Source organism: Lipophrys pholis (assembly GCF_963383615.2).
Source record: "Lipophrys pholis genome assembly, chromosome: 6".
Classification (NCBI taxonomy): domain Eukaryota; kingdom Metazoa; phylum Chordata; class Actinopteri; order Blenniiformes; family Blenniidae; genus Lipophrys; species Lipophrys pholis.
Window position 1 is genome coordinate 7,225,237 of NC_137629.1, and position 254,348 is coordinate 7,479,584.

General features: G+C 40.2%; 1 protein-coding gene across 1 annotated transcript; it reads left to right on the forward strand.

Annotated features, from left to right (window-relative positions):
• Positions 1-26,801: 26,801 nt before the first annotated feature.
• On the forward strand, positions 26,802-220,611 carry htr4 (5-hydroxytryptamine receptor 4). The gene is made up of 7 exons (XM_080465165.1): positions 26,802-27,283; positions 86,669-86,747; positions 121,706-121,819; positions 133,190-133,390; positions 150,616-150,769; positions 154,083-154,678; positions 218,788-220,611. The coding sequence occupies exons 2-7, from the start codon at positions 86,692-86,694 to the stop codon at positions 218,864-218,866; spliced, it is 1,200 nt and encodes a 399-aa protein (XP_080321291.1). The 5' UTR covers positions 26,802-27,283; positions 86,669-86,691; the 3' UTR covers positions 218,867-220,611.
• Positions 220,612-254,348: the final 33,737 nt, after the last annotated feature.

The window sequence follows — 254,348 nt, forward strand, 5'->3', positions numbered from 1 at the left end:
TTGTTTCTTGACTTTAATCCATTCCACCAAACAGGAGTCAACAGTGCCACCAATGTGGGAAATATGCAAGCGTTTAAATGATTCCAGTTATATTGAAATATAACAGCGAGACTCAAGCAGTGTTCATAATGGTTCGTTTGACTGGCATATTTAAAGGTACAACTAGACCATTCTGGATGAGAAGTCTCATGTTGCATTGGTATGAGATTTTAAATGTAATAGTTTCTCTGTATGAGAGGTGTTAAACATAAGGCCAGTGGGTCAAAACCGGTCTGCAAGAGGCTCCAATCTGGCTCAGCCATTATAACTGCCAATACAAATGTCATAGGGGAAGCTGTTTGGACATTTCACTGCATTTTGCACCAAAAAGTATAATTAAATTTGTGTTTATGTTGAAATTGTAGCAATTTTCAGGACTAATTGTTAAACTTGTACTCGGGACCACAACAAAGAAAAACTTTTAAGTTTAACTTCCAGGGTTATTATGGCACTTTTTTACTGGTCCGGCTCACTCAAGATGAAATAGTGCTGTATGTGGCCCCTGAAAAAAAATGACTTTGACACCCCTGATCTATATATAAGTGACAATAATCTATATTATAATGAAAAAGTGGTACTCTCCCCTTCGTCCCCTGCTGGTTTTAGACAATGAATTCTGCCTGAAAATCATCAGCTTGTGATTTTCTACACGGTCACATTCTTGCTCGGCTGAAAGTGAAAACTTTTACATGACTCATGACTCGAATTTAATCGGCTCATTACTGACCGAGCCACTGGAAAAGAGGCATGCAGCCACACGGCTCTACACTGTCAGATAACGAGCCAACAATCCTGAAAGGGCAGAAACAAGGCTGAAGCCCGTTGTGCAGAGACAGTGCGTGTCCGCATTTCTCTCTTTAGGCGAAATAATTGTGTGATAAATGTTTTCCAACTGCTTTATCATAGAAGAGATGATACTGGGATTAATATAGATTACTGCTAAAAAAAAAAAACAACCTCTCTCTTTCTCTCTTGCTCTCTCTCTCTCTCTCTCTCTCTCTCTCTCTCTCTCTCTCTCTCTCTCTCTCTCTCTCTCTCTCTCTCTCTCTCTCTCTCTCTCTCTCTATATATATATAAATTTTAATTGCTTTCCATTAAATTTTAACTTCTCTTTGTGAACTATTAACTATCAATTGCTTCCAAAATTCATCCTGTGAGATGACCTTGCAAAGCTTGATTTTAACAAAGCAGACATTAAATAACAGACATTCCTAACTTGTCTACAGAGCTTCACACGGCTTCATGAAGAGAAGATTTAATGCAACACGAGAAACCCAAAACTAAGTAGTTAAAAATGCTTCCAGCCAAGAGATTAGTTATATCGAGCTGATAAATAGCTCTAAAGTTGTGAAGGAAGGTTTATAAAACCATGCATGCTAACTTGCTGAAAAACACTTTCATATATGGATAGTTGTGGGATTGAACCGGTAACCTTGAAACTTGAAAAAACAAATGACCTGCTCGATTAATTGAGCCAAAGCAACCAAAAACAACAGGCCTCCTCCCTTATTACTATATTAAAAAACATAAATCTAAAAGAAAAATGCATTAAATGTGAACATTTTCCAAATGCACTTGTACTTTTTTACACAGAAACGAGAGGAATGTGTCTGTTTGTGAGTCACTATGCTCGAATTTTTCTGGTCAGACCCAAATGAGATTTAATAGGGTTGTTTGTGACCTTTGCTTTAAACTATATATATCTTTAAGCATTTTGACAAAGTGTCCTAAATCAGTGGTAATGTCAAATAAAAGTTATTATGAATTCGCTCAATTTTTGTCCTGGTTTTCAGCATTTTATACTCCAATCTACAAGCTAAACTGTGAAACTATGGCAACTATATCACAAAGGTGACATTGCTTTGCTATAAAAAGATGAATCGTCACAAAACAATGCCTGCGTGCACTTTTACAGCATAACCAGTTCCATTAGTAAATTACAGAAATTTTGAGATCAATAGAAAAGGGAGACTTAAAAAAGCAGTAAAAACCAAAATTGAAAACATGGTGCAATAAGACTATTTGGAGTATTTGGCTGATCCATAATACCAATTGAATTAGAAAATAGTTTGGCTCTGAAATGAAGATACAAAGAAGCCGAGCCTCGCGAGGGGTTTCTGTATATTGTGAGATACCGAGCAGGGATGGATGCTGACCATCAACAGGCTCACGGCCCACAGTCCAGCCTCCAACACTAAAAACCATGGTAACTGCCAGTCAAAGGAAGAAAAGCAGCTTACCGCAGAAAACGTGTGATATTTCTGTCGCCTTATTAAAAGCCTTTATAGCATCATTGGTACTATATTTATCTCCAAGAACAAGGAGCGACAAAGAAAACTGAGCAACCTCCATTCAGGCTGGAGTACCCGCTCCATTCATAAAGTGACATTTTAAAAAGTAGATTCACGTTTGAATCGTGTTGTTTTCTCATGTGAAGTCAGTTGCTTCTCCAAAGGTCTAAATGTTTTGCTCTTCTCAAAATTAAAGCATTTTCTTTCACCATCGCGCAGGGATTTCTGTTTAATGGTGTTGCAAGATAACTATTCATAGTGGAATTGCGGCATTAATAAGCCTCCTGCTGAATGTGAGACAGTTATGTACATGTTGAATCTGTGTCGGGTCATAATGTGTTTATTCATCCAGTCATCTGGATCTGCTTTGTCAGATTTGTAGTTGTTGTGGCCAGAGCCAATCCCAGTAGATAAAGAAAGCCACCCACACATATGTACGGTGTATACAAAGACATCTTTCGTCACAAGATTCCCACACAAACGCTGCAGGGACAGGAACAACATGCAAACCTTACAAATAGAGCCCTCACACTTTCTGTCAGGAGAAACTGCTATCCATTACTCCACCGTACCAGCCACGTTCACAATATTTGGTTTCAATCATTCAACGAAGGGCTGCAACGAACGTTTGGTGAAAGCAGGTGTGTAACAACCAATAACATAACTTTGTCCATTCAGAATGTATACAATAATGTAATAACTTTAACTGTAAGACTTTCTTACAGCATGATTAAGAAGTGCATCCTATGTATCCTCAATAAATTAATACGATGACTATCCCCACTACTGCACTTATTTTTGATGAGCAATCTGCCCAAAACCTGCAAAAACAAAAGTTTTTATTTCCAAGAAAAGTAGCCTGATTTATGGAGTTATATTTTGCAAAAAGTTTTTTTATTTTTGTGCTGCTTCAATCAAACAGTAAAATGTTACTACGATAATGGATAAAATGTCACATTACACTATTGCAGGTTATTATATTGTGGGCTTCATAACATTGAAAAAGACCAAATTTATTATTGGCAGGTATTGTGTTATTGGTCATCATTACTTTATTGGCTGTTGCAAATCACCTGAAACATCTCCTCCTTGTAAGTATTCTTACAAGCTCCTCACAGAACGATTCACAGGAAAATCAAAAAATAAAGAACCACATAGGAGTACTTCTACTATCAAACAAAATAATAAAAGACATTAGACGGAACAACCATACAGAATACATCAATGTTAAACTAAACAGAACAGAAATTTTTTTATTATTTCATAGTAGAACTAAGGAACTTTTTTTTAATAATGATGAGGGGCCGAAGTGGCCTAGACCAGGGGTGACAAACATCAGGCCTGTGGGCCAAAACCAGCCTGCAAGAGGCTCCAAACCACCAAGCAAACTGTGAAAATCTCAAGAAAAAATTGTTTTAACACATTTCCTAAGTGTAGTCGACAAATAGGTTCTTTTTGTCCCCACAACATGTTATAATAATTAGAAACATTTATAGTATTAGAGATATTAGAGATAATTATCAATGAAAGAATACAAATCATAAGTAAATTTTATGAGTTGTGCGAAAATATATTCTTTAAGATACCTTAGTGCCAGAGCTCAAAAAATGAAAATACAAATGTTTTCTCTTTTTATAAGACAAATATTCATATTAATGCCTCTTCCTGAAAATCCAGCATGATAAATGAAAGTATTTAATGGAAACAGGATGAGTTTTTGTTATTCTATCATAAAGACAAAAGAAGAAAAAACATATAAACAACCATCTTTTATCAACATTTCGATAAGGCAGTGAGAAATATACCATAATTTCAGCTTCTGGGAGCCAACGAAACAATTGCAAAGTTAGCCGTGGGATGAAAAACATGAGGGAAAAAAAAAAAAGAAAAAAGAACACAGATGCAAAGCAAAGTTGGAATCAAGTGAGAAATGAGGAGAATGGAAGAAAGCGAGGCAGACATGATGAAAAGACAAATGGGAATTACAGAAGAAAAAAAACCTCGACAGAAGGCCTGATTTCAGCTCCTGCCAGTACAATCAAAGCGAGCCAGTCCTGTCTGACTGTCCTTTTCTGTGCCGCCTCCACAGAAACTACTGCCGGCCTCAATCAGACTCCCGAATTGGCACAGATGATTAAAAATGGTGTTTTCACATTGGGAAACACAGAGCAACTGTATGACATTTCAGTGGAAGGACGGACACAAGCCCACGTGCTGCAGAGCGTCTTTGTCAGGGTCACAGGGTTCAATGAGGAAATAAACAAAACATCAGCACAAAGTGAAATAAGCTCACAGGTTTTTAACAGTGAATTTAAATCACTGCCAATATGTGAAAAAATGTGTCCTCTCAAAATAGAAGAGCTACAGTGGGCTGGTAAATATTAGGGTTTTTTGTCATTTGATACAACAGAAACCAACTATGAGGAAACAAATCTATATTCAAAATATTTGAAAACTAAAAAGTAAATCCTATCATGTCTGTGTTTACATGAGCGATTGGTACAAAACTGAATCAAATATGTTGATGTCAACCCTCCACACTCAGTGTTATCGTATTTTAAATGTGAATCTATTATAAGAAAATACAAATTATATCTTTTTCTACAACAAATTTTATATTTCTGTATATTCATACAAATACATTGATTCATAAATAAGTATTGTTTTTAGGTTAGCCACTGATAATTCTTAAAGAACTTTGTTAAATGTTGCTATGAGCACTTTGATAATGTCCTCTTACCAATGTGCTCCAAATACATTATACAAAAGATCTTCATAGAAAGTGTAACCAAAAATCATTTTGTAGGTTTAGAGAACAATCCCTGATACTATTTTCTATGTTTTCATCTTTTTTTCCCCCTTTATAAATTTTAACTTTCAGGATCTTTACAGAAGTAAATGAATGAATCTGGAAAGAAAATTACTTTTTGTTGAAATATTCATTTTGCCTCCAGCTCACATTTATTCAAGAGTCATAACAAAAAAGAAAACATTCTTTCTGAGTGCTCAAAAACCTATAAACATGTTTCAAAAGCTCTTTTTTGAAGTGATGCACGTGTGATTCAACTGGTGGAAATTGACTGTGAAGCACTTTCCAGGCTTTGGTGTTTGACGTGGTTTCTCTGATACGGACCACGAGGAGCCGAGGGTTTGCTCGCAGGCAGCATCGGTTGAAGGTGCTTCTAGAAGGACTCACAAATATGAATTTCTTCCCCAGCAGTAGAGCGCTGACATTATTTTTAGTTTGTTTAGTTTTTGAGCCTTCTTATAGAAAAATAATCAGAAGACAATGGTCCCACTGCATTTGACCTTTACAAGAAAGTGTAATAGTCTTATGGTGTATATGTCTAATCCAGTTTATTCATTTATTTATTTTTATCACATTTTGTATCATACCATCAACTTCCATGCATCCCAATTCCACAATCATGCACAAAAGACTGCATTTGAATTCAGCCCAAAGGTCAGATATTGATGTCAACTTCAATCAATAGTTTCATGTCAAAGCTATAGCTGATAAGAGAGAACAGCTCTCTCTATTACTCAGACATTTTCCTGTGTGCCCTCTGTGCTTGCCCTAACAAGCGTTCGTCCATCTGCTCATATTTTACACATGCTTGATGCTAGGCCCTGTTCACATGATAAAAGTTTTTTTTTTGGATGATTGGATGCTAAGAAATATTGACAAAGCTGTGCCTTCCATATAAGAAAAAAATTAAAAGATTTGAAATTTAAAAAATAAAGATAAAAAATTAATTAAACAAAGCTGTGCTTTCCATGAGTCACTGTCAGGACCTCCACCTCTGGCTTGGCCTAGTCCCAGCGTTTTCCCTTCCCCTCCCTCCTTTCCTTTTTCTCAGGTGGGCGTTCTGCTGCATGCTGGTGAGGTGTGGAGTGCAGTCTGATTACCTGAGTGTACTCACCTGAGGCAGGGTGTGGCTACAACAATCAATTCACCTCGCTCCCCATAAAACTGGCTTCAGATCAAGACTTGGCGCCGGACTGTAAACTAATGGCAGTTAGTTGCTGCCTTGCTCTGCCTTGCTCTGCCTTGCTCTGCCTTGCTCTGCCTTGCTCTGCCTTGCTCTGCCTTGCTCTGCCTTGCTCTGCCTTGCTCTGCCTTGCTCTGCCTTGCTCTGCCTTGCTCTGCCTTGCTCTAAATCCTGTCTTCCCCCCGTTGCAGTTTTGGACCAACCCTGCTGCACCAGGCCCCGGCTTGTGACTCCATTCACTGACACAGCTCAACGGAAGGCTCCTTGTTCCCCCTCCATCGGACTGCAGCACATGCTGCTTCCTCACCGCCGACCACGCCCTCCTACAACTCCCCGCTTCGTACCAGGCAGTGTGCTCCCCGCAGTCCCTAGCTGGGCCTGAATACATACTTTTGAGCTTTACCTTTAGTAGTAGTATAATTCCTGTGTTTATTTGGGTTGATTCCCTTGCATGTTTATTAAATAGTCTTGAGAGAATTCCTGGTTCCGTGTCTCTGTCCGCGCCTGAGTCTCTGAGTGTGAATCGTGACAGTCAGCTGTGTGTTTTTTGTAGAACATCCACAAACCTGTAAACATGGTGCTGGTAAATGTGGACCTTGTTGAAGAAGTGTTAAATTCAAACGCTGCAGTGTAAAAAGCTGTTTGGACTCTGCCACTGTTGTCAATCTGCTCACACATGAAGACAAAAACTATCGACACCATTCGTGCACATGTGCGAGTGCCACACGTTTCACAAAGATTTTGATTTCTGTTGCAGTATTTTAACTTGATAATTCTTCCATGTAGTCTTCCAGTTTAGCCTCACTGTAATAGGATTGTAGGACAACTCGTCCAGTTTTGTCCATGGACAGCACCCTCAGAGGACAACTTGTCCACCGATGAGATTTCAAAATTGTTTTGAGAAAATAAATCCTGTACAATGTACTTTTACATATTTCTAATTGCTATTTTATATATGTTTCATAAGTCATATTTTAATCATGTTTAGCATGTAACGTCACTACTGTATGAGCCCCGCAGCTTGTTAACATGTCGGAAGGCGGAATTACGTGATGCACCTGAACGCATCACTCAAAGCTATCAGCTCTGAAGTGGCGTTTTAACTTTTCAACTGCACAGCCTATTTGTTTTCAGAAATACATTTCTAAAAACCGTATTTCTGTGAGTATTGTGTATTTAGTGAGCACTTCTCCTTTGCCCAGAAAATCCATCCCACCTCACAGGTGTGGCATATCAAGATGCTGATTAGACAGCATGATTGTTGCACAGGTGTGCCTTAGGGTGGCCACAGTAAAAGGCCACTCTGAAATGTGCAGTTTCTATTTTTGTTCAGTGTACTTAATATCTTAATATCTGAGCCGGTGTGCGGTGCGCCCCTGATGAGTTTTCACTCTGGGCAGCTGTCAATGTTTATATTTTTGTGTCAATTATACATAATATCTTATGTGTTTATGTCAAATATACTTAATAATCCTTCCAAATGTGTCAAATATGCTTTGAAATCCAATCCTTCGAATCAATATTGCTGAAAAAGATTGTCTTGGACGAGTGGTCCAGAATCACGTGGACGAGTTGTCCGTTCACCGTGGTGTCACTGTTACAGACAATAGCCTGTTGACATGTAAAAAAAGAGTGAAACTGGAGCCCGCCTTTGGAGAGAGGAGGGACTATTTGGAAGTACCCAAGCATTCCACCACTCTGATTGGGCTGGAGAGGACAGGAAGTGAGCAAATGGTCACAGGAGGCGGTTCCCAGGAAGAATGGAAGCACCCAGAGTTGATAAATTTGGTTGTTTGTGTTGAATCTCTCTCTTTCTCTGACCTTAAGTTGGAGGAGAGCACGGCCGTGACCTGTGCAAGCAGACATGTGGTGAGAATGTTCTGTGTTAAATAAACAATTGTGTTAACTCTTAACAATCTCAGGTCTGTAATTCTCAAGCCAGCCACAGTTTAGGAACATGCAGAATAGAAATAAAATATCTAACATTTCCCTGTTCAGACAGAGATGAAGGCGTTTCAATAAATCCAGAAGCCATTTTGACAGAGTGCAATGTTCTGCGACTCAAAATGTGTTAGTCACATAAACGATAAGCAAAAAAAACAACATAAAGTTTACAGCTTTCCCTTGAAAACATTTTGGAAGTGTGACCTGAGAGTCACGGGAGCTGGAGCCTTTTTCAGTTATGAACACACACCAATGAACAAGGCTGTATTTTCCAGTGTAAGTCAGCTGCAGGAATAAAAATGTTTTCTGTTTTCTTTAACAATGCAGTAAGATTGAAAGAGATGTTCTTCCTACTTCGGAGACTTTGGGAAAGTAGTTGCCGAATCAGTGCTGAGCTTCAACTCCACATGTTTAAACACCCAAACTGAGTTTGTGCTGACCTCCTGCTCCGTTGTACCGCACCACAGATTACTATGTACAGCAGTTTGTTTCACACTTGCATTTTTAGTCAAGAGGTTACACTGTGCCAAGTTAATAAATGTGCCATGCATACTTACGCATTACTTCCACCCCAGAAAATGCTAATCCATACAAACAATTTAACTCTTGACCTCACTGTTTCTGCCTTGTCGTTTTAACGGTTTGCAGGTCCTTAAAATGTGAGACGAGTCCAGAAATGTGGCAAGAATTGCAACTACGATCCCATAATAAAATAAAAATACAACAAAAAAACAATAAAAGAAATCATCTGCATTAACATTTTAATTGTGATCTTGTATGAAACTCTTCAGCATTTATTTTGTTTTGTGAACCAAATAGAGAATCTGCTTTGTATTTTTATTACCACAAAAAGCATTTCTGATTTTCATTCTTAAGAAAAACAATAACAAAACAAACAAACAAACAAACAAACAAACCATATATCTCTTTAGAGGTTTGCTGCTAATAAGTACAATGGCATATTGCAAGCTTGTTGGTCTTGCAATATTACACAAGACCAACAAGCAGGATGGTTTCTAGACCAGAGGTCTACAATGTTCCACCAAATAAAATTCATCAAGAGCGACAAAACATTCTAATCATCTGAAATAAAGAAACATCTAAAATAATTGCCATACATGCAAATGGTAAATGGATTTCTGCTATCTAGCACTTTGCTACCACATAAGCAGTCCCCAAAGCCACGCAGGGCACTCAGTCCATCCATTGAGGTTCAGTGTCTTGCTCAAGGACTCTTCGACATGTGGACAGATAGGGAATCGTAGCTACAACCTTCCAATTGAGAGATGACCCGCTCTAGCAACTGAGCCACAGCAGCCCCAAATGGTATAATTGATATATATTCTAAGACATTTTTAGCTGTTGTGGCCATTTTTAAATGTTTGTTTCCCCCATGGATTTTCCCATTTTAGCCATTTTACACATCTCTCTCTCTCTCTCTCTCTCTCTCTCTCTCTCTCTCTCTCTCTCTCTCTCTCTCTCTCTCTATATATATATATATATGTTACAACGAAGACCATCGCGACAAACAAAGCCATTTATACTATATTAAATATATATGGATATATACTAGATATATGAAAAATAAATACAATATCAATTAGAAATAACATGTAAAAGTACATTGTACAGGATTTATTTTCTCAAAAGAACTCTCATCCGTGGACGAGTTGTCCTCTGAGGATGCTGTCCGTGGACGAGTTGTCCGGGGTTGCAGTTTTGTGGACGAGTTGTTCGCAACTGGTTTTGTACAGAGTTACAGCTGAAAGGTCAGAATACAAGGTGTGACGTTCAGATTTTAAAATAAAGCAGATATCAATGCACAAAACCAGCTTCTGCTCAAATGAGAGAAGTAGAAATTCATACTGTGCTTCAATATTTGCTCTATAAGAGCATCATAAAAACAAAACAAAAAAAGATAAACAATCAGAGCAGTGCAACAGGGCCTATCATGTGAACGATGACACCCATCAAAGTGATAGTCTCCTGCTGATTTCTTCATTTTACAACAAGTAGGAATCAAATTGGGTTGCAGAGGAGGGTTTTCTATTATTTTGCAAAGGAACAGATAGTCCCAGAACTACTTCACTTCATTAGGAGAGATGAACGTTTTCTCTGCACAACCCTCCCAACTTCTCACAGTGATTAGACAACAACTTGATGTTATTTATTTGCTGTCAGAGAGCTCCGTTTACTGACCTGCAAGTTCAATAAAGCAGCATACAAGAGTAGTATATGCATGAACGGAGCAAAACCTTTACTATTCATAATGAATATATTTACGATATGAGCACTTAACATTTTCAAGAGAATTAAAGAGGTATGAACTTACCATATATTTTCACAAAAGCTACAAGTTTTAGTACTAATGATTCATTATCATCAGTTAATCTGCAATACAAACACCAAAACATGAATAAAAAATAAATCTGTAGCTTTTTCTCTTTGCATAACTACGTAACATTTCATAGACTAATCGTCAGGATTATGTTTTTGCCTTTGTTATATAGAGGTTATATATGAAAACAATGAACCAAATTATATTTAACAGCTTACCTTGATTCTGTAATCTTAATCATAAAGTATTAAAGAAGGTCAGTCTGAACTGGATCTGTTACTCTGTGCTTTGCCAAGCAAGTATGAGCTTCTGGTAGAATTTTGAAGTATCTCCTCAACTCGAAAAATCTCTACTTTCTTTTTCATTTGAATGCTGTCCTCATCCATTGTTAACTCAACTGTACCCGAAGGTGAAAAAAGTATTCATGTTGTTAACTGAAGCAGAAGAACATTTAATTTAATTTTAAGAGCTCTGAATCATTCTCACCAGTCATAGGCTAGTTTGAGAAGATAACAAGTAGAAATTGGAGACATTTGAACGCAAATAGGGAGATGAAGTAAAAGAAGTCATCAGAAAAATAGATAAAGAAAAAGGAGATTGAAAAATTGGCCGAGGTATTAAATTTGATATGATTTGAATGTGTGAAAAAAAAATCTACTGAACTAAAAGTGAACAGCAGTCCATAATTGTGAACTGAGTCAATCTAGAAAAAGAAAGAAAACAAGAACATTTCAGATGACATTTTGTGTGAGCCTGCTGCTCGCTGCTGACTAGTTTCTCCTCCATTTTGTGTTTTCCACTAAAATCCCATCAGCTTCATATGGCCAAGTTTATGCAATTTTATTCCCTCCAATTTTTGCAGTTTCTGGTATTGTTGACAAAAGTCAAAGTACACTATTCCCAAGTTTCCCCCATGTTTTGATTGGCTTTCAGTGTACATGCTCCCAACAGTGTGGGACTAGTTACGCACTAAAATTCTGGCAGAAGAAAAAGCTGACAAAGAAAAATAAACTGGCGCCATGGTAATCTTTGGGCTTTGCGTCTTAAAGGGCACACAGAATACGATGTAAGAAACAGTCTTCAAATTGATACAAGTGATGTTGACAGTTGTCTGGTGTTCGTAAGCTCACATTGAGTTCATGTTATTAATTTGTGATTTAAAGAGTCGATGCACCTTTATTGGATGAAAGGGGGTCATGTGACAACATTCAGATCAATGTATGTGGCTCTTCACATGCAACCTACAGATGAAACACAAAGACTAGTTTAAACTGTGATTGTGTGCCGCCCAACACAATATGAAGCTCTCTTTTCCAACACCTCAATCAAATAATTGGCTTCTGTAGAGTCAAATAGTTTTGTATCCCGGTGATCAGTTTTTACAATATTTAATGTTTAGAAAATGATTAAATGTATTTTTTTATTCTGTTCCTTTCAGGTTCAATGTACTCATGGTTTTTAATGTAGAACTTTATTTTTAAAATGCCAGAGATGTGCCACAAATCTCCACCAAATAGTTGACACTTTTATGAGTATCCAAACCATTAGTATTCACGAAACAACCCAAAAAGAAAGGTAACCGATGAGATCAGTCGAAAACAGCAATAAATACTCGTAAATCAAATCAAACCTATTTTTAGACATACTCATAAAAGCAATACTCTTTACATGGAGTTAAAATCTACTTATGGTGGAGCCGGTCTGCCTTTTTGAAGTCTCCTCTTTAGTTGAACATTAAATTAACTCAGTCAAAAAGAATCACAGATTGTTTTTTTGATGCTTCCTGGAAATCTTGTAAATAGTTGATTAGGTTGAGATCTACAGACGCCTGACAGGAGACATGAGAAAGGTGGATAGATATACAGAGTCAGAATACCATATTTTCCTCCTGCAATCAACAAAAAATAATGACTTTTACCAAAGCTAAACAAGGAATGTATAGATTATGCATTGAATGTGACAATGGGGTGAAACATACTTTCAGCTTGTGTAGAAAGAAGAAATTCAATTCCAATCAATTCCTATTTTCTGCTCCTTGGACTCCATGAAGTAGTTAGACTGAGCATGTCAGAACTCACACATGTTAAAATGATTAAATTATGTGGAAATGATAAAATACAATAAAACTTATGGAAAATTGCAATAACAATACAATTAACAAAATTTTTATTGATAAATGAATTATTAGAACAAAGAAAACAATGACAACAGGCTCTTCAGAAGGAGTGAAAACTGCAAATAAACAACTAACGGAGACAGTAACCCAAATTTTCATTAATATATATTAGGGATGTCCCGAGCCGATCGGTAGATATCGGATCGGGACATCCCTAATACATATGGTACACAACTGATACAGCATAAAACTCCTTCAGCCTGATTGACATGTTCAATAACACATATCAAGACAGAAAGCACATCCATAACAGAGCTCGAGGAAAAATATCAAGTTATATGGAGAGTGAATGTTGTTTTCTTTCAGTCGGCTGGATGTTTGTAACTGGATTTTTAAAGGCCTCAGTAAACAAAGCTGTTTGACAGCTGCAGCTCATCAGAGTCCTCACCAACATGAAGAACACATTATACTTGAGCTTTAATCTGTCGGTGTGTCAAAGGATCCACTTCAAAATCTCACTCCTTGCCTATAAAACTTTGAATGGTCTCTGGCCTGAATACATCTCAGATTACCTCATAGAATATGAATCATCCAGACGTCTGAGGACCTCAGGAAGAGGTTTACTTAGTGTTCCCAGGGTCAGAAGAAACAAGGGGACGCAGCTTTTAGTTCCGACACTCCTCACCTGTGGAACAAACATCTGACAAACTGATGTCTTTTAAATTAGGACTTAAAACATTATTATTTGCTCAGGATTTCCAATAAACAATAGATTTTACTTACTTTATCTTAGTCTTGATCTTAATAAAGTTTTTTTTTTTTTTTTTTACATTTTTTATTCTCCTTTTAATGCCTTTCTTTATTGAGTGGTTTTAATGTACTTGCTTTATTTCCTTGTAAAGCACTGGGAATAGCTTTGTGTCTGAATGGTGCTGTAGAAATAAATTAGCCTTGCTTTGCCTTTTAGTAGCATTGAATGTTTTCCGGTGTTACGAGACTTTTTGTGCTCCAGCGTTTGAAACCAGTTACCATCAGCTCTCTTCTCGGCCGGAGTGACACTGAACCTTCATCAAGTTACCATAACAAGCTTTTATCCTTTCATAGATGTGACTTCAAATTTCAAGAATCAGATATTTTTTAATGTGGCTGTACTTATTAAAATTGAAAGAAGCACTGATCAAGGTCTCTTTTGAGTCCTACCTTCAGTCTATTCCACACCATCATAGATGATCTCGTGAGCACAGTGGCTCCAGCTTCTCACTTGTTTTAGTAATCATTAAATAGTGGCCCTGCTGTTCACAGTCTGTGTCCATAACTCACACAAACTGTTTGATATACTGCAAGCTCTGGCTTCAATTGTGACATATGAGCATGAGCAAAACTTTGAAGCCACATACATATATAGATATATATATATATAGATATATAGATATATATCTATATATGTATGTGGTTTCAAAGTTTTGCTCCACGCAATTGCTCGCTTTTAACCATAGTTTAAATCATAATGCTCCACAAATAATGGTTCAGAATACATACCTGCTCATATTTGTGTGAGTGCACATGCAAAATACAGACTTAGTGTTTGAAAAATGTGATTAAAAGATGTTGTTACTTGTTAAAGATGATGTTTCTTCTGTACTTTCTCATCATTATCCAAGGCTACTCAGATGAGGAACCAGAGACGGAATTACGGGAGGATTCAACTTTTTTATGTTTGTCTTAGCTTTGCCAAAGCAGAGGTTCAAATTACAACTGTCATGTGTCTGCACCCGGATTGATTGTGTATTTTTAATCTTTTCAATTGCTCTCAGTCTGATTTCTCTGAACTTTGTCTCCTCCTGAGGTTTCACTAGGAATTTTTAGACATTGATATACTGGATATTTTCAAACAGGTATCCCAATACAAGCCAGAACAATCAGATTAAACAAGTCAGTAAAAGACTAAATATTTTGAGACATACATGTATGTTAATTTAATAACAAATCGTAAAAGAGCAAAACCCTAAAGCAGAGCAATATACGAAATAATGGTGATCAAAATGTTTGATTCAAATTAACTTAAAGCTATGGGAATAAAATATAATATAGAATAAATGATAATTAAAATAACAGTGAATGTTTATAATGTCAAGAGAAAAACCTTCAGGCAGAAAGGCACATTATTTTTAGGAATGTTCTATGAAGTAAAACTTTCTGGCTGTTTATATTTATCTCTTTCTGCAATGCTGTTATTTATTTTTGGGGGGTTTATTTATAACATTAGCTCAAAGTTTCTATTCTCTTTCAGGGGGACTCTATTAAAGAGACAGGTGATAGAATGAGATGTTGTTACAGGGTTTAAAAAGCTTCTGACTTCCTGGTAGGAAAGGAAGAGGCGGGGAAATGCGGTAAAAGAGGAACATGAATCACACCTGTGAAGAAAACAGAGATCTCACCAGTAACAGAGACAAACAAGTAGTGAGAGTAAACAAACATTGGCATTTATTCAGGTTCCTCACACTCCAAAATGTCTTTAAAGGGACAAACAGAAGAAAGAAAAATAAGAATCTGTGTACCCAAGAGCCAGCTGGATAAAGTTTGAAGTGATTGCTAAATCTATGAGCTGATCTCTGGAGCTGAGGTGGAAGAAAAGTAACCCGATGCACCTGAAACAAAAACTCAGAGGCTCTTCACAAATTGAACATTTCTTCACAAAGAAAGAAAAGTCTTCCTGCCTGAACTCACCTTACTTCCTTTTCTCTGGCCTCTCCACATTCCACTTACACTCATCCACAGTCCATGAATCTCATCCACTTTGTTTCATTGTCTGACCTTCTGATATTGAAAGAAATGTAGAGTGAAAGTAAAGTGACATCCTTGACACTAAAACACATTTATGTTTTATCAAAAAAACACATAAAAAAAGAATTCACTACACAATGATGTCATTGTGAACAAACAGGCCTGATAGTGAGAATTTTCGACTCTGGATCGCATCTGCCCCCCGGTGCAAGTTCTCTCTGGGTACTGCAGCTTCCTGCGACAGTCCAGAACAATGTGTTTGAGATTATGATGATGAATGTGCAACACAATGCTGTGACAGCCACAGGAAGACAGGAGAAACTGTAGAACTGCATCTAGCAACACGTTGCGTGCCAGCTGCTATGTGTGGATTTAAAGTTAAAAGTCAAATAAAGTCCAGTTAATATTGTTTGGCCGTTTGGGGAAAATTGTAAAGAACCTCAGGTGTAGAATCCAATATGTATACATCTGTTATGTTGTCATACTGCAGACAGAATGTTTGGAATCTGTGTTCACTGTACAGCAGGGTCCCTCTTGTTATCTCTTTGTTCATGCAAAGAAGGAACTTCAAGCTCAGCTTCTTTTATTCTAACACGTCTGGTGATATCCGACTGTCACTCACAATAGAATGAGTTGGGTTTTTTGTGTCCCTTCAGTCTTTGATAGAGAATTTCTATCAGTGTTCGCTGTCAATACTTTAATCACAGGTGGGACTTTATATGAGCTGTGGGTCATCTTTCCAGCCATCGTGAAGCAGACACACACAAACTGACAAAAGTTGATGATATGATATTTGTCACCGGGCCAAGACGCTGCTTTTAAACTGTTTAGCTTACAGACAGAAACGAAATGAAATTTTTCAACATGCCATGACATCACAGAGGACTTTGACAATGAGCCAACTTGCACAGATGGATTATTTTTTTTCTAATTTTGAAGAAATTTAGGTATTTGTGCATCACATTCCCACCATTGCACTGCATGTTGTATTTAATCCTGCCTTGAGATGCATGGGACTTTTTAGACATTGCTAACAAATTGAAAACAACTTGGAGTGATAATCACCCCATTGAGTGACACAAGACAGAATTAATTCAATTCAATTCAATTCAATTTTATTTGTAAAGCGCTAAATCACATCAACAAACATCTCAAAACGCTCTTACAATGATAGAGTACAACAGAACCCAACTAAACCTTTCCAAAGCAAGCAGATGTAACAAGCAACAGTGGCCAGGAAAAACTCCCTCGCATGGAGAGAAGTTCATAAGAACTCCCTCTTCAGGAAGAAACCGTGGGGTGGACCCTAGACTCTGGAAGGGCGGCCATCCGCCTTGACCGGTTGGGGGGAGAAGTACATGGGATAGGACAGGGAGAGAGAGGAATAGAAGAGGGAGAGAGAGAGTGGCAGTCAGGCCAGATAAGTACAAATACTAAGAAAAGTCTATGATGAGCGTTGGTCTGATGATGAACCAATCTCAGTCTGGAGTTTAAGGGCCATGCCGTTGCGGTGGGGTCCCGGTGCTGTGGTGGGGTCGGGTAGTAGGACAGTCGTAACTCCACTCTGTGAGTCTTGGGTCTGATCCCCTGGATCCTGCTCCCCTCCTGTCAGGGAGAAAAAAGACGGCGGCAGTATCTGGTGGCTACAGTAATGTTGTTACACAGAGAGAAAGAAAGAAAGACAAGAAACAGAAGCTCCAAATGTAGAGTTTCTGTCATGCCCTCCACTTCTCAAACCTAATTTGGTCCATTGGCACCATCTGGTGGCCTCCCTGCCTCATGGGCATGACCTCACCTCCAATAAACTCAATTGCTTCCAGCTGCGGCGGGGAGTGGCCTCCCCACCTGCACCTCTATATAAACACCAGTTGAACATGAACCGACGCCAAACCGTAAAATACTTCAGCCTGGTCCTATGTGTAACTGGATTCCTGCCTGCCTCCTGCCTGCCTCCTGCCTGCCTCCTGCCTGCCTCCTGCCTGCCTCCTGCCTGCCTCCTGCCTGCCTCCTGCCTGCCTCCTGCCTGCCTCCTGCCTGCCTCCTGCCTGCCTCCTGCCTGCCTCCTGCCTGCCTCCTGCCTGCCTGCCTCCTGCCTGCCTCCTGCCTGCCTCCTGCCTGCCTCCTGCCTGCCTCCTGCCTGCCTCCTGCCTGCCTCCTGCCTGCCTGGAACTACGATCCCCTCTAACCTTCCCACTCTGCAGCTGAGTCTCCCCACTCCTGTGCCAGACTCCTCCGCCCGTCCTCTTTGGCTGCGATCGTTTGTACTTTGTTTTCTAATAGTTTTTCCGTCAGGAGTTTCCCGATCGTTTTCTGTTTTCTTCTTAGTTTTAGTTTTTGCCTTAGTAGGGTTTTTGTTCCCGCCCTTTTAGTTAAAATAAATCTGTAATTCAAATTCTGTGTCTCCTGTTTTGCTGTCTGCACTTGAGCCTCAGTTCCGTCCCGTGACAGTACGGTTTGGCCATCATGAGCTCAGCAGACCGCAAAACGGAGGCAGGCGCTGCCTCTGCCATTCATCAGGCTGTAGATAGCCACGAGGCAATCATAGGACAGCATGATGAGCTCCTTAGGGGTCTTGTATCTAGTGTGAATGCACTAATTAGTCAAGTGTCACACTTAACTGGTCAGCTGTCCACGTTAGTACCTCCCCTAGCCGCTTCAGGGCTTCAATCGACCGACGCTAACATCCCAGAGACAGCGAGTAGTAGCTCTCCCTCGGTGCACGTTACAGTTGTCCGTGAACCCACGGTTCCGGTGCCAGAGAGCTATGCTGGGGATTTTGGCTCTTGCGAGGCCTTCCTGACGCAGGTTTCACTCGCCTTCGAGTTACAGCCGACGTCCTACGTGTCTGATAGGGCTAAAATCGCGTACTTGATCAGCCTCCTACGGGGGTCTGCACGGGACTGGGGAGTCGCTGTGTGGAAAAAACAGGGAAGTGTCTGCACCTCCTACTCCCGCTTCACCACAGACATGAGGCGTGTCTTTGATCACCCAGTTCGAGGACGAGATGCTGGGGATCGCCTCACGACCCTGAGCCAGGGGTCCCGCAGTGTCGCCGAATACTCCGTGGAGTTCCAGGCCCTTGCGACTACCAGTGGGTTCAACGATCCGGCCCTCCGGAGGTTATTCTATAGGGGACTGTCCGAGGCTCTGAAGAATGAGCTTGCCACCAAGGAGGAGGGGGGCAGCCTGGAGGCCTTTATCTCTCTCGCCATCCAGATTGACAATCAGTTGAGAGAGAGGCGCAGAGAGCGCGCACACCAGATGGACCAGGTACGCCTCCACCATCTCGTGCCCACTCCCCAGCCTGCTATGGTCACATCGTCCCCAGAGACCGGCAAAAGAGAGGGCTCCCTCGTGACGGGGAGTCTATGAGTGAGCCGAACTGCGGCAACCTCCCCTCATCTGCTGCAGCTACCAGCGACACTGATCCACCTAACTCACTCACTCTCCGTGCCTGTGCTGGTGGATTCCGGGGCCGAGGAGAACTTTCTGGATGTGGACCTTGCCAGACAGCTCCACATTCCATCTGTTCCACTGGATTCTCCCATGGAGGCCCGCTCGCTTAACGGTCTTCCCCTGGCCACGGTCCGGCGGAGAACAATTCCGGTCACCCTCCTGTTCGCAGGTAACCACCATGAAACATTAACCTTTCACCTAATTGAAAATTCTCGCCCACAGCTGGTGCTGGGGCACCCCTGGTTGTCAAAACACAATCCTTCCATTGATTGGCGCAGCAGCCAGATTCTGTCCTGGAGTACAGCATGCCATGCCAACTGTCTCCGCTCTGCCTCACCCTCTGCTCCGGTAATTCCCAAGCCAGTTCCCCGGCCTCCGGACCCGCTCTGTATCCCTGATGTTTACCGGGACCTAGCTCCGGCCTTCAGCAAGGAGGAAAGCCTTATCCTTGCCCCCCCCCACCGACCCTACGACTGTGCCATCGAGCTCCTGCCCGGAGCCACCTTGCCCTCTGGTCGTCTGTACAACCTCACTAAACCCGAGCAGGTCGCTATGGAGGTGTACATTAGGGATGCCCTGGCAGCAGGTATCATTCGGCCCTCCACTGCTCCGGTAGGTGCGGGCTTCTTTTTTGTGAGCAAGAAGGACGGGTCCCTGCGACCCTGTATTGACTTTAGGGGCCTAAATGATATAACTGTGAAGAACAAGTACTCACTTCCTCTTATAGATTCAGCCTTCACCCTCCTCCATGGGGCCAAGGTATTCTCCAAACTAGACCTGAGGAATGCCTACCACTTAGTGAGAATGAGAGAGGGGGATGAGTGGAAAACAGCCTTTAACACCCACCTAGGACACTTCGAATATTTGGTGATGCCCTTCGGCCTCACAAATGCTCCCGCCGTCTTCCAGAATCTGATTAATGATGTGCTCAGAGACATGATCAACCGCTTTGTGTTTGCGTACATGGACGACATCCTAATCTATTCCAGGAACCAGGAGGAACACGTCCGCCATGTCCGTCTGTTTCTAGAGCGCCTCTTGAAGAACCGCCTGTTTGTTAAAGCGGAGAAGTGTGAGTTTCACGTCACCACTGTGCCATTCTTGGGCTTCGTTATCTCCCCAGGACGAATCAGGATGGATCCGGCCAAGCTCTCGGCTGTCGCGGAGTGGCCCCAGCCAGAGACCCGGAAACAGTTGCAGCGGTTTTTGGGCTTCGCCAACTTTTACTGCCGCTTCATCCGTGATTATAGTAAGGTGGCAGCCCCACTCTCAGCCCTGACCTCCACCTCGATCCCATTCCAGTGGACCCCCAAGGCCGAGCAAGCATTCCAGTCCCTCAAGGTACGATTCACCTCTGCTCCAATCCTTGTTCAGCCAGATCCCCACCTTCAGTTCGTGGTCGAGGTGGATGCGTCTGATTCCGGAGCCGGGGCCGTGCTCTCCCAGAGGACCCCAACAGACCAAAAGCTGCACCCATGTGCCTTCTTCTCTCGCCGCCTGACCCCAGCAGAGCAGAATTACGACGTGGGGAACCGTGAGCTGCTGGCGGTCAAGCTTGCCCTAGAGGAGTGGCGTCACTGGTTGGAGGGGGCGGAGCACCCATTCATAGTCTGGACCGATCACAAAAACCTGGAGTACATCCGCTCAGCCAAAAGACTGAACTCTCGGCAGGCCCGCTGGACACTGTTTTTTGGTCGCTTCCAGTTCTACCCTCACATATTGCCCGGGGTCCCGTAACATCAAGCCGGACGCCCTATCTCGCCAGTTCTCAAGCGATGAGCCCTCCGGTGACCCCGAACCTATCCTCCCCCCCGCTCACCTCGTCGCCTCTCTAACCTGGCAAGTGGAGGATCAGGTCCGCCAGGCGCAAATCCAACAGCCAACCCCAGGTAACTGCCCACCTAATGCTCTCTATGTTCCCGAGTCTGTGCGTACCCAGGTGCTCCAGTGGGCCCATGCCTCCCGCTTTGCCTGCCACCCAGGAGGCTTCCGGACCGTGTCCATCCTTCGGCAGAGGTTTTGGTGGCCCTCTCTCGAACGGGACACTCGAGACTTTGTCGCTGCTTGCCCCACCTGTGTCCAGGGCAAGACGCCTTCCCAGCCCAGCACGGGCCTCCTCCAGCCACTCCCTGTGCCCTCTCGGCCGTGGTCCCACATCGCAGTGGATTTCGTCACGGGACTACCCCGCTCTGGAGGTAACACAGCCATCCTCACCATTGTTGATCGTTTCTCCAAGGCAGCACACTTCGTCGCCCTTCCCAAACTCCCCTCAGCCAAGGAGACGGCATCCCTCCTGATAAACCACGTTTTCCGGCTGCATGGGATACCGACAGACATTGTCTCAGACAGGGGGCCACAGTTTACCTCCGGAGTTTGGAAGGCCTTCTGCACGGCACTAGGGGCCACCCTCAGTCTCACCTCTGGCTTTCACCCCCAGTCTAACGGACAAGCGGAGAGGGCCAATCAGTCCCTGGAGACGTTCCTCCGGTGCCTGGTCACCTCCAACCCGACGGCCTGGTCTGAGCATCTGTCCTGGGTGGAGTATGCACACAACTCACAAATAAACTCTTCGATGGGAATGTCTCCTTTTCAGTGCTCCCTCGGGTACCAGCCACCGTTGTTCCCCTCCCAGGAACAAGAAATCGCCATTCCCTCCATGCAAACATCCGTCAGCCGGATCAAGAGGATCTGGGAGAGGGCCAGGTCCACACTCCTACAATCGACCAGGAGGATGGAGCGTCATGCCAACCGCCATCGTCGCCCGGCCCCAACCTACACTGTGGGTCAACAAGTCTGGCTGAGGGCCAAGGACCTCCCTCTAAAGGTGGAATCCAGGAAGTTGGCGCCACGGTTCATCGGTCCCTTTCCAGTGGAGCGGATCATCAGTCCTACGGCGGTACGTCTCACCCTTCCTCGACCTTTGAAAATCCACCCTACATTCCATGTCTCACAGGTCAAGCCCGTCAGAGACTCCCCCCTGGCTCCCCCAGTTCGCCCCCCCCCCCCTCCCAGGATGGTGGATGACTCACCCGCCTACTCGGTTCGGCGCCTACTGGATGTCCGCCGCAGGGGTCGCGGCCTTCAGTTTCTCGTGGACTGGGAGGGATACGGGCCCGAAGAGAGGAGCTGGGTCCCCCGCAGGCAGATCCTCTGCCCTGACCTGATCAGGGACCTCAAACGGCGGCGTGCTGAACGTTTCAGTCGTGCACCTGGAGGCGCACGTAGGAGGGGGGGTACTGTCATGCCCTCCACTTCTCAAACCTAATTTGGTCCATTGGCACCATCTGGTGGCCTCCCTGCCTCATGGGCATGACCTCACCTCCAATAAACTCAACTGCTTCCAGCTGCGGCGGGGAGTGGCCTCCCCACCTGCACCTCTATATAAACACCAGTTGAACATGAACCGACGCCAAACCGTAAAATACTTCAGCCTGGTCCTATGCGTAACTGGATTCCTGCCTGCCTCCTCCCTGCCTGGAACTACGATCCCCTCTAACCTTCCCACTCTGCAGCTGAGTCTCCCCACTCCTGTGCCAGACTCCTCCGCCCGTCCTCTTTGGCTGCGATCGTTTGTACTTTGTTTTCTAATAGTTTTTCCGTCAGGAGTTTCCCGATCGTTTTCTTCTTAGTTTTAGTTTTTGCCTTTAGTAGGGTTTTTGTTCCCGCCCTTTTAGTTAAAATAAATCCGTAATTCAAATTCTGTGTCTCCTGTTTTGCTGTCTGCACTTGAGCCTCAGTTCCGTCCCGTGACAGTTTCTCCCTTTTAACGGGAGAGAGAAAATCCCCTCAGCAGTCTAGGCCGATAGCAGCTCAACTTAGTGGTCCTATTTTATTCCTATTGATAAGCTTTATCAAAGAGGAAGGTTTTTAGTCTACTCTTAAATAAACTAATGGTGTCGGCCCTTCGGACCGAGGCTGGTAGTTGATTCCAGAGTAGAGGAGCCATATGGCTGAAACTCCTGCCTCCTGTTTTACTTTTATGGACTTTAGGGATTACCAACAGTCCTGCATCCTCAGAGCGAAGGGCTCGTGGAGGGTGATAAACTTCTAGAAGTTTCTCGATATAGGACGGAGCCTTCTGATGAAGAGTTTTATATGTGATCAGAAGGATCTTGAATTCTATTAATTAAAGTTATGGGCCATTATAAGGAGACATTTTTGTGACTGGTTGGCTCCAGTGAGGGAAGGTCTGATGGAATAAGGAGGATGACTAAGACGGGCAGGGGGAGAGTAATAATCAGATATCAAACAATTTCAGTTCAAATGAGATGTTTGCAGTAATGCTCACTAAAAGACAGAACGAAAGGAGGCCAGGGGACGAACAGTCGGATGAGTCAGAGACGAGTTGTAAAAGAGATGTGGAGATTAAAACCTCTTCCTTTTCTAATGATGACACCTGCCGTTTCTGTGCTGAAGCAGTCGATCTTTTTATATCCTTGAGGAACTACAGAAAATAAAATATGTGAAAGTGTCTGTATCTTAAATCAACACCTTTACAAATCTGACATTTACAGGGGATTCAAAACACAAAGCCAGATCTACCTAAAATACTCAAATACCCTGGATATGTCTAATAGTTAGCAAACATAGATTTGAAAGTGTTTCCTATTATTTTGGGTAGACCCGTATTAAGCTCAGTGAGACTTCATGTTTGTTCTCTGGGGGTCAAACCTGAAACGTCAACATCAAATGGAATTTGTACGATTTACAACCAGATCGGCTTGAAAAATGAGATATGACTGCACAAAATAGTTGCTATTAGTACAATTAAAATATCAGACTGGCCTGATTGGAAACTTCACTACACCAATTAATCTGTATGTTTTTGGACTGTATGAGGAAACAATACCTGGGAAAAGCACACATGGACAAAGATAACACGCAAACCCAACCCAAGAAGGCCTGGATTCAAACCAACAACTTTAACCAGAGTTGAGAGCATGTTGTTTGAAATAATGTTACACTATTCCCTACATTGATAATGTGTTGTGCAGTGACATGTTGCTGAAACACCGGTACACCTGACGGTAGTACCTGTACGATCACTGCCGTTTCAGTATAAGCTGGAGCGTTTTGTCAAAACATTTCATACCTCTGTCCTGGGAAAGACAAACAGCTGGAAATGCTTGGTTCAGCAGAACAACATGCAGTGCTACAGCACCATCTAGAGGTGTCTTTCAGTTACTCCCTAAAGCCCGGGTCACAACCCACCTTGTGTGTTTTTAGTTCGTAAGTTTTTTTGGGGACGCCACGGCCGCCACGTTTTTCTGAAAACGTGGGGAGGGAGTGGCAAGAGCAGGGAAGAAGTATGTCAGCGCACGTCACTTGCATGGTTGCGCAAGGTGTAAGTACGAGGCCCGCACGCCACGCCTGGCCGTGAGTGGTTGTGTGCATCGTACATTGCACACGTGGTAAGTGAGTGTTACGTGCTTACAACGTGCTTACAACGTGCTTACAACGTGCTTACAACGTGCTTACAACGTGCTTACAACGTGCTTACAACGTGCTTACAACGTGCTTACAACGTGCTTACAACATACGATCTCCGTGCGATTGCCATGTATCCTATGGAGGCCATACTTACACGTGCTGCTCACGTACGGTGTCCTTACTCACTTGCATGCTGTGAGTGCGTGCAAGTGCAATGAACGCGAGTTTTTCTGTCCGATGTCTCAGCTGCTGCTGCCTCCAGATGCTGCCCATTCTACCGCAGAGACTCCGGGTTCTGATGCGGCAAGAACAGCTTCAAGTGGCATTGACGTGGTATTACTTGCCTTGGTACAGAAGATGGGAAAAAAATAAGATACGGGAGTGGTGGTTTCGTCCATGCAGAAATCAGTGCGCGCAACGTGCGTTGTAACTTCGGAGCAAGTGCTTACTCGGTACGGTCCACGTAAGTTCTGCATGCTCATTGGATAGTAGAACTGGAGAAGTGCCGAGTAAGCAGAGACCACGCACTCATCACCTGCGCAGCACACAGGTGATGAGTGCGCTGTCCATAGAGCAAGTGACCGTGGGAAAAATTTAAAAGACTCACGGAGTCAGTGCATCGTGCGCGCATTGGCTGTAGATCCGTAGTCCGAACGCAGCCTGAACGCAGCGAAAGTTCCTCATGCACGAAAAGTGCTCCCGCGTGTTTGCGTGCTCCCAAATCTGTACGGAGGCGGTACCCAGCATGTATGGATCCCCAAATTTTGCCCACGTGTTTGCAAGTAGACAGCACGCACTTGCAAATACGGCGGGTTGTGACCGGGGCTTAACACATCCATCCAACCATAATGCCAACTTAGTCACTAATTAACCTCAAGCACATTTTATACTGCAGGAGGAAAGTTACACACACAGGGAGAACATGCAAACTCTAGAGCAGGGCTCCTCAATAGGCGGCCCGCGGGGAGCCAACTGTCTGGCCCACGCACATTGTTGATCAGGGAAGAGGATTCTGCAGGGAGCGAATGCTGTCACGCTGTATAACGCATCAAAACTAATCCACACGCTCAGTTGCAAACTTCACGAATACAGATGATTCTTGATATGGGAATATTTATTGTCAGCCAAAAAGATGTGCCATGAATATCAGGAATGTCAGGCCCATTTAAGAACTATAATCAGATGCATTATGTCACATTAAGAATGTCAGGAATGTGTCAGGAATGACAATAATATTGGTAACTCATCGTGCTGATGTATAAACGCACCTTGGAGCAAGTTTCACTGTTGACATACTGTTTCAATACTCACAAATACTGTGACAAGAAGAGTGGAGGATTTAGTGGAGGAGCGTTCTTCACCTCTGATCAGTGACTTAAACTAACAGAATCCAGAAACAGACTGACTGATGCAACATACTTCAGAGGGATTTCCTCATCCCATCGCTGTCACTTTTCTCACTGATTGGTGAGTGAATTCATTCATTTTTGTTTATTTGGCATCTAACTGGTGTATTATAACAAAAATTACAACAACAATAGTACTAATAAGTTCATTTATATACAGTTTTATACTTCAAATGCAACAGACCACAATTAAAAACAATAAATGGATGAAATGAGAACAGAAACAAATGCAGCACTGAAACAACAATTATGGTATTTAAAAAATAAAACAATGTAAATCTCTCCCTGTATTTCTGTCTCTCTGTGTGTAAATAATTAGATAGTTGGTTTTGCACCTTTTAAGGTTTTTTCAAGAGCGCCTTTTTAATGTGACCCTCAACACAAGTTTTGAAAACCCCAGGCTCAAATTATTACTACAACCACCTTGACTACTACTACTCATAATAATAATGATGATAGCAACAATAATAATAATAGTTATAATGGTAACATCAGCTAAAACATCTGCAATAAAAACAACTTTTACTGAAATAGAGCAAAACACCTGCGGCTGTTCCGGCCCTTGGTTTGGCACACTGGTCATATTTTGGCCCTTGGGGGAAACTAATTGAGGACCCTGATCTCGGGGCAAAACTGCTAACCACTACACCACTGTGCAGAACTTCCAAGTAACAACTTATTGAATTGAATAACTGGTTAGTGCTCAGATTAGTTTAAAAATTTGGGTTTTAGAATCAAGAAATTAAAAAATATAAAATTACCATAAAATGAAAAGACTTCAGTTATATAACGCAGGTCCGTATTCAAGGTTACAGCTGAGCCTTTCCAATCAGTAAAGGTCAAAGTGTTACATGTGCTTTCTTCCACTCCAGCGCGCACTTAAACGGGAACAACGTCGACCAAATGAATCATGTCAGTCAAATGTGGTGTGTTAGTGACGGAGAGAGAACGCGTGGGTTAGAGACCGAGTGGGGGAGAGGGAGATGCTTCCCCTCACTTCACTTCAGGGCTGAAGAGGAGGGACTAGAGCAGAGCGGGTTAATGTCCGCTGCGAGTTCAGTCGGAGAGACAGAGCGCAACATCTCCTCCGCTGTGGCGACTCCGCGCAGTCCTCGCCGGGCAGACAAAATACCTACTGGCTCGGCTCTCCTGCACACGATTTTTCTCTACATTTCCTCCAGGGTTTTTACTCCCTTTCACCATTCACAGTTTGTCTCGTCCTGGTGTCACCGGACGCGCACCGGTCGCTCGCCGTCGCCTGTTTTTGCGCACATCCCGCAGTGATCCCACCGGTCCCCGCTGCGTTGCGCTCCGTTCCGTTCATCACTTCATTCCTAAAAGATCCCCAAAACCCCCGGCTGTTCTACTTTCACTAATCTAGCTCCTGTCATTAGTTTGCGCTCCGACTGGAGAACAATGTGACTCTTGGCCGTGGGGATTTAGTGTCGTGACATGCTTCCAACACCCGGCGCCGCAACAGAGAAATGGTGAGTTAAAGCCACTTTATTCTTTAACAGTCTGACTGCGCGATTTATGCTTGTTTATTTGTGATTTTTTTTTTTATTCTTTATTTTGTTCGACCTTTAAGAAAAAGGTGACCTACAAGAAATACTCTGCAGTGATATTTGGAGTTTGTGGTGCGCCCACGTGAGTTTTCAGCCACCTTGATGGTATTCAGTTTGTCCAAATCTAACATGTAATTCACTTTGAATTTTATTTGCATGACTTAATGTGAAGGATATACAGACGGTTGGTGATTCCACAAATAACTTTAAACATTTGCCAGAAGTTTGATTTATTTCCAGTTTTAACGCGTGCGTTATCGCTCATGCTTTTAAGAGTGTAAGTGTTTTGACCTCCACATGTAATGGAGTCGTCACATCGGTCTGATTCTGTCTGGATGTGGATTACATACTTTTCCATACATCTGATTTCCGTGGGTGTCCGGGGGGATTTGCGGTGCAGGCGCGCCTCATGTATGTCGATCAGTAATCGGTTGCTAATGAGGACTGTGGATCCCCAGAATGGATTTACAACCAGCTCTCCTGGAGTGTGTGTTGTGTGTGTGTGTGTGTGTGTGTGTGTGTGTGTGTGTGTGTGTGTGTGTGTGTGTGTGTGTGTGTGTGTGTGTGTGTGGCAGCCCACAGCATCCTGTGAATGAACAGTGGAAAATACATTCGATGCGCTGATTAATGGGAGTTGTGGTGCGTTTGTGGTTTTCTGATAAGAGAAAATGCAACTGATTGAGTGGCTTTTATAAGAAACTCCCTTATTTGTTTCTCTGTCCTCTAATGTGGGGATTGCTCAGTCTTGATTTCTTGGTGCAGAACCGAATCAAACGGTTTCAGGAAAATGAAGAGAAATAAATATATATAAATTAATAAATATATTTTGTTCTGGGAGGGTCTTTGACTGATCAATATGAAGGCTGGAAATTGATCCTTGTGGTGTTACAGCTTGGTTTTGAGAAGAGAACTGTTATATTTAGAAAAAAGTTTGAAGTCACAGTATATTGTTTCCTCACATTCTAGATTGCTTTGGGGTCCATGAAGGGTGGTCAAGAACCGTTCATCCCAGTCACAATAATGTAATTTCCTGCGCCTGAATAATTGCAAAATGGCTCTAATTGTGTGAATGATTTGATTTTGTGATGGTATTGTAGACATTAACCATGTGAAGACCTTAAAGACGAAGATCTCTGAGTTGCAGTGAACCCCAAGCTGTTATATTTTAGTTAGCTTTTCCTAATGTGTCGTTTTGTGTTTTAAGCCCAATACATTTTCTGCAGTAACTTTTGCAACTGTTATTGTTGTTGTTATGCAGTATTTATAGATCAGAATGGAAATCTGGTGTGCCTTGATCGAAGGTGCAGGTACAAGGTGTCGGCCTGTACTGTGAGACTTGTCCTGCTGTATCATTTACAGTTCAAACTCTCTCCAGCTGTGGTAGATGCACTGTAGGGCAGCCGGAGTGCAGCAATTTCACAGGCCATTTGCATCAGGGGTAAGCGTTACATCAGCGTGGGTGTCGGGATTCATCAGCTCGACTCCTCCTGTGTTGATTTTCAGCTCTTTGTCTTTAATGACAGAATTCTGGTGTGTTTGGCCCACACCCTGTACCTGCGCTGCACTAGAGTGCACACACGGAAATCAGAGGAGCAAGAGTTCATATTTTCGAAGTGAAAACTAGCAGCTGCTGTTCAGTAGCATCAACACTGGCTCTCCAGTTTTTGTCAGATTGAGTTGTTGATTGAATTTCTCATCCCACACTTCAGCAAGGAGAAGTTCTTCTCCAGACATGCCTGTGATTGTATTGAATTTTATTGTTTTGCTTTCTTTCGTTGTGCTTTTGCATTTCTTGTCCTGTTGCTCTGTGCGAACGTACTCTACTCCTGTATCTCAACGTTGTGTTTGCTCTGGTTACCCCGGATGTGAAACTGGATTTTGTGTGAAAAAATTGCCCGGGTTTAGGCTCACCTTTAATGACAGCAGTGCATGTTTGACATCTCTCTTCTTTCGAAGCACGAAGGAAACCATTGTGATAGATTATTTTGTGAGAGCCTTATGACAGTTTGTGAAGCCTGTTCAGCTCCGGAGAGATCCAGAGTGACACTCTCTGGAGAGAAGGTATATTTCGTCAGACATAGGAATGCCTCAAGATCCCCCGCAGTGGTTGAGGGAAGTGGAAGCGTACAATATTTTTAGCGATATAACCAGACCTGGATAAATGGCGGAAACTCAGCGACTAAAGATGAACGTTAATCAATAAAGAGAGTCAAGTTCATCAGTGGTGATAACAGCTGTAATAGTCCTACTTGAGTGTAAATCTTCACAAGTTATAAAATGGGATTTAGATTAATTAATTATGGCAAAAAAATGGAGAATTTATTCTTTTTATTGGGTCATCTCCTTCCTCTTACTTCTGGCCTCAAAACAAAAACTTTTAGCAGTTTTAAATGATTAAACAGGATCAATATTTAGGGGAAAAACACATTTTGAGAACTAAATGTGCTCCACTGAGAGGATACTGCCAGCAGTGGCACTCAGCTACATTAAGTTAGAGACTCCTGATTTAATCTGTTTACATGCTTTACATGATTAAGAAGTATAATGGTCAAGATAAGTTCAAGTAAAATCTAAAGATTTTGTCTGTGCCAGGTTGGGGTGGCAGTGTGCAGTGGGTATGCAGATTGACCTCCAATCCTGACGATGCTGGTTCAATTCCCCATCTCACCAAACATTCTTAGGCAAGACACTGAATTTGTCTTGCCTAAGTTTGTCCAAACCAGGCAGCATTGGAAGAATGTATGAATGTAACTGAGACATGTACCATTAAAATAATAGACCTTTACTTAATTCCGTTCAATATTATTCATTTTTGGTTTTACCAATAATCAACGATTTCAGAGAAAAACTATGATTGATAAGTAACTTTATATTATTGACGGTACAAATCGAAAGTTTAAACTTTTTTATTTGAGTCGAACACTGACCTGAAGCTGAAGTTCTATACACACTGCTCTTTTCTGGCCTCCTGTTCCTGTGATCAACGTGCAGCTGTAACTCGAGTGCGATCATGTGTTAACGCTGTATAGGACAGTCAATAGAGACGTCAAAGAAAAGGATTCCCATATTGAGTGGTTCGGTACACACTGAACAACAGGAGACCTTCAGTGTGGGACATGTGGTGCTTTATATCACTCGATGCATTGACGCTCAGTCCATTTGCATTATGTACATTAGAAAAGGACACAGCTGGGATGTAAAAGGTCAGGTAAAAGTTTTAAACTAGAAGTAAAAGAATAATCATGTTTTTTTTGGAAAGTGTAGTTTATTTGATCCTATTTTAAAGTACAATACATTCATCACTATAACACACAGGTTAAGGTCTTGTGCTGATTTAGCAAAAAAATGCAAATTTTGTCCCAGTCTTCTAGGAATTATGTACCTTTATGCAAATCATCTGCAATGATGATTTTGTTTTGTGGCATACATAATGCTGAAACACACTATTCATCGCCCACAGAGCAGCTAGTTTATATCCCATAGAGAAAAGTAAGGACTTGACCAGCTGGTCTATCTGGTTTGTGGGCCCATCTCACAGCTATGCAACCGTTTTATTTGCCTAATTTACCCAGAGAATTTACGTTTTGGCATGCATGCGTGAAGACGAATGGCTGGGGTGAGGAGTATCTGAAAAATAGTTACGTTTTTTGTGGGTTCATTATTCAACCTATTCTAAAACATGTTTGGTCAGGAGTCGATGTTGATAGTTCATTTTTCCATGCTTTTACAGTTTTGTGGCATTTTCTCTGTTGCAGTTTCTGACACATTTATACATGGCCTTCATTTTCAATCCCACCACAGAAGCTTTGATATATATTGATTGCTTTCTCAAACCGGGGAAACTCAAGTGCTGATGTGAGAAACTACAAATGTGCAGCAATTTCTAAAAACTGCGTTTGAGCAACTAGCTTTCAATGTCAACAAGAAACAACTGCAAGATAACATGAATATTACTGACATAATACTTGTGAATATTCGGTCTTTGAATTAATATGGACTTTTATCCTGTTAAGTTACATAGCAGCTCAGGCAGGGAGTCATAAAGGAGTAAAAAGACTTGTTTTGGGCCTGCTGAAAGGTCTGACGAGGACCAGAGCAAGTACCTGGCAGGGTGACAGCGACATGCTCAGGATCTGGAACTGAACAATTAATTATGCTGAAATCGGAGTTTTCATCAATTACGCAATTAACATTTTGATGAAAAGTGTCTTGAACCACCTGAAACCTTTAACAGGCTAATGCAAATGCAGATTAGTTGAAAAACAACCAAATGTAAAATACAGGGAATCTTAGGGTGCTTTTTAGCATCAATGTGATTTAACTAGTGCTGTCAAAACTAACGCGTTAATTGAATTGATTTGACACGTTTAACTCGTTAAAAAATTTTTTTTACGGAATTAACATAGTTTTGTTTTAATCCGTTTTTTTTGGTTGTTTGTTTTTACTCCCTTACCGGAGCAGCTGCATGTGCAGCACCGTAACAACAGAGCAGCATAATATGAGTGGAATAATATTAAGGCAGAAAGTTTCACTTTAAAAAGTTACCTGATAGCTGATTGAGGCCATGTTTACACGTACCTGGGTTTTTACAAAAACAGACATTTCCCCCTCTACCTTTAAAATAAAAAGAAATCTTCATTTACACGTACCATATATACCTGGCTCAGAGGTGCTATGAGCAGCCAAACCTGTAGGGGGCAGTGTAGCAAGAAGCATGAAACCATGACAGCCACGAATTGTGACGTAAATATCCGCCTACCCCCCTTTAAATGCAAACGGAGACACGGATTTTATCCAGATTTCCACTGTGGCCGGAGGTTTCAGAAATCATCATCGTTTTTTGTGAGTCTTAGCTGCATTTATGTGTAAATACACGGCCCAAACGCAGAGAAATACCACAGTTTTTTCAAATGCCCAGGTACGTGTAAACGTGGCCTGAGAAAGTGAGAGTCATTAGCACACCTTGTCAAGCCGAATTTAAGGACCACAGAAGTAATTCTGCAGCAAAGCAGCAGGTTGCCATGCTGGCTGACCAGTAGCCACCAAATTCGAAAACTGGAGTAAACACTTGCAGGTAAAATATTAATTTCTCCGTGCGGTCTCTCATTTTGCTTATCTTGGAGAGAAACAGTTTCACCAAACGCTAAAAGGGCGTCATGAAAACAGTCTTTGATTTTAAATATAGTCTGTGTGTGTTGAGTTGATATTAATTCTGTGGGTTTCTCTAAATAAATATCCATTACAAACTTCAGTCTTCAGTAGAAAAACAATGCGATTAATCGCAATTAATTACAGAAAATTGTGCAATTAGTAAAAAAAAATTTTGATTGACTGCACTAGATTTAACCCATTTATTGGTTGAAATTTTATTAAATTTTTTTCAAAGAAGCATTTCAATAACTTAAACAGGAACTTTGGTACAAATTGATGGAAAACCTGTGCTGGAGCATTGAAGGGTGCTCATCAGCGATTGTATTGTTACTCTGTGATTTGTTGATTTAGCTATGAGGGAAATTGGTGTCATGACCATCTGATGGCCTCAGCTGCAGAGGCATTAAAAGCTAAATGGATGCTATTCAGTGGACTTAATGTTAGCTGAATGTCAACTTGGTGCAGTGCCATAGGTCACAGAAACACCAATTATGTGACCAATTATATTAGATTTGCGAAGTAAAAATCACATTTTTATTTATTGCTTGCTAGTCTTTATGGAAATATTGTATTTTTGCAGTTGTTACATTGGTTAAGTTCCACCAGGTATACATCATGTATGGCTAGAACAACCATCTAGAACATTATTAAACAGAAGAAAATGCTACTTTGAGGATTAACTTGTTTCTGAAATTTATAAATATGGGCATTTAATGAACATGCAACCACAAACAAACTTTCTGTCTGAAGCTCCTCTACATTACATTTCACCCTACCCTTCGTTTGACCTGTGGATATTGAAACGCTGTCTGGACCTAATGTCTTGTTTTTCCAGTATGTCATTCATGTCTTATTGAACAATTTGTATTTATTAAGTCTTGAAAAGTGTTTCAGTGGACGATTTTGAAGGCTTCACACTATTCGCTTCATAGGCTGAATGTACTGAAATAACAAGATGAACATAAACCTGTATTTTCCAAGAGGCTCCCTCAATATTTTTTTAAAGATGACCATACTCCTCTCGCTGTACTTATTCAATCTACTTAGTTATACGTAAACCTTTCTTTATTGTGAAGCAATTCTTTGTTTATTTCTTGTACGCGAGACACATTACGGCTTGAAAGATGCTACAATACATAACTACATTGAGGCATTTTCATTCAACCCAGTTTCTTCCCCCTTGGCTTATTTCTTAATGTACTTTCAGAGCTATAAAAATGTCTTTTTTCTTTTGCTTATCATTCATTTGTTTTATTTCATGCATGATTATATGAATATCTTCTCCGACTATAAACTTGAAGAATATATCTTCTGCTGGTGCATTCATTAAATAAACCACACATTTAGGCACAGAGTAACTAGAGTAATTCTTCATAGGATGAAAAAGCATTATTTAGTCGCGTCTACATATTGCAGAAATTTGTCTGTTCTCGTATCACCAACCAGGATCTAGAGGGAGAAAATTAGTTTGAAATGTTTTTTCGTAGTTGAATTTCTTTTCTTCGTGGACTGAAGCTGCATCGAAGTGGGATGCTCAAGTATGTAGGAGGTTCATGCAGAGTGTCATGCTATACATTAGTATGAGATGACTCACAGCTATATATTTAATTGCTATGAAATACACATACATGAATTAAAAAGGATCTGAAGCTGTAAAATGAAATGAGTGGTGGTGGGAGTACATATGCTGCTGCTGATGCTCAGACTGATACAAATAACTGAAATAGAAGAACGTCACTCAAAAATTGTACCAATAACGACAGACATGGTTACCAATTATAAACTAAGTTTTCATATTTGTATTTACAACATTAGGGAGGGGCACAGTGTGTGTTTTCACAAGGTCTTTTTGTGGAGTGCGCATGCTTTTCAAGACCCACTACAATCGCTTCGTCTTGAGTGTTTTTTTGTGGACCTATTTATTTTTCGGACCAAGGCTGAGCACTGTTCTCTCACAGAAAGTGGCCTCGATTCCATTGATGATTGAGATTAAAACTGCTGCCTTGCACAAGTACAATGGTCGAGAGAAGATAATCAGTAACAAATGCTGAAATCTACAGTTTCAGATTAGCCTGAAGAATCTTTTTTTTTTTTTTTTTTTTTTTTTTTTTTTTTTTATACCAACACAGGCTGAACATGTAAATGCCAATGGAGCCCCCCCCCCCCCCCCCCCCCCCCCCCCCCCTTCCACTTTGGTTTAGCTGACTGTGCTAATCACCAAATTCATCTGTCCATCGTCTGGATGTTTTGGACTGCAGATGCTCTGAGCTCACTGGAAGGTAGAATCACACACTGAACAGTCTGTAAGTCCCATCACAGCACAAACAGAGAGAACCAGACACATTCACACCGACAGGCAGTTCACCTCAAAACACGTTTTTGGACTGTGGGAGGACACCCGATGACTCGCAGAAAAGTCACAAATGGACGAAAACAACACGCAAACTTCACACAGGACCACAAGTGGGGTTTGATCTGGAGATATTCTCACTTTGAGCAACTGCAGTGTCACAAACACATACAAATTGGTTGTCCAAGCAGATATACGAGCTTGTAAGCATAAAAACCTGCTCTTGCTTCCACACATGGATTATTGACGTGGTTTTGTGTCAGAAGATGCACACCAACTGCTGGTAAAAGAAAAGTCGACCAGGAGTCATAGAGCAGCCGTGGTTCCAGACGTACAGAAAGTGATGAGAGTTGTGGTTGCGAGATGAGCGAAGTGTAGAGAGAGTTCACGAAGAGCGCTGAAAGAGAAAGGATGTGAAAGCAAAAGGAACAGAGGGCAGAAAGAGAGGGGGGGTAGTGTTGTGGGGGAGTGTGTATTTTTAGGGTTTTCCCTCTGGCACGGAGCAGAGAGACGGAGAGAGAAAGAGTTTGTGTTTGAGTTGGAACAACTCCACACACACAAAGTAAAAGAAACATCATGACTGGCTGTTAGACGTTACAATTCTGTGCCTGATTCATTTAGTTGCACTTGTATTACGTCTGTCCGTGTGACTGTATGTTGTATTTGTCAGGGCTGGTTTGTCGTCTGTTCCACACTGAACATCCATTAAGAACATGAAGTGGGAGTGAAGTTCAAGCTCCTCTGTGGCCGATGTAGGCACGGAGCTTTATTTAGTCCCGTCAGACATAAACACGGGTGCAGTAAAAGCAGTTTCTTCACCCCTGGTGCTTCGGAGGGTTCGGGTGTCTTGTTTACACGACAACGGTGCTTGGAGCCACTCTTCAAATGATGTGTTTTCACTTGAAACGTTGTTGTGTAAACTTTACACTGAATTGAATCAGTTAAAATAAATATTGGATGATATGTTCTGCTCAGAATTTAATAAAGAAATCATTACTTTAAGAATGTCTTTCTTGTTTGATTAAAACTCTTCTTTTGATAAAAATTACAAAATTATGCAAAATTTCTCATTTTAAGTTCCAAAGTTACCATAGTCAAACGACACCACATCATTGGACGGACCATGTGACGTCAGGCGTGTGATCACGTTTAGTTTTTGATTGCTGTACAGATATAGTGCGTCTCCATAAACACACACTTCCATGCTGGAGGTGTAGCTGCATAAGAGATAATAAACTCTAAACTGGTGCCCGTGGCTGAATTGTGTTGCCTCTACTGCCACCTTTTCTTTTTTTTTTGTTTTATCCCTGAAACATTAAACACATCAATTAATGGCACAGCGTCTGCTCATCATTAGTTGCTCACTGACTTGGATAATATAAACATCATTACTTCAGCTGTCTGGGAGTACCCACAACATTCCCATTAAATGTTAAAGATTCACTTTTCTACCTTAGCCCATACATATATCATAAAGCAATAAAAGAGTGTAAACACAATTATAGCAGGATAAATATTCCAAGTGTGTCTGTTTGAATAGTCGACGTCTGGTACGACTACTGTTTTCAAGGCGCTATTAACATGTCAAGTCTGATTCTGAATCATAATCATTTTCTTTGCCAGAAGCAAATTCAGCTCCTGGGAATTCTGTCACTGATGAGCCTCAAATATATTTGTGCATCAGTGATTGTGTGTCTCTGTGTTTTGATGATCAACAATGCATCAGTTAAACTCTCAAGGTTGCGCCTGATGCTTGTATGTGTCCCGTAATTGTATTTGTTTGTGTGACAACCCCCCCCCCCCCCCCCCCTCCCCCCCAACAGGCTTCAGTAATTAATCCAACTGAACTTCTAAAATGACTTCTGGATTAATTGGACCCCGCAGCCTAATTGTTTTCTCTCTCTCTCTCTCTCTCTCTCTCTCTCTCTCTCTCTCTCTCTCTCTCTCTCTCTCTCTCTCTCTCTCTCTCTCTCTCTCTCTCCTCTGGTAGTAACCTAAGCTGTGATCAGATCTTGTCTTGAAGCTTTTTACCTAAAATGTGATGCATTTACACGCGTGTTCTCTGGCAGCCAGAAATAAATCTAATTTGTTTGTGAAGAGACAAGGCAGTTATTCTTTCCAGAAGAGAAGAGAAATTCATCTTACAGAGAGGAAAAATAAAGGGACTTTTAATCAGCGACACACTACGTTCAGCCGGACTGATTGTAATGACATGGTGGCTGCTCTAGTATTCATCAGAATTGAACCAGAAGGAAAGTTATGCTGTGTGGTTAAAACAGAGGCCAGTACAGTACAACTGCAACTACAACTATTACTGTAACTACAGAAAAACACGTATGAAGCGAAATCCTTTCTGAAATGTGCAGTGGTGTTGCTTGGAAGAGAAAATACTGAAAATATGGAGATATTGGTTATGAAATCAAATGAACTTCTATGTCTCACTAATATAAACTATGTGGAACATTTAGCCTCCAAGTATCAGTCACTTTGGCTTTAATTCTGACTTTTCAATGATAATTCATACACTTCCATTTTTTTTCTATATTTCCACTACTTAATTCCTTACTACTCTTCTTATCACACCTTCACCTCTAGTTTTTTTCAGATTTTTTTTCCTGCTATGTAGAATTGTAAACAAGATGTTTAAAGGCTCCAGACAACGTTATTTTTAATGCGTTCACATTAAACTAAATTAAACTAATGAGAAATCTTCTCTCGCTGCCCTGTTTTTTTTGCAAGTGATGCGTACGGTACAAAATGGCGTCTCATTAACATAGATTATATTTACAGTTGGTGACGTGAAAGACTTTAAAATAGCTTTTGATAATTTAGCTATTAACATGAACAAGATGCCGTCTCCCATCACAAGTTTACCTTCTTTTTGTCGTCTGACGCGGACCTGCACTCTCACTGCTTTGGTTTTTTCTTGTGAAGTTTCCATTAAATGGAGTTGAAATCATTGAACTTGTACACGCCTTCTAAGTCACTCCAGATAAGAGCGTCAGCTAAATTCCCAAAATGTGAGAAAGCAAATGTAGTCCCTCATTATTTATGTATGCAGGCTGCAGGCTGGTGGAGTCTGCCTTCACCTTTAATAACACTCAGACGCTTTCTTCAAGCTGAAACGCGCTGAACAATAGTGCCCAGGTCTTTGTGTTTGCTCGTCCTCAACTATTGTTAAAAGCTGTTTTTTTTCCTCCTTGTGACGCTGGCTCTGCATTGTCACTGCAGGGTCTTTCAGTTGAGGGTCTGGGTTATTTTTTTCTTCTGAAAAGCATTCATGGTTACTTCACTAAGAGGTGCTTTATTTTGGAGCGAAGGAAATGTTGAGACGACTCTGGTCTAATTTGAATGCAGATAGCAGGAGGTGTCGCTGCTGTTTTCCAGGGTTTGGCAGAGTTCAGTTCTTGCTTTCTATCCTTAATGATTAAAATCAAAGAGCCAAAGACTGACTCGTCCTTTTGTCTGCTTTTGTTTTCCTTGTTTATTTCTTAAATATGTCATTGTTAGATGATATACGTCACATTGTATGTGGCTGGAAACATTGAAATGAAATGATAGAGAGAAAATTAATTGACAACCAATCTAAAGTTAAGTTTGTCAGCAAAATTAAGGAGCCTTTTGACTTTTTTTTTTTTAATCATCACAGTTGTAAATTCTGCCGGTCCAGCCTGAGTCTTTCTTTGCTGTGCTGTGAGATGAAGTGCAGTGTCAGCAGTATTAATCAGCATCTGACAGTGCATTCATTATAATGCATGAGGGCAGAAAAGGTGTTAAGTTGCTTCTGCTTGTACAGCTTGTAAAGCTGAATGCAAATTTTGGAGGTGGCATGTTCTGATAGTGATTTGTCTGGTTGCCGTCATATCAAAACAACAAAAACATTTGTTGTGTAAACTGTTAATGTAATTCTAACTAGATGAATTTTGAAAGATGAGTTCAAGAAGAATGAAGTGTTTTGATGAAGATTGGTGAATTTATATATATATATATATATATATAAACTCCCCCATTGTCAATAGTGCTGTCAATTGATCAAATAATTTACCAATTAATTGCACAATATTCTGTCATTAATTTGAATTTAAATTCAAAGACTATCTTTATAACGTCCTTTTAGCTTTGCATGAAACTGTTTCTCTCCAAGATGAGCTAAATGATAAAAACATAAATAAATTAATTAATAAACATCTAACATAAGTCTGGGTTTTGTTAGAGTGCAGGTCCACCACTTTGAGAATTTGAATATATCTAGAAACAAAGTTGTGAAGTTATTATATGAACAAAGTGGCAATACTATACTGTAATACACACACACACACACACACACACACACACACACACACACACACACACACACACACACACACACACACACACACACACACACACACACACGCACACAATGGGGGGGGGGGGGGGGGGGGGTAAATCTAAGCCCTTGCCAACAATAAACAGTCACTCAGGTGGTACTTGCGCCCCAGTTACAACTAAGAATCTACTATCCCTTTATAATTTTGTTATCAACAAAAGTTAAAGTGAAATTAATGGCATCAAACCTGCAAATATCCAATTTTCCATACATCTTCTCCCACTTATCCACTTCTGGGTCGTGGGGGTGGCAGTCTGAGCACCGTCACCCAGATCACATTGCACCCATTAAGAACCTTTCCTGCAGGTGGTGAGCCCACGGGAAGGTGGCGAGCCCACGGGAAGGTGGCGCCCGATGTGGGACATAAACCCTCTACCTTGAGTTTGTAAGTCTCATGCTCTACCAACTGAACTAGCCGGGAGTCTAGAAAAAAAAACTTTCCATACACTTTAGTTGCGTGTTGTTGTACGCACTCAAGCTGCACTCTTTGCGTTTTGAGCTTGTACAGTTTCCATTTATGGAGCTGGATTAAACAAACTGCAGTAAATGAGGTACACATTGACCTCCGAGCAAATAGGATGATGTTCAAAGTCCTGCATCTGAATGCTTGAGTAATAAAGTGAAAAGTCTTTTGACCACCTTTCGGGCTTGAACCTTCTGACAATCTGAGCTTTTAACACCCAAACCGACCAAGAATATTCATTCTAGTTGTTTCAGTATCAGAATGTGTTGTATAGTCCTCATCATCAGAGGTCTCATCCATCTGCTCTGTTGAAGCAACGTGGATACAAACTGATAAATCCCTTCATGTTCAGGATATTGTGTCGACTGCTCCCGTGTCTCAGCCATTCTGTCTTTGAAAACTTGCCTCATCGTTCAAGTTGTGCAGATGAGGGCAGTCAAAGTGCTGAAGGGTTGGACCTGGGATTGATGGTGATTTCTGGCTTTGCTTCTGGCACAATTACATTGATGAATGAACCCCGACCTGCTGCTGATGTCGACCTTCTCGCTTTCTCTGATTCACAAAAGCACATGTATTTCCATTTTGGTTGGTCTCATTAAGATTAGCAGTAATCCTTTTAGTGACTGCATTCATCCTTAGTTTTGTTTACTCTAATGGATTTAGTTCATGATTTACATACTTACAATGGCTGCATCAACAAGTAGTCAATATGAGGAGCGTATCGTCTTTGGAAAGGTTAAGTGTGGACTAAACTCAAGATGATGACATGTTTCATTAAAATCAACGTTGAGAGCAGTTTGCCTCAGTCACGTAGCCTGTTACTTAGTGAAGTGACCCGAGCAACCATCCATAATCCCCCCCCAACTCATCTCTAAAAGAAATGTCAACCCTGGGGAGCAGAGTCGAGGCTCGCTTTGACTTTAACAAGCTTCTAACATCAGAAACCAAGAAGCCTTGTGAAGCAGAATAGAGCCACAAAAGCTGAAGAAAGGCTTGAAGAGAGCACAAAAAAGCTTTTGAAGGATTATGGACTGAACCTTTAAAGCCGTGAAAATGTCTTTCTCTATTTAGATTGTGACATATTTTGGGGTCCTGAACCTGATGGAATTATATTTTCTCACAATTTTGATCAAACATTTGTGCTTCGGTACTTGAATGCAATGTTCTTCTTGTTGTTCCAAAGAGACATAGAAACGTTTATCTTCAAGTCTTCTGCCAAATTCAGAGCATTCCTGTATTTCCTGTGTTGTTTCTTTGTTTTTGTTTTATTATTTTAAATGTTAAATTTTTTTCTATTTATTTGTATGTTTGAAATAAAGATTAATTCATTAAATTGAATTCATCATACGCTCCTTGAAATTGGTCAAAACCTTTGAACTTGACCCTTTTGAATTTTGTAGGAAGTGACACAGATCCTATTTGAGATGTTTTTCATGGTAAGTTTGAGTTTTAACGTTAGAACTGTTATGATGTAAGATGTTGCAAGGAAATCAATATGCAGGATTGAAAATGACATATGTAAGGATAGAGACTGCATTAAAGTGAAAACAAATTGCCTTATGTGGTATTAAATAGGAGAAACTGCAGAGTTGTGTGTAACATGTTGACCCTTGTGTGTTTGTGTGTCCTTGTTTTAAAAGCGTGTGTGTGTGTGTGTGTGTGTGTGTGTGTGCGTGCGTGCGTGCGTGCGTGTTGACTGCAGGTGGACAGACGTCAGAACAATGTTCACACACCGTTTGGTTGCTCTGAAGTGAGCTTTGATGTAGAGCGCCTGAGAAATACACTTTAGAATTACAGTGATATTTTAGGTATATTTCAGCCCGACGGCCTGGGTTCTCAATTTTACACACACACACACACACACACACACACACACACACACACACACACACACACACACACACACACACACACACACACACACACACACACACACACACACACACACACACAGGGTGATGTATGAAACATTCGGTGTACATTTTGAAATGTTTCATTAGTTGCTGAAAATCGTGACAGGAAAAAGGGAAAATTGTGTGTGAGATGCTATTTTTGGAAATATTGTACAAGAAAAAAAAACCTTGTGAATTTATGTGTTTGACCCAATGACCTTTGACGCTGTCTCAGTCATGACATGGTGGGGTGTCATTACACACCAGAATCATTGCATAACCTTTATTACACTCCAGCAAACTAAATTGTTAGATGGAAGCAAACTTGAATCGGCACTATGTTTTGGAGCGCAGGCTTGAAGTTCAGCACCAGTATCGATTGAGTAGTACATTGAAGTAGTACTTTTCATACTCAATTTGTCAAACTCCTACCAAACTATAAAAACTAGGCCTATTACTGTTACTCTTTTAATCATTTTTTAGGTCAAAACCTTTGCAAATAAAGACCAGCATGAACCCTCCTATCCTCAACACACAACCAAGCAGATTGACTTGCAACTGTCATAAGTCCTGTGTAGCAACCCTTGAAAAAAAAGTTTCAATACAGAGAAAACACTTTTCACACATTATTTTGTTGTAGATGGCAGATAGGGTCGTCGCTCAGTCCACATATTGTAGGTTTGATCCCACATTTGTCCATATATGAAGTGTCCTTGATGCCTAAACTGCTCCCAATGGAGAGATCGCAGCTGCCTCGGCGTGTGTGAATGAGTAAACATGACGAACATTGTAAAGCATTTCTTGGGCAATTATTGACATCTGTTAAAAAGTATACAATTAAAATTTGTATTTCAGCTAATGTCCAATGCATGTTCGCGCCACATCATATCAGGGGTGATTACTTGTACATGACGGGGAAAAGCTCCGATGACTCCGCCCACACCGTGGTTGTTCTATGTTGTAATGGAAAATGATCGAAGCTGAGTCTAGTGGAGGCGAGGTGAGTAAGGCTGAGTAGGAGAGTGGAAAAGCACCATTATTGTACATCATTGGTCTCAAACTCAAAATAATAATGCAAAAATATTTGCATTTTATTTATTAAAATTATTATGTTGAAAACAAAAGACTGCAAACTGAAGTAACATCTTCTTTTCACATTCACTTTTTATAAAATAGTTTTTTCATTATGTGAATTGGGAAATTGATGGTTATTTTAATTGTGTATGGAAATAAACCAGAGTATTTTTTTCCCATTAAGTCACGGGACAGAAGAGGCCCATGGGCCGGTGTTTGAGCTCCGTTTTAGGTTAATTCTTTGCTTTAATCAATTCCAAACCTACATAGTTTGGAATTACTGTTGTTTCTGTGTATCAGGCAAAATATGAAGACTATAATGACATTAGTGCTTCTTCTTATATATATATTTTTTTTAGCTTCAACTGTGATTATCTTATTTCATATTGACGTACATGTTTACTGACCAGAGCTCACTGAAATTTCCGACTGTCCATGTGGTGAAGTCTAACATTTGTCCACGTTCAAGTGTATTTTCAACACCCGGTTGTCAGGTCTCTGTGTCTGCCCCTGTGTGTCTCACCTCATGTTTCCACTCAACCAATGATCTTCTCCCTCTGTGTTCACCCCTTCCTTGTGTATTTAAACCTCTCTCCCTCTGTTGTCCTTGTTGGATCGCCTTGTCTACGTGTCTTCATGTTGCTCCTTCATGTCGCCCTTGTGTTGCCTGCGTCTCCTCGTGTTCCCTGGACTTCAATAAAAGCTGTTTTTTATGGAACTCTGTGAGTCTGCGCTTGGGTCCATCCGCACACCACCTGCAATCCCTGACACCGGTAGCCAACGCTTTTCATGTTACTCCTGATTGCATCATCACATAGTTTGCATTTCAAAGTGATGTTTGCCAAAAAAGCAGCTTCACGCTCAATTATAGCAATTTTTAAAAAAGGACATGGCACATAATTTCTCATCTCTCATGTAACATTGTTTAAGCACACATGGGAAACAGAAAACACTATGAACCTACTTTTATGACATTTATATGGATTAAAGAGACACAATGCATCCTATGACTGCTGTAGTTTTAGTAGTGATATAGTTGTGATATTGGTTGAAAAATGTGAAACTGATTAATCTGTGCAGTGTTTGTACATTGAGAGAGAACTTCTGGAGGAATATGTGAATGGCTACATTGCCCAAAACTTTAAAACGTTCTTGAATCGTGCTTGGTGCATGTGCACCACTATGGGAAATCTTTTATTTTTTTAAATAAAGTAAAAATAGTGGCACTTGAAAGTACTGCTAAAGTAACCTTTATTTGTACTTGTTTTGTACAGCTTGAACCACGTTCTATATGTGTAATCTAAATCTTAAAGGAAAATCTGAATCATCTGTAGCTTGGAAAGGCTACAGTGCTCCTTTCTGAAATGCTTTTGGACATATTAGGTCTATACTGGGTCGATTGTTTACTCAGACGCTTTAAAGGGGCCAGGAGTCAAGCGCTTAGCGCTACGCTGTTTATTTTTCATAAATGTCTGACCAGCAGAGATAGATGGAGGTGAACATGTGGCGTGGGCATCATGGTTAATGTTGTCTGCGTTTTTATTACTATTTTTATCCATTAAAAAAAACAACTAAAGATTGATTCTGGAGTGGTCTGAGTTCTGAGATGTAGCCGATGGAGGTTGTAGCCTGAGCAATGCGTTGTAGATTTAATGTGTCGTGAGCAGTGCAGACAAGGGTTTTAGTGTGAAACCCAAGATGGTGTTAAAGCAGCTCTCTGAGAGCTGTTTATACCAGCCTGGTTTAACCGGGGACTTGAGTTGGAAAGAAAGTACTCCAGGGCAAATGTAGCTCCACATACTTTAAACTCACCATCCATGTTAAATGCAGCTTTACCAGCAGACCTTCCTAGTATTGATAATTCATTTGCCCCTTTTTCTATAATTATTAACATTTCTCAACAAATTGCCAAAAACTAGAAATATATATTTCAGTTTTGTATGATTTAACATTTTTTAAGCTTAACATGTCATTTTCAGCTTAGTAATGATAATCCTTCGACGCAAACAGATCCTCCTTTGACAGAGTTCCATAACCTTTATGACCAAAAGAGCCATTTTCGCGGCTTTCCACCAAATCAAAATCAACTGGAGCCACAAAACACGTTCAACCATTAAAATGGGCCTGACACAGCTTAAGTTTCATTAGTTGCATTCATGACGTTTCAATTCAGGAAGCTGAATATTCCATTACATTTTCAGCTGTTTTTGTACCTGATTTTTGAAATTTTGTTGGGTTTTGTTGTCAATTTTTTCTAGTAATTTTTTTACAATTTTGCCATTTTAACCATTTTTTTTTTTACAAATTCTACTCTTTTTGTGTTGTTTTTTAAACAGTTTTTACACCCGGCCTGTAGGTTTTAGAAAATTTTCTCATTTGACTTATACATTTCCTTAAAGGCCGTTTGCATCCATAGATTTGCACTACTGTCATCGGCTGGTTCCAGCTAGTCCATACCATTCATCCCCCCCCCCAATAAAAATAAACCTAAAACAAAAGAGAAAGAAAGAAAGAAAGAAAGAAAGCTATTGTGCTTTTTATTAAACCCTATTTACCCAAAAGATAAGAATTTCTTTAAAATTGACGCTGGTGTGAAAATAAGATAACTTTATTTTCGTATGATTTTATGAACGTTTCAGAGAGCCACTATACTGGAGAAAAAAGAAGAAAAAGAAACCTTGTGTTCCCAGAGTCGCAGGTTGCAGACCCCCGTCCTATAAGAAGATCGTATGATGATTTAGTGTCACGTCAACAGAAACGACAAGGCTTTATCAATTAAACCTTATGTCTTTTGAAATTAATTGACATTATTATCAGAAATTGTTCTTAAACGCTAAATTAAAATAGTTGTATATCATAAATTCTGATTCTTGAGGACACAACTACTAAAGTTTTAATATTTATAGAGTCAAATGACATCGCAGTTGTTGGGTGATACATCTATAGTTCATCAACAATTATATAGTGGCTCTGACTAATCAAACACCAACATCTTTTTTCCACCTCTTGTACATATTTAGTAATACTTCTTCATTGTTTTGAGTGTGGTGAGTCTGGTTTGACTACTTAAGTTTTGTTTTGCATTTCTTTTGAGTCAAAATGTCACCGTCTTTTTTTTTTTGTAAGATTAGAATCTTGCAAAGATCCTTTAAATTTCAATTGTTTTTAATGTAAATGTATTATTTTGTTCCTCAAATAGAATAATTAATTGAAAAAAACCAAGCTGAACCTGATTATAAAGAGGTTTTCTTCATCTGAATAACAATAGTTTGATTTATCTTATCAGACCCAACCCGGGTGCAAAGAAACATAACAAATATTTTCAGTTTTCAAAAGAAGAAATTAGTTTTTTTCAACAACAAGTTATTGTAAAAGTGCATTTTAAAAAGGCAGCGAACAAATTGCAGCTCAGGTATGATGTTTTTGTTTTGTACAGTTAATTTTAGAAATACCTACAATAGAAACTGCAGGAAGAAAGTATAAGGTTGTGTACGTGTGCATTGTTCTGAATGAAGGTTGTGTTTTACATCGTGGTCGGGTCTGTTTGTGACTGACTGTTCACATCTCCTCTGTTTACACCTGTTATAGAGCCTGTTGGTTAAACACTTTGTAATTGGATCTCAATCAATAAAAATGCAGATGCAAACACCCACAAGACCCACTAAGGATCATAATCCAATCACTCTACCCGGCTCAGAAGTGACGACTCATTTGGTTTTGTTAACACCGAGCTGCATCTTGAGGGACACTTCACAGCAGCAGCTTTGGAAATGGATATTACTGCATGTGCATTCCGTATTTACAGAGTGTAACAGCTGCCAAGAAGCAAACACTGTAATGTAATACTAAAAATAGATGGTCATCTTACAGCAGATGCAGGTCAATTGAGATGAGGTTCTGTCACATTTAAAGCACGGTAATGTGAAAAGGAAAAATGCTGTTAGAGGCTATTCAGCTCCAATCCATATTCATGTATAAGACATGAAATATCAATCCAGTCAAAGCTTTTGCTTCACTGATAGTTTGAATCAGTGTATTCAAAAGAAAAGTTATTTGGTATTTTCACACAACAATGACAATAAAAACAAATGACTTTAAAAATGTTCTTGTTTCCTATTGTGAATTAACCATTTGAAATGTTTCTTGATTTTTAGGATCCTCCTTTAAAACTTATCCCCTCAAATAATCTAGTTCAGTTCATAGAATGGTTTGTGTGGCATAATGTGGCAGAGCACTTCCATCAACATCCTTCCATCTTCTGCACTGCGAAATCCGCACTAACATCCAAACTGAAAAGTACTCACTTTCCATAGTCGGCTTGGTTTCCTCAACCCCTGACGAGTTGTTTAAAATGGTGTAAAACACGCATGGATGGAATTTGGTATTTCATTCGGTTGTCTTTGGAGGTGTGATCTGATCTTGGCTCATATATTCCGGCAGGCTCCTGTTCACTTGGCATGAACAGTGATCTGTTTCATGCCGATAGCTTTCCTTCTTGTCTTGTTAATTTCTAGGTCTTTGTGAGGTGCTATTCTGGAGGGTTCTATTCTATTCTGCATCTATATGCATTATAGATTGCATTATTTGTAAGTATGAAGAGAACATTGGTCCCACTACAACTGCTGCTCCCATTATTACCACCACAACTGCTACAACTCTTAGTCGTTAGTACTATGACTAAAACAACAGAATTGCTATTACACCTACTTATTGTCCTAAGAAATTCTATAATTTGCGATATGCCATTTCTTCTCCCCATTCTAATTGTAGATGCCTCTTTATATGCTATTTTAGTGAATCACAAATTAAAATGCTTTTGTCATTACTTGCAAAAGGGGTGTGATGAGTAACTCAGTTTTAATCCTCTGTATGTTGCACACATATACATGGATTGACTTGACTTTGAATAGTACAACTAGTACACAGATTAATAAGATTAGTCAGTAGTAAAAGCTTTGATAGTAAAATTTGTTTTCAAGGTTATTTATAGTATCAAGAGTGCTGCTTTTATGAGATGTTCTGAAAGCCTGAAAGAACAAATCATAAAGCTGCTGAATTGAGAGTTATTTGCTTTTCTGTATTGTACAGTATGTTTTTGATTTCTTTTCTGTGAAAAAAAGTCTTATTTGGGGAATTTTTTCTGATGTGAATGGGAGGATGACATTGGTTTTTCACACTTATTAGTATGTGTAAGATTCAAAGCAGCACTTTTTTTTTGTTTTTCTTAACTAAAACATACCGAGACAATTCCCAATTATACATGTTTGGTTTTTAAAGGAAGCATGAAATTGAAGTGAAGCCCTCCCAGCGCAGGATTATCTGTCGGTCAGCGACTATGCAGAGAAGAGATAAACATGTGAATGGTAAGAGGGAATGAGATGTGGCTCCGCGACGCTCAGCATGTGGGCTGTACATGTAAAGTCTTAACCTTTTTAATATGATAGTATTTGGGGAAAGCAAACCTGTTCATGACAAATTGTTCAATCTTAATGGCAAGTTCATGAGTAATTTGGGGATAGGATTGTTCCGATGTGAGAAACTTCATTGCTTGAAAAACAAATTTGATATCACTCAGAACAACAATGAGAATTTATCTTAAAAAATGTCCAACAGTATCACTTTTATGTAATGTTGCACAATGTTAGGTAATGACAACCACAATGTAAACCACGTCCAGGAAAACCTCCTTCATGCCTTTCAAAACAACATTAAGTTACACTTTGTCTTACATTGTTGATGACAATTGCAATAACAATATGAATTGCAATTAATACACTTACTCATTGATTTACACTGATGTACATAATTTATTCCTGCAAATAACAGTGGTCTTTCTCTTGCCCCTTATTTAGCAAAGCTTTGACTGGTTGGGAACAGTTTCTTTTGGGTGAGTTTTTCCTGAATTTGGACTTCTGCGTTGTGGCAACCATGTCTGTTTAAACAATATTAAATAATCAGCAATATCTTTAAATTCAAATAATTAAGGCTTCGTCCTTATATGCGAGTGAGGCCGAGGAAAGGGGTTGACCACTCTTGCCTCCAGAATTGGTCGGGGTAGCGGGTGGGACTCGGTCGGCCTGGTCGTCCAAGAGGATTGCCAGGTCGGGCGCTCCCATAAGGGGACGTAAGGCACCCCTTCCAACCGTTAACCTGGGCTCAGCCGGGAGGGCACCGGTGAAATCTTTTTAAAAAATGAAACATTTTTAATTTTTTTTTATTTGCCACAAAATCCAGGGGAAGTTGTTTAAGTTAACATAAATAAGAGATGCAAGACTGCAGAGTGTAATTGTTTTTTTTGTTTTTTTTTGTTATGACTGAATAAAGTTTAGATAAGTTCTTACGTCATTCTGAGAAGAAGTTTAATTCAATAAGTGAGTTTTACAATAATTTCTAGCTGAACAAAGCTTCTGCCAATAGTGCTTTTAGCTTCAGACCTCTTAGTTGCTCCAAAAATAGACTATTGAGTATATTTACAATAGCAATGTGAGTATCGAATCGGGAAAGTATCGGTATCGGCCGATACTCAATTCTGAAAAATCGGATCGTATTGGGGGCCAAAAAGTGTGATCGGGACATCCGTACGGTCATGTCATGAACACTACTTGTGTCTGACTATATCAACAAAAAATGGAAAAATTGAGTGAATAGTAAGTCATTAGAACTTTTTGAAAGTTCTCTGACCCGGTCTCCATGGAAATAGGGTGAAACGTAACTTTTTGAAAGCACTGCTACTGTGCATGCTCTCACCGTTAATAGTTCTTCTGCACACGCATGAGTAAAAGCGACGCGTTTTCACCTGAAACGTTAGCATGTAAAAGCGACCTTAGTGTGCTGGTGAGCGATTGATCACCATGAGTGGGTATTTGGGGTTGCATGACGTGAGATTTGTTCAAGTTGACACTCGTGTCATAGAACGTGACGTTGACTAGTCATGATGGCTTCATCGTTACTTCACCACTAACATGCAAGAAAAAACACTTTAAGCAAGCCAAAAATGCAGCTTGGCAACAATAAACAGGAGTTTTTCATTAGTTTAATCTTCTCCAGCTCTTTCATGTCCATCACTAAAAGGACATGTTTGCTTTATGGTCTTCAGTATCCATTATAGACAGTTGCTTGTAACAAGATATCATAAGTGCTTAGTAAGAAACTGTTACAGCAGTGCGTCGATAGATAATGTGGACTTGCAGACATTCCTTGCTGTTCGGGATTATGATCAATTGGAGTTTTACAAGGGTTTTAATTTGCTTCTGGCGTTCCCGATGTAATAAATAACTTGGTTATCTCAATGCTGTCTCTGTTTGGCATCAGACACAGACTGGTTTCCGCCCATGGAGAGGTAGGTGTGGGCTGAAAAAAAGACATGGCAGGTTTCTGTCCCTCAGCACTGAAATGTGAAACAAAAATATTAAAACCTCAAATCTCCTGGAGGCTCAGCACTTCTGGCATCGCTGTACTTAAGAAGTAGGGCACATGTGACTTTGTGAAGCACTTTGTCCAGACTAGTGTTGTCACAATACCAACATTTTGGTATCGATACCGATACCACCATGTAGTTCGATACTTTCGATAGTTTTCCAAATATAAAGAGAACACAAAAAATGTCATTAGATACAGCCTGTGTTTAGTAGGACCAATGTCTTTAAATGGTATGTTACTATGCAGTAATCTTTATAACATTAAATGGCTAAAATAAAAGATTTTCATATTATATTCTTTTATATTATTTATTTATTTATTATATTATATTTATAATACTAATATTTATAATAGCTTAATTTTTTTTCCAGAGCTATTTTTTCATGGGTATATAAGTTATTACCTGTCATTCTTCTTATGCAGGTCTGGGTGGTTGTCCTTCAGGTGTTTAACCAGGTTAGTATTGTTTCCACCCTTTGGACAGACATGTTCTCCAACACCGTTTACACAGTGGTGCTTCGGTGTTGATGGAGACACCGTGCTCTTTGGTTTTGAAGCCAAAGTACTTTCATATAGCACTTCTAACACCTGTTTTTTCTACAAGTTGCGGCCTTGTGGATGTAGCAGCAGCCATTGTTTCCCTTCTGTCTCTCTCGCTCTCTCTCTCTTATTCCTGTCTTTCAACAGACTCTTGCTCTTTGCTGCTCCGTTAGTGATGCACTCTATTTCTTTTCACAGAGTTTCCACGGGTGGTTTGAGTTAGTTACGCATGCGCACCCTCACATGGACGCAAACGCCATGTCATGTACGCATGCGCATCCGGTATTCTTTTCAAAGTACAAGCTTGGTTGGGAGAAGATTGTTTTGAAAATACGTTGCTTTGACTTTTATTTTGATGTTGTGTCCAGGAATGTTGTTGGTAAATAAGGTCGAGTATGAAGCGCTATTCAGTTGCAGATCTTGGGTCGGAGCGCGGGAGAGCTTGCGCACCCTGTCTCGGAGAAACCGGAGTGCAAAAAAAAAAAAAAAACCCGGGAGAAACCGGAGCGCTGTTTTCCACACTTTCGATTATCCAAAACATCCTGTAACGCCCCCCTTTGATAGTCGCTCCAACTAGTCTCGGCCTCCTAGTCCCAGTTATTCAATCTATTTAGCAGGCGAAAGAAGCCTGAAGGACTCATACAAAGTCTTCCTTATTACCGCAGCAGGTCATTAAAACATGCAACATCTTGAAAAAAAGACTACACGAAGTATACTACAGAGAGGATTAATGAAAATATGCTTGTTGCGCATGTTTATTTATATCAAGGATAGTTTTCTGGAGAAGTATTTTAAGCTTTCCTTAAAAAAATGTCAAACATCCAAACATAAAACCTGGTCTTGGCTTTACAGCAATTAAAATATAGTTATTGAGCATTGGTAGATTGTTTTGGTATGTACATAAGAACTCCTTGAAGTTGAGCACTTGTTTACCACATTCTTGGTCCTGCTTGTGGTTTTCGGCCAAGCAGGCAAAGATAGACTGCAATTTCCTAACAGAGATGTGTCTGTTTTAACACTGTGGTCGGTAGATGAACTTTCCTGTTTGTTTGTTTTTTCTTCCTTTTCACCCCTTGTTAGCAGAGATCCACCCAATACAATTCATTAAAACTAGTGTAAAATTTACAAAAACAAAAATGAACGGGCATGCTCTTGCAACTTTAAGAGCTTGTGACATTTCTTGTTTGTATTACTTGCAAACAAGTAAATGAATATGAATGCTGAACCTGTAATATTGATATACTGTGTGTGTTTACACCAGCTGGATTTGTGCTCCACGTGAGTGTGGGGCGGATTGTTATTGCTCACAGAAAACTCTGTTCTTACATGGGAAAGAGAAAAAAGCTTTGAGAGGACAAACTTTGCCGTAGGAGAGCTTCGACTCTGGAAGACGAAGAGAGGGGGAGAGGGAGAGGGAGAGAACTCGGCATTCTTTGAGCTGACATTTGAACATCAGTCCAAGAAAGGTCGTCTGCAAACTGCCCGGGTATTTACCTAAGTTTGTGAGTTTGGTGAGAACTCATCAGTTTATCCTGGCAGCACTGTCTGGGCAGTCGATAATGTGGGGCTGTGGTGGCACCAGTGAGACTTCAGGACCCGACCCCCCAGGAAAAACACCCACAGACCTCAATTGCAGCAAGTTGTTAGTTTTATGTACTTAACTTGAACTCTGGCACACTGAACACTGCAGCAGGCTGAAGAACTCAAATACCCGGCTTGGAAGACCTGGAAACATGCTGGAAATTGTTTCTTTTTCATTGTGAGCAGGTTGATGTGCCATGCTCAAGGATTTATCTCACAGCAGAGCTGAACTCTCACATCTTTGCATTGTGCAGTTAATGCTAATGATATCACATGTTGCATTGTGTCGGCCTTACCCTGACGTTAGGTAGAGGAAGACTACAGCTGAAGACTACATGTTACTGTTCCTGTAAGCCTACACCGGTGTTTGTGGTTCTGAAATTCAGCTTTTGATTAGTTAATATTTGCTTCTTGAAAGAAAGTCATTTATGAATGACAACAAAGGGAGCTACCAACATGCAGACAGCTCTTGTATAGGTCTTTCTTTAATGCCGAGTCACAGTGACTGTGGATGCAAGCTGTTAGGACTGAGTTAGGAGGATAAATAGGAGTTTATTATGAGCTGGAGCAGTCTTCTAATTCTTTACTGCTTTACTAAAATATTCATCCAGCAGGGCAGAAAGAAGTGAAGCGTCACAATTCTTGACAGTAAGATGACATTTCTGAGTGGTATTACAGTAATGCTAAATGTTGTGACTTATCCCCAACTATATCCAGCACTGGCTGACACATCTTTCATTGTCTCCAGCAGATTTTGTTCTTTTGATTCCCATTGAGAAGCAGACCAAGTTCTCTTCCTGTTGCAGATAACCGTGAAACATTCTGTTGAGAAAACCACCTCACTGTACAGGCTGCACTCACAAGTTGAGGTGAAACCAGTCCATCAACATGCATTTTCAAATTGGATTTTTCTCTTGTAATTTGTTTTGTTTAGCCATTCCTGGATATGCTGGTACTCCCCTGTTTATTTGCTTTGCTTTTATATACAAGTGACTCGGTGGAGATGATCTGAGCTCCGGTGGCCTAATAGTTCCTGACAACTGGGTGAACGAGAAGAGGCAGCAGATTGTACAAAGTAGTGTTATCTCGTTCATTGAGGTGCTGATTTAAAATATTTATGTAAGAACAGACACATTTCCCTGTGTTCTGTAATCACCCAAACTTAGTTGAATTAAAAAATGGTGATTAACCAAATATCTGTGGACGAGGGTCATATTTCCATTGGCATGCCACTGGGATTAAATTAACATAACTCAGATTAGAATGTCCCATAATTATTTTTTTTTAAATTCAAGATTAGATATCAGTGGAGAAAGGGTCAGCAAGAAAACATATTAAATGTAATATGTTAAAAACAGTTCAAATACAATGTTTAAATGCATAAATAATATTTGGATTTTTTCAATTGGAAATCTTTGGTGTGGGTTGTTTATAATCATGACCAAATCTGTTTTATTTATGATACAAATTTCATCAATGAGATGTGCACATACTAAGAGTTAATATTACAAGCATATATCATGAGTTTCCCACAGGTAATGATACAGGGAGTGAAATGAGAAAAATGTGAACATATGATGATAAGAAAAATAAAATATGCAAATTACAACAACAGAAGATTCAGAGATTATTTAGAGAATATTGTTCAAACCAGCTGAGCATTTCATACAGAAGTAAAGCCCCGGTCACAACCCACCATGTGTGCTTTTAGTCCGTACGTTATTTTGGGGAGGCCACGGCCGCCACGTTTTTCTGAAAACGTGGGGAGGGAGTGGCAAGAGCAGGGAGGAAGTACGTCAGCGCACGTCACGCGCATGGTTGCACAAGGTGTAAGTACGTGTCCCGCACGCCACGCCTGGCCGTGAGCGGTTGCGTGCATTGTACGTTCCACACCTGGTGAGTTGTACGTGCTTACAATGTGCTTACAACGTGCTTACAACGTACGATCTCCGTGCGATTGCCACGCTATTGTATGGAGGCCGTATTTACACGTGCTGCTCAGGTATGGTGTCTTTAGTCTCTTGCATGCTGTAAGTGGGTGCAAGTGCAATGAACGGGAGTTTTTCCAGATAGATGATTCCCAGAAGACTTTAATCAGTGAATTTAACATTCCAGTGACCTAAGATAAATAGTAAATGGATTTTTGACACACACAGACACATAGTTTTTGGGATCTGACAAGACCACAGAAAGTTGGTTCATTTCTAATGGAAAAACTAATTTCATTTGTCCCTGAGCATCTCACTGCAGGGGGGTCCTGTTGCCACTGCAGCCCCCGCTTTTTCTGCTCAGAGGAGACTGACTGCCTCCCGTGCACTCAGCCAGTCACTGATTGGTCGAGGCTCCCAGGATTCGACACCATCGATTACCCCAACCTCACCAAAAGCTTTTTGGAGGGATTCTCTCAAAAAGCTTTGCTCCTGTTCTTCAACGGAGGAGGAGGGTTGCTGCCAGCAACACCAGAAAATCCGGAAACACCAGAGGCCTGCAACCAAAGGCCTGAACTCCTCAACTCCTCTTCTGACCGACCACGAGGGTCAGACCTTCCCTCGGATCCAGAGACCAGCACCCAGCGTCTGATCTCCCATCAACCAGGGAAAACTAACCGGTTTCTCCAGGACGAGACCAGGAAACGACACCTCACAGAATCTTTGCGCTTTCCTCAACAAGCAGGAAAAATACCACAGACCAGAGCGACCAGATCCTCCGGTCTGGACAAGGGACAACCAGGAGGCTGCAAAGGAAGACTCTTCTGAATCATCAACTTTATCTTCTTCTCGAGCCAACCACAGTTAGCAGGAGGTGCTAACTGCCACAGAAGCAGCAGCTTCTGTCCAGCCTGGACAACAACCAAACTCCTTCAAAGACATGAAGGAAGTGGTAACAACCAACTGGGCAAATACCTGAGATTAGTTAAACCTGATGCTCTGCATAGAACTGGTTAACTTTGATGAAGATGTGTTGATTCTATTACAGTGATTGAGTTCTATTGATCATGATATCAGGAGTAGTTTTCAACCTGTAAACCAACGTTAGCTCTGCCACACACACACACACACACACACACACACACACACACACACACACACACACACACACACACACACACACACACACACACACACACACACACACACACACAGGGTCTGCATGCTAATCTTTGCTCACATCAAAGACAACATCACACAGTAACTGAACACCGTCTGACGACTCCAGACGTTTTACAAGACAAATCACCTTCACATCAACTCAATCTAGAAATGTTCCTTTACCAGAGATACACAGGAAGCAACGCTAAAGACGAGCTTCCCTTTGTTCTCCAGCACCTGGTGGAGACTGAGGACAGCCTTCCTGCTCTCTGAGAACCTCCATTTGGAATGTAGTTTATTGTGATCCGCCATCTTGTTTTGTAGTTCCATCACACATCACACACACACTCCCTCCACCTCTCTCTCTCTCTCTCTCTCTCTCTCTCTCTCTCTCTCTCTCGCCACACACACACACACACACACACACACACACACACACACACACACACACACACACACACACACACACACACACACACACACACACACACCAAGCTGTATATAGGTAGTTAGAATCTGTGTTTTTATTTGTTTTCATTGTAAATGAATACAATTTTTGGAATCATACTTGCTGTCTTAGTAATGTGCACAAAGGTGAATGAAATGTTGACCTCTCCTGTGTCAAGAACTCCAAAATCCTTCAAGCTTTATTGTTAATTCTGGTAATTGTAATTAATTTAACTATTAATTCAAATTCCTAATTAACTGTTTAGTATATCTTATGAGACTGATATAACTGAATTTGCTATCATTTCCTGTTACACAGGTGGTGCTCCCGAGTTATCTGATAAGGATCAGATTACATTTTCAATAACATAATTAATAACTATATTTGACCATTATTAATCATTATCGATAGCCAAACTACCAAACGCACCATATTTGGTACCCTGTGGGTAGACTGCACTACATAAATGGTACCTAGTGATTATTATGAGGTAAGAAATCCCTACATAGTTTAAAATCGCGGAGGGGGACGTAAAAAAAAAAAAAAAAAAAAAAGCACGGTCAATACATTTCCAAATAAATGCGACGTAGTCCAGAGCAACTTGTGTCTTGTTTTCATCTTCATGACACGAATATATGAAATATTGGTATAATGTGTAAAATCCGATTCCAGAATTCCCGTACATCAAAATAAACTCAGCTTATTATATAAATCCCTCATTCTTCCATATCAGAGTTATGATGTGGAAATATGGGTAAATAATACGTTGATAATAATTATAAAAGTGAACTAACAAAGGGTGAACGAACAACTCGTCTACGGATGAGATTTCAGATATTTTTTGGGAGAAAATAAGTCCTGTACAATGTAGTTTTACATATTTCGTATTGATTTTTTATATGTGATTCATATATCTAGTATATGCCCATATATATTTAATATAGTAGCCTATCATATGGCTTTGTTTCTCACAAACAATGGTCTTCTTTGTGCACAGGACGCCCACCCCACCCCGAAACTGCGCGTACACGTTCCACCTTGCTAATGACCGTATCAGTCACATTTAAATCACGTCTTTACACCATTACAGAGATGCTTTGAAATCTAATCCTTCATATTAAGAATTCTGAAAAAGCATGTAACATTGCTCCTGCATGAGCCCTGCCAACCCGGGAACACGACTTCCCGACAGTTTAACGAGCACCTGAAAGCATCACTCAAAGCTGTCATCTTTGAAGCGGCGTTTTAACTTTACGGTTTATTTGTTTTCAGAGATACAGCTGCCCATGTTTACCATTCATCCCAGGTCACTGAAATCATTTTTTTTTTTTTTACTTCCCTGCTGCGATTTGAAACTAAGGAGTCAGTGCGTTGTGCGCTCATTGGCTGTAGAGGCACCCCTCACCCGTACTGGGGTGAATCCGTACTCCGAACGCAGCCCAAATGCAGCGAAAGTTCTTCATTTCCGAAAGTGCTATGGCGTGTCTGCGTGCTCCCAAATTTGTACGGAGGCGGCACTCACCACGTACAGATCCCCAAATTTTGCCCACGTTTCTGCAAGTAGACAGCACGCACTTACAAGTACGGCGGGTTGTGACCGGGGCTTTAGCAATTAGACTTTCACTTCCCTGTGAATGTGGACTTTTCTTAGTTTCTCATGTGAAGCTGCAAATTCAATAAACTCCAATAAATCACCTAATGGTTTGTTCATGTATCCATGCAGGGTAAGAATGAAAAACAGAAAACCCTTTAACTGCATGTTTAATGGTGGCATGCCTCGATTTCCCATATCTTTGCTCTTTGAGACCCTTTGTGGGAGGAAGTGGTTCTAGTGGCTCTCTAATTCGAGATGATTTAGGAAAACGTGGTTTCCCATCAGACTCTATTCCCTGACAGAGCAAACTGTCCATTATTCTTCTGATTTCACTGAAAGATAAGGCTGACCTCGGTTAAAAGATCAAGGTGATCTTTTCATTTTCAGCTATTTTTATTTTTGTTAAGAGAATAAAGGGAGGAAAACATCCTCTGCTAGATGTTGTGAGATTTTCTTCTTCCTGAAATTGGAGGGTGGTTCCCTTTAATAAAAACTCGGCATATCCATATTTATTACTGTTTATATGTGTGTTGTTGAGAGCACTACTTGCTTTCAGAGTGAACCATCTCGTTAGGAGGGTCAGTGATGCCACAGTTTGTATCCGACTCCATTTTCATACAATAAAAAAAGAAAAACATGTTTTATGGGTTTACTTTTTCTACTAACAGAAATCCTGTAACCTAATAAATGGGATTTTATTTACAGCAGAATTCCTGCATTCCCACAAAGGTTTAAAATGTATCATCAACCACAATTTGTCTGCCTTTCTGGAGAACGGATAAATAACTTGTGGGAGGAATGTTACGTTTCTCTTACAAGAATATACAAATTAACTCAGTTAATAGAGTTCTCTCCTCCGTCAGTCTTTATCCTGGTTTTAGTGAGCGCTGTTGTGTGAATGCTGTCACGTCAAAGTCGTGTGGAAAGCAGATTTCACTTCACATCAAACCTAAATTTGGTGCAGATTGCTTGATGTAAGTGTGAATGCAGCACACACTAAGGCCCCGTTTAAACGACAACAAATTAGAGTGTATCCGCAAAACTTTCTTCACTTTTGGGGGGTCCGTTTACACGACACCAGTTTGCAGATGCACTGTATCGGCAAAGTTTTTAATCCGGCTCCAAGATGGAAAGATTCTTTCACGGCGCAAATCCCTCCTGCAGGGACTGCCGGGGGCTAATAAGCTAATGCGCATCTCTCCCCCTCCCTCATGCTCATCCAGTTGTAAACAAACATGGCGGCCCCGTAGTGGTACGACTTGCTGTCTGTATTCTAGTTTTATCGTCCAGATCAGTAGTTTTATTGTTGAGACTCTCCCCTGATAGTATCTCGATGCATCATCAGTCCATACGGATGTCAGGTTCTCTCCATTTTCTTCACGTTTATAGTGTATTGTTCCTCGCACAAGTCTGTGTAGTTTCATTACTATATCAAGTAACAGCGCCCTCCAGTGGCCCGGCATATTAACTACATCGTTGTCTCTGTGTCCACTGCTGCAGTGTAAACGCACTTTTTTTTTTAAACGGATCAGGTGTTGTTACGTGAAACTTTTTCGTGATAACGGGGCCTGAAGAGCTGGAAATGAAACAAACACAGGACAACACTTGTCCTCGTAGGTCCAAACTAATGTGCACAGTGAAGGGAATTCTGAGTTTGATGCCTTCAGTGATGTGACCCAGTTCTTAGCTAGTTAAAATGTCCCTGAAATAATCTGGTTTGATCCAATATAAAGTTCTGTTGCAGATTATAATCACAACCGCTTTCCAGCATGAAATGTATCCATGTATTATGGGTATATGAATATATTTTCCCTCTATAATGTTCTTTGCTAAGCACATTATAAGTAAATAAAACTCTTTTATACGCAGTTTATTAGTGGGTTGCATGTACATGTGGCTCTTAAGTCAGTAAGTAACTGCAGCATGTATACATTTTAATCATCTGGCAGGAGCTCTGCACATTATTCACCCATGTGTAGGATATTATAAGTAAGTTTTGGGCTGCAGTCACCAGCTGCCCTGCATCATATCCCTCAGCATGCTGTTACACAGAGACAAGCTGTACAGATGCAGAGATGCTGGTGCGTTTTGTTTTCTGTTCATCTCGACTTGCACAAGGATGTTTTCAAGGTTTTTTTTCCCCTCACAAAAACAACAAGCATCCTACCGACAGATGTCATTCCCTACTTACTCACTTCTCTCAGCGTGAGTGACACTAACAGCATCTGCCAGCCGTCATCTTGTTCTGCTCCGGGCATAAAAAAAGTCAAGTCAGGGATCGCGCATTAGACTAAAAATAGAAGGGCATTGCCTTAAAATGACAGAAATGTCATGTTTTATATTGGCCTGGTTGTGTTCTGGCATGTGCTGCAGTTTCAGTCTTATCAATAACATAGTGTTGTACTGTCAGTGTGCTCTACATTTGTTTCTTAAAAGCACCTCAGTCATTATCCTAAGAAACACACTTTGGCCCCAAATAAAAATTATGAATTTTTGCATTTTCATTTCAGAAATGCTTCGAGCTTACACAGCCACGTTTTTGAAACGAGGTCTGTTTCCACAGCAACTGCAGAAATGCTGAAATCAGAAATCTTAAATTTGCTTCAAGATTTAAACAAAAATAACAAAAAAACTCATTTAAAATTATAGTAACTGTTAAAATGATGCACTTTAACAAGATTTGATATGGGTCTAGTAGTAGAACAAAAGTCCAGTAGGTGGTTTGATCACCGACACAGTTCAAACGTTTGGAGAATTTTAGTTTTCTAAGTGTTTGTTTAAACATTTCACAGAAAGAAAAAAAATCACCAAAACACACTTTGACTGATTATGGCACCTTTTAGTTTTCCGGCTAAGCCAAGCTGTATCCGAACCGGCAAAGGGAAAATCCAAAATCTGGGACAATTGGGGAAAATCAGAACTTAAAACCCAGAGGGAAATCCTTAACACTGAAAAATGGAAAAACTAAGGATTTGAAAAGATAAAAAAAACGAATAAAATAAAATAGAAATAATAATAATAAAAAAAAATTTTACAAAAAGAAAAGGAAAAAATTTTAAACTGAAAAAATTTAAAAACCGAAAGACAAAATTCAGGTATAAATGGTATAATCCACCATATAAAGAGGGAAGGAAAAATCAACTAATAATTTTCAAACTCATAGTGTGGGGCGTTTAGAAAGGATATTTGCGTACCTGCAATGAACGACTCTGCATGTGGCTTGGTGTCTTATTCTTTATTCCACCAAGTGGTCCACTGAGTGTAATCCAGACAGATTATTCATCGTCCAAAGCAGTCCTGATCCTACCGGGCAACGGGGATTCCTCTCACTACGAAATCCCCCAAAATACTGAATAATAGCAGTTTGGAACCATCTTTTTATACCCCTGATTTACATAATGGAAAAATACACAGTCATCTTCACAGGATTGGTGCCCACTTTTAACTAACCTTCATGATTGGTTTCAGAACTTTGAACATTACCTAACATTTTTGCATAGGTGTACGTGACTTCTAACAGGCATCACTGCCAGGAAACTTCCGTATTTTGTGATAGTCATTAAAACTATTTTTCTACCTTTAGTACATTTCACAAGTTTTTCCAATACTACTTCTCCAATTTGTATGGTAAAAACATCTTTCCCAACCATTTTAATCATTACCTCATTACCAACTTCTGTTATTACCCTTTATCACACTTTTACCTCTCATAATCCAACACAGATCATTAAAACACATTTTTAATACGCACACACATAAGCTGCTGCATTGAAAGATGGCTGCACTCTGCTGCTTTTCTAATTAAGATCTGGTGAACCATTCCTCCTTCCTTCTCCCCCAAAGGCCTTCCTCTTGGGCCTCCTAAACTCCGAGTTGTGCCCAGTTGCCCCAGGGCTCCTTGGATCACATCTCCTGTCAAAGCCGCTTTCAAGGGAGCGTCATAAATGCTGATTCGACCTTTCCTGACAGTAGCTCACTTGAGTTACCATGGCGACAGTCCACTACACAAATCCTATTCCGATTGATCATAAAAACATTTCCTCTAAGCGCAAACCAGTCAACCATTGTGCCTCTCGTAGAGCTACAAACAAAAGGCCTTTTCCTTTAGTTAAATAGATATATTATTTTCAAGTGAAGTTGTCCCTTTGTTCTTTCAGTTTGCCATCAGTGTGGTTTTGAATTACATGCTTAATTTTTTCCACCTTGACATCTCCGTGTTAAATCTATAATGTCCATGTCCATGTACAATAAGTTGTGTTTTATGAATTCACAATGGAAAAACAAGGTAAATGATAGGTGGGCTGGAAAAACAAACACAGGTTTGAAGACAACGATGACATAAATTACAACATTTCATCAAAACAAAAGTTGCAGAAATGGGTGAGTATAACAGTGTGAGATGAGCACAAACTTTGCTCAGCTCCCAAAGTATAAATAATATCAGTGGGTGAAATAAAATAATTTTCAGTTTGAAACCAAGCATGTATCCAACCCTGGTCTCATTATTATTTATTCAGCCGTACTGCTTGTTGCCGGTCAGAGGTCAGATTTGCATCCTCATGTTTCGCTGCTTGTGTGTTTGACTTGAAGCTCAGCGAGCCGAGCTTCATTACCGACACGCTAAGAGTGAGTCAGCCTGGCAGCGCAGTCGGTGAACTCGTGATGAACGGATGTCATGAATCCTATTTTTACCAGAGCCCCCACTGTGTCAACTGGTCTCTTTAGCAACTTCTTCCTTTCCACAAACATTCAAACTGACTGAAGGTTACGTCATGAAAATAGCTCTCGTGCTGTTTCACCAGTTGTGCACACGGGCTGTGATTTCACAGGCTGATGGGAATAAACTGGGCGTTTGACTGGTGATAGTTAGACTTTGTTCCTTTGATAATGAAATGTATGAATCTCACTAATGCCTGTTTTATTGTTTCCTAATAGTTTTCATTTGTTTGCACCACATTGATTACATTGTCTTGCAACATTTAGCTATAAAAGTGTTTTATCCAAGAGACTATATATATATATATATATATATATGTATAATGTAAACATGCACGGTAAATGTGTATGTATATATATATATATATATATATATATATATATATATACACACATTTACCGTGCATGTTTACATTCAGCTGTTTAGAAAGCAACTTTAATATCCCATTGGAGTCATCTCTGCATTCATCTACCAAATAAAAGTCACTCCACATTTCTATCTTCTACCAGGATTAAAAAAAAGTTAACTATGATCAGCTCCAACCATGCGGGAGTCCCCACTGACTCCGTCATGGAATTCTTACGTCAGAACCATCACCATTACCTTTACCATTACCATTACCTTCGCTAATGAAGGTTCTGTTTTTGTCTGCGTGTGTTTATTTATTGTTATGTAGGTACGTACTCATGAATGTTACCACCTTTTATAAAAACTATCAACCCAAATTGCATGAAATCTTCAAGGATGACTTATCATCCAAGGACCAGTCGATTAGATTGTGGGATCTATTTGTGTAACTGTTTCTGAATGTATCCCAAAAAACTGTGAAAAAATGTCCCATACAAAATGGATGGAAGAGGAGATCAAAGGAGATCAGCATCCGTTGCCATGGAGATGCTCTGGAGCTCGCAGCTAATATCTCGGTTCAGCAAGTATTCAGAAACAGCGGTGCGCTCGCATTGACTCGGACAGTGTTTCATCTGCGTGCCCCGCTCAGTGTTTAGCACAGTGATGTTGCGACCTGACAGGCTAGTTAGCGTCAATATGAGCTAACGGCTAACATGCTAGCGATGCTAACTCAGTTCAGCAAACAAATGTTGCGTGGGCGAAGGTCTGCGCTCTACCGAGTGACGTTATAGTTTTTGTAATGTTGCTCTTTATTATTTTCTCCATGCATCCGGAGGCTTGCTGATAATTTGTAAACTTCTCGTACTAAAATGATGACCGGTGTGGCAAACTAAGTAATTTGTGGATATGTTTTCTTTCTTTTGTTACGTTTAAATGAAAGCTTTCTTTGCAAAGGCGGAAAAAAGGAAGAAAGAGCAGCAGAACATTTTCTATCTTTTCATTGTTCCAAGTTTCCAGCCCTCAGAATGACAGCTCTAATCTTGAAGATAGTTGCTTTATAGATAGAAGGTTTATAATAGTACTTCAGACACACGGCTGTGGACTCGGAGGTCAACATAGTTTATCAACTGTGCCGGGAACTGCTTGCTTAAGACTACCAGTATTATGGCACTGCAGTAAAAGAACACGAATGCCACAGTTACCTTGAAAAGGTAATCTAATTACTGATTACTAGTTACTCCTTTAAAAAGTAACTTATTTACTTTACTGATTACTTGTTTTTAAAAGTAGCTATGTTAGAGTACAAGTTACTTTTTAGTGACTTCCAGCAGCTGCCGACAACATGCCCTCCTTGATCTCAACATAAAAATGACAACCGGATCACGACCCGGCCTCCTGCTGATGCATATTTAACCTTTGACCTTCATTCTGTGCTGTATTTATATCTGACACATGCTTTTATGATCCGATTTTTACTGTTACGGCTAGTAATACACACACACACGCACGCATGCATGCACGCACGCACACACACACACACACACACACACACAGTAATAATTGAAGCTTCCAGCAATTGTTATACTCAAGGACGTTTGCCCCAGAAATGTTTTATAGTTCTTTTATAACATTTGTTTTAATGTATTGTTTTGGCCGTCCATTACAGAACTACATGGTCCTTTTGATTCACGAGGTAGTAAAAGTCTTTTTGGCAGCAGTTATAACTCTAACTCTCTACAAGCTTTGCACATGTGAATTTGAGCCATTTATTCCCCCCTTACTGGCAGATCCCCTCAATCTCGGTCAGATTGGTTGTGAAGTCTCGGTGATCGGAGTCTCGGAGTCTTGACTTTGGTTTGGGTCACACAAGGACAGTTTTCTTTTATTGAGGAATCTTTCCATATTTGGTTGCATTCATTGTTTTGTCTTTGTTGCTGTCATTTAGCACCATATCATGATGCTGCCACCATCATGATTTTATCAAAACAAATTAAATCTTATCACACCTTCTTTCAGTGATGTTTGAGAATTAAAAAATAGTCGTTTGCTACCAGACGACTTATTTCATTTCTATGTCACTAAGGCCACTACATCTTTTTTTTTACTCAGTGTGCCAGGAAGACATTACAAACTTCTTGGTTTTTACCATTGCTTAAGTTTGATCTTGAATTGATGAATGAGCTAAAATATGGCGGTAATATCATGAGCGTGCTTGGCGCGTAAAACTTTGTCCCAGCATTTGTCGCAGTCAGTTTCTTTGACTCGTTACCCAGTGAACATGTTCAGACGATGTCACTAATGAGCTGCCGCAGTGTGCCAACTTCTCTGTGACCTACATGCTTGCGGCTCCTGTCGATGCCAGTGAACAGAAACGACCATTAAGGTTAATGGGACCAGAGACGCACACTGACTGTGTTGCAGTCTGGTGTTGCTCCCTTGTGGCAAAGAGCTCACTTCATGTTTACAGGGCTTCATGTCACTTTTAATGGCCAGCTTTAATACAGTCTTTATTGGGTTTTCCAGTTTACTAACAAATGCTCTGAGACAGAGCTGCAGAGGCAGAGTTTGGGGTTTAACCTCTGAGGGCCAAAATGAAAGACCGACATGTTTTCAGCTGGCTACTTCATCACTGATTAGTTTTATATCAATTTAAATAACATCCCAGATAATGTGTGGATTCAGTGTAGTAAAATCTGCTTTAAATTTTAACCTCCCTTAAAAATAAATGCTAAATGGACTTCACTTATATAGCGCTTTCTTGCTGTGTGAGCAGCACCCAAAGCGCTTTACATAGTTCATCACATTCACCCATTCACACACCATTGGAGGCTGCAGCCATGCAAGGCACTGTCACTCCAATGGGAGCAGTTTGGGGTTCAGTGTCTTGCCCAAGGACACTTCGGCACGTAGGCAGGCAGAGATGGGAGTTGTGTATATATACAAATACATATATACGTACATATATACATATACACACACACACACACACACACACACACACACACACACACACATATATATAAAACAATCCAAAAGGAATATTAAAAGAGAATTTACAACGAGGACTGTCCATGATTCATTCATTCAAGCTGAATATATGGTCATAAATGTGAGGAGGGTGTTTCTGCTCTTTGCCCTGGATATGTTCAGAGGTGATCGACTGCTGATAATAATGACTTGCAGAAATGTTGGAGGTGCTTTAAAAATGTGTCCCATGTTATATAATGCAGAAGACAGAGGCTGCATTGTTCACAGGTGAAAGAAATAAGAAATTCCTTTACTGACACTATTTAAAAAGTAATTTTCAGGTTGTGCCGCACTGTTGTAAAATTCCTCCATGATGTGACTCTGCATTGACCTCCTGTTTGGCTGAAGGTTGAAGCTGTTTGGGCGTATTAGTTCCAGTTCAAAACCCCCCACACTGCTTTCTGTGACATATTGTTTTACTGTGATGCAAATAAAGCTCTTTATAATCCCAGTCCCTTATGAATTCTCATCTTTTTTTCATGATTTCAATGTTCCTGCTATCATTAAGATGGTTGGGGGGATTATACTGCATACAAGATTACTTTAATTTGCCTCATAATAGCATGACACTATTACAATTGTATTCAATTAGTACTTTTAAGATAATCATAATTACCGTTTTATACAGAGGGCCACTTTATATAATTCTATGAACTCTTAATATAACGACTTTTTCATGAACATTAAGTCCTTTCAGAATTTTTGTAAGGTCGACTTGGCTCAAAATAGGGATAGATTATATTTACTATTCGGAGACTGTCACTTCCTGTACTAATTCACTGCTTCAGTGAACGGATTTCAGATTATGACAATAGATAACAGATAAACAACAACTGATATCAGCTAATGAAAATGTACTGTTCTTCCAATGATGAAATCTTCTGATGGCAGTTTTTGTGTGTCTCCTGCTTAAACCAACATGCTTCTTCACGGGATTATCTTGAAACGTTGATGCAGGCGATCACAGTTCACACAGGGTGAATCCTGCTAAGCTTTTGTTTATCTGGTCACAAAAATATAACTATTTAGAGGTGAAACACATTCGGCCTGTCACTTTATTCTAGAGGCAGGAGTCATCATGTTGATGTGTAGTTTTGGGATGAAATGTCATGACAACTGATGGATTGTTATCAAACGCACAGTATGAGGTCCTCTCTCAAGAGGACCCAGAATAGCATTCGCTAAGAGTCATCATCTGCCAAATACTTCCAGAGTTTGTGTAAAATACTTTTAAAACATTTCTGGCAGCATCAGTTGCACTTTGGATCAGAACACTCACTTTAGTGGGAAGTATGAGGCTTTTCATTGTGTAAGTAACCTTTGTCTGTCTTAAATTTCGAAACATATGTCATGAAGGGCCCCACTGTTGTCTGACTGTTATCTCACAGCAAGAAGGTCCCGCTTTGAACCGAAAGGCTAAATGTGTGTTAGGCATCACCTGACTTGTTTTTGATTAAAATAGTAAATAATTACTCATATTTTAATCCCATTATTTGACACACGAGGCAACATTTTTTTAATCACACTAAATTTGGTAGATGGATGAATCAATAAATAGACTTGCATGGGTTGATACAACAAAATGAACAATAAAAGAAATGTGCTTTATAAATGACGTTTCTTTACCTTTAATATGTAACACTAGGAGTATCCTTGGACGTCAATGTTTGTGGCTACACACTTAGCATTGAGGCGATACCAAAGACTGGAATTGCTTTGGGTATATGTTAGCTTTTGTTGCTTAAATCCTGCAGCTTTTTTAAACTGAAACTTCACTATTTCACCCATCTGTTAGCTTGATCCTGTTCTCAGCCACTGTCGTAACAGCGATTTGGTGTGATGCACATATTATAATAGACACCTCATTAACTGCCTTTGGAGCCGACGTATCAGGGAGGCGGCCATACTGGATGAGGCTTAACCTTCAGTGCATTCCCTTCCATCTAGGAAGGAGGTCTTTACACTGTTAAGAAGCAACGGCTTCCTCCCAGACTGTTGGGCTTCAACATTGATTGTTTTCATATGGATTTCCATAACCAAATGGTATTTTGTATATTAAATATCCTGTGCTCTATACTGATAGGGCAGTAGAAATCTGGAGGCGGGGCGAAGACTAGAGAGGAGCAGAGGTGATGTGAGGAGTGAAGATGGCTGGCAGTGGAGGCCGCATGGTGTGTGGGACACAGCTCCTAAAGAAGAGTCTTTTATTGGGGTGATTTTCCCTCTATGGTTTTGTTGTTGTTTTTTCGGGATGAAATTGAGAGAAATAAAAGTGTATTGTGACCTTGCAGCTCTCTTCTGTCCTGGTGTTTCTGTCCTTCTGAAGCCTCTGCAGTGGGGCTTCACCCTCACCTCACAACATACACTTTGAAATAATACTAATTCACTGGACTTTTAACTGATTTTAATGCTGCTTGGCTTATTACAAACAACAGACTTCTAGTTATGATCCAGGAGGTTTTCCTTCATCAATAGAAGTGCTAATCATACTGAAATATTTGATTAAGACAGTAACAGTACTGATTGTTTGCTGTTAAGATCATAACACTCAAAAGACATTTTCAGGTGAGCTAGGAAGTATTCTCAAAGTCAAAACCCACCTTAATACATAACAATATATGTAGTCCATTAATTTTTTTGATATCCCTTTATCAAAGTTGTGGCCATTGACGCTGGAGCTGATGGCAGCTAACAATTGCCAAAGGAGTGACGCATCCAAACAACGTCGCCAGTCCAACTTGAAGCTGCAGTTATAAAATAAACAAGACATTTCCAGCACATAATAGAAAAGTTGGTAGTTTGGGAGAAGACCAGAACTTACTGTTGTGTGTCAAAGTCTGCACATGTTGCATTCTTTGAATCACAGTAGAATATGTCATTGTGTCAGGAACACAAGAAAATCTTTAACAACTCAAGAAGAAGAAGAAGAAGAAGAAATAGTAGTACAAATGAACATTCATATGGGGGGTAAGGAGTTATTGGTTCTCAAATCTTCAGAGGAAGGTACGTGTGTGTCTGTTTGGGGCAAAAGCTGTGTTTTGAGTCTTATTTGTCAATGTTTGGAAGAGTGCATCTCTTTCTGCACTCAGCTTATGGAATGATATACCCTCGCACGTGAGACAGGCCACTTTGCTGTCTGTTTAGAAAAGTGCTCATAAAACATGTTCTTATTTTTGGGCTTTGGACCCAACATAAGACGACTATTTACATTACACGCAGCGTTTGGTTTGCGGTAGCCTGGAGGTTAGGTCACTGGTTTGAATTCCACTGCTGTACAGGCCACCACTGCTCTGTCCTGGAGAAAGACTCTTCACCCTCAACTGCTCAGGTTGCCTCAGACAGTGGTGTGAAACTTCTCCTGGTTTTCATGGTGCTTTTAGGTGGCTGTACATTGACTGTAGGTGAGAAGGTGCGTGTTCATGTTTGTGCACTCATGAAGCTCCTTCTGTTTCGTCCAGTGTCACCTGGGATCGGCTCTGTCTCACAGCAAACAAACTGAAGCAAAATTGTTCAGAGATGTTGAAACTACTTTTCACCCCAAGCTGTGTGGTCAGGTGCACTGAGATGTAAGGTTAGAGTTATCATTTAATGTTATAAATGGCCCTTCACAAAATACTGCAGAGCTGACACTTTGACTTGGTGTATTACAAGCGATGAGGCGGTGATTGGAGCTGGACCCGGGGACATATTTGTAGTTAAGTGAGGATTGAATGAAAGAAAACGAGCTGTGTTACATTTGAGCCGTTTCAGCACATTAGGGGATCATTTCAGTTTGATTAAAGTTTCTTGATTTCTGCAGGGTTTTGGAAAAAATGAAAGGATATTAACTTAAGTTCACCCAAGCATTCGCACTAAAACCACTTATCGTTTTACAGTGATTACATTTATAGCACATCTCAACTCTTTGCAATTTGGATTTGAAAAATCAAATTTTCCATCAAAGTAGAAACATCTCGAATGCCTGACATCTAAATACAATCACTGAGACAGTTCATCTCTGATCTTCTGGTGTGTTGTTGACACATTTGTGCTGTAGATCATGGAAAAGGTTGTTCTTAAGTTAGAATTTATGGGACTTTGTGCCTATTACAGCTATCACTGTTTTACGAAGCAAAGCTCCCACCAAGAATACGATTAAAGAGTATATTTATTAAAGTATTTATTTAGTAAATATATTGTATTTTTTTTAACCTTTTAGATTACTCTCTGTAGCTCCTCTTGCAGCATCGACACTCACAAGCACAGATGTGATTAAGGTTTCTTGTTTGCCTTCGGGAAGAGGAAACTGAGGCAAAGCAAGGTCACTGACACGAGCTTTAGAGGTATAAAACAGTGCGTGTTAGCATTTGAACTCCAGAGACTGAAAAGAATATGACTTATTACATAAGATTTTCAGGGGCAACATGATAAATTATCATCAAATCGCTTCCCATTTGTCCCCCATCTGTTTCTTTATTTTTTACGATATACACTAAAGTCCTCCTTTCAGCAGCGCTCCTGACATTTATGACTGGCGTAATGTTTAAATGCTGCAGTGTGTTTCTGTGAAAGAGTTTTTGTGGAAGTGTGTGTTTGTCAAGTCACAAAGTTTATAGATTGTGAGTCACTTACTCCTCAGATGCTCTTTGGACAGTCCAGTCTAGTCCTTTTTCTTCTTAAGGTTTCACCTGCTGAACTCTCCACTGACGCTTACTGCTGATGGGCACCTAAAAAGTTCCTGCGGCCGTGCACACTGAGGACTTTTAGATAAGCAGGGAGGAAAGTTAAAGGTCAGTTTTTGATGACTGCATAGAGAGCAACAGCCAGTTTCGATTTGCTTTGTATTATTGAGTGTTCTGACATTCAGTTCAAGCCAATATCTGAACCAACCACCGGCTGATTTAATTCCTCTTTCATTCATTTCTTTAGCTTTGAGAATTCAAGGTCTAGTTCTTTCTTCAGGCGTGACTGAAGTTCTAAGAGCTACTTTCTTTTTCAGACAGGTCACACATGTCAAATACACATACAAGTCTTTGTCAGATGGCCTGAAATGTGAAGCAATCTGGAGAGAGCTTCAGCTCTTGTGTGAGGGAGTGAAGCAGAATGGGATGGACATACAAGCTTTTCATTTTCACGTGAGAATAGGAATTTGTTTTGACAGTAATTCGGTTACAAAGTGACATCGGTTCTTTGTCCTGACCTGAATGATGGATTGACTCTTCTATTTATTGTGCTTTGTCAAATTTCATTAGGTTTCTTTTTCTGTTTGTTCTAACACACTAAATGAAAGGTGCTGTGGAAATAATGTTAAGGAGGACTTCATGATGGGCTTTATCAGTTAATTCACTGTAGGAGTTTGTGTTTGAATTTTGTTATACTTCGGTTGCACAAAAGAAGAATGTCAAGGGGTAAGTAACTTCAAAATGTGACCGAAATGTTGAAAATGCTGTTAAAGACTTAAAAATAGAGCTCGAGAGTGCCTGTTCTTAAATGCCAAAACACTATTTCAGTCACCAGGTTTGTGACTTATCTTTGACCCCTTTTTATTAACTATATCTCCACATGGAGTTTTATAGTACAAAGGACACTTGAGCGGAAGTTTCACTTCACATGATATGGTTTGCTTGGATTAAACACGAGAAGCTTGTCTGTCCCAACTAATTATACTGGTGAGTAAAATGTTGTTTTACTTGACATGTAACAAGGGAGTAGACTATTTCTAACAGCAGTACAGTGTTTATCATGCACCATATCTTATATTATTTAGTATTCACTCGACTCGGGAGCTTTTATTGTGTATATTCTATCCACAGAGGTTTCTCTATCTATCTACGTAGCTTCTACTGTCGCCATTGTAGCTACTGCTGACATTTAACATGGGAGATACCCATGAAATATCATTGAGTGTCAGCTGATATTAGAAATCAATAACGCAAAGAGACACAGACTCACTAACTCCTGGCAAGGTCCTCATGCCTTGTTCTTTAGTGATTTAAAAAAAGAGAAACAGTTAAGCAAACTTTTGTCCCTAATTCCCTTAACCCCATCTTTTTTTTCTTCCGTATTGTGTTTTCTCATTTCTATTTTTACAATGCACATGAATAATTCAAAGGATCATCACTTTTCTTCAATCAATACCTGCGCAAAGAGGGAGCAGCAGTATGCAAATAGAAATTTCCCCAAAAGACTTGGGTGCATTTCATCAGCAGATAATAAACAGGCCGTCTTAGCCACACACTTCTTCAGCATGTGTACTTAGAGACCACAGCATGCTGATTATTATCACTTCAGCAAATTGATCATAACACTCTGACTGCTGGGGCCATGTGTTGAGCCCAATCTGAAGTCGTCACGAGACTGAATGAAGGCCAACTGATGCAACAGCAAACAAGGGTGGAGGAGGAGAAGCTTCCATCTTGCGTTTAGAAAACAGTGAGTCTCTAACTCTGCCATTAAACTCAAATTAGCATTTAAATTAAACTGGATAATTCATTAGGAAGTACAGAAGTGTTTTTCTTAGTTGCTGCAGGAAAGCTGCCAACTCTCTCTGGCCAGAACAGCAGCTCAAGTTTGTTCCCGGTTGCCCGTCTTGATGCATCAGGAGCCCATTCAGTCACCGTGAGGCTTCACTCAGTCACCGTGAGGCTTCACTCAGTCACCGTCAGGCTTCACTCAGTCACCGTGAGGCTTCACTCAGTCACCCCGAGGCTTCACTCAGTCACCGTGAGGCTTCACTCAGTCACCGTGAGGCTTCACTCAGTCACCGTCAGGCTTCACTCAGTCACTGTGAGGCTTCACTCAGTCACCCCGAGGCTTCACTCAGTCACCGTCAGGCTTCACTCAGTCACCGTGAGGCTTCACTCAGTCACCCCGAGGCTTCACTCAGTCACCCCGAGGCTTCACTCAGTCACCGTCAGGCTTCACTCAGTCACCGTGAGGCTTCACTCAGTCACCGTGAGGCTTCACTCAGTCACCCCGAGGCTTCACTCAGTCACCGTCAGGCTTTTACCAGAGCTAGAAGTCTCATGCATTCAGGCAGCTGGATTACACTTCACGAGCAGGCAGACAAAGTTATTTAGGATTGTCAAATAAAGCCAAATGTGTCTGCATGAGCAAGTCTGTCCAGATGTGTCATGTTCCCTAAAACATGGCAAGTAGAACAAGTTAAAGGAGAGGAGTGTTTGGTTGGAGGGGCGTTTGTCACACAGGAGCAAACAGATAATTGGGGTGACTGAGGGGGGAAAAGGGAGGATGTGAATTGAAAAACAGCCGGTGTGACGGTAAAAAATGTCCTTCCCAGAAACAAAAGGAGCATGAACAGGGCGAACGAGGCTCGGAGCAGACATTGATCTTCTAACCTTCATCATGCTCAGTTCTTTGCCATTAGGTTGAAATTAACTGGATAATCTTCCTGAGTAAAAGCAACACATTCATCAATCTGTTCATCAAATCACCTTCAGCACCACAAGCTGCAGTCAAACTCCTTTTTTTCATTATTGTCACATATGACACATATGACCACTTTCCAAGTTCTTCAGAGTAAAATGTGAAACATTTTTCTATTTTTCCACTATTTTTAGTTTTTCAGCAGAATGAATATTTAATTCAGTTCCAAACTGTAACTTCTTTATTACATTTCTGAGTTGTACTTATCTCGAATCAGCCTTATTTGCACTTCTGCCATGTTTTAACGTGTAATTTTGGTTTTTCCGGACCTGTTCAGAGTCCATTTCAGATGGCATCATTTTGCTTATTCTATCAGAGGCATTTACGTCTTTTTCATCTACTTTTTTCAGGTTATATACACACTATTCTACTCATTTTGTTTCACCATTTTTCATCATAAAGGAGCATAATTTTATTGCAAACTTTATATTTGTTACGCATAACTATTAATTCCATTACACAGGAGCTGTGGAACTTGTGGCAATCTAGTACCAACCATTATCCACGTTTAGTTTTTTTTTAGGTGCATATGGCTGTATCTTTATATGGGTACGCAAGTAGTTCTTTCAAGATGCTAAGCTCCAATTTGAACATTAATTATTGGTAATGTACTAGCCTTTTTAATCTGTTTCAGATATCCTTAAGAAGTCATAAAAGTGATGAAAATTAGTCTTACTACCAAATATACAGTTTAAAATGTATTTGTATTTTTTTTCCAATGAAGTCATACTTTGAACCTTTCAATTTTGTTCTCCCTTTAATTTGTATTGTCTTTAATAGTAAAGTAATGGCATTTTCACAAATGATAACAACATATTTGTGATGCCAAATATTAGAAAAATACCAACTATGTTACAGGGATGCCTAATTTTAGGGATCAACTGCAAACATATTTGACAGTGAAAATCTTTCTGTTTCCATCATTGAATTTATCTCAATAGCGATAGTCTTATTTGCTCCAGCGGATGTGTTCTTAATTACACATAAGAACAGGTGGCTGAATGCATCCTGATCCTCATCCAGAGAACCCAGTGGGCTCCTGGAGCGTTGCTCTGGGAAGTGTTGCTGCTGCCAGAGGTCCTGGTTCAGGCTGCGGGCCCCCGACTGGGCCGACCCGGGTCGCCTCGCTCAGCGCTGCACCGAGTGTTAATGGGGTCTCAGTGGGACGACCACAACAGATGGTTTGAGTGACAAAACTGCACAGATATTTCTCTGATATGTCTGATATTTTTGAATCTATCAGTGATTTTGTATGCAGGCAACACAATGGGTGTCCTTAATTTGCTTGTCCTTGCTAGTTGTGTCAGAAACACGTTTACATTTCTGAAACGTTTGCTATCATAAAATGATTGTTTTATCTTAATTTAAAAAATAGAAAGTGCCAGAAAAATGCTGCTGTATTCAAATACCTTGTGTATTGAATTATTTATATTTGTTCGTTTCAATTTTCCTGATTAAATACCCTCCATTATCTAACTTTTGGACTGTAAGTTAATTTCTTAGTTTTGTAAATCTGGTGGGAAGAAGAGTACTAAGCCTTAAAAAAAACAATTTAGAAACTACTTTTAAAACACAAAAATATCAGTTCACTCTGGTGAAGGTGATTTACAATTTAATGTTCACCATTAAAGTGCAATCTTTTTGTTTTTGTTAATAGTTTAGTTGGATTTACATAGTCAGCCACAGAATGTGCTACATTAAGTAAGTTTTAACTTTATCATTATGTAACATGTAGACAAAAAAATAACATAAAACATAAATAATATTCTCCCAGAATAAATGTGTCATCTTCATGGATTTGTTTTGCAAAATGTAATGAAGCATGCAATGTGAACAAATGCAGTTTGAGTTTTTTTGTGCACGAAAGTCCCACAGCTGTGTTGCACTGCAGTCATCTGGGTCGACGATGGATCATTAGAACTATGGGACTCCCTGCTGTGGCAAGTTTATGTAATGTAAGATGAGATCGTTGGATCAGCAGGTCACTGCACTGTAGAAGCTAGAAAGCAGGATTTCTGATGCTTGTTTGGGACTAACTGCTGGAGGATGGAACTGGGTGAATAGATAATGGTTGGCAGGAGAATTAGCAGAATGATTTACGCCACCGGGACCAGAATATGAAGGAGGAAGCCAAGGGACTGGGATAAAATTTGATGAAGATTCAGATAATTAAATAAGTTAAAATATGATAACCTCATCTGAAATAGTGATTTTATCTCCCATCATGAAGACTGTTGTTGGATTCCTCTCTGTCCTCATTCTCCCCATCATCCAAAAACATGCTCATCAGGTTAATAAGTGACTCATACTTTTCAAAATGGGCTAAAAATGTAAAGCATTGTTTGTCAATTGTTGTATTTTTGAACTACATGCAAGCAAGTCAGACCTTAATATAACTATTATCTTATTATCCCCAGTTAGATTCTTATGCTCATGTAAACAGGCTCATTGCCAAATAATGAGCTGCTTGTATGAATGCATGCAGACCACACAGCCTGATGGATGTTAACGCATGTTGAAGCACTAATGTGATTATATTAAGACTAACGCTGTCCCTAATTCCTAAATAATACCCTGGCACTGGTGTTCAAAAGCCTGGCCTTTAAAACAAAGAACCAACAAAACATACATAATCTGCTGTGTCCTAAAATCCATTTAGGGGTCGTTAGGGAACATTTGGGGTTTTCTTTAACAGGGAATAACCTTACTATTGTCATTCCACACTTCTCAATGTGTTTCCTCTCGACCTTATCGGATGACTGAGACATCACTTCTGACTTAGAGGAGCTTTATGCTGCTGCAGAGATGTGATTGAAAGATAAATCTCTCTGCAAAGACATTTGATCTCGCCATTTCTCATTCAGCAAATTTCCTGTGTCTCAAATTTTAATCTGAGAAGTTCATGCCAATGGTCAAAAAATTATTTTAAACCCCTTTTCACTGATGACCAGCATAAATATAGTATAATTGACCATGGTTTGTATTTTTAATAGAATATCTTTTTTCCAAAATGTTTATATGTTTGTTAGTGTGATGATTGTATACAGATTGTAAAGGATTAGAAAAATACCACTCTAATGTTTTTTATTTTCCATTATGATCAAACCTGACTTGATGGATTTTGTCAAAACATTGAAGAAGTGAGAGTTTCTTATCTGGTCTTGTCCACTCCTATTAAAGATTTACATATTTGTATCACCTCTACATACATCACTCATGTTTTTGGGCATACTCATCCAACAGTATTTTCACATTATAAATTGTGTCTTACTCTATTGTTCAACTATTTCAATATATGTTTTTTTTTTTTTTTTTTTGGCTCCATGTTCTCCTGTTTAGTACAATTGCAAAGTACTAACATGTTAGTAAGACCTGTAATTGTATTGCAGTTTAATTTAACTATCATCAAAGTCTAAAACCTAAAACAAAAAAAAAAAAGGTTCTCCTCCAATCGTCTCAAGCAAAGCTTTACATTTCCACCGTGTTGGCTCACGATGTATGGCAGAGTAGTTGGACTGAGTAGCAGCTGTACGATTGGACCTAATAAAATGTTTTGTGATGCATGAAAGCCAGAGAAGAAACATTTTAAACCTCCATGTTGATGCTTTCGTTCCCTCGACCGAGCTCTCTGAGAGCTTTCTCGGTTAGTGTGTGGTCTTGTCTTCTCATAGTCTGCTAATTAGTTCCAGTCCATCTGTCTGAAGTGTGTGTGTTCCCATGTCAATGTGACCCGATGCTGCAGGTCATCGAGTACAAAACGTAGTCTGGTCTCACTACATTTTATTACTCAACAAATACTGAGATACTTTTCCTTTATTTATGCCCTTTTTTTTTTTTTTTTTTTTTGAGAGATACAAAAAAAATCTCAATTCTAACTGAAAGCTATGAAAAGTAACTACTATCTGCACAGATTTTAGTCAATGTAGTAAAAGTGTTCTCTTCAGTGAACGTGCCAAGTTTTCTTACCTTTAGAAACCCAGCTAGTTTATAACAGATGAATGATGTAAGAAGTGCATTTTATTAACTATTCTTTTTATATTATGAGCATCTTGTTCTTTTCCATTTCATATCTTGTTTATTTCCTCCTACCAGCCATCAACAACTCATAACAATATGTGTATGATTTCCTTTCTTTGTGTTTGTGATCTTCATTGCGATTCACATGCGTACATGATGTAGTGGAAAAACCATCCCTAGTCCTTTGTGGTGAAACCAATAGTACACGTTGCATTTATGACCGAAGGCCTGTGAACACATCCAGTTTGTTTCTCGTGGGAATGAGCATCAGTACGTATGGAGCCAGTTGAACGTTCGACTTTTTTGTTGTTTTTAAGCCTATACAGTCAACGCAATATTGATCAGTGTTACTGGAAAGTAGGACTTGATTAGTTTCTTCTGAAAAATAGAGGTTATGTTACTGGTTACTGAAAACCAAAATGTGGCAGTTACTAAGGAAAGTAACTATTTCCTCACTTTGAGGCCACATTTACACAATATTTTCAAGTGAAAACAGAAAACTTTCATTGCATTTTGGGTGTCCATTTATTAATTTTTTTATTAGTCCCCAGAGGAAACCTTTCTTTACCGAACTGACCCATTGGTAGGCAGTCACACATCTCTCTGCTGAATGTTTGTGGTTTCATTATAAGAACAACAAACAGCACCTACTTGTGGCCCAACATGAAAACTACATAGATTTCAGCATATCTACCGTTTTTGTGGAAATGGACATTATTTTCAAAATTTTGCTCTGTAAATGCAAAAATTTAAATGCCTTGTGAACTAGTTAATGCTAAAGTCAGTTTGGCAGTTCAGCTGAAGTTACTTCAGTCAGTGAGAGGAAGTTTTTAACACCTTGAAAGAAACTGATTTAAGAACCAAGCTAGAAAACAGCCCGAGATAACCCATCAGCATACGGACAGCTTTAAAAAAAGGAAGTGTTGGATAGTCTGGGAAAATGAAATACTGCCCCACCTTTAGTTTAGTGTTTTGAGTTTAGTAAAATAACAACCGTTGGTAGAGGAGCTGTGGCTCAAGCTGAAGCTAACTAGTTTCCTTCTGAGGTAGACGGAGAGTGATGGCATCTTTCCAAACTGTGATCAACAAAAGTTACCATTACAGAAGTTCCAGTGAGCTTGTTATTCAATCCTAACTAATCTCATAATGGTAATAACGTGATATTCCTACCCTCTCATGAAGTTGTCCATTACTATTATTCCCTCCCAAGAGTCTGACAACATTTTTGCAGACCAGTCTCTCCCCTCAGTGATGACTACACTATCATTCATGCTGGCTGGCAGTAAAAGTATGGCGTCACTGTTGGCCTCTCTTGAACTGAAGTCTTGAAGTCGGCATCCAAAAATACATTTTTAACATTATTTTGTTCGGTGTCACTGTGAATAACACATAAATTAGCCATTATTCTTGTGTAAAGTAATCATAAATCCCCGGGGCTGAAATTCAGTCTCAGCAACAAGATCAAAAACATGACATCCACTGAAATCAGGCTAAAGAGCTTAACTGCATTTTGTGTACTGGAGTCAACAAATCTGATGGGTGTATTTTGAGCTCATACAGACTGACATTACAATAAAACTTGAATGAAGCTACCTAGATTTACCTCTGATGGTCATTTCTTAACCTATTTGAATGTTTCAAACACCCGATTGTGACTTTTTACATATGCACTTGATTTTCCTATATTTATCCTTTAAATATGATGTATTAAGGTGTTACCAAAGTTCTTGACAACGATAACTTAATGGCTCTTATATACTAAACAACCACTGTTAAAGTAAGCAGAATAATAATTGCCTATTTTCACTATGACTATTATCTTTTTGGGGGTTAAGGTTTCCAGGATTTGCTTGCCCTTTTGAAGTTTGTTTTCTCCTGAATTAAATTGATGACGTTTTGTGATTTTTATCACAAATTTGCCAGATTGTTCCACCTGCTTTCTGAGTAATTGGAAGCAGATTTGGCCAGATGATATTAAATGGCTGAATCAGGACATTATAGTTTGCAGACAGTTGAGACAAAATATTTCTGCACTCTGCAGTATTACAGTTAAATTTAATCAGAAGTCGTCTTCGGATAGACAGTTTTCTAGAAGAAGAACTGGAAACTGATTATCCTTGGAGTTATGAAATGAATAGAAAAAAACTGGCCAGCATCAGAATAATTAATCAGATTTCAATAGTAAAGATCTTTAAGTAGAAAAAGTAAAAAGCTGTAGAAAAGTGGTTAAAATGCAGATCGTGGATTGCCGGGTCTGTCTGTGAACAACGTGCTCACCTGTCGAGTGTTTACCATCTATTTACCTTTCTTCTGCAGTACACACCTGTAGACCCACTTATCTTTACAACACTTTTTTTTTTTAAGTTGTTTACATTTTCTGAACAAGTTGGAAGATGTGACTTTAAGTGGCAAAACTAAGTATAAAGGTTAAATGACTTACCAGCAACTAACATGCATGACTGATTCATGTTTATTAACCTGCTGGTTTAACAGCCATCGGTCTGCGTTGTATTGCAGGTTTATGCAGGAGAGATCCACACTTGTTTTTAGTTTCTTCTGTGTGGAGCTAAACAGTGTCTCCAGCTACATCGGAGTAGGCTTGCTGATTACCCCCACCTTCTCTGGAAACCTTTGGCTGAACCTCAGGAGACCTGAACCCACTGCAGCACACACTTTAACAAACACAGACAGCACCAGCACCCCCGCCTCTCTCCCGTCAGTCAGTCTGAGTTATTCTGGTGGTCTCGGCTGTTTGTGCTCACCCTAATTATCCCCGCTCAGATTATTTGCTCTTATTTGTCTAATTTTGGCATTGACTTTTTTCTCCTTTCGTCGTTGTTTGATCAAATAAGCCCAATTAACTCCTGTTGGGTGACCAGATTGGTGTAACTTAGTTTCATCCTTGGATAATGAAACAATCGCGAGTAGTTGGTAAGAACTGTGACTTTGTCCTTGAAAACCTCTGAGCCAAAAGTGAAAGTCAAATTTAGATGAGAAGATACAGGATCGGCTGCTTGGGGGGGAAATAAACATTGTGTGATTTAAGAGGTTTATCATGTAAACACCAGCTGCAGCTCAGCATCCATATGTTTCATCATGAAGTGACAAAAAGGGTTGAATCATGTAAAAACCTCTGAATGATTTAAGTAAACGGCTTTATCACATAAGGTTAATTTTACTCTCACATCTAATATGTGCAAAGACATGGAAGGTAGTTCCTAAGTGCAAAATACTTAAACTGTTATCTTTGAGACTGGTGGGCAACTAACTAAAGACACGATACAAATCAAACTAACATGATGCATTCATCAGTTCAATGTAATACTTAATGTCATTGATGTTATGTTATATAATACAACTTCATACTCCAATTTCTGTTTTCTATAATCTTATTTTCCACGACAACCAACCGGGTCTACATGACGAGGTCAGTTCTTGCAGAGACTGGGGCAGATAACTGTGTGGCCTCATATGTTAAGCTTGATCTACAGAGATATTGTAATATAACAATGATGCACATATTAAACTTCACATTAGTCTGTATTATCAAAGTAAGCAGGTGGAGCACAGTGGGATTTATCTATTCCAGGATGGGACTATTGCATCACGATGCGATCCTGCTGCCTCAACTGCAGTCGAACTCTTCTCCAGAACTGGAGGGCAGCTGGGGGCTCAACTTAAATATTTAATGACTTACAGTCTACTGGCCTGTTGGTGACTTTCATAATGGCTGCAGGCAAGTCCAGAACCAGTAAATATATTTGAGCTCAATTAAGACCAATTTTATTCAACATCGCTAACAATCATTGTCATTTGTCATATTAATAGAGTCTGCGTTTACATGCCTTAGCTTTGCTAATGTATGCTGATATGATTCTGAGCTGTAATTTTACCTGTTATGAGGCACATGTATTCCAGTGCTGCCATGAATAAACCTCTTCGCAGGATCTTTCTGTCCTTTTGTGATGTCCCCCCCCACTGCCTCAGCAGCCTGCCAGCTTTGGCAGCCGCTGTGGCTTTTCTGGCTCCTCTTCCTCTTCTCTTTGTCGCGGCTTTTGCTGATATCAAAGTGCACCTATGATGCCGAACCTTTAATTGTATCCACGCCTCAGCGGTGGTGACAGAAACAAGTCTGGCATCTCAACAGCGGGCCTCATTACACTGCTGAACAAAGACGCTGTTCTGTCTTTATCTTTTACACACAAAACAATTTGCGAACTGCAAGAGAGGGTCACAACTTCTTTGTTGGCATGTCTGGTATTTTTTAAATCTCATTGATGATCGGTGTTTGCGGATGCAGTGCAAATATTCTGTGTAGTATGTAAGAAAATGTGGTTTCTGTCTTGCCATGCTTGTTGTTTCTCCATACCAACCCCGAGTCTGTTTTCTTGACGTACCAGATAAAGAAACCGTCGGCCCATGAAAACGCAGCACTTTACTGTATCACGCCCATTTTATTTTCTCTTTCTCTTGCTCAGCATTTCTTCCTTCTTTTCTCCATTTGTTCAATTACTTTTTCTCTCCTTTCAATTTCCCCCTCCGGTTTCTTGCTCCATCATACCTTTTGTTGCGTTTCTTCCCTCCTCACTCTCTCTTTGACTGGATGAGAGCTGACAGACTCCAGTAAACCCTCTCAGCGGCCCGGCCCATTAGGCCCGTCATGTGTTCAACTCCCCTGTTGAGTCTATTACAGAACAGAGTGGGCAGGCCCGGTGCGACCTGAAGTAAGGGTCAGGGAAACTTAAGACTGATGGGAAATCAGTCTCATGATGATTTAGTAATCCGTTCTGGATGAATGAAGGCTTCAGGGTGCTGTGACCTGCATTGTACGTATGTCAGTGTAAACTGGGAAACAAAGTGTGAACTTGTGTCAACATGTGAGCGAATGCTTTGCGTCTAACTTTCCTTCACATGCACAGTGTTAGGAAAAACTTTAATTTTGTAGCATGGTGGTCTGCTGAACGTTATCCCACTGATATCTCATGTGATTGGCTGAGAAAGGAGACTTGCAGTTGATCATACTGCCATTGGTAAAAAAACTGAGTCGTGTCAAAACTCTCCAAATAGATACGAGGTTCACACAAACTAAAGATTTACAGATTAGGAGAAAGTTTGGAATGCAAAGACCCTGATCGACTAAGTTGCACGTAAACACTGTGGAAAGTGATTTACTAAAGGAGTATGGCAGAGGAGCACAATTACACCTGCTGTCCATTTAACATATGTGTTCATTTCTTCTGAATGTCTACAAGATGAACCCAGATCTCTTGAGGAGTTTATGCCAATAGATTCATGTACAACTCTGTTCTGTGTTTGTTTTCCACATTCAGATATATTTGCTGCTATGTACAGCACTTTGGGATTTTTATCTGTGAAAAGCATTTTATAAATTAACTTACTTACTTACTTACTTACTTACTTACTTACTTAATAGACAGGCAGTAAAAGACACGAAACCCTCATTTGACATGTGACATTAGTCATGATGTTATTCTTAGTAAACCGCCTACAAAACACCCTCTTTCGCCCTCTTTATGAAGGATATTTGTGACTTTGTGAATTTTTGCTTGAACATTGGACCTTTTGAAAGTCTGTCACTTTAAAAGATGTTGGTATTATTGGCTGCTTTGGATCCACAGGCAATTAAGAACATTTGCTTGATGAAGGCGTTTGCATTCAAAGGCATAATATTTAATGACATGAGGTGTTCAACTTCCAAAATCTTTACATTACTGTAACATCCTTTTTCTTTTTGATGGATTTGCTTCACAAACATTGAAGCCTCCCCCTCCTCTGGCTTCTTACCAACTGCACTCTTGTTAATAGATGGGAACATGTCCAACAAAAACAAGAATGTATGTCCTTTACTGTATCTACATTATGTAGGTCATCTTTCCTCTATACAGTAAACAAGTGAAAGGCTCCAGATACAAAGTAGATGTAATAAAGAAAACGTCAATGTTTAGAGCACTGAGCCCCCGTATATATTTCATGATATTCTCTGTAGCTCAGGTCCAGGTATTCAGGACAGGGATTTAATTTCCTCAGACTTAGGATAGGTTTAATGCATAATGCCATAGACTTAATATGATTTGCTCTTATTTGCTTTCTAAGCCGAACTTCAGCTCATGCAGATATGTAGCTATCAGAGCTTAACCTTGTACTTTCAAAGCAGGCCAAGTGTCATTCTGTCTTCACGTGGTTAAAATACAGTTAGCTTTTGGGGATTCTTCCATCTAAAAGTTCCCAACACTAACCCATGAAAACCAGAGAGTGAAAACGTGTATGATTGGTGGATTTGGGGCATTTTATAGATTTGCATGTTTTCATACAAGCAAGGCCATTTCAGAATAAATCCTTTTAAGCATGCAGCAGAAAGCTCTTCACACTCTTTCACCTGTCGCCATGCTTCAGTAGAATAAGCAGCTCACTTTGAACCTCTCATATGCAGCAACTTCTCTGTTTTATGAGGAAACTATGGAAACCTGGCATTTACAAAAGAAAGTGTGTTTCTCAGAAAATATTATTTCTGGAGTGTGTAGCTTCAGGTTTTATCTTTTAAATCATTATCTCTCGCAGAATCTGGAGTGGTTCTCTAAAAAATACATCTCATGTTTTGTCATGCATGAAAACACATTTTGAGCTGCTGTCTCTTTATCTCCTGCTTTAGTGATCACTGAATGTCGACTTTTAACAAAACTCCTTTTTTACTTGAGGAGTGCCTCATTATTCATGAATGAACTCAGTCCTCTTGTCATTTATCAGAGTTGTAGGAGAGTGTGTGTGTGTGTGTGTGTGTGTGTGTGTGTGTGTGTGTGTGTGTGTGTGTGTGTGTGTGTGTGTGTGTGTCTGCGTGCGTGCGTGCGTGTTCTGTGATGGACAGATCTAGCCTGAACTGAATAAGACTATGTAAAAGAGGGGTTGATTAAAATAATATTTTTTTTCTGCTTATAAAGCATTTTAAGTTCCATCTTTATACCTTTGGTCTAAGGATTACAATTGTATTGTTTGGAAGTCACTCATTCATTGTGTTTTGTAGAAGTTTGGAGTAATTGATGAATTATGTTGTGTTTTGATCGTAATTTGTGTTTCTTACATACATACAGCAAAAGCAGCTGCAAATCAACACTTTAGTTCAACACTGCAGGCGAAGTATTTAAACCATTTATTAACACTCGCCCTGCAAAACTGTGAGCGAATACAAGTCTCTTTTCGGAATGCTGCACTGCGCTTTAGAGTGACTTAAATCTATAACAGTAGGTCTTTGCCTGCAGTTGAACAGCTGCAACATGGGCCATCTGTTTCACACTAATCCAGCCTAGTGTGATGTAATGCAACTTACTGTTTACATGCATGTTTAGTTGGTTTTGTGTGAGAGGATTACATCTGCTCTCATTGTTTTTGCCTGCAAAAAACTTATTTGCAATGTTTTCCATATATATATATTGATATAAGTGCTGTCAATCGATTAAAAAACATTAGCTAATTAAAGAGAGAGAGAGAGAGAGAGAGAGAGAGACTGCACTCAGATGTGAGTGCTGGCGCGTGCACACACACACACACACACACACACACACACACACACACACACACACACACACACACACACACACACACACACACACACACACATATACAGGAGAGCCTTGGAAAGAGAGAAAGAGGATAAATTAATATTTTACTCCAGTACTAGCAGTTTGGTGGCTACTTGGCAGCCAACATGGCAACCTGCTGTTTTGCTGCAGAATTGCTGACCAGTAGCCATCAAACTGCTAAAACTGGAGGAAATACTTGTATATATACTCCTGTATACTCTCTGTGTGTGTGTGCGTGCGCGCCAGCACTTGCGTGTGCGTGCAGTCTCTCTCTCTCTCTCTCTCTCTCTCTCTCTCTCTCTCTCTCTCTCTCTCTCTCTCTCTCTCTCTCTCATGTGTGGATATCACAGTATAGTATTGCCACTTTGTTCATGTAATAACTTTACACCTTTGTTTCTAGAAATAATCAAATTCTCAAAGTGGTGGACCTGCACTCTAACAAAACTCAGAATTATGTTAGATGTTTATTAATTAATTAATTAATTAATTAATGTTTATATTATTTTGCTAATCTTGGAGAGGGTGAAACGCAAAGCTAAAATGACATTATAAAGATAGTCTGAATTTAAATATAGTCTAATATAGTGTGTGTTGAGTCCACATTAATTCCGTGGTTTTCCCTGAATAAATATCCATTACAAGCTTCAGTCTTTAGTAGAAAAACAATATAATTAATTTGAATGAATTACAGAAAATTGTGCAATTAATTAGTTGGTTCTTTTTAATCGATTGACAGCACTATATATACATATACAACAATATATATATATAACTGCATAGCACAAAATATTCCAATAATTATCAACAGCTTCCAGTTATGTCTCTTTTCTTGCTCTTGATAACACAGATATTAGGAAAAGCTTTTATTTCTCTCGTTGGATTTGTGCGAAGAAGTGCCACCTTTAAATATCCACGTGATGAACTTTCTCTGACGGCTGCTTGTTTGCAAAAACACATAATGCATTTCATTAGGTGGGTAAATCTGCAGGTCACAACCCTCCTTGGTTTATCTCTGAGCCCCCGCTGTGTTGACATTTACTCCCCACCTCCTCTGCATCGCACCTGAACATCATTTCACATGTGCAGCTGCAGAATCTACAACTATCAGTTTTCTGATCAATTTAAATATGAATAGAGATGCATTCTTTATTTATTGTATTCACTTATTTATTTTGTCTCATCTTTCTAGGTTGTTCTTATTCCTAGCATTACTACCATTGCAATATTAATAGTTTTATATCATTGTTAAAAATAGAAAGTATTTTGATTAAAAGAAGCAATATGTTAGCAACTTCTGAAAACAACGTATTAAAAGAAACATGAAATGAAATAAAATGACAGAATGCAAGGGCCCAAAAGTGCCTTAAATATTTAGGATTTAGAAATGATGTGTTGGAAAGTAATTCATAGTCTGGTATAAGTAACCGTTTAATTAAAAAACTCAAATGCAAACCATGCTTTGTCATATAAAGTGATCAATGGAACTTTTTAGATGTTTTAAGGCTCTGTTTACGTGATGTTTCAAGTGAAAATTATTTGTTTTAGTGTCTTCATTTCAGAAAAGTTTTGCCTTTACGCAGAAAAGTTTTGAAAACAAAGTCCCTTTACACGAAACGGCAAAAACGCTGAAGACGATGAAGTTGGATGATTCTCTACAATAAAACTACCAGGTCCCAGGACACTCTGGAGGAAAAGCTTTGCTCTTATTGTTCATCTCCCCCAAACATGTGCAGAAGAACTATTTCCTACATGATGTTACGTTTCAAAAAAAGTTGTGTTTTTTCCCATTTTCACAGAGACGGTTTTCCATCTCTGAGTTTTCCTGCATTTTCCGTTAACTTCTTAAATAAGAAATAATAGCTGAAACGGCCGATGAATGAACATTTCCGGTTCAGTTTTAGTCTGGTTACAGGACGGAAGACTGTGAAATTCAGCATAAAAGGACAGTTAAGGACATTTAACATTTATGTTCGTCAAAAACTTACTTGGCCTCCAAATCTCATCCTGCACACGGTGTCTGGTCGAACCACAGCGGACTGTAAATGTGGCATGAAATTGTTGCACGTGCATGAGCTCAATTGAGTCCAGCAGGTTTATGTTAATGCAATCTACCTTTAATGCCACCAATTGTTTGATGTCATTAAAAGTTTACCCTTTAATAACACAAATGATTGTGCCAATTCCTTAATTGTCATCTTGTGTCTGCAGGGACTCTCTGCATTTATGGTTACATGAATGTCAGCGCTGCGGGCCAGATGCCGGTGATGGAGGAGGTTGTCAGTGAGAGGTGAGAATTAATCAGCTTCAATGTTTTATAATCACTGCGTTTGTGATTTAGCGCTTCCTGATGAGAATCACACTGCTGAATAAACAGCACAAGCCTGCACATTGTCATTGAACTGATGACAATGCACAAAAGCCTCATGATATTACAACACAGGTCTTTTTGTCCTTTGTGTTGCAAAGTTTCTCCCATTGTGCTTTTAAACTTGAAAAAAAAAGTCTGCGAAATAATGAAACTATATGTGAGCAATCGCAAGTCGCAAGTCTGAATGTGCTGGAAGCGTCATATTTAACAATGTCTTATCCACATAACACAATAACTCTTAGGACCCGACAGTGTTTAGGAAGTGGCGTTTAGATTGACCTTTGACAGGAATCTGCTTCAATTTTATTCTATTTTCTGTTTGAACTTGAAATTTCAGTTTTTATGTACAGTTTTTCGTTTAACTTGCTTTTGTTTAATAAGATTTAATAAGAGCCCTAGATAGGTTAAAGCATTCTACTATTCATTTCGTCTGTAATTTTGGGACACTTTTTAAATTCGCAAGCACCTTTTCAGAGTTTTTTCCACATTTCTAATGTTAATAGCTAAACAAAGAGTTATATAAAGTGACTTTTATCTATAAGCTACTAGGCTGCAACGTGGTCCTCTAACTGTATCTTTGGACTTTTTTCTTGGGCAACAAGTCCATGAGACAGGAAGTCGATTCAAGCTGTACTCTTAGCATTCACATATTTCATGTAATGCGATAAATTTGCATGCTCCCTAATAAGATTTCACTCTTATAACTTATTTATATTATGTTATTCATTACCACCTAAAGTCAGGCTTCGTGTTCACATATTTTCGAGAGCTTCATGTTTGAACATTTCCCCTTCTGCATCACGTCTTTGACCTAATTCTGCACATGTGCTCTGAGGTATTTGAAGTCCTGTGAATGTCCTCTGGAGTGGATTTCCTGAGTGCTGTTTATAAACAGATGGGTGACAAATGAAACTCAGGAAGCTCAGAGTATCTGTCCTCCTCGGATGTTGGTGAAACTCACAGAGTCGCGTCATCGGTCCTTGCATAGTAACGTATGAGATCTGGGATGTCTTTGCAGTTTTCCTCAGTTTGTTAACGCCATTCATCATAAGATGTGCCTCAAACGTCACTTTGAAATGTGTAGTATGCGTAGTCTTCAGATCATGATCATACTCACTGGACTAATCACTATCATAAGTGGGTGAATGGGTAAAACCAGTGGTTTCTGAAGCATTCATAAAAATAGACAGTTCTCCTTTTAAAATTAGAAAATCAAACCAGTTTCACGTTAAACATTAGCAGTCAGAGCAGCTGCATGTCGTCCTGAATCTGCAGCATCCGTGTTTTCATTCATTGCTGCTCTGGGAACTGGTGCTGTGCAAAACTCAGCCTCAAATGTTTGCAGATCAGACACAAGTTCTCGCTTGCAGGGAGGTTTCCTCTTTGCGTATTTAGTTCAGCGGAGGAAACAATAGACAAAGTGAGAATATTACTTCTGCACCGCCTGCTGCCTCACTAGCTGTCGGAGCCTCAGGCTCGTTGGTTTGATTAAAACACTGACTTTGCAGAAACTGTTGGGTGTTTTTTTTTTTTTTTAAATATGGTATTGAGATATATTCCGGTTCGCGGGGGTGTCAGTCTGAGCACTGTCACCCAGATCACATTGCACTGATTAAGAACCTTTCCTGCGGGTGGTGAGCTCACGGGAAGGTGGCGCCCGGCATGGGACATGAACCCTCTACCTTGAGATTGTGAGCCTGAAAGAGATGCAGATGAAAATTAGACCTACAGTAAAGGCTGAACCTGAGAGAGAATCTCATTTCTGGTTAAAAACAAGCCTTTCTGTTAGGAATGGATCAATTTGCTTTATGATCGGAAATTTGATTAGGATTGAGCCTTTATTAATAGATTATAAACTATGTTCTCTTTAGGGTTTTTTCTCACCTCTTGTTTTGAGCTTCTTCTCTGAGTATAATGCATTTGATCAGACATCGTGACGTCCATGCAAATAACTGGTGATTTCATTAACTTGCACAAGTCGAATACATATAACAGTGCTTTATATGCTGTGTTTAGTAATAGAAAAGGCCTCCCATCTGTGGAACAGGGCCGAATAACAGCCAACAAACTTTGAGTGCTATGTAATTGAAGTGCACAATGTTCTTCACACAGGAAGCAATGGTGTAAATCTCAACAAAGCCAACATAGGAGCTTTTCCTCATGTCTGCACTATGTTTAGATTATGTTTGCTTGTAGACTCCAAGTGATTATAATTGCAAATGCTACAAAGAAAAAAATCCTCATTTTGAAGGTACTGTGATTAAGTAGCTGTTATTTGATCAAGGCTTTGTATTTCAGTGCACTTTATCAGGAACAATCGGATCAGACTTGTTTTTACGCGATGACTGAATAGCAATATTTTAATCACATTGAACACACAACATGAGTCGTACCAGGCATTCATAAATCAAAGGTTTAGTTTTGCAAAGTTGGGAAACACTTTTTTTAGATGTACAAAGAGTAAAAAAAATTAGCCATGAGCAACGGCAACGAACAAATGAAATCAAGTGTAAGCTATCGTAATCCATCGTATACTATAGACAGACTTAGAGGAAGTCTGAAAAATCATGGTATTTTAAGTGTTAACCTGCATATTTATTATGGCTCGGTGCATCAGTATTTATGTCTCAGGATGAAGATATATACATTTTAATAAAAGTAAGTTATATTTAATTTTTTTCGAGAAGCAAATGCTTAATGTAAAAGCAATGTAAGGTCATTGTTATTGATTAACATGACAGGCTGCAGTCATTACAAGGACATTTTTGGCCCTGTCCACACCAGCCAAAACCATCGTTTTTCTCCCAGTCGTTCTTGTTTTCAGCTTATGTGCATCTTGCCCGTCTATACGCCAAAGACAAGGCAACGTTTTCAAATTTCTCCACTCTGGAATCCGTTTAAAAACGTCGCGCTGTGTGAATGATCGGACAAAAACGATGCGGTGACATGGAACGGTGTCGTGTTGACGGGATCTCAAACAAGCTGGTTTACAGAAGGATCCTATGTGACCCAGTTTTCTGCTGCGATCACATGATTGGACTCCTCGTCTGCTTGACGGCTGTCTTTGCCAGCCTTGACGAGAAGCAAGTGTGATTCATGATGTAGTCCTGTTGGCCCACGCTGCACCTTACGTACACATGTAGAACAGATTGGTGTGGTTACATACCTGATAGAACAAGTGTTTGTCTGGTCCATTGACAAACACTTTCAAGGTGCTGTTGACAGACAATTTACACGTGTGTCAGTAGAACCTTACTGACGTGTTTATTTGTGTCAAGCAGTTCAAGACCAAAGCTTGAAAAATAACAAGATTTTGCTGTATATCTGTTTTGTTTTTGTGTTCACGATGGTATTTGAAAAAGTAGATGAAACAACACTCAGCCAAACCTATTTTTTTTGTTGGATTGGCGTTATCGTTATATAGTATGTGAAATGGAAAAAAATGTATAAAGTATTTGAAGAAACAGTTCAACAAAATATATAAAGAGATGATTTCTAAACAGTGTAAAGCAGAAGTAGTGTGAGCTTATGTGCCTACATACTGTGTATTTCTACACGTGGGTATATTTTATTTATGGAGAAGGGGTGGGATTTAATTAGTTACACTTCTTTCCTCTCCTTTTTGGACACTCTACCTAATTATATTATATTGTTGTCCTGTAATTATTCACTGTTTGTGTGGTGAGATATCTTCGGGTATCTGGTGTGCACTGTTGACTTGATATTGATTTTGAGCATGTCCCAAACAAAATAAAAAATGAAAAAAATGAAAAAGACGTAAAGTTCAAAGAATCGTGGTGACGTAGCTAAAATAAAATAGTAAACACAAGAACTTCAAGGAGAGGAAATGGAGAACAAAGTGAGGATTATAAACCAAACAAAAACAAGAAATATTTTCCAATATGCATGCTAATGCTTTAATCAAACCAGTGTTTTTGGAAGCTGATCCAAACTAGTTAATCCTCTGGTCTCTTAAATCACATGAGAGATTGTCGTTAATGGAGTAAACTTGTGAACGCATCCTCAAATTTGGATTTCATCTTGTCTGATAATCCACTAAAGCTACAGGTCAGTGTGACAAACTCTTGAACGTTCACTTGGCGCTCCAATCTTTTCCTTGCCTCTTCCTGCAATCATCCTCTGGAGACACTAATCACAAATGCTGGCCTGAAATAAGAGAAAATCTGCATTAATGCCATTTTTTAATGCCAACATAGCAGCTTTGTCTATATTTTCCTAATTGCTGGAGACACTCTTCTGTTTTTGGCATCTTACACCAGGAGGGAGAAACATGTTTGTCAAGCTCATATGATGCACACCATCACATATGTAAAGCATATATTCACACATTTGTGTTGGCACAGATCATTTATGTTTTTGTGCCACATATGTATCTATGGTATAGATATGCAATCTTTGGTAATTATTCATTGCTACATGGGTTTTAAAATGTAATCCCATGTGGCTCAGCCTCTGGTCCCTACAGTTCTCATGCCATACAGTATGTTTTCATCCAGTTTATGCACATTTCAGCATGATATTAATCTAAAAAAAAGAATGTCTCAACATAAAACATTATCATTGTTAAAAAAAAAACGTCTGTATTCATAAATGAGAAAAAACACATGTGCTCCATTTGTTTACATTTAAAGAAAGGCTTGGTACATGGTATCGTTTTACATTTTAAAAAAAAAGAAAAAAAAGAAATCCCCATAAATTCATGTAAAGTTGGGCTCAACCAGCTGAAGTGCTTGCAGCAGAAATGCCTTCCAGGAAAAGAAATCAGAATTGTTAATCACTTAATGTGTCCAGAAAGCCTCAATTTCAACTGGGCCGGATGATGTATTTTTATTAGGGATGCAGCGGTCCGATACTAGGCATGAGTACTGGTACTCATACTCATAAAAGTGCCACCGATACCACGACACCCGATACCACTTTACGGCAGCGTGCGTGTTGTGTATTTAGACCGACTAGGGTCTAGACTCTAGACTGTTGAGTAGGAGAAACACGCAACACCCACACCATACACCAAGTGTAGTTGAGACGGACACAAGGCATTGTGGGTATTGTAGTGTGTGTGTTGAGTTATCCTGCAGTGGACCGCAGCTCCTCCGTGTATGTTTGGTGTGTACATAAATAAAAGGTTAATCGGCTACTGGAGTCCGTATCCTTGTTATGTAGGAAGATACAGTTAAGACATAACAGCGCGGTTTATAGCACTACGCTGCGAGGGACAGTGAGGAGCACACATCGCCGCTGGCAATGAGGAGTTCACAGCGCTATTCTGTCGGCCGTCTTTTTGGAAAATTGACCGTCGAAATGACGTTTGACTGAAATGGAGCTGCTGCTACTTAAACTGGCTTCAGAGCCTGTGTTTGGTCTGTTCCACTGAGCACACCACCCCCAGGGTTAACTCCTTCGCCTCACAGCCGGTGGAAAGCAGGACATGGAACTCCGTTTCTGAGAGGAACACTTGTTGTATTTATTTGCCAGTTCGTTTTATGTACAGCTTTGTGCTGGACCTGCTATGCATAGGTACGCTTGCTCTCTCATGCACACTGGTCAAGCCCACAGCGCATCTGTTAAAGGGGCCACGCACGCAATGTTTTCTAACAGTATATGTGGCAGTGCCATAAGTGCATCCCTAATTTTTATATCATATATATTTTACAACACATAATGCATAAATGCCACTAAGTTATGTAATATATGACTGATGTAGATATGCATAGATGGGCCTTTTATCTAACGATCTTATTTGTCAATGTTACCTCTGTATGTGAAGCTGCAGCTTCACAAGTATCATGACACAAAAATTGTGCGTCAGTATGAATGTTAAAGTAACTACCAGAATAATCTTTAACATATACCTCCCATAAAAGGTCTCACTTCTGCACAGAGACTAAACCAATACACCAAAACAAGACCATTACCACTCATTTTCAGTATTTTACAATCTGTTTTCCCAAATTCATCACACCAAAGTCCATATATTTACAAACAAACCAGAATTTGGAGCTATTAAACTGTGTTTATGTTTCACTAACTGATGTCATATTCAGAAACCTGCTGCAAGGGTTTCTGGGATATCAAAGATCTGAAGTGAAAATACCAATATTGGACCAATTCAGCCCGAAAAGAAGCCAGACTTTCTCAAAGAAAGAGTCTTCAAACCATGAGTGTAGTCTTAAATGTTGTGAAAGGATCGTTAATCAAACAGGATTTTGTGAGGTGATCTTCTGGAGTTTCCATGACCACAAGATATCAACAAACCCGGGGACGATCCGCAAAATTGAAATGCTGGAAATACGTGTTTGTATGAGTGTAATGAGAAACGTCTTTCAGAAAGGTATTGACAACTTATTAGAGATGGACATCAACAACTACATCTGGGTCCTAAATTTACCATTTTTCCGGTGTGGATTCTAGTAGAGGAACTTTAATGTGTCAGTGTTTTCCTTGTGTTGGACTTCTAACCCGTCCAGAGTACAGTACATCCTGTCTTTGTCCATAGTCGGCCGGGCTCAGTGCCAGCGTCCTGCCACCCTCTGTTAAACAAAGCTGTAGGGAAGATAGATAGATGCTGCACATGCTGTGGACTCTATATGCCATGGTACGTAGACATGGGTATATGTTTGTAAGTGCATGGTCTGTGTTTGGTCTGCTTGCAAAGGTTTGCATATTTCCGTATTATTTATGTATAGTGTGGGGTGAGAGAGAGTGTCTGAAAGTTTGAGTGGGGTTCATTAGCTTGCTGGTGCAGCTTTACAATTCAACAGAGCCAGAATGACAAAGATGCAAAACAAAAAAAGAATAGAAAAAAAAAGGTTGAGATGTGAGGGATCCTTCAAGATGTCACGAAGAGCAACAATCCAGGGCATCAGCAAAACTTGGTGGAGTGGAAGATGGATGAGTGACGACTGTGACTTGTATTGCTCCAAAATGTTTTTAAAGAAGTTTCTTTCGTGATTCAAGTTTTGAGTCTTTCTTGCAGTTCTTGTTTGAATTGTACAGAATCGTCTATATATTCTTTCAGCGCCTGCCTAAGCTAAGGTTGCTGAAAGGCTGAGAGCAGGAGCCAATCGCAGCTGGCAGCATGCAAGAGGCATGGTACACACCGGACAGACATACACGCTCACATACATTCACTCCTACATTCAATTTTCTAGACATTGACTCAGAAGTGAACCTGTTTCTTGCTGTGTGGCAGAGATGGTGACCACTCCCCAACACGCCACCCAAAGACTGAATTATTTGTTCTGTAAAACTTGAAGAGTCCATGCAAAATTGCATGATTCTTGCACGTCGTCTTATTTTCAGATCTAAAATTAAGATAAATAAACTCATTTCATTGGTCTTCTTCGGGAAATTATCTTTTGCATTTGACCCATCAGTTCTTACACACTAGAAGCAGTGGAGGATTCCGGGAGTTTGGGTGATTCCTCAAGCATCCACAGAATGATGGGAATGGGAGTGGGGATAAGAGATGGGCTTCACTTTCTCCACCTAAATCAGGTCACAGTTCAGGGATTCAAAGTTTCCCAGCCACCATTTCAATCAATCTTTCTACTTACAGTATGCTGCTTCTTTTCTTTCATTTGCGTCATAACGGAATAGTGTGTCCTTTATCGTAAAGTGCTCTTATGTTTTGTTACACACATCAGCCATAACATTCTGACCATGTGTAGGGCTTTACTGTGGCACCAAATAAATTATAGGATATTCTATCAATCAGTACATTTGTTAGGATATGCTTGCATGGGACCACCTGCATTAATGAGCTTTGGTCGCTCATAACCTTGTTGCTGCTGCTTTTCCTTCCTTGGACCACTTTGATAGATACTGAGGTCTTTTTGCCTTTTTTCCAGACGCTCCTACTTTATTATCTAACTGCCCCTTGTCAAACTCCGACAGATCACTAGTCACTGGTCAGTTGTTATGGCTGCACTGCACGAAATTGTTCTACAAAATAAAAACAAAAAACGCATGTCCCTTTCGTGTGAGACTCTACCTTCCTTTTTCTTCGACTTAAAATCTGCATGTCAAACATGATCCTGCAAGGCAGTATCTCATGTCACAGATTATTATGCGACCAGTAAACGCCATCATCCCGGAACAGGAACCCTGACTTGGAACAATCAGTCAATATGACGCAGCCAGTCAGACTGGGAGCGATCAGATAGCAGTCGCCTTCTCTTTCCTCTCCTGGAATCAGATTTCCGTCCATTTTTGACTGTTTGCTTTCACTTTGCACATCACCTACGGTGTCTTGTGACAGATCCAGTTTTCTGCATGGCTGGTTTCAACAGGATAGTTCAGCATTAGAAAGTGTGAAATCAAACAGAAAGCTCAGCAGGAACAGGTTGCCTCTGCCCACTCATGTTGGTCCGGTACATATGTCAATAAAAAGCCATGGTCATGCCTCTTCACCTCTGCTACCTACAGAAGTACATGTGGCCATAAGGGGCTGCTTGTCTGGGGAACATGAAGAATCATTTTAACTCTATTTGTCCTGCAAATTTCATGCAGGTAAGTACAACTGAACGTACTTCCCAGATAAGTGAAAAGGTGATAAGATAAAAGACAAGACAGGTAGTGCGACACTAGAAATGATGCATCAGAGTCATCATGAAATAGAATACTAATAACAATCTCTCCATCATTTGAGATCTAAAGATGTGACCAGTACAATTTTTTTCCCCAGGGTGCTTGAAGACCCATTTATCATCTGTAACCTCTAACGACCTGTGTCTATTGTTGATTCTTCATCATGCACTGCACAACTTGTGTCTTTTATTGTTTCTGTATCCATCCATTCATACTCCACTCATGTCGTTCGGAGTGTTAGATTCAGAGTGCAGATCTGGCAGCGAACGCAGAGCACCATCGTTTTCTTTCAGACTTGAATTATTCATTCAGCAACTGCTTATGTAATCTCAATAAGAAATCCCCCATTCATATAAAAACTTCATATTGATGCATGAAGCAGAGCGTGCACACACACACACACACACACACACACACACACACACACACACACACACACACACACACACACACACACACACACACACACACACACACACACACAACTATGGGCCTGAGAAAAGATCAACAACAAAGAAACAAGATGCCAAGGCTTTCACTCAACTCAGACAGGATCGTATCTGTGAATTGAAGTAGTCTTAACGATGCTGTCAAAAACTCAAGTGATAAAACTCAGAATCTGTCAGGCTGCTGAATCTGTTATCCTCACAGATGGAGAGGAATCTGCAGTGTGTGTGTGTTGGTTGGGTAGAGCGCTCCATTATACAGTGTTTCCAACCCGTTTGAATTCACGCCTGACAAGGTGATTTATCCCACCTGTCACTGATATCTCTGCCTGGCTTCTTGTCGTGGTTCAGCCTCCAGCACCTCCTCCTGCTCATTGATGTATCCTTATTAAAGAACACCAGATAGCTTAAAAAAAAAAAGAAGAAGTTCTCCATCAGTTCGTAGTCAAACATCTCATCGTGTGGTATCTCGTCCAAAACGTTGACTCTTGAGTGGACTAAAGCTGTGTTCATATGAAAGTGGGGGCAGATATGAGGGAGCTCTTGAGTCACGGAATTGAATTGAACGCAATGAGGATCACCTCTGACAGACTGACAGCCAGAATAAAACTTACTATTGACATTCAACCCACTTAAACAACAACGTTTCAAATGAAACCAAATAATTTTTGCATTTTCTTTTCAGAAAAGTTTTGCGTTACACAACGATTTAAAGTTTTTATCAGTTCACACAGAAGCGCTGGAAACAATGTAATTTTCATGTTGAACCACTAGTGTGTGCTGTTGTTGGTCTTTGTAATAAAACCACACACACATGCAGCAGAGAACAATAAGCTCTAACAATAGCAAGTATACAGACATTCGTATGGACACACAACAAAGTAGGATTGCTACATGTGACTCTTAACTACCAATCCCAGGAGAATATGGACTGGAAGTAGGCCTGTCACAGTAACAAATTTTTGCTATAAAAATTAATTGTCCCAGAAATTACTGCGATAAATGATAATATTGCCGTTTTGATACCATTTTTCCACTAATATATTAATAATGGTATAATAATGGAAGTATACCCTTTTAAAGATAAATAAACTTTTATTTCTTGAGTATTTAAAATTGGAATTGTATAATGAAAAAAGACATTGTAAATATCGAAACTGAATAATCAAAACAACCTCTCTCCCCTCATCTCTCCCTCTCCTCCTCACGGGGCTCTCATGCTGCTCTCGGGCGTGCCAGGTGCCCCCCCTCCCCACACAAGACTGATTGACATGCAGTGTTGGGAAAGTTCAGTTTCTACATGAACCAGTTCAAAGTTCAGTTCACAAATTTTAATATGAACTAGTTCAGTTCATAGTTCTAAATTCATAGTTCCAAAAATGAACTAGTTCATAATTCTTTTGTTTCAATATGTTGCTGCGAGCTTTGGAGTTACGTGATGCACCTGAACGCATCACCCACATATCAGCAGCATGAAGCTTGTTAACCCTTAAAAAGCCGAGTTGTCCGCTGCAGGGTTCAAAGCATGTAAGAAAAAAAAGAAGCTGCTTGTCGTCCGGAAAGTAACCATACGAAGATGAAGTATTAATCCTGGAGTCAGAGTCTGAGGGAGTGCTGTTGACGTATGCGGCAGTGTGACTCTGGTGGCTGCTGTTGCCAGATTGGCTGTTTTCCCCCGACATTTTAAGGCCCGTTTACATTGTGCCTTACCCGGGTTTTCCACTGGAAGGCTCAGAAATCTGGCAACTCTCTAAAACAACATTAAATTGTCACTAACACCAGAATGAACGCCGCTCACAGTGACGTCTTTGGTAAATGAAAAAATATCAAGCCTGGTAAACTTATCAAGCTCATTTTTAATTATCGTGCAATTAATTGATTTATTGATTATCGCGACAGGCCTAACTGGAAGTCATGCTGCTCTGGAGGCCGCTGTTGTGGTCTCACACATATACAGAAAAACTATGGGGCCGACAGAGTCGGTGTTTTAAAAACGGTGTGTTTTCTCATGTTTCCATTGGGAGCGGTTTTTAAAAAGTTGCATTTTGAGTGGCTCTGACCACCGTTGTCGTGGAAAAAGACATCTAAACGCAACCAAAGTTTTCAGTTTTCCCTTAGTGCATTTTTCTGAAAAATACTGGGAGGAGTTTGTGATAAGGGATAATTGTACAATGCACAGTGTGATTGGCAACGTCTGATAAAGTTTGTGTTGTTTAAGATTGGGCCTGTTTTCAACGGGTTTGGAAAGGTGCGATTTGCCTCGGCTGTTGGATACGAAGAAAAATGGAGGAAGTTTTGTGTAGAAAAATGTTGTCATCTGGTGTATCATTTTTGTATACGGTGAAAACAATAGATAAAGGTAGCTGCCATAAGAAGCTCAGTGATATTTAATGCATTGGTGTTATTGTTTACTGGATGGGTTTATGTCTGGCCAGACCATAAATAAGCATTTTTGCTGAGATAAAACGCTACTTATTGACTGATTTGGTTCTTTAGGCTGTTATCTGTTAAACTAGCAAGATGTATGTATTCTGGATGTAAAAACACTTTATAGACCGTATCTTCTAGTCATTTCATAGTTGCGTGCTTGACAAAATGAGTTGTGTGTAAACATCTTGGTTCACTTTTTCATTAACTACACTGACAATGTGCACTTGTCCGGGAAGTGGCAGAAGCCACTGCTGAACACAAGCTTGGTGTTTCACTGTTTAAAAGAAGACAAAAAGCAATGGAAGCTTGAAAAAGCAAAGAAAGAATGCCTCATTCAAACCATTTGCAGTGACATAATTCTGTTTCAAGTAGCAGTACAACACAATCTGTTAACTTAAAGTGGCTCTGAGCTGCAGACTGTTATCACACTCGATTATCTTTTTCATCCACACAAGCAGTTTCTTCTTTTCTATTTTTTCCTGGGTACACAATCACAAACACAAGCCCCAAAAAATTCTAAATTTGAGTGGACACTATCAGCTGAACCCGGGACACTAATCTTTGTGCACACAGTTATTTTCCAGCGAACCAGCAGCCTTTTGTGTATTTTAATGATGTGGAGGAGTAAGACCCAGAAGCACTGTTTGGGTTTTGTGTTTCTGTGTCGTGTGGTTTTGGTTCGCGATGGTGTTCACCCTGCTGGTTGAAGGGATTAGATCAGGAGAGGGAAACAGGAGAACCTTACAGCTGGATGAAACATGCAGGATAAGCACCGAACATGATAAAACACCTTTCATATCTGCATCTGTGCTGCAGATGAGCTTTAAAATAAAGGATTATACTGAGGTTGTGCTGTGTGATAACAGCGATTGAATCCAATGTAAAAGAAAATGCATGAATCCGGGGACCAGAGTGATGTTGTGGTTGAACTTGTCCCAGGATTGTGTGCATAGTCTGCATAATGTTGCGAGATCTCCTTATGCGAGTTTTATCTGCAAGTAATCAGTTTTCCCCCCACAGTCCAAAAACATGCAAGGGCTAATTAGTAATTTTACAATATTTACAGGCATAAATGTGTGTCTGTGTAGGCTCTGTGATGGACTGCCAAGCTGTTGAGAGTGCACCCTGCCTTCACCACCAGTTAGGTGGGATTGCCTTTAGATCCCCACAATGCAAAGACGGACGGGTGAATAATTAGTTTAAAACGGATGATGTGTTTGGGAAAATAAATATCAGCAAAGACAATGACCCAAACATCAAAAAATAGCCTCACAGCAAAAAGTTACGTTAATGATCAAGACAATATTCATAATAGGTCTTTGAAAATAAACAGATGCCCTTAAGAGTCTTCATATTTTTCCCATGAGGCATTCTATGTAACACCGTGTGCATCATGTGGTCTCACTGCAACGCAGCCACGTACAAATTAGTAAAAATTGTTGCCTGTCACCGGCCCTGGAGACCTGCTGCAGTAATGATTGACAGTCAGCACCTGCGTGAACACCAGGACAGGAGACACGGAGACAAAAAGTATTTTGAATCTGGAGCAGACGAGAGGAAAATGCCAAGAAGGAAATCTAATTTCACTTACAACTGGGTCTAATGTCAGAAATAGAGAGCTGCTGACCAAGGGGGCCTTGTAATTTGCTTTTGTTGAGGATCTCCATTTGGTGTAGGACTGCTGGTATCTTCAAAATCAAATGTGTTTGGCTGTAATTATCTCAATTATCTTATCGCTGAAAACGTTTAGTGTTCATTAGACCATTTGGCCTCCTTCTGGAAATCACTTAAATCATCTGCAAAGGTATAGTCTCAATGCAGCTTAAATGTATTTGTTTTGAATGAGTAATTCAATTCTCAGTATTTACTTGGATCCAGAGTTTCTACAAAGTTTCCACATCAAAAGGTGTTGGCAGTGACTCGACACATGGAAACCTGTCTACCATGATCAGAAATGAAGAACCCATATATTTATTATATACATTCATAGAAGCTCTTCTAATCTCATGAGGTAAAGTGAGGTGGAAAATGAGGCCCTGTGCATTTTTCCTTATATACTATACACCATAGTGCCTCAGTGTTGGGCTCTGTGTGTGTGTGTGTGTGTGTGTGTGTGTGTGTGTGTGTGTGTGTGTGTGTTGGGGAGAGCTCTGGTTTCCTATCACTTCCTATCCCACAAGGAGATAAAGAGGACACAGAAGAGAGACATTTCCTTTCCAATGACGGCCAAGTAGATATGACAGACATTTTCAGTCTACCTGTGAAGACTCAAATCTTCTGTAATTACATGCAGACAGACCCAGAAGGAGAGAAAATCTCCGGGTGATGAATGTGTTGAATGTTAATGTGCAATGGCTTCCTCCAGCGGGGTCCCTGTAAAGATACATTGCTGGTGACGTGAAGGCAGTAGAACCAGGTATATGGTTTGGTGCCTAAATCTTATTTCATATACTTTAATGCTTTGAGACGAGTTACACAAGTTCATACAAATCCTAATTCTCTGCGATCGTATGCCACCTGTTTTGGGAATTACATGTTTAAAGTAACACTACTACATTTGGCAGTAACATGCTTAAAGTGACTCCAGTTATTAAATTAGTTTAGAGTCAAAGTGTCTGATCCCATAAGTTTTCACTTTTGTGGAAAGTAGAAGTGGTTAAAAGGCTGCAAAGCTGCTCTCTCTCTCTGCTCACTGTTGGCTCTCATGCTAGGCAAAGCTGCTGTCTTTACAGTTACATTTCACAAAATTTAGTTTCTCAAATGTCATTATGTCAAGTGTTGTAGTTTACATAGCATTGGCTTGTGTCACCGTCACTTATAACTGTACTTACTGTACTTACTTGTACGTAACTCTTAACTTAATTAACACTATCTTACATTTAAAGTTTGAAACCTGAGTACCTTAGAGCACCTTCCTCATCTAATTAATTTGACTTCTGCAGAATGAATCAGTCAGACTGACATTGCTTGAATTGGCAAATAAGATTGAACAAATCCATTTATATTTTATATCCAAAGCACAGCTTTACCATGAATGAATGTGTCGGACCAGAATCCCGCAGTGCTTGGTGTCCTCTTTATGAAAACGTACGTGTTGTCATTTGATATATGAAACACATTTTAGTATGCGAAAGTGTCTGAGCTAGCGAGGATGGCTGCATCTTCCTCTATCCTCTCATTTTACCGCTCTTTTTTCTGATGTGATGTTCAATCAGGCCGAGAGCCAGCAAAGTGGCATTTCAGTGCACCGTTTGCATCCTCCAGGTTTGTTTCTGCTCAGCGCCTGTTTGGTATTTTGGTGGCTCGGTGTCAGCTCGCCTGTGGCTGACGAGGAGGAGGAGAGATGCAGTTTGGGGTGTCAGGAGGGATCAGGCAGCACAGAGCTGCTCTGCTGTCAAACCAGACCCGACCAGACCAACGTCAAGATGCTCAGTAAAAAGTGCAAGTGGTTTCTGGCTTATTTAGGTTTTCTCTACTAACTGGTAATGCATGTTGAAGCAGAGCCTGTTGTGAGCAAGCTCTCACGATTTACAGCCATGTTTGAGTCTGACCAGTTAACCTGATTAAAGACAGAATAGGATCCATGCAATTTAGTAAGAATATGTACAGTGTAACTCAACTGATTCTCCAGTTTGCATCCTTGCATTGACCTTGCAGTATGAAGCTCGAAAGAAAAGGATTAAAGATGATGATTGCATTCATTACTAGAATTTGAAGTAAGAGACTGTTTGGTAGCAGATTCTTTAGTTGTAGCAACGCTTCCTGACAATAATTGCCCTTTGCAATGTTTTAGATAATGCCACTTTTGAGAAAAACATGCATTTGTTAGATCAGGGCAAGAAGTGAGTGGATTTGAGAAATTGGCAAAATTGTCTGACACGCTGCTTCTCATCGCTGCTGACTCATGTTTGTTATTGTTTGGTGAGTTTGAATATTAAATCCAGCTTTTCAACCTACAACTTTTGGTAGTTTTGAAGCTCAAGCAATTCCTAAAAAGAATAGGTAGAATAGTAGATAAACCATATTACCATTTTCTGATTTACAGATAAACAAACAAATGCAAAAATTAAGATGGTGGTAGAAAATAGACAGAAAGTCTTTCTCTTGTAACATTTTGGGGATTCTTTAAGCAAGCTCACTATTAGATGTTGGTTCCACAGATATTAACAGCTCAATTCATTATCGAGGAATGTAGAAAGTTCCTGTAAACGGTGAAGCTTATTAAGTCTGTGCACAAAAACAGCATCCAAATGAAACCCACACCACCGTTTCATTACTTTTATAGACTTGCTTGCACGACGTGTCCACTGTGGGTGAAGCAAAGCCACTTTGTCTTATCGTCAGCCACATGCAGGCGATTCACTGCAGTATCTCAACCAGCTGCCTGTTAGTAAAGAAAACAGGTAACCAAGCAACAGAGAGGACACTGGCTGGTGATCACCTGCACAGACAGAAAGAAAGTGGTGTATTTATAAACTTGGCATTTATTGGGTAACTTATACGCATTTGTAAAGGTACCCTGAATGTATGTGATGATTAAAAAGTAGTAGTACAATTGCTTATTGAATTTATTTTATCTTGAATCTTTGAAATATAGAGATTTGATCCTGATGACAGATTTGCGGGTCAGATCACGGCGTCGTGGTTTGGAGCTCGTAGATTTGCTATCAACTCGCTTCTGTTTGGGTTTTCTCTGGGGACTTTGGCTTCCTCCCACAATCTTAAAAAAACATCACACTCCTTATTTTAAAAAAGTCATATTTACTCCTGACATTTACCAGCAGTTAATCCTCTGTGGGTTTCCAGAATGCTTTGTTTTAATTCAGTTAAAACTGAATTCATGTCCGCAGTCTGTGCGGGGGCCGCGCACAGACTGCGGACATGTAATGCGGAAATCACGGCGGGGCTGACAGAGAGGAGCTGCACAGAGCAGCAATGTGCTGCAGGGAAGTGGCGATTATTCCGATCTCAAAACTAACCTCCTGACACCACCACAATGTCTGAATAGTCTAATAATTGGTTCCAGTCCAAGTATTTTGGCCGTTTTAATGTCGCTCAGCTTGAAATTTGCCAGTACAGGGTGTTGTTGTTACCGGGTCCACTCATCACAGGTTCTACTGAACTGATCATGTGACTTGAGTGAAGTGAGTACAAGAGATGAATCAACTTATGGCTGATCAAATCAACTTAACTCCCACATGAAAACTATAGAAATCTTGTCAAAATTTAGTGATTGTTTTCCACAAGTTTGAACTCCCCTAAAATGTTCTGCTGATTCACATTTTAGCGTTCGGGATTAATTTTATGTAACTCAGCCATGTCCCTATGAAAGTCATTCTTTTTACTGACTGCAGTAACTCACTTAAGCTCGCTGTGTTCATCTAAATTACTATATATATATATATATATATATATATATATATATATATATATATATATATATATATATATATATATATATATATATATATATATATATATACATATTTATATATATATATATAATTAATTTAAAAAAATAATCGATTCTTTTGCTTTTTTTTTGCCATCTTCCAATTCACCTCAGTGAGATTAAAATTGGTGATCAAATTGCGATTTGAGGTCGAAAGTTCTTTAATAACCATTTTCGGAAATTGGCTCAGATCAGCGTTTTGGAGAAAGCCATTCTTCACATTACTCTGACCCTGATTTGCCTGGCCTGCAGGGAAGTTTAAAGTCCTGCCAAGCCTTGGTGAATGAAATGACACTTCATGATGGATTAATGTGGGTCAGTCGTACCAAGGTGAGATTTGGGCAAGTTTGCGGATGCCGTTCTGCACCCCCCCACCCCCTCCTCCATCATCTCTATTTGTTCAGTCTGTCTCGGTCAGATTGTGTCAACTGCTTTATTTTTTTTTTCTGGTTTCTCTCTTTACTCTCAGTCTGCTAGTCTTTCTATTTCGGTCCCTCCCTTCGGTTATTAATCTTCTCAGTGAGTGACTCTTTCAGTTACCTTTCCAAATTCAGTGATTCATGTACAGGGATCCCTTCAATCGTAGCAGACACACACTCAATAATGCATTTTTCTCAAACCCTGAGAGGTTTAAGAGGCTTCCACCTCCAGGCAGGAGACTCCACTCCAACGCACAAGCCATCTCCCAGAATCCCAAACATATAAACAGACCCACCAGGAGAGAGATGAGCGTGAAATACACTGGCAGCTGTTTTTGTCCTTCCATTTTATGCTGAGGATATCGAAGCATTGCTGTGCTCATTTACTCTGAGCTTAATCAGTCATATCTTAATTTATTTTATAAAAAAAATGTTAAGTCTTTAACCAACCATTTATTGACAATTAAAGTTCCTCTACCAGAATCCACATGGGGAAAAAAAAATAAATTAGGAGACTGTTTTAGTTGTTGATGTCCATCTCTAATATGTTGTCAAAACCTTTCAGAAGGAAAATCCTCATTACACACAGGCCACATCCACACGAGCCACAATAAGCTTTTTTTCTCACTGGGGTTCTCAAAAGAATTCTGTCACTATGAACATGGCTAAACAAGGCTTCAGGGCATGTAGTACATATGCCAGGCCTTTTGGGGTGCTGTGACTCATCAAATACACCAAAAAAGCAGAAGAAGAGATGGAGCACATAGAAATGTAGAAATAGACTCCTGCTCATAGACTTCTATAAAACTCTGAGTTCTATAGGTCTATGATCCTGCTCCTCCTCCGGCTGGCGTCAGCAGCTTCTGCAGCTCGACTGGAGCTTGTAGTCCGTGATTGTTGTGGTTATTGAGATGGGTGATGACATCATCGTTTTTCCACGGATGATCGTCTTTACTCTCCCCACCTCACAGGCAAGTTTTATAATTTCCCCTCTCTGGGACCAATGTTAAAAAAAAATTCAAAACTTTTTTGTGCTTCTAAAACGCTGCCTCGTGTGGCTGATCGGCCAAAAACAGCTCGTCTACGTGAACCAGCGTTCTCGTGTGGACGGCCCCTCGTAAACACGTATTTCCAGAATTTACATTTTGCAAAAGAATCCCTGGTTTGTTGACATCTTACTGCCACAGAAACTCCAGAATATTCCTGCAGCAAGATCCGTGTGTAGACTCGGTCTCGCTAGATCTTAATTCACAGCGGAAAAACAACTTTCTACCCTTTAGCCTTTATTAAATTTTGAAAATGAAAAAATAGCTATTCCTCTGAAATGTAACTCTTGTATTACTAGTTTCCCCTTCACCTGCCTTTCTCAATCACATGCAGGTACCTGGATTAATGTTGTAAGTTCAGCTAAAGCCCTGTCATTTAGTTGTGACAAGATGCAGTTTTTAATGTTAGCACTTCTTTAAAGACAAAAAAACGATATTTTACCCGATAACAAGCAATTGTTTACTGGTAGGATACTGTCAAAAGTAGTGGCGTTCCATTGTTTCATTCTGCGTTGTGCTAAACATTGTCCCGAAAAAAGAATTTCACAGAAGAGAGATTTTGCCATTTTCCAAAGTTGTGCAGTAGGAGGAGATTAATCACAGGCATCATTCCTCTGTGTGAATCCTCATGCTCTATAATCTGTCTCACAGCCTGGGAGGTGGAGGTGAGCATGTGGCGGTGTGGCAAGTTCAGTATTCAAACTTTAGGAGACCCAGATGCTACATATTTTCAGATTTGCCCCTCTTCCATCGGAAGGCAAAGCCAGCATTAGGATGCAGCCAATGAAAGACTGATAATTGGAGGGGAAATGGATGTACAACCAGAGAAAACTGACATATAGTAATTGGGTGAAACGGAGCTCATACCGAGTGGCCCGACGCCTGTTTCCTCGTGTCTGTGAGTGTGGTGTGTGTGTGTGTGTGTGTGTGGGGGGGGGGGGGGGGGGGGGGGGGGCAGAATCACTCCTTGTGCCTTCAGGGAAATTGTTATGGGACAATTAGCTCCAAATGACTTGCAGTGCTTCTTATTGCAAATTAGCATCAGCGCGATGTTTCACACTGTTTTGTCACTAGTTTTTGAATGAGTTTGGATCACATGAGGAGTTAGTCAGTTGAGTCTGGATATTAAAAAAAAAAAAAAAGAAAGAAAGAAAACGGCTGCCTGTTTCCTGCCTGTGTCTCAGCTCTTTCTGTCTTCACACTCTAGAGAGAAATGAAAGGAATTAGACGAGCTGGAGGGTTGAGAGCGTGATGCAGATTTATTTAGTAATTAAAATTTATGTAGGCAGCTTGTAACCTTTTACCTTTTGGTGAGCAGCATTCACAGAAAATAAGAGATTATTCCTTTGATTCAATAAGCAAGAAATGGGGCGAAAAGTGGACAAATATATGTTCACAGTGGAGAGAAACACACAGGTTAATTGAAGCTCAATTAATTTCACCCAGCAAGAATGTGTGATGAGGATTTAACACATTAATAATTAAGTGTTGCTGTTGTGTGTTTCCTTTGGGTATTGCAGAGTCTGAATCTACTTCAGTGTTAAGACTGAGTTAAGCATCTGATTGCCAGTCATTGCTTTTCTGTTCTTAGTAATTTAACTAAATACATTTAAATCCAATGATTAATTATACTGATTAAAAAAGTTTCAACAATAAAATTATTCCTCCAGCTCTTGTCTTGTGTCTCTGTATTATTAACTGTCAAGTATAGTGGTGTGTTAACACACCAAACATGTCTCTTCCTGTAAAATAACGTCAATAGTCATTTACTAATACTGCGTCCAATAAAAATGCATTTGCATCTTGGAGCTACTTTGGAAAAAGAGTCTGCCTAATAATTATGCACACAGATTCGGTGAGTGTTATGGGCTCATGAAAGGGTCAGATATCTGGAACATGTTCCTCCTTTTGTTTTAAAATGTTTTACTAATCAGACCGAAATCACAAGGGGAACCGGCCGTCCTCCACAAAAACAATAGCTTCTTCTATCAGTTTGACCCCGAGTCAGAATAATCACAACACTTCTTAATTCGTCTTACATAATCTTTTTTTTTTTTTTTGGGATTCATTCTTAACCGAACACTAAATTTACCACCCCCTCTGCAAAAAAAACCCCATTTCACTGAGTTGGTGCTGACATTCTCAAAATCAGCGGCTAAGTCCAGAAAAAAACAGTCAAGCAGGGTAATCCTCACTCCGGGCTGCAGCTCGGCTGTGACTACATGTGGAAAAAACATTTTACAAGCAACTCAGAGAGGTTGTTACTTTACTGGAATATTTTTCACACTTTTTCCCCCCACTTATTTGGAGGTCATATTTTCTTTCAATAAAACAAGTCTCCCAATGACTTTTTAACATGAGCCAGATTCCATGTTCAAATTGGTAATCCTCCCTGGTGCGTATTTCATGTCCTCCTCCGTTTATCTGATTGGCTGCACATCATTAGCTGTCCCATTCAGAAATCACAATAATTACAGTCCGGTATCTCACCGGAAACATTAAAATGCCACTTTTAATTTTAAATGGTTATGGACAGGAACAGGACAGGAGCAGGGAGGCTCCAGGAGTCCTGATGTTTGCTGATGATATTGTAATCTGTGGTGAGGGTAGAGCAGAAGGAACAGAACCTGCTGAGGGAGAGAGACGAGTGTCAGTCGAGACGAGGTGGAATGTGTGTCAGTATCGATAAAGTGTTTGGATAAGTAAACATGCAAGATGTAGAGGAAGTTGGTTCAAGGTTGTCTGGGGTCAACCTTCAAGAATAATAGAAAGTGCACAAAAGAGATGAAGAAGAGAGTGAGAGACTTTTTTGTTTGTTTCCTGCAACTAATTTTCAGATCATATTTTCAGTATTTTAACTCATTGAGACCTGAAGTGACACAACAGTGACTCCCATCATGGTGAGATATGACGGGTGTACAGACAAATCTGGAATAAGATGGTTGATAAAGTAATCATGAATGTTATATCAGGTCTGAATGGGTTAATGAGTGATAATGGCCTTAGATTCAGGCTTAATTGACATTTCGTTCTGCCTCATTAATTTTGGCACATATCTCTATCATTGCAGATGTGCTGTTAGAGTCGACACACAGTTCTGCTCCTCCTCTGAACACTAATGACTTATTTGTTGTAGCTGTTAATTATAACTACAACTTTCAACTATGAAAGTCCTTAGACAGGTTTAGTATTATGGTGTGTCTTTGGTCATAGTTTAAAGAATGTGTACATTAAAAACTAAACTAATAAGTATTTATTAAATAAAAATATTTTCTTTCTTATCGACATATTCCAAAATGTCTGTCTAAAACTTTAATGTTTGCACATTAAACACAATTTTCTACCTATAATTTAAATTTGCCTTATGTAGCGTCACATGTTCCAATGTCTGCTTGTATTTTTTTCATGACATAATTTCGTGTTTTATTGTACTTTTATATGATTTGCTGGTCAAGAAAGAAGAAAACTACATCCTTCGGTCACTTTTTAACATTGGCAATAAGGAAAAAACAAGATTACGTCTTTTATTGTAAAACCTTTTTTTTTTTTTTTATATTTTTAAAGAAACTTCTCCCCAAAGAAAATTTATTTAAAAAAATCTGGCTATTGACAAGCAGGGGTACAATTTCTATTGCTATGGCTATCAACCATTCGACGTCCAGCAGTTTTTGAACTGAAAATAAACTGATTGTTTTGAGTTGAAATTATTTGGTCCACACCACCCAAATTTCTATTTATTAGACAGCCGTCTATAAAATGTCAGTGTTGGTGTTCTATATTTTCCCAGCCTTAGATTAAGAATCGATTAGATTATCCATGGATAGTTTTCATCTTTTACTGCCTATCTGCTTTCAAAACATGAATCAAGAATTCAAGAACATCTTCTCAAGGATCACAGATATGTGATGGAGGAGAGAAAGTCCCTGTCAGTAATCTATTATGTGATGATCACTGATGGCATATAACTGTCTAACATGTAGCCCAAATAAGATAAGGTAGTGGAAGTTTGTATGGCTACCAGCGAAAACAAATTATAGAGTTTAACACTTGAATATCCTGCAAAATAGTTTCGTAAACAGCCCATGATCCATTACAGGTGTGACTTTGTCTGTCAGCTCTATTTATGTATTCCTTCACTTATTCTTGGCTGCTGGAAAATTGGTCAGAATTACATGCAATTCATCTACCTGCTTGTCCTTTCCAGTCTCGAATTTAACCAGAAGGAGGTTCATTTGTCATAGAGATTTTTTTCTGGTTTTTAAAAAGATGGATACAGTTTTGTCATGATGTGGCATTTGAGCAGTAGATGCACTGCAGGGAAAATAAAGCTGTTGTTGATGTGCTGAATTTGATAGACGACAAGCGCAGTGTCATTAACAAGGAAGGATGATGCTGCTTCATCAGGACTAAGATCCAAGAGTGTGTGAATAGGTTTTGATTGGCACAGAAAATAAATCTGCTCATGCATGTTTTTGTGAATTTTAAGAGTTTTTGTGTGAGACTGAGTGATTGCAGTGGCACACTGTTTATGATTATGATTGCTTCTTTAATGTATTCTGCAGTTCATCAAATGCAGGTGGTGTTTTCCTCTCTCTCTTTTTTTAGAGACAGATCTCAGTCTTTTGAATAATCCCTGTTTTTCCTGTTTTTTTGAGGATTTGAGTAAGGGTGTAATTATTATTCAAAAAGAAGTATTTAGCAAGTAATGCCTTTTTTTATTATTGTTGCCTGATGCATGAGTCATCCCAATCTCCCCCAATACAGGGGTCTGTACAGTATATAGCGACTGTTGTTGATGTGTTCCTGTGTTTTTTTGATGGCTGCACATCAATTCCTTGAAGGCAACAATAATGCTGACTTTACTGTACTCTGAACCCCGTGAACACATGCGATTTGTGTTGCCGCCTTTAGCAGCAGCAGCTTTATGTATACAGCTCAATGCACCTGATAATATCTAAAGGGCGGGACCATGTTGAGCAGAGAACAGTCAAGAAAAGTGCCGAAAAAATATTCTTTGAGCCCTCTGGCTGCCCTTCAGTTTTAATGTGATATTTCTCCATTAATGTCAGAATCAACCAAATATCAGCAGCAAGGTTATTATATATATTTTATTTATATATCCATTTATTTTGTTTATAAGTAATTCATTTAAGTACTATTGTGCTAAATTCAAAAGCTCAGAATATGAAAACATCTATTCAGTAACTCTTAATTATCTTTTGTTACTTGCGTAACTAACATTTTAAATATGTAGCATTTCATTACTGTTCCATGCAAAGTCTCAAGCGTATAACTGCGTTAAACATAAAAGCATTGGTTGGGTTCTACATGGAGGCGTTTGTGTTACCATCTTATTTTTTTAGTTTGACTTGTTTCATATCAAACAATAAATCTTGTCCTGAACTGCAGGGACGTAGTTAGTCTGTGGCACTTTACACATGACAACTTTTTCAAAACTGTCAGCATGTTTCGTGTGTCCGTCTACATAAAAAGAAAAACTGTGCTCAGCGCCACTTTAAAACACAACTTTTTGAGTTGAGAGTAACTCATTACAACAATACAACTTTGTAGTCTGTCCATACAAATGTCTGTGTACTCCCATTGTTAATGTGTGGCTTCATTACACAAAGAAATAACAGCAGTCACTCGTGGCTCTCCATGAAAGCTACGTTTTTTTCAGCGTTTCTGCTTTTTTTCTTGCATATGGACATCGTTTGCAACACATTCCTGTGAAAACATGAAACTTTTTTGAAAGGAAAAAGCAAATCTTTTCGTTTTTACTTGAAGCTTGTTGCGTAAACGAGGGTTTAACCGTGACACTTACGGTCGAAGTGATAAGCACAAGAGTGCAGGCTTCATTTAATAACTTTGATTTAGTCATGCAAGCAATTGCAGAAACACTGTTTGTATTAAGCAACATGGCAACCACAAATACTCTGAAGATTTTTTTTTCTGCTGAATGTCAGATGAAGCCAGGTTTGTGAAACTTACTCATGTTTCTTTTTGGTTGCGTCATTCTGTGCAGTGTTTTTAAGATGTTCATACAGATGCAATTATACATTAAAGGTGTTTGTTTTATTTGCCCTTATTTCCATTTTGAGTCAACATTGCACTGCTTTGTGACATCAGCCTTATTATCAGTAAAATGTGCTTTGAATAATCGGTTCATTTGATTACCATTGACTTGAGGTTACCGTCATCATATTTACATCAGTTACCATTAATCATATTTGTGTCAGATATCATCATGATAGTTGCATCATTTGCATCAGTTACAATCACCATACTTGTTGAAATCAGTTGGGTTCTGGGGTACGCATGATGATAAAGGGAAGCTTTGGATCTATTTGATGGCTTCAAGATGATAGAATCTGCAGCCTGCCTGCATAGCGAACACAATATAGGCTGGGTTCACATAAGACTTCTGGTGAATAAAAACAGATGATAATCTTATTTCTATGGTGGAATCGGAAACCTTAATAAAGTCAGACGCTTTACATTCCCATCCACCTCCTTGACTCTCATTCCTTTACACATTATACAGTAATAAGGAGCTGCAGATTCAAATAAGATGTGGTCAATAATGTCACCTGGAATTTATGAACCCTTGTTACAAAGAATAAGATTATTATGTGGCAAGATCAAGTGAAATATGTTGGTTTTGCTCTTCTTTATTTTCGAGCTGATTAATTTTTTTTCGTATTGGCAGTTTATGGCCACCATCAGGAAAATATAAAGTAATAAAGGTTTCTTTTTTTCCAATTACATAAGACCATCTGTCATTTACAAATTTTATAACAGTGCAAGCTGTGAGAGCATCAACTAGTCAAAGTTGTTGGAATAGTCATGCACTTAATGCTCTCCCAAGCTCTTGTGCAACCAACACTTTCATATCGGATCGTGTTTCATTCCTTCCCGCTGCTCTACTTCACAGGATAAACCTTCTTTCAGAGGTTAAGTAAAGATAACAGAAGCTATCTGGAACAAAACTCTTGTCTGACCTGCCAGCTAAAAACAGAAACCTTCCATTCAGAAGCAAAACTCAGCAGCAGCTGCCACCTCCATGTGCTACAAGAAAAAAATCTCCTGTCACAGCAAGGAAAATAATCTTTATGGACTCAAATAGAAGGGCTAATCACGGCTCAACTGTTTACAGGTGGCAACCCCCAGTGTGACTAATGCACCGTGTCAAGCCTTGATTGACCATCAGAGGTGTTCAAATGCACTTTTAAAACCTAATAGCTCAAAGAAAAGGTTCATACTTTGGTTCCAGGACCCTAAATAGGTCTTGCAAGTGAGGTGTATTTAAAAAAAAGATCACATCTGGGTGTCAAGTTGCCACAGTGGTGTCTGGAAGTATATTTTTCTTGTCTTGATCAAAGTCAGTAGAGGTTTCTGTTGGTCAGAAAAGTAAAGTTTTGAGTATAACATATCGAACCCAGACCTAAGATGGAAAAACTAATGTTGTGCAAGCAGGAGAACATTTTTTGTTTTTCCCTCACTAGATAGAAAAATGTCATCAAGGCCTCTCGCTCTAAGGCCCTGATTTATTTCATTTGTAAAAAAAATTCTAACTGAGTGAACCACCTGCTTTCATTCTTTGGTTTTACTCCAGAGCTTTCAGGCATAATTATTTTTCCGCTTCTTTTTCTTTTTTGGCCTGAGCTTCCACTCTCTTGTGGTCTCAGCCAGCAGGAGAATCTCTGGCGACCCAGTCCAGCCACTCTGACACATTTTTCTGTTTGTGTTGCCGATAAGCAGCATTTTATACCATTTTGAGCGGTGCCCATCGCCTCCGGTGCCAGTCCACATAATAGCACACTTGTCTTTCCCTGCTGAGAGGGAACGCCAGTGTCCAGACAGCCATTGTTACCAATTAGGGATTCCCACGGAGGCCTTTAGAGCCGACCAAACGTTGTTTTTTTTGTTTTGTTTTTTGTTTTGTTTTTAAAATAAGGAACATTGTAAAGTTAGAGCCCTTCACTGTTTATACGTTATTTACACAGACACAGGGTTTGATTTAAGTATCAAAGTGGAGACACGCTTGGATGAGAAGAAAGAAAGACAACATGCAAGGATGTTGGATGGGGAACTTGAATGAGGGCGTTTGGCATTGAATCAGACCTGGCCATTGTCCAGTCTGCAGGCCACAAGCAGCCTCCTGGCTGTCCCAGACTGGCCCGTCAGGGGTCAATCGCATATTATGAATTAAATTAGAATTTGTGCACATGGCCCATGCAATACAATTGCTCTGCTTTTAGTTTTTTTTTTGGGAGGTGGTTTATTTCTCTACTCCTGCATGTAGATCATGCTTATGGACGTACATCAACCCTTTGCAGAGCCTATTTTTTCTGCGTTTTTTTCGGGACCAATTACCCCGTCTCCCCTTCAGCCACCCCTACACAACCACAGCAGACGCACTCGTAATTCTCTATGATTGGCTGGTCAGGTGCACGAGAACATTCTGATGCGTCAGCATATAACTGCAACATATAGAATGTTCTAAATGTTGCAGTCCTATGCTGCAGCGCTGCCGCACAGCATAGAACAGCAACTTATAAAATGTGTTCTACAGACAATTCTACAATCTCTCTGCTTTGTCAGATCGTCAACACATTCTAATCCTTCACGATCTGATATCGCCAAATCGCACACCCCTTGTTCAAATCCAGGTTGTGTTTGATATATTTTCTGTGCAGAGTTTGCATGTTCTCGCTATGTATCCATGGGTTTTCTCACCTAAATGCATTCTGCTCAGATTGGTGAGTGTAAAACTTCCTGTGGTTTTAAATGCAAGTATCTCTCTGCGATGTGTCTTAGATGCATCTTTCTTTTGCGCACGCTTACGTTTTCCTCTCGTGCCCCGCGGCCATTAAGCTGATAGCACATGAATGAAGCTTTTTCAGATAAATCATGCAAATACCTACAATAGACTGATGCCGATCATGAACAGTAACTTATCAAAACCACTCATCCATCCATCCATCTTCTATACTGGTTTAGTTGAAGGTCACAGAAGCTGGAGTAAATCCCAGCTTTGGTTGAAGGCAGCCTACATCCTGGACAGGCCACCAGTACGTCACAGGATGGATGAATATCTGTTTTATAGTCTGTCTACACAGCAGTCACCAAAGCTTGGGCTATTTTGAAGATGGGACTGGACGTATTGGGACTAATAGTGTCGTAAGAGAGCTGGAATTTGAACTTTTCAGGTTTGAAAGGTTCATATTTCCGTATTGAAAACATCTCAAGCCCCGGCTAGCTCAGTTGGTAGTTGGTAGAGACTCACAATCTCAAGGTAGTGGCTTCATGTCCCACGCCGGGCGCCACCTTCCCGTGGGCTCACCACCTGCAGGAAGGTTCTTAATGGGTGCAATGTGATCTGGGGGACAGTGCTCAGACTGCCACCCCCGTGAAACGGATAAGCAGGAGAAAATGATGGATGGATGGATGGATGGATGGATGGATGGATGAAAACATCTTGTCAGATCTTTGAAACCTCCTGGTTTGGATCTTCCATAATGGAATTTGCACATTTTCCCACAAAAACATTCCCACTTCATATTTACTCATGAACCAGTGTTAATGTACGTTTCTCCTTAGTTAGGGCATTGTCTATACAATAAATTGTCTTCGTCTTGACACGACAGTTCTTGAAGAATCTCTCTGATGTCTTGATGGACAATGTTCTGTTTCTGTAAGGCATCCTTCACTCGACCACACATTTGGTCTGGACCACCGAGGCTTGTGTCTGTCAGTCATCCAGCGGAAAGTACTTCCTGCTTTTTAAAGCCAATCAGTGGCATTTAGGTAGCCTATTTAGTGCAGCTACATGATACTGCACCCTTTCAATAAGGCAGTCCTGAATGGCTGTAAGGGTAATGATGGAGAGGATATTTTAAGGCACATGAAATGATTGAATTGGGATATTTTTTCCACCCCCTGAGAGAACAGTGAAAGCTCTTTTTAAACTAAATTCCTGTTTGATTTTCAACTATTTGATTCCACATGACCTCAAGACTCGAAAGTTAGATCTTTCAAGGGAATGAAAAGTGTTCGATAACATGTATTATGTCTTTGTGATTGAAACTGTCAGACTTCTTCTCTGGTGTAGGTATTCCTTCCCCTTCATACGTCTGTAAACGCCTAATTTAAAGACGGAGACAGAGGCAGCTGCTCGCTGATTACCCACCAGAAGTTCAGCTTAGCTGCAGGTCAAAGTTCATGTATATCTGATGTCAGCGGGGTAACAACATTTATGTTTCATTTCCCTCCTTCCTCTGACCTCTCTGTATGTTAAAATTACCAAGTCCCAAGTTGTTATTGTAAATCTACTCACTCATATGAAGAAGAATTCAGTAGGACTGCGGTGCCTTTTCACAGTAGCAGTGTTTCAGAAAACAGAAATTCTACCCTGTTTTAATGGAGTCAGAGCATTTCTGAAAAGTGGCCTTTACCCCTGTTAACACATAGATACAGTCGAAACGTTTCCAAAAAATGCCACCTTGAGACTTGTTTTCAAAAAGTTGTGTTTTCAATTGCTCCGAGCATCGTTGTCGTGGGAACTGAAACCCAAAACACAACAAATGTTTTCCGTGTTCACTTGAAAACAGTTAAACAAGCTCTACGTCAACAGCATGGCCCTCCTTACACCAAGCAACCTATTGAAATAACATTGAGTTTAACTTTTTGAAAACAATTGGATTTAATCTAACATGTATATATTTTTCAAATTTGTAATCAGTGATGCCGGGAACGCATTAATTAGTAACGCGTTACTCTCGTATGACCACTTTTTTTAGTAACGTGTAATCTAAGGCGTTACTATTTCCAAACCAGTAATGAGATTAAAGTTACTTGTCCAAGTCACTGTGCGTTACTGTTGTAGCGTCCCGCAGGACGAGTTTCTTGTCCGTAAAGCCGCTTTATTATTAAACAGAACCGGCCGCTCCGCCATTCTCTTCCAAACAGACACAGACACATGCAGCGCATGCAGTCGGCACGCTCACCTGACCCGCCCCCTTCTCCACTCTCAGCCAATCACAGGCCAACGCGCCCTAACGGTGCATTTACATTAAACACTTAACATTCCAATAAGCCCCCCCCCCCCCCCTTTTTTCATTCAATCAATTAATGAAAGACTTTATTTGTTCCCCCTCGGGGGGCAATTAAAAGTTTGCATAGAGCAGGCAGTGCAAATAAATAAATAGATAAATAGTGCAACAACAGACTACAACTATATCTCCAGGTAAATAAATACCAGTAATAGTAAAAATCAGAAAATAAAACCATGAGTCAGATATAAATACAACAAAGGATGAAGGTCAAAGGTTAAATATGTATCAGCAGGAGGTCAGGCAGTGATCAGAACTGAGTTTTTGGTAAAACCGGTTCTCATTTTGATGTTGAGATGATGGGGGGGTGTTGTCGGCAGGTACTGAAAGTAACTAAAAAGTTACTTGTAATCTAACTTAGTTACTTTTAAATGTAAGTAATCAGTGAAGTAACTAAGTTACTTTTTAAAGGAGTAAGTAGTAATCAGTAATCAGATTACTGTATTAAGGTAACTGTGGGAACACTAAGTCAGGAGGACACAAGGTTTGGACAAGCATTGATATGGCTGCAGTTTTGTCAGTCTGCAAAATGACAGTGTGCAGGTTACAAGAAAAGTCCTCAAAGCTCAGCGAGGGACGGCGTCGTGTGGCGTTATTCCAGGAAAACAGTGCCGCTGCCCCTGCTGAGTAAGAACTAAGAGCTTAACAAATCACACTAAATCATTTACACTGGACAGCTGAGCTTAATTGTTCCTTTAAATTTAGGAGGCCGACGTCGGCAGCATACAATCTGAAGCTGACAGCCTAACTAATGCTCAGTAAGCGTGCGTTTTGAAAAGCTCTGAGAAAAAGCTTGAGCTTCTGCATCTGATTAATTCATTGTCAAGCCCAAAATTAGCCGGAACTTTCCACTGAATGACTACATTTGCATGCGGCATGTCAAAGCCGCAGCTGTGTTAAAAGGTGGTTTCTTCTACAATAACAGGCATATCCATGTCTCTTGTAGGGGGAGAGGTACGACTGTGTTGCAGACAAATTCAAGATGAAAGAAGATTAGCACTGCATTACTGTGAGGCCTTTCCTTGCTTTTTTGCCAGTAATGATGCTTCTGTCGAGAACCGTCGGTGTTCCCATTTGATCTGATTAGTGCGTCGGCACCACTGATCAAAGAACAAGACTCATTTGCACACTATCACTTCGTCTTTGAACCTCAGACGTCGAGAGTAGAATAATTTGGCCGACAGGGACAAGGCATGCATCCTGAATCCAACGTAAATCTCTGTATTACCATATTACAGTGAGTGAGGAAACACAAATTGCTCTCTAAACTTTTTCTCTTGTCTCTTCTTCTTGAAGAGCAGTTCTCTCTCTCCTGTGTGGTACTTGTGCCATTCTGACCCCCCTCCCCTCCGAGCTCCTGTCAAGCCTTCAGAGTGCAAGAGGCCGGAGACCTCAGGAGGATTACTATAATGCATTACCAATGTCAAACAAATCTGAGATTAGACGAGTCATTTTCAAAGCACTCCTAAAGCAACACGACTCACGCTGAGAGCTTTTGATTCATGCTGGCTACTTTGCAGTACCTTGAGACATTTTCTTGAAGCCAGGCCAAGGTTATGTATAGGAGCAAAAGTGCCACGGCTGCAGTTCCATACCATGAAATATATCACATTACCTCTCACTGGATTATGAATAAGCACTATACAGCTGCCCTTCTGGAATCTTCCCAGCCTGGGCCTAAGGAAAATTTACCTCTTCATGTTTCTGTTTGCCAAAGAGATGCCGCTGACTCTTTGATGAGGATCCCAATTGAACGTATCTTTAGGAAATAACCTCCTTGTTGTGTGTCACTTTGGACGCGAGCATCATCAATATGCAGAAACTTTAATAAGCTCAGGATCTGATCCACTAAAAGTTTCCAAAAATAAAAACACATGCACACTGGACATATGAGTGGAAGTTAAACTACTAATTTGACGTGCTGATCATTGCATCTGGCTGTAGTGCATGATGAAACATAATATCCGTTAGTGAATGTGCCTTCATGAAATTGGAATATCAAGTACGTGTTAAAGGTCGCACAAAATGCTAATAGATTAATGTACAATGTAGTTTATGTCTGAAAATGTTTGCCTTGTTATTGTTACAAGCATTTTTCTAACCTGACTCCCCGTCTTTTTTATCTGCCAATTTTAATATGATATATTCTTGGTTTTGTAACCTTTCAAAGGTCTTGATATCTTTTTTCACCCCATCATGTTCCGTATCTTTGGCAGAACAATCACGTAGTTGAAAGATTACTACTTTCTACAAACCTCACACAAATAGCCCTCATGAGTATTTAGCATTTCCATTCTCATTACATATAGTCGTAATCAGTTAGTCACTCATCTGCTACAAAGGTAAAGTAAGCCAAACTATATACTGTATATGTTAATGACTTACATTTAGATCATACTTTATGTATAGGTTCTTTTAGAGAAACTAAATCACACCTAATCACTTTGCTTAAATTGATGGTTATTATTATTATTATTATTATTATTATTATTATTATTATTATTATTATTTTTTTTTTTTTTGTGCCCTTGTCCTGTTCGGCAGCTTGGGCCAACAATATGATGTGATTGAGAGCCTTCGGAGTCAGAACAGTTTTTGGTCTTGCAACAGGGAGAGACCTGGAGTCTCCTCCTGTTGCCTTCTCCGTCAGAAGTTGGCATGGCTGCCGTACACGACCGGGGGGGAACGCACAAAGAGAGAGAGAAGAGAAGAGAGAGAAGAAAGTCGAGGGGGGAGGGGTGAGGGGGGGGGGGGGGGGGGGGGGATAGCATACAATGTCCTTGTTGTGCTACATATATTATTTGCAATAATCACACTCATCCAAATACTTTCCAACTGTTATTAGATTGAACCAGCCTGAGCAGCTCTATCTAGACAGTAAGATGATTTTCTAGATTAACCAGCTTGAGCAGCTCTATCTAAACAGTAAGATGATTTCCTAGATTAAACCAGCCTGAGCAGCTCTATCTAGACAGTAAGATGATTTCCTGGATTAAACCAGCCTGAGCAGCTCTATCTAGACAGTAACGTGAAGCAGGAACATGAAATAACAAAGAGGCAACAACAAAAGAGGAACATGATTTTTAAAGTTTGAGCAAATGATGACAGACAACAAGCAACTTCAGAAGCACCTTTCGTGAGGAGTGAAAGTGTGTGTGTGTGTGTGTGCGTGTATGTGTGTGTGAGTGTGTGTGGCTTGTCCACTGGGTGTGGCCGGAACTGTTGTGGGGGGACCCATGGTGACACCCCGGGGTCCGAGGCCACCGCGCCCGGACACCGCCACCCCGGCAGACAGAAGCCCCCCAGGCCCGGGGAGACCCCAGCGAACCACCCCAGAGAGCCCCGCCCCCGCCCAAAAAGCACCCGACGGAGAATGCAGAGAGGAATCCCCCCCAGGCAAGAGGGGCCCACAAGAGAAGGACAAAGGGCACAGGGCCCCAGGCCCCGACCCAAGCCGCCAAGCCGAGAAAAGGCCGGAGCAGGGCCCCCGGGCCGAGCGGGCCGAGAGCCCCCCCAACCCCGGCGGCGAGTCCCACCGCACCCCCGGGAACAGGCCCACCCACCGCCCCCCCCAACCCGGCAAGGCAGAGACGGCCCCAGCCGCCGCGCCCCAGACCAGCCCCGCCCCCAGACCCAGGAAAGCGAAGTCCGGCGCAGGCCCCGGTCGGAGAACAGTCAACTCTACACCCCCAGGAGCCTCATATTCCACCCGCCCCATAACCCCTCCCCCCGGGTCTTGATTGGGAAACCCAACCCATGACCCACCCCGCACACACACACACACACACACACACACACACACACACACACACACACACACAGAACGGAGGGGGGAGTGATGACTCTCGCACCCTCAGGCCGCCGGCCGGGCCCCCTCCCGGCCACCGCGGTATCCCAACCTCCACCAATCCAACAGCAAGTGGAGAAGGAGCACCGCAATTGATGGTTATTATTAATATTTTCACATCTGTGCTGAGCCTTTCCTTTTCTACAACAAAACGTTACGCTCAGTAAAACGCCACTGAAGGCCTGTATGGCCTATAGGTGGTGGTGGACATTTCACGCTAATGTACATGAACTGCAGTGGCAGAAAATCACAGAAAAGCCTTTCTGTGTCACTGCAGGCATGAGAAAAAGGTCAGTAGATTGTGGACATCTGAAGTGCACTGCCATAATGAAAAGAATGTACTTGATGTGTTTACCCCATGCGGATCAGGGAAAGGACACGTTTAGCTTCCTCATTGAGCTTGTGGATTGTTTTCTAACTTTAATCTTTACTTTTGTTTATTTATATCTGGCTGTAAATGGTCAACAAAGTTCAAACAGTTCAAAAGCTCTGATGAGGGTTTGAAGATAGAAAAGACCAGGGTGAAAGAACCAGCATCCCCTTTTAAGACTTGAATTTGAAGTCACCAGTTGACCAAACAGGCATGTTTGCAAATAGAAGGTAGAACGTTCCTGAAAGCTGTGTGTGCACAGGACTAACATGAGTTCGTGAAACTACACTTTCATTGCAAAGTTCAAACACACTCATTTTGTTCTTGCTAATATAAAGCAATATTCTCCATGTAATTGAAAGTGACCAAAATTGTTTTAATTATTCCTCTAAAACCTTTTTTGGTGGTGAATCCTGTCCGAATCACCGAGGCCCCAGTTACACGACAATGCTTCAAGTGAAAACGCGTTCATTTTGTGTTTTCGTTTCAGAACGGTTCACATTTACACGGCAACGACAGAAAAGCAGAAAACATTTTTTTTCATGTTGGGACACTAGTGGGTGCTGTTGGTTGTTTTTGTCATGCAACCACACACAATATAAGCATTAACAATAGTGAGTACACGGACATTCACGTGGGCAGACAACAAAGTTGGATTACCATTATTGGTGACTGTCAACTATAAATCCACCGAGCAATGTTGTTGTATAAATGGACCCCATCAACACAACGGACGTTTTGCGTTTTCACATGAAAACATTGTTGTGTAAACGAAGCCTGAGTGAGAATGTGAAGAAACGCCAGGACAAAAGGCACAGCTGAGAATCAAACCCTTTCAGAGAGTCAAACTGCTGCATGAGTGTACGACCACACAGTTTGATATGTTTGGGGAAATAGTGAGATGTTGGATCACATTTCACAAACTGAAACTGGATATGTTGCGTTTCCCTGTCAAAACTTTCTACTGAATGCCTTCACCTAAATACTGTATGTACATAATTAAACTGAGGTGAGTAATCAGTAAGAGTACGTTACACCTCACTGATGTCATTCATGTGTAAATGTTTGGTCGTATTGCACGTGTTGTTTCCCTCTGCAGCTCTGCACTGATTTCATGCCTCTCTATGGTTTTTGTCTCCGTAGTGACAGCATGCCAAAGCGGATGGCTCTGATCTGCTTCCTGTCTCTGGTCATGTTGATGAGCATCCTGGGGAACCTGCTGGTCATGGTGGCCGTCTGCAAGGACAGACAACTCAGGTTGGATTAGCTCAACTTCATTCCATCTGCCTGCATGTGTCTTATGTAACGTACATGCTAAGTACAAAAGCACGATTTACTGCTTCCATATGACACTAACATTGACATAGCAATAGAAGCAGTCAGAGAACTTGAGTTAATTTCCACATTAAGTAATTCTTAAACTGTTTGAGTCAGTAGTCATAAATATGAGAAAATATCTTTAATTAAATATTGAGTCTCAGTCTGGATAAGATTTCGTAAATATGCAAAAATTTGAAGGTAGTTATTTATCAACAGCCTTTGTTTTAGATAGGTGGAGTTCATTGCAGTCATTTTAGGGTCAAGGTTTGTAATACAAACGCTGAAATATTCTTCTCCCACTTTTTTTTCTTTTCTTTAATGCAACATCTCCAGTTTGCTTATGCTTGTAAAGATTTTTGTCATTGTGCAATTTTGATGAGGTGCATCTTTGAATCTCCTTGAAACTGTCAAATAGTGAAATCACAAAACAACAAAATGCTGATACTTCATTGAGTAGAATTATAAATCAGAACCAAACTCAAAATTATAATTTTTTTTATAGGAACATACTTTGCCCGATCAAAATGCATATTTTCTGTCCAACAATCCATATATATGAAGATATTTCCCTGTGGGTCTGAGGAGGATACCACATGTGGCAGTAAAGTGTGTAAAAAGACAACCTGATGTTATCTGCACAGTGTGGCATCTGATGAGGAGCTGCAGCAGTGAATGGAAGGCAGTGGTCACACGGGTGTCGCTGTCAGGTCATCCTGAGGATGCCCGGTCATGTGGGAGCCGCTGTCACTGCAATGATTCATTTTTTATTCCCATCCACCCTCCTCTTCCTCTTCCTCCTCCTCCTCCCCTTTCTGCTTTGTCTTTCCCTTCTCCTCTCACTGTCTCCCTGATAGTCGGTCTCTTTCTCTCTTTGTCTCTTCCCATCTCCTGAAAGCTCACGATGGCCTTTGCACACAGGAAGCTGCTGTTGAAGTACGTTCCTAGAAGTCCATGAAGGCAAAAGTGCGTCAATTATAGTCAACTGTGTTAGTATTAAAAAAAACTAAAACACAAAAACAAAATGATTTGAATATTAATGTGAGGCTATTTAAAGTCAATAATTTACCCAAAAAATGTAGATAGGCATATTGGAATAACGCTGATTTGTAAATGTTAGACCATCACACAATGCAATGTTGAATATCCAGAACACATTTTATCATCATGAATCTATGGTACATATTGTAGTACAGTAGTTTCATGGTGATGGGTGTGAAAATGGCATGTTCTCCCTGTGCATGTGGGTTTTTCCTTCATGCCTCGGTTTCTCTGGCTGCTAAACAGTCCTGTAGTTCCTACAGCACATCCTCGTTATGCATTCTCCTCATAACAATATCTAATACATTGCCACATGAGAATACCAGAGATATTAAAGTTAACACTATCGTATTGTTGCCATGGTGTATTTAGTTCAACAAAAACAGCAGGACATAAACAGAATGAATCCTTCTGGAAGATAAACATGTTATTTTCCGAGCTTTTACTTACCTCATCACAAATACTATGTCAAAAGAATAGTGATATTAGTTTAGGACCTTATCCCCCACCGCTAATCTGCTAGGTGTGAGCGTGCACGTGCTGCTGTGTATTTAAGAGCACCAAAGTCACCGCTGCTGCAACGTTTCACCTCCCCGAGGAGGAAGAGCAATGACACACCATCTTAGTTTCTCCCTGCGTCATTGTACTCCAGTCCACGGGGGAACACACACACACACACACACACACACACACACACACACACACACACACACACACACACACACACACACACACACACACACACACACACACACACACACACACACACACGCAGAGAGAGAGAGAGAGAGAGAGAGAGAGAGAGAGAGTGAGAGAGAGAGAAACACTTCCGCTCTGTGTGGATTTCCCTCAAATGACTATTTATGGTACAACACAAAGTGAACTCCGAGCAAAAAAAAGAAAAGACGCTCCAATCACATGAAGCTACACTCATTAAGTGACATTACTAAAGCCATAATGCATGTAGTTGTGCCATTGGCCACCTTTATCCGATCAAATGTTGATGAGGGGAGCCTTAATTTATTTTTAAGCTTTATTATCTTTGCTAATGAAAGTTGGGCCGAGAAGGTTATGTTTTTGTCTGCGTGTATGTATGTATGTATGTATGTATGTATGTATGTATGTATGTATGTATGTATGTATGTATGTATGTATGTATGTATTTTACCAACTTTTCCCAGAAACTATTGACCCAAATTGCATGCAATTTTCAGGGATGATTTCTCATCATCCAAGGACCAATCTATTAGATTGTTGGACGTTAACGGCTAACTGCTTAGAATAAATCCCAAACAAACTGCGAGAACATGTCCCATGCAAAGCAGATGGGAGAGGCACCTCATGAAGGAGATCAAAGGAGATCAGCGTCTGGACGTGGCTTTCGCAAAAACTACTCAACCAAATTGCTTGACATTTTCAGGGATGATTTGCCTTTATCCAAGGATGGTCCCATTAAATATTAAAAGCAATTAGGTCAAAGGTCAAGGTCTAGGTAACAAAAATGTCAAAAAAGAATTTTCATCATAACACGGTCAGTTTTAATCCGATTGATGTCTACCCAATGCCAAAATGTTCAGTTTTCAATTCCCTATTCCCTGATATGCCATGATGCAGTGATGTCATTACCCTGGTTCGTGGTTCGGGGGTCAAATGTCAGGAGGGTCACACGGAAATCGTAAAATGTGTGTACATCAATGTTAAACTGTAATAACATGAAGCAACTCAAACAACCATGACGAATGATGGAAGTCGTGGTGTGGTGGATCAAATAACCTTGTAATGCATTGGTTTCCATGGTGACAAATGTGGCGTTGGCGAAGGGTATGCACTCTACCCGTTCTACTTTACACAGATAGTCCTCTTGATACAAAGGGTTTCATCTCAAGAGAAAACTGTATGTAACCAACAACAATTAGTTTTAGACAGACATACAGCTTCTACAACATTTTTACAAAAGAGCTTAAATGACATGTGTAGCTCGTCAAATTAAAAAAAAAAAAAAAAAAACTTTCCTGAATGATAATCTAAATTGCCTGTGGCTCTGTGGTCAACGGCGTGCAGCATCTGCAGACAGTTGGCAAAGCATCCATGTAAACGCCGTCATCGTAATCAATAGCCGGTGAGAAAGCGGCAGCTGCAAGTCAATACTTGGCATTGAGAGCGAGGCAAGATTTGTTCCTGCTTAGAAAATCTCCTGGTTGTAAACTTCTTCAAAAGGATTTCAATATGATAATTAACTCTTTATGTCGGCACTCTGCAAAATACTTTTTTACATGTTGACACTTGTTTAAACCAAAATATTTTAAATATAACATTTGACCGTTCTAGCTCAAAAAAACCTTTAAATTCTCACCCTGGATTTCAGCAAAGATTGTCTACACACTACTCGTACTATCGTTGTACTATAGATTGTATTATATGGAGGGCTGCATGATTTTGGGTTCACCTGCAATAATGTTGAGTATTGTGACAACTGTATATCTATAAACCCTTAAGTGAATGTCTTGTTCATATGTTTGTACCTTAAAATTATATTTTTACAAATAACAGTTTTCTTTCTCTCACAGAATATTACAATTTGCTAATTACCTAATCATACAAGCTCTTTTAATTATTCAATCACATTTAAAACCAGTTGGTGACAGGGTCACAAATGTACAGGACATAATGAAGGAACCAGAATAAATCACGAGTTCACAGTTTCTCGCGGATGGGGAACAATGTTGCGCAGGTATTATGGCTGACTGGTAGAACAGTTTTGTTGCATTAAAAATCATCTTCTTTTGCGGCTGTTTGGGTTTCTGAATGAAGACAATGATCTACTTTCAGAGCAACAACACACACAAAGCATCTTCATCTATTCCATTTATTCCCTTTTAAATGGGTTGTGTGAGACAAAGGCTGCAGAAATCCTGTGATGATCAAAACGTGTTTGTGTTACATTGCTCAGTGAAACAATAGGGATATAGACATTGCATCAAACATAATGCACAAATGTTAACCCGTGAGATGTGTGCCGTTTGAGATCAGATCAGAGCCCCAGCAGGTTGCCTGTTAGACTTAAGTGCTCCATAAAATGACATGGCAGTGCGTATCGCAGTGGCAGATTGGGTTAAAGTCTCTGAGGCCACCTGCCAGGTTAGAAAATAGACGACAAGTGTCCATCTTGGATAGGAAAGCTAGTTGACAATTCAGAGGCATTCGACACTCGACCGAAACACACACACACACACACACACACACACACACACACACACACACACACACACACACACACACACACACACACACACACACACACACACACACACACACACACACACACACACACACACACACACACACACAGAGTTCTCCGCTGGGAGCTGACACCAGCCGAAGGAGATTCAGAGGGTGCTAAGCCACTCATCAATAACCAACACACAAACACAACCACTGTTACCAACCACCTCCTGTTCCTCTCAATGTGTCATGTCAAGTGTGTGAACAAAACACACACACACACACACACACACACACACACACACACACACACACACACACACACACACACACACACACACACACACACACACACTTGGATGCGACCACACAGGCTGCTTGCTGTTTATACTGGATGTTGAACAGCTCTATAAGCACCCTCCTGTTGACTTTTGGTGCCAGGTCCTTTTGTTTCTTTTTTCTTTTTTGACACCTCAATTTCACATTTCCATCTTGCCAAGCTCTCGGAGAATCAGTGATCATCATTGGTGGGTTTTTTTTTTTTTTTTTTGGCATTTTAGTGACCATCACCAGCCCTCCTGAAGGTGAATGTTCACACCGTATCGCCACGGAGCGTGTGTGTGTGTGTGTGTGTGTGTGTGTGTGTGTGTGTGTGTGTGTGTGTGTGTGTGTGTGTGTGTGTGTGTGTGTGTGTGTGTGTGTGTGTGTGTGTGTGTGTGTGTGTGTGTGTGTGTGTGTGTGTGTGTGTGTGTGTGTGCGTGTGGGTGGGTGGGTGGTCGTTTGGTGGGGGGATTGTAGACCCGCTAAATGCTAGATCTACAATGGCACCAGTGGTCTAGATCTCCACCAAGATGACAGATATAACTGACCAGGGTTTTCCAACTATACCCAGTGAGTCCTGGGGGGAGTCTTGTCAAGAGTTGGAGGGATTTTACCCATGCAGGTGGGGCTACCAAAAGAGTTCTGAAGTCTGGTCCAGGTGTGAGGGAGCCCTGCAGACTGATACCGCACCAAACCACAGGCCACGGGATACGACGCCCAGACACCCGAAGGACCGCAGAGAACGGCCGCAAGCCCGAGACCCGGAGGCACAGCGGCCACCACCCCCAAGGCTCCCGACTCCGACCCAGAAGGAGCTGAGCAAGGTGGCAGTCCCACATCCCGACCGCCAGCCACCCCCAGGCCCCAGGCTCCGAGCCACGGATACTACCAGTGTTTCGGATTAACTGGTTTCCCTGTTAACTGGTGACCGGCTTCCTCAGGCGTCCCCTTTTCACAGCAGATGTTAAAAACTTGACCAAAATTCGTAGCTGTCCGTTTACCAGCATTTCTTTTAAAGTATCATACCGTTTCTTTGTCTTATTTTAACATCAGCTGCTGCTAACAGCTGGTGTTTTGAATCTCATATGAAATAAACCAAGATGAAATCCTTTCAACTTGTTATTCTTTATTACAATCATGAGCTTACACGGTGAGGCATGTGGACCGATGTGCAACACACCTTAGCAACAACTCTGTACCAACTCTTCTACATCAGAGATTATGTTGCTTTAAAAGTTACACAGTGCTGCACAAATCCACAGGTCGTATGCTGCTCCACAACAGTCTTGTCTCTCTATATGTTCAGAACATTGTTGTTTCAGCTGCCTTCTCCTCGTTATCCAGTTGTTATGACAGCTCCACACGGAGCATGTAATGCTACACACAGCTAGCCACGGTTAGCCACGGAGCAGCGACATACACAGCTAGCTGTGGATAGGTTGACTGGTAAAGAAGGAATAGAGACTCAGACCCAGCCGGCTCGCCATGGAGCGTCGATCTACACAAGCGTTGTTTAAAACTTAATTTAGAGATAGAATGTCAATCTTGTTCACCGTCCAGAACGAGCTGTGACTAAGCGAGCAACGACACAACAGTAGTCCCACCCACTGGAAGTTGTCTGACACAATGATGCAATATGGCGGCATCCTCGTTTTGACACGGAATAAGGTCGATATTGGAATAGGAAACAATGAAACTGAGTCGGGTAGAGTCAAGGCAAGGCATAGCAAGGCCGAGTTGAGTAGTATCCTGGTATTTTAGTTAAAATACTCATTTTCAAATTCAATGTCTTATAAAAAGTTAAACATATGTTTTTTGTCTTCTAAAGTCTCTATTATAATACTATTAGTAAGTAGCCTATGACCTGTAGTTGGATACAGAATAAATTGTGGGGTGGACTGAAGCATACTATTTATAAGAATAAAATAAATGGATTTAAATGAGGCCAGAGTAACAATGGCCAGTAGCTTTATGATTTTCGTCATTCTGAATGCAATAAAGCCAAACATAACAACTTGTCAAAAACGTAAAGAAATGGTAATTTTTTTTTTTTGTACAACCAGACTATGTATCATCAATTATTGAATATAATAACGAGCCCATCCTCCATATGTTTCATAAGCAAACTGCACAAAACCAGCATACATGGATTTTTACAGGATGCTTTCCTTTCCTTCCAAAGATGAAAAACATTCGTTTGAAGTTAATTAGTGACTCTGAGAATGCCCAGAGGCATGTGTGTGCGTGTGTGCATGTTTGCATGTGTGCGTGTGTGCATGTGTCTATCTTTGTGGTTGTCTTGTAATGAACTGGCGACCTGTCTAGGTTCTACTACAGTTGTGATCATCTTCTGTGACTTTGACGAAGTGTGACAGGAGATGTTTTCGTTCATCTTTTTCCCCAGCTTAGTCCACACGGAGTGGCAGTGTGGAAAGCAAGGCAGTCTAGACACCCTTGTTCCCCACACATTCCTGTGGCTCTTCTGCCTCTTCCAGACCAAATGAGACGGATAATCTCTCTCCCAGTTGATGTGCTGCCTGGTAAACCTCCAATCGGTGTTGACCATAAGGCATCCTAATTAAATGCGCACATCACCTGAACTGGCTCCTCTCAAACAAGATGGATGAATGGATGCATGCTTATTACATTTTTGTCCACAATAATTTTGTAATTGTGGTGTATTTTAGTGTAGGAGGAATCATTTATATTGGAGTTAAAACAAAAGTGATGATGGCCAATTACATTTAGACATTTTCCCATATGAATGGTTTCAGAAATACAGTTTTGACAAAAAGAAATCTGATCAATCGTGACAAAGTAGCTTTAGAGGAACTGAATGAATGCTGAATTAAAATGCCATTCAATTCTGGTCATGCTACAGTGTTGTTTAACGCCTCGGGCCACAAATCAACCCCAAAAAATCTGTAGTTTGTTTTGGCATTGAAAGTGTTTTGCTGTTGCTCACTGGGCTGTTTTCACAAACTGAAAAACACCCAAATCTCAAGGTGGTAATAATATGACATTTTACGATCACCATCCTTATAGGGATTTTTACATTTCATAAAAATTACATTTGTCTCTCCATTCCTTCTCTTCTCATCTGATTTTCTGCATTAATGTAAATTACACCATTCTCACAGTAACACAATCCTTTCTAATAAGGTTTATTTATTCATAGAACTTAAAGCTAAACACAACATGTCATCCCAGCTAAACACGACGCCTCCCCCTCAGCTCTTGTTAATGGTCTCTAAACTGTTCTGAATCACAGCCAGCACGACTGTGTGAGTGTACAACGGTGTTACTGTACTAAACACAGCATGTGGGCACGTGTTCTGTATAAACAGTTGCTTCTTAATCTACAGTATGTGTGTGAGTGGAGTATTCTTGTGTTAGTGTTTCACATGTGTGTCCAACAGGATTTAGTGCGTTCTGTGTGCTGGCAGAGGCTCGGGGCAGCAGCAGACAGCTGCCTGGTTCCACTACTAACAGCCTGTTTTGAGGGACTGTTTGGGTTAGAGACAGGCAGATGGAGAGGCCTCACTCTTAGTGGAGCTATTTTTAAACCACAGACCATCCACGGTGCGTGGAGAACAGGCCAGCTGACTGACCAACTCTTCTCTTTGTGTTTTGGTTTTTTTTGGTTTGTTTTTTGTGGCTGTTCTGTGAATGCAAACAAGGTCACAGAATAAGAACTTGACAAGGTCACCGAGCTCCAACCAAGGTTTCACAGAAAACCACTGATCACACACAAGACAGTCCAGTGAAAAATGGGTTACTCTAATTAGTTCATTAAAACAGTTACAAATACAAACCTCTTGTGAGGTACTTCACTGCTGGCGGACAGAGCGGCATCCTGTCACCGTGGGTCAGTTTCACTGGTCTTTGTCAAACACTAAGCTGCACAAGAAGTATCTGTGTATTTAAAAGTGTGTGCGTGTGTGGGTGGGTGCGTGCGTGTGTGGGTGCGTGCGTGTACATGTGATTGCCTGTGTGTCGTTCTCACTGTCGGGCCATTCCATCACATTTAAGTGTCACAATGTGGTTTTTTAACAGTTTAACACATGATGATGATTAAGTAATCCGGTGCGTGACCTAGAGTGAGAGTAGAGTAATTGAAGTACTTCAGTAATTTGCCCACTCTCAAACCAAAACACCTTGCAACATCTACTCAGACATACTCACCCAAATGTTTAACTACACCTGAATTGGGCAATTTAAGTAAAAACATCATGCATGTCATGTGCGTTTCTATTTCCCCACATCAAACATGTCTTATCGATATCCTGGATGGTATTATAGATTGTCTGCATCTTTTTGATTTTCCCAGACAAAAGATAAGCAATCATGAATCTTACTGTTGCAATTAAAAACTAAGGCCTCGTTTTCACAGCAATGTTAGAGTGGAAACACATTCTTACTTTATCAATCTCTGGGCAAAATTCTTTTCATTAAGAAAAATGTTGTGTTTAAACTGCAACGGGACATTCCTATGGTCAGAGGACCAAGTTGGATTGCTATTACTGCTGATTACCAATAATATTTCATTGTTCATCTGCCCAAGCATGAACTGAAGAACAATTTACTACGGCTGCATGCGCAGGAGCAGCATTTCAGTGGCCTAGAGAATTCAAAACGCAATAATACTTTTGCATTTTCACTTCAACGTTAAAGGGCCTAATAGAAATGTAAAATGTTCCAGAGACCAAACTGACACCAGGACTGCCTCAAAACCTTAGTTTGCAGGTTTGTAAATAGATAATGTGGTGGATCATGAGCACACACTCAACCTATTTCCTTTCAAAATGTTTCTTCCTGTACATGAACGCTAGAATTATCACTCGATTGTGTTAGCTTCTTTTATTTAGTCCATGGAGGAACAGTCTATATATGTAGATAACGAGACCGTGCTGGTGTTTGTCACCCCGGAGTTATTGAAATCTACATAACACTATAGACTTTTAAGATTGCTGAAATTGCACATACTGAAGGAGAATTCAGTTGTGCTCCTGTTCCAACACACTCAGTGATCATTTGTGGCTCAATAGGAGGCTTTCTGTAGTTTGATTCAGGGTGTTTTTAGCTTGGGAATGTTTAAAACATTATTACAATGACACATCACTGTCCTCCCAATAAAAAAGTTACAGAAACGTTTTGACTGAAATATTTATCATAATACAAAATAAGTACATTGATAGACAGCTTCTCATACAGAGTTGTTCATTACCTTGAGTCCTGCTGCAGCTGGCTGAAAGTACAACGTGTCTCCTGCTGCGTTGTTTTATCTCAGCAGTACTTTGTAGGAATAGCACGACCCTTGCCTGAGACAGCAGCGATGAAAAAAAAAAAAAAAAATCACCTTTTATCATCGAGCGCAGGTATAAAGACTGCCGGCTGCAGGTCAAAGCAATCTGGCAGGATTTGGTTTTCAATTGTTTTACCTGTTTGCAGAACGAATCTGCTCTGATGGTGTTTCCTTTTTGTGGTTGTACCCTCTTTAAAGTTCTTTTCCTTTGTCTTTCTTCCAAAGTGGTGATTGGGAAGATGGATGTTTCATGATCATTGTTTTCATTCTTGCCTCCAGCTCTCTTGAAAATGTATTGTTTGTCTGAGTAATAGATCCCATATTGGATCTTTTATCCCGTCTTCCCTTATTTTTGGTCTATTCTCTCTTTGCTGTTTTTGGAGGACAAACTTAGAGGCCGACCCATCTGCCCTTCTTTCCCTTTGATTAATAAATAAACCTACTTGTCTTGACGATGGAGTGAACGTTCCCCTCTGAGACTTTCCCTTAAGGAGTTTCAGACTTTAAATTTGTTATAAACATGTGTGTGCTCTTCCAAAATTAATTACTATGCTCCTGTCGCTCCTGCCAAGTTTCTGCTGGCAGGGATTTCCACAGTGTTCTGAATCCTTGCTGCAGGAGCATTAACACGAGAGCATTAGCGCAGTCCAACTGTATTTCTGATAAGGTCTCCCTTGCACTTGGTATTCTGGTTCACCTCAGACAAAAGGCCAACCTCCAAACAGCCGCTGTCAGGCACATTATTCTCCAAAATGTCAAGGTCAGTTTTTGGATAAGTTTAATGGTGTTGGCTAAAGCATCATCAAGGAACCAGGATGTGGTTGTGGCCACTGTTTAGGAAATGTGAAACTTGCTTTTTACTTTTCATTAAAATGGGGAGAAATTAAGAGATATTCTTGAGAGTTGCATATGTAAGATGTTCCTGGCTAAATCTGGCTTCATTCACTTATTCTAATTAAAAAACACACATGATATGTAAATGATGTGAGGAATATGCCAATAACTAATTCCACATGCCAAATATTAATATAGCACAGTCCATTTGTGATGGACTAGTTCCCAAATGTGTTTATTCATCATCCAAGCATTTATTTTTTATTTTTTTCTGTTCGTTTTCAATTAAAAATGTCCATTAGCCTTCCATTATGGGATCTTTAATGAATATACCGAAAAAATGCATTTATGTGTCTTCATTTCATTATTAGAAGCTTATTTTTTATGCTTTTATTTAGTTTCTATGGATCTTTTAATCATAGGGCAAATTCAAACAAGTCAAAACAGATCTCTTGATGCAACTGCAACATTATAGAAATAACTTGAAACTTTTGGGGTCTTAGGAAAAGTTTGGCCATCACTGATTTAATAGTCCATCATCTCATGAAGAATTCAACTTTTCCCTGCATTGATCTTCCCTCCATCAGGAAAATCAAGACCAACTACTTCATTGTGTCTCTGGCGTTCGCCGACCTGCTGGTGTCGGTGCTTGTGATGCCGTTTGGTGCCATCGAGCTGGTCCACCAGCACTGGATCTACGGCGAGACCTTCTGCCTGGTCCGGACGTCGCTGGACGTCCTCCTTACCACTGCGTCGATCCTGCACCTGTGCTGCATCGCCCTGGACAGGTTGGGAAATGCCCCTTCATGTTCTCACTTGTTTTTGTTGGTGTCTGTGAGGACTTTCTGTACTCTATGAAATAGCTACCGTATCATTTCTTCTTTGTGTGCTGCAAGCACAAGAAGAACAAGAGGCTTTGTTGTTGTTATGAATCTAAAAAAAAGTTTTGAGATGAGTCTCCACAGTCTTCTCACTACCAGCAAGAGTTGATGGAGGACGACAACCCTCTCATGACTATCACCAAGGAAATGATGCAATTTATTTTCTGATTTAAGGGAGCCCATACAGTGTGTGACAGGTTTTATTGTCAAATCCCTCACATGCATCACTTTTAAAGTACCAGGAAATGAAACTCTAAACTCTCGGAAAACTTTGTTATGAATGTTTTTTTGTTTAGTTTTTTGATACAGGCCCTTACACACAAGTACTTCACAGCAATATTCCAATGATTTACCTACAGCCAGTATATTTACTGAGAATTAGAACTCATTACGGTCACTACTTCTTTAAACCTTGATACAGTGCTTACTCTGACATGCTAATTGAGATTATAAAATCTTGATGTATGGTTCTAGGATAATTCTATACTCTAAGATTTTACATTTACAGATTTGCATGCATACTAATTACACAATCAAATATGTTCCAAAGTGGCACAAAGCTGCTTAAAATTGCATATATTTTTCGATTTTTTGTTTTAATTTTAATTCTCTAAACGGGCTTCTACCAACCCTCAAATATATTGAGTATACGGTACACTGAGTGCTACTAGCCTACAATAGATATTTACAATAAAAGAGAAATAAACATATGTACATTTAAAGAAATGCAGTCGAGCTGCAGTATTTTTGCGTACCATGATTATTTTCAATGATTTAAAGTTGAGTGTACCAATCAGTTGCTTTCACTACAAAATAATTCAAACTGTTTCTTTTACCCATGTATTGAAATCTTGACTTTCATTCCTTATTGTTAGTTTAGAAACAACACTAAGAATTGTGCCAGATAACAAACATATTAATTTGCCCAATAAAGGGAACAGAGGAATTGAGCTGAATATGTAGCTACTGCAGATATCTAATCCAATTCAAGTTTACGTGTGAAGCACTTAAAGCGACCAGATGAAACAGGCACTTTACATAAGATATATAAGATAAATGTATAGAAATATATATTGATAAACAATCAAAGCCACGGATATAAAATCATGAAAAACTAAAGAAAGCATAAAACACTGTTTAGAAATAAAACAGTGTCACATGATGAAAAAGTGTGCACGTAAAATCTGCATCCAATGAAAAGTCGAGGAAAAGAGGGAGATCAAGGTTTAAAATAGAGTAACAGAGATGTAGAAAAACTAAGCACTTGGGAAACTAAGGCACCGTTTACACAACGCTGCTCTGAACCACAGAAAAATGTTTTCAAAATGGCTCTCAATGATACAGAACTTAAAGAAAACTATTGACAATGAGAAGAAACTACAACACTGCTGATTGAGTGTTCCTCAAATCTCTTTGTGGGATAACAGGTACAGTAGGTTAGTTAGTGTTGGAAAGTTTTCACTCTGACAAAAAGGAGCTTGTCAGTCAGCCGGTCAGTCGGGATGTTAAAAGCTGCTGGTACCTGCAGTGTGTTGGGGATCAGGCTGGCAGTCTGTGATGTGAGAAACACGGAGCAGGCAGAGTAAAGGCTTATCATGCAGACACCCAGATTAAACCTTGCCTCCGCCTCTTCAATATTAATCATGGTGGTTGAATAAAGAAGTAGCTAACCATTCTACATTAGTATGTTTCCTTACACTTCTCAGTGCAGATAATCCAAGCATGGAAATACAAACTAAACCTGCAAAGCTCAGGAAAAGCAAATGACCGGAGGAGGTTTGTATATACTGAAACATTCAACTGCCTCCACATGGAGGACACATTACTGCCTTTGCCCCTCATCCCCTCTTCTCCTGCGAATCATATCACAATGTCACACAAAATATCTCTCTCACTTTCTTTAAGGCTTTTGTTGTTATTTTTATTGACTTTTCCCCCCGCCACTCTAGTATGTAAACAGCATCATCTTTCACTTTTTAGCAGGTTGTTATGTGGAGTGTTGCAGATAAAGACATTTTGTTCCTTTCCTTTGCTGGCTTGATGCTTTCTTTTTGAGCACAACGTGCCCGTTTGGTGTGTGGCTTTACACATTTTAGTTCATTATTGCACAGCGCTATTGTTTTTTGTGTTGCAGTCATACAGTTGCTGGTGTTGGCTGAAGATATAATGCAAAAACCCAGAAAAAGGTGTCTTTTCAGGATACTGATTATTGTGTATGTGTTGAACTGGATAGACTATAAAACAACAAAAACAAGACAGTGAGTTTAAAAGAAGTCCTGGCAAAGTCAGCACCTGATTCTTTTGTTACATTACCTCAACTTGCCACAAGATCTTTTAATGTTGCTCTTATGTTGAATTCCTCATATGTCAAAGTGAGATGAATGCTCCTACAGACAGTCAGTTTAAGATTGCAAAGAAAATTAGAACTTCATTTTTTATTCATAATCATTTCACACTATTTTCTTACAGATAGTCTTTTTTCTTAACTGTATAAACCCATATTTATGAGTATTACCCAACATTCAATTGTAACTGCTACAATGGGACATTCATATGACATAGCAGATTCTTTAACAGATCAATAACTGAAGTATCACCCAGTATTACTTACAATAGACATTAATCTCATCCTTTGGTATCGTGTGCACATATTCATAAAAGCTTCACCAACCCAAGTCGAATGTAGTCAACATTGAGCACAAGGAAGCAGTTGAAGCTCTGAGATGGTCGTTTATCAATCCAAACTGTATGCAGCAGATTGTTAAAAAAAAACAACAACCTTTAAATAGCACAATAACAAATTCTTGCTGAGCTTTTCCCAGAGGTACTTCATCCAGTTTATGCAATACAAGCATATTTCAGCAGGACGTAATTGATTTTCACTCTGCATAGAAACTAATGAATGGAAATGAACCAGCAGGTGCCGCTTGAAAATCTCATTTAAAAAGCCAATATCATGTAGAATATACACGATTGAACCTGCAGATAAGTGACTGAGACTGGGTGTCCCTCGATCCCTGGACTGTTTGAGGCTTATGTAGAGGCCACAATGGTGAGGAACGTTTGCTCTTCCTAATGGGCAGTCTGAGAGTCCTGTTCGGCCCCATGGGGCACAAGTCGTGGCAACACACACCGAAGACAACCACCGAGCTGCTTCGGTTGAAGAACAGCAGGTGAATGCGTTAGGTAGGAACACACAGGGAATAAAACAGCTTCTGATTACAGTCTTAAGCCCCATTTACATTCTAATATCTAAAGTGAAAAATTATATTTTTAAAATTTTTGTTTCAGAAAAGTATCATGTTTAGGTGGAAACATTTTGAAAACGATGTATGTTTACATGGCAATGACAGTAATGCAAAAAACAATGTTCCTTTCATTCTATATATGTATGTATGTATGTTTGTATTTATGTATGTAATTTACCAACTTTTTGCAAAAACTACTCTCCGAAGTTGCATGAAATCATCAGAGATGATTTACCATCATCCAAGGACCAATACATTTGATTTTGGGACATTAAAGGCTAACCGTTTCCGAATAAATCCCAAAAAACTGCAAAAAATATTTCGCATACAAAGCGGATGAGAGGCAACTCATGAAGGAGATCAAAGGAGATGTGCATGTGTTGCCATGGAGACGCTGCCTGCTCCGTGTTTCACACAGTGATGTAGCTACCTGACAGGCTAGTTAGCATCGATGTGAGCTAATGGATATCATGCTAGCCAAGCTAACTCTGTGACGTTTTCGAAGGTCTGCGCTCCACCGAGTCTTCCTCGTTTGTTTTTGTACTGAAAGCACAAACACATGCAGCAGAGAACAATGGGCTCTAAGCATTAACAATGGGAGAACACAGACATTCTAGTAGACAGACGACCAAGTTGTGTTGTTATTATGGTGACTGTCAAAATAAGTCCCAGGACATTATGGACTGCGGGTCATGACGCCACGGAGGCTGTCATTGTTGTTATTGTGAGTCTTCTAGTTCAGCATTTTCAAGAAGGTGCATTTTCCCCCATTTCAATGGAGACGGAGTCAAAGCATTTCCAAAAAGTCCACTGTCTCTTTTAAAAAGTTCCACCTTCAGTGATTCCGAACACAGTTGTATTGTGAATGCACTCCCAAACTATAATAGAAGTTCCTCTATTCTAGTATGACCAAGCGAAGAGCATACCTCTTTGTGACCAAATTGAAATAAAAAAATTACAAGTCTACTCTGGGTTTGGAGTCTTTCTGTGAGCTCTGTTTGTTCTCCCCATCCTTGTTACAGTTTGCTTTCAGTATGCTGGTTTACTCCCACAGCCAAAAAACTTTAGGTTAATTGGTGACTCTAAAATTGCTTGTCGGTTTGTCTCCCTGTGATTGACGACCTGTCTACTACGTAATCTGCCTTCAGGCGGAGTCATCTTCGACAATCGGACTTTGAAGTCTGTATAAATGACTAAAAGCTTGAAAGAAAGAAAGTCACACACCCTGTCTTCCTGTGACACATTAAAAAAAATCAACTTCTAATTGACTTTTTTTTTAGAGGACCAAGATAAAGATTCTTTTCATCCTTGGATTTCAGTATGAGCCAAGTACACGATGTGGGCTTAACCCAGATGTCTGGCTCCTGCTGCTGCTGATTGGACTTTCGAAGGAAAACATAACATATGCACCTGAACTGAAAGCAGTACGAGCTTTTTGAAAGATAAAGAATGTAGAGAAATGTACACTATTGATCCGACCCAATCGTCAAACCTGTCCAAGTTTTTATTCTAGATTGTTGTTCCCTCCGAGTTTTGATGTCAGTTCAAAATGTTATTAAAGGATCCATAAGTGCTTTGCACATATCTGAACATATAATCTATACAAATGTAAAACAATGGTGAGATTCAGCTCAGTTTAATGTCTGAATTGGGAACTTTTTCAAGAAATGAAAGCATGCATCTACATTTGCCCTTTCATTTTTCTTTGAATATTAGAACCGTTTCTTGTCATTTTGGGAAAGAAATTACCTAAAAGTGCTATTATAAAGCATTGGCTAAAGGTGAGGGGGTGATTTCACCTTTCATTTCAATCTCAGTTATCCATTCTTCACACCTCTTTAGATTTCATGACTGTGACTGAGACCAATACTGAATGTAAAAGTGTGGGGTTGTCCTCACATATAACTTTGTTTTTTCCACTGCATTGGAAACGTCCTCATTCAAAGCAGGTTGGCTTGCTTTTGTCGCTGAAGGTAAAAGCCATTGTTAGATACCCAAAACCATTTGAAGATAGCGTTTCACTAAAAGAAATATTGCAGGTTGGCTTGAATAAGAAGAGGTGTGGCGTTGATCTGCTGGTCCAGGGAAAAGGAGCCAGCAGCGCCGCAGCCATTGAACTGGGTGCAACTTCTTCAATCTTGTTGTCCATGTCGAGTGAGTAGAAGCTCCTTCAGACAAGGTCTAAGTTGAGCCCGACAGGTGTTGTCTGCTGGGTCCACATGGTTGTTTCATGCTGTCGAGGAGCGAGGAAAACTTAGCTTAGGCCCTGTTTCCAGAGTTTCTGCGATTTCCGTGTAAACGGACATCGTTTTGAATATGATGCTGTGTAAACGCAAAACTTTTCCTAAACAGAAATGCGAAAACAATGTGTTTTCACTTGAAACTTTGTCTTGTAAATGGGGCCTTAATTGCACACTGGCAGGGCCTGTTGACATACAGGAGATGAAGAGTAATCAGACAGAGTGAAGAGGAGGACGTGAAGGCGAAGCAAACATTTACTAGGTATGTGAAGACCACGGCCGATCGCGGCCGTTATTTTCTTCTTGATTCGTGATGCACAGTTTGGTCAGTGACGCGGAAAATATGCATTCTGATTGGATAGCGTCGTGGAATTCCTCGGGATTCCCTCGAATTGCGTAGTCAGGAAACTCCTCGTCGTCCGCCATTTTGAATTTTTCACTGCCGTCAACATTCAGATCGTCACCGGAACGTATTAAAAACTCAGTCGACTTCAACACATAAAAACAACTTCAACAGATTAAGTGACGCTTTTGAAAGGTAAAATGACATATTTTTGATGATTTTGACTTTATAATCCCGAAGTTTCATAACTTTAATGTTTCAGAAAAAAAGTTGACTGAGCAGGAAGAGGAAGAGGGACAGGATTTGATTTGTTATTGACCAATATAATAAAAATACATGACACACATTTACCAGGTTATTAAAAAAACATGTACATGAATAAAAGGTGATGGATATGGATGTGGTAGTAGGTAGTATGCAGTATGTAGTAGTCTGGTAGTAGGGTGTGGCAGCTCCAATCTTAATACTATCAAATTTATTTCAGACCAAGAACAAACTTAAAATGGATGTTATTATTCCTTCTGATTGAAGAGTATAAAGAGATACACGTTCCCTGAAGGTTTATATCTTAAATATTAAAGAAACTACAAGTGTTTTTATGTAAAACGTTTTTGGTCACAGATTTGTGTACTAAATACCTTTTGTATGAAAATTGCACTAATTAGTAAACTTCTTTTGCCAAAAAATTCCTTATTTGTTAAAATATCTGAATGGTGCAGGTGTCATTTTCTTTGTTTCTCCCTTCTCTTTCCAGTGGTACAAGTTCCATTCAATTTGGTTGAGTTTAAAATTTTTCTTCACATGCCTACATTTACTAAACACAGACAGGGACTGAAAGGTCAGGCCGTTGGAAACATGAAGGAATACAAACACAGAAACCAAGAAAGATGCAAAACTAAGACTCACACTGCAACAGTACCACATCCAATGAAGCACAAAACACAGTTTTGTTAACATTGGACCTGTTTAACTCAGCGCATTGCAGTCAAATCAGGAGTTTTCTTCCTGCAGTAAATTTCAGATGGGGTCTTTTGTGGTCCTTGTTGTTGTTTTTACAAACCGTGTCCACATGTCCAAACTTTAAACAGTGTTTTTTTGCTTATGGACTGGAAATGAAAAGAAAAAGAAAAAAATAAGAACAAAGAAAAGCATGATAAAACTATAATGGAGTACAGTTATCAGAGGTTATATATAATGTACTTGCTACAAGAGTCTAGATTTCATTAGCAAAGGTTCATTTCTTTTTATTGGTCTTCACTTATATAACGCCTTTTCACTGCGAGCAGCCCCGAAGCACTTTACATGATTCACCACATTCACACACACACACACACCATCAGAGGCTGCAGCCATGCAAGGCACTGTCACTCCAATGGGATTAGTTTGGGGTTCAGTGCCCAAGGACACTGTGGCATGTAGGCAGGCAGGCAGAGATGGGAATTGAACCTGCAATCTCCAAATTTGGCAATGACCGCTCTACCAACTGAACTATGCCGCTATTGCCATCACTGTTAATTTTCACTTCTTTTAAAATTTAGTAATGAGTTTATAAATGAATAAAATTAATAAATGAATAAAAACAAAGTCACTTGTTTATGGGTGTGTTTTCAGGAATGTTGTTTTTTTTATTTCTCTCTGCTTTCAACACTTTGTTTTTGGGAGACATCTGTGTAAATAAAATGTAGAAGAAAAGTAAAAACTTCTCTCCTGAATGTATCATACTGTGGCCCTCACATCAGTCCCGGAGAGAGTGGTGTGTGACTTAATGTCACACATGTCCGATAAACTGGATCCTCTCAAGTTTGCTTCCAGAGCAAAACGAGGTGTAGAGGATGCAAGCATGACTCCTTTAAACACAGTTGCGGAAAACATTGACTCTACACAACCACATCCTTGGATTTTATTTAGGGATTTCTCCTCGGCTTTGATCACTGTAAACACTGGCACTCTGCTGCACTGCCTCCTGAACCTACAGATCCACCAAACGTTGATTTTATGGATAAAAGACTTCCTAATGGCAAGACCACAGCAGGTGCTTTTAAATGGTTTTAAATCCATTAGACTGGTTTTAAACTCAGGGCTCCCACAAGGATGTGTTTTATCCCCCATTCTGTTCTCTGATTACACACATGACATGGACTTGGTGGCCCACATGGACAGTATGGAGGCTCCCATCCAGTACCAACTGGCAGTCAATGACCTGGCCACAACCTTCAGGGGGAAATCACTGGATCTAAATATCCGAAAGACAAAGGAGCTGTGCTGTGTGGACAGGGACAGAGCAGCAATTACATCTCAGCTTTTTAATCCTCTGATTATCCAGGGAGAACAGGTTGAACAGGTGGACTGCTTTAAGTATCTAGGGACACAGATAGACACCCGCCTGTCCTTCCAAACACACTTCGACACTATTTACAGTAAAGCGCTCCAGCGTCTCCATCTTCTCAGGAAGCTAAGGCATTTCAACATCAGTAAAAAGATTCTAACAATGGTTTACCGGTCGCTCATAGAATCTGTTCTCACCTTCAATATCACATCTTGGTACAACTTCCTCACCAGCAAACAGAAAATAAAACTATGACGAATCACCGACCAAGCCAGCAAAATATTTGGCTGAACACAAACTCCACTGTCCCACCTGTATGAGCGCTCTGTGATCAGGGAAGCCATCCTGATCACAGAGGAACCCTCCACCCCCTCCATCACTCATTCACCCTCCTCCCATCAGGCAGAAGATTCAAATACAATGAATCTGGCCAGAAAAACAATATACAAAAAATTATTCATTGCATCTGCAGTCACAGAACCTCACCAGCAGAGGAAACATAATTCCAAGAACTGAGCAACTTGCAGCCGATCCTTTCCCTTCTCCCTTATTTGAAGTAATAATTTTGTTGAATATTGTCTTTTATTATCATTATTGTGGGTATTGCTGTTCTTAATGCCTTCTATGCATGTTAAGCAATTTTTGAGCCCTGTCAAAGACAAACCTCTGACACCCTTTGGGTAAGTCAATGAAATTCTATCTATCTATCTATCTATCTATCTATCTATCTATCTATCTATCTATCTATCTATCTATCTATCTATCTATCTATCTATCTATCTATCTATCTATCTATCTATCTATCTATCTTATATGACTGTAGAGTCATCCTGTTCTCAAAACATTTCTTTAGTTTGATTTGTGTCTTGCTGGAGCACAGAGAAAGACACCATGGAATACACTGCAATACTTTTATCATTCAAATCTGCATTAACTCGAAATTATTTCATTAAATCGAGCTTGTCTTCGGCTTCACACCTGCAAACCGTGAAGAATTGTTGTAGGATTTAATTATCGTCTTATTCAAAAACAATAACTCCAGTTTTACAAACAGTTGCATTCACTTTTAGGAGAATAATCATGATGTCCTGATTAATGTTGCCATCCACAAACCGCCCACCGCTAATGAAACACATGTGACAGAAATATTTCAGAGATGACAGCAGTGAAAAGCAGATGGAAAACTCACTTCTAACAGGGGGAACTTGTTGACAGTATTTGTAGCTTCCAGCACCACAAATAGAGCAGATTTTATGAGGAAAGACCAAAACAAGAAAATAACAGACTAAAGAACGAAAACGGCAGGTTTCCGTGCTCTAATTCAAGAAGCATCTGTTGATTACATCAGTGGAAACGAAGGAGGGCAAACACATGAGGAATCAGTCAGACGTTTTGGCATATATAACCCAGACAAATTTTCATGAGAAATACCTTCAGGCCTACTTCTACCTGAATGTCAATTCAAATTCTGAACATTTTATTTATTTGCCTCTTCGGATTAACAACACCTCTGTGTTCACGATGTAGAGAATGGACCAATATGAATGAAAACGAATGAAAAAGTTTATTTCGGACATATGGGAATAACAACAACAAAACAGAAAATAAAATAAAACAAGATAAAACAAAAACACAAAAAAACAAAACATATCAGAGAAAATGACAGTGGAAAGAATAAGTCGAGTAATTACAGAAATACAACATGGTGAAAACAGAAATTGTAACTTTTGCATCATCTTACTTTGGGAAAATACTATTTTTGAAGAATTTCAGCCGATGATCTTTGATTGCCATAGACTTTTAGCTCACTACAGGTATTTTTGTTCTTGTCAGTATCACCGCGTTCTTCTTAATGACTGATCTTACTACATCCATAGATTGTGGCTTACTCATTTTGTCTGACATGAAGACAAAATTAAGACAAAGACTGGTCACGTACATATTTAGGCCCAGCCACTTTCCCAACTTGGCCAAAGAAATCCTTTTAGATTAAATTTTTAAGATCATAATTGTGTGTTGATTATGGGCTTTTCCATGTACTTGGAGCTGAATCCTCAACAGTTTTATGTTTCTAATTGTATTTATTGGTAGCGTACCGGTTAGTGAAGTGCTCTACCCTCCCCACAATGTCATTGTTTTGAATCCGTGGGCGATATCAGTGGAAAAAGTCAAATCCTCTTCATGTCCCCACCCTAATAGCCAGTAATTGATGCCTTTGAGCAAGGCACCTAAATCCCATAGCAAATAAATAGATACATGTTTTTAACATCACAACAATAAACTGAAGCAAAGTGTTTGGGGAATTACCTGTGCTTGAAATGTCAAAATATCTTCCATAAACAAGGGCTCTGTGAAAACCAGCTGTAATAATGTCCCTGCACTTTATCAGAAATCCCTCAAGTCAACAAACAACTCAAAAATCTATAACATTCGAAAATACTTCATAAAAAACTGAATGTGAAAACAGTTGCAATAAGATTCTATTAGTTAGCAGTATTTAGGAGAAAGAAACAAGAAATGAACACATCTGTTGCCTCTGGTTAATTCAACATGTCGGCACTTTGCTCACAAACACAAGCTTGTGTCAATGCCAGAGAAAACAAAGGGGCCATACTGAGAGAAAAGAAGGGGGAATGAGGAACAAAAAGGAGGATAACGTTAAGCAAAAAACAAATGAGCAGCTGCAGGATAAAGCTTTTAATTCATCTACTTGAAGCTGAGGAGGCTAAACGGGTCTGAATAGAAATGAATGACCAGAAATACCAGAACTGCCACGAGGAGGCACAACGAAATCCAATGAAAAGGTTAACTGAGACATTTAAACTTAGAGACACAAGGACAATGAAAGGACAAGCAAGAGACTTGTTTGAAAGACATACTCACTTGTACTTCTGCACATCCGCAAGTAGATAGACATAAAAATTCTTCGTTTATTTATATAGCACCACATACAACGGTCATTTCGAGGTGCTTTTAACAGAGAGAAACTCATCAAATCCACATGAGCGACGGTGGAAAGGAAAAACTCCGTCTAACAGGAAGAAACCTGTTGAACCAGACTCAGAGGTGGCAGCTTTCCTGCTGTTCCTGTTGGGCTGAGGAATAGAGGAGAGAAACTGAGAGGACAGACAGACAGAATGGGGCAGGGTATCAGACCCCGGCCCGGGCAGGGGTAGGGGTCTACCTGAACTTTACCTGTTTTTACATTCTGCCTGCACAGGTGAAATGATGCTCATGTATGACCAAGAAATAAATAGAAATAGAAAGATATGATGACTTTTCACACTAAATATTCAAGTGAAAACTGTGTTGTTGTTTTTTTTTTTTAAGCAACAGATGTCTTAAACCACCAGAGAACAAACAAGGCTGCTGATATTGACTTTTCAGAAATTCAGTTTATTGGAGCTCGCGGCCTCGGGGCTCCAAAATTCTAAAGTTCAATTCATGTTAGTCTGGAGCTGATTTCATTATAACAGTAAATTATCAATGGACCTTGGTGTGAGCGCACTACAAGTTTACCGTTTGTTGTTGTGGTTAAATTAAGGTCACAGTGAGCCTTTTGAAGCTTTAGGTTTGTCGCTTCTGTTTTCTGCCGTCTCAACACTTCCTACGATTCTGCTGAGCGAGTGAGAGTGCCGTAGACTTCTGCCCTCAGGCTACATAACGCGCTGAAGCAACCATTGCAGAACTGCAGTCTTCTATATGCACAGTCGAGAGAAAACCTGCTGAACACATGTTGATTTCATAATGTGAATATAAGATGTGACGTGTGCTATTGTGTCATTAGTATTTGATATGCAGTTGTGCTGTAAAGTTGAGGAATGCAACCTTTAGATAGAAAATCACATATTGGAAAAGCAATACAGCACTAGAAAATCCCATTTGAAGCAAACTTAATGGTGACTTTCTCCTAATGTGATTGCATCGAAGAAACTCTTAGATAAATCTGTACAGGATGAAAGCTTTTAGAGCCATCTGCCATTTGGCTTTACTGCAGACCTCTTAACCTTTAACTTGCCTGACATGACATATAGAATTTGCTTTCAAAATCACAAGATAATCAGTCCCAGAATACATGCTATAATGTCTCTTCATTTGATTTATATTTCTCACATATTGTTATAACAGAACACTATAATCTTGGAATAAACTGAATCAATCTAAATTTACTGGACAACAATGAATACAAGAGTGCAATCTTCCATATTTTATCAGTCAATAGTATTGATTTCTCTTTCCAAGGATTCTTGATGACCGTGAAGGAAGAATATTTAGAAAAAAATTATGCACACGTTTACCAATAAGCGTCTAACTGCCTGGCATTTAGGAAAGCAACTCCAATAAATAAATTTCAAAAAAATGTTTCCAGAAATTTTCCAGATATTTTCCAAAAGCAAAATAAAAAAAAGAAAAGGAAATGTATGTATTAAGTTACACACCATGGAGCAAGCCTTGTTGTCAACATTGAGATTTATTTAAAGTCATTAAGTTTGAGTGAAAGAAATTACAATTGTTGTTTCTGAGAGTTTAATACTAGTTAATGAAAAGCTGTGCAGCTGACGTGTCTCTCTGGGAAGGCTGGTCGCTTTAATGTTTACATGGTTACAGTAATCTTTTCTTTGCTGGAGAAACATTTCAATCCCCATGAACTAACTCGTTTAAAATATGACCGACTGAGGATGTGAGAGTAACTTTTGAATTTGGAAATATTCTATTAATTTTCAGAAAGATGACTCGTAACTGTGATAATGTGCTAATTGGCTAATGCAGCTTGTGACCACTCAAGGAAACAATGTCTTTCTTATTTTTCCCAGAAATCAGCCTGTAAATATTGTCTCAAATGCAAAGACAAGAAATAAACCGAGGGAATCAAAAGGAGCACCATTGGTGTTAATGTACTGCCATTCCAGTACACCATTTCTGCTTCTAGTCTGTTAATGCGCATATGAGCGTCTGTGTGTCCTTGTGCACCGATGCATACTTGTGATTATTTGTATATGTGAGTGTGCACATGTGCTACGTTTCAGACTATGTATGGACATTTATCTTGGCACAATGGAAGGATTCAGATTAGTGCTGGAGATGCTGTGCCTTGTTGTGTCATTCAGACATCCTCACTCACTCAAATCAATCTGCAACCTTTGGACACAACTATTTCTGGAACTGAAATTTAAAAAAAGCACCTTCTGACCTTTACTAATGGCACAGCACATGCAGGCCACATCGGGCAAAAGCACCAAGTCGAAATTGCCAAAGGCCCTAAAATGCCACGCAGCGCGAGGAGGTAATGAGGTCGGATTATAGCAGGAGGAGGCAGGAAAAAGTGATACTGAGTTACTGCTACAGCAGGACACAATGTTCAGTCACCCTTCTGAGGATAAGCAAAGGTTATTACCAGATGGAAAGTCGTGCATTAGCCAAAGCTGACCAGATGACTACGATTTCATAGAACAACCTTTTCCTGAAACAGGAGCCCCTCATGAGTTTGGTCTTCTTGACAGCGACATGACAGCTGCATAACTGTAACATTCGTATTGCAGCGAATCCATAGTGCCTTCGACGCTGATATAGTGAAAGCACTTGAAGGAAGAAACACACAGGTTCAGAAGTGTTTGGCTCGTGTGGATATTAACTACAATAGCAACAGCGTTAAACATTGTTATCACTCTTTTGACGACTTTCCTTCCAAAAACCAGCGCGCTATTCAATGAGTGGAATCGCCTGGCATTACTGGAAACTGTCAGCGACTCTGATCAGGGTAGCATTTGGAGTGTAGAGTGTTTTCGCTTAATGTTTCTCCCACAATATCATTCCTTCTCTCCTACTACACCCATGAGTTTTACAAGCTTGTCCAAAAATATGGATAATAGGTGACAATGTGATGTACCAGGCGAGTTGCTTGAGATCAAATGAGCTCTTTTACAAACAAGTCCTGGACAACATGGCTGCAGGAAAGACAAAGGATGATAGACAGAGACTCAGAAAAGAAATCATAAATAAACAAAAAGGGAATGCCCCAGAGACCCGTGGATGGGTTATGTTACATAGTCCGGGGATCATGTGACCTACACTGGATCCTGAGGACATAAAGAAAGACCACAACATGCACTAAAAGACCAATAAAACAAATATGATAAAAGTTGTGCACAATGAAATATCTACTCCTTCAACAATTATCCATTAAAAACTATATCACAGGAATTTTAAAAGCATTAATGGTGGTAAGTTCCTGTAATTTCAGTGATATACATATATTTTTTTATTAATTTTTTTTTGAGGAGTGTTCCAGGTAGATGGAGCAGAGCACAGTGAAGCCTTCTTCCCAAACTCAATCCATGTTCTGAGGATTAGAGGCAGATAGGAAGTCCAAGGACAACAAACTTTATGTTGCACTTGATCTTAAAGGAAAGGTATATGGAGAGGTATCATGGGAGCAGTTATTGTTTTATAAATGAAGGTGTACCGATAGAGAAGCCTCCAAGCAGACAAAGACGACCGTCCTGCCTCGACATACAGACAGAACGATGACTGACGCACTGCCAGTAATAAATCTTAAGACATAATGAAAAGTGGCATCCAGCGTGTGCGTGAGGTAGAGCAGGCGTTCTTATATAGAACCTCACCAGGGTCTATTCATGGAACAGCAGCAGCAAAGGAGAACCAGATACTCTGAATGCAGGTGTTGGGGAACTATGAGGACACACACACACACACACACACACACACACACACACACACACACACACACACACACACACACACACACACACACACACACACACACACACACACTAATTTAAATTCATAGCACGGATGTGTGAGCCCATAGCCACTGTGATAATGTGTTTTTATCTAAAATGCTCATTGTCCCCTCTATAGCTACGTTTGGGTTTTCTTCAGTTGCATCTGCTGGTGATGGAGTCAAATAAATTCACCTGAATCAAGAAATCAAATCTCGTATTCTGTTTACTCCCTGACGAATGTCACAGGATGGCTTACTGCCACTTTCATCAAATGAAATATGATATTTGTGTCTCTTCTCTGTCTAATTTCTGTCACGGTGGACAAGTGATGAAGGGCGCCACTGACAAACTGAACTTCCTGTCTCAAGCAGCAATTGAGCAGCCAAGGCCAGCTGACAATCTACTGCCTGACAGTCCGACAGTGGAAAGAAATAGGACACAGATTTCTGTGATAGTGGTGCATTGACCTGATGTGGTCTCTTATTGCTATTTCAGTGGAGGTTTCTGAAGAAGGGAGCAGGATGTGATCAGAAAAAGGAGAAAAAAATGTCACGTATTATCCTCACAGGTTGCAATCAAAAAAGAAAGGTTTGAAAAAAGTGAAAAATACAGGCTTCTACTTCTCCCTAAAATTCTGACCACCTGGGAAATACTAGACAGTTCTACACACATACCGAAGCAAGTAAGACAAGAGTAAAATCAAGGAGATGTGAGAGATGAATGTTCCTCCTCATATCACAAGACAGATTTGGAGAATGTTAAAAAGCATAACAGGAGATTAAGAGAAACTTGGAAATGATTCTCGTTGCAAATGCATTTTTATTAAAATTTTTTTTATCATTGAATGAAAACAAGATTGAAGACAGGAATGAATAATAAAAGGAAAACAATACAAGCTTTAACCATTTATCGGGCGTCGATTAAAATACCTGAAAATTGAGAATTTAAACGTATTACCAAGGAGGTTATAAAATCAACCGCATTTATTTGTCTGTTTGTCTGTTTGTCAACAAGATATCTCAAAGACTAATGAGTGGATCTTCATAAAAACTGGTTGACAGGTGCATTTTGATCAAAGAAAGATCCCATTACATTTTGCTGGCGATCCGGATCAAAATAATTGTTACAATAGACAATTTTCATTTTGCAATATATTGTCTTATCTTGTGTTTTTTCAAATTCTGAAACAAAGTCATGTGATCGCGAAACTAAATTAATGAATAAAAGCAGTTGATCTGGCTGTGGAATATCACTCATTTCCCTGTGTCCATGTCGACCCTTGGTGGAGGTTAGAAAGCTCTGACTGCTCTTGTTTCCAGCGATATTTCAAAGTGTAATCCAGAGCTCAGTTCTCACCCAAGATGACTTAAAGTAAAAAGAATAGAAAATAAAAATTACAATATATGTAATTTATTCGCAATTAAATCTCTGCAAAGTTTAAAATATTTAATAAATGAGATGTATGTCTTACAGGATTCCATTTGTTTTAAGTCATGTTGACACGTCTCACACACCATGCTACTGTCCTACAGTGTAATGTGTTGTTTTTAACAGAGGTTGATAAAAATGCCCCAGTGTGTCTATTTTCACCTGTTCTGTGGAAATCTTCAGGAAATAAGGTGTCATAATATTTCAGAATTTATCAAGTACTTATTGTGACTGCACAATAACTGTGACTAAAAGGCACTTTTCCAAGAAAAATGGGCAAAATACATCAGTTTATGTCACAATAGAAGCAGTTGAATGCAGAAGTGTCATACTTGGTTATTAATTTCACAAATTCTGAAAACTACAATTATCACACACAAGCAGCAGTTATTCAATGTGTTGCGCAACAACTTGTTGTGTCTTCTTTGATTGTCATTAACTTGAGATTGTTGGTGTGAAAGAAACAAATCAGGAACTAAATAAATAGTAATTATGTCATGCTCCAAAATCCAAGTTCCATGTTCAAGAACATTAAATCAAATAAAACAACCACAAGAAGAAAATAATCAGCTCAAATCAAATCAAACGAGGTAGATTTGGAAAACCTTCCTTTGATTTTTCACTCGACTGCATCATTTGTCTGCAAGAGGCTCTTTATTTGGCTTCATAAATTTATATATATCATGTAAGCCAAGATAGATAAAAAGAAATCTAATGTTCGAACGTCCCTGTCTGCTTTTCCTTTTGTACAATTCATACTGTGCCCTTGAAGGTATTTCTACCTCTTCTATCATCTTTCTGCAGGTACTACGCTATCTGCTGCCAGCCTCTGGTCTACCGGAACAAGATGACGCCCATGCGAGTGGCGTTAATGATCGGTGGCTGCTGGGTCATTCCCACTTTCATTTCTTTCCTGCCCATCATGCAGGGCTGGAACAGCATCGGCATCGACCACCTGGTGAGTGCAGCCGCCCGCATGTCGGCGTGGGGCCGGAAGGATCCGGCAGCGGAGTCAAAAATATCACAACCAGAGTCGATTTTCATGATGGCTGCACTCCACTGTTAACCAGAGGCTGCAGGTCACAAAGTGTCTGTGTGTTTTAGGTTTTGATGATCAATTTTTGCTTTTACTCCAAACTTTCTTTATACTTTTTACTCTTTTCAAACTGGCTTGTTTGTTTTAATGTGTGACAGTTATTCAGCTTTACAGTGAAATGGCAAAGGTGCAAAAGTTGACCATTTGAAGACTGAATGATTGATTGCCAAGACTTCCCCTTTCATTCCAAAACATGGAAGTGTTGAATGGACTGTTTTCAAATATTCCAGCCAGATTATTACCTGCTTTAAATTAGCTGTCGTATGCATGCTGACAATGACAGTATTATAACTCGATGAGGAGTAATGCATCATAATTACTGCATCTTATTTAAAGCTTTTTACATTCACTCGAGTACAAATCTGAACAAAAATGTGACTCTTCCTCCATTACTTTGGGCTATAAGCTTTCACTTTTGGCGTGAATGTATTAAATCAACATTACCTGCTGAAGAGACTTTCACCTCTGTCGCCTGATAATATGTGACCAATCAATCGACGCCACCCAGTCACTTGACTGCACAGAGACTCTTCAAACTCGAGTGCAGCAGTAGCTCATAAGGTTTAATGAACTGTGTACGGAAAGAGAATAGAATAGAAATACTTTATTAATCCCTAGAGTAAATTATTGAACTCCTGAACTTGAACTCTTGAATAAAGCAGCAATTGTCTACTTCCACCTAGAAACAAACTGCATTGTTGACATACACAGCTTCACCTGTCGCCATGGTGATCAACATGTTGCTGGATTCAAAGACAGATGGACAAGGCCGCTGACACACAGAGACAAAATAATACACACTGAAGTTACAATTTCTACCAAAATGGAACTAAACTAACTAATTTAAAGTGAGGAAAATGTATTTGATTATTAATGTATTTCATATTCTTCTCGGGGGTCTGTGGGGACTTCTATGTTGGCCCAAAACACTTAAAGTTGGACAATAAATTTATATGAAATATGCTTTTCTAATTATCACAATAGTGTATTTTCCAGGATACAATCTTACCTTTCAGGTTTTCAGTAATGAGTACTCTGCGCTTAGAAGATGATACATTTCCTCTGTATTCACAACAGGTAGATAACTCAATGTAATTATTATATTTAAGAAGATTTATCATCCACTCATCTGTGCTCTCGCTGTCCCATTAGCGGACATCTTTTTTTCTGGGTTTTAATGTTAACTTAACTTAAACAGGCTAGAAGCACTCGGCTTAGTTTTTTCCTATAGGTGCAATAAAGTGGTTATGCTTGTCAGCCTAATTGTTTGGAATTCAAACGAAAGCTCAAAAATACTAGAAATGACAACACATAAGAACATTTTGACATATAAGATCAGTGTTACTAACACAAAGTGAATATCTCTTATATAGATTCTTAAATGAAAATTTAAAGGAAATGCAAACACAACATGGTTTCTGGATATGACCGTCTAAAGACGGGAGCAGTACTAAGATGGAAAGAAAGAGAGAGGAAAACTCCCAAGCCACCAATAACCTGGCTCGCCCCCGTCCGCTTTCGTCGAAGTGCCAGCAAAAGTTACTTGCGGCTCAGTTTGGCGGCCATGACAGTGACCCACACGTGGCATCCATGTTTTCAAACACACACTTAGCAAGGCTGAACTGCAGTGGTGGCAGCGACTCTCTCCGGGTCTCATTAGAGCTACTGAATATTCCGAGGAGCTGGTGAGGTCTGGCACAAACTGAAACACCTCCAAGAAGCACAGGTGCATCTCAATAACTGTTTTTCTAATATGCTTCCACCTTCCAGATCTATGTCTGCTGATTTTTGTTGCCCAGTCAGGCTTCACATCATGAATTCTCTTTTAATTTCCATCACAATGTCTCACAACAGTACCTTTAGATCCGGGCAATCAAACGTACAGAACCGGCCCGCTAGAGAGTCTAATCCGGCCCGCCAGATGAAATTTGCTAGGTGTGAAAAATGATGACATTAACTGCAATATATTTATTTGACCACCGGGGGCGCAAATGGATATCACTTATTTTCTTCCCGCTTTAGTTTGTATTATGTGGTTAATCGGTTCAGGTGACCAGGAACACTACACAGACGTAGAAATAGTAAGAATAATATGAACTGGCCTACTATATTTTAGAGTTCCAGCTACATGTGGCCAAATTGTCTATGCCTTTGAAGATGTGAATAGAGTAATAACAATCCACTATGATCTATAAGTTATAATGCACATGGTGAACTGAGGCCTGATATTGTAGAATTTTCAAGTTTGTCATGTTTTCTAAAAGGATATTTGACTTAATGAACTTCGTAATGATGTAATAATACTTTTCTGCCCTAAAGCAAAGACAGATATGTACAGTTTTAGTTATTTATATATTATGATGTAATTATTTACTGGTCCAGCATGCTTGAGATCAGATTGCGCTGTGGCCCCTGAAGTGAAATGAGTTTGACACCCCTGTCTTAGATCCATGCTGTATGGACAATTAAAATCTAACATTTCAGGATTGTAATGTTGGCTTTTCTTTTTTTTCTTTGCCTAAATTTGTACATTTTATAATTGAACACACATGCTGTTCATTGCTTTTACATTCTGTTTTTACAACTTATGTGACTTGGTTAAACCCCCAGCACTTTGTTACTCAGCAGGACTTCTGACCTCAGTTTTACTGCAGTGAAATAAATCATGGTCAATGTCTGTGAGCAAAAACTACACACATGGATTACAAATATCAAATGTGTCTATTTCTTCCTGTTCCTCAACACTCAGAGGTCTAATTACTTTGTTTGCACTCAAGTGGGAGATCCAGTAACCTTACCTGACACACATATATATCAGTTCATTGATAAAAACAGCTCCCATTTTATATGAGTAAGAGTGAGAGAGAGAGCAAGAGAGAGAGAGAGAGAGAGAGCCTTTCATTTAGTAATACGGGCTGGACTGTATTATTCATCTCGTAGCTCATAGCCACAGTTTCCTGCAGACATGACATGATAGCGGAGGGGAAGTCGAGATTGGACTTCACTATGATCAATAGTGACGTGGAGAGCCTCCCTCTCCCTGAATAGCTGCAGACCACCTTTTTATTACACGCACTCGTCCAAGGAGACTCACCCTCTGGGTGTGTATGAATCTAAATGTGCTTTACTATTTGGCACAGCAGAGTTGATCATGTCTCCATGTGATCTTTACTAGATTGAACAGAGGCGCCACAGTGAGGGGAGCAACTCCACGTCCTGTGTCTTCATGGTCAACAAGCCGTACGCCCTGACCTGCTCGGTGGTGGCCTTCTACATCCCTCTGGTCCTCATGGTGCTGGCCTACCAGAGGATCTACATCACAGCCCGCGCTCATGCCCTACAGATCAGCATGCTTCAGCGGGCGGGAGGAGCCGGCGCCACTTCTGGCACCGGTGTCGGGGCGGGTACAACGTCGGACTCTGCGGACCATCAGCGCAACCATCGCATGCGAACAGAGACTAAAGCCGCAAAGACTCTGTGCATCATCATGGGGTGTTTCTGCCTCTGCTGGGCGCCATTCTTCGTCACCAACGTGGTGGACCCCTTTATAGACTACACGGTGCCCGACAAGCTGTGGGTGGCCTGCCTGTGGTTGGGCTACATCAACTCCATGCTCAACCCCATCCTCTACGCCTTCCTCAACAAGTCCTTCCGCCGTGCCTTCCTCATCATCCTGTGCTGTGGGAGGAAGCGGTATCGCAGGCCGTCCATCCTGGGGTCGGGCGCGCCGTGCACAGCCACACAGATCAACGGCTCCACACATGTACTCAAGTAAGTCCTGGAAACCATAACCAGCCTTATCTTATCTGTCTCCACAGACTTTAGGCGATGCGGCCTGATCAGAAAGCCCAGATTTCATGTTGCATAAAAACATGAATTTTATTCGTCTCACATTGGTGATAAATGCACCTTCATAAAATAGAGGTAAAAGTCGTACTAATGCAGATCTGCTAACCATCATGAATTAGGAGTGCAATTAACTGAAGTCACACACTCCAGACACACTGTAAACTAAGAACATCTTCATGTCTTGTCTGCATGGGATGTTCTTGTTACGCTTTTGGTTTTGCACTGTTTATCATCATCACATTGACAGTCCATTTAGTTCTGAAAGTGTGAAAATCTGTTTTTATTGTCATTATTTTTTCTTCCCACATATTTATCAGGCTAATGTCCATAATTGAATGAAACAGTGTCGTAATATTATGGAAAAAGAATACTTGATATAGCTTTTGAATAGAAAATAGTTTGAGGATGTTGTATTTTTAATAACCATATCTGGTGGTAAAAGCTATATTTAATGCCTATTTATTTATAGTGTTTTTATCTTTTTTTATTTCTCAACAAAGCCTTCAATATCATAGTTTTTGATAGATGCTTTGCAGTAATTATTGATGTCTTTTAAATTGTTGTTTTGTTTGTTGCTTGAAGCGATCATCTCCCACAACGTGGAGGAATGTGCTTACCGTTCATCTACATACGCTTGTAACTGCAGACCTTGATGGAATAATGAACATACAGCAGAGGGCGGGTGGCAACATTCTATTGTCAATGTAAATGATTTGTTGTTAGGTGGTCGACAGATGATGTTATCTCTATGAATACTCCCCCTCGTTCTTGAACATTCAAATAAACCGCCTTGTCTTATCTGCCCAACCTACTGCTATTTCTAAACATAGACCACATGTTTCACAGTGATAAGGACACGTTTTCCTCAGTGGCCTGTTGAATATTTAATCAGGTGTTTTTTCTGTCCTTGGTTTCCGCGCCATAATAGAATGATGTTATCCACGTGCTGTAATGACAAATGTTGCATTGCTTGAGTATTTCGAACAGTGGAGGCTGAAAGGGTTAAGAAAGCTCACCTGGATCCTGTTCAAAGCCTCAGGATAGTGCAGCAAGAAGCTTGTCAATGCTATTTAGGGCAGCAACTGGAAGACACTCCGGTGGACACCAGCAGTAAGGGGGACCATCAAGCTGATGAAGGATCCTTCATGAAGTGTTCGCTCAGGGGATTCCTGACTCAGCAGACCGTTAACGGCAGGCTATGAAATGAGGATATCATCGGGAGATGAAGGGAGCATTTTGATCAGCTCTTGAACCAGGCCAACCCGAAGGCTTTTGCACCGTCCCCGTCTATCATTCTAACGGAAGTCACGACAATTGTCAAAACACTCCATTATGGCAAGCAGCCAGTGGTAGAGCAACTCACCCAGAGATGTTTAAAATCCTGAATATGATAGGGCTGTCTGGCTGGACACACTTCTGCAATATAGCATACTAGCAGATCGGGGTGTCGTTCCTTTTCTCAAAAACTGCACTTGAGAGTTTGTGCCAATCTTCGAGGTGTCAAACTTCTCATCCTCTCCTGGGAAATCTATGTCGTTGTCCTGGAAAGAGACTTTGAAACAACACAGATTCTTTCGTGGCGGTGGAATCAGTTCTTCAACCTCTCACAGATTACTGGGGACGAAAGGGAGTTTGACAGCGTTGACATGTGTTTTATTGACTCGGAGACCAAGTGTCCACAGTTGTGGGACTATAGGATGTCAACTGCATCCATTCATCTTCTCTAGCACTTGATTGAATTTAGGATTGTGTGGGGCTGAAGTGTATTCTTGCTGACTTTGGGCAGAGGCAGTGTTCACCCTGGACAGGTCACCAGTTCATCACAGGGCAACGTGAGACGATCACACGGGTCAGAGTCAGAGTTTTCTTCTATACAACCTTCAGCCACCAATATGAAGGTTGCACAAAGAAACGTACAAAATCAATAGTGCAGCCGGCTGAAAAACTTGATGTTTCAAGACTGTGCTTAGTTTTCCTCTCAGGCATTTCATTAATATACATATCACATGTTCAGCTTTGAAATCTCAGCGGGAGCTTGATTCAGTGTCCTCCCCCTGTTGTTTGGGATTTGTGTGATACTGCTGTAGTCTTATCAACCACAATAGTGTTATAATTTTACAAAAGATATGATCTGGCTCTGTAGAGATGGTAATCTGCAATAATTACTTCTTTTGTAAATGTAGAGCAGCGCTTGCCTTCTATTCATTGATCATGACTGTGTTTGGACAACAGTGTTCATTAGAAGACGTTTAGTTTCAGAGTTGTTTGGTAGTGAAACACGCTCTGACCTTTCCAGTTATTATTTGTAGATTTATGTAAAGTGTGGGTGCATATCAAGATGGCTTTTTATAAACATGAATATTTCAGCTTGTTTTGTCTCTGGATGTTTTGACCTCGAGGGTGCATGTGATCTCTATTCAATTCAACGGAAAGCACAATTGTCTTGACACACTAAAACAACACAGAGGCAATTTGTCATACGTGACGGCGTTAATCACAGTCATCTTTCTGCCAACTGTCTGATTACTGGAAATATTTCAGTTTTTGCTTCACACTAGAGAGAAAGAGAAAGGAGACATTATCAGTACATAACTTCACTTGTGCAGCGGATGATAATCATCCACCTGCACAGTCACGTGAAGATCCATTCAGGCTTAAAACTGAGCTGCAGAAGCAATCAGTTTCAGTCATTTGATTCTCAGCTTGAAACCATAACATCTCCTGGTTGCTGTAAAATCCAGCCAGCAGACACTGTTGGGCAACTTACTGGAAGACCTAATTACAGTTACAAGCCTTCAAAAAAGTGATGGCTTCACTTTACTTGTTATTGAATAGTCGGTAAAATCACTCTTGTGTTAGGTTTAATGGCCTCCCACTGTTGAGCTTGTTTTAATAATACAGTTTGTCAGTTGCATCATCACATTGCTGCTGCATCACGTTGACTGAACTGTGAGGTTTAGTCCATTGACTGATTCACTCATGAAGTTCAGCAAAGTTTGCTGGTTACTTGGTTAGTTTGGTAAGATGCTCCACAATATGGAGGTTGGTGCTCCTTGGAAGACTCACATTTATAAACTAATGTATGGAAGGTAGAAAGGGAGGGAGGGAGGGAATAGTTATCTTCTCAAACCAAAGTTGGGTGACCAATGAAAGTTGGCAGAGGTTATGTTTTCGTCTGCATTAACTAATTAATTAATTGGTTGGGAAATATATATTTTACCAACTTTTCGCAGAAACTACTCACCTGAAATGCATAAAATCTTGAGGGATGATTTGCCCTAATCCAAGGACCAATCGATTAGATTTTGGGACATTAACAGCAAACCACTTCTGAATAAATCCTCCCCAAAAGGTTTTCCATACAAAGCAGAAGAGACAGGCACCTCATGGAGGAGATCAAAAGAGATCAGTGTCTGTTGCCATGGAGACGCTCCCTGCTACCTGACCTACCTAGTTAGCATCGATATGAGCTAATGACCATCATGCTAGCAATGCTAACTAGATTCAGCAAACAAATGTGGCGTTGGCGAAGTTCTGCGCTCTACCGAGTGTAGCTCTAGTTTCATTTAAGTTATTACATTAACTGAAGTAGCTTTAAAAAAACATTTTAATCTTCAACAACTTCATATTTTAACACAATATTGCATAAATAGTACTGCATGTTTTGTAAATAATAGATTTGTTTGCAGGTTTTGTGCATTTGGATTATCAGAAATAGGTATAGTGGGTGGCATTAATTCATTGAGGATACATACTATATGCAGCTGTAAAAAGTGTTATTTCACTGTTATATTACAATACTGGCAATTTGTTAGGTTATTAAGAATTTGACAAAATGGTCACACTATTGGCAGGTATTACATTATTGGTTCTTATCACAATACTTGTTGCTATAGGGAATTTAGTGAAATAGTATTTAAATGAACTTTAGCTTCAGATAATGCATCTGCTAACAATTGCTCAGTTTTCGGCACACAAACTAACAGCAGCTTTAAAGCACTACAACAGTAACAAATAACCTTTAGCAAACTTCAGTATTATTAACCAAAAATGTTGACAATATAGTAACATAAACGTCATAGTTTATAATACTGCTTTCATTTAAAATACTGTCAACCTGTTAGAAGTGGAGCTTGCTGTTTTCTGGTCAATGACATTTTAACCACCACAATTATTTCAAGTCAATTTTTTCCTAAGAACTGTTCCATTCCCAGACGCCTCGAGAGACTTGTTACCAAGTATTTGGAACAGGTATTATAATAAGTCTGTCCACATGGAAGTAATTCTTATGCTCACTCTTGTACTCAAAAGCAGGTCATTTTAGAATTGAAGAGCGATTACTCACACAGGGAACATGTGGTGCCATCTGTGAATTGTGTTGTCGTTGGTGTTCCTCCCACTTGTCCGTTATCCAGTTTCTCGGTTGAACTGCAAAAGTTTAAAATTTACCTGTTTTCTAAAGACAAGAAATTAAATAATTAGCATTTCACTTCAGCTGGATCCTACTTCAGCATAAATTCAAATTTTCATTCATTCGATTTCTAAAACTATTTAGTTGTTGTTGTTTCTTTACCAGTATTTTGTTTTTGCGAAATCATTATGCTCTAATAGGAAACCACAACATTAAATTAACTGCACTTAACATTCAAGTGAAACACAGCCTGAAAGAGGACAGTCCAGAGAAAAAGAAAACAGGAAGTATTGAAGGAGTAAAACTCCTTTAACAAGAATACACTTCCATTAGGTTCAGGCTTAGGCTGCTGGGTCATGTTGGACATAGGGGGGATAAGGACAGAAAAGAGACAGACAGGATAATGATCAATGTATTGTTGGACTACCGATGAGGCGCTTTTAGCTCTCCATCGAGATACAGTGCAGAAAGATAAATAGATGAGTCAGCACAGACTACAGAACAAAATACATACGAGCTAATGACATATAATGATGCTAAACCCATAGCAGCTGAACTAAGAAAATGTTCCAGGATGAGCATTAGAAGTTTGAACACTGATAACTGATTCTGCATGACAGGAACCTCATACCTGAAACTTTGCTTCATTTCCTCCTTTTTAAAGGTCAAATACACAAAGTAAAAACTGTTCTGCTTTGAAAACATGACGCACAAAAATAGATTTTACAGATTCATTATTGTGATGGTAAAATATATAATGAAATTATAAGTGCCACCGAGTCAGTGCATCATACAGACAAAAATCCAAAGTACTATATGAACTATAAACCAAAAAAAATGCACAATTCCTGATAGATTACAAATGTGTGAATTATACGTTATTTGTAACTGCATTAAAGTTGGTTACTGCTGTAAGATTTAGTGAAGAGTTTTGTGACTTCATATAATAATTTTAGATTCTAGATTTTACAGGAATCCAGTAAAGAGATGCCAATAAGGAAGATATCAGCATGTTTGAGTGAACTGGAACCTATTAGGAAAGTTGAGGGGCACCTTGATGATGAAAGAGTTGCTTAAAGTTGCACACTTTATGAAATACAGAATGCTTTTATGTATGTGTACCTCCAACAAGGTAGACTAATATTCATGTGGTAAGTTTCCTGCCCATATCTTCACTGAGCTCTGATGTATTTCTTTATCACCGTGTGGCTGGGACCCAAAGTCTCAATGCAGACAGGATTCAGTGCCAAAATGAGTTTGAACAATATAAAGTGGATAAAAATTGGATTATATAATTTAGCCTGCAGATGGACAAATATCTCTTGGGCTCTAAAGTCAGTCAGAAACACCCATTGACAGTTTTCCCAGCACTACATGTGATGATTATTAAACAAAACTAATATAGCCATTTTCACATGGAAAGTCATTAGCATTCAGATTCCCTGCTGGCCAACATTTGTGAAAGTTATTACTTATCAAGAAGCCATATTTGACAGAAACTGAGAGCTTTCTGCAAGATATGAGTTAAATTCCTCAGTAGAGAGGCTCATTAAACCTCCTGGTGTGTTAATGATAGAAACGCCACAGTGCTGGGACACCCCTGGACTTCAGAGGCGGGTGAATGCATGCTGGGGTGGGTTTGTGGTTCTGCTGGAGAGCCAAAACGTGGACATGTGGGTTGCTCAAAGGCTCAATAGTACACTATTCACATCAAAGACACTTCTTGCATTAAAGCATACCATACATACCATTACTCTTACACATGCACCCTGTGTCAATAGGTGCTGTTCTTGATGCCAGTATGGTGGAAGGGTTGCATCACCTTTCATGCACACAAAGAGACAGGAACACCATAGAGGCTAACAGATATGGTGGACAGAGAAATGTGTCAAAGTGCCTGTGTGATAATCCAGATTTCCTCTTTAAAGTAGAAGTTTTTCCAGTGGCTGCAAATAAAATATTCATATACCGATCGCCATTACCACCATTAGTGTCGTGATCGCTTGAGTTATGCTTCTGTTTCTGCACACTGTGAAGACTAAATATAGAACCTTTGTAGAAACCAAAGAGGAAAAGCCAGTGCAGTCATTTCATTAGAAATTCATCACTTTTCGCTTTAACGTAGAACTTGATCAACATCCCACTTATTTGCTGTCCACACTTAAATACACATTTGGGGAGTTTTGAGATATTGTTAGTAGAGAAAATTAAGCAAAAACTAATCTTGAACTGTTTGCAATCAAGTGCAAATGGTGCAACAACATAATGATTACAGAGCGTAACTTAGTTACTGCAATTCCCCCTGAATGGAGCAATAGTTAGGGATACAACGATCCGTGTTTTTTCACTTCCGATCCGATCCCGATACCTGAATTTGGATATCTGCCGATACCGATACTATTCCGCTACCAGAGTTTGGTTTGCTTTAATATTCTTATCATTATTGTTGATTTTATATGAGGCTGTAATAAACTCATCTGTAAAGGCAAGTATGAAATGTATAACATGTATACATGTATTCTCTCAAAAGGCAACTTGAGGCTAGTATAAGGTCAGAAAAGGAAGCAGTACAAACTACTTTTGTTCCATTTGGACAATGTGGGGGTCTCATAATAAACTTGTTATATCTTTAAAACCTCAGAATCACTTTATTAATCCCTGGGAAAATTCTTTAGCAATGCAGCACAAACAGCGGTGTTTCCAGCTGGAATGATTGGGACTATTTTCAGGGAGTTTTGTATGGAGTAGGACGCAGCTTCACGGAGGTGTGAATCGCCTGCTACAGCGTGGAGGAGCTGCTGTTCATTGTTTAGATGCTGCTGGCTGTGTTGTTCTCCTCGGTGAGCTGGCGTTTTAAAACGGTGACTTCTGGAGGCAGAGCGACCGCCTCGCTGTACAACTGCTTTGCAAACATCCACGTTGCTGTTGCTTTGCGGTGTTTTGAGCGTAGAATACGCCCAAACAACGACATGTTATCATGAAAATGTGGGTAGCCACAGTGCTAATACGTTAGCCTGCTCGCTGGCTGCAAACTGTGGAATGGATTTCCTGACTCTGCCTCTGTTCAGTAAATCCAGTCCACAGTTTTCAGCCAGCGAGCAGAGCAGCAGCAGGAAAACACTTGTGGAGTCATTTCAGCAACAGTAGAGCACAGACGAGGCTCATGGATCGGAAATCTCCACAGGTTGGATCGGAAATCTCCGATCCGTGAATTACGTTGGTATGGGAACCCGATACTGGATCGGATCGGCCCCATCTGCTGAGGGAGTCATCGTGAAATCACAAATGTTGATCTTGTATTCAAAAGCAAACATGAAGGAAAAATATCAACAAAAGTGTGATGTGTGGTGGATGCATACATTTTAAAAATATATATCTAATTTCTAAGTATGCCAAAATGTTATCCATGTTCTTTTTCTTATAACAGTAGGGCCTCTAAAGAGCGGACCCGGTAAGAGCAACACCCTGTACTGGGTGGACACGTCACTGTGCACGGACACATATTTAACTGTTAACACACTTTAATGAGCGTACAACCTGCCGAACGTCGACAACGGACAGGTTTTCCTGGCAAATTTCAAGCTGAGCGACACTAAGACGGCCAAAATACTTGGGCTGGACCCGATTATTATAATATTCAGGCCACGGGTGCTACACGATTGTATCCAGAGTGTAGCACCCTTGGGCTGGACCCGATTATTATAATATTCAGGCCACGGGTGCTACACGATTGTATCCAGAGTGTAGTATGGATAATGTTCCGTAAAGTTATCCACCTTTCCTCAAGTTTATGTTTCACTTCTGGAGTTCTGAGCCATCTGGCTCTTCATTTGCTTTTAAATTGTGATTGTTCAGACGGGAGACGGAGGATCTCCTCAAAAAAGCATCCAGTAGACTCTGGCGCATGCGCAGTCGGCGTGCACAGATCGCGCAGTCGACCGCAGAGGGTCGGAGCAGAACCTAGTGCACAGGGTGGATGACGATTTTAAGAGAACATAAGGCCAAAACCGACCGTAAGAGGCTCCAAACTGGTCCCACCAAGCAAGGTGGTTATATAGGATTTATACAAGTTTTTTTTTTATATTTCATTGTATTTTGCACCAGAATGTTTCATTGAAATTTACTTTATGTTGAGATTGTAATCATTTTCAGTACTAACTGTTTGATCTTGCAACAATATAGACAACTTCATTACATACTCTGGCCACAACAAAGAAAAACTTTGAAGTGTAAATTTAAAGGTTATTATAGTAATATTTTACCAGTATGGTCCATGTAGAGAGGAAACTGGACTGTATTTGGTCCCTGAAGTAAATTAAACCTTATTTAATAATTATTTTGTATACATCTTATATAAATGTATATATACAGTATGTATTTAAATTGTATACATCTTGTATTGGCTCAGTTATGTGCTTTTAAATAACCATAACATATTTGGTGTTTGGTTTGTTCAATATCAACTGGTCCTACAATTTGTCTTCGTAACCCGTCCCTCCAAAGAGAGGACACCTGTCTTCAGGGGACACTTGCCATTGGATTTTAGGGCGTCCCTACATCAGAGGTTTTACTCTATATTAATAGTTTTACCCTTCCACCATCGGCCAGATTGGTTCGTCTGTGCAGCGGCAACATTTTTCTTATTTCAGCAGTGCTCGTATTGAGTTTAAAGCTTAGCGTTTTTTTACGACAGTCAACTTGAACGGATGATCGCATGCACACCTTTCAGATGTGTAAACTTCAAAAAGTGTATGTAACTAACTCTAATATTTTTGAATATATTAGTTTTTTTGGTCACTTCTGTTAACGTTTGTTGTGTTGTGTATGGTGAGGTGTGGCATGTGGTCGTCAGAAAGTTCTTCTCTTTTTTTTTTTTATCTGTAGTTAAAAGAAAGAAAGATATTAATCAGAAGTTGGCGCCAGCGATTGGAAGTAGAAGCGATGATTACAGCTTTAAATTGAGATTGATGTGTACGATTATGCATCTCACAACTGGGCTAACTTCATTAGCTCAGGATCTAATGAGAAAAAATGTTCTGTGATCTTGCAAACGCGCACGTGTTGCACACAGATTCTCAAAATGGATTATAAAATCCTCCTCGACACGAGAGCTCTGAAGTGACTTTTGATTAGACAATAATTAGGCATCAAAAGTGATCTTTTATAGCTCAGACAAACTACATCATGTTTATTATTTTTCATATTCTCCTATTGTCGGATCCATCATCATATATTTACACTCAGAGAGAAAAACCTCAGCAGGTTTCTTTCTTCAGATGCAGAACCAACATTCGCCAGGCGGAGTTATGGTTCCTGAAGATGCTCTGTTTATTGATATGGTTAGATTTTCTATTGGGGGGAAAAAACAAAAACTAATTACATCATCTTCTCCTTCAATGTTTTACTCGGTTTCCCACAGTATCTCATCACAGCAGAGTTGAGTGAAACACTTCTTCTCTCACAGACTTCACTGTTTTTTTAAAGGAGTTGAAAAAGTGTTGTGGAGGTGAAACAACTCAAGTATTGGATAAAAAATAAATAAAAAAACTATTTGCACAGTGGAAAGTTTCCTCCTGTTGTCAATGTGGGAGTTCATATATTAGTGGTCTGTGTGTTTATTATTTCACTTTGCTGAAGTCACGATCAGATTATTTTTAACCTCCTTTTTTTAACAGAAATACCAACAAATGCCTTGAAATCTCAGGTTCAGTGACTTTATTGACTTACTAATTTAGGATCCCAGTCTAAGCTCTATGATGGTCTTTTATGATCAGACGTTTTGGCATTAACACGCCCGCGATGCAGGAGGCAGAAACAAACAGAAGAGATTAGCCTGAAGACGGCATGAGGAGTTATTTGATCCTGACTGAGTCTCTTGAGCTCAGAGGTCATCCCGAGTCATTAACACTCGACCCAGGATGCAAGACGTCTGAGGGTTACCTAATGGGTCTCCAGTGGCAGAGATCCACTGGAGATGCAGCAAATGTGGTGAATAATTTCCGCACAGCTTGAAAATTATTAGTTATTCCCATACAGGAATGCTTCTGTGTCATTGAGCAAATAGTCTGACACTTCAAATAATGCTACAAAAAGGCTGCGAGAAGCAAATTGCTCAGAAAAAATGGCATCACCCATAAGACTCTGCTGCAATAATTAGAATATATCACTACAAGTCAGATAGTGGGTCCTCAAATGTAAGTAAACCTTTAAAAAGGGCAGCAAATGTATCAATGATTGTCTTTTCCTCAGTTCGAATGCCTTTTTTTTTTTTATCTCTATATTCACATTTTTTAACTTAAGTTAATATATAATAAATAGGATAATCTTTTATTTGTCCAGCAAGAATAAGAACATGAAGAAATTAGCATTTTTGCAGCAGCAAGTAGACAAAACAGTTGGAAAAGAATCCAATTAAGTAATAAACTGTAACAATAATATAAAATCCGGATAAGAACATTACAATAATGTTGATAGTGATTGGAAATATAGCAGAGATTATCATTACACAGAATGAATAATGTACAGTATATTGCACATAGTGATGTACATTAAAAAGTGCAGTGAGTCACTCTTCTGCTGCACCAAAGATGTTGAATTTGGATGATGGATCAAGAAACTCTGCAGAAAGCCTCATAATGGTAAAGCCTGTCGTTACAACCAGGTGTATTTGACCAGAGACTTTAAAAGGGTGCTTTCACATCTGGTGGCTTGATGTTGATTCAGTAGATATTTGGGAGCGAGTGCAGTGTGATCGGGTCGACGTGAAGAGAAGACGTCATTCAACTACAGACCAAAACAGCTTCGCCGAGACGCCGGTTATCGGCTCCAGTTGATTTGACGTGAGCGTGGCTCAAAGGCAATCGCTGCACAGAAACGGTCTCAAGCAGAGGTAGAAATGCTCCTGGAGTCTGATGATCTTGGCACTGTGACTTGCTACAGCACTAAATCACAAGTGATGAAACGTGGTGAAGGAAAGAGCCAATAACCTGGAGCCTAACGATTCTAATGTGTTATTTATGTCAACTTTGAATTAGTCTGTGCCTCTAACCCTTTGGGCGCCACGTATGCTCCACAGCGTACGTTTCACATACCTCGTTTACGATGACGTAGCGTGACGGCGCATAGGGACGGAGATTCCATTTCACCATATTTAGTGAGGTCAGACTTGAAGCTTCACGGCAGTCTTTGAATCGTGTTGATAGGCCAAGTAAAATCAGATTTATGGTGAAAACTAAACGTGATGATATCGCCTGCACTCGGTGAGCAGTTGGAGCCGTTATTAACTTTTTATTTTTCATTAATTTGTGCACAATTTATGAAAAAAGAGACGATCAATGCATACTACATATGTAGATCTGGTTCTACTCTATAACTCTATTTTCCCCCCTCCCTCGCTGATTCGCGTGTGGCCCACGTCCAGCCAATCGAAAAAAGATAATGGATTTGTAACTGTTTAGTAAGAATTCGATTAGATATTCCTTCATTCATCTTTTATTTCATGTTTGTGTCTGTCAATATAAAAATCTATCCCTTACCTGCTCATATTTTCTATAGTTTTTGCAATTTTAGGTCTAGTATGTTCATCTAGTATTTCAAAACAAATTAAGAATTGTAGAATCAAATAGGTGGGGTTTTGCTGAACAAAACAATACCAAACACTCCAGTTTTAGCAGAATCAAATAGTGAAATATGAGGTAAAATCAGAAGTATTGTCAAAACGGAGACTTTATACAATTGTCTATATATTGTATTGAATTTGTTTTATATATATTTATATACACATTTTTGCATTGTTTTGTGTAATGAACTACTCGAATGGCTTCTCGGTTGTGAAATTACTTCGATAAACATGCTCTTGTCTCCAAAACAATAAATTAGTTTTTTTGGGGGGGTGATTTTAGGTCGAGTGTGTTCATCCAGTGTGTCAAAATGAATAAATAACTGTAGAATCGTGTAGGTGAGGTTGTGCTGAAAAAAGGATAGACACTTTAAATAGTGAGATCGGAACGTAAAAGCAACAGCAGTGAAATTTGTTTGGACCATTTCTAACTTGGTAGAACTAAAGTGATGCTTCTATGAATTCCACTCCCTTCACTGACACGTAAGTATGACCATCTCTGTGTCGCCATGATCAGTAAGGTTTTCGGCCAAAAGTAACAAAATGAAAAATGTGACTGCCGACCAAAGTAAGGACAATCTGTTAGTTTGCACTTTGATCCACACCCCAGACTGTATTATTATCTTAGTAAGACTCTGGCACAACAAGCTGTTTCCTCCTTCCACTGTTTAAAGGTTTACAGGTCCTGAATTAAAGGAAACCTGCTACTTTCTAGGAAACACTGCACCTTCAGTGGCAGCATTGTTCTGCAGTGATTGTGTCCAATGGGAAAACGCAGGCCAGTCGTCTTGATTTTCACTCATCAACTAGTAGTAATAGCTTTAGACATTCTTTTTAAATTATGTCTATAGGTGTCTTCATTCTCTGGAATTAATATGCATTTAATAAGGAAACAATGACACTTATCTATGGGCTCTGAATGGGAGCAGGCAGAGTGGGCTTATGGACAGTTATGAGAGCAGAAAGGAGCATTATTTTCTGTTGTTAGCTTTCAGTCCTTCCATCCCACTGAAGAGTTTATAGCAGTGGTGCTGTTTTATACAACCTTTAAACCACGGTCCATTAAAGCCAGGCCTTTCAGCTTGACAGCATAAGAGGACGAATCCAGCAACGGCAGAAAAATCACAGCTGGTAGAGTGGCGTTAAAAGTGCCAGTGCTATGTCAGTTTGGAACAAATGTTTTATTTTTTGACTGGTAGAGGTGCAGGAGGAGCTCAGGATCGAGACCTGTGGCTGGATTGTTGTATGTCTGACTCAGCTGGGTTCTCGCTGGACTGTTATTGTCCAGGTTAAGGGACATTTGATGTGTTTCATCTTTCACTTTTCACAAGTTACACGTTAAAGACACTTTTATTCTGCCGAGTTGATCGTGGGTTCGAGCTTCAGGGTGAAGCATCCATTGGTGTTCCAACACAAAAACACAACTCCACAAACGTCATGGACTTTAACGAACACGTCACAATAAAATCATCTACCCTGTTGCTGCTCTCTTGTAAATGGTCTCGTTATAGACGCTTCCATTTTGCTCATTTTACACAGATTGGAGTCTTTTCAGTGTGACCCTCAGTGGCCTCGATCTCTGTGCGAATCATTAACTGCATCACTGCGGACGTGACTCACTCAAGCATTGACAGACAAACTTTATTGAGGTCTTTTGCTCTTGGTCTTTACATGACTGTGAATGAGATTGAAGCAGCAGGAGATTCTTTATTTAAAATGAGATATTTAACATATTTGGGCAGATGTTGGAAGCTGTGACAGATTAATATCTGGTCCTTTTGGATGGATTCCATCCTTTTATTCTCCATCCATTCCACTTTCAACATTATTCATATTGCACCAAATACAACATAGTCATTTCTAGGTGCTTTTAACAGAGAGAAACCCAACAATCAAAAAAAATAAAATCCATCCATCCATCCATCCATCCATCCATCCATCCATCCATCCATCCATCCATCCACCCATCCATCCATCCATCCATCCATCCATCCATCCATCCATCCATCCATCCATCCATCCATCCATCCACCCACCCACCCATTCACCCATCCATCCATCCATCCACCCACCCACCCACCCACCCATCCACCCATCCATCCATCCATGATATTTTAGATTTAATTCCTTTGCTACCTTCATTATTGACGTGCTGTATGTTGATTAGATATGGTCGTTATATCATCTGACCATTTCCTCGCTGCCGGCTTCTCAAGCACGTCGTGTAGCGGAGAGTCAGGAGTGAACACATGCACATCTGCAGGCCTTCACCTGAAGGTCACATGATGCTTTACGCCATTGATGGCGTCCCTGTTACTATAATTGCTTACCTGTAGCAGTTACTTTGTGCATTAAAACAAATTGCCATATTCTTATAAACAATAAAAGAGAATGAAACAGGCTTACAAAGGTATATTGATTTAACAGAGAAATAGTTGAATAGGCAACATGATTCAACAAAGCAACCCAGTAAGAAAAAATTTGTCTTATCTGCAGTATTTATTGGATTACAATATGGCAGTGAAACAGAGCGGGAGAGGATAATGAAGACATGTTGAGTTTTCTTTGGCAGGGAAACCTATTCAAACCCCCATTTTCCCCTAAGATCAAAAACAGAGCAGCTGTTTGGTTTATACAGTGGTGGATTATGACGAATCAGCCTTTTACACAGGCCAAGCAGTGGCATGATGTACAACACACATATTCCCTGAGGCATATTAACACACTCCATTATACACACACACACACACACACATGCACACCCACCGTACGCAAGCTGCGTGTTTATAGTCTCGCCGGAGTCATACATCTGAAGCCTGTCATGACGGAGAGAACAAACTGTGTAGAAGGAGCACTTCTTCACGCCTGGAGGGAGGGAGGAGGGAGAGGGAAGAAGTGTGGATGAAGAAGGAGAAAGGGTGAATAGTCAGGTTTAAAACAAAGATGGAACGATGGAGAGAGTCAAAACGAATGGTTAAAAATTAGAAAAGGAAGAGAATAGGTGTGAAGAATTGGACAATCAGAAGGAAAGAGGCTGAGGAGGAAGAAGTGAGAGAAAGCTAGAGAATAATTAATGAAGGTAATAGTTTAATAGGAAGAGGAAAGAAAAACAAGAAAAAGACAAAATAGTGAAGATTAGAAATAGGAGTGATGAGGAAAAAGGTAAAAGATAGGAGGGATGTCACAATTAAGCAAATGAAAAATAATAGTGAAAGAAAGGAAAAAAAGGGAAGTGAGTGGAGAATGAAACTAAAGCGCTTTGATACCAATGAAAGGTATGAGAAAACAAGAGATGATGAATGAATAGGGAAGAGCAGGAAACAAGTACTGTAATGTAACAGGAAAGTGAAGAATAGACCGGAAAAGACAGTTGAGACACAAAGTTTAGAAATTAAAAAATAAATAAACTTAATGTGAGAGTTGAAGTAAGCCTGAAGACTGAGAAGACGATGATGAAGAGGAAGCGGTGTGGTTCGTTAATCTAGGGAGGTAAAAGAGGAATATGTAAAGAGGAGGAAGCACTCGGTAGGTTAGAGATGGATAGTAGATCTAAAGAGAAGAGAAAGATGTTGAAATCTATTTGTCTATTCTCTGTACCACTCATGGTCGGGCTGTGGGAGCTGGAGCGTACCCTGAGCACAGGGAGAACATGCAAACTACAGAGATAAGCCCCCAACCCCGACAGAGTGAAATCAACAACAGAATAAATGGCAGGAATGTAATATCAGAGAATATTTTCCCATTTTATTATTTATTGTATTTGTACTAGATCACTCCAACTCCAGTCTCGTAAATGACAGGCATCATAATTCATGTGTGTGCTTTTTCGTCTCCGTTTAATAGGTTGTTTCCATCATTTGTAACAAGCTGCTGAGTTCACGTCACCTGTGGAGAGCTGAGAAAACACCAGAGAGCCGCCCTCACCAGGGTGGTATGCACATTTTTCTTTGGTTTCATCAGCAATGAAGCACAGAGGAGGTTAAACACACGATGCAGCAAAGGGACATGAGCTCAGCCAAAGACAAGGGGGAAAAAAACCCATATTAAAACATTGTTTAAAGAAGAGTTTTAAATGATGCATGAGGAAATATAAATCGGGAGGTTTGGACAGTTATTGTGCATAAAAGGAAGAAAGCACTTGTGGAAAAACACGTCAGGTAGAATTCAATGGAAAACTCAAAGCTGTTTGTTTCTGTTGTGTCGTATAATTGAATAAAGTGGAACAGACGTACATATAATGGCTTTTTTTCTAATTAAGCCTTACATTGCCCGTTTTCAAATCAACAATTAGAAGACTTCTTCTGTAATCTCCCTATAAAAAGGAGACTTGAATCCACAAGACAGCCTTAAAGCCATCATTTGCTGGTGTTTTAAGAAAATGAGTTTAAAAGCGTCAAAATACTGTACCGCCACGGCCTTTGGCAGTAACACATTAGTCATAGTGATTAGAAATTAGTTATTAGTTTAACTATTAAGAAAACAAACAGTTTCATGGCATGTGAAAACCATTGCAGAGTTGAAAAGCTGATTCCCATCTTGCTCATTGTCAGATTACCTTTACCAACAAACCATTGTTCGTATACACAATGTGCTTTTCATACAGTTAGTATTGGCATTAGCATTGATGAAAAGCGAAGCTGCTCTCTCCAAGGCAAAGCAGATTAGGTACTATTTCACTAAACTCCCATTTACATGAGAAGGTGCATTTCATTAACCTTGAAGTAACTTAATCCTCCAGACAGCAACATGAAAGCTGTAAGAAACAATTGCCTGCACTAACAGCGCTGCATATATTAGCATTAGCAGCCTTTAAAGTTAGTTAGCTCCCCATTTCAAAAGTGGTCTGCTGATGTTTACAGATGTTGTTCAAAAACATCCAGATTTTATAGCATCATGCTCCAACTAATCAATGTAACTTTGGTTGACTTTAGAGTGACTCAGTGAATCGCTGACAGATCAACTGATGTGTCACAACACAATAAATCGGCAGCTTTTACATCTGCACATTCCTCTTCTGAGGTCAAATCTGTACATCAACTATTTCTGTTATTGCTGTCTGGGAAACTGTCATCATCTTATTTCACTCTTGGCAATTTCCACCAACTCTGCTCCCCTGCTCAGTTCTGCTGAGCCTTTTTGTCATGGTATAGTGTGGAATTTATGGTTTACAGCCCAGTTTGTCAGGTGGGTTTGTTATCGTCAATCTATTTACTGCAGCAGGTTGTGTACAAACAGCCAATCCAACAATAGATCTGAAGGACGGACTCAGTGCAAAAATGTAATTTATATTTTAATGTTGCTCAATGCCAAGTTTCTTTCCTTTCCGTTTCTTTGAAATAATGCAGTACAACATACTACAAACAGAGCAGATTGGGACCGACTTTTTTGTCCGGGACAAGACATCTGCTCCGATCTGGTCTGTATTGCCACATCAGCGGATCAGATTTATTGTTCCAGGACCCGGTCTGGAGTGATCCCGGAAAAAGTCTGGAGCGATCCCGCTTATCAAACAATTTTGATATTTCAGGACTTGTCCGGGGCGGTCTCGGGACTAAAATGTATTGATCTAGCCTGTTTGTGGTGGGTCCGGACTGGTCCAGACCGGGAAGAGTGCAGGACGACCCAGGATGTTTTGTTCTGTTCGGTCCTCCAGAAGCCGCTCTGTTTGCGGCCCGTTTTAAGAACATTGTGTCCTCAATTACATGGTGTTGTATTTACTTCAGGCTGTAATATAACTGTACAACCAAATACTTTGGATTTCAATTTAAACTTAATTGTCTTTTTAGGATCAATTAAACTTGCAACTCATTTGAATACTGCATCTCATCTTTGGTAGGATTATTTTTTGATGTGATAAATGATTCGATTGACACAGCTGAGTGTGTCAGAGTTTGCTAAATGAAGAAGTGATTCATCATTTACGAAACAAGTGGGTTAATGTGGTGGTGGACTGATGGAGGGGTATGCAGAGGACAATGAAAAAAAGCATCTGCAGCCAAAGGTTTTTTAAGATCTTTCACTATTAACCAGAGCCTGGGGGAAAAAGAAAATGTCCATTAGCTTAGAGGTTGGATGGTGGTGGTGTGGTTTGCACTGTGGCCAGATCTTTCTGTGTAGAGTCTGCATGTTCTTCCTGGGTTTGCTTGGGCTTTGCACTGGTTAGCTTGTTCGTGACTGTGAACTGTGTAACATAGTGTAACTTTAATAAAGAGAAAAACAGCATAGATCAGGTCCGTTTCCAAAAAGTGGTTCAGATTCTTCTGATGCTGTTTGAAGTGCTAAAACACTTGAATGAAGCTGCTCCACCAACATGCTCTCAAAGTGACACAACATAGTCTGACATAATTCTCTAGACTGGTTTATAGTTTTTCAGCAGGACTTTTAAAGAAAATGAATAGGTCCACTGCTTGCTGTTTTGTCTTGTACAGGTTTGTGTTGTCTTTACTTTGGCCTTACATTGTTTTGTTTGTCTTGTTTTGCCTTAGTGTAGTTTTGGTCATCCTAGTTCTTATATTTTAGATGAGCTTTGTTACCAACTTATTTTAGTACCATTAAGCTTTTCATCAGTGACATTAACTTGGCTTCTCTTGACTTTGCTTGGTTCTTATTTTAGGTTCAGATCAATTTAGCTTCATCTGTTAACCATCATCTTAACTGAGACAAAGGTGGATGAATGTAGGGAAATTACTGCAATTGTCTTTATCTTGCCCTGCCTTGTGTTTGTTTGGATTTATCTCAGTTTAGTTTAGCTCCATAATCAACACCCAGTATTCAGCAGAGTGGGGGTCGTAGATGGGTGGATAAGTGTATAATAGACAAACCACTTTAGTCATTTGATTCCAGTAAGAAAACAGGTTGTATTTTCAATTCAACTTATCACAGAGCTGTAATTAAAGGCCTGTGAAACCTGTCTTCCATATTTTCCATTCAGTTTTGTTTGTAGAATTTGGCTCATGTGTAAAAACATTCTATTTCAAATCGACACCATGAGTTTAAATAAGATTAAATGACTTTTTCTCCTCGAATAGCTGCAAATCCACACACCAATTGCAAAAAGCAGTATTAAAATGTATGGAAGGATATATTCTCTCTTTAGGCAAACTAGTTTGATGGATCAAACTACTACAATTATTACTAAAACCTTTGAGTTTTCACTCTAAGCAATTAGAGTTTAAAATGTGGAGATGGGACTGTAAAGTAGCAGGCTATGGTTAAGTTTCAGTCTTTGCCCTTATTTAATTTGACCAATTTAATTAGATTTAACAGTGTTTATTTGTTAGGGTTATAAGAAACAATTATAAATGTAATAAAGTGGTATCAAAGTGAAGCCGCAAACTATGCTTTTAGAAAGTCCTCTTGGTTTAATTTGTTATCATTTTCTCAAAACCAGTTAGTTATCAGCCTTTTTCAGCAGTTCTGCTATTGTGTGGGTAGAAATGTGTCATAAAAGCAACACAGACACCAATTTGCTGCAGCCACAGAGGCAAAATACATCTGCATCCACTGCAGCCAAAAAGCTACTGAGTTTTGATTAAAACAGCGTGTCCGCATTGTGGGGAATCACTGTCTGTCGAAGCAGCCGATGAGGCGGCACCATTGGAAGCAATTTCACAAAAATAACTAAATTATACTGGACAGTCAAAAAGAAATGGGCCTCCTGAAATGGGCCCAACATCAGCAGCTCCCCTCGTCTGGAGCTGAAGCATGGTATGGTCAGAGGTCTTCCAGCGATCTGAGAATGTTATGGCTCTCAGCAGGTCCAGTTTCCACTCGGAGAAACAAACAACAACTTCTCTCCATTATTCACCGAGTTGCCCTGATGTGCAAATATTACCTCTGGCTGAAAATATACAGCTGTCACTCAGCTGCTCTGTTTGCTCTGTGTGAGGAGGCTGAAGATGGAGGAGATGGAGGAAGGAGTCAGACACTTGAATAGTTTATACACACATGTAGAGATGCATGTATATCAGTTGTGTGTGTTTAAGTGCTATTTTATTTAATGACACACACGCGCGCACACACACACACACACACACACACACACACACACACACACACACACACACACACACACACACACACACACACACACACACACACACACACAAAAAAACAAACAGAGTCTTGGTCAAACAGCAGCCTCAGAACTTCCAAGGTTAATACAGGAAGCACAACGGGGCCAACGCCACGAGTACAACTAACAAAGACAAGTCAGCCTGACCTCAAGTGAAATATGACCATACAGGTGAATTCTGCAAGATGTGAATACTCCGCTATAAAAGTACACTGCGCCCTCTAGTGGATGCAGCAATTTGCCCAGGAGGACAAGAGGACATTCGTGGAGAGAAGAATTGTGTGTGAACATCATCAGTGATAATTTCAGTGGTTGAGAGTAAAATAATGAAGCCATAAGATGCTTTAAAATAAGTGATTGAATAAAGAAAAATGTGTATCTTTTAAGAAAGGGCTTTCCAAACATGTTGATCGCACAGTCAAGCAAGCGTCAACAAGACGGCTTGCATAATTTACAAAGTACACCAGAGCAGCGTTTTAAACGCTCAAACCTGTGTTTGTCGTGTGATGAAGTCTTAATTCAGCGTGTATATCCGCAACTCAGACTTTTTGTTGTTTTAGATATATTTTCATTTTCTTATCTTAACTCAGCAGAGATTCCTAACGACTTTAAGGCAAGTTTAGATATTAGCATTAGCAAAGAATTTTAAATGTATGACATTTGAAAAGTACCGAAGACAGAGGCTGCTAAAGCCAGTGGCTAATTCTTCAGAGAAGCCTTGAACAGAGTGTTTTAAGTTTTTAATGCCACGTGGAACAAAAACCTGTGATATCAGACCCTAATTACACAACTCAGAAAAAGTTTGAGATATTTGGCTTTCGGATAAAATTTCAGGTTATAAAATGCACTATAACCTTTTTAGATTACCTTAATGTGACCTTCTGTAAACTTTTGAATGCCCACATCCAACTGTTCAACACTTGGTATTCCCCAAATTAGGAGCTTAACAGAAACATTTTGAAACAGATTTTGACATCATGGGATAAAAGTAAAATATCACTTTAACGTGAACTTTTTACGTTTTCTGTGACTTTGATCTGAAAGCAAAGTATCCTAGGGACTTTGAAGCCGGGCGACTTGGGACTCAGGCCATGTTTACATGTACCCGGGTATTTGAAAAAACTGTGATATTTCTCTGCATTTGGGCCGCGCATTCACACATAAACGCAGCTACGACTCACCACAAACGATGATTCCTGAAAACTCCAGCCACAGTGGAGATCTGGATACAATCCGTGTCTCTGGTTGCATCTAAAGGGGGGTAGGCGGATATTTACATCACAATTCGTGACGTGGTGTTTTTTTCCAGCCTTCTGATTGGCTATCATGGCTTCATGCTTCTGTGGGGACAGGTTTGGCTGCTCATAGCAGCTCTGAGCAAGGTATATATGCAGTATGTGTCAATGAAGATTCTTTTTCTAAAGGTAGAGTGGGAAATGTCCAGCTGACTGGGCGGTAACTGGCAGGACAGGAGCAGGCCACATGGAAGCTTGCAGGACAGAGAAGAAGAGAAGCCGGCCAGACAGGAACAGGAGCCTTGCAGTTATGAGGTTCTGGTTGAGTCCGCTGGGTCCATAACTGGTCGGCTCGATCTGTCAAGGCGTGTGTGGGTGGACCAAAATGCAGACTCACAGATTTCCAAAAAATCAATTTTTTTGTATAAAAGTCCAGGGAACACGAGAAAATGCAGGGGAGACAGGAGAGACAAACGACAACATGACAAGATGAGCCGACACAGACAACAGAGGGAGAGGGGTTTAAATACACAGGGAAAGGGTGGACACAGGTGGAACTCATAACGATGAGTGCACACAGAGGGATAAGAGGTATTTGAAAAAACTGCGATATTTCTCTGCATTTGGGGCATGCATTTACGCATAAATGTAACTACGACTCACAACAAACGATGTTTGCCACAGTGGAGATCTGGATAAACTCTGTGTCTCCGGTTGCATCTAAAGGAGGGGTAGGCGGATAATAACATCACAATTCGTAAAAACTCGTGTTTTTTTCCAGGATCCTAATAGGCTATCATGGCTTTTTACACTGCCCCCTACAGGTTTGGCATGCTTGTAGTAACTCTGAACAAGGTGTATATGCTGGTCCGTGTCAATTAAATTCTTTATTTTTAAACGGGGAGGGGGAAATATCCTTTTCTTTTTTTTAAACCCAGGTACGTGTAAACATGGTCAGAGACCTGACAATTCAGTCCTCAAATTTTGGAGTGTAGTGGCTTATCTCGGCACCATCACAATCAGGTCGGTGATATTGCTTATTTGTTGCTACAAAGTCATTCCCAAAAAGAATTCAGTTGAAGCTCAGTTGTTTTTCACAGTGTTTTTTCCATTCTGACATGTTCACTTTTCTTACTCTTGTCTATTTCTTTGTCTCATACTTTATTTTATTCTTTTTTTTGCTGTGTCCGTTTGCGATCGTCCTCTTGTGTTTTTGTTTTTTTTGTATTATCCTGTCTGGATCTCTCCTCATGTAAGTGTATTCCCAGCAATGTTCAGTGTGTGCTGCCTTTGTTTGATTACACTCTAACAGACCTGAAGCCATAACACATACACACACACACACACACACACACACACACACACACACACACACACACACACACACACACACACACACACACACACACACACACAGACACACACACACACACACACACACACACACACACACACACACACACACACACACACACACACACAGACACACACACACACACACACACACACATACACACACACACACACACAGCTTGTGTGTGTGCAGTAAGTGTACTCATGCAGGGGCGAGGAAAAAATGTTGAATAGGCGTGGTTTCGTCTGACTGAAAGATGTGTAGCTTTGCATTTTCATTCCAGACTGTGTCTTCCTTTTCTTTGTGTGTGCGTGTATGTGTGTATGTCAATGTGTGTGTGTGTGTATGTGTCTGTGCGTGCCTGCCTGCCTGCGTGCGTGTGTGTGTGCGCTTGCCTGCCGAAAATGCATTGTCTTGCAGTTACAAACAAAGCCAGAGAAAACCCTAACAGGAAGTCTTACCCACAGGCTGTTGAACTGAATGCTGCTATGATGTTTTGTTTTTGTCGCTTTCAACCACAAGTTCACAACAAAATCCCTGCAGCTAATAAACCACACATGCTCTCAATCAGAATCAGAGCATGCTTTTAAAGCAGGGTCGGTTGGGATATCCTCAGTTGATGAAATGTAAAAATCCATCATCCATCCATCCATCCATCCATCCATCCATCCATCCAGCCATCCATCCCTCCCTCCCTCCCTCCCTCCCTCCCTCCCTCCATCCATCCATCCACCCATTGTATTTGCTATCCTACTAACATCACACTGTTGTGTTTTTGTATAGATATTCTTGAGCATTATTTTCTAACGTATGCAACAATAAATCCTGTGAGGATGTGCTGCCGTGAAATATTAATGTATACGTTTGTAAACATTTCCTACATTCAATATGTTGATTACAACTAGAATATATTATATATAAAGGTGGATAAGCTTAACTTGACTTGTACCGAACTAAGTTGAATCCAAACACAACTGTAACTGGTCTGGACAAAATAAATGAAAAAAAAAGAAGTACTTGACTTTGCAGACAGAATAACACAACTTGTGACATCTAACCATAAAAATGTAAACAGAAAACATGCATGCCAGCTGTTTCTTCGAAAAGTGTCCATCTGTGCACACAAGCAAAGACTTTAAACGTCCTTCTGTAGTCTTTTGTCTCTATTTATGCTTCATCTCCAAGTAAGGTGTTGGGGTAGTGATGAGCAAAAGGCCTGAACAGAGGGACAATAGAATAGAATTCAGGAAAAAGCCATATAGTACCTGTATGAACCCACATATAACGTAGAGAATATGCAAACTCCATATAGAACAGCCCAAGATCGGAAAAGCTTACAAAGATTTTCAAACTTATCCAGATATTCCACTATATTTTTAATTTAAGTGAAAATAATTTCGAATTTTTGACTTTCACTACGCGACAGAGCTGCCATAACTTTCACAACAACACTGTGTCCTGGGTTACATAGCCTTGTGAAGAAACCACCACACCACATTCTTTCCCTGCACACAAGGAAAAAGCTGCAAAACAACTCTATTTGCATTGTTTGTTGCTTCCTTTGCTTGGTCGTGTTTGACATCTTTGTTTCTCGCATCATTCAAAACACATCAGAGTTTATCTGGAAGCGGAATGAGACCTGCACCTCGACAAGTCTTTGTTCACTGATCTGATGTGGACAAAGCTTTGTTCTATGAAGTGTTCAGGCTTTGATAAGTGAACCTCACCAACAGCCCAAAGCCTGAGAGTTGACTTTAGTCAAGCCAATCTCTCCAAGGATGAGCACACTCTTATGCAGCACATTTACTCAATTTATTCCAGTTGCTTTAGTCTGCATCAGCTTGCTGACAAACACCCCCCCCCCCCCCCCCCAGAGTCTTCATATGTGATATCACCTCCTTGTTATTTCTTCACTTACTCTATAATTTGTCTTCCAGTCTTGCTCTCTCATCCACATTTTTTTTTTTCATTATTTAGGTTCCTGCTGATATCCAGGAAGATTCTTTAGAATCTTTGGGATGTCAGTTTTGGCAATACAGGAACCACAGCCAAGCCACTGGCTGAGTGTGTGTGTGTGTGTGTGTGTGTGTGTGTGTGTGTGTGTGTGTGTGTGTGTGTGTGTGTGTGTGTGTGTGTGTGTGTGTGTGTGTGTGTGTGTGTGTGTGTGTGTGTGTGTGTGTGTGTGTGTGTGTGTCAGAAAAGCAATAAATGAAATAAAAGTAAATATATGGATGAAAGGAGATCATTTAGAGTATTTTTATTGACCTTATTCTTCTCCGCCCACTTTCAATTCTCTGTTATTCACATATTTTGTCTTAGCATCTCCGGTTACTGAAAATTACATTGTGGTGGACGACAGCCCAGTTTTTTTTATCCTATCTATAAAACGATCTATAAGACATAAACAATGCTGCTACCAGGATATTAAAGTGGGAACACATGAAAACTGGCATCATGTTGCCTCATCCTTTTTTAATTTTGACCTGCGAGGACCACATGAGAAAGGAGTGTCGTGACTTAGAATGACATCTTCATTCTGTCGTTAGCAGCTGGTACACCTCAGTACTCTTAAAATGTATCATACCTGCTCCGTAGCTATGATACCTTGAAGAGTACTGAGGTGTACCAGTATCTACAGAGGTGGGCTGTGTGCTGCCATCCAGAGACGGAGAATTCACCTTTTGAAGGCAGACGCGAGTCCCAGCCAGTAAGCTAGCGCTAGCCACCATGCTAGCCACCATTTGGGTTTCCAACTCCCTGAACAAAATAAATAAGGGAGACTTCACTGGCAGGGCCGGCCGGCCCGTTTGCCTTCTCCGTTTCTGGTGTGCTGACATTTTTTTAGCTTTTTTTTTTCTGTGTATGAAACACTTTTTTTTACTATCTGACTTGAACCTGAATTTTAGTAGATGCATATTATTTTTGATATGAACACATTGAAAGCAAATTATTTAGCAATTTCCATTTATTGCAAAATATCAACATTAACAGAAAAAAATCTGTATTTTTCTTAAATAGAAAACTTCATTGAATAAAAATACTTATTTCTTTAACAGATCTTCATCTGGCTTAAATGATAACAGAATAAATACAAATTAACTTTAATAGAAAACAACAGAAAGCAGAACATTCCTGTAATAGTGCACATTCAGTGCAATAAGAAATGCGCAAACAGAAAGTCTGTGGAAAAGTTCTAAAGATAAAATATTTGTTCCTCCAAGTGAATGACAGTAGTCTACAGTTGTAGGCTACAAGAAAAAAAGATTGAACTCATGAACTCTAAAGCTCAATGCTCCATCATGTAAAGACAGAGTATTGTTTCATTAGTATTTCTCTTGAGCTCTTGCTGCAGTGAGGAGTAGTTTGTCTTTCAGTGTTCCAGAGTAAAACTCTGATCAAGACATTTCCTCATTTAAGACTGACAATGAGCTCACTTCTAATTAATTCAGCAGAACATTTGTTCAGCACATCAGTCCACTTCTTCATGTAAGAAGAAATCCTCTCCACAAACACAGTATCAGCTGGATGCTGAGGACAAAGGACACAACAGCCTGGATGTTGTGGAGGAACTGGAACCTCTCTGCTGTTCTCTTGAGATGCGGTTCCACCACACTTTGTGCCGGAACGTCGCGGGGCGGGACGGGTCTGACAGAAGAAGTTGTGGAAGGTACGGAAAGAAACCGTTACCACCGGCTACGATTTTCCGCCACCTCTCCATTGAGGTACCTAGCACCGAGGAACGTCTGTGAGGAGGAGCGACAACGCAGCCGTCTGCTGATTGGTAGTGAAGATCGTCACTCTGGACTTTCCCATTTTTCAATATTTCATCGACTGTAAACTCTCCAGTTCTTGTTTACATACGCCGCTTTGCACACACTCTTTGTTGTTGTGAACTGGGTTTATTGAAACGTCGGCGAGCAACACAACACCACCATCTTTCAACAGGTGCAGATGCTCCTCTCAGTAACAGGAGAGGAGGAGATTCAACACTTAAATGGCGTATTCTAATGCATTAAGGCATTCTGTACTACTAAATACTACATTGTGACGTGATAAATTGTAGGACTAGTTGATATTGAACAAACAAAACACCAAATAATAAGTTACTGAAGAAACATTCTTATTTAAAAGCACATAACTGAACCAATATAAAGATATATACATGAATATAATATATTCAAAGAGGTATACAAAATATAAACTAAATACAATTTAACTTCAGAAGCCACATACAGTCCAGTTTCATCTTGAGTTGCTGGACTGGTAAAATAATGCTATAATAATCTTTAAATTTACCCTTGAAAGTGTTTTTTTGTCGTGGCCACCGTGTACAGGATGAATTTTACCAGATCACACAATTAGTTTTAAAAATGAAAATAAAACAATCTCAACATAAAGTCAATTTTTATGAAACATTCTGCTGAAAAATACAATGAAATGGTAAAAAAAAAAAAGAAAAAAAAAAAATATATATATATATATATATATATATATAACCACCTTGCTTGGTAGTTTCTGGGGCTCACTGGAGCTTGTTGCGGCCGGTTTTGGTCCACGGGCCTCATGTTTGACAGAAGTAAACTTCACAGCAGCGCCCCCTGCTGGAGGCTGTCCATCATTAAGTTGTTAACACTTAAAACATTTCTCTGCTCAACTATTTATCCGCTCTTACCAGGTCCCTAGTCTGAGGTTCTACTGTACACATAAGTTAGACAACTTTGAGCAGATGTGAGCTGTTTTCTCATCCATCTTTTACGAAGATTGACCGTCCAAATGACGTCTGGAGGCTCGCTGCTTTAAACTGCAGTGAAATGGAGCTGAAGCTACTTAAACTGGCTCTGGCAGCAAAAATACTGCCTGTGTTCAGTCTGTTCCACCGATGTATTTATTTGTATATGATCTATCAATTATATTTATTATTTATATATATTATCTATCAGTTGTATTTCTTTGTTTCTATCTATCACTAATATTAAACATGGTTTATCACTACACTGGCAGTTGTTTCATTCTTACCTGTCAACCAGGCAAAGCTGCTCAATGATCTTCTCCATGTCACTGAAGGAAATCTTCCCTCATGCAGAGCGGCGAGGCTCAAAAAGTGCACAGAGTGCTGACTTCTTCTCATTCCTCCCTGTATTCCTGCAGCCTTTTTTATGTTTTTCCGGAGGAGCATTGCTGGTGGAAGGTGTAATATCCAAATTTGTCACCATGCTGCTTTGTCTGCTCGTCTGTTGACTTACGGTATCTTGTTATTGAGCAACTGTATCTCATCCAATGAGATAATTAGAATTCTGTATTGTCATACTCATGTGTGAGTATGCTGTCAGCTCATAGGTCACAGAGCAGGAGAGGCGGTGGAATAAGTTTACCGTAAGTTTTGATATAAAGCTATTTTTGATTCTCACGGTAATACGGGACAAAGTGTGTCCCTTTTCAGCTCAATACGGGACACATACTTTTGTTCGCAAATACGGGACGATTCCGTTTTTCAAGGGACAGTTGGCAACCCTAGCCACCATGCTAGCCACTCGGAGTGGACGGGGAGGCCCCCGAACCCGGTGGTTGAAACCGGAAGTAAGGGATGCCGTCAAGCTGAAGAAGGAGTCCTATCGGGCGCTGTTAGCTCATAGGACTCCCGAGGCAGCGGACAGGTACCGGCAGGCCAGGAGGGCCGCAGCCCGAGCCATGGTGGAGGCAAAAACTCGGGTGTGCGAGGAGTTCGGGGAGGCCATGGAGGAGGACTATTGGTCAGCCTCAAGGAAATTCTGGCAAACCGTCCAGCGCCTCAGGAGGTGGAAACAGTTTTTCACCAACACTGTTTACAGTGGAGGTGGGGAGCTGTTGACCTCAACTGGAGATGTATTCGGGTGGTGGAAGGAATACTTCGAGGACCTCCTCAATCCCACCATCACGTCTTCCGCTGAGGAAGCAGAGGCTGGGTGCTCAGAGGTAGACTCGTCCATTACCCAAGCTGAAGTCACCGAGGTAGTTGCTCAGCTCCTCGGTGGCAAGGCACCGGGAGTGGATGAGATTCGCCCTGAGTTCCTTAAGTCTCTGGATGTGCAGGGACCGTCGTGGCTGACACGTCTCTGCAACATTGCGTGGCGGTCAGGGACAGTGCCTCTGGAGTGGCAGACCGGGGTGGTGGTCCCCTAAGAAGGGGGATCGGAGGGTGTGTTCCAACTACATGGGGATCACACTCCTCAGCCTCCCCGGGAAAGTCTATTCCAGGGTACTGGAGAGGAGGATCCAGCTGTTAGTCGAACCTCGGATCCAAGAGGAACAATGCGGTTTTCTTCCAGGTCGCGGAACACTGGACCAGCTCTATACTCTCAACCCGGTGCTATAGGGCTCATGGGAGTTCGCCCAATCAGTCCACATGTGTTTTGTGGACCTGAAGAAGGCGTTCGTGTCCCTCGGGACGTCCTGTGGGGTGTGCTCCGGGAGTATGGAGTCCAGGACCCTTTGCTAAGGGCTGTCCGGTCCCTGTATGCCCGGAACAGGAGTTTGCATTGCCGGCAGTAAGTCGGGCCTGTTCCCAGTGCACGTTAGCCTCCGGCAGGGCTGTCCTGACCGGTTCTGTTCATAACGTTTATGGACAGAATTTCAAGGCACAGCCAGGGACCGGAGGGGGTCCGGTTTGGGGACCACAGGATCTCGTCTCTGCTTTTTGCAGACGATGTGGTCATGGTGGCTTCAACAAACCTGGACCTTCAGTGTGCACTGGCGCAGTTCGCAGCCGAGTGTGACGCAACTGGGATGAGGATCAGCACCTCTAAATCCGAGGCCATGGTTCTCGACCGGAAAAAGGTGGCTTGCCCCCTTCAGGTCTGTGGAGAGCTTTTGTCCCAAGTGGAGGAGTTCAAGTATCTCGGGGTCTTGTTCACGATTGGGGTGAAGATCGGATCGGTGCAGCGTCTGCAGTTATGCGGTTGCTGTATCGGTCCGTCGTGGTGAAGAAGGAGCTAGGCCAAAAGGCGAGGCTCTCGATTTACCGGTCGATCTTTGTTCCTACCCTCACCTATGTTTGTAGCGTTGGTAATGATTGTGTAGTGCTGTGTTTTTGTTGCTTTGTTCATGTAGTTAGTTAATTCATCCAGTTTAGTTTGGTTTAATAGTTGTGGGTGGGCCACCAGGAGTGAAGAGGGTTTTGTGTGGGGAGTGATCCTGCCATGGCTTACCTATTGGGTAATGTTATCACAAAAGCTTAACATCTACAGATTGACGAGTGGAAAATGCATACCTACCAAGCCAATTTCCGACGTTGTCTACCGTTAAAGTGAAGCTATTGTCCACTGAGCTAATACTATCTGCAAATGATGTATCATGCCCCGTCCTTCCAGCCAACAAACTTTTATATTACATGAACTTACCCAAGTAAGTAAACACAACGTCACAACGTTTACTCTCACTTCCGCATTAACGTTATACTTTCGCAGCAAGGTGCAGGCCACAAAATATCATCTCGCGGGCCGCAAATGACCCTCGGGCCACGAGTTTGAGACCCCTGGTTTACATCCATCCGATGGTGTTATTCCCTCACTTTCACCCAAATGTGTCATTGTTAGATCCTGATGCCTAATTTTCAAAGCTCATGTTATTCTTATTGTCACACACAGGATGAGCCTCAACCTGGTCTGTTTGAGATCCTGGTATCTTTAAGTACACTGATAAATGATGGATGTAGTAATTTGCCCATGGTTGGGATCCCCAGCAAACTGTTTTTGGAAAATGCTGTTTCACTTGAATATTAGTGCTTTTTGAACAAAACACCTGTGATAAACTGCAAAAGCTTGTATAAATGGAAGCTTCCATTTATGTGATGCATCCTAATGCTAAATTTACTGTGGGAAATGTGTTTGGCATCAAATTTATTTCAGACTTAAGAGGAACTTAAATTACTTTTGCTGCCTTTATTTGAGCCACTCTGAGCACTACCACTTTGCTTGCAACAAGTAAAACACTTGAGGCCCAACAGCTTGTATCTCATTGTGGTTTTCAAACTCATTTTTACCTCCTCCTGCAACTCAGCAACACAGAATGCTCAAACCAAAGGCTGAAAGTTGCTCAGCTGTTATGTAAATGCCGGCGTGAAATCCTGCCGTGTTCATCATGCTTGTGCACATACTCATTTTCTGCTCTATTCAAGTACGAGGAAGCACTTCAGACAAGATGGAAGAACAAAAACTGTTTGCACTATCCACAGCTTTCCAATGCTTCTCTACAAGATCGCTGTTAAATGAGTAAAAATCAATGCATTTCAATGCATCATTTAAAGAAGAAATATCTTTTTAAGCCCCGTTGTTGTTCTGATGCCTGTGAAAGGGATGAAGGGGCCTTTTAATGATGCTGGTGTGCATGTTTCCAACATTATTTCATTATTATGCTTTTTTCAACATTGTTTATCCAGTTTAGATGATAATATGGACACACACACATAATTTAAACACACACTCAAAAGTCTCGCCTTGCCTGCTGTCTGATGGGTCGTCTGGGTGTAAACTAATCTTGTTTTTCCCCTTTCTCTCTCCCTCTCTCCTGCTCTTTATCTTTTCTATTGCCCTTTCTTCCCCTGTTCCTTATTGTCCTCCTACACTTTCTGTTCTCTTCTGTTTCTTTTGTCCTCTTTACTTTGTGTGATGTTTGTGCATCATTTCCTTCCACTACGATTGCTTCTTTTTAACTCAACTCTTTCTGTTGTCTTCACTTCTCCTTTTTCTTCCCCCTCATTTAATATCATGTCTTCCATTCATTCTGAATCTTCTCATTTTCATCTTTTATGCTTGATTTGGTTTTGTTTCATTTTTCCACATAATTTATTTTTTGTCACTTCTCTGTCTTCCTTCTCATCCATCTCTGTCCCCCTCCCTGCCGTTTCTCCTCCTTTTGGCTCCTCACTTTTATTTTGAACTTTCCTCTCACTCACTGGCTGCACCTGCCTATTATGTTTTTTTCCTCCTCCCTCCACTTCCTCCTCCTCCCTCCTTCTGCTCCAGTGGCTGTTCCTCTGCCTCCAAGTTGCTGCTCTGGTTCTGCAACACTAGACCAGTGCCTGTCTAGCTGCTGTATGTCTAGGGCACCTCAAGGCTCTATCAAGTGAGTCTGCTTCTTCACACATGCCAATAAACATGTGCGCGTGCACACACACACACACACACCCACACACACACACACAAACACACACACACACACACACACACACACACACACACACACACACACACACACACACACACACACACACACACACACACACACACACACACACACAGAAAACACAACACAAGGATGTCGATATAAAACGAGATCTTATACATTTATATTGAGGTGGTGGAGTTTTCAAATGAGTCAAAGCGAACATCAGTTTTGAACTGAGCTTTTTCTGTTGACCTCCAGTTTCATAACTAAAATGCTGGATTCCGTTTTCTTCGTGTTATTTAAAAACTTTTCAAAGCTCAAGTTTCACTCAAGAATGTTGGAGTGGTGTCAAACTGAAGATCCTGAATTGTTCACTAAACAATGCATTAAGGAAGAGCGGACCAACCCACCCACCTAATTTTCTAAAACTTTCATATTTTGCTTACTTAAATTCCCAAATGTTTTGACACACAGCTGGACTGCAAACATCAAACTACTGCCCGGAAAAATAAGTGGAATAAACCTTCACATGTGAAGAATTACTTTGTTTGTCCTTGCAATAACAATCTCAGACAGCATGGAGGCTTTAATGGGAAATATTTGGGAAGGTTTTTTTTTGTTCTATTAGATCTGATTGTGTGCTTATGCAAACCAGCAGGAGGCTTCAAATGAGCAGAAAGTCATCTGAATGGTATGAATACCTCAAATTTCAAGTTGAATTATCTGTAACTCATTTTGAGGCAGACTGATGAATCTTTCGGGCCACAAATTGCCGTGTGCACACATACAAATAAAGGCTTTAGTATTTGGTGCATCCATATCCTTTATAGTTTATATTGAAATGTGGAGGCTGAGTGTGTATTTGTCAGTGTTGGATTTGGTTTGACCTCAAAAGTACAGCTGTACAGATGTTAGGAGTCTGTGAGCCCTGCAGTGTGTGAGAGATAAGTGGCACTGATAAAACTAGTGTGTGTGTGCGTGCGTGCGTGCGTGCGTGTGCGTGTGCGTGTGCGTCCCACATTGACTTACACAGTGGCTTCTGCTTTGATCTTAACTTCATTCTTTTGTTTCTCATCTCATTTCTTTCTGTTTGTGTGTTTGACAGGGCTGTTAATCTTCTCCAGCATTTTATCTGCTCAGGGCTGATTGTCTTTGATTGCTTTCAGGTTTGTCTGCCTTTGAAAATAATGAAGTTTTAAATGGGTTTGTGTTCAAACTTCTGCTTGGTTTTTATAATTTTCGCAAAGAAAGGTCCAATGCTATCGAATGCAGTGTGAGTTGGAAATGTTTCTCCCTGAAAGGTTAGTCATCACCTGCAGGGCGAGGTGGACGAGGCGTTGCAGTGTGAGGAGACGTGATGTGACGATAACAGCGATGCCACAAGACAGCTCTGACAAAATGACTTGTTTGTGCCGAGGAAAAGGTGTCAGTGACTGGAAGGAGAAGGAAGCAGTGGGGACGCGAGTCAATTGGTTCAGAGTTTCCTGCCTGTTTATTGTTAGTTAGGTTAGTTTGAAATGGAAGGTTTCACCTCAAGATTGATCTATAGGGCATTTTTAAGACTTAAACATTAATTCACAACAAAAGCGTAACTTCATATGCACAAGCAACAGTGAAACACATCTGTATATATGACAGAGTTGTCAGCAGGATTTTCTGACAGCATAGGGGTGGGACCACTGTAAGTTGGGCCTGGATGCATGGGCAGCGCTCTGGTGGGGGGCCCGGAAGCTCAGAGCTTTGAGGCTATTAAGAAGGCTAATTTAGCAACCTGGAGGACTATAATCAGTGGCAGATATTTAACCTACTGCACAAAGTTGATGTCAATCAGCAGGACCTTGACGTCACTCCACACTCTAATGCCTCCTTGTCTTGCAGGTGATGAACAACACAGATACTGCACAGCCTTCCTTCAATACAAACATTAAGTAAAGGTAAAACACTGAATTGATAACTCTTAACCTAGCTTATATACCCTTTCAAGTTATTTGAGTAAAGTCACAAAATTACTTGCTTATCATTACCCATTATGTTGTAACTATGGTAGTTGAACATATAATAAGATCAGTACATGTTAGGCTGTATCCTCTGCATTTGGCCCTCGGTCCATAATTAAAAACAAGTAATATTATGCTGTTTATTGGTGTGAACAGGGTTCATGGATCATGAAAAACAATAGACCTCAGAAAATAAAGGAACAGGCTAAAGGCCCCTGAATACTCCCCAAAGAACAAGAAGAAAGTTTGGTTGCTGACAAATGTTTTCAGAATACATTTTGCTGAAGTGTTTCAGGGACATCACATAACGCCGATGCGTGCTACATGCTACACGCTAACGAGCTTCTGGACTCATACAGTAGCGAGGCTGCATGCTAAACATGCGCTGTGATGCCGCACGTGCCTTTGTGGTTATTGACCCGCGTTAAAACCGCACAGGAGCAAAGGGTGCAGGTGAATCTGTCTTCAACACAGTACGCATGCGCAAAGCGCCCCCAAAACAACCACGTACATAATCACGTACGTAATCACGTACCCGCCGTTACGCTGACAGACAGCCAGTGTAACGGCTCTAATCACAGCGTCAACTTCACAAGTGACAAGGCCACATTGGTGCAATGCGCTGGCGAGAACACATTATGAGTCATGAAAAAGATCGAAATACTATAAAAATCAACATCGTTCTAGCTATCTTGTGCATCACAGTGTTCAAAATAATACTCAACCTCCTGAACGCTGATTCATGTCTACTTTTCCTATTTTGATCTGACAGTACTTTATTACTGGATTTATTATTTAATTTTCAATTTACTACTTGACGTTCTACTACGAGCTGAACAATTAAATGCTTGCAAAGTAATATATTTGGGTAGGTTATGTGGATCTGTTTGTTTAGAATCACAAATCAATCTAAAAATCTCCCTGGGGGGTCAGTTTCCCACATCCTTATCAGAATAGTCTTTATTGTCATTGTTAAGAAAACAAGAAAATTGTAAATTGTGTGTGTGTGTGTGTGTGTGTGTGTGTGTGTGTGTGTGTGTGTGTGTGTGTGTGTGTGTGTGTGTGTGTGTGTGTGTGTGTGTGTGTGTGTGTGTGTGTGTGTGTGTGTGTGTGTGTGTGTATATATCAGTGGCAGGCTGTCAGGGCCTGCAAGGCCTTCTCTACAGGCCTAAGAAAAAAATCTGAATCACAGACTGATGTTGATTATATTTTGTCATGAATACTGCTTAAATAATTCCAAACGGTCTGTCCGATTCCTCTCATAGCTTCTCCCCTGTCTGTGCTGCTTCTGGATGTGCACTTCCATATTAAAGCTTTTAACCAATCACATTTCAGCCATCACCTGTTGCCAGGGTAAAGAAATCTGCCTGAGGCCTTCAGATTCTATTCTGCAGGTGTCTGCAGCATAAAATAAGAGTCGGTGACGCTGCTGCTTCAACCAATCAGATTTTGACATTGGCGACTCAGGGCCTTCTAGAAGGCCTAGGGTGACGTCAGTATAATCAAGCCCTCTGATTGGATCATCAGAGAGTTCACTCTCCAGCGCTAGCTGACTGCATCTGTAGCGAACTGCATGAACAAAAATATAGTTGTGTTGGTTTAATAGCGGTTTTGTCAACCTACAATGACAAAAGGAGAAGATAAAGAGATTTGGTTGTAGATGTATTGTCAATACCATTTCCAAGAGGTCTTTGAACGCACCGCAGCACTCCAAATGCACGGAGGTCTGGTGCAATTTACTTGCGCTCACTACAACTTCCTTGGCAAGATTCAGGATTCCGTTATTTGCCATTACTGCATTTCTCTTCGTTTGAGTTGCTGTGATATCGCTATTTTCTTGTGAAAATTCTGAGAGTTTTTTTCTCACAATTATTCTTTTGCATTTTTGGTGTATTTGGTGAGTCACAGCGCCCATTAAAGGCTGAGCATATGTAATACATGCCCTTAAGCCTCGTGTTGAGCCGTGTTCATAGTGACGTGTTGCCGGGGAGAAAAAATATCGTTTTGGCTCGTGTGGATGTGGCCTTGGTCCAAAACTCTCATTCATGTCATATAACTTTTTTTTTTTTTTTCGGTTATTACATTTCAAAGCAGTTTTGGTTGTACATGTAATTACACTCACCAGCAACTTTATTAGGTACACCTTGCTAGTACCAGGTTGGACCCCCTTTTGCCATCAGAACTGCCTTAATCCTTCGTGGCATAGATTCAACAAGGTACTGGTACATGATGCTCAATTGGTACTAAAGGGCCCAAAGTGTGCCAAGGAAATCTCCCCCACACCATTACACCACCACCACCAGCCTGAACCGTTGATACAAGGCAGGATGGATCCATGCTTTCATGTTGTTGACGCCAAATTCTGACCCTCCCATCCGAATGTCGCAGCAGAAGTCGAGACTCATCAGACCAGGCAACGTTTTTTCCAATCTTCTATTGTCCAATTTTGGTGAGCCTGTGTGAATTGTAGCCTCAGTTTCCTGTTCTTAGCTGACAGGAGTGGCACCCGGTGTGGTCTTCTGCTGCTGTAGCCCCTCCACCTCAGGGTCCCACGTGTTGTGCGTTCAGAGAGGCTCTTCAGAATACCTCGGTTGTAACGAGTGGTTATTTGAGTTACTGTTGCCTTTCTATCGGCTCCAACCAGTCTGGCCATTCTCCTCTGACCTCTGGCATCAACAAGGCATTTGCTCCCACAGAACTGCTGCTCACTGGATATTTTCTCTTTTCCGGACCATTCTCTGTAAACCCTAGAGATGGTTGTGCGTGAAAATCCCAGTAGATCAGCAGTTTCTGAAATGCTTAGACCAGGTCATCTAGCACCAAAAACCATGTCACGTTCAAAGTCACTTAAATCACCTTTCTTCCCCATTCTGATGCTTGGTTTGAACTGCAGCAGACTGTCTTGACCATGTCTACATGCCTAAATGCATTGAGTTGTTGCTATGTGATTGGCTGATTACAATTTTTCGTTAACGAGCAGTTCGACAGGTGTACCTAATAAAGTGGCCAGTGAGTGTATAAAAAAAGCAAATAACAGTTTGTTGCTTGGCCAGAAGTCAGAGGAGGAAGACGAAGATGGTGATACCATCTGAGATCAGTGACATCATGAGGGAAGCACATCTTTTATTTCCCCCAGTTGCCCACCCGAGCCTCTCTGATGCTTTTCTGGTCGACTTGTTGCTGCTGGCAGAAGGCTCAGGTCTCATTACACCACTCCTCAACGCTGCATCTCTCCCTCAGGGGGTTTTATCCTGCCAAATCTCTGTGCATACACAAAGACATCCACTTTGATTATAAAACACTCACATTTTGTTGCCTGGGAAAGTTTCACAAAGTGAAATCAAATTGTGCTCCTGGAGCTCTTGAAGCGACGAGTTCCCAGTCAGAAAAGACTCACACTCTTCATTTTAAAAATAGAATAGAATTTTGTTTCTTTTAAAGTAGAAATTTGTATTTTATTTATTTAAATAAATAGATATAGTAATAAAAATAATTAATGAATTCCAAATTGTATTGTATGTTTTAAATCCTCTATCAATTCTCAATACCAGGGTCACATTTTTTTATTTGAAATTTTAATAATAATAATAATGATAATAATAATAATAATAATAATAATAATAATAATAATAATAATAATAATAATAATAATAGAGTATTAGAAAAAAGCAATTCAGCAACAAAACATGAACTGGACTAAAACATATTCACACCAACACAAACTTCCCAACATATTTTATCCAACTGGGGACCTGTGATTGATAATATTTAGTCATTGATCTATATGAAGAATATTTCAGTCAGCTGGTCGAGCAGGTCAACTCTCAATATGAAAGTTGCAGGTTCGATCCCCCATCTCATCTTAATTATATGTCAAAGTGTCCTTGAGCAAAACACTGAACCCAAACAAGATATATGCGCCACCCATTTGTTTGGGGCGTGCAGATGGTAGAAGAGGTTAGGCATTTCTTCATCACTAAATCTTCCATTTGTTTTTTTTTTTCCTCTTCATACTTTCTGCTGACATGCAGCACATTTCTAAATGTTTGCAAACTTGTCACTGCCTTTTTCCGCTGCCCTGCTGTTGTTTGTCTTTCCATTGTGTTTTCCGTCTTGTCTCATCCTGACATGGACTCCAGACGTCCGGAAAGAAGCAAAGCTTTTTGGTGTTTAACAATCTCACATTTTTGTTGACCGTTTTCCATTTTCAACTAAATCCAACCTCTGAGAGCCAGCTGTGGGACTCGGACTTTGTTCTCTGTTGCAGATCGCAGCGCCATTTTCAGAGCTATTAGTGTGAAAGTGTTCATAGCTCTTTAAATGGTACTGCTGTATGCATTCAACTAACCATCCGGCAATCAAGATGTCCACCTGAAGAGAATTTAACTCACTTTTAACGCAGTGATGCTCCAATTCTATGAATTGTATTGCAGGTTTTCATATCTGCTGATGTGGAAGAATGAGTCATGAATCTGTTCTTTGGGATGTTGCTTGCGTTCAGACCTTGATGTGACTGACTGGACAATTTAGCTCTTGCAGCTGTGCTCGAGCTGCGGACGTCTGAGCACCAGGTTTGTGAAAGAGGACATGCGTGGGAGAGATATTATTGATCCCAGGTCTCCTCAGACAGGAGGTGTCAGCCAGGAGCTTTTTTTCGAGCTCCCCTCCCCCTTTTTTCTTGTTATGTTGAAAGGAAAACTTCACATGTATTTGTGTTTGAAGTTTAAAAACCAAAAAAAGTAAGAAGCCAAACATAAAACCCGTCATTGTCACTGGATAGGGGTCAGCAGGTCACTCAGTGGCACTCTCCAGTCGTTGAATCTGTCACAGTCTGCACGGATCGTAATTCAGCCTATTTATGTTACAGAAGCTTTCTCTGCAGGGTAAAGAGGAAGAATAGAAGATAAGAGGCTTTAGTTTTGCACTTGTTTCATAATTAAATACACAGCCAAATGTTATTGGTATTGCACCTTTCAATACCACACTGTGGTGGGATAGTTTGTGTGTCACTAGGACCCCTATGTTGGGATATATATAGATAGATAGATAGATAGATAGATAGATAGATAGATAGATAGATAGATAGATAGATAGATAGATAGATAGATAGAGATATAGAGATAGATAGATATAGAGATAGATAGATAGATAGATAGATAGATAGATAGATAGATAGATAGATAGATAGATAGATAGATAGATAGATAGATAGATAGATAGATAGATAGATAGATAGATAGATAGATAGATAGATAGATAGATAGATAGATAGATAGATAGAGATATAGAGATAGATAGATAGATAGATAGATAGATAGATAGATAGATATTTATATATATATATATATATATAGAGAGAGAGAGAGAGAGAGATATAGAGAGATAGATAGATAGATAGATAGATAGATAGATAGATAGATAGATAGATAGATAGATAGATAGATAGATAGATAGATAGATAGATAGATAGATATGCTGTCAATAATTGATTTGAACCGCTTAACTCATAACCATTTTTTTACATAATTAACGCAGTTTTGTTTACTTCCGTTTTTTCTTTAACTCCCTTAAGGCCGGCACACACTACGGGATAAACTGGCCGATTTTAGTCTCAATCTCCTCCTTTTGATCATCGGGAGCACAGGCCTGTCGGATGTCTGCAAAAACAAATCGTGCCTGATTTTCCTGTGGTGTGTTAGGAATGATTTTGTCGGGTCTGATCCGCTAGGAAGGTCTCGGAAGGAGAGATCGTAGATAATGAACATGTTCAAAATTTGCAACGAGAAATCCTGTCGTGTGTTCTGCTCCGAGTGGATCCGAACAGCAGGGGGTGTGACGTCATGAGTTCCATTATGAAAACCAACCAGGCTGAAAGCAACACTGCTGCTGCAGCCAAAGCCAGAAAGTTAACGACTTGTTAATGCCTGACTTCATGAGATTATACGATATCAATTCATTGGACAATATAAGCAGACCTGCTCTGCACTGTGATCACTCAGTTTCACTCTATCATTCCTCACTGCTCTTCCTTAACTTTATATTTTCCATTAGTTTGTTTTGAGGCTGTTTTCCTGGTGTTAATGCATTTTGTGTTGGAATATTATATCCTCACAGTGACGACAGAGTAGATGTGTGCTCCATAAATTCATGTTTCTGCAGTTCTGTCAGGCGTGACCATTATTAGTAAACTCATTATTACAGATCAACCCTCGTGGAGCCAAACAGGCTTGGGAACAAATCAAGAAAAAGAACAAAATTCTTCATTCTGCAAAGCCTCAGTGACAAGGATTTGTTTTATTATGTCAAAAGGATTGTTCTAAAAAAAAAAGTTCTCCAGGTGGGCGGGACAATCCGCACACCAATCAGGATATTCTAAAAATAGGCAGGTCATTTTCCAAGAGATCTGATTGGTCAGTAGACGGTGCCGTCATTCTCTGCTACCTCACCTCAATAAAAGAAAATCGAAATACGTAACTTGTTTGTTTGCATGTACATGCTGTGTTTTACACTGAAGTCACGTTTGACTACGCAAAATTTGGAATGTTGAGCATGAACAACATAGACCTATATATATAGTTGTTTAGAAGTATATGGTGCCGAACCTGATACTCTGCTGAAGAATCGGTTTGTGTGTGTTGAGTTCCGTAGTCACGCCACACACTATCAGATCAGAAGAGGAAGATCTTGTGCGATCTGTCTTTTGCAATCATCAAATGTGTGGTCTCTTGATCTGTGAAAATTTTAAAAATGCTGTAGTGTGTGCCAGGCTTTACCGGAGCAGCCGCATGTGCAGCGTCTCTGGGCGCAGCACCGTAGCTACAGAGCAGCACAATACCAAGTGGAATAATATTAAAGCAGAAAGTTTCACTTTAAAAAGTTACCTGGAGGCTGATTGAGAATGTAAAAGTCATTAGCTTTACTTTGTAAAGCTGAATTTAACGACCACAAAAGTAATTCTGCAGCAAAAGAGCAGGTTGCCATGTTGGCTGACCAGCAGCCACCAACCTGCTAAAACTGGAGGAAATAAATACTAATTTCTCCAGACTTTCTCTTCACCTGGCTCTCCTGTATACTGTGTGTGTGTGTGTGTGTGTGTGTGTGTGTTGTGTGTGTGTGTGTGTGTGTGTGTGTGTGTGTGTGTGTGTGTGTGTGTGTGTGTGTGTGTGTGTGTGTGTGTGTGTGTGTGTGTGTGTGTGTGTGTGTGTGTGTCACGAGCCATTATACTGTATGTTTGGCTGCTGTTTTTAAATGTGGCCTTTTATTTTCCGACTAAACATTATTGTGGTGGGGTCTTTTTTATTTTTCTTATTTCCATTTTTACTGCCTGCACATGCTGACTTTTATCGCTCAAGGTAGCCATTGAAAACATCTATACCGGAGCGTACATGTGTGTTCATGGCTGTGGTATAGGTTCTGCATTACACGTGTTAACCCACTTGAGAATAACAGTAATTGAAAAAGTCGACTTAGTCCCTGAAGGAAATTGACTGAATCTTTTGAGGGAAGTTCACACAAAGACGAGATGACCTTATAAATCTCTTCACTCACTAAAGTGCTTTTTTATTTCTTTCAATCAAACCTTTTTTTTTTGCCAAGTGTTTAGTAAGAACATGAGCCCAGAGATCCTCAGTTGGGCTTTCAGCATCTTAGTAACTAGTTTATGGTAATTTAGGTTTTATTAGTCAGTTGATGACAGCCTGTGCACCATAGTGATGATGTGATTGGTGGAAATTACCCCTCCAACACAAATTTCTTTCCGCTTTCCAAAAACATGCATTTAAGGCCCTTTATATGCGATGTTTCAAATGAAAATGGATAGTAAATAGTTTATATGGCAATGTTTTTTTTTAAAAATTCAGTTTCCTCGGGAACAGCTGAAACCCTGTTGGACCACTAGTGGGTGCTGTTGCTTTTCATAATGAAGCCACACACACACAGCAGAGAACAATGGGCTATAAACATTAACAATGGGAGAACATGGACATTCTAGTGGACAGACCACCAAGTTGGATTGTCATTACAGTGACTGTCAAAATAAAACTACCAAGTCCCAGGAGAATATGGACTGGGAGTCATGACACCACAGAGGAAGCATAGTCTTATTTCTGTCTACTGAGTGTGTGCAGAATATCTGTTCATTACAGCCTTGGTGAGCAGGAGCAATAGCAGCATTTCAGATGTTCCCTCTTATCCGTTTCCGGGTCGCGGGGGTGGCCGTCTGAGCACTGTCACCCAGATCACATTGCACCGATTAAGAACCTTTCCTGCGGGTGGTGAGCCCATGGGAATCATTTTTATTTATCTGTCAAAAAATGCAGTTTAATCTGAAAATAAAAAAGGATTTCTGTTTGTACATTTCAAATTGATTTTTGAGCCACATTCGATTCCATATTGTCGTGGTCAGCGGGGTTTGATTACAGTCTGCAGCGTCATGCTGGGCGGAGCTTGTATTCTCTGTGTGCATGAGTGACCTTCAGGTTGTCCAGCTTAATCCCACAATTCAGAAACATGCATGATGGGTGAAATGGTGAAATTGCTCTGAAGCTCTGTGTCTGAATCAGTTTCAGATAAGGCTTTCATTATACCTTGATGCAACAAGTAATCATTGTTTGTCGATTTTTTTATTTGGGGGAAATTCTTCCTCGAGCTACTTGCAGTGTCACACAACAGTGAAGAAAGGACACAAAAAACTGTCCTGTCCTCCCCGGGCCTGGGGGGCTGCCGGCCGCTGGGGTGGTGGCATCCGGGCCCGATGGCCTCGGGCCCCGGAGTGTCACAGGCCCCCCCACAACAGTTCCGACCACACCCAGTGGACAAGCCACACACACACACACACACACACACACACACACACACACACACACACACACACACACACACACACACACACACTCACACACACACTCACACACACACACACACACACACACACATATTTCCACTCCTCATCAATGAGATATGTTACTGATTTCACTTGTTTTCTGTTATCATTCGTTCAACTATCAAAATCATGTTTTTCTTTTGTTGTTGCTTCTTTGTTAATTCATGTTCCTGCTTCATGTTACTGTCTAGACAGAGCTGCTCAGGCTGGTTTAATCTAATAACAGTTGGAAAGTATTTGGATCAATGTGATAACTGTAAATAATATATGTAGCACTAACAACGTATGTTGTCCCCCACCTCCGCCCTACTCCCCTCTCCCCCCCTCAATCTTCTCTCTCTCTTTGAGCGCCCCCCCCCCCCCCCCCCCCAGTCGTGTATGGCAGCAATGCCAACTTCTAATAAAGGCAGCAACAGGAGGAGACTCCAGGTCTCTTCCTGTTGCAAGAGCAAAAACTGTTCTGACACCTGAAGGCTGTCAATCACATAATGTTGTTTGCCCAAGCTGCCGAACAGGAGAAGGGCAAAAAAAAAAGAAAGAAAAAGAAATCAACTCTATAAGCAATTCAGTCAGATGAAGCAACCCTCCAACACTCTAACAACTTTTAAACAACTCTACATGCTCTTGAAGTCACTACGAGAACAGCTCTCCGCCCCTCATAACTACGGTTCAATTTAATCTAAATCTACGCTGCGTCCTTGTCACCGAGTTGCTGCACAGGTTTGCTGAGCCACTCCGGAACCGTCAGTGTCGCAGTAACCACATTAGACCGGTCAGGAAGGATTTTCACTTCCTAATTGAATTGACTCACTGTGTGGGCTGCTGCCGGACTCACTTCACCTCTCCATCTGCTCGGCTCCTTCGTCCCTGTTTGTTCCTCGCTCTCGGAGACGCACGCCGCTCCGCCGACCCAGGAACCATGAAAGACCTCAATTAACATAAACAATACAGCTGCATCTGGCTCACATCTGCACACACACACACACACACACACACACACACACACAATATAGATTCTGCTAGATTTGCCTTCGAATGGCCTTGTGTCCTTTCCAGTAACTGCTTGTGTCCGTCACTTTTATTTATTCATTAAATTTATTTCTGAACTAGTATACAGAAAAAAATATATACTTTTGCGAGTGTATCCTGCGTGAAAAAGGAGTGAAAACAAGTCAAACCTATTTTATTCCTCCACATTTTTTGCTTATGACTAATGTTATCCCATAACTATTGAATATATTGTGGAAGCTGTGAAAGAGGGGACGGACAGAGTAACTGGAACAGACGTAGGAGCTGATTTTTGAGAGCGCTGAATTTGAAACTGAATCTGAAACCACGGGCCTGGGTCATGTTGCCAAAACTCAGGTAATTTGATGGTAGCGGCAAACATCGCGGCCCCGCCGGCTTGTGCGTCCTCGATCGACATGTTTAAATCTCAGGGTCACCATAGTGGAAGCTGTGAAAGAGGGGGCGGGAAGAGTTGTCGAGTCGTTTCTTCTTTATTGCTTCACACAGCAGGACAGTAGACCTGTCAAAGATTGTTCCCGTGACATCACCGCACTTCCTCTTTTAACACCTACCGCATCACCAACACCCCCCCTCCCCACACAAACGTCACCGACACACCCACTCTGAATGAGAGAACGTCCCTCAAGGTGCACCACAATATAGCCTATATATCCAGTGTGTGTGTGTGTGTGTGTGTGTGTGTGTGTGTGTGTGTGTGTGTGTGTGTGTGTGTGTGTGTGTGTGTGTGTGTGTGTGTGTGTGTCTGTGTGTGTGTGTGTGTGTGTGTGTGTGTGTGTGTGTGTGTGTGTGTGTGTGTGTGGGTGGGTGGGTGGGGGTGGTAGAGTTAAAAACATTTAGGAAAATTGTATTAAAGTCAATATTTCAATTATAGGGAGGCAGGAACTACATTTGAGATTGTGTTCTCACAGCTGAACTTCATTATATTTTTCCCTTTTTATATGAATTAGAAAATTTGCGTGCAGCCATATTTATAAGTACGTGTTCAAATAAAGGGAGTTTAGAAGTTTAGTGTGTTGCACACTGAGCTCCTATCACTTATACCCAGGATGTGATGTACCAGGGAGGTTCATACGCCCCTCAGTTATCTATGTATTCCTCGTCTGGTGATTATTATGCATGTATAAGGGTGGGGTTATATTTTTATGATATTCAAAAATACTTCACCAGCAAGCTGGACAAAATACATTATATGTATTTCTAAAATTGTGTCTAAAACTGAGCCGTCACCTCTTATATATCAAGAGTGGAACACACAGTTTGTCTCAAGAAATGAAAAACTTCTTGGACTCTGTTATCATCACATTAACATATTTTTTGTCTAGAGCGTCACCACAGAATGTAAGTGACATATTTGTTTTAAGTAGAGGCGGAAGCTAAGGTAAGCCTCTTTTTACAGCTTGGAACCAATACAATGCTTCATTAACTTGTTTTTTCATTCATTTTGTGGACTTTTGTACGTTTACAAGAACTTGTAGTTGTAAACGTGGAGAAGGCCAATCCATGAACCAGACATGAGCAACCAGGTCACAGCCTGGTAAGATATACAAGAATTTAGGTCGATTAACTAGACTGCACATTCCTTACATATTGTGAAACTCAATGCAGTTTATGGTAGGAATTAGAAAATGCTGTCATTCCAATGCAATAAGCTTCATTTGCAGTCATACGGTTAGCTTCTTACATTATAATTGTAGCTCCAATCCTCATGCACTTTTAAATAATCCATTATATTTTGTCCCTGTGGGAGAGACGGTCGAGAGGGGGACGTTTTTGTGGACCACCATGCTTGAAACAGAGTATCTGGCTGGCACGTTCAATGAATTCCTTGACATGCAACTAATCAGTAATGTATTTTGCACTCTTCGAGAGCATCTGCCAGTTACAGAAGGTCAGATTTAACACTTTTAAAGTACACTTTCAAATTTTAAATGGGCTGCAATCTGATTTTTTGTGAGTAAATGCTACAAGCTAAGCACTTTACAGTTTCTACTCACTTAAGGACCTGCCCACCTACCTTATGAATACTGGAACATCTCAGTGTCTTCTGCTTCTTTTATACACTGTGCTCACTTGGGAGCTATTCAGAGTTTAATGTCCTGACACATATCTATGTACAATAATGATACTCTGTACTTTTGATAAATCCCCTCCATGGATCAGTCTTGGCCCCTTAAAGTCTTAATCTTGTCTTGGTGTTGGGAGGCTCTGGTCTTAGTCTTAACTTGGTCTCAGGTGACGTGTTTGTGACTAAAACAATAAAGATCATCATAGGCACCGACCCTTGAATTTCACATCGGTTTTCATGTTAGTTACACTTTACTCCTGAAACGCTGATGGACACATATACTATACGTACACACACCAACATAAATAAAGGCGTTTTATAATACCTGCCGGCATCAATCAAATACCTCAAAAATCACCTGCAGCTTTCTTGACATTCGCTGAAATTTAAGTTTTCTTTCAGGGGTCTCGGTGGGATCACTGACGCTGAGGTTGACGTTGGATTTCTACAATTTATGACTGGAATGAAACGGCATCCACAGAGCACCCTCGGGTCATTTAAGGGCTGTGTGCAGCGGAGGTTTTCTTTACATGCATCCAGCTCAAACCTTTCCAGGCCGCGAAACATGAGACAAAAAACAAAAAATCTGTTTGTTCCTGTCTCTGTGTTTCGCTCTCGAGCACAAGCACACATTCTTTCTGTTCATTTCACTGGAATACAAACTCGTACCCAATCCCATTTTACAAACATGCACACACACTCTCGCACACATACACACACTGAGGTTTCATTCATAATTACCTCTCCTCTGTTTATGGAGGTCTGTTTATTTTGTCCCCTCTAATCATCATGTAAATATGAAGATATTTCCTTCTCATCTCACGGGACCTCTCACTGCTGGGATGTAATTCTTCCTTCCTTCCAGGTAGGCAAGTCTGCTTGGAAGCAAATTTTCCACTCTCCCTTCCACAGTATCCACACCATCTCACACAGAGATCTGAAGTGGGTGAAATTTGTGGAGCTAAATAAATAAGGGGATAGAATGTGGAGATTGTTTTACATCAGCCAGTGATAATTGTGGTTTAACAAGTTCTCTTACCCAAGACTGAACTTGCACAATCTACATGCAGGGTGTAAATTATAAAGAAACACACTGAGCAAAGAGTGGTCCAGGTGACGTCTTCAAGACGTCATTTACATATGTCTTTAAGACGTCTTTAAGACGTCTTCAGGGAGGGCAGAATGAACGTTTTTTTGTACGTCTTTCCTGGACATCGCATGAACGTCTTCTCTGGACGTCGTATAAATGTCCAAACAAGACCTCTGGATAACATGACGGAATGGAAGAAGAAAAAAAAAAATTACACCACCTGGGATCAAACCTAAACCTCTTCCACGACAGGTATGTTTCCTAATCACTAGACCAACTGTGTACTTGTATTGGTGTCAATCCTGACAATAAATTTGTAAACATGTCAGTTATATATGACAAGCTCAAAAAAGTATTATGAATCAATGTTATCTGGGGCACATGTTGAGTAACAATACTTTTTTGAGTCTGTCATATATAAGTGAGATGCTTAAAAATCTTTGCCAGGATTGACATAAGCATAGGTGCACTGTTGGTCTCGTGGTTAGGCCAGATGTCTTGTTTGGATGTTTATATGATGTTCAGACCGGACGTCCATGCAATGTCCAGGAAAGACATACAAAAAAACTTTCATTCTGGCTTCCCTGAAGACGTCTTAAAGACGTCATCTGGACCACTGTTGTTCAGTGGGAAGGTATTTGCTAACCATCTTGTCTTATACCCACCTGGGTTACACGCAATCAATACGGCACCCATGTACTTGAAAAATCCCCCATCCATCCATTGTTCTTATCTGAAATTGCCGGAGCAAATTTCAGTTCACAATAAGAGAGAAATTGGCAAATCCATCACAGAAGAAAACAGAAAGACAGACAGATATACAAACTCATGCTTACAGACATTATGCAGTTACTAATTCCACTCATTTGGAAACCAGAGACCGGAGGAAACCCACACATGCACAGATATCTGGCTATGAGGCAAGAGTGCGAAACACAACATGCTTGAAACATCTTGTTACTAGAACAGGCACTCAGTAGATCGCATACCTTCACCAACGCCACATTTGTCACCATGGAAACCAATGGATTACAAGGTTATTTGATCCACCACACCACTCCTTCCATCATTTGTTGTGGTTGTTTGAATTACTTCATGGTATCACTGTTTGAAACTGATGTACACACATTTTACCCTCCCCAACCACTAACCACAGTAATGACGTCACTGCATCATGTGACATGTCATAGGATAGAGAATTTAAAATGAACATTTTGACGTTGGTTGGACATCACTCGGATTAAAACTGACTGTGGTATGATACTTTTTTAATCTTTTCTGATCCAAACCTTGACCTTCGACCCAATACCTCTTAAAATTTAATGGAGCCATCTTTGGATAGGGTAAACTCATCCCTAAACATTTCCTGCAATTCGGGGGAATAGTTTTTGAACATACTGTTGGGATTTATGGTTTGTTATTAGCACTGAATTACTATAAGTAATAGATTACTAAAAGTAATAAATCACTGGAAGTAATTTATGAAAAATTTTAATTATTAATGGAAGTAAACTATCATTTACTCATTAACAACTGCTAAAGTAATTGAGTAATTACTTAAAGTTAATAAATTATCGGAAATAATTTATTAAGGAAAAATTATTAATTTGAATAAATTCGTTATTTATTCATTAATAATAAAAGGGGGCACCACCAGAGAATCTGGAAATAGCTAATACCAAAATATCAGTCTCGTATGAAAAAAGGTTTATTTAAGTTCTGTCTAAAAATATAACAATCTTAAATAACAGGGAAGGTGTGAGATCCGAGCACAGACTGTTACAAACCAGTGAATGTCAAGAATAAATACACAATAATCACCAGGAATCATTCAATTCAGCTAACAGGTGTTTATTAACAAAAGTGTATTAATTCATAAATAATTCAAAACTCATTGCACAAATCAACATATTTAAGTATCAAACATCATCTAACACTATTGCGATGACCCACGCGACCACGGAGCGGCCCTATTCACCGAGGCAGACTGTGTTACATTGACAACAGGACGGCGTTGCCGGCCCGGTTCTGAACGCCGGAGTTCTAACTGGATGTCGGAGCATGCAGCCAGAACTGATCGTGCAGATGTGGTTTAGCTGCACCAGATAGCAGTTTGGTTGCTAAATGTGGCTGTGTGTGTGAGCTTATCTCATTCAGATAACACGAGGCGGTCGGGTTAGTGAAGCAGGGTGGGTGGGGAACCCGAGTCCGGACTGCAATGGGCACGTTCACGCGCGTAAACAAACAGTTTCAGCGGCACGTTAAAACACATTGCATGTTAGCGTCAGGCTAATTTCTCAATGCTGCCCAGACAAAGCTCTTACTGTTCGTTGTGTTTTGTTGTTTATCACCGGGCGGTGCTGTGTGGTTCTGTGAGGCAGCTGCAACCGGTTATTACCGGGTCGGAATTCGGCGTCCTGAATTCGGAGACCTGGTGCTTCAGGTTGGCAGGCACGGGAAGCTGCGCGGCTGGAGGGGAGAGGAGCCGGGCAAATAAAAAAAAGGGAAAAGAGAAGAAGTTGTCTAAACTGTGTCCTGCTCGTCAAGCGGGCTGAACTTTGGTTTGGATCTGTGGTTCCACTTTGTGCTCTCTTTTGGTCCCGATGCAGCAGAGACATGTGTCTCGCTCGGCGGTCGGGGATGAGAAGCGAGGAGCGGTTAATTGGGAGGCAGTTTCACCAAGTTTCACCAACTTTACTAAAAAACAAAGTTGACTTATTTTTAAGTCCTTTAACTCACATTTGATTGAGTTGAAAATTGCTTCTTGAAGTGAAATACATTCATTTTTGAAGTGATGCAGTGAAGCGTGTCCGCCGCTCATGTTGAAGTTTGGCATTTCTACATTGTAGCCAGTCTGTTGCTTGTGAAGCGTGACGTGTGTGGTTCTCTAATGAGACGGCTTAATAGTTGCAGGTGATTTGAGATGCCAAATATCAATATAGAACGAGTGCAAAGTATATCAAATGGAAAGGATGAGAGTGACAGACGTTTTAACGTATTTCACAGTCTAAATCGCTTGAGATTAAGATTCTTATTCCGCCATGCCATAACATTTGAATAAGAAAATCCCATCATCTTCTTGTCAGACCTAAAACCTTCATGTTGCATCTCAATGCAAATTAAATCAGGTCACTGGACTTGGTTCTATGCATGCATGTACTACATACGTAATGACCTGATTCATTTTGCATTACGACACTTCCTTCCTGGAAAAATTATGCAAAAATATATATCATGTTGCACTTTTCCTCTTGACTTCACACACTTAATATGCTTGCACCGTGAACTAAAAAAAAACAAATGTCAAAGTTAAGTACTTTCAGACATGCGGTACCTACTTGCTTCAACTTTGAATATCAATCTTTTACACCAAACAAAATCGAATCTATAGTACATTAAAGGCTTGACATAAACTATTTGTGGGTTGTTACAAAGTGTGTGTTTTAATTTGCTTCCATGTACAAACACACACCGAGGTTGGCGCCCTTCATTCGGGTCATGTAAGCAATTAGCTGAGGAATGTTGCTTTTCAGACGTCGGTCATCCAGAAATAATAAAATCTCTGCTCTACTGAGAGCCTGCTGTCACCCCTCCTACACACACACACACACACACACACACACACACACACACACACACACACACACACACACACACACTTCCAGTCACCTTGAACGTGGGGCTTCTCCATTTATTTTTTAGCATTTTCTTAAAGGTTTCACCAGCATCACTTATGAGTGTGTAGTACCGTGTGCGTTCACCCAGATAAACGTAGAAGAGCGTGTGTTGTGTTTCCTGTGTATTTCCTACCTCCGAGCTTGGCGGCGGTGTCCAGCTTTAATGTTGTGAGACAAACGGAGCAGGACGTCACTGTTTTCAGCCTGGGCTCACCCCTGCAGGTGGGCTCAGCACGCCCACACAATGTGACAGACTAGTAAAATCAAAGAAGATGATATGGACTCTGCTACCTGACCCGCTATAGCCAAAAGAAAAAGAAAAAAAACTTTGAGAGTCCAGACACAAGGTTAGAGGAAAAAGAGTTTCACTTAAAAAATTACCACAAATTACCACAAAGGATATCTGCCATTATGGGCTGTTTTTCTCGGCTATTTGAGTTTGTCCTATATAACTATGCAGCTCTGGAACGCACAGGATGAACAGCAATATGACATCATCAGTGAAATATGCTGATATCTCTAGTTTTGTATTCAGAACTCAAAGTTGAGTTCATTTATATAACATCTGCCAAAACCAGTGTTGCAGGAGAATCATAACAAAACCAACACTAAAGAACACAAAAGGGTCAGGTGACAAATGACAAAACCACACAGCGAGCCTGAAATAAGCAGCAACGATAAGAGTTGTGTCTCATATGAAATAAAACTATTGAAAGTTGCTTTTGCTGTTAGCCATAATTATTCTACTGTTGCATTCATGTCCTTCCTGGTAAATGTCAGGTCTTAGAGAATTTAATATCTATAACAAAGATTCATGCATGGCTCTACATGCAGTCCTCTATGGTCCCATTTTTGGGGGTCTGCTTTGCTTCATAAACAAACTGTTATTTCAAACATCTAAGTAAAAGCTCTAAATACAATATACCTGTTAAGGTCTCACAGTACATTCTGAAATGTAAAATTTGCTTTGATAAGGTATAATTCCTCCATTGCACAGCAATAACGTTAATGCTCCATTTACACCACAACCTTTCAAGTGACAACGCATCCCTTCTGTGTTTTTGTCTCCGAATACACGAGTGTATTCGCGTGTCACGTATACACGCCAAGCATGTCTGTTACCATGGGAATAGAAGAAATGCTGACTGCAGTTCTTATGTTGGACCACTTGTGGGTGTTGGTCTGGTTAGATGCAATCTGCTTTTCACAAACATCATATGACTATTTGGTCATTTGTGACTAAATGCCTGACGTTGTGCCTGTGTGGCTGTTTTTTCTCTGTTTGCCCTCTATGATGGATGGATGGATGGATGGATGGATGGATGGATGGATGGATGGATGGATGGATGCACAGTGCAGTGGATTTTCCAGAAACTTTCATGAATCGCCACCTAGTGGCAGATACTTAAAATCTCTCTGTCGTTAACTTTTAACAACAAAGGGTGATGCAGTAATCCCAGAAAATTGAAACTCCGGAGAGGAAGAGCGTGTGCTTTAGAGACGACAATAGATCACAATATAAACACGTTTTTTTCTTTTTTCGTGTTGCCATTGTTGACTGTGTTGCCTCCCCGTTATCAGTAGGTCAACATCCGATTGCAGTTTTCTCTCGCCCTGCCTGCTGAACAGTTTTAGAGGCAGACTCGAGTTGGGTCGCTGCCCATGCGACTCAAAGCCTCTCATCATGGAGCGACAAAGGTACAAGAAAAATGAAATTGCAGCGTGAGTCAACTCATCCTTTGGTATATCTCTTTATGCAGATTCAGTTTCAACCCCAGAAAAGCTTTCGCAGAGCTGTAACAGACACCCTGCCACCTTCTCTGTTTCTGAAACCGAGCCTGGAATTGCAGAAGGTATCACTGTGACAGAGAAAAAGGGGGGAAGTTTTTGTTTGCATCGAGTCGCTCTGCAACGCGAACTGCGCTCTGCCATCTAATCTCTCACAGCTCGGTGGGGAAGCTGCCTGTCATTAGATCCTAACGAGGGAAGTTGATGGAAAAGATGGAGGATGACTGTGGTGTTTTATATGCTGATAAGCAGAACTCTGAGCCTGAAAGGTTGTGAATTCTCACCCGATATCATTTACAGCACTAGGTGAACCGCACAGTTTGTCCAGGGCTGCAAAATTCTGTGAATTTTGAAAGTTGAAAACTTTTCATGGGAATAAATGGGATTTTAAGAGAATAAACCAGGAATTTACTAATTTGAAGTTTGGAACTGAAATATAGTTTCAGTTGCAACTTCTTGATGAGTTGTTCATTTCAGTCCAAATAATAATCCTCCTTCACTTTCGGAGGATTATGTTTTTGGATTAAATCACAGTTACTTTTGTGCTCTGGACATCAACAAGGCTGGACTTGTTTTTGTTTGTTTATTAATCAATAACCCCTCTCAGCCTGCACAATGCCCATCGATATCATCGCCATGACAGCAGCAGCAGTAAAAATGTTTTTGAAACAAGGTTCTCCTGGGTTTTAAGTCCTAGAGACCTGAAATCTGTCCAGTATATACAACAGGTCTCCCTGATAAACGTATCAAAATGTTGCTGAAAACTCAAAGGGCGGAGCCATGGCGCTCCAATGAAAGAATCTTACAGTTTGCCATGAAACAGGAAGTGATGTGTAACTCAGCTCTACATGCTGCAATGGGCCTGAAACTTTACATGTGTGATCACAGTCCTGCCCTGATGAATTCCACAGACCAAAATACAGTCTCAGTGAGAGCGCCAGCTGGTGGATTGACAGGAAGTGCTGGATAACCAGCCTGTACATGCTTCACTCAGCCTGAAACTTTACATTTATTATCACAGTCGGCCCTCATCACATCCACGGGCCAAACCTTTTAACCGTTGCCTGTACTTGCTCACGTGGAATTGTTGGGTTTTTCTTTGTGGTCATCTCAAGGGGCCTTGAGAGGACTGTGTTGTGTTTGGTGCTTTAGACATAAAAAGAATTGAATTAATGCTTGTTTAGGGCTGCTAATACATCACCTCTACACTGGATGCATGCTAATGCTCAATTTGCCCACCAACAAATGTCTTGAATCTTTCCATCGGGATGATCAACAAGGCATCCTGCAAACTACCAAAATGAAACTACCGAAAATCATGAGTTTGATGAAATAGTTGCTGCTATACAGCCGCGTTGCAATTCAAATACAACAACCCCACTACAACATCAATAACTCTGTTGTTGGAAATATAATAAATATAATCAGTCTTACTGCCAGAGGTTGGGGTGTTACTTCACATTATTGTGTTTCCTCAGCAGCTCGTCAGCATCCATCGACGTACTCCTCTACTTGCTTCATGGTCATTTTTGTAGTTTGCAGAGAGAACATCATTCTTTTGGAACTAACACGAGAAGACTTTTGAGTGCATCCTCACACTGCACTTTGGGACAGACAGCCTTTTGGACTCGAAGCGAGGATGACTTCACACTTTCTTATTCAATTCTTCTATTTGCGTTTGAGCTCTGAAGTCCCTGAAGAAACATACAGGACAACACTGCTGAAGCCGTATGTCCCTGCTGCAGCTGCAAGAAGACAAGACATTGGTGAGGCTAAACTTAGATGAGATGATAAAATACAGAGACTATTTTTCATTTTTCAAATGATATAAAAACTAACATCTGTGAAGCTTCATATTGTTGCGTCACGAGGCTGAACGACTGGCTGGTCACAGGAGAAGCTTCTATTCCGAATTTTAAATGAACAAAAGGCTGCGTATCAGTGAGGGACCATGCACACAATTCACTTTTAAATAATGGGGTTGATGGGATTTTGAGCTTTCTTTTAGCTGCTGAGTTTTTGTTTTTTTTTTGCATTGCTAGTCCTTGCACATGTCTGTATAAGTGCTGTGAAACAACGCGGAACCATGCAGCCACATTCCTCCTGTGTTTCACTTTTCTGTCCCTCTGCTCTGTTTACTGGCTGCAGATTGGTTTCTTTAGCCCTGGCTAAAAGTCTCTCAGTTTGCCCTAATGCTGTGTGACACGTCTTCAGAGCAGTCTCATCAAACAAGAAGTGGGAAGAAAAAAACTAGCCGGCAAGGTTTAATCCCACAAAAGTCCAATTTCCTGATTCTCTCAGTAACCCGATGTCAGTAAAGCTGCTTTAGCTTCGTAGAATTCAGATTGATATTGACAGATTTTGCAGTTACTAAATCATTATTAAATCGGCTCGAGAGGTCATCCTGTTTTTTATCAAGATTATGATCAAAATAGGTAGTTTTTGGAGGTCTCTCATCTATAAAAATGTCAAATCTTCTTTTTCTCGTCTCTTCTTTGCCCTCAAATAAAACTTTACCCATTTCTGCTGCTATAGAAGCGTCGACCCGTTATTTATTTCACACTGAAGACTCACATTGCTCCTGCTCACCTGCGCAAGGTTACAAATAAATTTCCTTCAAGGTCAGAGGACTGGATTGCAAGCTTCATTTATAAAATATATATATTTTTTTTTTTTAAGCCTCAGAAAGTCATTGTGTTCTTGAAATAAAGTGTTTCTTTTGCAGAGCCCCATGTAAACTCTCCTCAAAGGTGTTACCTCCAAACAGCTTGACATAACATTCTTCATGTGCAGTTGCCTCATTTCGGTGTAATCTATTCCCTATTCAAATTCCGGTGTATTGTATTCATCTCATATTCGTCATCCTTCCATCCTGATCCTCTTCCTCATTTTATTATCGTGGCTGTGAGCTGGTGCTTCAAGCTGCTTGTGACTGAAATAGGCAGACCACTCACTGTCTTGGTAGGCGGAGATCTGATCGAGCTCCGAGCGAGAGACAAAAAGAGAAAGCAAAGAGCAGGAAAGAAAAGGGGCTTCCTGATTGGAATGATAAAATCATCCTCTTCAGACGGCACGAGTGGAGTCATCAGCACAATTGGAGAGGAAGAGCGAGAGAGAGAGAGAGAGAGAGAGAGCGAGAGAGCTATAGAATGCACAATTTAATGATTGGATCATTAGATTTGAATAAACTAGGAGGAACACAAAATGTTCTAAAAATTCCTCCAGCCAAAGTAAATATTCATTGTTCCCATCAAACATGAAAACGGTGAGAATACAGTATGAGGCTTTCCGGTACTGAAGATGATGTTCACAAAAGTTTGATATTCAGCCATCAATTAAACCCATCTTATTATTATCCATATTATTTGAACTTACAGAGCTTTGAGGTGCACTGGAGCCGATTATAGCTGAATAAGAGGAGAAAACATTAGGGCTCATGTTTTCGGACTGTGAGATGAAGTAGAAGTACCTGGAAAAAAAAGTAAACAACTCACACTTGCACAGTAACCCAAGCCCAGATTCAATCCAGGATATTCTCAGTGAGGAGACGACTAGACAGTCATTTCGACCTTGTTTATACAACAACGTTTCAACCTGGAGAGACTCACAGATACAATATGCGTTGGCTTTATTGCTTAGAAAGTTATTTGGCGCTCAGACTCCGGCGGAAGACTGCGATGAGTAATGGATGCATGAACATGATGATCTAGGAAGAGGTGGCGGCTTTCTGCTGACCGGTTGGGTGAGAGTGAAGGAGGGTGAGGTGAAGAGTTCAGGTAGGGTACGGCTGCGGCTGGATGATGAGCATTGAAGACGCGAGTGGAGGAGGAGTGGAGGTGGGCAGCCATGCAGCTGAGGCAGTCAAGGCTTGAACGTGCTGACATATGAGGCCGGACCAGGCCGATGATTGGCTGGACGGAGGCGATCTGCAGCAGGGATTGGCTGACACGTGGGAGTGTGCCTGGACACCGACGGTGGTTGGATGATGGCTGGAGGGAGGTCTTCCTGGCTTGAATCACCGCTTTCAGTTCCGTTTGTAAACATGGTCTAAAGAAATCCAGCTATGATGTGGTTTTAACGTGTAAAACTTTCTTGGTATTTTTTCATCACTTTAATCTGACTCATTTAAAAAAAAAAGATCTTTATCTCATCTTTCGCTCTCGCTTCTATTAACCTGTGAATTAACCTTTGGTAAGCTCTCACAAGAGCACTACATTGCCGTCTCGATGCTGCGTGAAAATCTCCTCCACAGACTCGTTAATGAAGCAAGAACAAGTGTTGAGTTTGTAAAGGTTGTTTCTCAGGTTAATGTGATTCACCAACGGCATCATAAAGTCGATGTTAATAAAGCTGAAGATGCTCTCAAGCGCTGAACGGTTTGTTTTATCACTCACTGGTGTCATGTCAAGTTTTTTTCAGGTGGCTGTTTAGTTTATTTGGCTTGTTAGACTGATTTGTTACATTAAATTCTGCAGGATAAGCAAGTAAAAGTTGTAGCGTTTTACCACAGGGGAAACCTCGATGAGTTTAATGTGGCCTTGTCAGAGCTTACAATACAATTTGTAGGATCCAGATTTACCTTCAACACATCTATTTGTCTTCAATCACACTTTATCCAACTGTGATGGTATACATGTGGTTATTTTTCAGTTACATTTGAGAAGAAATTATACTTTTGATACTTGAAAACATAAGCAGTAATTAAACCTCATATATATATATATATATATATATATATATATATATATATATATATATATATATATATATATATATATATATATATATATATATATATATATAGTTATATATCTTCAATCGATGTTCTTGTGTTGACGCTGGAATGATAGTTTGGCAGCTTTACAAATGCATTCAAAGGTACGTTTAGGTCACAAGTAGATTCATTTTTTGATTCCAGTCACTTTACATCGTCACGTTACATCTCCATTGAGAAACAACGTTTTTCCCTTCTCAGGCCTTGAAATGAAAATTCAGAACCTGCTATTCAGCACTTTCAAGGTCTCGCTAAAGGGCTCTCCACCAAGATGAATGTTCAGCACATTGCTGCCCAAAATATGTTGAAATGTTTAGTCTGCTTGCAATCCCCCCCCCCCCCCCCCCCCCTCTCTCTCTCTCTCTCTCTCTCTCTCGGCCTCATTAAACAAATCTCCATCCTGTCTCTCCTGCTCTGCCAGTTGGCCTGTTGGCTCGGTTGTGTACAAATAAAACCCCAAATAAACACAGGATGGATCCAGCCACATGTCCTGCTGCGGGTTTTCATTTGATCCAAGTATCAAACTGAATGCCTGTCTCAACCAAACCCATAAAGTTTTTTGGGGAATTTGAAGATGTTTTCTGTACAAAGAACTTATCATGTGCACACACGCTGTTGTCTATTATAAATCATTCATATGCGTGACTGGTGAAACTTCAAGGTAAGGGTGTTCTATTTGTGTCTAAACAGTGTATTTCTCTACATTTGTTTGAATAAATCTGTGGTGCAGATTGTGGTTTTATCTGTTTAGTTCATTTCGATCATTGTGTGTTCATTTTGATGATCAGTAGGGCTTTTTGTGGCGTCACCGTTTAGTTCAGGGTCAGGGGGCCGATGTGTAACCAAGAGGCATGCACTGAGGACTAAACAACTATGTGGTTCTGTGAGATTGCTAGGATTGGTTGAGCTCCCCAACACCTCAACTTGGACAAAATGATAATTAAAGATGAGGTTGTGATTCTATATGTAACATACCAATTTTATGCTGAGGGCTTTACGTTTCTTTCTGAAATTGTAGGATTTCTACAGAATGCTTGTGTATATGACTGCATGCTGCCTCGAACAAAGAGGGTAAAACCATTGGGGTACTTGGTGTCGATTCTGTAGCAAGACATTGTACCATAGTTTCTACTGACGACATAAGCAGTGCTGGTTATTTAAAGGGGACATATCATGCTAAATCCACTTTTTTAGCCCTTAAATGCATTTTGTTGTATATTTAGAGTGTTTAGAAGTACAGAAAAGTTCAAAGTAGTCTCTTCAGGTGCTCCGTTGATATCTTTATATTCTGTTTTGGTCATATTTTGCGATCGGTTTCGATTTTTCTATTCTCTATTACGTTTTTTGAACAATGACGTCACAGTATTCCCGGCGGAACTGCCAAATTAGGACATCGACATTTCGAGCAATCCGCCATTTTTGTTTCTCGCTGCGATTTTGTAGTCCAACCGAAGTTACGAGAGGATAAGTCGAAATGTTCGGTTGTTGGATGTAGTAACCCACAAGCTTCGTTACACCGTCTCCCAGCATCAGAACCTTTTCGAAGTGCCTGGTTGAGTTTTATTTTTCACAGAAATGTACCCACATCTGTGGGTAAGGTCATTTTTGTGTGCGCGAATCACTTTAAGGACGACTGCTTCAACAACCTCCGCCAGTATAAAGAAGGATTTGCCGAAAGACTTGGTCTGATTGAGCGGTCAGTTCCTTCTATCTATGGAGACGACGAACAGAGCACTTCGGTAAGCTGTATATAACGCTAAAAAGTGTGATGATAAGACGTCCCTGTCATTGTTTTGTTAGCATTAGCAGTTGCACCGTCTTCATATGTTAGCGCTGTGTGCTCGTTTTAGATTATAATGTAACTTCTGTGTTAAATAGTCGTTATAATACAGGCAGTATTGTAGTAGTGGGCATGGATGGAGAAGTTAGTGTAAATATAGTAACACACCATTGCGTTACATCCATATGAAGACGTTGTTCTGTAGGTGCATCATCGTCATTTTCATCTCGCTCCGCCGGGTCCGACTCTGGCTCCAACATGTATGGCTGGATGGACAAATCTTCCGTTGTTGACATTTTGTAAATAATGTGTGAATATAAAGTTTCTGCGCCGCTAGATAATTGTATCTGTTCTATCAAACTACAAAGATGGCCGAACAGGGTGACGTTGAACCGAGTGTCACCTCTGCAACCTGGAGAGGAGGCGGGGTATGAAGTGTCTCATTTGCATTTGAAGAGACCGCCCCAAAACGAGTTGCTCTCAGAAGCACATCAGAAAAGGGGTAGAAAAGGGGCCTGTGGAACTATAATAATGAGGAATTCAGACCCAAGCATTGCAGTTCCGCTTCATATAGACCACAACTGTATGATTTATATGTAAAAAGGAAGGATTTAAAAGCATGATATGTCTCCTTTAAGTATTCAGGATGCTTGGCAAGCCCACACTGATTACCTTGTTCAGACGTTGATGAAGGAATCTGCACTTCATGCAACTCAAGGCCTGTGACTTTACTACCACATTAAAATCCCCTTATTCTACGTCGCTTTCATTTCAGATTGGCAGAGTGTGAAACATAAAGCTCTCAACTGCACTCAACTGGGATCTGATTTTAAAATAACAAAAACAGATGCTGTAAAAAAAGCAAAAGTGTGTTAATTCGCCACATGTGCTGCCAAAGCGATCCTTATTTTAATATCTCTGTTCTCACAGCTTTTGGAACTTAATGTTTTCAAAAGGCTGTTTATCAGCGTATCACTGCAATAACTGCCATTACTGTGTAAGTGCTGTGATTAGTACACAAGCTGCATGACATGTGACTAAGATGAATGAAAACGTGCCACTGGGCAGAACTCAATGAAATCACAATAACATGTCAATGATTTCCCTCCGAGCAGGCCTCCAGTCGCAGTCCTGACTGCAGCTCGAAGAGTCTCGATACGATCGCGGTTTCAGCCCCTCAGTGAAGCCGGCTGGGGGTTTAGAGCCACAATGTGGCAGCAATTTTTGGGTTCTGCTCTGGCGAGAGTTTGCAGCCTGTTTCCTTTAGAAAAGCCCTAAATGTTCGTGGCTGTCTGGAAAGTGCATTTCACGGCCAGTTTGGCAGCAGGAAGTGTCTTTGGTCAGGGTGTTTGTGTAAACGGCTCGTAATGGTTTTAGCCTGCGGCGAGGCACACACGGTCTCCACATGCACACGATCATATACACACAATGCAAAATCATTGACTTTGTACACATGCATATGTGCATGCCTGCACGTTTACTGCAGAGAATCACTCACTGAATTGCAGTGAGGCCCACAGACTCCACAGTGGAGTTCAACTTTAACGACTCTTTGAAATGAGTTGTTGTTTCACTCTAATGTCCTGTTTAGATTTGTGTTGCATTGCTCGTCTGAGCCAATTATAGGACAGATGTATAGCATCAGAATTGTGTGGGTCAATGCGATAATTTGTCCTGCTAATTCCTTCTGTTGTCAGGTCGGAGTGTAGCTGCTCCAGCAGTTTGATTAACTCATTATTCTGTCATTGCCTTTGCAGCTAATGTATTTGTTAGTTTTTAGTTTTTTACAGCCATTCAGAAAAGCTGGTGCAAGCTGTGTTTCTTTCTAAATTTTTGGATTCACATTGATGTTGCACACTGGTGTTGTGCTTAGTCACCTCACAGCAACACCTTTGCTTCCGCACACAATGTAAAGACAGATGTGTTGAATTGGTTGATTTTGTCTGCTTGTATTTCACAACCACTAGAAAACGGATCGCTGACCAGTGTTGCCAGACATGGCGGGTATCCCCCTGTTGGGGAGCCAAACTCTTTTACCTTTTAACTTAGTTTTTTTTCGCATTGCATTGCATTTGTGTGTTTATGACGTGTTCTTTATTACACATATAATAGTTTTAGGGTTTTAACATGATTCCTACACAGGCTGAGATTTGACCTGGTTTTTATTGAGGTGTGTGGGTTTTACGTTGTTTGGGCTGGAAACAGTAAACAACTCTGGTGCTGACCGGCGTGGCGTCCACATTTACCGACTTAAACCTTGTCTTCTGCGCTCTGGGACTTAAAAACGTCTGGTCTGATCACGTTCACATGGCAGCCGATGAAAGTATAATTCACGATTAAAGTATAATGTGAATGATCACGCAAAAAAATCAGATCTCTGCTAAAACTCTGAATTGAGCATCAAGACCTGCAGTGTGAAAGGAGCCTAAGTCAGGGGTGTCAAACATAAGGCCCGTGGGCTAAAACGGACCCGCAAGAGGCTCCAATCCAACCAAACCACCAAGAAAGTTGTAAAAATGTCTATCTAGATTTATTTTTACAATTTAAATTTAAGAGTAACAAACAGAACAGCACTGAGACCCGAGCTGAGATGTTGGCATAAAAGCATTAACCTCAAAGCCGTGCTGTCAGGGTGAGTTTGTAAAAACATGCATAATGCAACAGTTATACGAGAAGCTTTCTGGACATTTCACTCCATTTTACACCTGAAGGTTTCATTGAAAGTGGCTTTTTTTTGAGAGTGTTGTAGAGTTTGGTAGTAATTGTTTGGTTCACTAAAATAGACATTCTCATCACACATACTCTGCACCACAACAACAACAAAAAACTTTAAAGCTTTAATTTAAAGGTTATTATGGCACTTTTTCACCGCTTCGGCCCACTCAAGCCCACTCAAGCCCACTCAAGATGAAATTGGGCTTTTTGTGACCTCTGAATTAACCTCTGTTTGACTGTTTTTGTCTTGGTTAAAAGTAATCAACAAACAGTCCATATTTTAGCTTTTTAAAGGTGAATTTGTCACATGATAGAGATGTCACAAAAGAGCAAAGAAACCTTAACGACTTAAATCGAAAGATGTCATATTGCTTTATAACCTTTTCAACTTGTTCCAAGTCGGTAGTACAGAGGAGCAGCGTTTTTTTTTAATTTCCTATCACGAAAGATGTTTTTTAACTTTCAACTGACTGCATTTCATATTTCAAGGCCTCAGTCTCTCAGTCTTGCTTGACGTACACATACTCCAAATAAAGTCAGCCAAGAGGCTCTAAAGCCTTTTAATAGATCGCACCGACCATTTCTACCACCTCAGCCGGGCTTTTCACTATCACTCCAGTACCGCCAATGTCCTCCGAGTCAAATTGCGGCTGAGGCTAAAAGCTTCTCTGAATCACGCTCCTGTAACTCGCTGCATGGTCGCGTTTCCAGTAAGAAGTGACTGAACAATATTGAGAAATGACTCATTTTCCATCAGGAGAAAATTATAAAGAATTAGCCAATCATATTTAATTTTTATAAAGGTCTGTCAGGTCTAAACTGTTTTGTATTTCATAGAAAGAAAAAACAACGTGAGACTGACTGGGATGTTTTTCTGTTTCTCAACTTTGTCTCAAAGGAAAACAGAATTCTACTATTCTTCTGAACCTCTACTGCACTTTGGCTTCATCCGTCCAAACAGACCAAAGAGGCTTTTTGTGTCTTTAATTAGAGCCTGATGACAGAGAAACACAAGAAGTTTTCTTATAGTTTATGTTGGTGCTGGAGGTGTTTGCTGTGTCTGAGTAACGCTGCAGTTCTCAAGTTTTAACTCTTTATTGTACAACGACAATAGTGATGTAATATCTGTGTTTACATGGTCAGTGTTTGTTGGATTGAAATCAGTTTGATTATTTAGCCCTGTTTAGATGAATATTGAACATCGGATTGATGTCTGGGTTTATTTGCATCAAGAATATCTTCCTATTTCGTCGTTGGATCAATCCCACAGTGCTTTGCGCTGTCATGTTGGTTGTTTGTGTTGTTTGTGTTGTCGTTTGTATTATGGTTTAAATCAGATATAGTCGATTTAATATAATCGTAGTGTTTACATGAGGCTATTTTATTCACATTGGCATTATATGTGATTATCTATGGTGCCTTTAACTGCAGATAGTGACAAATACACGAGATATTAAAAATACTTTATCGAAATGGGATTTGTCATTACAGCTGACACATTTCCTAATCATCCGGTTTGAGGACTCATCTGTAATAGGAGAGTCCCAGCTTGGTTGAAGGGGACGATCTACAGTATATGAGGATAATGAGACTGGCTGTGTTTTGTGATTTAGACATGGTGGCACTTAGAAACAGACAAGAGGCTGACCTGGATATGACAGAGACAACGATGCTGATGTTTTCACCGAAATGGAGAGGGAACAGTAGCAAAAGAGAAATTGTCAGAAGTTCACCTTAAAACTGTAAAAATACCATCTTAACATCTTTTTTGTCTTTCTTTTTTCTTTCTTTTTTCCTTTCTTTTCTTTTTTTTCTGATTGTAACATTTTTGAGCGTGAGCTGATAAATTACTTCTTCTGAAAATCATGTTGAAGGAGTCATATGGTTCAGCTTTTCCTTGATTTTCATCCATTTGAATATTGGATCATAGGAGCTGCATTCAGAATCTGCTGTGTCTGTGTGAGCCAGACTGGCTCCGCCCACACATGCCCATCTTGGGAAGAGGAGGAATAACGTCCTCTCGTGGTGCCATGTGCCAGAGCAGAGCTGCCTAATTGTGAGAGGGTCAAAGGGAGGGCCTACCTTGATTGGGATTGGCTAAACCCCCGATGACACTATATAGGGTTTGATATCTGATTGGCTGGTTGGAGCAACACACTTTTTAAAAACTGAAACAAGCCAGGGAGAGAGAGGACAGACTGTCTTCAGGGCTGGGGCGTCATTCCAGGTTTGGGGACGATTATTACTGTTGGAAAACCTTTAGAAAGTGAATTTTACATAATATGACCTCTTTAAAGTTTACAGTAAATGATGACGTTTTTGCGTGCACATTAGAAATGTCCCACTTATGTGCTCCTATTTCATCTCAGAAACAATCTTCTCTTCCTTTTTTTTTCTTTCAGGTATTCAGTTCTTCAGAACGGGAACCACACAGAGCAGAAAATGTCTCTGCACACAGAATCCCACGAGTCCTGCTTGTGACCAACGTGACTCCAGAGTCACATTTCCTGCGGCCTCGGCGGTCCCCGTGTCACTGGCGAGTCGGTGGAAACTCACCGCAGCCTTCACACATCCCGGCGACCCAGCAGAACTCCAAACTGGACCTCCAGGTGGGCTGTGGAGGATCTAAGAGGACATTACCAGGAAATGGGAGGGCGTCTGGTTCCTGAGCTCAACTCAAACTTGACCCGAGGTCTGTGAATGTGTGAAGCCAGTTCTGTGTCACACCGGTTGTTCTGTGTCAGTGAATAAAACTCACCCAGAGCCAAACTGTGGAGTCCAGCTTGTCTTGGAGCTGATCTGGTGTCCCGGAGGATCTCTGTGATGGACGACTCTACCCAGGAGACATGGACGTGTATTATGTTGCCAAAGCTATTTGATACTGTGGACCTATATTCTGATTACGACCCGATGCTCCCTGTTGTTTTTTTCTCCGTTGAAAAGTCAGGAGCATTGACTTTAGATTTTAGAAGGTTGCTTCTCAAGTTGGAAAAATTTGCCTTTTAAAGAGAAGAAAAGATGCAGAGTTTAAGAAAACTATATTTTCTATTTGTGTTAAACACTTTGTTAACTTCTCATTTTTAAGTACATTTTTTAACTGTGCTGATCATGCGTGACACGCCCCCCATCAGTTACAGCTGGTACTGCAGGTGTTACAGCAAAGACAACAAACAGCAAAAATCCAAATGCATCACAGAGAAGGGGGCTTTCTTTAACAAATTTAATGCAAAAATGCTTCCAAATACAATTACTTGGCACTGATATAGAGTTACATCAGCTGAAAGACACAAAACAAAAGTGAAGGACATGTATTTTTTCATTTTATCGGGTCTATAAGAGGAAAATTGTGTCTGCGAGGCCGGTTTAAATCCTTTACCTGGACAGTCAAAAGTGCGTCATTATTACAGAGGCTGCTTCCTCACACTGGGCTCATGGCTCCACCAGGCTGCATCTACATGATTGTTTTACTGCGGAAAGTCTCGCAATATAATGATTCAGCAGGAGCAGTATGTGTTTGTATGAATATGTGTGTTTGTGTGTGTCTGAGTGTGTGGAACCTGATGGTCGTGTGTATGAAACTCACTTCCACTTTCTCTCATCATTTAGTCCCTCCGTCTGCACTCACCTTGGAGACGATGATGAAGAATGTACCAAGAATATTTTTTTCCCCATTTGTTTAAATTCATGGACATAGAGAGATTTCTTTTTTCTTTGTTCTGAGATTACCAACTTGTTTGTATTTTGCACTTTAAGGCCCCGTGTAAGCAACGTTTTCAAGTGAAAATGCAAAACTTTCATTGTGTTTTGGGTTTCCATTAACACGTCAACGGTGTTCCAGTGCACATGTCCATTGCGGCCGTAGTGAATAGTTATTCTGCACATTTGCAAGGAGATGTACAAGAACAGCAATGGCGGTATCCAAAGTGTTATGACTCCCAGTCCATATTGTCCTGGGACTTGGTAGTTTTATAGTTGACATTCACCTTCAATCCAACTTGGTGGTCTGTCCACTAGAATGTAATCTCCCATTGTTATGTTTACAATGGAGTGTTTCCTGCTGCATGTGTGTGGTTTCATTACAAAAACAAACAACAGTGCCAACTAGTGGCCCAACATGAAAATATAATTTTTAGTGTTTCTGTGTAAACTGACATAGTTTTCAAAACGTTGCTGTGCAAACGTAAAATTGTTGAAACAAAAACTGAAAAATTATACATTTTCGATTGAAATTCTCGTTTCTTTTGAGGCTTGCGGCGTCTTTCAACATGAAACTCAGTTCTGAAGTGTTTTCATCAAAAGGCCACTCACTGATCCCTGAAGGCTGCATCTCACAACATGATTAGTCACCACTTACACTCCACAAAGTATTAATTAGAGCTGCCGCCACTTGAATACATGAAAAACACTGCAGGGAAATGTCTGCATGTAAGTCGCAATCAATCATACTTTACAAATCTCTCCTGCTCGTGCTTTCATTGGGGAGGTTGCTCCTTCAATGAGAGCTGCAGAGGAAAACAAATAAAGTTTTTCTCTTTTAATTGACGCCGAGAAGTTCTATCTGATAACAGCTACTGCATAAAGTATTGCACCTGGATTGTTCATGAATATGAAGTAAATTGAAGGAATTGTATGAGGGGAATTCTTTTTATTCTCAGCCTACTTCATCTTCAGAAGCAAAGCAGCAAAACTCAGCCACACTTTACTGCATTTGACTCCTTGTTCCTGTTGCTGCAGCTCATTTAATACACCCAAGCAGCTCTAATGTTGTTAGCAGTTATAGAAAGTACAGAATCTAGGGACAGAATATTTGGTCGTTAGAGATGGTCAAGACTAAAGCATTGTGCTATTCAGCATGAAAATATTGTTCTCAGCTCAGTCTGAAGCTATAACAGGATATGAATGTTTATATTTTTGGCTTTTATTGAGCCGCTCAGTGTTGGGATGTGCAATAGTTCCCAGACGTTCTTTTGCATTTGTAATGTTTCTGATCTGCTGAATAATGTAAGAGCTGAAAACACCACTGTGGTGCCTGTATGGAGCAAATGTAGGATCGTAATTTAACAAGAGACAAAGCTGGAAAAAGCAGAAAACAAACAGCCTTCTTAAATCAGCTAATTATATGGAAATACGGCTAAGGGTTGATTGACTGGTGAAGAAAAGCCCCCAAAAAACCTCTTGACAGAGAAAGATGATTACAAATCCTCCCAGAGACGAGCCTGTTGACCCACTTTCCAGTGTAGTGTTGTGGTGTAAAAAGTTAATGAAGGCTTTCATTTTAAAGCTCTTGAGTCGCCTGGATGCTAGAACCTGCACAGTGAGGTGAACAAGGACAAAACATCCATCCATCTTCTCCGTTTCGTGGGGGTGGCAGTCTGAGCACCGTCACCCAGATCACATTGCACTTATTAAGAACCTTCCTGCAGGTGGTGAGCCCACGGGAAGGTGGCGCCCGGCGTGGGACACGTATCCACTACCTTGAGATTGTGAGTCTCATGCTCTACCAACTGAGCTTGCCGGGCGTGAGGACAAAACAATGGAACGTAAAAACATGACAATGGGTGTGATTTTCTTGGAAAGTGGTTTTTGCTGAGATTGCATTCATTCCTGCATAGTGTTTAAAGTTAGTTCATGAGCAGACCGGACTAATAAATGTCAAATGTCTTTCAAATCGAAGTAATGGAGAAATGCCATTCATAAGCACTGAGAGTGAAACGCACACAATTAACTCAAAACTCACAATTCTACATTGTTTTCCTCATACCAAGCCATAAACTTCAGCTTTTATCAGCTTTTAGTATAAACTCAGCACTTATTCTAAGTGTTTATTTAGATACCTGTCCATTGATTTTATTTGATTTTTTTAAATCAATCAGTCTCTATGTTCCGAAATAAAAATAAAACCTAATAAAAACACAAATAGAAATTCAAAGCTAAGCCATAGCTTTGCGCTGGCTTCCATTTAGATATGATATAGATGCAGACAATAGTTATATACACCTTTTGGTGGAGAAATTCATTCATTCAGTCATTATGGAAGTAAATAAACATAAAGTCTATTCCAACAATATGACGCCAAAATATCAACAGAACAATATAAAGTCCAGTAAATTTTATGAAGGATGCAGTGAAAAAAAAAACTACTAATTGAACGCAGTGGTAGTGGAGCTACTTGTGCAGCAGGTTGTTTTTAAAAGCCTGTGAAAAAAAGGTTAAATATTACAATAATATAATGTTAACATAAATCATAATAACATACTAAACTAGAAATACAGTTAAAATCTTACAATGAGATAATTCTTTGAATTATTTGGATATAGGTAGCTAAGTGTTTAGAGCATTTGTACAACATAAAAATCCTTTAAGCCTCATCAAATACGTCCTTTTTAAAGATTTCAGTTCTTTTTTTTTTTCACAATGAGACGATGTTTCACTGTATGGCAGACTGAGAATAAGCTCAGTGAAATGTTATACAGGAAACTTCGAACAATAACGCTTCTCCAGACAGAAGTATTAAGAAAAATGTTGAAGATCAAACTAAGTTTCGGCATTATAAAAAAAATAAAAAGTTGATTCACTCGTGAAAAAAAAAAAATATGAAAAGCAGCTTTCTGTAATGTAAAGTTTGTGGTGCAGCGAGCTGACAGGAATGCATACAGATGAAGCAGAGCTTTACTATCAGCCGCTGCCTGTCCGCTGCATCGCAGAGACAGTTCCTCCAGGAATCTGGTCCAATTTCAGGGTTTGATGAAAGTCCAAACATTTGTAAAGGGAAAAAAATGATAATGTTAGGAATCTATGGGAGGATTCAGTTTGTTTCCTCCAATGTTAATGTTAGTGATATTTTCAGCAACAAACAACAGTTTTACTTTTCTGTTTTCGTTTGATCATTTTAAGCTGTGACGTCTTTCGTCAGTAAAACACAACCACTTTTTAAAAAAAAAAAGATTTCTTAAAAATTGCAACATACTTCCAAAAATATAATAAATGTAGTCTAGATCAATATAACACAGATTTAAGTGAAGCGTTTTAATTTACTGACAACCACTGAAGAGAAGCTAATACTGGAATGATGTTGAATCAAGAAAGGCACACAAATACTCAGAAATGGAAAATTTCAGCACTGGAGCATTTCAAAGGATATTTAAGTCTTAGTCTTAAGTCTTTTGTAGTCCTTTAACAACACAACTATATATGAGTTTTCTGAAATCTGAAATGTTTTCAGATTTAGTTCTAAATATTCTCTTAAATTATACAAATCTCACTGAAAATCAAACTTCTTTACCATCTTGATGATACAGTTTTACACCATTTACTGCTGAACTGACTAAAAACACTGTGCATACGTTTAAAAATGGTCATGCAGTCACTGTTGATAGTTTGATTTACTCAGTGCGTATTATTAAGTGAAGTTACAAGCATTGCTTTAAGTCCAAACAGATGGGGGAAATAGGTGGTTTTCCAAAACAAAATGAAGAAATGTCTGTTTTTGTCAGAAGTGTAAAACACAACGGCAAAGTATTTTCAACATTTTCACAAGTTCATACACAAGCTCCATCTATCTCAAAGTTTAGAACTTGTTTTTTGTTATTGTTATATATTTAGCACGAATATTTGGGAGAAAAAGTTCAAATGAGCACACATGAGTGGGGGTGAAGCAGCCGACACTCTGCTCTTCAGAGACATGACCTGGAGGCCACAGAACAGGGGAACAAAGGCTGCAGATTATACAAAATAAAGATAAATAACAATAACAACAAACATGAATAGTGGGATGTTGCAATTGCAGTCTGTTGAATAGGCAATCACATTCACATTTCAAGCATTTGCAAACCCACAATTTTCTTTTCAAACAAGCATCTGTTGTTTTTCTATGCGTGAAGAAGGGCTCAGACTTTGTGGTATTGAGTGTCATACCTTTTTGGTCTTTTTATATTTTACCTCTTTATCACCCCCACACCCCCCAACCCCTTCCCCACCGCTCTGCAGTTCAATAGCCGCCCACCTCCACGACTCCAGTTTCCATGACATCTGTCTGCAGCTGAATATCAAGCGGTGTGTGTCTGTCCATAACTGTGTGGAGAAGATTGTGTGTGTTTGTGCTGTGTGGGAAGCTCCTCAACAGTCTAAAATTAGGCAACTCTAACTCTCTGAAAGTTAATGAGCCAAATTCTGTTTCAGATATCCAACGAGATGCAGCCAAGATGGAGCCCATGTAAGACATTCTAGGGGTCATTGAGCCCCGAATAGAAACGCTTTATTTTTGTCCCAACTTCAGAGAAACATAGCAATCATCGACCTGTGGCGGAATCAGGATTCATTTATGAGTGATTTTGTTCTGCGTTTGATGTTCACATGTGATGGTGCGAGCTGTGGTCACCTAACGGTTGCTGAATTCTTTGCCAGATAGAAGGAGAGCAATGCAGCTGCGCCTGGTTCGCCTTCCAAAATCACCTCAGGCATCTAAACCTCTTTGCATTGTGTTTTATTCAAAACTCCTAACACTGATCAACAAAGGAGCATCTGACTTGCCTCAGAGAGATAGCTTGAGAAAAATAGAAAGCTGGGGTTCTGTGTTAATGTTCAGCCGGTTTCTGCACCACTGAGTCTGCAACGCTGAGAGGAAAGCTGCAGGAAGGAGCGACAGCAGCTACAGACGAACCACGGGTGGCGTTTCAATCTCTAAATATCCACTGAGACTAACTTTTGCTGGGAATTGTTCGAAGAGTGTATATGTCACTCACAATAACTAACCTACACTGACCATTTCCACTAATAAAGGCTCTTTCCTCAATTCGTTAAAGTAACAACAGGCTGTCCAGCGGACAGATCAAGAGACAAAATGTATTTAATTCTTTCATAGTTGCCAGTTCTAACTGTACCACCTCCCATAAAACACACCGACAAGGAACCAAAAGGAGTTCAACTGTTTATGAGGGGATTCTCAAATGAATATAATCCATCATTGATATGTCATAGAGCATGATTAGTTTATTTACGCATTAAAATCAATACGTAACTTCCAGGAATGAAGAACAAGCTGTGCATTTATAAAAATGGAAGTGTATTCAATTCACATGGGGAAAGAAATGTTGGTTATTGTTTTGGATAAGTGTTGTTAACATCAATATATATTTATTGTTTTATTACAAAACTTTGTTTTTCTCCTCAACAAATATGTTTTTTGATTTATTTTCCGCTAAGCAATCCAGGCATAGTTTTAACCATTAAACACATAAAAACACATTTTATTTTCCACAGAAACTCAGCAAAATATTCTTTCTTCTTATGTGAAAGCAACATGCATATGTAAAAAATATATATATATATCAATTAAAAAAAATGGATTGGACTGTAACATCATTGTCTCACAAAAAAAGAAGCATTGAACTGATCAGCGATGAAAGAAGGAAAACTGTGACATCTATTCTAAAAACAAATAAATGTATTTATTGAGTTTTTTGGTTTTCAGTTTGCACAGAATGCAGCTCTGATTGCAAGAATCCACTCCAGCTTTTATCAAAGTAAAGAAACTTTAAACAACTGCAACAGGGTGAAAAAAGTGCTTTTTTACAAAATAAAGAAAACTTAGACTTAGAAGCAACTGATCACACGGAGACCAAACATGATTAGAAAACAGTTTCTGTGGTGGCTTTGGAAGTCTGTCAGGTGAAACTGCTTCAGAGCTGCGCTGCCGCTAAACACGGATTAAAGGCAGAATTACAAAGCAATTAAAGTCCTCCACTACCCTCTGCAGAAGCAAACTCTAGGATAGACGATAATAAAGGCATTTAGTTTCAAAGAAAGGACATTTTATTTCCCTTTCTTTCCCTTGAACAGTTTGCAGCTTTAAAAGCCTTTAGCCTCCTAAATGTGTACCTTGAAATCCTTTTCTCCCATTGTCCTTGCAAAGGATTTGGGGGCTGGTATTTCTGTATTTAAGAGTGTATTTTCAGAAAACTCCTGTTTTGTTTTGTTTTTTCAATTCCACCACATTCACAAGGTTTCTAGGTGTATTGAACATCTGTAGCTGTGGCAATACTTCTGTCAAATGCTGGATTCAGACTTTAAGTAACCTCACGGACGACATTTGGTACTAAAAGTTCTACTTTGCCTTTTATTTGCATAATGAAAATGTCCCTTGATATATTCATTCCTGCCTTTTTAAATGTCACTTGCAGAATAGCTGAGATTGTGCTACTGTCCAAGCCCTGGGAAAAGTTTCTTTACCAAAAATATGAAAGGAAAAGAACACTTTAAAAAAAAAAAAGATCTTCCCTTAGGTTTTGATTGTGACATTTTGATTAGATTTGTAGGACACCGAATCCTCATGTGATTTTCTTTTTTGAACATATGGTGCATAAAGCAGGGCTCTGACAGTAGCTGCCATCGCTATTTGTTCTTCTTTGTATCCCTGTTGAATCAACTTTTTTTAATTTATTTTATGTTTGCAGCCTACACCATGAATGTGTATATAAAAGGAAGAGAAAAAGAACAACCTCCCACAAACTGTCTGACGGAGACACAAAAACAGAGAACAACTTTTATATAACTCTGCAGTATTTATTTTGACAGAACAAAATGGGTATTTTCATTTATTGAAAGAACATTAAAGGCTTCTCTTTCAGGGAGCTGAAATGTGTATGACTTTTTTTCTGTTGCTATGTGACAGTTCTGATTTCAAAACAAAAGAAAAGGCTAATTAAAGATTAAAGAGATGTTGATGATCCTGACGTTGGCTTGCTTTATGAATTTCTACACAACACTGGTGTCAGTGAGCTCCATGATCGAGACGTTCCGCCTCCGTATGTGAAACTCTGGCAGCTTGAAGGGGCCCAGAAATACTGAGTCCACTCTGGAAGGAGACGTCTCATTGAAACAAACCACATTAAGCACTTCATCCTTGTGGAGGCTGACAGTGACGAATGGAAGGATGAGTAAAGCGTCTCCTCTGTTTTTACTGCCTATATGACGACTCAATGATGACAATTTACTGGTGCTCCTCTGACGGGCAGGAAATCTACTGACCTTTATGTTCCCCTGATGCTTCAGACCATAATTGAATATTCAGAGAAACTTGTTTTCCCTCTCGTGTGTGGTAGAAGGAATAATAATAACAATAATAATTATAACAATAATAATGTCATCAGTCGTTTCTTGAAGCTTGTTCTTAACATACTGTAGAAATAGCTTTTTGTACTGAACTGAGTGCAGAACTCCTTGGGGTATAGATGGAAATTATTTTGTGTAAATTGCAGGCTTGCCAGGATGAGAAAAAAACAAAACAAATGGAAATGTATGTTTTTAATTACAAGCTAGAAAACCATGAATTCATGCATGCAGACACATGGTGATCAACATGCATGTACAAATATGCACTCTTTATGTAAAGTAAAATCACTTCATGCATGTTGCCGCTCCGTTTTTGGATAGTTCTGCAAGAACAGAGTAGAATTTACTTCAGGTGTCAGCTGACGGGTTATTTGAGTTTCCATTGCCTACGCAGCATGCTTTGGATGCAGCTCAGTGGGACTCCATGCATCTTCACACAAAGTGTTGAAACGTCACTGGTCCGACCTGCAGGATTGATGGCAGAAAACATATATCATTCTAGGCACGACATTTATAAATGTTTTTAAAGAGTAATATTCAAATATCAAACTTGACTTCAGTCACTGTACATTTAAGAACCTTTTACATACACATTTCCCTGTGTGAGTTAGATTGATGAGGTGCTCCTCCTCGAATAAACAGGAATTTACTGAAAGAGTAACAGTCAAGACAACAGCTTTGTTGCGTGAGACAGCAGCTGTCCAGCTCTATTGTGATCTCCATGTATGTGAAACTGTTAAAAGTACTGATGTTACAGTAACAAGTTGCTACAAACTTTTTATGTATACTGTATATCGCTTTATCACAAAAACCTAAGTTAATGCTTAATTATTCAAAAACTCCATGAATCCAGCTTGTTTGTTCTATGTTACCTCTGAGATAATCTTCTTTTGCTCCATTCGCTCAAATGTCTCAAATGGCACTCGCTCAATACATTGATAGAAGGGAAGTGGATTTGACAGCCTCTGAATTAGAAAGGGTCAGCACATCATAATTAGTCAAGCGGCTGTTACTCTGACACTAATTTTTATATATACTTCTGTCGTGGACTAAAATATGCACAGAGAGCTCAGATGAAAGGGAAAACAAATTAAACTGGGCAGTCTTTTAAACTGATCATTGTGATTAATTTAACTTGTCTCTTGCAGTGACACATCAAATGCATAACGTGAAAAGATGACTGAAGACAATAATGATGTGCAACTCCCTGTGGAGTGCAGGATTTGAAACGTCGGCCTGCGTTGCTGCATTTCAAAGTAATTACTTTGCACACTCAACAATTTTTTTTAAGTCCAAAAGCAAATTGTAAAAGGAGGAGACCGATAAACCAAACTAAAGCAAGATAAACAAGAACAGAGATAGACGTGTAGACAAGACGGACAGACAGCCACAGATACTGAAGGTATTGAAGTAGCAATTCAATTAAGAGGAGTAAATTCTTCCTGAGGAGACTTTAATGTGGTTACAGATTGAGGACGGCTCTCAGACTGTTCCTAATCTGCAGCAGCGACAATCTGCCGAGTGCACAGACTCAGCGCTAATGCAAAAGCCCTGAATGAAATCGAGCCCGCAGCATCTTTTACACTGAAGCCAGATCGTTTTTGATGACATTTAAAACCTTGAACTGTCAATGTGTTTTGGGGACTACATTGTTGTATTTGCAGCTTTGTGTTATTCCTTTTTCTCCTCCTTTTTTCTTGTGTTTTTTCTTATAAGCCCCAAGTGTAGCCCAGTGAAGAATATTAATCCAAATGTGTTCATGAGAAATAGGTTAATAAATAAATAGAGGGTTAAAAGGTGTTAAAAATGTTAAATCTTTGAGAGCTATCTTTCTGCAGAAATGCCCGTGGTCAAGTGGTCAGTTTACTTCACGTTAATTTGAGTGGGCATGCAGGTGAGTGTGTGAGATGGAGCAAGGAGAGATTAATAAGCAGAGTTTTGAGAAGTTGTGCACTGTGAGCATATTAACTTGTATCTATGGATTATTAGTAAAGTAATCTGCAAGAACACACATTTCTAGAACTTTAGCAGGATGTTTTGAAGGTTTTTGGACTGAATGGACTGCTGGTTAGAGCAGTGAGCGAGCAGTGAGCGAGCAGTGAGCGAGCAGTGAGCGAGCAGTGAGCGAGCAGTGAGCGAGCAGTGAGCGAGCAGTGAGCGAGCAGTGAGCGAGCAGTGAGCGAGCAGACAGCTCTAACCCTAACCCTCTGGATTGCTTGACTCATTCTTGAATCGTTTTTGACCAGAAAAGAAGACACATCCACCAGATGGTGCTATAATACATAATAATTACCCATATCAAATAGTGATAGAAAAAGTTGTTTTCGAGTATTTACAGTTCATTCGCATGCCCCAAATGAATTTGACACTGATATAATCTACTAAAATAAATACAGTTAAAGAGTTCAGGGTCCCATTCTACTTACTTAGGTGGTAGGCAGGCTACATAAGCATACTACAAATATTTATATTTTGTATAGGAAGCATCTATATTGTGTACACAGCTGGATGAGCTTGACATTCTTGAAAATCTCTAGATTTTCAATTAAAAGTTCAATGTTAACTAAAAAAAGTCAAAATCAAAAGTTGTTCAGTGTAACATAAAACCAAAACTCCCTGGATGTAGCTGTTAAGCACACATAGGCCAAGTGAAAATGTAAAACTTGTTGCATTTTGGGTGTCTGTTTACACCACAATGAGCCACTGGAAACACCACCTTTTTGAAACCCCTAAAGCTCCATTTACACGACAACGTTTCACGTGACAACACCTAATCCGAAAAAAAAATTTGTGTGTTTACACTGCAGCAACGGACACAGAGACAACACTGTAGTTAGTATGCCGGGCCACTGGAGGGCGCTGTTGCTTGATTTTGTAATGAAACTACACATTTGTGTGTGCAGAGAACAATACACTATAAACGTGAGGAAAATGGAGAGAACCTGACATCCGCATGGACTGATGATGCATCAGATGCTATCAGGGGAGAGTCTCAACTATTAAACTACTGATCTGGACGATAAAACTAAAATATAGACCGCGGGTTGTACCACTACGCGGCCGCCATGTTTGTTTACAACTGGATGAGCATGAGGGAGGGGGAGAGATGTGCATGCGCAGTAACAGGCTCTGCAGCCTCCATCAGTCTCTGCAGGAGGGATTTGCACCGTGAAAGAATCTTTCCATCTTGGGAGCCGGATTAAAAACTTTGTGGATTCAGTGCATCTGCAAACTGGTGCCGTGTAAACAGACCCCCCAAAAGTGAAGAAAGTTTTGCGGATACACTCGTATTCGTTGTCGTGTAAACAGGGCCTGCATCAACAAGTTTACTATCATGCAAAGGTCTTTTCTGTTTAGGACTCATTTGCATGTCTTAGCACTCAAACAAAGAGAAAGTGTTTGCAGGACAGCCATTTAAATGTTATAATCACACTTGAATTTTACTGTTCAGGACAACTTGTTCTGTATCAAGGCTTGAATTTCACTGCGGAATTGCAGGGGATCGCGCATATTTTCATCAATTCCCACAAATCTGTCTTTCATGGTGCTTGAATTTTAGTGCAGGTGTGTTTGCCGTAGCCCGCCTGCTGCAGAAAAGCCTTCCCTTTAAGCGCTGTATAAAATCATCCGTAAGATAAGATAAGATAAGATAAGATAAGATAAGATAAGATAAGATATCCCTTTATTTATCTCACATGGGGAGAAATTTGCAGTGGTACAACAGGATAGTAAAGAGAAATAACTCATACCTCAACATTTAGTGGCAGATCTGACAACACCTGTGGGTGGGCATTTTTCATTCATTTTCATTTCATAAAATATTTCATGTGTATAACTTGTGAAAAATAGTGTGCATCTTTCATTATGAGAGCTGCATGTAATGCGCACAAGTTGAGTTCAGCAAAGTATTGCACATGGAGACAAGAAGGGACCACCAAAAGTAAAACTATTAAGAACACTGATGCAGCATAAAGAGATGCACATAAGCGACAACAAAACATATTAGCGTATACAGTTTAGAGAATGCAGAGAGAAGAAAAAAAACAGAATTTGCTTTATCAGTCTGAGGTACATTTTTATAATGTTAACACTATGTGTTAATATCGTAGTATCCTACTTAATGTATTTTTTGATTTGATTTGATTTGATATGTTTATTTCAAATATCAAGGTACGAAACAAAAACAAAAACACGGAAAAAAAGAAAAACAACAACAAAGTTTTCCTCTCAAATAAATAAATAAATGAATAACAATAATAATAATATAAAAATAAATCAAGAAAAAACATCGTCAGATGAGTATTCATAAAGGAGAGAGAAGAAGTAAAACTTATTTACTCTCACCCCTTGTCCTAAAGTAAATAGCATAATTAACTTCCTTCCATCTCTCACATACATACATAGATACATACATGCCTGCACACACACACACACACACACACACACACACACACACACACACACACACACACACACACACACACACACACACACACACACACACACACACACACACATGCCCTGTGCAGTACATCGAATATATATACAGACACGTCCATTCATACATATCTACAGACAGACATAAACACCTAGACCCACACACACGCACACATAGTACACACATCATACATAACGTGTATGCTGTGAGTAAGATATACTTAACATTCTATAATATATGCACACCTAATTAAACACTCATTGTAAATGCTTTATTACATATAAACATACACACTTTCGCGTGCGTCTTTTCGCATCACAAGTCCTTTTGTTGCCAGTCTAACTAAAGGAAGACACATGAGTCAAGTTTCTTAAAAATTAATCTTCAGACTATATTGAAGTGCAGTGAGCAAGCAATAATCACAATTTACAGAATTCTGGGTCCTGGTACTCTAACTGCGAGCAGTTCACGGGAAGAAAGACGTGTCTACCTTTGCAAAATGTGTATTCATGCATTCATCTGCTCGCAGGCAGGGCCGTCCAGACAGTGAGTCTCGTGGTCACGAGGGCACCGCAGGGTTGGCTGTGGTCACAGGTTGTCACTAAGTCAGCCTGGGGTCACGGGGTTACTTGAGCGAGGTTAGCCAGTGGAACCAGTTGGAACGGGTTTTCTCAGATTGCAGTCAAGGTTTCGATCTCCCCACTCAAGTTCCTGTTTCATACGCTATGTCTCCTACAAACACTGAGATAAGCAGATTTTACAGGCAGCATTGCGCAACCATGATCACTGCATCTAAAAGTGTTTATCATTAGAGCAGACCTCAGCAGATTGTTAGTCATGCACTAGCAAATAGCATAGCAAGTTAGTAGCTTTCACACAGTTTTTAAGCGGAGCAGTTATTTTAAGAATTAATATCTTAACAACACATAGCCTAATACCTTCATCCATTTACACATGTACAGTCCCACATATAAATCTACATGTACCATACAAGCACAATACACACAAACACGACAAGCGAGACGAGCAAAACTAATCAACGCTAGGAAAGAAACGAACAGTAGAAATAACCAAAATAAATGACTAGACATTTGCCCCTAAAATAGCCTAGTGATTGGCCAGACCTTCTTCATCCTCATACCTCTTGAAAATCATATTTTTATACAGCATTTTAAACTGTCTTATATTTGGACATTGCTTCAATTCCACACTAAACCCGTTCAGTAGTCTCACCCTGCATACTGATAGACAAAACCGTTTTCTGGTCGTACGAAATCTTGGTTCTTTAAAGTTACATTTCCTCCTTAGATTGTAAGACTTCATAATTTTTGAACAATTGTTGAATGTTCCCTGGTAATAGATTATGTTTTGCTTTGAACATTGTTTGTGCTGTTTGGTATTGCACAATGTCAGTAAACTTGAGTAATTGTGACTTTCAGAAATAATGTGTTTGTGTGTTCCTGATAACCGGCTTTGTGAATGATCTGTATTGCTCTTTTCTGAAGGATATTTATTGAAGATAATGTATCGTATCCTAATCTCTGGGTTACTAAAGGAGCTGAATAGACTAGAAAGACTAGAGCATAGAGAGAAGAGGGAGCCACTGTTACAGCTGAGAGAGAAAGGAGATTTGCTCTCGGTATGAATGGCACAATGTAAGACATATAGTTAGGCTTATGCATAGTATCCCACCCTGAGTGTATAACCCACACACTGCAACCCACACGCTCAGCTCTTCTGCTTATCCTACACGTTTACTATCTGCATGTTAGAGAAACATATATACTAGAATTTTCAATACCCGACTGACAAAGACTAAATTCTTTAAGGCACGTCTGAACCTTTGAAACAAAGAGTCCCCATATTTCCACGTAAGAAGATATTCTGTCTTTGCTTCACTTTCTTTCTTTCACCGTCAGACATCCTGACAATGGGCCATTATTCTTTCATTGACACAAAGTCATTTCATTTCTAGCCCAACATGCTAAATGGTTTTTCTCTCACTGTGTCCATTTGCAGCCCACACTGCAATTGTTTAGCTTTGAGGAGGCAGGGGAAAATTAATAACAGACATCAAATTGAGAAGAAATGGAGTATCATTGTTTTTTTGTTGTTTATTTTTTCTTGGCCTGCAGATCTGACACTAAATCAGACCTGGTAGCTGCTGCTGAAGGACAAGAAAACTGATGTGTTGAGTGTTGGAGTATCAAAGATACATAAGTCATCGTCTCTGTCAGATGTTGACGTACGGTATCTGCTCACATCACAGAAAAATGTTTTGTTGTGGCTACAGTTCTCTCACTAGTGATGTGGAGACCAATACCAAAATAATAATAATGTTTTGCCTGTTTTTGGATTGATTTTTCATGTTAAAATATTGATATTTACACTGTAGTTACTAATTTGAGATGACAGTGTGCATCATTAGTTAGAAGTTAGAAAGCTGCTGAGTCATTCCCTGCTGGTTGACAGAACTATTCCTTCCTCAGTAGTTTAGAGTTGAGAGTCACCCGTAATAGAAATCCAACTTCATCATCTGTCCATATGAATGTCTTTTGAACCCACGTCAGCCTTCTATGTCAATTATAATGACCATAATTTGATTTCCAAAAAAGTGGACACTTGGCTGGGCCTCGGGATACTTGTAATGTAACTCAAATTTTACTTGTATCACATCACACAATGTATCTGCACCTGTCTATTTAAATACATGATATATTAATATTATAGAAACTGTACATTCTCATGAATTTATAACAAATCAAAACCCGGATTCCCCGAGCAAAACATGAAAAGAGGACAAATGAGGAGATTTGATCTCCCCAGCTTAGATCAGCTTTGAAACATTGTTTTCAAGTCCAACCTAAAGGAAATACCATTTCAAGTATATTAAGAGCTTAATGTCTTAATCAAAACAATTAAATATGTTGAAACAATAATTCTAAACATGATTACTGTCCTGATTAATTTCAGAGCCCAGTCTTTTGCATGTTGTTTTCTGTGTTTGTTAATCAGTGCAGAGCATTTAAATCGGAGGGTGATAATCCGTCACATCATCTGTTTTGTGCCTGCTGGTGTAAAGCACTCCGTCCCCCCCTGTCTGGCTAAGTAATTGGAAAATTATCAAAATTACGTTAATTATCAGGAGAATCAGGAGTTGAATCTTTCAAATGGTGGCTTATCTCTTATTTCAGCTTATTTACTGTTTTACTGTTATTATTACTATTGTCCACAGTGAAAGCAGCTTTTTACTTTCTTCAGTTATAATTGAAGCAAGTAAAGTTGAACAACAAATGTAGCTATTAAACTCAATTCAATTCAACTTTATTTATATATCACCAAATACAGCACTGTCGTTTCTAGGTGCTTTTTACAGGATCTGTTGTTGTTGTTGTTTTATATATATATAATATATATATATATAATATATATGTGTGTGTGTGTGTGCGTGTATATATATATATATATGCTTCAAAACAGCTGATTGCAATGAGTGGCTCGTTATCAGGTTTTGTGCTGAATGTGGTGATGAACCATCTTGACATTCAGGTATGTTAAAGAAGGGAGACATAGAAAACATGCAGGGCTGCGGCCCTTCAGGATCTGAGTTTGAGACCTCTGCTTTCAACCTAAGGACGTACACATATGAACCAAGATAAGTCATTTATTTATTGTTCCCCCATTGGGATCCATGTTGGTTCAGACTTATACCTCGTGTGTGTGGAGCAGAAACAAAGTTAAGCTGTGATAAGTGCTTATGGCAGCGTGAGCGCTGGATGAGCATTTATACAATCAATAAAGCTGTGAAGTGAAACTTAAAGTTGACAGTAAAGTATCAGGCTGTCAGGTGAGCGTCTCCAGGGATCGATACACCGCGAGCGCAGCCAGCTGTTCTGCCTCGAGGAGAGAATACACAAGTTCATTCACCATCCATGTTATCCAGCATTAGCAGTCACTTCTTCAAGGAAAACCGAAAGTACGGAGGAGATGTTGACATATTGCAAGAGTTTATCATCGATTTCATTGTTGTTAACCCACCTGGAAGTTAGTTACAGTGAGATGACAGGGTCCCAAAGAAATATGTTTTTTTTTTTTAAATGCAGGACTAAAGCTGCGCTTTTAACTAAATTCAACAAACTCGACTGGTTTCCAAAGAAGGAAGTCCTTTTAGAAACTCAGGGGATGATGATAATCACTCACTTCATGACAGAAACAATGAAACGCTCTTTGGTAGAAGGAAAAATACTGAACCTTGTAAAAGTGGAGGTGACGGAAGTGTGTGTGACACAAAGAGCTGAAGGCCTGTGGGCTGTCACTTAATTAGAAATATGACATTTAAGTCGGAGCTGACAGTGTGTGGGAAGTCAGCTTTCTTTTTTTCATGGTATGGAAAAAAGAAGATGTCTCCAATTTGTATAAGCAAAAAAATTAGCAAAAAGACTTTTCAAGTGCTTATTCAGTCACCTGAAGTCGATTACATTTTCAGCTAAAATGTGTTTTCATAGAAAGAGACAGTGAATAGCTTCACGATAAACACTGCTGACTCAGCCTTCACAGCTAATTCACAGTGACGTGGTAGATTGAGGATAGCTTCTGAACACGTAAAGACATTTTATTACTTTTTCATCTAACTTTTACAGTCACTGTTTCTAACGGCTGCTGTGATTTCTACTTTAAGCAACTGTGTTACACTAAAACATAACCTCCAAAAGCATTAAAAATAACACTGCTCCTGAATGAAATCATAATTTACTGAAGATCATGAGAATAATAAGTGAAGACTGAAGCTTTGTACTTTTGTGAAGGTGAGATATGACAGTAATCACCTTTTACAATGATCAGAGGCACCTTTAGGGTCACCGAAAAATCCCATGGATACATAGGGTACATCCACACGATGAAAAAAACAATCAATACAAAACAATATTTCCATGCACACCTCACTATAAACATGGCTCAACACACTGCTTCAGGGCATGTAAATAAAGGTTAAATTGCAAATTGACATTAATTGGTGACCTTGAATCTTTGAATCTGTTCATAAAAGTAGAAACACCTAAATGCTGTTGCAGTATTGTGTATTATTTTATTTTTTAAAAATGCCAAGGTTCTCCAAATAGTTGATTATCACTGTTACATATAACATGATAGAATATTTGATGGGTAAGTATATTGTGAAGTTTGTGTCAGTGTGTATTTTCTTGCGGGGTTTGAATCGGTGTGTGTTTATTGTGAAAACATCAGCTTCAGCAAGTGTTGATAAATCACTGTGATGTTTCCCCCCACAGCCCAAAAAAATCCCAAAGTGTGAAAAATCTGTTGAGATCAAATCTCCCCAAAGTCCTGGATTTTGTTTTTACATCTTCTGCACTCTGACGGATTCCCTTCTGTTTTGATGTTGAAACAGATCAATCTATGTAAGTTGTGCATTGAATAACGATGAAAAAACGTGACAAGCATCTTCAGTTTTAAATTTGACTGGAGACTGGAGATCTGAGACGAATGAATCAGAGGGAGGAGGGTGGTAACGTGATATTCAAAGAAAAACTCTAACAGACGGAAGCAAAACATTAAGAATCAAAACGTTTGTTGATGAATATACACCGACTGAATCAAAGATGGGGATGGTTTGATGTCAAATGGAGATAGCAGTCATTTCTGCCAAATTAAATATGAGGACAAACCACAGGCTCCTCAATATGAGGCACTTTGTTTTTGTTCATCGTCCATTTTAGGATTCAGCGTAGGACATGTCGATCCACAGTGGAAAAGTTTAGTTTGTTGTATATTTATGGATACAATTGTTTCATTAAAAAACAACCAGGGGCCTGTAAACATCACTGACACAGACCCTTAAAGTAATTTGTTTACGGTCAGTGGTTTTGGTTACCTGACCTCTTGCCAGATTCAAGGTTTTGGCAGTGATAGTGAAGTCAAAACAAATTGAGATTCCTCTCTGGTTTTAAGTTCACTGAGTTAAAGGAGAAAAGCCATCAAGTCTTGAAGTCCAGGTCAATTCTCAGCCGCCGAACTTTGTCAACCCAAGCATTTTGGACTTTTTCTGTCTCTGTGCTTCCACATTTAAACCACTATTTTAGTGTATGCATTGTATACAATTTAGAGTATATGCAGGTATATCTGTCATTAGGTATTTAGAAACTTACCATGTAGTCACTGCTATCGAAGTTTAGTGAGCAGACAGTGAAGTTAGCCATTGACAGGTTTTAATGAGAAGGAAATAACTAATTAAAGCCAGAGAAGTAAACATGAGAGTATGAGCGGAGCAACAAGAATAAGTATTTCTCACGATGAAAGGTAGACTTCTGCGATAAGCCACACACAGCACAGAGATACATGCATAGATGACGGGGCTTGAGAACAGTACCTTTATTCCAGAGAATTCAGTGTTCGATATTATTTTTGAAGAAAAATTGAAACTGTTCCCGAGGTGGATTTTTCAGAAATGCTCCAAATCGGTGTAAACCCCGGAAAACAACACTTTTTGTACCATGGACGTAGTAAGTAGATGGATAATAACAATAATGTTTCCTCCAGAGTGTCATGACTCTCAGTCCATATTCTCCTGGGATTTGGTAGTTTTATTGTTGATGTATTAGCAATCCGACTTTGTCGTCCATCGATACTAATGTCTGTGTACTCCTATTAATGTTTGTAGCAAATTGTTTTCTGTGTGCACGCTTGTGTGGTTTCATTACAAAAAACAACAGCACCCGCTAGTGGCCCTACATGTAAACTACATTGTTTTCAATATTTCTGCTAATTCCATATAAACGGACGTTCATATGGAACATACATTTGTTGCTGTGTAAAGATGCATTTTCACTTGAAATGTTGTATGAATATCAAAGAAGAACACCATGACCCCATTATGTGCAAACAGGTGTATTACAATGAGGGTTTTCTATGCATTTAGCTGTATTTGTACGAGACTGATCGGATGGGTAACTTTCACATTTGAACCGGTGCTGTAACGATATCCGTTACCTGGAAATCAGTACCTGAACTAAACGGTACCATTTTTTGGTACTTTTGTGTGTGTTTATGTGGTAATAAATGTTCCTTTGTTTAAGATTAAAGTCTCAAATATTTTCGACTGAACATATTTATTTCTCAATATATAAACTTTAACAAATACATTAAAACAACATCCAACTCTTTGTATTGTAACATCTCATTTGTTTCACAAATTTCTTCAACATGAAAACCCTGAACTACAACTACGCAGTGTTTATTTCTTGATAATGCACAAATTAAAACCACATTCTCTTATTTCTGTCCCCTCTGGAAACATTGTGATGGTAGATCTGAGTAGCACAATTCAACAATTGTTCAATTGTGCGCTCTGCAGCCTTGAGAAAAATCTAATATGTAACCAAGGTGCTTCTTCAGATTCGAGCTATTCTCGCCGCTGGCCTTGCACTTCACCTCACAAACATTGCAGCAGTGTAATCTGCATCACGTTTTCAAAAGCGGAGCCTCTCGAACACTTTCAATCAGACATGCTCGCTTGCAGTGCTGGGCGGATTGATCTAAATATTGATACCTACATTGGTATTAACAGTGTAATGAGATCAATACTAGATTTCAACCCATGACCTATTTGCTGTGAACTACCTGAAATAATAATTTGTTCTAATTTGTTCTGGAGGGATGGTTTTGTATACTTTATTTTTACAAGAAGAAACAAAATCCAGACATTACAGTGTATTGGAGAAAATAGTTTTGTTACTGTTGTTTGAAAATATTTATTATGATAAAGTATTTTCTGTTTAGCTATAATTTTGGAAGGTTTAACTAATTCATAAACCTGAGTAAAAAAATCATAAAAACACTTAAGGGCATAAAAATTCTTTCTGATTTAGCAATTTGACGATGCTTTACCCTTGAATATTAAAAAGTATCTGTACTGTGTCGGTATCGGCGATCATGGCCCTGTATTTACTTGGTATCGGCTCGATACCAAATCTGGCAGAATAACAAACCACTATGGCTTTGTTGACTGAACCCGCAGCTACTGATGTCATTACACTTGTGCATGGAAATTCTGTGTTCAAGTCCTGCTCGGAAAATCATCTACTCGTCCACTCCATCAGTCACAAGGATGCATTTAGGTACCAAAACATGGTATCGTTTTACGTGAATCAGTACTCCTTCGTACTGCCGGAATTCAGTCGTTACCTATAAAAGTACCAAATTCGTTACCCATCCCTACTTGAAACTGTCTGTCCCGTAGGGACGTGTGTGGGGAGGACATTATCGAACTTATAAAACAAAAAAGAAGAAAAAGAAATACACCGTAAGAGACATGACCAGTCACAAATTCAGCATTTAAGATACAATACCGATAATATGTCCTGTTAGTCGGCTGAGGAAATGTCTCAGCACAATGACACATCTACCAAAAACTTTGCCAACTGCAGTGAACATGACACTCCTCAATATTTTGCACAATCTGAAACATGCGTCTGTGTGCGTAATATCAGGTTTGTGCCTGTTTTTATTAGCACAATAGCTTTATTTGTTAGCTTTAATAAATGTATAAATTTGTTTTTAATAAATTTGTGCAGGCCCACCAAACCATTGCTTCACAGCTTACAATGCTCTTCATATTTTGACACCTAAAATTGCAAGAGTCCTGTTCTTCAGGGAAGCAAAATTCAGTATCAAGACAAAATGTGCAACAGGAAGCCACTGCAAAGGCCAAAGAGCTGAATTAGAACCCGTCGAAAGAAGCCAAGCTCTTTTTTCTTCTTCAGTCAATGATTCAGACATTTGAATCCAGTTGTAAAGTAGGTTAATTCATCTGTTTGAAAACATAAGAGTGAGCTTCTAATGCTGAAAGCTATCAGAAAAGGCTCAGCTTTAGTGACGTACTGTGTATTGATGTAACACACACACGCACACACAGACACACACACTCAGGATTCATGGCACGCTGGCTATTATTGTTGTTGTGAAAAGGCCTTTCAAGTATAGCTTGTGAAGTTAATTGGCACAAGGAGCCAGAAACAGACAGCCAAGCTATCATTGCACCACCAGCAAGAAATTATTGAGGATCAATTGCTTCCTATTGTTCCTTCTTGCCTCGTGTTGAAATGCAGCAGTTTTGAGCTGATGTCTGGTTGGAAGGTTTCAAAATACTAAACAGTCCGAGCTGCTTCCAACAGGGAACAAGTCTCGATATGTCTGAACACAGTGAACCTTCCAGCAGTTTTGTACTTGTTTGACTGATCAGAGCTGCTTTCATTGTAACCGATGGAGGTTTTACTCTTCAAGCTTGTGTCTTAGAGCTTTTCAGAGTTGTTGTTTTTTTTAATGTTTTTGCCAATATCAACTTTGGTTGAATTCAGGATTCTGAATGCCAACATCAGTGAAAGTGTTGTTATCAGTGTTTGAGGCAGCGAACCAGCCAGCCGTCATTTGGACAGTCAAGTTTTGAAAAAGACTACTGAAAAAATAGTGGGCGTTGTGCCGTCTAAAATATATGGGCGGTAGAACCTCGGACAAGGGGGCCCGGGCACCCTTTACTGAAAGGACAAATCGTCCTGAGGGGTGTTAATTAACCGTTAACACCCCTTAATGAGGTCTTTATTTTAAAACCTTGACTTTATTTTATATATTTTTTCTCAATTTCAATTTCCATCTCCTGACTACATTTATACATCAGTTGTACTTTAATACTGTACTTTATTCCTGTTTTGAGTAGCAACATTTGTTTTGGTCAGTATAGACATAAAGAGTTATAACCATACATGTTGTGTCAGGTTAAGCCAGGATTGTCCAACTATTGTCCTGCAAGTGCAGTCGTTCTATTTTCTCAAATCTAATGAATGTTTTATGAAGGTGTAGAAGGGATTTGTTTAAAAAATAAAGACCAATGACCCTCCAGAGGCCTGTACTACGAACCCTGATCAACATATCCAGGATGTCTCTGTTTCCTGGGTTGACTGATCCAGACAGGCGCGATCCTGATCACCGTTACTACGAAGCAGGTTATCAACTCACTAGTTCTACTCAGACCTACGTGTACGCGTTCACATGAAAGGGGCGGAGTTTGCAGCATCTGACCAATCACACACGGAGAAATCCTGCAGAGCAGTTTACAGATTTACTGAAGGATCAATTATTCTCTGAGAATATGACTAATTAACACACATCCTGCAGGTTAAAAGCAACACTGCTGCTGCAGCCAAAGCCAGAAAGTTCCTGACTTGTTAGTGCGAGATTTGCTGCTTATCGAGAACATAACCTGCTCCGGAGCAGGTTAGACATTCAGCGTACCGTATTTTCACGACCAAAAGGCGCAGTCTCAGTTATGTGTGCCATTACTGCATTTAACACACACATAAGGCGCACCTGCTCATAGGGCGCAGGTTCCATGCCCACACTTCCCCCTTTAACGTTCTCATTGTGTCCGCATTACAACAACACACACACACAAGCATACAAGTGTGCGTATTAAATAAAGCACAACCAAACTCAGTTTTGCTCCCGCTCTATTTTTAAAGTATTGATTACAAAGTACTAACATTTTTTTTTACCTGTAATCGTCATCAATCAAACCCATCAAACTCCTCGTCCTCTGTTTCTGAATTGAACAGCTGCGCTAAATCTCCATCAAACATACCAGGTTCATTTTCTTCACTGTCAGAGTCACTTTCCGTGCCGTGCGGCTCCTTGGAAATGATGCCGGCTTTTGCGAAAGCTCGAACAACAGTGCCAGCAGACACGCTAGCCCAAGCATCTACAATCCATTTGCAAATTGTGGCGTAACTCGCCCGGCGCTGCCTTCCACTCTTAGTGAAACTGTGGTCTCCATCGGTCATCCATCGCTCCCACGCCGCTCGCAGCCTTACTTTGAACGGCCGGTTCACACCGATGTCCAGCGGAAATGTTAAATTTTCATTTCTTCTGCTAGCGTTACTGCTTTTAGTCGAATGGTGACCATCGAAACGCTTCTCCCACTCGTTCTTTGTGCGATGATCCACTGCTCGAGTCTTTCCTCCAACTCGGGCCACCCCGCCTTATGTCCGCGGAAACTCAGCTGCGTCTTCTTCACCTGTCGGAGCTCGTTTTCCAGCTTCCTCCACTTGCGAACCATCGATTCATTAATCTTAAATTCTCTCGCGGCTGCTCGATTTCCATGTTCCTCCGCGTAGCTGATGGCCTTCAGTTTAAACTGTGCTTCATAAGCGTGTCTCTTCGCCATTTTCAGGGTTGTTAAAACAACGATGTTCTGCATAACGCACATACCCGTTCATTTATATACAATCCACGCCCACACTTCCCCCTTTAACGTTCTCATGGTGTTCTCCACTACGTCCGCTTTACAACAACAACACACACATACGGCGCACTGCACCATAGGGCGCGCCGCACATTTTGAAGAAAATCTAAGACTTTTATGTGCGCCTTATAGTCGTGAAAATACGGTAAGTTAGCTAGGTAATTTAACCCGGTAAGAAGTGATCGAGTGTCGTAGTACGGAAAACCCAGGGTTAATCCTTGTAGTTATCTCGATAAGAGGAAATCCAGCGTTGTGGTACAGGCTGCTGGACAATGATTGAACTGCATTGAGTTAAGCACAGTGTTTTCTTTTGTACTTTTGAATGCTACATTGAAATGCTAATGAGAGCACATTTCACAAGCAATTCATACATTTTCTTTCTTTCTATGTTGAGTAATTAATTTCAGAAAATGTAATTAAAAGGTTATAGACACTCCAGTTTACATTTGGATGATGATATAGTTTGATATAATAAGTAAAACGAGGAAAAATTCTTCTTATTTCAAATTGTGCTCGATAAAATTCAGATTGCAATGTAATGCGTCAGTATTTTATAATAAAAAAAACACCTCCAACACTGCTTTGCTTGTTATCTTATGCTTATTCTGCCTTACAAACAATAGTTTACTTCAATTGGAGACCAGACATTGTGATACGCACAGTGTGTGTGTGTGTGTGTGTGTGTGTGTGTGTGTGTGTGTGTGTGTGTGTGTGTGTGTGTGTGTGTGTGTGTGTGTGTGTGTGTGTGTGTGTGTGTGTGTGTGTTTTGACAGGGGTTATAATGGGACATCCAAGTGTTATGTTTCAGTAAATGGATTCTTGTTGATTTTCCAGGTAATTGAAGAGTGAAGCTGCCTTGCCATTTCTGTTGATGAGAGAAGAAACTACTGTCTCCTTTTTTGCACATGTTTTTGATTGTGTATATAGTGAAGAGAGGAAAATGTAATCACTAGTGTGTGCGTTTCAGATTCAGTATCAACAACTGAAATTGCCTTTAAAAATGGCTGGCTGGCTCCAGTTTTATACTTCCTGTGGCTTCTTAAATGAGCTGATATGTGCACATTGGTAGTGGTGATCTCTCAATTTCACTTGGAAAAGTGAAAAAAATGTAATTCCCAATTATTTGTACATTCACATTATGAATTAAAATGTTTGATGGAATTGTGTTTAAGTATGCCATAGACTGGTAAAAAATATTTTCATGATACATAAGCTAAAATTGTAAAGGATTAACAAAAAATAAATATTTCATTTTTCAGTTTATGGTAACTAAATGAAAAAATACATAAAAGTTTAATTTTTCTAATTGAATACGAGAAAAAAAGATTCCACTGTATTCTAATTGTTTGATGATGTACACCAATGATGTACTCCACTGAACAATTTACATAGACTTTATTACCTCACCTGCATGTGTTTTACGTAATCTTAGACATGGATGGTAGAATATATGATTCAATTCTGCACAGCATCATAAAACTTTCCCAATATCGACTGAATGTATGCAGTGATGGAGACATAAAGCAAAATTTCCGAAGGGATCCGATTAATTCTGCCACACCAATAATAAAGTCATCCCCCGGCCAGCTCAGTTGGTAGAGCATGAGACTCACAATCTCAGGGGTAGAGGGTTCGTGTCCCACGCCGGGCGTCACCTTCCCGTGGGCTCACCACCTGCAGGAAGGTTCTTAATCGGTGCATTGTGATCTGGTTAACAGTGCTCAGACTGTCACCCCCGTGACCCGGAAACGGATAAGCGGAAGAAAATGAATGAATGAATGAATAATAAAGTCAGTTCTCACAACAAATGTAACATCAGCGTACTTAATATTATGGCTCTTGAGTGTGTCTGATCTATAGACATAGCTTCGACAGGACAATGTATGTCTGGATTATTCTACAGCAGTCTGAATTTGATTGAATATGTTAAATGAACCTCGTCACATAGCTCAGTTGGTAGAGCATGAGACTCACAATCGCAATGTGATCTGGGTGACAGTGCTCAGACTGCCACCCCCGCCACCCGGAAAAGGATAAGCGGGAGAAAATGGCTGGATGTCAGAAGTGGCTTCAGCTCCAATCATCCTTTGCTCCTTTCAATAGCCTGAAAATGCAGGTGAAAGTCTCTATTAAATGACTGAAGGAGTAAACAAACTGTAATTTAAAGTCACAGAGCCCTATCGAATACCCACAATGCACTGACATTGAACTATAAAAGTAATTAACCTTTTTGCTGATAAACATAGTGATTAACAAGCTATTTATAAGAGTAATGATGTAACAGTAAAACAACCCAATGGTTCTGTATACTTTCCCATCATAAGAGAACCCAGTTTACATGCTCAGGGACTTTTATAAGTAATGTGACTGAATATATAATCAACATTAAATCACTTAAAGATATAAGATGTTTTATTTATTCTTCACAGTCTTTATATTGTGGGTATGTTTCACTTTCGCCTTAAAACAGCTCTAACATATATAAGGGAAACTTTTCCTCTCAAATGCAACATGCTGTTATTTATTCAGACTACATTCCTATAGTAAAGAAATAAAATGAAATGAAAATAAAATCGGTCAATTCATCTTCGAGACGTCCTCCTGGAAAAAAACCCTCTCCACAGCTCTTTAGGGAAATGAATGTGGCTTTTGGAATCGTTCTGCTCTGCTCATGTAAAAGCCATTTTGTCATTTTGAATATAAAATTAAAATGACATGTTGTGTAAATGTGTCCCAGCAGGCCGGCAAAATCCAAAACTATTTAAACATCTTGAGTCTGTGTTTCTTTACCTTCACTGACATTTCCTCTGAACAAAACAGCATGAATGTTCACTTTATGCGGAAACATTCAAGCTGAAGTTGAGGAAACTTCTTTGGAATTGTCCAAGTCAACTTTATGTAAGAGAATTGTAGATAATGTACCTTATGAAAACAGGAAGGCTCTGTTCACTGCAAAAGTAACGGTTGTTATACAATTAGTGAAGTGTTTAAAAAAATAGAAGATGACTAGACACAGAGTAAATATCCAAGGCAGTTCCAGTAAGTATGTTTAGTATCATGTAGTACATGTTGAACATGCTCCATTTTCCATTTTGTGAATATCAATCAGACATAAACAGAAACATACACATTAGTTCAACATTATACATGTAAAAGACATATTGAGGCATATTGAGCAATAAGGCAAATGAAGTCAAACAAATGAGCCACATTCATTCTCTTTAGTCATTAAACAGGCATTAATGGTGGATGGCGGTGAGCCTTTCGATGACACTGAAGTCATAGTTTTGTACAAACCCTGATTTTATTGGGAGGTGAACCGAGTAGTCAGGAAATCTAAGAAGGTACAGACACCACCACACAGGCTTTGGTTATGTAAACAGTTTTATTCGCTTCAAGACATCAGCATAAAACCCAATACAACACGAGGATTCTACTTGTGCTTGAGATTTCAAGTAAAATTTTGGTTTCTCTCGTTGTTTTGTGAGTTATTATAATACTGATAACAATGACAATGATTGCTCATGCCTTTTGTTTAATCTGTTCATTGGAGCTAATCATTGAGAAACCAACATAAAAAACAAAATAAAACTCAAAGGCGCAACAAAGAGTACTACACTTGCAGACAATAGCTAATAAAGACAAGCTGAACACAAACAACAATTCAGAGATGGGTGCAGGAAAAATGACACAAAATCCATTCAGCGGCACTCGCAAAACTGACAAAATTCAGCTGTAAATCGAAGCAGTCTGAATAAAAATGACAGATTATTACTTTTTTTTCTTTGCTGAAGGCGTCGAGAATGACAAAACCCTGCCATCCTGCCACATCACTGGATGTCTTTTCAATTATCTAGTGGTTAAAATATAATTACAGATCTTGAGGCACTTTCATCTTACAGCTAGAATATCCACTATCATCTTATTACCTTTCTGTGTCGACTTTGCATACAAAGGTTTTCTCTGGTTTCCTGCCAAAACTGGACAGGTGACCTCCCCCGGTACTCGGACTGGACTGGATGCAGCCCCCACACCCACAAACTTAACAAAATATTGATTAATTTAAATGTGTTGTGGCTGTTTTTCCAGCCTAATGCCTACAGTGGCTGCTCATGTAAAAAGAATTAGATGTTGAACTGAAGGAACAAACGTGTAAGAGCAAAACTTGAAAAATGGTGACACTCGCAAGAAATCTATATTTATATAACAGAAAACTGCAAAAACAGCAATGGGGGAGGGGGGGAGCTCATCTTGCCCCTGGAAACATTTTGCCAAGGGCATGAGATGAAATTGATATGGTGTACTTGCTTTTATTGACTGCCTGCTTGTCACCCAAGAAATTGAGTAGAGATGTCCACATTGTAAACCCGCTGCCCTCCTTTTTTCTTTCGATATATGTATTGGAATGATGGAAGTGATTTTACCTCAGTGGGGATAACATACAATACCCTTGTTGTGCGACATATATTATGTGCAGTTATTGCAGCTCTATCTAGACAGTAAGATGAAGCAGGAACATGAATTGACAAAGAGGCAACAACAAAATAGGAACATGATTTTGAGAGTTTTGAACAAATGATGACAGAGAACAAGCAACTTCAGCAACACCTTTCGTGAGGAGTGGAAGTGTGTGTGTGTGTGTGTGTGTGTGTGTGTGTGTGTGTGGTTTGTCCACTGGGTGTGGTTTGTCCACTGGGTGTGGCCGGAACTGTTGTGGGGGGACCCGTAGCGACACCCCGGGGCCCGAGGCCATTGGACCCGGACATCGCCACCCCGGCGGATGGCAGCCCCCCAGGCCCAGGGAGGCCCCAGCGAACCACCCCAGCAAGCCACGCCCCCGCCCAGAAAGCAGCAGATGGAGAATGCGGAGAGGAATCCCCGCCAGGAAAGAGGAGCCCACAAGAGAAAGATAAAAGGCACAGGGCCCCAGGCCCCGACCCAAGCCGCCAAGCCGAGAAAAGGCCGGAGCAGGGCCCCCGGGCCGAGCGGGCCGAGAGCCCCCCCCACCCCGGCGGCGAAGCCTGCCGCACCCCCGGGAGCCCCCCCCCCCCCCCCCAACCCAACAAGGCAGAGATGGCCCCAGCCGCCGCGCCCCGGACCAGCCCCGCCCCAGCCCCGCCCCCAGACCAGGAAAAGCGAAGGCCCGAACAGGCCCCGGTCGGAGGACAGTCAACTCTCCACCCCCAGGAGCCTCATACCCCACCCCCCACTTTCCCGCCCCATGGTCACTGATAGTAATGGGGTGAATCTGTGTGTCCAAGATGTCTTTAATCACTGATTTACTCACCAGAAAGTAATCTAAGCGTGAATAGGATTGGTGCACTGCTGAGTAGAAGGTGTACTCTTTAAGAGTGGGATGAGAGGTGCGCCAGCCGTCGCGAAGACCATAGTCACTCATGTACTGCTGGACTATGTCTCTAGATTCCCAGTGTCGGGTGTTTGCTGCTTTACTAACTCCGTCTACTTGTGGATTGAGGGCGATGTTGAGGTCTCCTCCCACTATCAGTGTTTTGTCAGAGTGTGTTGAGAGGGTGGTGAAGAAGTTATGATAGAAGGAGGGGTCATCAACATTTGGGCCATAGATGTTTGTGATACACATCTCTATGTTCCGAAGAGAGATGTGAATAATTATAAATCTTCCCTCTGGGTCTGTGATTGTGTCTTTTCAAGAGAATTGTATTTTATTGTTGATTAATATAGCTACGCCTCTCTGCTTGGAGTTATAACATGCTGAGTATGTGTGAGGGGATTGTGGTGATATCAGTTTGTGATGTTCTGTTTGGTTTGTAATAATGTGTGTAATAATTGTCTTGTAACAAGACAATGTCTGCCTGTAGTTTGTTTAAGTGTTCAAAAAATGTTGTCTTTTTATTTGTGTGCCCATTCTTCGTACATTCCAGGTGACAAACCTGAACGTGTTCCTTGCTACACTCATCTTCTATGTGGGTTTTCTAATGCTGGGTGTGTGTGTGTGTATGTCCGCGTGCGTGTGTGATTGCGAGTGTGTGCGTGGACGAGTGTGTTTGTATGTGTGTATCCGCATGTGTGTGTGTGCGTGCGTGAGTGTGTGTCCGCATATGTGTGCGCGACTATGTGCATGCGCTTGTGTGCATGCGTGCATGTTTGTATGTGTGTGTCCGCATGTGTGTGTGCGTCTGTGAGTATGTGTGGGTGCACATGTCTGTGCGTGTGTTTGTAGGATCCCTAAGTCTGACTGGCTATTCAAACATCGGAGTGTGTGTCTGCCAATATATGAGTGTGTGAAATCATGACAGTTGGATTGTGATGTGGAGGTTTTAGTGGGGTGAAAACAGTGGAATTAAATTGTTATTAAAACAAGGGAGGGGGTGTGGAAATAGAAAAGAAAAGTGAGAAATCAAAAACAGAAAAAGAACCAATTCAAACCCAGAGGTGACGTTTAGCAATGACGTCAGGAGTGCCATTTTTTTTTTCTCCCTTTTTTATATCCCAGTGCTGACAGTGCAAGTCCAAGATAATTATTACTATAACAATATTGCAAACATTGTGTACATTAATGATGTCATATTAATTTGCTTTGCCTTAATATACGTTGTTCATGATGTTTACTAATGTTACTGTTAAATATTTACCTGGACCTGAGTAAACCTGTGATGTGTGTGTTAGAGTGGTTATACTCAGCTTGTGAGGACCATCAGTAGAGCCAGGGGGTGACGGCGGGGTCCCAGAACAGCTGTTTATTGACATAGAGCCTGTCCACTGTGATGACGGCTCGGGATCCCTCAGCGATGAGCTTCTCCCTCACAGGAAAAAGCAGGCGGCGGCAGTCCAGGATCTCCTTCGGGAACTGGTCGTTGACACTGAAGTCTGTCCCTCGAAGTTCCCTGCCGCGGCCCTTCACCAGCTCTTTCTGTTTAAAATGTTCAAACTTGGCAACGATGGGCCGCGGGCGCTGGTTGTCCTGTCGTCTTGCTCCCAGGCGGTGGACGCGGGCGAAGGTGATCTTACTCACGGTGTCGGTGGGCAGCTTCCGCCTCACCTGCATGAAGTCCCGCAGCGACGTCTCGGCCTCCTCCTCCATCTGCTCAGGCAGTCCCGCGAAGACGAGGTTGTCTCGCATGCTCTGACTCTGGAGATCGAGGATGGACTCCTTCATCTTCTTGATCTCCTGCGTCAGCCCGGTCAGTCCTTTATTAAGTGACTTCCCCTCGTCCCGTAGTCCCCGGTTCTCAGCGGTCAATTCCACCACCTGCTGCTGGCTGAACTCCAGCGAGTCCCGGAGAGCATAAAACTTGCGGTGGAGCATCTCGACCAGAGCAAGCCGGGCATCGAAGCTGGACAGCTTGATGTTAATGCCTTCTAGGATCTCTTCGAACTGTTTGGACGGCGAGGAACTCAAGGGTGGTGATGATTCTTGACGGGTTCTTTTTGAAGATGTGGCCTGTGGCGTCTTCGGCATTACGAGACGGTCGTAGCACTCGTCCAAGTAGGCTTGAAGATCTTCGATGGTTTCTTCTTCCAGCGTTGTGGGTGATCTTAATTACCCTTTTGTGTCTTTGTTTTGTTTTGTTTTTCTTCCCGTCGGACGTAAAAGTTTGTATTACAAGCTGGGTGCCGCCATGTTGGATTGCACTCGATGACGTCACACTCGAATTACTCACTGCGCATGATCCATGGTCCTCTCTGTTCATCAACTTTCACTTACATCCCTCCAAATACTGAGAGTGCCTGTTGGGGAAGTTAGTTTTACTCCAAGGCTGAGCAGAGTTCCATGAAGGTTAAAGTGATCCGGGAAGTGGTGATATCTGAATGGAACTTTAACACAAGAATGTCACTGATGGAGCTTCAACAGCAACAGGAAGCAAAACACACAGAAGATTTTCATTCGGCCTCACACACAAAGACACTAACTCCTGCCGCCAGTCACCAAAACCTCCACTGAAAGAAAAATATTTGGTTCAATGGATTTAAAGACATATTAATATACAGAGCACAGAGATAACCAGAAGAATTCAGATTTCAGATCTCAAACACCAAATAGGCAATAATCATGCACTCACCCCATTAGATGTCATAATAAAACAATATATCAGTTGTTGTGGTTGAGCGCGAAAGTGTCAATGACTCTGTCATGTATTATTACATTTTATTAGTTTTATTACTATAAATACGTTATGCAGTCACCAGGAGAAATGTGCTCTCATTTACAGGAAGTTCAAAGGTTAATGCAAGAACTGCACCGATTGGCTGAATCAGACTGCTTTTTAGTAAATCAATCAATCAATCAATCAATCAATCAATCAATCAATCAATCAATCAATCAATCAATCAATCAATCAATCAATAAATAAATAAATACATGTTGTATTGCTGTATTTATTAATTAACCAGACGGAAAATTAAAATGTTAAACTAAACCACTTGAAAAAAAACAATGGGGGGGGGTAATGTCTTGAGGTCATTTCCCCCTTTTTTTCTCTTGTGGGTATTTTTTCTGTTATTTTTCTTAATACAGTTATTATATACTAATCGATTTGAGCATATTCTTTTTGGTGAGTCTACTTCATTTTTTGGAGTATTTTCTTCTTTTAATGCTCGTGCTCTGTCTGTAAATAGGCGGGGCTTCTCTCTCACCGAGTTACTCGCTCACCTGTTCAAGCTCCACTTCCTGGAGGCGTCTCAGCAGTGCCATGTCACTAGTTCTTACTTAGATCAGCAGAGAACAACCTGAAACAGCAAGAGGAGACCAATAACCAGGGAGTACAGTCCTCACACAGTAATTATGTGCTATATAAGAGGAAGTTTTATTCACAGACAAGAAAATATTGTAGATAATCTTAAAGAATTAATAGCATACTTTGCATACAGTCCTTTCTGATGACACCAGGTGGCGCTCCGCCCCACCTGCCCCTAATGACCAGTTGCCCCTGGTCGGAGCCAATGTGAACTGACTAGCTGACGACTTCCACTTGGCAGATAAGGAGTCGGAGCCTCTGGTGGTTCCCTGATAGCACTCGTGATCTCGGGCTGATCCACTGATCCATGTATTTGTAGTCATTGGCGGAAGCAGAGTGATTAGCGGTGTGGCGGGATCTCAGAGGGATCATCATGCATGTGAGAGCATGCTGTATGTGTGTGTGTGTGTGTGTGTGTGTGTGTGTGTGTGTGTGTATACACTTGTATGAGAGTGTGAGTTTAACGGCGTGTGTCTCCAGCCTCTGCCTCCTCCACGCCATCTGCTTAGCACAGTAGTGTCCCTTCCAGCTCCCTGTAGGCCGCTTTCGCAAGTCCAGTCATGGCTCTGAATTAATGTTGCGCCGAGCGCACACTGGGCATTTGCTCACCGTGGCTCACTGCATAAATCGTGGCCATAGTGTTTGCACATGAAAAGTTTACAGACATGGAAAGAGATCTCATAATATTCACCAGCAGGCACTTCTGTCAGAGGGTTTGTGTTTTATTTACAGAAGAGACAAAGCATTAGTAGAAGACTTTAGGTGAATGAATGAATGAATGAATGAATTGACACGACACACGCTTCCACAAAAATGTTGCATTCTGCACTCAACGCAACACAATGTATGTCGGCTTATTGCATTGTGATTTTTACCAGTTGTTTGTCTACATTTTGCATGAACAACTAGTGGTAGTATGAGACTGAAATCTCACCTAAATCTTATAAACTGTGCAGCATTTTATTTGGTATAAATACATTTCCCTATAAGTGAGGAAAATGTGCCACATGAACCCATCAAAAAGAAACTAAGGCCTCAGGTTGCTACAGGAAGATTGGAAATATGTGATTTGGCTGCCATCTGGTGGACAACAGGAGAAGTTACACACAATGGAGCTGCCAAACCAGGGGCCTCATGTATGAAACCTTGCGTAGGATTCCTACTAAAAATGTTTGAGAGTCCAAAAACTAAAAAAATGGTGTGCGTTTGGATCGGTAATCTATGCATACGCACATCTGCACGCACTTTCCTTTTATTCAATTCAATTCAATTCAATTTTATTTGTAAAGCGCTAAATCACATCAACAAACATCTCAAAGCGCTCTTACAATGATAGAGTACAACAGGACCCAACTAAACCCTTCCAAAGCAAGCAGGTGTAACAAGCAACAGTGGCCAGGAAAAACTCCCTCGCATGGAGAGAAGTTCAAGAACTCCCTCTTCAGGAAGAAACCGTGGGGCGGACCCTAGACTCTGGAAGGACGGCCATCCGCCTTGACCGGTTGGGGGGAGAAGTACATGGGATAGGACAGGGAGAGAGAGGAAAAGAAGAGGGAGAGAGAGAGTGGCAGACAGGCCAGATAAGTACAAATACTAAGAAAAGTCTATGATGAGCGTTGGTCTGATGATGAGCCAATCTCAGTCTGGAGTTTAAGGGCCGTGCCGTTGCGGTGGGGTCCCGGTGCTGTGGGGGGGGTCGGGTAGTAGGACCGTCGTAACTCCACTCTGTGAGTCTTGGGTCTGATCCCCTGGATCCTGCTCTCCTCCTGTCAGGGATAAAAAAAGACGGCGGCAGTGTCTGGTGTCTACAGTAATGTTGTTACACAGAGAGAAAGAAAGAAAGACAAGAAACAGAACCTCCAAATGTAGAGTTCCTCCCTTTAACGGGAGAGAAAAAATCCCCTCAGCAGTCTAGGCCTATAGCAGCTCGACTTAGTGATCCTATTTTATTCCTATTTTATTCCTAAGGATAAGCTTTATCAAATAGGAATGTTTTTAGTCTACTCTTAAATAAACTAATGGTGTCGGCCTTTCGGACCGAGGCTGGTAGTTGATTCCAGAGTAAAGGAGCCATATGGCTGAAACTCCTGCCTCCTGTTTTACTTTTATGGACTTTAGGGATTACCAACAGTCCTGCATCCTCAGAGCGAAGGCCTCGTGGAGGGTGATAAACTTCTAGAAGTTTCTCGATATAGGACGGAGCCTTCTGATGAAGAGTTTTATATGTGATCAGAAGGATCTTGAATTCTATTCTAGATTTAATTGGAAGCCAGTGTAAGGATGCTAAGACTGGGGAGATGTGCTCTCTTCTTCCAGTTCTGGTTAGTAAACGTGCAGCAGCGTTCTGCACTAGCTGTAAGGTCCTAACAGAGGAGTTTGGACATCCTGACATTA

Excerpts from the sequence above, each read along its gene's own strand:
- htr4 (XM_080465165.1), top strand. The coding sequence starts at position 86,692 with ATGAATGTCAGCGCTGCGGGCCAGATGCCGGTGATGGAGGAGGTTGTC. Across the intron at positions 86,748-121,705 it reads GAGGAGGTTGTCAGTGAGAG|TGACAGCATGCCAAAGCGGA; the intron begins GTGAGAATTAAT and ends TTGTCTCCGTAG. Across the intron at positions 133,391-150,615 it reads TGCTGCATCGCCCTGGACAG|GTACTACGCTATCTGCTGCC; the intron begins GTTGGGAAATGC and ends ATCTTTCTGCAG.